Source organism: Vipera ursinii (genome assembly GCF_947247035.1).
Source record: "Vipera ursinii genome assembly, chromosome: 2".
NCBI classification, from domain to species: Eukaryota; Metazoa; Chordata; class Lepidosauria; order Squamata; family Viperidae; genus Vipera; species Vipera ursinii.
In genome coordinates this window covers 172,031,483-172,267,955 of record NC_139513.1, presented here as the reverse complement: position 1 = coordinate 172,267,955, position 236,473 = coordinate 172,031,483, and the positions used below count along the sequence as shown (strand labels likewise).

The window sequence follows — 236,473 nt, the reverse complement described above, 5'->3', positions numbered from 1 at the left end:
CAGAAGACATGAGATTACCCCACTGAGACATCTAAATATCAGGAAGATGAGAGAAACCTGCAAAACAGTCCTACCAGTAGCTTCAGCTCCTTAAAATTGTGTTTTCACACATGAGGATGAATAGTAATAGATAGGAAATGTTCTTTAATATTTGGCTGTGAATTGCAGTTCAATGCACCCAGCTGGTACCAGACTGGGGGAAAAGTGGTATAAATTTATTTGGGGTCTGTGATGGACATATGATGCATTTACCAGGGAAAGCATATTGGATGAGGGATGCTATGCCTAAAGAGTGTTGTCTAGACCCAAAGTGCCCCTCTGAATTATGAGGAACTATTGTGACGCTCGCTAGGAAATAAAGCACAGTGAGATTAGAAGCTGGACATGGGAGGTTTATGGATCCAAGTGTACCATTGGCAGCTGCCTCCAGTGTCCTGACAAACTAACTCCTTTTCTCTTTATTAGGCTGATTGCTATCAGAAACACCGGAGGGGAGGAGTAAACACTTCCTAGCTGCCCACAAGATGTCTCTCTTGATTTAGTGGCCAGCTCCCCAGCAGGCTTTCTGGGACAGGGGATGGAGAATTCCTCTAAAGCAGGGGTGTCAAACTCAATTTCATTGAGGGCCACATCAGCATTGCGGTTGCCCTCAGGGGGCCAGGTGGGTATGGACTGGGTGGGCGTGGCCTACTGGGTGGGCGTGGCCAGCTCTACATCGTTCGCATCAAGGGTGCCTATGTGGGCCTGGGCAGGACAGATCTGAGGGTCTCTGGCAGAAGGAGGGTCTCTGGGCCAGGGCCAAGGCAGTGGGGGCCGTTCCCTCACTGTTTCCAGGATGGCTTCGCGGGCCGCATGAAACTACTTCGCGGGCCGGATCCGGCCACCGGGCCTTGTGTTTGACATGTCTGCTCTAAAGGAAACTCATTGCTGCTGAGTTTTGTGTAGCCCTCCCAACTGCCTATCAATTCTCCAGTGAGCTGCAGGAGGGGACCAGACCCGCAGCAGTCATAGTTGTCCCTGGCAATTTTTAAGAGGGCAACCCACAGGAGTGGCAGCAGAGAAGAGGCCCAGGATCTATGAGGAGTGCCTGCCTGAACTAGCCAAGAGATGTTGAGCTGTCACTAGGTCATCTAGCTGCACCTCTGAAAAAAAAAAGGTTGGCAAAGAACATCCGATTTTAGATGTCTTTAAACTTGCCGTGGGTTGCCGCCAGTTGCAGCAGGAAAACACTACACTGCAATCAGACCATCTAAGGACAATCTAAGACTGATTCACTCTTGGACAGAGGATGAGGTGAGGGCACTATCACAAGGGGGCACAGCTGAATAAGGAGATTGCTAGGATGTGCTTGTACTGTGTTTGGAGGCATGAGGAAAAAGGCCTTTCCTCAGTGTTGACTTAAAGCAGGGGTCTTCAAACTTGGCCCTTTTATGACTTGTGGACTTCAACTCCCAGAATTCCCCAGCCAGGCACGTTGGCTGAGGAATTCTGGGAGTTGAAGTCCACAAGTCATAAAAGGGCCAAGTTTGAAGACCCCTGATTTAAAGTGTTCTCTTCCTATCCTTGAATCAACAGAGACTGCCTAACAAATTTATCTCATTTCTTCTTCTTAGACTGCTGGGTATTAAAAATTGGCCAGCTAGGAAACACCTGAATGAAGGAGGAAAAACCTCTGTCTTCCTGCTGCCAGGGGCATGTAATGTTGGGGTCCACCCAGCTGAAGAAAAGCTGACTCAGAAAATCTGGCCTTTTTCAATATGTTGAGTTAAAGTGCTTCTCATTAGAACCAGCAGAGAATTATATTGACCTGAAATCCATAGCCCACCCACCCCAAATATCCATCCAGTCTCTACTTCTAGTTACTGCCAATGACCTAGTTTCCCTCCAAGGGTAGTGGATGATGAAACCTTTATAATCTTTGAGATTGCCCACCGATGAATACGTGGGAAAAGGCTGCTTTAGAACATCCTTATAATGATTATTTGGTTTGGCTTTATCCATTCTCGGCATTCCAGAATTTCTTGGAAAGATTTTCTGGTGATTTCTTTAGCCAAATGGGTGCCCAATATGAACAATGCAGCTCCTAGAATTTCTTCCCAAAGGGGGGAAATTTGGGGATCAATAGCTGAAGAAGTCAGCTTGAAGGAAAAAAGTTTGGGGAAAGCTGCAGTAATTTAATAGTGCAGATATTCCTAGGCATCCAAAAGAGCTGATAGTTTTATTTTTGGTTTTGCTCTGAATTATATCTCTGGGGAGATTTTTGTTGTTGTTCTGAAAGTTACCAACAGAGGTCTGTTGGTAATCTAATTAACAATGTCTGCTATTGGCTAACTTCCTGCTTAATTTTCTCCAGAAGCAGCAAATATGGCTAGGCAAACAAACATCTGCTTAACAATGCAGTATTGATTTCCTCTCCCTTATCTTTTTCTCTCCAATCTTCCTCACTCTCATTTGCTCTAAACACCATCATCTGACAAAGAATTCCTTAAAATTGGAAAGCCTGCAGCCACAGCCCGACATGATACGTGGTATATACAATAAATTCTGTAATACTTCTCTAATATTTCAGAGATGGAAACAAGCCATGTCTTTGCTGTTGTAGCACCACTACAGTCTTCTCATTCCCTACACATCTGTTTATACGCTGCAAAGGTTTTGCTCTGCCTGTTGTCCATTAAAGCTACTAAGAACCAGCCCTATCATTTGGGAGAATGAGGAAGTCTCAGGCAGGATATAGACAGTTCCAGGAATCGCTCTATTTTGGAGAGCAAAATAATAATCTAAAATTAGTTTCCTGTTGCTATAGAGAATCTGTCCCCTCATCTTTGTCAAAATGCTTTTTCTACATGATATTGGGTGGGTGGATGAGGAGATTTAATGACTAGCAATTCCAATTATGACTCAAGTAGAAACTTGAACGTTTTTTAGGAACATCTTTCTCTCTCTCTTCTCTTTCAGTAAATAAACAGTAGTAAACTAGGGGAATCAAATCAAGTACATTAGTCATATCCAATAGTTCTTAAAACTGCTATACTGTGTTTCTGCTGTGGAATATGCCACAAAGAAGAAATCACATACAAAAGAAAAATCTACAACACTTCATGTGTAGTAGCGTGCACTAAAGGTAGTTGTCAACATATTTATTTATTTATTTATTTAGATTTATATACCGCCCTTTCCTGAAGGACTCAGGGTGGTTTACAGGATATTTTTAAAAAAATCAATACAAAAGTTAAAACAAATTAAAAAAGATTAAATGAAACCCTGAGAGAAAATAAAAACCCAGTTAAAATTAAAATTAAAAATTCTCAGCCTGGGCCAGAGAGCTCAAAGAGCCAGGTCTTCAGGTCCCGGCGGAATGAACGGAGGTCGGGGGAAGTCCTAAGCTTCGCGGGCAGCTGGTTCCAAAGGGCAGGCGCGCCCACTGAGAAGGCCCTACCCCTGGGTGTTACCCGCCGGCAATCTTTAACCGGCAGCACCCTGAGAAGACCCTCCCTGTGGGAGCGCACTGGACGAAGGGAGCTTGATGCTGGCAGCAGGTGTTCCTTCAAATATCCCGGACCCTCGCCATTTAGGGCTTTATAGGTCATCACCAGCACCTTGAATCTCACCCAAAGGGCAACCGGAAGCCAATGCAGCTCGCGGAGAAGAGGTGTTACATGGGAGTATCGGGAAACCCCCATCACAACTCGCGCGGCCGCATTCTGCACCAGCTGAAGCCTCCGAGTGGTCCTCAAGGGCAGCCCCATGTAGAGAGCGTTGCAGTAGTCTAAACAGGAGGTCACGAGCGCATGAGTGACTGTGCGTAGGGCATCTCGGTCCAGGTAGGGTCGCAACTGGCGCACCAGGCGAACCCAAATGAGCCCAAAATCTATGTTGCTAAGTGAAACATTTGTTAAGTGAGTTTTTTTACAACCTTTCTTGCTACAGTTGTGGTGAATTATATTTTATTTTATTTTGCATAGCTCCCCTAAAGTCATCTACTATAGACAATCAAAGAGGGTCACCAGGGTCAATTTTACTCAGTTCTGTTCTGGTAAATGACTGTTGGGTGAATTGCCATGGCAGCTGTTGCAGCCATTTGTGAAGAGGCAACTGCCCCATGGCAGCCATTTTGTGACAAAAATGCCTAATTATTAAATTCCCAAGATGTCTTCTTGACTCTATTATTTGCCTACATGTACCCTATGCCTTAGTTGGGGGGATATTACAGTTATTCTGACCTGTCCTCAACTTATCTGTTGCAAGATAGTATGCCTAGGCTGTACAGCTTTTGCTAGACTACGGCTGTTTTTAAAGTCATCCCTTGACTGATATTATCCCTGAAACATCATAAAAGGCACATTGTTTCTGCATTACTCTTAGGTATATTTTGGGTTTGTTACAACTGCAAATGAACAAGGGACTCTATGTGATATTCTTTAATACTAGTGGGCTAGTGGGCTAGACTTATGGTCATTTCATGCCAATCCCTTTTGCAACACTGCAACTAAATGCACCAGTCTGATTGTATGGAGTCCCCCCATGCAGCACCTCACAATTCTGGAGGGCCTGGTGCATTGATCGGTTGGTTGTCAATGGCTAGGAAAGTCTGAGAAGTCGCTTATAGTGTTGGTGTTGTGATTCAGGGTCAGCCTGTGGGTTCGGCAGTTGGGTCGGACGACTCAGAGGAGGAGGAGGGGGGTGTTGAAGACCTTGCTGAGGGGGTTGAAGATCTTGCTGATGAGAGCCCTCAGCCAGGCCCCTCCCACTTGGTCACCATGGAGACCCAGCTGTGCGAGCCTGACAGCGTGGATGAAGATGACCCACAGCTGGCCCTGTTCAAGGACGCCCGACGCAGGAGGCAGTCAATTAGGAGTAAACAGAGGAAGGCAATGGGGCTTCTCGGAAGGAGGCAGAGAGAAGCCACGCCCTGAACTCTATATAAGGGGAATGTCTGGGAGGGTTGGTTTGCTGAAGGCAACCGCTTGGATAGTTCGTGTTTCTTAAAGCTCCTGTTTCTTGGTTCGTGTCTTGTTTGTTTTTGTAGCTATAAATTTGGCAGGCATATTCCAGCCTCTTGCCGTTTGTAAAGGGGTTGTCACTGCCTTTTCTGCAGGGCCGGTAGCAGGCTGGTACAGAACAGTTGGTCTGTGGTTCTTTCAATCGTGGAAGAAGCATCTTTTTGCCTGAATCAGCAGGTTCATTACTTGATTTAGATAGAATTGTAATGTTTTGCAATGGCAGTTTCCTTCTTGTGAAACTAGTTATTGCGTGTGGCTCAATGTATCAAGAGATGTTGCAAGCTTGGGTGAACTGGCCCGTGGTCCCCTCTGCTGGTTTGAAGACATTCAGTCTAACTCTAAGCCATTTGGCTGGCGCCTCTTGAAATAGGTTTGTAAAAGGCCACCCGTTCCCTGATGGCCTCTCCTGCTAGTGCAAAAAATATGTTCTGATTATCTTATATATTTATATAGCTGCTCACACATTAACACTCGGCAGCATGCAACATTAAAAATCCACAGTTAAAAATTCACAATGTAACCCTTCCCCCTATTATTCTGTAATCTATAAAATATTCCTTGATAATATACATTTTTGGGTTTGTGTACAGTGTATGTGTTTCAGGTGTACTGAAATAACTTTTTTTAATGTGCCATATTGTGCATTTCCACTAGAAGGCAGCATACATCAGCATAAAAAGGAAGGGCGTGATGACGCAGAATTCCTGGTGTGTGTGTGTGTGTGTGTGTGTGTGTGTGTGTGTGGCGGGGCAATCTCCTCCCTTCCACCTACCCCCTCCTATCTCACTGATGCTCTTCTCTGCATCTCTTGTCCAGCTGCCATCTCTCTCCCCATGGCCTTGTAAATCACAGCAGTCCAGTTGTCTACCAAGTATAAAATAATTCAATCTATAAGCACCCAGGAGCAAGAGGCAAGGAACCAGAAAGATCATGCAAGAGCGGGGAGGGGAAAGGGATCAGTGGACGAGACGAGCAAGATCTCAGCTCATGTCTAGGGAATTGAGAGAGAGGGAGAAAAAAAAGGTGGGCTGGGAAAGAAGGCATTGTACCTGGGGTTGTGGTGGGGTGTTATCAAAAAGAGAAATATCTGTAACTGAAGTAGAACAGCATTTTTTTTAAAAAAATATTGTACTGTATTAAGAGATTTACATGGCTATCCGTCTTGAAATACAGACTCTGGGCAACTAACAAGTAAAGCAGAATAAGTGACTCCTTCAGTTGTTAAGTGAAGACACACGACTACATTCAGCAGAAGCCCTTGGAGAGATCCTCATTTTTTCCCCTACCATCAAACCAAGTGAGGTACAAGGGCAGCCATACTCAGGTTCCCCCAAAACAGTGGGTAGCATGAGCTAATCAGGCCATGCGAAGACTACTCAACCATGCTCTGATTTTGGGTTTGCTCAAGTCCATATGTTGCTTCTCTCTTGAAAAAAAAAAACATGGGGCTGGAAGGGGAGGGGGGGGGACTCCACAGCGACTTAGGTTTCTTTTTTCATTGCCTCTCATTGGAAAGGGTTAGTTAGATTTATTTTTGAATATATTAACATTGATTTATATATATTTTTTTAAAGAAAACACTAACTGCACTTCTTACAATTTACACAAGATGGGTTCATGCTTCAAATATGCTGTAGAATGCAGATGGCATGCAGTTTACGTATTTCCTATTAAAGAAAGACTAGAGGGAGGGAGGTTGTAAAGTACCACCCTTGCCAAATTGCCCTTCCTCTTCTTTTAAAAAATCCAAGGTGACAATGAAAGGCAGAAATGGATGAAAGAGATCAGCAGTCATCAGTAAAAAGATGTTTAGTGAAAGGATTAATTTTTCCCATGTACTTCTCAAACCTGATCTCACAGAAATTAAGCATAGGGCATGGCATTATTATTCTTGAATGGACTTTGTAGTGCCTCCATGATCAGGTTGAGGGTTGCCTGCTCCTCTTTCGAGTTGATTCACAGCTAGAGCCAGGGGGCAGAGGAAATCTGCAGGACTTTTCTAAGCAATTGGACCCGTCAGATTGGATTAGTTGCTTGTGTTGCCCAGCTCAGGCACCCACCAGGCAAGCAGAGAGTGGCCCAGCTGGGTAGAGTCTTTCTCTATCAGCTGAAAACAGCTTGTCCAAGGAATAGAGCTGAAATGCCATATACACCGGGCCAAGCTGGGGGAATGAAGATAGGACCACCCTTCTAGGTGCTGCTGTTGAGGTTCAGGGTGAGTAGGGAGCATTAAGCAACCTCACTTGCATATGCTCCCTTGGGTGAGATGTTCAATTATTTATTTTTACTGAATTCATTTTTCTGCCCTTCCCTCCGAGAGCTCAGGTGGTGTATCTAGTAATCCTAATTTTGCCTGATAGAAAAAGCCCTGCAAGGTAGGTCGAGCGGATAACGCCTGTCCCAATGTCGCCAGTGAGCACGATCAAAGGTGGGACTTGAACAGCGGTCCTCCTGATTCGGATGCTAACATAGTAACCCCTGCATCAGAGGGGCTGTTTTAAAAGGGACTCTGTGATGAGAGTTCTAATGCCCTGCCAAACGCACAAGTAGAAAGATTTGCAACACTCTGGAAGATGGGGATGCCTTGCCAGCAATCCTCTCCTATGCTTATCACCAGGGCCTTTTTTGTCATAGAACGCTCAGAACGGAGTTCCGGCACCTTTTTTTGGATGGAACCTTGTAGGGTAGGCAAGGTGGTTTGTATGACATGTGTAAGTTCCGGCACCTTTTTCTTTTACAAAAAAAGAACTGCTTATCACTCTAGCTATTTTCTGAAGGTAAGGTGCGCATAGGCCATTTTAGTGCACTAACAATATAGAGTATACCACTTAAGACTGGAGGAGAGAAGGAGGGATTGCAGTTATTAATGCTCTTTTAAACAAAGAAGCAACTCACTGCTCCCCAAGGAGCCAAGTAGCAGCACAAGAGCAGACTGCGCTAATTTTCTTCACGAGGTGCTAAGCACTAATTCGCTTCTCTGCTTTTATGGAAGATGATGCTCACTTTCTGCATGTCTAGAATACACAGTATTTCAACCCTTCGTCACCTTGTCTTATGTAAATGCAATAGTTAATTGCATTTATAAGCTTCCTTTGGCTGATGTCATCCTGTGCTCATGCTCCACCTCTCAATTCAGGCAGCTATATGGTGTCTGATGATCTCAAATACGTTGTGTCTTTTCTGTGCAAAATATAACTCCCCGCGCTACAATTGCCCATTTGCGACGCCAGGACAGCTATATCATGCATTAAAAAACAGCAATATGCTACAGTTTGCTTAGCCTTATGGTGTGCACATTGCACTAAGCTTAATTTGCAAACTACTGTGACTAAATTCACACACTGTGTGTGAAATCAAACCAACTCTATCAGTGCAATGCATGATTCATGTTTCTGAAGCCCAGCCCTACCTGGTACAGTACTCTAGGTGAATTGGGCTCCTGTTCCCGAAATCTGTAACATTCAGGTTTATTGGAAATTAAGAAAAAAAATATTGTTTGAAATAATGCTCCTGGCTAGAAGAGGTTGGTGTACCTGAACACCTAGGGCAGGCACACATGAATGCTATAAACAGCACCTCACTGGGGAAGAGGAGGACTGGTGTGTGTGTGTGTGTGTGTGTGTGTGTGTGTGTGTGTGTGTGTGTTAGGGGAAGATGAAGGTTTCATGGAGTAAATGTTTTTTATTATTAGAGACTTCTCAGAACAGCTTCCTGCAAACAGAAGAAGAGGTATTTGTCCTGCAGAATCACAGAAGGCCATTTGGAAACAGACAGTTGTCTTGGATTAGGTGAGACTTGTAGACTGGGGGCAGAATCACAAGCTATGTCGACATATTCCAGTTCCCCCTCCAATGGCAGACTGTTTAGGAGCCTTAAATCCTTTCCTCACTACTGATTTATGACATTACCCAATCATGGCTGCTGCGGTGATATTATATTAATGAAGGCAGGTTTTATAACATTACAGTGATTTATGTGCTAGAAGAGGTTCTAAATCACAAATGAGGAAATGCTCTTATTCTGAGATTACAGGTTAGGGTAAGATTACCACAAACGGACTGTAAAAATCCAGATAGCCGAGAGACGGCAGCAAACTGATTCAGAATAATCAGCTCTTTGCTGACATCTAATGGTCACCTGGAGTTTTACAGCCCAGTTAGGATAACTTTAGTTTCCATAATTCTAGATTGTGAAATTTTCAGTTCCCTATAATGCACTTCTGTAAATTCAGAAGTACCAGTGTTCTGTGTCCTACAAAGCAGCCAACTGGAGAATAAACTGGAAAACCACAGCCAAAGCAAACAATTTCTATAAGACAGGCATGGGGCAACTTTTTATTCTGCACCACACAAAAAAAATCCATTATAACAAAACTAAGAAGATCCAAGCCTTGTGTATATACATGACACAATTTTAGCTATTTTGAATTATGTTCCTATCACCCTGCCATTCCCTCTCAAAATTTTCAGTATAGCCTGTGATTCCAAAAAAACTGACCATCTACTCTGCTATATAAGCATTTATATGTTAATGAGTTTATTTTGGTTTTTTTCTTTTTTTTCATGATGGAAATGGGAAAAAGTTCCTTTGAGAAAGTCAGTTTAGCAGAATAAAATAAATAAATTTCATAGGCTGTTGGGAAGATAGGTTTCTTCCCCGCCCCCTTTTTTCTGCTTGTCCATTTGGAGATGGTCCCTAAAAACCATTATGAAAGCAAGCAATCGTTATGAACTTTGGTCTGATCATCATACCCTTTAACAGGAAATTCAGCTGGTTAAGAGCCAAGAAGAACAGAGCCAAAATGGGGCTCTCAGTGAGGAAGTAAGAAGAGAAGAAGCATCAATAAGTGTGCGTGAATCCTGAGACAAGCAAAAAGAAAGTAAAATGTTCTTGTAAAGTCATCTCCTGTTGACTGCACCGTGCAGCTTCCGTAGAGGCACCACAGAAGTGTTTTGCCCTTGCTTTCTTCCAAAATGTTTAGACTTTCCAGCCTAGCCAAAAACCTTGGTATTCCCAGATTGTTGCTTGTCCAAACACTAACCAGGATCAACCATGCTCAACTTTTGATGAAAGCCAAGGTCAGGAAATGCTGTACTGCTGAAGCTTAAAATAGAAAACAAATTAGGATAAATCTTGCCACTCCCAAAAGAGGTAATGGTAACGATTTATTAAGGTTCAACTTCAAGAAGACTCTGGGCTATTGAAGATGAGTGTGTTCAAACATTTACTGTGTCAATCACCTGGAATGATAGGTGTTAGAATCCAAAGTGTTGCAAGGAGGTCATAACAGAGTCTGAACAGGAGAGCTTGTATCAAGGAATGAGAATGTTCTGTAACATTTTGTTACTGATTCTAAATATTCATTTTAATAGCACGAGAAAATTCTGCTGTACCACTGATTTTTAGAAGGTCTAATATCTGAGCAAATAAAATGAGGGGAAAAATGGGAGAATCCTTTTTTTGCAAATTATGACACTGGAACCAAAGCTATTTTAACACTATCCTCTCTCTAGCAGCCAACAGCACATAGTTTGAAGCCAGCTCAATTAGTTTGGGGCCTTGCTATTTTGACTTTATAGTTGGTAATAAAAAGGGGAACAGGGCAATTTAATGTTGTTACTCCTCAGGTCTGAGATGTCACTCACATTGTTACTAACAAAACATACAAATTCTTGCCATTTCCATATAAGAAATAGATGAGAATTGTGTTGTGAGTATATTGGTATAGCTTTCGTGGGTGGTATCTGCTCATGAACTCTGACACCAGAGTTTAGTAACTGAGGTCTGAAGAACAGATATCCTGACAACTGTGACCAGCATCTTTAGAGGCAAAGTGATTTGTTTGTTTGTTTGATTTTTTAACAGGTATTCCACCCATCTCTCTGGAGTGCTAAATGAATGCTAAATGAGCAAATCACCCCTAAATTCACCTTCCAAACCCTGCCCTACCCTCTCAAATCCTCTTCAAGTGGTTCTGTATATCAGGGGTCCCCAACACTTGGGCCTGTTAGGAACCAGGCCGCACAGTCGGAGGTGAGCAGTGGGTGAGTGAAACACATGTGCAGGACCTAGGTTGAGTGTTCCTCTCCCCGCCCACCCGGTTCGTGGAAAATTTGTCATCCACAAACCTGGTCCCTGGTGCCAAAAAAGGTTGGGGATCAACCTTTTGGGGATCATACTGCTTTATGTTGTGAATGAGATTTGCCAGTTCAATGCCCCTCTCGTTTTCCAGACTGGTTCATGGCTCTCTATCTTTATGGCATTTATGAGTAAGCACTGAATCTCCTGCTCAGCTGAAACTACAATTGTTTGCAAAAGCAACCTACTGAGAGATGTCGGTGGAGGAAGCCTCATGTTCTGTTCCCCTCCCCAAATTTTCAGGGTTCCCATTTTTGGCTTTTAATAGTCTGTACCTCACTAATTTTGAGAAGGGAAACCTTTTCCAGTTGCTTTCACTACAGATATGTTGTTTTTTTATCTTGAAGCTGTTGTTAGCTCTACAGTGTTTTGCAAACTTGACTAGGATATGTGGACTTCAGATCCCAGAATTCTGCAAGTTGAAGTCCGTACATTTTACAGTTGCCAAGTTTAAAAAAAAACAACTTGGAAGGAGCATGGTTAGAAAAATATTTGGCAAACATCTCTAAGGTTGATCTAAGTCTTCTCCGGCATGATGCCCTCCAGAGGTATGCCTGGTTGGTACTTTTGGGGGGTGGGGTAAAGCAAACTCCAGGAGAGGGAAATTGTCCTGAGTCTTTAATGACAGCCTATGCCATTAAAGGGACGCGGTAGCTCAGTGGGTTAGGACGCTGAGCTTGTCGAGCAGAAGGTCGGCAGTTTGGTGGGTCGAATCCCGAGTGCCGCGTAACAGAGTGAGCGCCTGTTACTCGTCCCAGCTTCTGCCAATCTAGCAGTTCTAAAGCACGTAAAAATGCAAGTAGAAAAATAGGGACCACTACGGTGGGAAGGTAACAGCGTTCCATGTGCCTTTGGCATCTAGTCATGCCGGCCACATGACCACAGAGACGTCTTCGGACAAGCGCTGGCTCTTCGGCTTTGAAATGGAGATGAGCACCGGCCCCTAGAGTCGGAAACGACTAGCACGTGTGTGCAGGGGAACCTTTACCTTTACCTATGGGCTATCAGGAAGAGAAGTCCTCTCAGCAGCCTTCTTTGTCCTCAGAGTGATTGGCCAGCCCACTGGATGTTGAGTGCATTAGCTTGCAGCTGGCTGGCTTGCTAAATGGCTCTGATAGCAGGTTTGCCATCGCTCAGATCAGATGTACTTTGCCAGGCAGTGCCTGAGGAGGGTGGATGAATTATTCAGGCTCCATCCCTCCTTGCTGCCCCCCTCCCAGACTCAATTCTGTTCTGTCCCTGAAATGCTCCCTGTTTCAGGTCCTTGAACTTCCCACAACTGGGGTGAAGCTGAAGAGGTAGGAGGAGGAGAGCTATGGTGGGGGTAGACATCCATCTGCGCCTTGAAGTGATATTTGCTCTGTCCCCTTGCCTTTCACAACCCAATGAATCTGGAGAGTGAAATCAGTTGTAAATGTGCAAAATCACACCCATGCTCTTATGTGAGGAAGAGCGGAGAATTAATTCTTGTAGCAGCAAGATGCAAGCCATGGGGGAAGGGAGGGACCATAGACAGGTAGGGCTTATGGAGAAAGGCAGCAGAGGGCAGAGTAAGGGCTTTGAGAGAAAGGGCAAGGGTCCTCTGAGGATCATCCATGAATTATGGCCCCAGTTCAGGTGCCTTTATCAGCAGCTGATACAGAAAAATTCCCTGGGGTAGAACCCTGGGTGGTAGGAATGGAAGTAAAATCTTTGAACCAAAAATCAGTTGATAGCTTTTGCTTATGGTACAAGTAGCCCACAAGATGATTATATCACCTCACTTGGACTTTGACACTTGGGGACCTGGAACAAAATTATATTTTCCAAGGATGAGCAATGTTGCCCCATTCTTGTTTTTTATAATCTTGAAAGTCAAGCAAATCTTTAGATCCAGGTTTGCATATGACTGGTCCTAATATGATGGGGAAGCTTTTACCAATCCATACTGATGGAATTAATAATCATAGAAGAAAATGGCAAGTATTTCATGCTTTGGAGAGATTTGAGATCTTGGTTATCTCCCAAAGGATTATGGGGGCTGTAGTCCAACCCATTTGAAGGCCATTGTTGTTAAAGAAAATGTCAGGGCTATTGATCTGTATGACCTGAGCCCTTTGAACCATAGGGAATTCTTTCCAAACTAGGAATTTAGTCTTCCAATCAAAGATGGTGAGAGAGGCTTTCGGTTCTCCCCCTTCCACTGTGTTTTGTTCAAGGAACAGAGTCCTGGAAATAGAGGAAGTAGGCGGATGGGGCCCTCCATACCTACAGCCAGTCTTCTGTATTTTACCTGCCTTTCACAATTCAGGCAGTAGAAGGGGGTGGGAACTATACACAGGCAGCTCAGCCAGAGATGTCAGCAGTCTCCCTTCACTCAAGAAGATCCTCTTAGACAAGAAGTGACAACAGCTGCATGTATCTTCTTTCCTCAGCATGAAGCATCCTTGGTCCCCTTCAGCTACTCACTAGTTTTCTGGTGCACAGTGCCAACATTTTGATGCCTCATATTCTGGGCAGTCCTGTTTTTTCTTTGCAAAAGAACCAGGAGAGTTGATTTTTTTTTAGGCGTGAATCCAGGAATAGAGAATCTATAAGTTCTTGATTGGGGTGAGATTCAGTATTTCTTCCTGCTCCTATTCCACTGCAGATAGTCAAATATTTTCAGGTAAAGAGTGCTTCAGTGCTGATTAGTTTCTTAGGGAAATGTGCTTACTTGGCTTCTACAGAATTTGGACAAAGCCAGTAGTGGAGGATAAGATCTGGTTGAGGGAATACCTGTATTCCATTCTCTCAATGGCCACACAATAAGCGGAAAATAACCAAAATGTTAACTAACCTGGTGCTGGGCTAGGGCAACAGTCTATAATTTCAGTGAACTATAGAAACAAATCATTTGGTGAGGAAAAACGCAGTTTTAACCAGTCAGGATTCCCAAGCTGGAGAGCTTTGTAGTTTTCTTCTGAAGATCTTTTCACAGAAAAGATGAAAGGTAAGAGTTTCAGATTTCCTCTAATAGAAAAAATATGCTTTCATAGCAGCAGTTCTCCAGGGTTCAGACTATACCCATCATTCTCAAACTTGGCATGTTATCAGGGGAATCCCAATAACACCTGATTGGGTATCTTAACAGAATCTTGAAAGCCTGCCCCAAACCCTTCATTGCCTCTTTTTAAGGACAACAAGATTAAAGTGGCGCTGTTGAGTCTTTGTACCTTGTTCACAAATGATTTTCTCATTGCCTATGTCAGATTTATATTACAACTTATCTAGATGTAAGTGAAATTTATGTCGCTCTTTCCCTGTTCAGACAAAGCTTGAAATTTTAGCTTAAATAAGCCATGGTAAATCACTCAAAAATGGATTGGGCCATTTAAAGACGTATGGTTGTGGGTCTGTTTGTATTTGTACTTCCTCAGGATATTTCCTTTATCCAGACAATGTGAAGCTGCTCCATCTAGGTTTTGTCCTCTTGAGCCCCTGTGCACAATTATCTATCCCAAAAGCTGCACAGCAAAAAAGGAAGCAGGACCACTAGGAGAGCCTTGAGGATTATAACAAAGAGAAGCTGAAAGAACTCCACCAACGGAGGAGCAGCAATAAAACAGAAGGAGGTCTGACAGTTGCAGAGTTCTTGGGACTTGTCCAGTTCTGAAATATATAAGCTGGCCTATTGTCTACTTTGACTGTGCATTAAGGAAAAGGAGATGGCTCTAATTCACTTCAAGGCCTAAAAGTGGATAAGCATGCCATGTCCTCTGCCTGTTTTCAGATGTAATTCAGATTTTTGGTGGCCAGTTGTAATCCACAACTCACCTCATTCCCCCTGAAATGACTTTAGGTTATGGTGTCAGAATCATCTTCCAGGCAAGCCTGAATATCCCCATGCATTCCTTCCTGGATCATTTTGTAAGCTACCTCTCTGTCCATGTGATGTTGCATCTGCTGTTCTGTTTCTGTTCCAGGCTTGGGAGAAATGGGGAGAACAATGGTGAGGGACAAGAAAGGAAGTCTGAGAAAACCGTGAGAACATCTCGCACTTCTTCCTTTGTTTCAGAGGAACCGTATGACTTGTGGCTTGTATTTGGCAACTCTACTTAAGGCAGAAGGTGGGAAGGCCTTCCCTGTATTCCTTATGGGGACATTCAAATTGAGGATGTCCATGGTCAGTGTCTGTGTGGAGTACAGGTCACAAAAGGCAAGATGGTAGAAAGGACTTCCCCCTTCTATGCCCATTAATTTAAACTATATTGAAGCTGGAGACCTTTTGCTAGGAAATGGGACCCATGGACCAACTCTATTATCCTTATCAGTGCTCGATCAGCAGCGAAGCTATCTTTCTCCAATTTCACTCCCTACAGTTGATTCAGAATCACAACTCCCAGTACTTCCAGCCAGCATGAATACATTTCTGGAAATTGTATTCCCACTACATTAGGAAGGCTCTCTGGGCCATTAGTGTGATTATAATAAATGTTTAGCTCAGGAAATTGCAAACCAAAATATAGAGAACAGAATGGGAAGCAAACCCAGTCAGCTGCCTATTGGTATATATTTCATTTTCCCCCAAAGCTGATCTCTTGATTTTTTTGGGGGGGGGGAGACATTAAAACCATATTCCTGTATGTTTTTCTCATTACGTTTTAGCATTGCCCTTTCCCCCCCCATTTTTACTGTTCTCAGTACTGTGTCTTAACAATATCTTGATATGCAGTAATAAGGGGAAAGCTTTATCACTTGACTTTAGCTCTATATTCAGAAAAGCAAAATCAGCTATATTTCTGGGTGCTTGGCTGCCCTACTAAAAGCATAGGAATGTTGATGGTTAAAAAAAAGATGGATATAATCAAGCAATTGTGTTCAGTGAGGCTTGTAGGAGGACATTCTGATGGATCATGCTCCGTAATCTCAGATCTGCTTGTCTTGCAGTCCACCACCCATAATTGCCTCAAAAATCAGATTCATCTCCAGCTGCAGTACAGCCACCTCTAGCTGTGGCTATTAAAAATTCACTCTTGCCAACTGGTACCATGCTGAGGATTTGAGTCCTTTATTATTATTATTTTTTCACATTTCAGTAAGCCTTTTGAAACTGAATCGTAAACCAAAGCCATGTGACCATGTCAGTCATTTACGTTGCCTTCCTGATTTAACAAAGAAACAGGCAAATACATTGGCATTCAGAAACTGTGCCAGAGTCTCAGTCTAAAAGTACAGTATTCCTGTAGGAAATTGGAAAAAAATGCAAATTAAAGAAACCATTTCCACTGCATCATCTGGAGGTAAATCTCACTATCTATATGCTTTTATAAAACACGCATTCAAGTGTTCACATTGGGCTATATGCCAAATACAGATATTCTGTAATCTGTCTGCTTAATGCAAACTAGAATCTTGTTTAATTTCTTCCAGTTTTCCTTATGAGAAAGAAGCTAGCAAGCCAGGCAGAGCAATGACCCTCATCCAAAGAACCAATTAGAATTATGCCCATTCCCTAACTTTGGTTCTTCCACAACCAATTCCCAAATCTCTCCTAGCAGCCACAGAGATTAGAATGTGTCCTTTCAAATAAATAAATAATAAACAAACAAATAAATAGCGCGTATAATATTTATTTATTTATTTATTTATTTATTTATTTATTTATTTATTTATTTATTTATTTATTATATTTTTATACCGCCCTTCTCCCGAAGGACTCAGGGCAGTGTACAGGGTAATAAATACAAAAACAGGATACAAAAGTTAAAAGCGATTAAATAAATGCCCAAGGTTAAAACAATAATTAAGATGTATTAAAACCCCAACCCTAACCCATCAGACCAGGTCAGACTGCTCAAATAGATACGTTTTTAGATCGCGCCGGAAGGAGCGAAGGTCGGGGGCCATCCGGAGCTCAACCGGCAAGCAGTTCCATAGCTCTGGGGCGCCCACAGAGAAGGATCTCCCCCTGGAGGCCACCAATCGACATTCTTTGGTCGGAGGCACCCTGAGGAGGCCCTCTCTGTGGGAGTGCACTGGACGGAGGGAAGTTGACGCCGGCCGCAGGTGTTGCTGTAGGTAATCCGGACCCATGCCATGTAGGGCTTTGTAAGTCATTACTAACACCTTGAATCTCACCCGGAGGGCAACCGGCAGCCAATGCAGCTCGCGGAGCAAAGGTGTAACATGGGAGTATCGGGAAACCCCCAGCACAACTCGCACGGCTGCATTCTGCACCAGTTGGAGCCTCCGAGTGGACTTCAAGGGCAGCCCCATGTAGAGAGCATTACAGTAGTCTAGATGAGAAGTCACGAGCGCATGAGTGACTGTACGCAAGGCATCCCGGTCTAGATAGGGTCGCAACTGGCGCACCAGGCAAACCTGGGCAAAGGCCCCCCTAGTCACAGCTCAAATATGCTCAATATGCTCCAATATGCTCTTCTAAGGAGAGCTGTGAATCTAGAAGGACCCCCAAGTTGCGCGCCTAATATATCTGTGAGAGCCAATCCAAAGTAGTAATTAAGACACCAAACTAGAAATTGGGACATGATTAGTTCTAGTCACACCTAAAGCACAAAATCAGCTGGGTGATCTTCGGCTAGTCACTGTCTCTCAGACCTAGATAGCAGGTAAGGGCAAACCACTTCTGAAATCTTGCTAAAAAATTGCAGGAGCTTTTTTGTCAGGAGTCAAGACTGATTTGAAGGCACCAAAGTTAAGCAAAGTAATGCCCCCAGGTATTTTGGACTTCAATTTTCCTTAGCTTTCAGTTGGTTGGCCTATGACAAGGAGCTGTACTTTAATGCTTTTACTGTTTATTCCTAAACTAGTGTTTTAAACCCAGGATTTCTTCTGGCCCTCTTATGGGAAATATGTTAGTTCATGTGGAAGAATGTAGTAGCCATACATAGTCTAATCCAGTGCTTTTTTTGTAAAATAAAAAGGTACCGGAACTCACAGACGTCATACAACCTGCCTTGCCTACCCTACAAGGTTCCATCCAAAAAAGGTGCTGGAACTCCGTTCTGAGCGTTCTATGAGAAAAAAAGCCCTGGTCTAATCCATAAAAAATATTACTGCAGAAGTTAATTAGAAAAAGTAGAGGGTAGAGGGGGAAACAGTTAAGAGCATTCAAATTGTCTTAGAAGCTATACTCCCTAGCTCTCCTGTTTTCTGGTTAAACTACACCCATGAAAATGAGTTAGATGCGTTGAGTAGAAATATTAAATTCTGTTTAAATCCTCAAATTTGCCATTCAAATAGTCTAAAAGCAAGAGTTTGAATGGGAAATTGGAACTCTGCATTCTAAATGTAAACCTTTGACAAAATGCAAATACTTTAGGACTATTAAAATCACCTAAGCCAAGACTGGCAAGCTTCAAATAAGAAATCCCAGCTATCAGTTATATAACTTATCTCATATGTGGTAATAGTTTCTAACATTTTGGACATCAGCATTCACAGAAGAGAATTTGGAGGATAATTTTAGGATCAAATGAAGAGCCAACCTTGAATCCAAAACAAGTCTTCAGGCACTGTGGTTTTTATTAATTGCTAACTTGGCAGAGAAACAGCTATAGATTGAAGAATAATGGCATGATTTTAATGGACAAAAACTGAGCTTGATGACCAAGTTCCTAGCAGCAAATGCTAGTTTTCAATGGTGTGATTTACTCTATCTTTTCCCCTCTATCCTCTCTCAGATAGTAATGAAAATAGTATAAGAACCTTAAGATTCTGCTAGGCTTCATGCAATCCCTTTCAAAGACCCCTGAACACATTGGGTTAAAATTTTCAGCATATCTACTGTGATGCCACATCTTGAGGTGATCCCTAGATTATAAATTCTGGTTTGCATAAAATAGCATGAGCACTCTTGGGGGAAAATGGGCTTTTGCGCTTATTGCACACTGGCCAAGTGTGCTAAAACTGGCCAGGTCTTATCATTAGCAGAAAAAACTGCATGTGACATACATCTACATCTAATAACTTAGTCCACAGCTACTTTTTTTGTTTTTGTTTTTTAAAAAAACCTTATGTGAAAGCCTTGTTGGACCAAATCCATGATGGGCAGTTAAGCTCAATATTTAGGCCCCTCTGGTGATGATCATGGCATACAAAAGATGGCAATTTGGAATAACTCTAAAGAACATGTTAAAGAATGAAATGAAGGAAAGAAAAGATAAATGTGGGTAAATGGAAGAGAAAGTGGAAGGAGAGAACATTTGAGTGAAGGTTTAATTGTGAAGACAGAGCTAAAATGTTATATCACAAAATGTGAATTACAGTCATCTTGCTTGGTCTGAATCCACATAAAATTTGGAATCAATAGATAGGTGATAGATGGATAGTATATTCCAATGAATATAAGGGAAGAAATAAAGTTGAGTTTGGGAGAAAAAAATTTGCAACATTTTGAATAAATATGACCCAATAGAAAACGTATTTGGAAAATAATATTAATGGTTGAGTAGGAATGAAACTAGAGATTATAGAAAAAGAAATTGGCTCATTTGGAGAGCCAGGAATAATGAGAATGGTGATTATTTTTGGAAAAAATCTGTCTAGAAAAACATTTATTTGTTTTTCAGAAATGTGATTTGAATATAAGTCTATTCATATTGACACATGGTAAATCCAAAACTATAATTGGATTCATTGTTTATCATGAAATATGGAAAACATTACTGAAGGACAAAAGAGTGACAAGAAGTTCTCAGTTATTATTTTCTGGTACTGTCAAGACTGGATCTTGGGCAAAATGAACATGGAATAAAAATTAAAAGAAACTAAAGTGAAGACAAATAATTAAAGGGAGAGAAACGATGAATCCTGTATGAAAAAAATATTAGAAGATAAATTACTCGTCCAGCAGAGTGAATGGAAAATGGATGTAAGAAAGAAGAATGTGAATACTCCTTTGAACAGAAAGAAAAGACGTTAAAGAGTGGAATGTGTAGAAAGGGATACTTGGCAAATGATGAAGCAGAAAAGGCTGTGGATGAGTAACGATGTATGTGAGGGACTGATGATGAGAGTAAAATATTGCCTTAGTGCAATTATATGGTGAAAGTGCAAGGAACAGTTAGGAAAAATGGAATGGAGTGGAATAATGGGTAGAGAAACTTTCAGACATGTAACTGCTGTTAGAAGGATAGTGTACAGTAGGTGGTCTATTGCAGGGAATGAATGTTAAATGAGTAAAAAAATGGCTGTGACTAGGATTGTACTTTGGTCTACTTTGCTATATGGCAGCAAGAATCACTTCATGAGAAACAGAAATTTAATGCGGTGCGAATGGTGTTTAAGAACTGTGTAAGTAAAAGAAGACATAGGGTCAAGAAAAAAGGTGCTGAATGAATGAAGACTTACAAAAAGGCACTGAAGTTATTTATAGAGAGAATGAATGAAGATTAAACTGTTGAGATGAGAGGGAAGACCGAGAAAATCATGATTGTATAGATGGTATTCTCAGAAAGGTGAAAATTTTTAAAGTTTAATGTATAAATCCAAGTATGAACAGCTAATATGATTTGTGAGGATTCTAAAGATATGGAGAAATATGGTGAATGGTGTTGGGCTTTAATTCAATTTTAGCTAAGCTTCCTTTTTCTTTTCTTGTTAACAGTTTTGTGCCTTGAATTTCTATTAATTTCTTCTTTTCTGCACTCTGCCTAATGTTGCTCACCCCAAAAGGGTATAGTGGGATGTATATGTATATCAGTACTTGGGTGACATCATTATGTTATTGTGTCATTCTCAAGTCTCTGGATGCCGAAAAATCAATCACACCCTCATACTAATTGCAAGGCACACACCCTGACCACAGAAACATTGTCTATCCACAATTAGAGCAATGGAGGCACACAGATTTTACATAGGATGGGGCTACATTAAAGATGAAAGTTGAAGATTTATCCATGTTTACATGGAAATGAACTACATTATAGTTCCAGAAAATGAAGCTATATAAGGAGCAATATGTGGCATATTCTGGGTAATAGTTTGATAACACAAGCAGCTTGTTTGGGGTAGGGCAGATGATAATGTGGATATATTCAGATATCCCCGAGATTTCTGATTTTCCAAAGGGTTCTGGTCAGTAGTGTGATTCAAATATGTGAATAACCAGTTCTCTGTATGGATGCCACTTCTGGAAGTCCATTCTGGGCATGGGCAACAAAAACTTAGTTACTGGTTCTGCTGAACTGGTGCAAACTGGCTGAATCCCACCACTCGTTCTGGTGCAAAAACAGAGGGTCACAGATTCGTGCAGTGGTAATTGCGCTACCTTTTGCATTAACAAGCTGCCAGCCCAAATGGTCTTCAAGTACTGGTGCTGAGAAGCTGAACACTTCTACACTGATGTTGAGCACTTGCCAATGGATCAATCCCTTTAGAGGAAACATCAGATCCCTTCTTGCCAGCTCAAGATGCCAGCTGCAAGCACTGAGGTCAAGTATTATTCATGCTGCTAGAGCCTGACTGATGTCTGCTCTTCAAGAGTGTCTCTAACTCCAATGCATCATCATTCTACAGCAAAGGTAAAGGTAAAGGTTCCCCCACATATGCGTGCTAGTTGTTTCCAACTCTAGGGGCCGGTGCTCATCTCCGTTTCAAAGCCGAAGAGCCAGCACTTGTCCAAGGATGTCTCCGTGGTCATGTGGCTGGCATGACTAGATGCCAAAGGCGCACAGAACGCTGTTACCTTCCCACCGTAGCGGTCCCTATTTATCTACTTGCATTTTTACATGCTTTTGAACTGCTGGGTTGGCAGAAGCTGGGACGAGTAACAGGCGCTCACTCTGTTACGCGGCACTCGGGATTCGACCTGCCAAACTGCCGACCTTCTGATCGACAAGCTCAGCATCTTAACCCACTGAGCCACTGCGTCCCTTTTCAGCAAAGGTAGGCAACTGCTATCTTGCAGATATTGCGAGTCTCTGGTCCCCATGGGCTCCAGCCAGCAGGGCCAGTGGGAAAGTTGATAGAAGCAGACTTCTCCAGCAGGCTGAGAGGCTATCCATCACCACAATATAATAATCCCAGCAAGGAGGCATAACTTGGGTTAGGAAAGATGCCACAAATCCAAGTGGTGTTTAACACATTGCCCGGAGTCCCTCTCTGAGGGAGGTGGACAGTTCAACAATGTAAAAAAACCCCCACAAAAAACAAATACAGGTAGCATGGAATACTATCAAACGTATGACAGAAAAGAAGCCTCCATTAAATGAAACTCTTGCCTAAAAGGGATACAATCATGTCTGCATGACAAAGTTTTGAGAATCATGTTGTTAATAATATTAAGATCAATAAGAAATAGAACATTTAAGTAGATCAGAAGCCAGGAAGCCAGCTACAAAAGTGATGGGATCATAGAATGAGAAAGGGATCAAAGAAGGAGGGGGAGATTGCAGAGGTGCTGAATGAAGAATTCTCCTCTGTCTTCACTGCGGGAGGTACGCAGGGATGAATCCATCCTCCCCACTGTAGTCCAAGAAGAAAGGAGAGCGGCATCCTAAAAATAACAACTGGCTAAGCAGAGGTCTCTGAGAAAGATTTCAATTACTAGACTATGACCTACATCAAGAGTGTAAGGAGGGCAGGGATAAGCTGTTCTCACAATGGCAGAAACAGAATTTGAGAACAGCGTTGAGAATTTTACTGTATTCGGAAGACCTTAAACTGAACTAGAAGTGGAAAGTGTCAGAGGAACAGGGTTGGGGGAGGAATGCTGGGAGCTAATAACCCAAGGAGGCAGCAAGAGTACCGTACCAGAAAGGAAATCCTCTTCACAAGTTGGCAGTAAAAAGTCTAGTACATAGTGACATCTCCAGGCTCCAATTGTCAAGTCTCCTGTAGCTAGATTCTCTCCCCTGTCTACTTTCTCCCATTAGACCCCCCCAAAAGGATAAATGAAAATATTTTTTGGAGAAAAATAGGAAGCCATACATACAGGAACTTCTCCATATAGTGTAACAGCCCCGGGAATCCTTCCATTCATATATCTAATTCCTGGTCTCTTCCTCCCACCTTTTGGAGTCATCTATCACGTAGCTACTCATTTTCCTACACAGAAGTTTTCTGTTATCTGACTCTTGTTTATAAAACAGTCAGTCAAGATCAGTATTCCCAGCGTATGCTGCTGAGCAACATACTTGGTTTCCAATCCTCAGGCATGATGCTGTCTGCAGGTGGGGGACATTGTTTTTTTAAAAGCAACCCCTCCCCCAACATTCCCTAATATTCATGACAGTGAAAATCTTCAGCTCTTTGGAGAGGCTCCTGTAGGAATGCCAGACCAAGCATCCCCAGCTGGCATGCGGCTTATGCCATTGCAAAAGGAAGTACAAGAGCATATTGCTACTACCAGCTTGCCAATTCCCTTATGTTGCAATTCATTCATTTCCTCTTTTAACAGGGCCCCTCTGGTGGATTCAGCATTTGAAGACCAGAAATGCTTCAGGCACCAGTCTGCACAGGTCAGAAATGATGCGGGAGACCTTGGATTGCCCCTCTGGGAAGTTCATGCAGTTTACCAGGTACCGTGTATAGCAGGGGTCTTCAAACTTGGCCCTTTTATGACTTGTGGACTTCAACTCCCAGAATTCCTCAGCCAGAGTGCCTGGCTGAGGAATTCTGGGAGTTGAAGTCCACAAGTCATAAAAGGGCCAAGTTTGAAGACCTCTGATGTATAGCTATGGGAAGGGTCATGGCAGACTGTTGCTTTACTGTGGGCTGCTAACTCTATTTTCCTTTCCAACCTGCTAGGCATATTCACCTCAAAAACAAGCCACTTTCTGCCCTCTTGGATTCATCTCTGTTCTGTTTCTCCATGTGCAATATTAGAATACACTCCAATGCCTCTTTAACCATGATCTGTGCCCCCAAGGATGCTAACATTAGGGAATCAGGTAAGTGAGGGCAAGACCAAGGTCCTTTCATCTATGTTCTCCTTGCCTGAGGCTCCAGAGGGCCAGCATGAAGCCACCTGGGAGACGGAGATCTTACTGCTAAGTGTGGGCACCTGTGGGGTACTGTCAATTCTACCAGCAGAGCAGAGTATCAATAACAGTGTTGTTTTTGAAAGCAGCTGACATCTACATTTTGCTTCAATGACAACTGTGGACTTTGGGGTATGGGTATGTGGTGTATGCCTGTAGGGGTCTGAGCAATCAAAATTTCCCACATTAATCATTATTTTGTTCAGCTTTGCTACATACCCAGCCCTTATTTTTTCCCACAACAGCAACCCCGTGAGGTGAGGTGGTTGGGCTGAGAGAAAAGGACTGGGCCAAAGTCACCTAACTGGATTTTATGCATAAGGGATATCTAGAACTTAAATGTCTCTTGGTTCTTAATCCAGCACCTTTAACCACTATGCAAGACGGTGCCTCAGTTGAAAAATCAGGAGTGCATAGGAAGGAATAAAGGGAAATGAAAATACAGGATGACAGGACATGACAAGAGTGACAGACTCATCACATCAGGAGTCCACTGATGGTTTGGGGGAGGAAAAAGAACTCTTGGCAGGCTTTTGCCAAATACTGACATACTGTATTTGGCAAAAGCAATCTTAATCTTTAAATTGGAAAGGCAATTATATTGAACACACTACTAAGCACATATGTTGGAATGTTTACTAATTATTGTATTTTCATCCAGATCTAGAGTTGGAACTGTCACATTTTCACCCAGCAAGATGGGTGCTCAGAGCCCATGATGTTCTGGTCTGTTCGGTGCTGAAATATCTGTTAGCAGACAATGTAGAGTACAAACTAGGGACATGTACAATAACATGTCATCTGGCGTTCTCAAATCATTAATCTGTGGTCAGCTTTGGTGATGTAGCCTCTCATTTTACTTTCTTTGCCTTCTTTTAGACAGTAGACAATCTCCTGGAGGTACAACACCAGAAGCGGAGGGAAGATTTCGAGTCCCAGAGCAGCAATTTACTCTAACCCTTCCTATATGTTCCACCCAAGTTCTTCTCTGTCTCTGTTTATTGTAGTTATTTGTTACATTGAACCTTATATTCCTACTGGGAGATGAGGGCCGCCTACATAGCAGCCCCTTCTCAGCTGTTCTCAATCACCCTGTTAGACAGATTAGGCTAAAAGAGGGTAACTCACCCAAAGTCATCCTGGAAATTTCCACTGAACTTGATCCTGGGTTTTGCTGGGTCTACACCAACACCTTAAACACTCTTCCACATGGACAGTTTCATATACATATGCTTCCTATTTTTAAATGAAAGGAGGTATTTTTAGAATCTACTTATAGATGGGTAGATTGAGAGGTTATTGCTGGGGTGAAGAAATAAGTGGATAACAATACTAAAGCATCATCATTTTAGAACACTGGCGAGGATCAGCTCTCAGTAGCAGTAACTTCACAGTTATCACCCCTATTTCCTCTTCCAGAAATAACTGGTATAGAATTGTGTTTTGGCTCTGGAGCAGCAGCTGGAGTCAGTCTGTGATCTCAAGAAGAGTGCCTCGTTTTATTCTAAATCTAGAAGGTCAATATCAGCTGAGTTCCTTGCTATAGATGTACAGAGGAAGGTTTCTGCTGGTGCAACCATGGGATTGCATCCTGTGCTCTGCTGAAAATCAAAGAATCCTATTTTCATGGCCATCTTGAATCAGGAGGACCCAAATCCTTTTGCAAAGTCCTGGGTTGTGATTTCTGTCCCCTCAAGGGCTCCAAGTCTTTCCTCACTTGCATACTTGCAATGGCAAATACGATCCGGCTTATTCACTACCGTAGAACTTGGTGATGCCAGCAGACTTCAGAGAGTGTCCGCCAGGGTGTATACTTAGTCCTTTGTGGCTGTTTTTCCCCCTGTGCTGACAATTAATGTAAAATCCAGGAACAGCAGTGAGAGAAATCATGTCTGTATTGCACAGCGATATACAGTGCTCTTGCACTATTGCACAATTCCAGAAAAGCTGTACTCTTGCAAAAATACTACTCTTTCTGTGGTTGTCAAGCAAGGCAGCTAACCAGGGACTGCATTGCAGTATTTACTGCTAGGACAGAGGCACAGCTGCCAAAATAGCACACTGCTGCTGCTACTAGCTTCAGTATAATGCTGGGAAATTAGTCCCCTTGTACTGGAACAGAGAAATGGGTGAAATTCAGTAGTTATTGTAGTAGGAGTATCTACTTGTAATTGAAAGTCTAATTGAATGTCTCTACTTATTTACTGGTTTGCCAGAGGTGAGTGGTGATGCTAGTAGGAAGTGACCAAGGAGTCCAGATCTAACCTCAAAGCTGGCAACACCTGGAAACATAATTGAACATGTAATTGAATTCTTCTTCTTCAGTATTTGTCTCCTATGGCTGCAGAGTCTGCTGGTTTCTGCACTTTGATCACCTAGTTTTTACAGTGACACGGCTTTTCATTTATCCACCAACTTGTTCCAGAGTCTGATGCTGATTAGGACTGAGGGGAAGTGACTGCTCCAAGGTCTCTCAGTTGGCTTCCATGCCCAAGAGAGAACTCGAATCTGGGTTTTCTGGCCCTTAGTCCAGTAGCTTAACCACTATGCGATTCTACACTGGCTCTTAAGTAATTAAATTGTCTGCCATTAAATTAAATGGTCTGCTGCCCTGGCTCTCATGTAATAATCTCTGCTATTAAAACCCAGCTATTGGCACTTCTCCTTCCACGCTGAATCTCATGTGTGTGTATCCATGATGACATTCATAAATATGTACCATCACACATCCAGACATGTGTGCACAGTCATGTGAAACACTGATATATATGTCTTAGTCTACAAGAAATCCAACGGCTCCCTAGGACACACTATCTACCATAAAAAAACACACACAAACCGCTATCTGAACGCACTCTCACACCACCACCCAGCACAGATCAACTCCGTAGCCAAGACACTCATCTCCAGAACAAAACACCTAGCCGACGAACAACACCTAAAAACCGAACTACACACTCTCACTAATGTACTAACAGCCAATGGATTCCAAAGAAACATGATTACCAATTTAATCCGAAGAGAGACACCCACAAAAACCCAAGACAGAGAACAAGAAAATGGCAAAGCCCTCCTCCCATACTTAAAAGGGACCACAGACAGAATCAGCAAGATCCTCCAAAAATACAACATTAAAACAGCATTCTACACAGACAGAAAAATATCCACCATCCTAAGAAACCCCAAAGACATAATTGGGTTAGAAAACCAAGGAGTATACGAAATCCCATACACCACCTGCCCCATCACATACATCGGACAGACCAACAGAAGAATAAGTGCACGCATTAAAGAGCACAGGAACTCACTCAGAAAGGGAGAACAAACTTCATCCCTGTTCCAACACTTTAAAGCCACGGGACATGAAATTGATTTCAAAAAAACCAAAACTATCGCCAAAATTGAACATTTTAACAACAGAATAATCAGAGAAGCCATTGAGATAGAAAAACGCCCCCACAGCATGAACAAACGAGATGATACCTCTCGCCTACCAGCCATTTGGAAACCCGCCTTGATTGACAGATGAGTCCCAACCACCAAGAATGATACCAGACCCAAACTCATGATAACATCACATGACATCACCACCACACCATTCAAAAAGCAAATCTGAACCCACAACGATAACGACACACAACCACAAAACAGAAACCTAACCACAGCTGCAATATCAGCCACTTTAAACCCCTCCAAACCACACAATAAGCAAACTGACACCCACTATAAAAACATGGCACCACCGCAAACACGGAGCCGAACAAAAGCAGCACAACTCACCAGTTCAGGTCTAAGGCTGGCAGCTGAGACCAGCCCATCCACTCAAAACACACCCCCACCCTATCAGAACACAGCCCCCATTCAAAACACCCCCCACCCAATCAGAACACAGCTAACCCCCCACCCAATCAGAGCACACCTCCACCCACAGAACACACCCCCTCTGGCAGTTTAAAAAAGAAGAACAAACAGCCACTACCACACACTTCTCCCAGAAGAACGAAGCTGAAGCCACCAGCCTGAGGATGACGGATGAGATTTCGTCGAAACGTTGCTCTTACACCTTCAATTCTACGTGGGAAAAAACCCGAATGACCAAAGATCCATATATATATATATATATATATGTGGATCCTTGGTTTTTCGGGTTTTTCCCCGCGTAGAATTAAAGGTGTAGGCGCAACGTTTCGACGGAATCCCATCCGTCATCATCAGGCTTCTGCTTCCTTCTTCTGGGAGAAGCATGTGGCTCTTGCTCTTTGTTCCTCTTTTTTAAACTGCCAGAGGGGGTGTGTTCTGTGGAGGTGTGCTCTGATTGGGTAGGGGACCAAGTGTGTTCTGATTGGGTGGGAGTGTGTTTTGAATGGTGGGTGTGTTCTGATTGGGTGGGGGTGTGTTCTGAGTGGATGGGCTGGTCTCAGCTGCCAGCTCCAGAACTGAGCTGGTGAGTTGTGCTGCTTTTGTTCGGCTTCGTGTTTGTGGTGGTGCCATGTTTTTATAGTGGGTGTCAGTTTGCTTATTGTGTGGTTTGGAGGGGTTTAAAGTGGCTGATGTTGCAGCTGTAGTTAGGTTTCTGTTTTGTGGTTGTGTGTCTTTATCGTTGTGGGTTCGGATTTGCTTTTTGAATGGTTGTGTGGTGGTGATGTCATGTGATGTTATCATGAGTTTGGGTCTGGTATCATTCTTGGTGGTTGGGCTTCGTCTGTCAATCAAGGCGGGTTTCCAAATGGCTGGTAGACGAGAGGTATCATCTCGTTTATTCATGCTGTGGGGGCGTTTTTCTATCTCAATGGCTTCTCTGATTATTCTGTTGTTAAAATGTTCAATTTTGGCGATAGTTTTGGTTTTTTTAAAATCAATTTCATGTCCCGTGGCTTCAAAGTGTTGGACCAGGGATGAAGTTTGTTCTCCCTTTCTGAGTGAGTTTTTGTGCTCTTCAATGCGTGCACTTATTCTTCTGTTGGTCTGTCCGATGTATGTGGTGGGGCAGGTGGTGCATGGGATTTCGTATACTCCTTGGTTTTCTAACCCAATTATGTCCTTGGGGTTTCTTAGGATGGTGGATATTTTTCTGTCTGTGTAGAATGCTGTTTTGATGTTGTGTTTTTGGAGGACCTTGCTGATTCTGTCTGTGGTCCCTTTTAAGTATGGGAGGAGGGCTTTGCCATTTTCTTGTTCTCTGTCTTGGGTTTTTGTGGGTGTCTCTCTTTGGATTAAGTTGGTAATCGTGTTTCTTTGGAATCCATTGGCTGTTAGTACATTAGTGAGAGTGTGTAGTTCGGTTTTTAGGTGTTGTTCGTCAGCTAGGTGTTTTGTTCTGGAGATGAGTGTCTTGGCTACGGAGTTGATCTGTGCTGGGTGACAGCTATCCTAAATAAATACAACCCCCCAAAACACATCCTAGATCTGACCAACCACTGCCTATCTAACACATACTTCATCTACAATGGACAAAGATACAAACAAATGGAAGGAGCACCCATGGGATCACCCCTCTCACCTGTCATCGCAAACCTCTACATGGAACACTTTGAAACCCTCGCTCTGGAAAAATCCAACCACAAACCCAAACTCTGGCTCAGATACGTAGATGACACCTTCGTAATCTGGCCACACGGCAAAGAAAAACTGGATGACTTCCTCATACACCTCAATAGCCTACACCCCAAAATACAATTCACCATGGAAACAGAAGCTAACAATCAACTTCCCTTCCTTGATGTCTTAGTCTACAAGAAATCCAACGGCTCCCTAGGACACACTATCTACCATAAAAAAACACACACAAACCGCTATCTGAACGCACTCTCACACCATCACCCAGCACAGATCAACTCCGTAGCCAAGACACTCATCTCCAGAACAAAACACCTAGCTGACGAACAACACCTAAAAACCGAACTACACACTCTCACTAATGTACTAACAGCCAATGGATTCCAAAGAAACACGATTACCAACTTAATCCAAAGAGAGACACCCACAAAAACCCAAGACAGAGAACAAGAAAATGGCAAAGCCCTCCTCCCATACTTAAAAGGGACCACAGACAGAATCAGCAAGGTCCTCCAAAAACACAACATCAAAACAGCATTCTACACAGACAGAAAAATATCCACCATCCTAAGAAACCCCAAGGACATAATTGGGTTAGAAAACCAAGGAGTATACGAAATCCCATGCACCACCTGCCCCACCACATACATCGGACAGACCAACAGAAGAATAAGTGCACGCATTGAAGAGCACAAAAACTCACTCAGAAAGGGAGAACAAACTTCATCCCTGGTCCAACACTTTGAAGCCACGGGACATGAAATTGATTTTAAAAAAACCAAAACTATCGCCAAAATTGAACATTTTAACAACAGAATAATCAGAGAAGCCATTGAGATAGAAAAACGCCCCCACAGCATGAATAAACGAGATGATACCTCTCGTCTACCAGCCATTTGGAAACCCGCCTTGATTGACAGACGAAGCCCAACCACCAAGAATGATACCAGACCCAAACTCATGATAACATCACATGACATCACCACCACACAACCATTCAAAAAGCAAATCCGAACCCACAACGATAAAGACACACAACCACAAAACAGAAACCTAACTACAGCTGCAACATCAGCCACTTTAAACCCCTCCAAACCACACAATAAGCAAACTGACACCCACTATAAAAACATGGCACCACCACAAACACGAAGCCGAACAAAAGCAGCACAACTCACCAGCTCAGTTCTGGAGCTGGCAGCTGAGACCAGCCCATCCACTCAGAACACACCCCCACCCAATCAGAACACACCCACCATTCAAAACACACTCCCACCCAATCAGAACACACTTGGTCCCCTACCCAATCAGAGCACACCTCCACAGAACACACCCCCTCTGGCAGTTTAAAAAAGAGGAACAAAGAGCAAGAGCCACATGCTTCTCCCAGAAGAAGGAAGCAGAAGCCTGATGATGACGGATGGGATTCCGTCGAAACGTTGCGCCTACACCTTTAATTCTACGCGGGGAAAAACCCGAAAAACCAAGGATCCACATACAGGCACCCGCGAAAACCTCAGAAAACAAATATATATATATATATATACATATATATATATATATATATATATATATATATATATATATATATATATATATATATATATATATATATATATATATATATGTGTGTGTGTGTGTGTGTGTGTGTGTGTGTGTGTGTGTGTGTGTGTGTGTAAATTTTTTAGATTGCTAACAAAGAATTAAAGGGAGACTGATATCCATTTAATGCATATGCATATCAGTCTCCCTTTAATTCTTTGTTAGCAATCTAAAAAATTTACACAAATATGAGCTGTCACTGTTGTGACTACTGCCTCTCGATGGCCTTCGGTTAGGCTGAAACAGGAAATAAAGATTTGTCCCATGTTTGGGGCCTAGCAAGGTAATCTAAATAGTTAACAAGCATTTAACACACACACACACACACACACACACACACACACACACATGATTTCCAGGTGTATACACACAGGATGATTACATAGCCACATTCACAGCTCACTCCCTCTTCACTCTGCATTCCTCCTGCATGGTTTGAACTTACCTACCAAGCTATTTTTGGATGTGGGTTTAATGTTTTTTCAATAGAGCAGTAGATCTATGTTGAGAAATGGTTTGAATGCTAGGTCACAGGCAGGGAAAAGAGCTTGCAAGGCACATGGAATCAGACTGACAAAGTCCCTCTTAACTATCATTGCAAGGGAATGTCAGCACTGGAGATGTGCAACACTGTAGGCGACATCAAACTAAGACTTCAGAGGGCAAAATCACGGTTCACAGTGACCTCAGTAGGCTTGAGGATGAACCCAATTAAACAGGTTAGAAATATAAGATCCTGCATTTGGCTAGGAAAAAAATATGTATAGGTTCAGGATTGGGGAGACCTGTCTTGATGGCAGTGTGTATGAGAAAAATTTAGGAGTAGCTGTGAAGTTCCAACTGTGTAACTAAAAAGACCAACGCATTTTGTCCAAATCACAGGAAGGGATAGTTCTATTGTATTCCAAATTGAATCAATCATACTGCAGTTCTAGGTACTGCATTTTAAAAGGGAGATGGAGAAACCAAAGAGCTACCAGGACAGTAGGGTGCCTGGAAACTAACCCCTGCGACGAAATATTGAAAGAACAAGGTTTATAGAGGACAACAGAACCATAACACAGTGATTATCTGTGACCATTCTAAAAGGCAGAGGGCAGACCTTTTTTTCCTGTTGAAACAGAGCAGGATAAGAGCTTTGGGTTGAAATTAAAAGATAGATGAATCAAGAAGAATATACAAAGGAATCTCCTGGCTATGGCAGTGTGTGACCCCCTAGAATATTCTGCCTAGAAAAGTCATGGAATCCCTAATATTGGGGGTGTTAAACTGAGGCTGATGTCAACCCATTGGAGATTCCTACAGAAGTTAGACTAGATGATCTGTTGGTCTTGTTCGTATAATTTATGATTCTGTGATTTAGTGAATAGATAAAAATTGGCTAGATTCCAATATCCTACTAAACCATGAACCATGGTTTACCAAACAGCAGGATACATACATCTTAAGCTTAAACTAAGAGCCTGTGGTATATTGGTTAAGATGTTAGATTAGAAATGGGGAAACTCAAATCCAAATCCACTGTTGGCTATGAAAAGTCACTGGATGACTTTGGACCAGTCACTTTAAACCTGTTTTTCAGGGATGTTACTGGAATAATAATAAAAAAGAGATTCCCATTCAGCTCTTGGAGGAAAGACAGGCTAGAAGTCTAGGAAATACATTCCAAACCTTATTAGCACTTGAATTATTTATTCAAGAAGCTAAGCTTAAAATATGCTAAGCTACCATGTTCAGTTCTACTCATGGTATTCGAAAGATAGTGAAGGACTAAGAAAGTTGCAAATCAGGCCCACCAAAATGTTTATTCCCTGAATGTCAGGCATAAAGAATCAAGACCATACCTTAAGTTCCAGTTAAGGAGATTTATTGCTCAAGCCTATACACAAGAATCAAGTCAACTAACACTCACCACTAAATTGGCACTGGGTAAAAGTTAATATATTCAAGGGGAGCGGGACCTGGAGTGTTCTGTGGACACATAATGATTCTAGGCTGAGTCCTCTCTTGACTCTGCCTCTTCTTCTCCTAGACCTGAAGAACAAATGCAGTATGTGGAATTGTGTAGATTAGAAAAAAGGTGAGGAAAAAGGGTTATTTGCTTGTAACACTGCATGGAAAAAGCAAATAAGAAAAAGCCTTGCTCCTCCTCTTGTCAGGATCATCCAATGAAGCTACATGGTAGGAGATTAAGAATGGTGAGAGATGTTCACACAGAAGTCTGTGACAATTCACTGCAGCCATCTTGCCATGGGACAACTTGCTGCAGGACACTAACATTAAAGAAATGATGGAATAGAATCATTGAAGAAAGGATGCAAAAGGAGGGACAGAATGAAATGTGAATGACAAAAATTAAAATAGTTTTTATTTTATTTTAAATAATTAAATCAAATTGTTAAGTTGTCCCACGGCAAGTTGTCCCATGGAGAGTAGGCCGTAGTGAGTTGCCTGTGGCTAGTTGACCATGGTGAGTTGGCCGCAGTGAGTTGGCTGTGGCGAGTTGTCCCACTCCATTCACAACAGGGCTTCCTTCCTTCCACACCTCTATACGCTGCTGCAGATGCCAAAGCATCTCAAGATGGTATGCCTTAAAACTTGCAACCAAATAGATAACTCTTAAAACACAAATTAAAGTTCCATGTTAAAACAACATAGAACAACCATCACAATAATTTACATTAAAACAAAAGGTGGGGAAATGGAACCTTGCCAAACTTCTTCAACATTCATGCTGGGGAAGGCCTGACTGAGTACATTTTCGTGAATATGTGTATAGCATTACAGTACCTCCCGGATGCATGTGCAGCGACAGAGAGAAAACTCATTGATAAGCATCAGTTCAGCAGCCTTTGGTACAGGTAGCAGGTCCACAGCTAGAACCACTAATTGACAGCAAGATTGCTTCTTCAACAAAACTGTAAAATATACATGGTTAGGTGCCTCACTCAGCAACCTAGATATACCCACCCATTCAGCTGCAGATTCCAAACCAACCATAGTAGTAGCCCCCATGACAAGACTTAACAGTAATTTAAATGAGGTTACCCATGCATAGATAATTGCAGGCTAGATTCTCTGCGTCCAGGAAAGGCCATACAATATTTGGTATACAACTCGCTCTGGCAATAGACAAGATCAAGCAGGATCAACAGGTGTTGCACTCATTCCCCACCCACGCCCCTCACTCTCTTCAGCAACGGGGCAACCCTGGCTGGTTTTACCCCCAAGACAGACTTGAACACAAAGGACTAATTAAATTATACATTTGGCCTGAGTAGTTGGCAGCTTCCCAAACTCATGTTTGTGGTTCTGGAAGCCCTATGAATGTTCCACCACATTTCATCAGATAGCCAGAGAGTTGGCAGGGTGGATTCCTGCCAATTTGAGGCAGGAGATGTAAAACCTAAGATTGCACCTTAGGGAAAAGAAAAATGCCAAACTGAATTGTATCCTAAAAACCTTAGCCTCGCCAACGGGTCTGACTTGGCCTCACCTCCTTTGCACAATTGTCTCATCTCCTGTCGAGATTTCTCCTTTCCCTGAAGAAGCTACAGAATGCTTTCTGAAGTCGCCCAAAGATGATTCACCACCGCTATGGGTGGTTTAGATGCCTTTTCAAAGGGATTAGGCAGCCTCAGGGATAAGGCATTCAAGGGCTATTTGTCAAATTACTTTCAGTAATGTTAGTTATGTTTGCAATATTGTTTTCCTTATGAAGTATTGTTGATACCGTAGAGGCATCTTCGATATTGCTGGTTTGTACGCCATCCAGAATCTTTAGACTGGGCAGGATAAGCATTATGGGGATAAATAAATAATAAGAAAACAGCAGACTTCTCAAAGTAGGATGGAATGGAAGTCCTATGAGGTCCTCCCTTTATGGAAGGCAGGCCGGTTTTTCCTTTGTTCTTATGATTGATGCTTCACTCCTCTGCTCATCTTCCAAAAGGTACTGCTTCTTGGAGAACCCTTTCGTTTGCCCTCCGTTCCTCCTTGTCCAGGGGATGCTAAGCCCTTTGACCCATCACATCTCCTGTATCCAGCTTTTCGAACTCCTCAGTTCATTTTTGGGATGAGGAGGTGATGCTCTGAAACCACTTGCAGACCACAGGGTAGTCACCTTCTCCTCCGCACCCCAAACACGCTGTGATGCAGGAAGCCTAGCTTTGCTGTCTGTGTGGCTCCTCTATCCCTTTCCCTCTGGCTTGCCCATTGGAAACCTCAAATCCCCAAGAGCTTCCTCACTGCCCAGAACAGAGCACCGCTTTGCTCTGGCCAGGCACCCAGGGGTATCAAACTCAATGTCATTGAGGGCCGCATCAGCATTGCGGTTGCCCTCAGGGGGCCGGGTGGGTATGGCCAGGGTGCGCGTGGCCTACTGGGTGGGCGTGGCTAGAGTGTGTATGGCCTACTGGTTGGGCGTGGCCAACTCTACATCGTTCACATCAAGGGTGCCTATGGGGGCCTGGGCAGGAGTGGGACAGATCTGAGGGTCTCTGGCAGGAGGAGGGTCTCTGGGCCAGGGCCAAGGCGGTGGGGGCCGTTCCCTCACTGTTTCCAGGATGGCTTTGCGGGCCGCATGAAACCACTTCACAGGCCGGATCCGGCCCCCGGGCCTTGTGTTTGACATGTCTGTATCTAGCCTCTGCCGTTACAGAGCCCGGCTTTTCTGGCTTTCTCCTTCCCCGGACAAATACCAGCGCTCAGTGGCGCCGATTTAGCTCCTTTGGCCAAGGCGCTAGGGCTGCCCTTCAGATCTGTAGAGTTACAACGGCCATCATCCTTAGCTGGCCAGCAGAGCCACCAGCGGAGAAAGGCTGTTGATCATCCTTGCAATTTGGCTGGAGGGGTCCGGCTGTTTCCGAGCTGGGCTCCGCTGCCGCACATGGGTGCCAGAAACCCACTTGGCTGGCTCGGAAGGCTTTCGGTTGGAAGCCTTGCGGGGAATTGGATGATCTGGGCGTGACCTTCAAGCATTCTCACCACATCCAGGAAATCATCAGGCTTCGGCAGCTTGGCTCCCTTCTCTTAATTGATTCTTTCCTTCTGCATTTCTGCTCCCATCTAATGTAATCCACTCCCTCTGCCTCGTTTTCCCTCGCCAAGGCACCCCCCCACCCCTTCTTTCTAAAGCACCGGAGACACCCTCCTCCCCAACCCAAAATGAGGGACCCGGGCGTCCCCTCCCCTGGCGTTCCCCCCCCCAACTCCAGGATGCTGAGACTAGACCAATAGGTTAACCCCATCCCAACCCCACCCAACTTTCCCAAATTCTTCTTAGAATACGGCAAGGCGTGTGTGTGTGTGTGTGTGTGTGCGTGTGTATGTGTATGTGTGTGGCCAATAAACCAATTTCCATCTTACTCCTCCTCCAGCTTTGGGGCCGAACCGAGCTGGGAAGGAAAAGCGGGGAGGAGGGATGGGGGGGGTAGGGCGGGGCACGGAGGGAGGGGACTCTCCGCCGCCGCCGCTGCTGCCGATTATGTCACATCGATCAGACGCTGCAGCCGAAGCAGTAGGAGCCAGCGAGGCGGCCACAGCGGCAGCGGAGTCAGCGGAAGGACGGGCGCGGCTCAGGTAGGGGGCTAGGAGGACCGAAGAGGGGACCCGAACCGCTGCCCTCTTTTTATCAACTTCGGGGCTGTTCGATGGACGGTCGGGTGTGGGAGAAGGAAACCCGGGTGTTTTTTTACGCTGGGAAGTGGGTCTGCTCTCCCTACCCCCCGTCCGTCTTTGTCAGCACCCGAAAAAAAACAAAACCCAAACCCAGGGATGGTTTCCCAACATCTGGAAGAGAAGGGAGGATCCTGAGGTTCCCAAGTTGGGCGCGGATTCCCTGGAGACCATCCTTCTCCCCGTTAGGCGGTTTGTCGGTGCCCACCCCACCCCGCTGCTGAGAAAAGTTGCGCGGCTAGGTGTTGGGGGTGATGAAGATCCCCCTGAATCTGGAGCAACTTAAAGACGCCGGTGTGAGGGTTGCGGTCCGATTTTATTACAGAAGAAACTGAGGAAGCGGGAGGGAGGGAAATCGCCCCCCCCCGACCATTGGGCAGGCGGGCGAGCGGAGTAGGGGGTCCCATCTGCAGAAACCTGTATGGGAATGCGGGGTTCCCGGGTGGAGGACCGGGAGATTAGTGGAGAGATCGGGATCAAAATCCTGCAAGTTTCTCCAGCCATCGTTTAGATGGATAATGGGAGGAGGGCGGGGGGGGGGAACGTTGTTAGCAGCGCCGGGGGTGAACCAGATCTATGGCCATGAAAAAAATGAGAGGGAGAAAATGAAGAGATATATGTTCACCTTATATATTCACCAGGATGCATCAGGGTTAACATGTCTCTCTCTCTCTCTCTCTCTCTCTCTCTCTCTCTCTCTCTCTCTCTCTCTCTCTCTCTCTCTCTCTCTCTCTCTCTCTCTCTCTCTGTGTGTGTGTGTGTTTGTGTGTCCTGTCTGTGTGCAGGTGCATGAATGTGTGTGAAGGGGAAGGCTTACTCTAGGAGTAGAAAAGGAGTAAGGATGTCTGCAGGATGGGGCATTTGTGTGTGTTGGTCAGGAAATGGTCTCTGGGTGCCATCAAGGGAGGAGAAGAGGAGAGCAATCTGAATGCACCACCGCAGAAGGGGTGCATAGTGAGCGAGGTGTGTGTGTGTGTGTTTGTATGTATGTGTGAAGAGCACAGGGAGTGGGGAGCTTGGGGTGTGAGAAGCAGAAGCATTGTGTGCCGGTAAGGATACTGTGGGAATTGTGGCCAGCTTATGGGGCTGTGTTATGGCTGTGGAGTGAGCAGCAGAAGGGTGTGGCAGTTGGATCCCGGCCTAAAGCAGAAGGCTCTTCCCTCCAGGAGCACTGGGATGAGATCACTTTTCTTAACCAGCTGATAAGGGGGAGGGGGGCAAGTTGCTCCTGATTTATGTATTAGAATTATAGCGGGGTGAGAGGGGGGGGTATTGAATCTTGGGGTGTTCTTTGCCCTTGCCAGCACAACATTGTGGGCTGTTTGCTGGGAGCCATCTGTACTCAGAAGATGCTTCAGGTTGTTGTTTATTTCCAGTACAGTCTATGTGTGTTTGTGTGCATCCAAGGACAGGTGGGACATGTCCTGCTGTTCTTTTGCATGAGGAGTGGTAGAGATTTGATGATGAAGCGTTGCTCTCTGGGGGTGGGGGCGGGTATAGCGTGAAGCTGCGCTGCTCAGGGACAATGGCAATTGATTTGGGACAGAAGGATCAAATTCAGGGGGAGATCCCTAAGATGGGGATGGATGTGTACAAGAGTGCAGGTTGTAGGTGCTGCTATGCATGTTTGTTGTTGATACAAGCAACAGCTCTTTGGGGTGTAATAAATGGGGCTTGTGGATGTGAGGGAATATTCACTGGATGGTATGTTTCTGTATAGAAGAGTATGGGGAGGCACCCTGGTGTTTGAAATATTGTGCATGCAAAATTACTGTTCTGTATTATATTGGAAGATGAATGAGGCTGAGAAAAGGGAAGAATCCAAGGTCTATAAGATTTTTTGAGTTTACATGCATTTGCTATGTAGCTATGTGTATAGTACAACTAGGGTGGCTAAAATGCCGGTGAATGACTGGCAGGCTTGTAGATTTTCTGCTTTTTATGGAGTTAGTATGTAATCTTTAGTGTCTAAATCAAGTATTCAAGTATCTTTTGAATATGTCAGGAATGGCTGCTTGATATTGGGAAATCTAATATATTTCTATTTCTCTCTCTCTCCATGAAAAAACAGAAGCAGGAAAAGAGGTAGTTTGCATATAGTAAAATGAGGGGAGCTATATGTATTCTGACTGCATTATGACATTAAAATGTTCATTTTTGTTTGGACCCCTTGTGTACCTAGGGTGTCTGAGAAGCATAGTTCCTCTGAAGATATGTTTTTAAGGTGGAGAAGTACTAGGATCTGTATTCATACAAGGCAGTCTTCTGAACTGGGTTCTGTGGTACTGTGTGCAACAGGTCTTATTTTGTGCAAGAGCTTGCCCAGTTAATCCACATTGAATTGGCTGAAGCCTGGAGTTTCATCATAAAGATTAAGCCAGTAGCCAAAAGCGCTCAAGGGAGAATCCATTTGTTTCACAAATATGGGTCATCCTTAACTTACTAGGTAATGAGAACTAAATGAACCTGGCCATTTTTTCCTTAAATGACAGGTCCTGTGTACAAGGTATCAATAATACATAGATATGGTGGCTTTCAGCTTATCTCAGATTCTATACAGAGGGTTGACTGAACAGGACGTTGACTCTTGTATTTTGGTCACGATCTTTTTGCTTGTAGGTTGTACCCTACGTGGGTTTTCAAGGTAAGACTCTCCTGAAAGGTGTGAATGTCTGACTTTGCTGAGAATGATGGAAACATCCCTCCAAAATTCTGCTTGTACCTAATTCTGCTTGCCTTGATTTAAACATTCAAAGCCATAGAGCTTTGACTGAATGCTCAGCTTCAGGATCTGTTTCATCATGGTAATGCCACCATTTTAAAAGGGTACCTTCTAATGCACAGAGTGCTTTTCTCTTGCCATGGAATCAATGCAACTAAAAAGAGAGTAATATTGCTTGTAATATTACAAGTAAGCTTTTGTTTCAAGGAGGAACTATGTCCATCTATTTAAAAAAAAGATGGTGATTTTTAATCCTGGGGTTAATCTATTTAAGTGGATTTAAGTGAATCCAGGGACGTGGATTGGAAAAAGTGCAATTTTAATTTCACTAACTTCTAACTGAAATTTAGAAATTTCTGTTTTTTTCAAACTTGAGGATTCTCCTTGAATTTCAATTTGGAGGGAAATGCCTTAGTGGCCATGTGCCCTTATCAGCAAGACATGAATTATTGGGATCTATAATCCAGAATATTTCAGATAGGTATAGGACTAGGGACACGGTGGCTCAGTGGGTTAGGATGCTGAGCTTGTCGATCAGAAGGTCGGCAGTTTGGCGGGTCGAATCCCAAGTGCCGCATAACAGAGTGAGCGCCTGTTACTCGTCCCAGCTTCTGCCAACCTAGCAGTTCGAAACACGTAAAAATGCAAGTAGAAAAATAGGGACCACTACGGTGGGAAGGTAACAGTGTTCCGTGCCCCTTTGGCGTCTAGTCATGCCGGCCACATGACCACGGAGCTTTTCGGCTTTGAAACGGAGATGAGCACCAGCCCCTAGAGTTGGAAACGACTAGCATGTATGTGCGGGGGGAACCTTTACCTTTATAGGATTAGTCCCTCTTCCAGTTTTATACTTCGGAAAATAGGATCAGATCAGATCAGATTTGTGGAGATTGATTTCTCTTTTGTTCATATTGGGGTGTAATGTGTAGGTGCTAAGACTTTCTGTCATCCCACCCCTTTTTTCATTGGATAGATCTTGTAGCCCTGACTCAATATTGATGGGTGAGGAAAAGGAAATTAGTCCCAAATATTGGACTCTTAACAAAAGTCTTGCTTATTCTGAAAATATTTGAGTGGATAGACATAGCACCTACTGACACCTTCCGTGTTCAAATTCTTAAGGTCTAAACAAGCGCTGGCTCTTTGGCTTTGAAACGGAGATGAGCACCGGCCCCTAGAGTTGGAAACGACTAGCACGCATGTGCGGGGGAACCTTTACCTTTTTAAACATAGACACTGCGATAATCAATTGAGTATTTAGAAAAAATGAATGGCATTTTTGCCCTGAGAGATAATGTGAAACAGGTCCCCAAAGCTGGGTTAATTAAAAGGACTGGGAAACGTGTTCTGGAAAGCTGGAACACACTTGTGATGCTGATTTTCTCACATTCAATAAAAGGGGAAATCCTTTTTCGCTTTGACTTTTCTCTTTTGTGGTGGTGGGGACACCCTGCTGCATCATCTGATCATTTTCTGGTTCCCTCATTAGGGAGATGCTGTTCAGTTGTCCCTTTCATCAGCCTAATAACAATAACCAAAGAATGCTGCTATCCAGGGACATAATTGTGGTAGGAGGGTAATAAAAAAAAATCCACTTATGGGGTCATTCTAGGGTGGGGGTTGCCTCTTTTATTCCAGTGGGGAGGAGATGCTGGCCTGTGGATGACCTGTCCTCCCACTCTTGTGCCCACCACAGTCAATAATCAAAATATGTCTCTTTCCTGGAAGAACGGAAGCAAAGCTGGTTGTTCCCCGTCTGTCCCTTTTTCTCCAAGGCCCTCATAAGGGTGGGGGTGGGGGGGAAGAGGCTGACGCGGACGGGGCAGCAGGTGGCAATTGATTTACAGGAGAATCTGTCTTGCTGCTGGTGGTGGGGATGGGGAACAGATAGCTATATGTTGCTGGGCAACAGAGAATTATGGTCTGGCATGCTCCCCATCAATCCGGCTTGTCAATATTGCTAGTGATAGGATAGAGGGAAATACCAAGGGCCGAGGTATCCAGCTGCAGAGATGCCCTCACTCGGGGCTTTCTGCCCTCCGGTTGGGCCCCTTTTCCCTTCCTTCCCATCTTCTTATCTCTGCTTTTGTCTCTTCCTTCTGCATTTAGATCCTGGTCTCTTGTTTTCCATGAAGGGCCCTTTGTTCCAGGGAATCCGTTTCCTCTTCCAATGGCCACATTGTCACCAGCTTTGGTGTTTCCCAGAGCAGCAACAGGACTGGAGACTATGGGTCCTTTTTCCTCTGGGTTTGGGGTTGGTTGTGGGCAGAAGGGAAAGGAAGAGACTGGGATTCGTGGATCTCCAGCTAACTCGCAGCCTCGGGTTTTCTTCTCAATGGCTGCTGAGTGGATGTCACCCAGGTCCACAGCTCCGCCAGGGCTGCACCCTGCACATCCATTAAGCGTAACCAGAGTCCTCGTGACTCACGCTTCCATCCACACTCAAAGTGCTGATTGGCCTGTCCTGAATCTCCATGATCCCTTCCTCAGCATCTGCAGAAATAAGATTGAGCTTGAAAAAGAGGGATAAATGGTCCCCCCAATTCCTCTCTTGCACGCCTGTGCCCTTGAACTTTATTATAGATAAAAGGGATGTCCCAAGAGCAATTTTTCTTTTTACTGTTCCCCTCAGAGAAGCTATCAGAGAAGTGTGAACTTCTAACTTCCACCAACCATGAAGACGATGCTCCACTGCTTAGATCAGGGGTCTTCAAACTTGGCCCTTTTATGACTTGTGGACTTCAACTCCCAGAATTCCTCAGCCAGGCACGCTGGCTGAGGAATTCTGGGAGTTGAAGTCCACAAGTCATAAAAGGGCCAAGTTTGAAGACCCCTGGCTTAGATGCTGGGTTCTTTTCATATGTGGATAAAATTGGAAGAGCCCTTCTCAGATACTGAGCTGTGTATATATACTTGCAGCTTGCCCTAGCCTGACCATCCATGAGATCCAGATAGCAAAAAAAGGCTCAATCCAACTGAAGGCTGAAATGGTAGAAATAGCTCTACCACTCTAGAAAATCTTCCATTGCTTGGTTGCTGATTGTCTGCAAGCGATCAGGCAGGAAAACTTTCTTAAGTGGAAGAGTTGGCTAAACCTTTGATTAACTGAAATGACTAACACCACAGATATGTTGGGGAAGAGGCAATTGAGGCAATCGTAAAATTGGCCATAATCTTCATGATCTTATTTGCAGAGCTCAGCCCAAGCAGGTCCTATTGAAATCAACAGCAGTCACAATCTTACACAGTTCTCTTCCACTTCAACAAATCACATTTAGGGAGATTGCCTTGCATTTTTGTTGCTGTTCAGTCACTACATCATGCCTGACTCTTCATGACTCCATGGACCATAGACTGCCAGGCCTGACTGTCCTCTGCTCTCTCTTGCCATTTGCCCAAATTCATGTACATTGCATCGATGACATTATCTAACCATCTCATCCTCTGCCACCCCCATGTCCTTTTGCCTTCAATCTTTCCCAACATCAGGGTCTTCTCCAGTGATTCCTTGCTTCTCATTTGGTGGCCAAAGTATTTGAGCTTCAGCTTTAGTAGCTGTCTTTCCAAAGAACAGACTGGGTTGATTTCCTTTGGGATTAACTGATTTGTTCTATGTGTATTCATATGTGAATCAAGATTTTGGTATGCCATTTCAAAATCTTTCCCTCTAAATGAACTTGTCACATACAAAAATAGAATTCCAGCCAGAATGTAAATGACCCATTGGATTTGGGATGACAAGAGTGTCACATTTTTGCTCAAATAATAGCACAATCCATCCCATTCAACTGGCTACAAATGTCTATAACTCTCCACATTCTGGCCTTCATTATATTCCTGATTTGTCCAGAAATTCTATCTGGCAATATGTATTGACAGCCATTGAAATCCCTGAGGCATCTCCTTGATTCTTTTCATGTTTTTTTGACCCCACTAATAATACCGTTTATTTGGACTATTTGCCCCTTGTACATTTTTCTTCTACAATCCCATTTCCCACCTCTTAGGGGCAAATCCACTTATATGGGATAAAGAAAAGAAAGCTCTACTTTTCTACCCCAAGAAACTATATGTTTATAAGCAGAGAATTCTTAGCATGAACAGTTAATATGAATCATGCACCTATTTCATGTTCCCTATGGATTTCTCATGACAAGGAAAAAAGTGGGGGAAATGGTAGAATAATATACGAAGGTTACAAATTGAAGTCATTGTGCCTGAAATTCTTGTAAAATGTTATAACTACGTACAAAAGGCTTTCTTTGAAGCACTCTAGCTTTTATTTGATGGTTGTTGAGTTAGAAAGTGGGGTGGGGGGTGGGGCAGCTGGTTCTTTTCATAGACTAATCTGCTTGGTTCCCATGTGGTTTTGCAGTCCCAAACAACTGCCTGTATTAACTATTATGGGTTGGGAAGTGTTAAGAGTTCCAGTAGTTGTTGAATCAGTTATCAGCATCCTTCTCAATTGAACATGCAGGCTAAGGCTTCTGGGAGCTGTAGTTTCTTTACATTTGGAAGGCCAGAAGGTCCCCACTTCTGGATGGCATCAGGCCAATTTGGCAAACATTCTCCTTATTTGTGGATAATAACTTTATTCAGCTAATATACTAATTCTAAGGTTGACATGTATGTGCACTGTATTCTCTGTTCAGGGAGACAGACCATCCGGAGAGAAAAAAAACATGTCTGTGAATTTACACAGCACACAATCAGTTACCATAGCTATCTAGGATTGTTAATATTCACCTACAACATGATCAAGTGGTCAAAAACCTGTATAGATTTTAACCGGGCCTGTAAAAGAAGAATAGAGCAGTGCAGTGGGGTCTTGGAGCTTATTTGGAGGCTCTGCAGTCATTCTGTGGCTCATGCTGCCATCACTACTCTGGAATCCGGGTCCAGAACAATTGGTGCCTTGTTCTACACTTGCAGTGCGCTGTTCATCAGACTGCTTGTTGCCCCCAAGTTTCCGCTGTTGTGCCATCAGTCTGACCCAGCCTTAGGGCATCCTTTTTACAAAACAAGCTTGATTTGGAGATCAGGCAGACTGGTGGGATCTCAAACATAGTGGGTGGAATGTGCCACAGATATATGGGAAGCAGGGTGGGGAAGCCATCTGCAAGGGCTACACATCAGCAGTTCAGTACAGAGGGACAAGTGGGAGAGAAAGGGGAAAGTAAATGGCTGGTTCTTTTTCTCTTATTCTGTTGGCAGGATAATCAGGTTCTCCTGGGAATCAAGATGTGTAGGGGAAATTTCTCCAAACCCCAAATGATAAGTCGACACTATATGATCTGTTTAAGCCAAGTTTACATTGAACTTCATTGGAGAAGACCACAGGGTTCTGTCTACTGAAGGAGGGCGTAAACAGTCTTTATATAATTGTACAATAAATACAGTTGATGTGTCAGTTATCATACTGTTTTGATAACAAGAACTGGATTTACAGCGGGTCCTCATTTGCCCACAGTAATTGGGCTCAAAAACTCCATTGTTAAGTGACACGCTTGTAAACTGAAAAACCAGGTGACAATTCCAGCAGACTTGGTTGCTGTCATTGAGCAAACATTGTTGGTTATTAAACAAGGACCTCCTGTGACTGTGACTTTGACTTCCTGCCAGCTTCCCCACTGCTTTTGCTTGTGGGAAGGTCACAAAGTGTGATCATGTGACTGTAGGATGTTGCAATGTTCTAACCTCAAGCCAGGCATTGAGTGCTTGGATCATAATCACGTGACTGAAGGGATGTTGTGCCACCCATAAGTACTAGGTCTGATTGTAACTAGTACTCATTTAGCGCTGACATAAGTTTGAACAGTTGCTGAATGAGTGGTTGTTAAACAAAGACTATTAGTATGCCTACTGTGTGATATACAGTTAGCAAAATATATATAGGTAGTACTTAGGTTACGAGTGTAATGAACCCTGCTCACTGCAGTCATAAGTCATGATGTTTGTTAGTGGGTCATTATGTGATCGGCCCAATTTTATGATCCTTTTTTTTTTGCTGTGATTGTTAAGCAAATGCCATTCTTACTAAGCGAACCCATTGTTCATTATGGGACATTTCTGCCAAAACCTGGAAGTAAATGTTGGTTTGGGGCAAAAATATTATTAATTGTGGTCATGTGTCTGTAGGACCCAGCAATCACCCATAAACACAAGCCCATTGCCAGCACCTGAAATGCAGTCATGTGACACTGGAACACCTAAGTGACCGGTGATAAGTCGAGGACTATCTGTATCTGCAAAAGTCAGATTTTTGTGGTTACTCACTACCCATTTTCCTGTCAAAAGATACTAGTTCTGAATTTCTGCAGTAATACATGGGCTATTGTCTGCAATTTTCTGTCAGCCTCTAGTCTAGGCAAACCAAAAGAGCAAGTTAATAAAAAAGGTACCTTGAGTCTTTAGGGGCCTCAATAGATAATAGATTTTGGTTTGGGTGTTACCATTGGATTCCCCCCCCCCTCAGGTGTCCTCCGCTGAGTTTTCCTTCCAGAACTAGGAGGCCCATTCCAAATCTAACAAGATCAGGATAGAAAGTAGGGTGTATACAGAAGAAAAAAACCAAATAAAAGTCCAAATGAAATTTTGCATGTGCTAAATCATAATCCTAGTATAGTTAAGATCTATATAATTCATGTCTCTTTTGAAACAAAAGACAAGACGTTCGGTATCATGTATGTTACTGTTCATTTAGCTGCAAACTCCAGAATTGATAAATGAGGTCACATAAGCTTCAAACTTGCTAATGATTATTATGTCCATGCTGTGTATAATGTACAAACTCTTTTCATTTTATTCTGTTCAGTCATACCAGAGACTGCCTGGACAAGTCCCTGCAGTTTTCTTGGCAAGGTTTTTCATAAGTTGTCTGCCACTGCTTCCTTGCTAGTGCTGAAAGAAAGTGACTGGTCCAAGATCAACTAGCTGGTTTTGTGCTAAGTTGGGACTAGAACTCATGATCTCCTGGTTTCTAACCTGATCCTTTTAATACTACACCAAACTGTGTATCCATCCAAATTGTCTGCCATTGATTAATAATAATTAATAATCTCACAGAGCTAGCCCTTTGTTTCCATTTATATATTTATTTATTGTAAAGTTTTATAGCCCAGCCTTTTGGTACTGTCCAAAAGGAAATTAAAGGAAATTAAATTCTCCAAGAAATTAAAAGACGCTTGCTCCTGGGGAGAAAAGCCATGGCAAATCTAGACAGCACACTAAAAAGCAGAGACATCACCCTGTCAACAAAAGTGCGTATAGTCAAGGCTATGGTCTTCCCAGTTGCAATGTATGGCAGTGAAAGCTGGAGAAGACTCCTGCGAGTCCCTTGGACTGCAAGGCGATCAAACCGGTCAGTCCTAGAGGAGATCAACCCTGACTGCTCTTTAGAAGGCCAGATCTTGAAGCTAAAACTCAAATACTTTGGCCACCTAATGAGAAGGAAGGACTCACTGGAGAAGAGCCTAATGCTGGGAAAGATTGAGGGCAATAGAAGAAGGGGACGACAGAGAATGAGGTGGCTGGATGGAGTCACTGAAGCAGTAGGTGTGAGCTTAAATGGACTCCAGAAGATGGTAGAGGACAGGAAAGCCTGAAGGAACATTGTCCATAGGGTCGCGATGGGTCGGACACGACTTCGCAACTAACAGCAGCATAGCCCAGCCAACATAAAAAACACTCTAAGGCATTAAAATTATAAACAGCAACAAAAGAAATAAAAATCGAGATTAAAATAAGAAAATAAATAAATGTTCTCCCGATGCCTTCTCCTAGAATGAGGGATTGATCCGTCTTTCTCAAGTGGGATTGAAATCCAGCTTTCATCACATGGTCTCTACCCATGCCAGGCAAGAGAATCTCATAAGACTGCCCTGTTTTAATTTCCTATGTTTTGGAATACCAGTGATATTTCAGTATTTTGAGATCAGAGAACCCACTTACACCATCAGTCTCAGACGGTGGGAGATAGTTCTGAATTCCCAGTTCTGGACAGAACCTTAAGCTTATCCTCAGTCAATTAAATGCCCATTGAAGCACACAAGGAGCCCACGGTGGATCCATCCTTTTTAAGATGGCTGGGAGTGTAAAGGACATCGAATGCGTTCGTTTGTGGGGTGATATTCACTCACTCTGAATAACCTTGAGTACTTACACTGGATCTCACTGGACATCCGTTCTCAGAGCTTGGAGTGATTTGGCTTGGCAGTGGAGAAGACTGAAGGATTAGAAAGCCAAACATTTCTTTGTTTCTTGGAAGCAGTCACTTTGGCCAACCACCAAGTAACCCTGAGGTTTTTGCTCTTTCAAACTCAGTGGAATGTGAAGGAGCTTGTGACCTCGTCCATCTGTTGACCAGAAGAATAACTCTCCACAAAGTGACTAGAATGGAATCATATTAGTTGGGGTGGGAGAAGCCAGCAAAAGGAAAAAAATGGCTTTGAAAATGGGCTGGATCCAACTTGGGGCTATGAGCAGAAAAAAAGAAGATTAAGAAAAAAAAATTCAAGTTTGCCAATGGTAGGAAACTTGGACAGCAAAATGGTCAGAATGTTCTCCTCACTCTTTGGGAACATGATGCAGAACAGAGCACACAGCTGCAATATGAAGGAAAAGGAGAGACATAAGTGCAAAACACACACGCACAAAATACATTGGAACCACTGATAGGAAAAAGGGTTCAAAGAATTCTAGAATTCTGCATGCTTTTCCTAACTTAAGAGAACACGGCTCACTTCTTAAGGTCTAATTTTTTAAAAATTTAAATGGAAAGATTCTCTTTGTTTCAGGAAGATGTTCTGCTTGCCACATTCCTAAAGTCACCCAAAAGCTGATTAAAAAATAAAAATCATTAATCATAATGTATTTAGGTTTTTCTCAAAACCAATAGATTCCAGAATGATTTACGGTCAGCTCCAAATGGCAAAAAGTGTGTTAAACAAATAAACTAAGAAACCTCAGAATGTTTTTCTTTCTATCTTGATTTTAAAATATAGAGAGTGTGGTGGCGCATCAGCTTCCTCTGATCCTGGAGGAAACTGATTATCTGGACCCGTACCAATCGGGTTTCAGGCCCGGGCACAGCACGGAGACGGCATTGGTCGCGCTGGTGAATGATCTCTGGCGGGCTCGGGACAGGGGTTGCTCCTCTGTCCTAGTCCTATTAGATCTCTCAGCGGCTTTCGATACCATCGACCATGGTATCCTACTGCGGCGTCTCAGGGGATTGGGAGTGGGAGGCACTGTTTTGCAGTGGTTCTCCTATCTCCTGGGCCGCTTGCAGTCGGTGTTGACGGGAGGGCAGAGATCCACCCCGAGGCCTCTCGTTTGTGGAGTCCCTCGGGTCAGTTCTCTCACCCCTCCTGTTCAACATCTACATGAAGCCGCTGGGAGAGATCATTCGTGGTTTTGGGGTGGGGTATCATCAGTACGCTGATGATACCCAACTTTTTTTCTCCACCCCAAACCAACCCAGCGATGCCCTCACCATGATGTCCTGTTGCCTGGAGGCGGTCCGGGTTTGGATGGGAACAGGCTTCGTCTCAATCCTGCCAAGACTGAGTGGCTGTGCATACCGGCATCTCAGGTTAACCAGACTATTCCACCTCTAACGATGGGGGGCGAGGTGTTACCCCCCCATTGATAGGGCTCGCAACTTGGGCGTCCTCCTGGATTCACAGCTCAATTTTGAAGACCATATAGGAGCCGTGACCAGGGGGGCTTTTGCCCAGGTTCGCCTGGTGCTCCAGTTGCGACTCTACCTGGACCGAGATGCCCTACGCACAGTCACTCATGCGCTTGTGACCTCCCGTTTAGACTACTGCAACGCTCTCTACATGGGGCTGCCCTCGAGGACCACTCAGAGGCTTCAGCTGGTGCAGAATGCGGCCGCGCGAGTTGTGATGGGGGTTTCCCGATACTCCCATGTAACACCTCTACTCCGCGAGTTGCATTGGCTTCCAGTTGCCCTCCGGGTGAGATTCAAGGTGCTGGTGATGACGTATAAAGCCCTTAATGGCTTGGGTCTGGGATATTTGAGGGAACACCTGCTGCCAGCATCAAGTTCCCTTCGTCCAGGGCGCTCACACAGCGAGGGTCTTCTCAGGGTGCCGCCGGTAAAAGATTGCTGGCGGATAACACCCAGGGGGAGGGCCTTCTCTGTGGGTGCGCCTGCCCTCTGGAACCAGCTGCCTGTGGAGCTTAGGACTGCCCCTGACCTTCGTTCATTCCGCCGGGACCTGAAGACCTGGCTCTTTGAGCTCTCCGGCCCAGGATGAGAATTTTTAACTGGGGTTTTTATTTTTAGGGATAATTTAATCTTTTTAAATTGTTTTTTAACTTTTGTATTTTGTATTGGTTTGGTTTTTAAATACCCTGTAAACCGCCCTGAGTCCTTCGGGAAAGGGCGGTATATAAATCTAATAAAATAAATAAATAAATAAATTTCAGCATCCAATAATAAAGCACAGCTTCCTTCAATGCGGCTCCCCAAAACTACAATTCCCATCATCTGCAGGACAGAAGATAATGAGAACTGTGTGGAAAGCAAAATATACAGTACTGGGGAAAGCTGCTGCAGAGAGAGAATGGTTAGGATACAAAGGGGTGGGGCGGGGTACATATATCAACAGGAGATTTTCCGCGAGGGAGGAGGACAATGCTCAGCTTTGTGGTTCAGTTCTCCCTGCCCCAAGGTAGAAGGACTGGCCATAGAAATCAAAAGGGTGACATCAGTCCCCAAGTGAGCATTATAAGGGCCACCTGTTTAGATTCAGAGACCAACTTCTTCCCATCCCCACCTTCACCCCACCCCATAATCGGGGCCTTCTTTTCTCTTGATATTTTTCCCCCTTCCTTGTTGGGATTTGCATGTTTTCTTTTGCAAATGAAGTCAATGGAGGAAAGACAGTCAGAGGTGGTTAACCCTTTAGTTCTGCAATGGAAGGACCGGTCTTTGTGTGCTGGGGATATCAAGGCTGTTTTTGTTGTCACGGTTGAGGAAAATCACTTGGAAGAATTGGGAATTGGGGGGCCCAGGTGTGTCTCTTTCTGATTCTGGATAGGATGTGTCTCTGTGTGTGTCTGTGTGTGTGTACATGTTGGGCGATTGACTGGTTGGAGCAGGTTGGAGCAGAAGCCCGTTCTCTTGGGTTTTATTTTCCTGTGAGCAATAAAGATTGTGCCTCCTCCCAGCTCCTCCCTTTCCTTTGTGTATGTCTCCACGTGAATTTGTGACTCTTTGAATACATGTATGTGTGTGGGTGGGTTGAGTCTTGAAGGCCTGTTAGCTTATTTTTGCCCATGGTTACCCTGGAGACCATAGACTGGTATACTAGTAGGTCCTGTGAGGAAGCTGGCCTTGAGCTGAGGATGCACAATTATATCCCACCGCTTGCAAATCTGCCTCCAATCCAGAATGCATCTGCACCATTGGGACAAGGTGGTCCCCCTCCCCATGCTTCATTGTGCATTAGGAGTAGAGTCTGATTTCAGTGGACTAAGAGAGTGTGCTAGCTAAGGAAGGGCGTGATCTCACCAGAGAGGTCCAAGCATGCATCACATACTAAATAACCAGATGTGGAGTTCTTGCTACTTTCTGAGATTGGTTGTTTGCTTGCAGACATTTCATTGCCCAACATCACTCCCACAGGGCAACCCTGCACTATAGATATTACCTACGTCCTCCTCTATTGTAACCTGAAGTACCTGTTTCTGACAACAATAAAGAAATCCCTGGAAGATGGGCTTCCTTCCAAGGAAGATGAAGTGGCCCTCCAGGCAGTAAGCACTGGCTCTGGGTAACTATAAACCAACACATTTAATGAGCCCGGCTTTCTCTTGGGCATGTAGCATTGAAATGAATGGCAGAGGAAAAACAACTCAGCTTGTGTGCAGCTGCTCTTTAATTTAATGGGGTTGCTAGAGAAGAATAGTGTGGTAGAATGTGTTTTAAATGAAGTAGTGGGAAATGAGATTCTCCGAAGTTTTTTTTGCCATAGGCACCAGAACACGCTGGGCTAGCCCTAGGAATCTCCCACGCTTCCCAAAATAGACTCTCAAAAACAGGCACTGCCCAGAATATTTGGCCCAGCATCCCAACTGAGAGTCTTTGTGAAAATGGGAACAACGGCTTTGGCAGCAATTGCTTGCTTTCAGTCCCAGTTCTGTTCCAGGAAGATGGGGTGGAGATAACCCAGTGCCCTGATTAACTAAGTGGGTTTGCAAGGAATAAAAAAAAGTCAATTCAGACAGCCAGAAAACAATCTTGTGGGATCTGAAGATTTCCGAGGAAGAACAGGGGAAGATAGACTTCCTGTTTGGGGTTTTTAAAAAGAATCCTGAAGTCCACCAGTTGAAGCCAAATAGTGACTTGGTGGAAGAAAAAATAAACAAGCTTTCATGTGAAAATGCCTCGAGCATCTTAGTTCCTTATTCCTGATAAATGTAGGCTTGTCCTCCATGATCTCTTGGCTTGTAGGAAGCTCATCTTTGGGGTTTTCTTCATTTCTGTCAGAAACGGGGACTTTCAGTCACTTTCTATGTGATACAGGCTTGGACTTCTGGTCAGTCTTGCCCTTCCTTGACCCACTCCCTTAGATCCACTGAAGTCAGATTGCACGGGCACATTGAAGTAAACGGGGAACACGTTGTCCCAGGGATGCAGATGAATCATTCTGGACTGGGTGTGGATTTGCAAGTAATGTAGCATAATTGTCCATCTTCGGTTCCAGGCCAACTTTTTCACAGGATCTACTATTAGATCCATGCCAGTGTATGGTGTCCAGGGTAACCATAGTCAAAGATAGACTAACAGGCCTTCAAGACTGCCACATGCACACGTTTTTCAGTTTCTTTTTCTAAGCATTTTACACATACGCATTAACAAAATAATATTTAAACTTTAAAAAGACAACAATCCCACCTTGTCAGGCGCAAAAAACAGGAGTCAGGATAGAGTTCAAAAGTACTACGAGTTTATTTCATGCTACGTATACACAAGAAACTGATCTACAAATTGGCTCTAGATTAGACTCAACAGAATTCATGGGAGTGGGGGTAGGCTGGGCTTAGGTCTCTTGTGGGAGCCTAGAGACTCCAAACTGATGATGCATTTGACACCACCCTCAGGCTCAGCCTGTCATCTCCCTCCCACACAAACTAAAAATACAAAGACACCCTCTCCCCAATACATATATGCTTTCATACAGTCACAATTTCACCTGCAATCATACACACACGAAAAGGAAGATCTGGGAGGAGGTGGGTCTTTATTGCTCACAGGAAAATTAGTATGTAAGCATGGATACATGGTATATCTTGAGCCTCATTATTATCCAGCAGCCTGAGCTGCTCAGCTGTAAAATGGGTATCCAAATAATTTCTTTTATAAGGATAACTCTGAGAATACAGCTTCAGATTTTTAATGCCTATGTAAAGTCTTTTGAGGAAGGCAATGTTATGTTAAGAATTATATTCTCTTGGGAATTTTTTTATATCTGCTTCTTTTATCTAAGAAATCACTTTTATTGAGTAAAAAAAGAAAAAAAGAATGTCAAAGAATGAAAAAAAAAGCTGAAGAAAGAACAAAGACATCCAGCACATATGTTCACTGACATGCATGCATACATGAAAATAGTACAATGTCAATGAATGGAAACCATAATTCATTGCAATCATCCATACTAATTTATATTCATGAGCTATTGGTTTGTAGATTGCAGGTAGCATCAATTCTGCAGTCCACAGCATATTTGGGGCCCATAATACTGATTTGCTGCTTACTTGAAACTATAACATCAGCAACCTTCTCCAATCACGTGATCTCCGGGTGGGTTGAGATTTCAACTTGCAGAATTCTGACCACAGAGTGACCACAGTAGAATTTATTGTCTATTAAGTGGCATGCTATACCACCATAAGCTGTTGTATGTCCCGTTTATGCAAAACATTGTATTCTGAAATGAACAAGTATAGTACATTATCGATGCAGATGCTTATGAAAATCATGGTATATAGTTGGAATGGGAAGCCCTGGGCTCAGATCATCATTATAGATAGTCCTCATTTAGCAACTGCCTCATTTAGCAACCATTGTTATGATGGTGTAAAAGTAAAAAATAACTTTATGACCAATCCTCACATTAGGACCTTCACAGGTAAAGCAAAGGAAAACTGAAGTAAGATCATGAGCATCATTGCGGTATCACTTGTGATCACTTCACTTAATAACAAGTTGTTGGTCCCAACTGTGCTCGCTAATCAAGGACCATCTGAACCAGTGTTTGCAAAACACCAATGCATCAACTAATCTTAGTTTTGTGTGCTGCAAAAATGGCTAGGTTTTGATTTAGTATGCCTTGTGAATCCAGAAAATGTGACTAATGGAATAAATCATGGTTATCCATTTGTAAGTGGGTTTTGCAAATACAGATCATAACAAAACTCGCTGGATAGATTTGGCTGTGTAACTGGCCCTCCACTTAACCTGTGCTTATAGTGAGAATAAAAGAGGGCAGATCTGAACTGCATTATTTATTTATTTATTTTATTTGTATACCGCCCTTCTCCCGAAGGACTCAGGGCGGTGAACAGGGCAATACATGTTAAAAGACAAAATACAAAAATTAAAAGAGATTAAACAAAATGCCCACAACTCTTACAATAGGTTAAAACACATTAAAAGTAATAAAAACCCAACCCCATCCCATCAGGCCAGGCCAACTTGTTCGAAGAGATACGTCTTTAGATCGCGCCGGAAGGAGCGCAGGTCGGGCGCCATCTGGAGCTCAACTGGAAGAGTACCCTAAGCTCTTGAGAGAAAAGATTCTAATTTAATCAAGATAGATAACAATTAAACCACATCAACCTGATCCAGAGAACTTACAGAACTTCACAGTGTATTAGGAATGTTACATTTAGTCTAAACACTAAAATCTCTACATTGAAAGCAACTCCAAGCATACAGTGAATTTTCCTTGCACAGAATTGTGGAGTCAGAGAACCCTAAAATCAGAGAATAAGAAAGCTTCTTAGAGGTTCTGCGGTCCTATCACCTGCTAAGAGAGTAGGGGAATTCTCCCACTTGCTAGAGGCAATTGGTTGCACCATGTATTCCCTGATAATTAATTAAAATAAACTGCTAATAGGTTTGCATCCCCCATGGCTAAGAACAACAACAAAAAGGAAGCAGCGGAGGGGCAAATTCTTTTTTTTTAAAATTGCTCTCTTTGTGAGAAACTCATTGCGATCAAATGATTAGAGTGGTAACTGCTATGTATTAAAAGCAGCGAGACTTAGACAATCTCAATTTGCATTAAGATCATTGTTTGTAGGTAGTTATCTTGACTATTTTAAGTGCCGAGCCTAGCAGCTAGGCTACGACTGGTGAAGGAAGTGATTTTTAACATGGAAGGAGCCAAAAGGAGGAATGTGTTTGCCTTGACACCTAATATTTGAAATCCCACCTTCTGCCACGAGTAAATTTGAATACTGAGTTGAACAGTTTCTAATTCCCTCTGACCTTTTATTGTTTTAAAACACTGAAACCGTGACTGAATCTCCCAATGAAAGTGCAAAGCACCCAGTCAATTAAAAAATGTGAAGAGCTTCACTTGATGGATATTAAACAGATGCTAGGTGTATCCTCTAGAGGGCATCAGGGCTGGTAATACTGGTAGTAAATCAGCTAATTTAGAAGGAGAAATAACACTGGTGTTGGCTGTTGTGGATCAATTATTCTCATTTTTTTAATTTCTCACCATGTTGCAGAGGGAGCAGATCTACTTACTTACCAGAGTTTACTTTTTCTTCTAGGAAGAAGCAACAGCTTCTGTTTTATTAAATTGTACAAATTAAGTCATTTAACAAGCCTTAGTAAAACGGTCTATGTGTCGCCTGTTTCAGCTAGCTGAGAGTCTGCTATCTCCAGATCATAACTGGAAATTTAGGATGGCATCTATGATGCTCTGCATAAATATCATATTTTAGCACATTCTGTGAGTCCAGTTTTGGGACTTTGTTTGGTCTGGCTTTGTGTGCATGTGTTTTACAGTATTTTGGTAAAACCTGAATAAATAAAAGTCAACCATGGGTTTTATGTTGTAGATTTTTAATGTTGCAAGTCATTGGGAGTCACCATGTGTGAACTGGATGGCCATATAAATTTGTTTAATATAAATATTTGATTAATCCATTTGAAGTTAGACAATTTCTATTGATAGTCTTAATTAAAAGGTTGTTTTTTTTAGTCCTGTGAGGATTTTCCTTCTAATATATTTTTTAAAAGAAAGGTTAGAAGGCCTAAATGCAATGACACTTCAGCTCCCTCAAAGATCATCCAGCACTTGATCAGGGCCTGTCATAGACTCTCCCCCACCCCCGTCTTTTAGGCACAATCTGCCTCTTATTATTTTTTTTTCTTAGTTCCTATGACAGGAGCTTTTGACAAGGCTTGCCATGTCTTTTGTTGACTCCCCTGCTTCCAGGATGGAAATATGAAAAGCAAAAGAAATAAGAAAAAGGTTAAAGAGAGGGTTACAATGTGTGGAGAAGGGCTGGCTCAACAAAAATAGTGGGGAATAAGAAGGGGAATAGTGCTAAAGTGTTGTGCATAATTTGAATAAATGACTTTGTGTGTGTGTGTGTGTGTGTGTGTTACCTGATATAGGTAGAAGATCCAGTTGGATCCCCATGAACATCTAAAGATAATAAATTTCTCAGAATGATGAGCAGGGGGCCTATTGGCACTGAGGATTTCTTGCCCAAACAGCCTCATTTAAAAGAATTTGAGCTGTTGAAAGATGATTTCTCCCTCCTCCTCATTACTTTAGTGAAAAAGCTTTTATGAAAGAGCAGCCTCCATTCTGTAAACCAGATGTGTCTTTTATTTCACCCTGTTGGGTGATGTGATCTCCTCAGCAGCCTAAGATCCTAGGCTGGCCTTGCTTACTATGGGCCATTTCCATGCATTCTATTAATCTTAACCCTTTAAATAGCATTACAACACAATCTAAATATCCAGGGGGTAAATGTGTGGCTTAATTTCAGTTGTGGTGCCTAGGAAGATTGTGACTTTTGCAGACCTGTGCTGAGGTCCATAAGTCGTTTGTGTGAACTGGGTCTTCTTGAATCTTTGGTAGCATGGACTGCAGCATTGTCTCTCGGGCTTTGTGCAGTGGAGTCCAGTGGTGGTGACCAGAATGCTGCCAATGTTAGTTAGATATTTTTGTTAGTGGTGAATAAATTGCTGCCTTAGAAACAAGCTGTGAAAGTATGTAGAATGAGGATACATTTTGAGGAAGCATAAGCCCTGGGCTTGGGTTAGAAATCCAAGCTCTAACAATACACTGTGATTGTTTTTCTTCTGTGCAATCATGAGAACTGGGAGCATGGTTATTATTTTTTTTAGCCAATAAACACTGAACCCTGGGAATTTCAAAGTTATGCCGAATAGCAAAATTTGCCCCTATTGCAGGGATGTCAAACTGGCAGCCTGTGGGCCAGATGCGTAATGTGAAGGCCACGCCCACCCCAGCTCTGCAAAGGCAAAAACCGTCACAATAGTTATGATATGTCACGTGACATGAACGAGTTTGACACCTGCGCCCTGTTGGCTCCTCTGTTGATTTTTTTTCAGTTGGAAGATTTGATTATTTAAATCTACTGCCTTTGAATTGTTTTATGAACAGAACAGAGTAAATCTGAGAGTTTGTCTGCCTGTTAAGGGCTGGTATAATCTGAATATTCCTAGTTCAAGTCTTGTGCATCTATGAGATTTACTAAATGCCTAAATTGTAATTATAGAGATAATAGTGCTGATCTTCCTCAGGTGGCTATTATAAAGATTGATTGATGATGTACCATTAAGCCAGTGTCGACTTTTAGAGACCACATAAATAGATTTTCTTCATGATGATTTGTCCTTAACTTGAAATACTATGATATATAAAGCAAACATACCCAAATTGATCTACTAAGAAATAGAGCCAACCAAAGACAGTTTTTCTTTCTGAGAATTTTGCTCCAGGAATCATGTTCTAAAAACATGGGTCTGTGAAGAAGCAAACAAATACTCCAAAGTAGACCTGATCTTTCACCCACACAGTCTGCAGTTCACAAGCAGGTTAATTAGAATTCAGTGGGTTAACTGCATTTGCTAGTGGGAGGCTTCATTGAAGTGAATTTACACCTTGCATTAAATCACTGGTAGTTGACAACCAGAAAACAGCGTTTGTTGGATGGGTTCCACCACTGTGCTTCCCATAGTCAGGCTCTGTAATTTGTGGGTTCATTGTTTCCATGGCTTAATTCTTTCAAAGTCAACTCTAATATGAATTTTCATGATCTTTACACTATCAAAGGGATGATTATGCTGTTCTTTTCCCGATCCATCTTATTTTTGATAGATTTTTTCCCCTTCTCAAAAAAATCCATTAAATGATATTGCAAATATTTTAGGTTTGACAAAAGAAAAATACTGCATAATCACTGCTGCTTCCAGTACAGTGTTTACCCTATTTGAAAAAGGCTTTTTAAAGCCATCACAGAATGGAATAGTGTACTGAGGCTATTAGCACAATAACAAAAGTAAGTAAAATGGAAACACTACACTCGGAGGCACACAGCCACTGATGCTTACCAATTATGTGTTGGGCAATTAAGAAGGGGATAATCATGTCTGCCTGGGCTCAGGGTATCTGGTTGCCTCTTCTGGAACCAGTGTGTCTGCTTCTTCAGCTAAACCAATACCAGGAAAAAGGCTCTCTCGAACTGACAATCTCTCAAACTGACAATCTCCATAAATTATCCTGGAGATTGTCTATACTTCCTAGCTCCTCTAGCCGAACTTTCTCATATTGCTATTAATTATTATTTCTGTTTATTTATATCACGATTTCTCCTGCAGGAACTGAAATGCTTACAGGGCATTTAGAGTTTCATAGCAAAAGCTCCCTTCCTGACACTGTTTGCCTGAGACTTTTTCTTGGAAAAGAGGAAGAAGCTTAGAGAATTGGGAAATGTACACACTTTGGAGGAGGGGGAGGGAGGTGTCCTAGTCAAGAGATGTCCTGGCAGGATTTGGCAGAGATGTCCAGAGACTCTCAATCTGGTAAACTAGAACGGAAAGTGGGAGGAAAGAATCAGTTTTGTATTTTGCGTGAAGTCTTCAGGACTTTATTTTGGAGATTTTCATTTCTGACAAAAAGACGGTTGTATTGAATTGTCCTCAGGGGCTAGCATGGTTATCCTTGGGCTTCTTGGAAGTGCATCCAGTTTTTCCACTTCTGTTCCATTCTGTGATTTGAATGGGCAAATGATTAGAATTACTTCTCTTTTCAACCACCTATGATTTCCTTCTTCCCCCCCCCTCTGTCCCCAGTTTGTTTGCGCTGCCTTGACCTTCCTTGAAAGGCTAATCAAAATTCTAGCCTGTTCCCTGTGGGGGTTCCCCCTCCCCCAAGCCCTGGCTGACAGGTTGCTGTCTCCCTTCCCCCTCCCTTCTTAAATAATTCAGCTCCCTGTAGCTGCCCCTTGGCTCCATCTGCATCCTGGTTGCTGTTCTCTGGGTCCCTGCCGCGCTAACAACATAAGCCCCTCGCTTGGTAATTGCCAGATGAATAGAGGACGATCATTGGGAGACACCAGAGGGAAATGATAGTAGCAGGAGGTGGCTCTGGTGCAGGAATGCCATCCATCCATCCACATTATCCTCTGGATTAATGGCATCCAGGAAAAGTGCCGCTCCCTGGGTCTCTACATGTAAAGTGTGAATACAAATCACCTTTTACTCACTGGTAATCTGGGATGGTGTACTTAATAACCATTTGCAGACTGATCGTCTTCATTGTTTTGTGCATCAGGGAGGGGATTATTATTATTTTTTTAACCAATGTTCTGTCCTTGCTCACCCTTTCTGAGGTGGTAAAGGGAGGGATGTATAAGTTTCCATTACTGGCTAGAATAATAGTTAATATTAGACAATAGGATTAGCAATTAATGGGGTGCCCACCATGACAATTGGGTGAATGGTTAGGGATGTACACTAACCGGTATACAAATATAATAATAAACTAAATGGGCAAGGCTGCTTGGTTTCATTACGGAAAGTTGACAGCCCCTGGAATGGACAAAGGGTTGCATTGTTTCAGTGGAAATGTGTAATGTGAAATTTTGAAAAGGATTCCAGAGTGCAGTCTAGAGGTGTGTAGGAAAGCTGCAAACAAGACCACCTGATGATCCAGGCTGTGCTGTGACCCTCAGCATGATTCGAGGTCATCCCGAACAGGTATAAATGGGTATTAAACAGCAATTTCCCACACTGAATGCTTTTGAGCCTGACGTTGACACATTGAACAGACACCTCCTCAGGATACAGCTTGTGAGATGATTCTAGGATTCCGGCATGATGAGAGCTAGATTACAACGTCCTTCCATATTTATGTCTTCTAAAGCAGCATCTAGCAAAAATCAGGGCTATCTGCGAGTTGTACTGAATCATCTGTCACATGCATGTAGATCCAATATTAACACAAATGCTGTATTGTGAGAAGAAGGGGCTCCCTTGGAGAACTTTCAACCTCTCCAGCTGCAGTGAAATTCACTTTAAACAAAAACTACTCCCGAATGAGGGTTAGTCTCCTAATGGGAAATTTCACCCCTCCACTCTGGGGCTTCCAGTATGAAAAGTATTGAATCTCTAAGATAAGGACAATTATGTGATTTGCATTAGAAATACAATAACTGTGCAGATAGACAGTTTCATACAGGTATACAGATTATCTTAAACAAGAAACAGTTGAAGTACAGGTAGCCCTCGACTTACAACAGTTGATTTAGTGTCTGTTCGAAGTTACAATGGCACAAGTGACTTATGACCGTTTTTCACGGCCGTTACAGCATCCCCATGGTCACCTGATAAAAATTCAGATGCTTGGCAACTGGTTCATATTTATGACAGCTGCAGTATCCCGGGATTGTGTGATCACCTTTTGTAACCTTCTGACAAGAAAAGTCAATGAGAGAGTCAGATTCATTTAACAACCACATTACTAACTTAACAACTGCAGTGATTCACTTAACAATTGTGGCAAGAACAGTCATAAAATGCAGCAAAATTCACTTAACATATGTCTCACTTAACAATGTAAATTTTAGGGTCAATTGTGGTCATAAAACGAGGACTACCTGTACTCAGTGCATCAGTCAGTCTCTTGATTCTCTGCAGAGAAATTTGCTCAGAGCTAGCAGGTTGTATAGGACAGACCAAGCTCCTTGAAGATATAGCATATTTCGAAGACACAAAACATTTTAAAATCAACCAATCCTTCCTCCTCTCTTAACAGAATAACACAGTTGGGAGGGACCTTGGAGGTCTTCTAGTCCAACCCCTGCTCAAGCAGGAGACCCTATTCCATTTTAGGCAAATGGTTGTCCAATCTCTTCTTAAAAATCTCCAGTATTGGACCACCCACAATTTCTGGAGGCAGGTTGTTCCATTGATTAATTGTTCTGTCAGGAAATTTCTTGTTAGTTCTAGGTTGCTTCTTTCCTTGATTAACTTCCATCCATGGCTTCTTGTCCTGCCTTCAGGTGTTTTGGAAAGTAAGTTTGTGTCTATTTTGTGGCTGCCCCTTAGATATTGGAACACTGCTATCATGTTAAATGCCCAGGGCTATAAGTTATCTCAAACAATTTCTAGGCTAGAACAGGAATTCCTGGACCAGAGATAGTTTGAGGACTGATTCAAAAATCATCCTAATTCAGCAAGTGTTCTGGCTTTGGGTCTGAATTCCATTCCTTTTGTTTCCATCTATGGAAATAGTGCAGGACAGGGAATCCAGTCTCTCAGTGCCAGAACACAGTGTGTGTATACACTAGGCCTGGTTTTCATTCCAGATAAGGCAATCTTCCCCATCATTACACCTTCTGTATGCATTGTTCTGGAACTCCCTTCCTCCAACCAAGGAAAGTGCTAATTGTGAATGATGGGAGTCACTGGAAGATTTGGGAAGGCTAAGCTAATAGATATCGAGGGCCAGGCCTTGGAAATCTGTTGCTACTGAGAGGCAACATGTGACTTGCTATAGAACAATTTAAATTCTTTGTCTAGATTAAAAGAGCTCAAGCAACAGTGAATACTTATTCAATTTCTATGTAACCACCTTCATCAGCTATGGGTTCAAAAGCTCAAGGCTTTTTGTGCAGCTTCTTGTTTCTATATCAACTGCTGCTGGTGCTATTCAAATATAAACTTCACATTGTCATGTTATGGGTGGCTAAAAAGGGTGGGGGAGAAGAACCCACTTAGAATAAAATATAGATGGGGATTAAGACAACTGTCATGTTTACTTGGACACAGTGACTTGGCTTGCAAAGGTCATTTGGAGGCCATTATTATTTAGGATATCTTTTGTTTTTTTCCCTCCTTCAACAGAAAAAAAATCTACAAAAAGGGAAAGCAAGACTAAGTTCCTAGAGCAGCCTTGTTATTGCAGGCTTGTTCTAGGATTTCATTTCTGTACCAGCAGCTAGATTTCAGATCTAAATCTTCACTGCCTCTCTTATGGCTATGATACTCCAACCATTTCCTTTTCAATGATCCCTGAAGGTTCATTGCAAGAGATGAAAATTAATTTAGCTGCCTGACTTAATGACTTTATCAGGGTGTGAAGGAGAGATAGTTTGATCTAGTCTAGTGGTTAAGGTGCTGGACTAGAAGTGGGGAATTGTCACTGTCATCTCTCACTGTCTCTCAGCCTAGGAAGAAGGCTGTGGGAAATCATTTCCAAAAATGTTGCCCAGAAAAAACTGCATTGATTTGTCCATGTAGTTACCAGTAACCAATATTAGTTTTTAAAAAAAGTTATGTCAGGAAATTCAGCCCAACTGATGGCAGCCTATAACAGTTATTTTATAAGGAAACTCTTTGAAAGTTATGCCTAGCCATTCTCACCCAACAACTGATTGGGTTTAGTTGTTCACGCATTTAAACTAATTAAATGTCTTGCAAACAGGATAACTGAAATCGTATTAGATTGCAGCCAATAAGTTCATTCCTGGAAAGTCTAGTATGTATATTGGAACTTCCTTCTCCTGTGTAGACCCACTAGGACCGGTCTTTTTTCAGGTTAACTATGAAGGAGCAGCCATATGGGCACCCTGCCCTGTTTAACCTTACCAAGAGAAAAATGAAGTCAAACATAGGAGAAACAGTGAAAAGTTACTTTCTGATCATTTAGCCTTATACTTAGGCATTTCCTTTCATTGATGCCTCCTCCTCTTTCCCCACCATGTCCCCATGTTTTGAAACTGAATGCATTTTCATATTCCACCCTCCCTTCATACAGTATAATGTATCTGGAGAGTAACATTTGGAGGAAGACTGATTAAACTCACAGTAGAACACTGTATCGTACCTAGGTAATGGGCTGCACCTGGCTAGGTGGATGACAGGGTGTTCAAACAGTGATGCAGCTTCGAAATCGTGACAGGGATTTTTCCGGCACCCCCTGCGTTGACATAAACCCTTTCATCTATTGACTCACTTGCTTGTTCTATTTTGTATTTTTAAAAAATCTTCATGGTCATCAGAAATATCTGCTGGGATAGGCTAGCATGTTATGAATATATGCTGACAATCAGAGCTGCTAAAATGGAACTTCATTGAAATCTGCTGTGTTTGATGTTTGTCTTCTGCATATCTATTTTATCTCTGCATCTTTATGTATATCCAGGGTGTTCAAAAACTCATTTAATCTCCCCCCCTCTTTTATCCTCCATTTTATTACTCTGTTTATCTGCCTCTCGCCTCTCTCCCATTCTCCTTACTCTGCTATTTCCATCCATCAACCCTCGGTTCTTTTCCATTAGTCCTTGCACGAGCTCCTTTCTTTTTTCTTTTTCTCCCTTCAACACCCACCCTCATAAAACGTTCTCCAGATTCCCACCCCCTCCACTCTGCCTTCTTGCCATCCATTCTCTCTCCCTGAACAAAAGAAGCTGTCCCCTTCCGTACTGAAAAGACATTCCAGGACAAATTCTCCGATTTGGGGTGTACTCCGCCTTTATTTTAATTTAAGGATATCCTAATTTCTATTTCTCTTTGTGACCCTCTTCCTGTCCCCACTATTTTAATAGTCATTGTGAAAAGAAGGATGCCTCACTAATTGCGTATCCACTTCACACAGCATGCTCCTCCAACAAGTTGGACTGGAGATGATACAAACAAGCAAACACTGGGCTTCACTGCTTTCCTCCTATCTGTTTTGCAGTCTGCACTACTGTCCTTGGGGAAAGGACATTTCACTGGGAGGGGGAAGGAAACCAATGTACACTCGTGTTTTTTTGTTGTTTTTTTTTTGCTAATGCATGCTCTTTCTCTTGTTCTTTCTTCAGCCACAAGTCACGTTAGGACTTGCATGCAGCTGTCTCCTTCTTGGTTATACTGCTACCCAGGTGAGGAAAGGAGGCCTGGCCTGTGTTGCCAGAGAAGATGGCCTCAACTCCAGCCTGTCTGCTGATGCTGTGGCCGCTGGTTCTGATTCTGTGTGATCCAGCCGAATCCATCAAGTTTCCTGAAGGCTGTGAGTAGCAAAGATTTTCTGCTGCATGTGTTTCAAAATGGGAAGGGTGGGAGCTCTCCCTGGATATAGATTTCACGAGGGGGAGGGTCTGTGAGGCATCTTGGCTGTCTTTTGTTAGTTCTGGACCAATTTGTGGAGTGATGAAACAGCACAGAAATGTTCTGAAGACACGTGATTTGGAGGTGTATAAGTGTTTCATTTTCAATGTTTTATTGGAGTCACAGAGAATTGTGTTTAAGGCACTTTTCTCTGTTTTCTTAATTGAATTAATATTCTGCTACTTCTGTGAGAGCGCAAGGTGACAGACACAGAAAAGAGTCTCACCACTTTTATTCCCAAACAACTCTGTGAGATAGGTTGGATGGAAAGATAAAAACAGGGAGAGGGAGAGATGGAGGGAGGGAGGGGAGAGAGAGAGAGAGAGACACAGAGAGAGAGAGACACAGAGAGAGAGAGACAGAGAGAGAGACAGAGAGAGAGAGACAGAAAGAGAGACAGAGACACACACACACAGAGAGAGAACACGCTGCTAACATTGGATGTTCCCGCTTTGACAGATGCTCAGAGCTACCCAAGGACATCCGTAGTTAAGAGGGAGACTGCTCTCCAGCCACTATCTTTCCTATTATTTATGATAGTAACTTTTCTAATGTCCCACATCTCCATCTAAGCAGTATCATCAGAAATCTAGGAGAAGGACCCCCTTGGGTTAACAACTCATACTGCCACCCTAACAGTACACACACTCCCCTCAAATAAGAGAGGTTATACAGGTAGTTCTCAAGTTACAACCATTCATTTAACAACCATTTTGAAGTTACAGAGGGACTGTAATAGTTACTTATGACCGGTTCTCACAGTTATGACTGTCACAGCACCCTCATGGTCACATAATCAAACTTTGGGCACTTGGCAACTGGCATGTATTTACCATGGTTGCAACATCCCAGGATCACATGATTCCCATTAACAACCTTCCCAGCTGTCTTCTTGCAAGCAAAGTCTATGGGGGAAGCCAGATTCGCTGAACAACTGCATGATTCACTTAACAACTGCAATAATTTGCTTAAAAACCATGGCAAAAATATTGTAAAGTTGGGTGTGACTCACTTAACAAATTCTTTGTTAGCAACAAAAAGTTTGGACCTAACTGTAGTTGTAAGTTGAAGATTACCTATATTGATGTTGATCAATATAAATGGGTGATTCTGCCTGATTTATGAAAAGAGAAGAAAGATAAATGGGGAAACAAGAATCACCAAGTCCAGTGCTGAAGAGGTTTTTTTGCACCCACTTGCTGCATCTCAGCTTTATGATATTAGTTCTAAATAGCATGCCATCATTAAGTGAACTACTTACTAGCCATGTACATTTCTCTACATTCTTTGATATTTGCTGTGTGCAAATAATTTTATTTTTCTGACATTTCACAACACTTAGATTGTTCATAATACCATTTAAAAGGAGACAAACAGTTTTAATAGACAATCATCTACAATGTTAATAGTGGAAGTTACCCTTTTATCTTCTGCATATATGAACATATAAAGTCATCACGTTATTTATTTTGGCTAGGCATTGCTATGCAAGAACAAAATATGTATTAACTAGACATAGTTTACACCAACACCATTTACTACATAATTTTCTGTCTTTGAAAACTCTTTGCTTATACCATACTCATTCCCTGATTCATGCATTGCCTTTTGTTTTAATTCTTACCCATCTTTTTGATAATATTATTGCTTATATTTCTCTATATACATCTATAACCATGGTGGCGAACCTATGGCACATGTGCCACAGGTGGCACGCAGAGTGCTCTCTGTGGGCACGTGCGCCGTTGCCCCAGTCCTAGGCCTTCAGCTGAGTTTTATAAAACCTTTTGGCTATAGGCCTCTGCTGCCATGTGCAAAAAAAAAGGTTCAATCAATCAATTTCAACTTCTCGCAGGACAAAAAAAGATCTCGCAAGGTGGAATTGATTGATTGAACTTTTTAGTCCCACCCAGTCTGCCGTTACCACGGCAGCCACGCCCACCCAATGGGCCACACTCACCCAATTGGCCACACCCACCCGGTACCCGACGATACATAAGTGGGTTTGGGGTTGCAGTTTGGGCACTTGGGCTCTAAAAGGTTTGCCATCACTGACCTATAACTTTCTATCTCGGTCCATTTGCTCTTGTTATATTTGTTTTGCAGTCAAAACTTATTCATTCTGTCTATGACTAAAAACCCTAAGTTTGTTAGGTGCTGGAAACCTTGTTTTATATTCAGTCCACATTCATCCAGGACCACTTTTTCTGTAGTCTATATAATCAGGCAATCCATGTTATATGGAATATTTTTATATAATATGAATCATATTCTAGATTGAAATCCAGTTACCTATTTACCAGATCAAATTGCAATAGTCGTTGCTGCACAACACTCCCAGGCTGTAGTTTATACTTACTATAATTTGCCAAAAATAGGAGGAGTTACAAATCTTACCTTCTTGTCTTTTGCATACTGGTTTCAGTGGTAGTTTGGAATCTTCTTGCTTGATCGTCCCAACAAGCTTTTTAACACCGACCAGTTTTCAGTACCAAGGACAGCACTCAGAAACCAGGAAGCAGCTATTGTCTTTAACGCTAGGGAGAGCATTCAAGGTTAGCCTCTGCTGCTCCCATGAATATCATCCCTTCGTGAGGTTTTATCTTGTGGTGCTACAGCTAATAAGCATGGATTCTTTTGTCTTGTTCAGTTAATCAAAGTGTACATTGAAGCAGAGGAGAACAATGGGGGGAAAAAGAACCCTGATGTGCTTTAATTTTTTTTTAAAACGTCTAGATCTGTGGAACAAAATGGTCCTTCCTATTTGGCAACTTCTCTGTTAGGCATAATTTATACCCTTGGATGTGATAGCAGGAGATATGCTTGCATTAAAGTTGGACTTTTGTTTAATGCAAAAGAGACATGGGTGAAAGGAGGATTTTTATCTGTATTCAGTGTACGTTGGAATCTAACCATCTGGAGGTTGTGAAAGTCTGAAAAGAAACATATGTTTGTCTAAATAAAATTTATGCTAAGAATCTGGTGCATTATTTTGTAATAAGTCAGCTTCATGAAAATAATAATGGTTGTATCAAAGGAATCTTTAAAAAGTGGGCCAGAGAGTCTGATAGGAGCCAAATGGCAGGTCCACAAGCCCTGTGTTGCATACTCTTGATTTAAACCAATCTCCTACAATGATTTCATGGAATAAATATGATGTTTTTGGACAGGATATTAAGGGCCAAGGTGAAGCCGGTCTGATGGATCTTTAGTGTCAGGGAACTCTGTGCTAAGGGTGTGACTACTGAAAAGCCATTTCCTTGACGGTGTTAGCCTGATTTTTTTTAATCTAGTTATTTGGCATAAGGTTTTAGAAGTAGACTTAAGCATATGAGAACATTTATATGTAGATGTTGAGCTTTATGCATTTTGGTGACATAATTTTGGTGACATCCATCTGTGCCATGTAAATGTTTTGTGACAAGCCCTAATGGCTGCATTTTTTGAGATACTAATTGTTACTGATATTGTCCAAGAATCAAGTTGGGAGGGGGCACTGTTTAACCCAAAATTATTAATGCAAGCCACAATACAGTAGTATGATGGGTAAATTATGATTAAAAAAATAAAAAGAAACAGATCCTAAAATAAGAAAGAAATATTCTGGTCCATTCTTGATTTTAAATTGCTGTTGTATCTCAGCAAATAATAAATTGCAAGACTGGGAGACTGAGACATATTTTAATTCACGCATGATAGATATAGACTCCTCCATCAAAAAAACACTCCAACAGACCTCCCTCATCCTATTTTTCCCAGAACAACAGTCCTGTGAGCTGGTTTGGGCTGAGAGAAAGTGACTGGTCCCAGCCAGCTTTCATGGCTAAGGTGAGATGTGAACTCACAGTCTGTCGCTTTCTAGCTTGGTGCCTCAATAATTAGATCAAACTGGTTGTCTTTCTGCATGAAATCAAAGGCTGGATATGGATATAAGCAAGCCCACAAAATACAGTCCCTATTTTATGACTTTGGTTGTTTAGTCATACATTGTACACATTTCTAAGATTTACAAGCTAGTGGCTAGATTCACACAACAAACCGCATTCACATAATGTAACAAATTGCGTTATAGTTTGGTTGTGATGAAAGAGCTCAGACATTGATTTGTGCTGTTTCAGATATATAAGTATCTTCCATAAATCCTAGCCATTGCAGCCATCCAGAAGGCACCAGTTTTGGGGAAAACTGTACTGTACTGATACTTCAGATCCTAAAATCTTCAAGTGCTGGATTCAGAACAAAACAAAGCATTGCAAAATATGGTGCTATTGAACAAAAGAGAAATTTGCCAAATTGAGATTAATTTCAATAATATTTAAATACAATTTCAGGAATATGTATAATCCTGTTGTTGTATCAGTTGTTTTAAACAATCTAATAACCAACTGAGAAGGGAAAGAGTCAGCACTCTTTCTCTTTAGCTCATAAACTGAATTGCTTGTGGGTCTCTTACTATTGCTACAGGTTACAGACACAGTTTAGAATAGGCAGGCTCTAATTCAGTTCATATACAACATAATCCTATTTATTAGAAGTAATGTATATCCCACTATAAATTATAGGGTATTAACTTTTTTTTTACATTTCATAAATTGTATGCAAATTAGTTTCTTCCCAAAGTGAATAATTTTCTAATTTTAGCTATTGATTCTTATCAATATTTATTGATTTGATGTCCAAAAGACCCCCAAATTATATTGTATCTATTAATATACTGTAATTTTGAGGTCCCTTCTCCAAACTTTTTAAAAATTAAATCAAAATCACTTCTGTTTCTAAATAATGATTGATTCCAACAGCCCTCTGGAATCATGTTACGGTTTGCAAATCTTAGTTTACAGCAGTGATACAGTGGATGCAAACTCTTTCTCTAATAAGCTCATAAAATTTCACCTTTCTGTTTAAGTTCTTTATTATTATTACTGTCCCATTCCACCACCACTCTGCCCTTACTCTGTGTTTGTGTGTTTTGCTTCTCCTCTCCCATTCTGTCTGGATGAGTAGGCAAGGAGATCCCTGGAGACCCTTTCCCTCCGCTAATTGGATCGGAGCTTCTTTCCAACCTGTCGCTGACTCAACCAAACACAACACTTCCTATAAGAATCAATTCAGCTTGTTAAATTAAGGGGGTTGAGGAGGCTAGGTGAATGTTTGGCCTCCTCCATGACATGTTTGATCAGTAAGGAAGTGTAAACACACCGGCATAGGAAATGTCTTTCTACACATAGCGTATCCACAATAAGACCCTCAGGTTATAAACCATTCCCTGCAAGGGCATTGTGATCTGCAGACATTCATAAGCAATAGTATTTATTTCCCTGCTGTGAAAACTTCACCTGCTCTTTTCTACATTGTCACTGATGCTAAGGATACCATTTCAGCACTTTTTCCTCCCCAGTCCAATGGCAGTCCTGAACAGCACACAACCAGCTAGCCATGTACAACTCTGATGGTTCTGTTCATTGTCCCTAGAAATGTCTGGCAACTTTTCTTATAGGGAACTGAATGAAAATGTAGCACTTAATGTAAAGTGCATTGTCTCATTGTGCTGATTAACCAGTGAAATAAAGAAGAGAATAGATTGTGGTTTTATAATAAAGCACACATGCTTTGCATACAAAATATCCTGCATTTAGATCTTGGCATCATCTAGATGTGTCCTAATATCCGGAAGAGTTACTGATAGCCAATGTAGATAATATTCAGTTGGATTAATCCACTGACTTAATTAAAAGCATTTTAGAATAATTGTCCCATTAGTCATTTTGTTTTGTGTGTGTGTGTGTGTGAGAGAGAGAGAGAGAGAGAGAGAGAGAAAGAGAGAGAGAGAGAGAGAGATGTGCAAAATTTTTCAAATATAAAATATTTTGAACATGAAATGGGCTAATCTAACACTGCTTAGACACTGTTCCAACCTCACCAGGAACTATGTCAGTTTGAAACAGGCATCCCAAATATAAAATGTGTTGCTCTAAACTTGATACTTGTGGTAGTACTTCCTGTGGGATAGAACAACCTGTTTTGAACATATCTTACATATAAATATAGATTTGTGGAGCTGAGTGTGGTTATAGAGTCACCTGCATGTCTTCTCTAAATGTCCATATGCATGCATCCATTCCACCTACAATTATGTCCATATACTATACCTGTACTATTATTGTATTTTCAGTTTGCATTTTTTGTTCTGTGCTACAATATAATGCTGCAAAGTTTCAAAATAGTATCATATGTTTCAAAACAGCTCATTCTTTGCTCCCACCTGTTTGCCTGTATTCTCTGCATTAAGGTGTACTCTAAAATACAAATGACAATTCAGAGAGCAAAGTAAGGTAAAGGTAAAGGTTCCCCACACATGCGTGCTAGTCATTTCCAACTCTAGGGGCTGGTGCCCATCTCCGTTTCAAAGCTGAAGAGCCAGCGCTTGTCCAAGGACGTCTCCGTGACTAGATGCCAAAGGCACACAGAATGCTGTTACCTTCCCACCATAGTGGTCCCTATTTTTCTACTTGCATTTTTACGTGCTTTCGAACTGCTAGGTTGGCAGAAGCTGGGACGAGTAACAGGTGCTCACTCTGTTACGCGGCACTCAGGATTCGACCCGCCAAACTGCTGACCTTCTGATCGACAAGTTCAGCATCCTAACCCACTGAGCCACCGTGTCCCTATTTCAGAGAGCAAAGGAAGCTCTAAACAGAACTGTCTACTAAAGAAAAAGGTGTCTCCTATCATTTCACAATACACTGAAAAAAAATCTCCATTTCATTTGTTTGAGTCTTCAGGTAACTTTTGATGGGAACACAAGTTTGCTTAGCTCAATAATTTTTCTCTTAGAAGTACTGAATACCACGTTAAGAGGTATGATTTTGCCAAGCAACGAGAAGTCTGAGGTAATCTTCACAGGTCACCTTTTGTCAATTTGATCTCCTCTTCCAGATGTGTCAGGCTTCAATATCTGACTCATCATAACCAAATTAGTTTTATTGAAATTCAAATGTCTGGAGAGTGTCAGGTTGGAAAATCTGATGTGAGGGACAGTTTTCCTTAGAATTCAGGCTATGATATTTTCCTGTTTTTTTTTAAAAAAAACTGGCAAATCTGAATTAAGAGAAGAGAGGAGATGGGCAGTAAAAGTCTAGTTTTCCCCATCCCAAATTTGCTGCTTCCAAGATCTCTTACTAATGAAAAAATGAAAAGGAAGCAAACATACAAATATTACAAAACCAACAAAATTAACCCTCTCCTCAACAACAACAGCAAACAGATGCATTTGTTTCACCCTGGGATTTGGGCTTTAGAACCAGCACAACCAACCATTAGTCAATCATCTCTTGCTTGCCATCAGCATCTAAGTTATACAAAAGCTAGAGAAAGTAATTTTTCTACTTCCAATGAATATTCCAGACTCTGTACTTTATCAGATGAGTTTCCTTCAACTGTCCTGCTTTCAAATGCAGATTGTTACTCACTCTGTTTTTCTGTAGAATTAGTATTTGCACACTGCCTTGCTTTGAATTCTCTAATGGTGCAGAGGAACACAACTGTCTCATTCACTGAGTTTGGCATGCTGACATCCAGCTGGCTTTCCCCCTCACTCTCACCTGCACCTGATCATCTCACATATGGGTTCTGTCTTGCACCCTTGAGCTTCCTATTTAAAATGTGCTCATTTGGCTGTGATTTTGCATTTTTCATCCTTTCAGTCTTGCTCTCACAAACTGCATGTTTATGTTTTTCTTAAGGCACAGGAATGGTGGAATGATCACTAATAAGCACTTCTCTTTTTTTCTTTTGCTGTTTTCTTGCTGACGCAGTTGACCGGACAAACTGTGAGTCTTCCATGAAATGGGTGATGGTGATGATAATGGTGATTGGGCTGGGATGGGAGAGAAGCCAAACAGTGATTGCTTTGCTGATCTGAATAGCATGTTACTACACCTTTATTCTCTGTCTGCAGTGTGAGGCTATCACATTATTCTTGGGTAGGGTGAGGTCTTCAAAGTATGAGACCAGTGGTCCCTTATGTGTTGGAATTTTGTATTGCTCATTTTCCTTCCCACTTCTCTGTTTCTTAGTGCAACAACCTCCTGAATTCACCAGACAACCAGACAAGGAGATTGTTTTATATCCCACTGATGAGATTGTCCTGAAATGGGAGGCTATTGGAAATCCCCCAGTGACGTGAGTATTGACAAGCTTCAATGTTGTTTCCCTTATCCCAGTTCCATTCCAAATGGAAAACTTTTAGTGGGAATTTTCTCCTTAGGATCCTAGGTTAGTTCTGTCCATTTCTCTGACAGCTAAAGACCAAATCATATCTTTCCTTACTTTTACTTGTTGATAAATAGACAATTGTTTGTGTTGTGGAAAGGCAAGGAAGAATTGGTCTGAGGAAATAGTTTTATCTATTTTTTTCTTAAGGAATTTCATTCCTCTTTGATTTCTCTGGTTAAAATTGCTCTTTTCCCCAAGGCAGGTATTTGAGTGTAATATCAACTGCTTTATTTGGGGTGGGGGGAGGAGTTGGGGTGGGGCTACAGTTTGAATATAAACAGTTAACTACCATTCCCTAATGCTATGGCCATAATTTAATTTAGCATCCCCTTCCCTCTTCTCCCCCCCTCCAATCATAAAGAAAATCAGAAGATCTAATCATTTATCTCCCAAGTCAATGTAGTTTGGCATGGAGAAACTTTTTTTAATTAATAGAGGCCCTCTGCATGCTGATACTGGAAAATGTTATTGTTAGAGAGACACGCCCAATTTGGTGTTTGAGGATGCTAGGAAAGATGGAAGAAAAGAGAAGAGGATGACCAGCAGCAAGATGGATGAACTCAGCTACAGTGGCAATGACTGCACTGTTGGAGGACCTGAAGAATCAAGCTAGGGACACATTATCTTGGGGGGAAAAATCTATGTGGTCACTAAGCATGGTTGATTGATGATACATAATCAATCAATCAATCAATCAATCAATCAATCAATCAAGGTAGTTGGCCTGAGAGAGAGTGACTGACCTAAAATCCTCCAGTGACTTTCTGTGACTGAGATGGACTAGGTAATCGCAGTTTCTTTATAATTTTCTCAATGTGTAAGAGTATGTGGATGTGTAGTGTCAACCTCACTCATCCAATTTCTATATTGAGCTAAGAATACAGACTTCCTTGGAAAGGCATTGTAGAGATAATATAGATAGAAAGAATATTGAAAACAAAAATGGTATCTAATTAGCTGGTGCACTTCTTTCCGCTTTCAACTCAATCCTGACTCCTTGCAACTGCTGGGAATAGACCCAGCAGTTTTCTTGGCAAGGTTTTCTTCAGGAGGGGTTTGTCCTTGCCTCCTTTCAAGGGCTGAGAGAGAGTGTCTGGCCCAAAGCCACCCAGCTGGTTTTGTAACTAAAGCAGGACTAGAACTTGTGTTCTCAGGGTTTCTAGCCTGATGCCTTAACCACTGTTTTTTCAAAGATGATAATGGCAATAGAGTAATAATATACATCCTGAGACATAATATTTCTGCTATTAACAAACCTGTATGAATTCAACTTTTTCCAGCTATAACCTTCCTCTGTTTCAAGCCTAAGTCCCAATTTTGAGTCAGAACAAAGCAAACTAAAAATAGTCCTTATCTCCATAATGTACCGTATATCTACCAACGAAGGAGAATATTTGTAGCTCAGGGTTGAAATGAGGAGTCCTTGGTGCTCTCTGAGCTGGCTTGTTTTCTTGCAGACATTGATGATGTTGCCTAGTTAGGGTAATGAAACATCTGCAAGAAAACAAGCCAGCTTAGAGAGCACCAAGGACCCTTCATGTAGTATATCTATTGGCAGAAATCCTTGAATTTTCATTGCAGTTCAGAGCTTTGAATTTGACTTTTCTAAGATGGTACCTGAACAGCCCTGAGACTGACTGATTTTAGGAAGGGATTTCCACTATCGATATTGGACATTTCACAGTGCACAATGCTCCTAAATTCTGTTCTGTTCTTAATATCTCCATTATTCCCTTCTACGCTGGAAATGTCCCTGACCTTACTTGGACCTCTGCTTCTCCTCTAATTGATTTCTCTCTCTCCTTACTCCAGTTCTCGTGTGTGTGTCAGAGGAATGATTGTTTGCCTCCTTTTAAATCCCGCAACCATACATTTCCACCGCCAGTCGCACCCAGCTTAATCGGTGCAGACTGAGAACAAGGTTATTTATAGAAATGGACCAACCTGCCAGTCAGAGGTTATTAAAAAAAATAGCACAGGGACTTGGTAGGAAGATTGCATTCCCCTTTTCCTTCTCCTTCCCTCTTTCCTTTCTCACGTGTTTTCCTTTGGGCAGGTACCGCTGGACCAAGGATGGGGAACAGTTTGATCCAGAACAGGTGCAAGGGATAAAACAGTTGGAAAACTCAGGGACTCTGATCATCCATGCAAACAATGGGAATGTGCCAACTAGGTTCAATGGGCTGTATCGGTGTTATGCCAGCAACATATTGGGCACAGCCGTGAGTTCTGAGAGCCGCATCATTGTTGAGAGTGAGTACCTTTCTGCCTCCCCCAAGGTGTCCTTCCTGCTTCTCCCTCCCTCTTTTATAAGTGTGCCCACCAATTCTCTGCCTTCCTCCAGCTCTGTTTCACTTGCACACAGCCATAAGCACACACCCTCACACACAAACATTTCTCATTCTGGCTTTGCTGATGAAGCTTATTTTAGGACCCACAATGATGCAGCTTAAGGTGTCTACACACACATATACAGCCTTTCCAATTTTTTGAGAAGTAAATTTCTTCCTCCCTCTTACAATAAATGTCTATGCCAGGGTCTTTTTCCCTTTTACCTGCCTGGACTCCCCGGAGTGTAGCCGGTTGCTCTTGTTCCCATGGATACAGTTGTCATGGTATCATCGTGTCATGTGATGTAATTGCCAGACCCTCCTTCTCCAGCCTTATTTCTCTCCTGCTCGGCTTTGCTTTCTGCATGTCTGTCAAGGAAGAAGGAAAGATTTAAAAGCTGGAGGGATACAGGAAAGTAGACACCCACTGACATCAGAAAGGATGTATTTTTCAGCACTAATAGTCAGTGCTTTTTTTGTAAAAGAAAAAGGTGCCGGAACTCACACATGTCATACAACCTGCCTTGCCTACCCTACAAGGTTCCATCCAAAAAAAGGTGCCGGAACTCCATTCTGAGCGTTCTATGAGAAAAAAAAAGCCCTGCTAATAAGTGATGATTTAAGAACATCCTGTCTCTGCTCCAAAATAGCAGTGATCCTTTATTCTTCATCTTGGCTGAAGTTCTCAAAATAAATCTGCCTGCTATTAATAATAATAATGCTATTGCTGTTGCTATTGAGGATGTTGTATTAATAAAGATTTCAGAAATCAAGCATGAGTCAAGAAGTCCTTGGTTCAAGTTGCATCTCAACAAGTGTGTATAAATGACTACTGGTTCTCTGAGACAGCAGGTGAATTGGTAAACTGCTTCAGCTTTAATTGGCTGGGTATGGCAAAGCCTGTCCGCTCACTGAGTAATGATCAAAAACTTGTTAAAATACATTTTTCCCTGAGGCACAGTGAATAACTGGATACATTAAAAACCTAGCCCAGAGACTATGTAGACAATTTCTCTCCATGTACAGTCGGTTTTTTTTTCTCCATGATAATTCCCCTTCACCCTCCTCCTATTCACTAATTACTTCGATTCCTGCTTCATTGCCTTCCAGATGCCCCACAGTGGCCAAAGGAGGAGGTGGCACCCATCACAGCAGAAGAAGGGACCCACACAGTCTTACCCTGTAACCCACCCACCAGTGCTGATCCACCTAAAATCTACTGGCTCAATAGCAGTGAGTATTAGAAACTGTCTTTTCCAAAGACTGTGAATTTGATTGTGACAAAACACAACCCATGGACTGATTAGTTTCTCAAAGAACTAGAAGAGCTGGCAGTAAGCCAAGTGCTTTTGATGGATGGCAAGAGGTGAAGGGGAATTATCAGAAGTGAAGGAATCTGGATGTGGCAGATGGATGGGGATAGTAAATGGGGCAGGGTAGGTGAAGATGGGAGAGTTGCAAATACATGTTCCCAGGTAATTCTTTGATCATGTCATTCAAGAAAGATGTTGAACTCTCATAGACAATCTGATTAAAGATACAGACTCAGATAAATGCACTATGTATGGTGTTCTGCTTTGAACTGGCTGCTGGATCATTTCAGAATATATTACATGCCAACCTGAGTCCCAGAACATATGAGAAAGTAAGAAAGAGGAAAGGCTTTCTGTAAACTTTTAGGAGACATGTTCTTGTTGGAAAGAGAAGGTTTGACTGGAAAGAATATGGGTCCAATCCTCCACTCTCAGGGATTAATGTACACTTTGGTTACTCCCAAGGGTGTGGAACCTATTTTGGAAGTCAAAATTCATTTTTGAAACACAGGAAAGAATGAAGTTCCTCTGCTATGAACACCTCCTCCCAAATCTCCACATGAAGATGATAATTATGACTTACAAGAAATAGAATAACTTTTCTTTCTTTCATCTCATGGATTCTTGGGCCAAGAAGCAAAGTGGCTTGGCATTTGGCTGTCTTATGATAATTCTTTCTGCTTTGCTATGTCTTATTTGCTTCTTCTCCTTCCCACCTCTCTTTCTGCAGAGATTGAGCACATTGCCCAAGATGAACGAGTCACTGTAGGCCAGGATGGAAACCTCTACTTTGCCAATGTACAGATGAAGGATAGTCAACCTGACTATATCTGCAATGCCCATTTCCAAGGTCCACGACTCATTATCCAGAAAGAACCCATTGAGCTAAAAGTCATTCCAAGTAAGTCTTCAGGACACCCTATGTTGAGGTGCTCTGTGTTATGGAGTGAGGAAGTAGTTGGCTATTGCAGGAAGATATCGACCACATTTTTTTATCCCGGTCTTCTGCCCACCCATCTTAAATGATGGACTTAACATAGGAAGTGTGAAGTTCTTGTGGAAATCTGCAAAATTATGATATGAATTCTTGCCTGAAATCTTTATTAGGCTCTATCCATGGATTTTGCTGAAGGTTGTCAGTCATTTGGTTCAGATTTAGTATTTCGGTTTTTCCCAACCTGTTGCCCTCCAGATGTGTTGGAGTTCCATGGGAAATCTAATCTAAGCATCTAATGGACAACAAATTGAGCAACGCTACAGCATTTGGTTCTCAATACAGTTCTTTGATATTTCACACTTGGTATTTTATGGCCAATATTGCCATTATTTCATAAAACTGGAAGCACTCACCTAGGCTGTTGGTTCACTGATCAATGCTGGCACCCAAATGAAAATATCCCCATTTAATAATTGCCCAGCTTCTGATTGAACACATCCACAAAGGAGAATTCTTCTGACAATTAATTTCATTATCAAATAGTTCTTACCATTAGGAATTTTCATATAACATTGAACCCAAATCTGACTTCCTGTAATTAAAAGAATGTTATTCTGTTTTTTAATTCTATTCCGTATTCTGTGTCCTGCATTATCTTCCTCAAGGACACATTAGTCGAAATGCATCTGATCAATGCAGAATAAGGTAGAATGTTTCTTTCTTTCTTTTTTTTTTAACTTGGGGAAACTGCCTGTAATATTTGGCAGCAAAAAACTGTTGCTTTGTACCTAAGGGGTGTAGAGTTAAGTGAATCAAAGAAGGGGAGATAGGGTTTGTGATATAACCAGGGATGAAATTATGAAAATTGAGAGGTAGATTCATGCAAAGTTTAAAACTCTGAGAAGAGCTTTGTAGCAGTGAATTATGGAAGAATATTATTCATTATTTATCATCATCATATAATGCTCAGAAACTAAATGATTTACCAGAAATAGGAAGAAACTACAGCAAAGATGAAGACTTAGAGAAGTGATGTGTAGAACCCTTTTGTATGTTCCTAGCAATGACAGAGACAATAAGGTGTGGTGGTTAGACTGATGAATAAAACTGGGGACATTAAGTTGAAGTCTTCATGATCACAGATCTCATTGGGGGAACTCAGCTGGTCTCTTATCTCTCTGTCTAGTATACCTCATGTTGTTAAAGTTAAAGAGGAAGAGAAATATCCAAGTGAATCGCTAAAGCTGCCTAGAGTTGCTTTTCAGAGTGAGATGGGCAGCATATAAAAGAAAGAAAGGAAGGAAGGAAGGAAGGAAGGAAGGAAGGAAGGAAGGAAGGAAGGAGGAAGGAAGAAAGAAAGAAAGAAAGAAAGAAAGAAAGAAAGAAAGAAAGAAAGAAAGAAAGAAAGAAAGAAAGAAAGAAAGAAGAAAGGAAGGAGGGAAGGAAGGAAGGAAGGAAGGCTAGGTCATAACCTCATTTAGAAAGTTTGAAATTGAGGAAGGCTTTATGAAGGAGTGTGTGTCAAACTGCCTGTAAGTTAGTGGAGCCAATGACACACTCTTTTCTCTCAGAACGTGAATATAAAGTCAGTCAAAAGCCAAACGTTCTGCAATTGTGTTGGTCTAGGCCAGGGGTTAGGGTTAGGGTTAGGGTTAGGGTGCTGGCTCAGAAATTCTGGGAGTTGAAGTCCACGAGTCATAAAAGAGCCAAAGTTGCCTACCCTCAGCATAGGCCATCTGCACATGTGGTCTTCTGATATCAAGTAACTCTTTTCTTCTCTCTCTTCCCACAGCCAACACTTTCTCATACCAGAAACCAATTCTAATTGTGCCAGAGAGCACACACAAGAGCTACGTGGCCTTGTTAGGAAAGCCCTTGATACTAGAATGCATTGCAGCAGGGCTGTAAGTATTTGGAAATATCTGCCATCAAAAATAAAACATATACGGCAATGCAATCCTGTATCTTTCTAATGCCATGAGTCCAGAGAGGTTTCCTTCCACAGGGACTGTGAGTGAACCAATGGATGAAAATAAACATTAGTCAAAGGATTGCTAGTGCAGGTCTGAAAGATACTTCACTAAAACCATAAATTGATGAAACATAGGTAGTGCATGACTTACAACCACAACTGAGCCCAACGTTTCTGTTGCTGAGCAAGACAGTTGCCAAGTGAATTTGGCCCCATTCTATGACCTATCTTGCAACAGTTGTTAAGTGAATCACTGCAGTTGTTAAGTTAGTAACATGGTGGTTAAGTGAATCTGGCTTCCCCACTGACTGAATGGGAAATGGGAAGGAGAATGGGAGAGCTGGGTATACTGTATCTTTTGGGTTATGATAACAAAAATGGCCAATGAGTTAAGAGTACACCTTGAGTTCAGTAGTTGTTTTTAATGCTATCCCTAATTCTATCCCCATTCTCTTGTGAACAGGCTGATAGATTGGAGAGGTCTCTATCTGCCTGTGTGTTTGAAAGGGAATGGATATGTTTTAAGGCAGGGGTCCCCAACCAGTACCAGGCCACAGGATGCCAGCAATCGGTCCGCACAAATAAGGAAAGCCCTATCAGCAGGATGCAGGCAGCACACAAAACCACGCCCCCTCCGGTCTGTGGAAAAACCTGTCTCCACATAACCTGTTCCTTGTGCCCTTAAGGTTGAGGACCTCTGTTTTAATGGGTTGTGACTTCCGACTTCCAATTGTTGGGGAAAATACAACTTGGGATTTCATTTTTGCTCCTTACTGGTTTGGAGAGGCCGTGGAATTCTCTAAAGTCATTTTCCCCCTCTCTTTTGGACTGCGTAGAAATTACTCCATCCTTTGAGTGGCCTTGGAAGTATTTATTGAAAACATTTCCATAGCCGCCCGTCCTATAACCAGCTCTGGGTGGCTCCCAATCAAGTAGCAGAGATTTAAAAACCAAAATACATCAGCAGTAATTAGAAAAACATTTTATTCATCTGCTACTCCAGGGACACTCAGCTCCTCCTGCCATTCAGCTGCTGGTTTGATGATGAGAAGGGAAACATCAGCAGAGAAGTGGAATGATGCCCTTTGATTACATGCTTTAGTAGTGGTTTAATTAACTATGCTGTTAGGTATCAACAAACAAACAATGAAGAGCGGACTGAGGAGGCAAAACAGCCTGGTGTCTTGCTGAGGCAGTTGGCAAGCCAATCCCTGCTCCGCTATGAAGCTCACATTTTCTCTAGGCCAAACTACTTCACAGCTTTCTTATGAACATAAAATGAATGTGGTAGGAGCTGAGTGTGTGGTGGGCTGATCATCTGAAATATCGTCTACTTCTCCATCCAGCCGTGCTGGCACTGCTGACTGCCAGCTGCCTGCAGTTTGGCAGTTCGATTCTCACCCGCTCAAGGTTGACTCAGCCTGAGGTTGGTAAAATGAGGACCCAGATTGTTAGGGGCAATATGCTGACTCTGTAAAACTGGTTAGAGAGGTCTGTTAAAGCACTGTAAAGTGGTACTGTATATACGACTAAGTGCTATTGCTATTACAATAACCCCAAATGCATTTAAATCAATGAGATAATTAATCATGTCCCGAGTCAGGTCTCACTAATCTAGCACTTTCCAGATGTGTTGGACCACAACTCTTGTCATCCCCAGACAATGAACCTATAGGGATCTAGATGATGAACTTTAGAATCCAAGAAATCCAAAGAGTGCTAAGTTGGGTGGGGGGAAAAGAACTTTTAAAAAGGACTGATTTAAGTGTTATCACTAGTACTACTCTCTTGATCCAGATGCATCTGGTGAGATCTAAGGAAAAAATAATTTCAAAGGTAATAAAGGCAACTCTTTTACAAATAAATTTGTATATAAATACATTCTTTAAAAACAAGAAAAAAGTTTCCATAAATCTCACAAAATGCAAGTATCCCCCCTCTGCTTTATGCACAAGAGAAAGATGCCTCTTCTAAGATGATGAATTCTCCCATCTTCAATTTGTATATGTTTTAAAAGTATTCTCAAATAAAGTCCTTTTTTAACTGAACAACGTCATTTTAAGCAGTGACTTAGATCAGTAACATTCAACTGAATTAGAAGCCAGATTTATACACGTTCTTTTTCTTCTTTCCTTTCTCTGCAGCCCTACACCGTCGGTGGAATGGATCCACCTGAATAGACTGAACCCTTCACCCGGGGTGACCTTTCAGAACTACAATAAAACCCTTTACATCCCAAGAGTGACGGAGGATGATGATGGAGACTATCAGTGTATTGCTCGTAATGAGCATGGCAGCATCCGCCACACCTACACCGTTAATGTTGAGGGTATTTCCACAATTTTACTCCAGCAGGGCCTGATAGGGAAAAAAACGGGAAAGATTTTGAGTAGTCAAACTGGCACCTAGCAAGATTTCTCTTTTGAGAAAAGATTATGGTGAGATTAGTAAATGTTACAAACATAATGTCACTCCAAATTGCTTACTCCTATAGCCTACCATTTGATGTGACGTTATTAGGTTGTGTTTCTCTCATTGAATGACATTCAGTTGTGTGCAGAAGATCAAGTGGTGGCACAGTGTAATTATGTCATATACTGTGATTTAGGATGTTAGCAGGAAGAGTGGAAAAAAGCAGGGAGGCAACAGCCATTTTTAATGTTTTGGGAAAGTGGGGAAAGGAGTTGCATTAATAGCAAAATATTAAATAAGGCAGCTTACTTTGAAAGATGGAAGTTTCTAAAATTTCTTAACATAATTTTGTATACCTAAAAGCCATCTTTTTTTAGTCAATTATACTAGTCATCCATGACTGTATTAAATGAGGCCATATCATTTTGCAATTACATATATGTAATGTCTTAAGTGTTGTTGTTTTTTGAACACCTTGTGTCAACCCAAATTTGAATTTGAATTTTATTGAATTTATATACCGCCCTTTCCCGTAGGACTCAGGGCCATTTTTGGGTCTTTTTTCTTCTTTTTGTCTGTATCAGCCCCCAAACTAGGGCCGTCCACAGATGGCAGTTGCAACTTCAACAATCGTTTTGTACCAAATTTGGATTTTGCAAACAGAATTAAAGGGAGACTGATATAGCTATTTCAAGCTTTTTTGCTCTCATCAGTCAGCCACACCCTTCTGAGATTCGAACCTGGGCTGTCTGCATGTTAGGCAGTTGTTTTAACCTCTAGGCCACAGGCTCTTTCTCGCTTGGTCAGCTGAGACTAGGGGAAGAGATATGTCTTAAGTGTTGTTGTTTTTTTGAACACCCTGTGTCGACCCAAACATGGGTCTTTTTTCTTCTTTTTGCCTGTATCAGCCTGTATATTAATTTTAGTGGCAAAGCAACAAGATAAGAGCTGGGTAATCCAACCCACAGATCTTAGCAGCTCAGTGCTCTATATATGTGGTGGTGTAAAACAAAATATAACTAAAATATTGACTGTGAATAAAAACCTAAATTTTTAGCTTAACCAGTCATGCTAGCTATAACCCAGCCCAAACTTAGCACTCCATTGCATTCATTGGAGAAAATTTAAGCAAATGCTTTGTATTTTAATTTTCCAAACTTCAGTTGGGTTGTTCTCCCTTTTAAATAAAAACAATATTATTATTCAATTATTATCCTGATATTCCATGCTTTTAGGGCTTAAACTTAAGACCAGTGATTGCTAGCAAGGAACACATTTTTTTGCATTCCAAGGACTACACACACCGCAGCTTAGCAAATCTTTATACAGTGTTTTATTGAACCACACAATTTCCCCAACAGCAGCCTATAGCTGTGGGTCAACTCCACCATTCTAGAATTTGCAAAGTGATGTTGCCATGCAAACATGTATAATACAACCCTTTATATTCAGTCATTTCATACACAGTCCAAAAGCTAAAGTCACAATTATTTGAAACAATTGAAATTTCCTAGTTGACGAATTTCCTGCCTTGAAGAATTAATAAAAGAAGGGGGATGCCACTTTTGCCCTCTAGGTGTTTTGTATGATGACACCCCCTCTCCCAGACTCTCAAATTATTGGTTGGCATGGTGATTCAAAACAAATAAAGCATCTACTTGCCTATATACCCGACTGAAATCTGAGAGGTAATAGAAAGGGAGTCTGAGGATAACTCATTATAAAGTGAGCATTGTGTTAGTCTATATAAAAATAGACCTAGGAAGCTCATTTTCCTCATTGTAGTGAACTAATTTTGTCTTAATGGATGCTATTTTCATCCGGTCTTCTTTTCTCAGCTGCTCCATACTGGATCAAAATGCCTGTGAGTCAGATTTATGGACCAGGGGAAAATGTCCGCCTGGACTGCGAAGTTGATGGAAAACCTAAACCAAAAGTGTCATGGAGCATAAATGGGACTCCTCTGAAAGGTGAGTGAATGGGTGAGAAGAAAGGCAGAGAAAAAGCAGAAGGCTACTGCAGTGTATTGGGCTTTGTCTTGTTAAGGGAACAACACGTGGGTTAATCGCTGGAAAGTTGCTTAAGCAGGGAAGCTGGCTAACGGCTCCCAGCTCCTCAGACAACCCATCTCCAGCGCCACCATTGGCTGCCTCTAGGGCGGTAATAGGTCGCTTTAAACCTATTGGCCACCGCCTAGAGGCCAGGGTATAAATTGCTGCATTTGCAGCCCTGTTTCTCAGTTCAGATCCTGCAAGCAATAAACAATGATCTTTGCTGAACTCACTCACCTCGTCTCGGCATTGAAGCGACGAACCCAGTATTTAACACTGGCGATGAAGGTGGGATCCTGCTCCTCCAACTGAGCTGAAGAGTCACTAGGAGAGAGGCAGCGCACGCCTGGCGGGAAAAGCAATTCCACACACCCCTACAGTCGGCTAGCACAGCCACGCTAGCAACCACGCGCCCAGAGGACCAGTCCCTGGGCAACAGAGGAGCAGGATTCAAAGATGCAGAGCACCAGCTGCGAAGACCAGCAGAAATGGCCAAGGTTGGAAAACTGGAAGAATTCAACATAACTCAGCCAGAAGGGTGGTCCTCGTACCTGTCCAGGGTCGAGAACTACCTTCTAGTGAACCAGGTCACCGAGGACAGATTGAAGGCCCCCATGCTCCTCTGTGTGTGCGGCCCAGCAATGTTCGACATAGTGGAGAACCTATTCACGCCAACGCCATTGGAGTCTGTATCATTCGCGGACTTGAAGAAAAAGCTCGGAGACCACTTCCAGCCCAAGCTGTTGGTAATCGCTTGATGCTATGCATTTGAGCAGAGTCCAGCAACCAGGTGAAACCGCGTCTGAGTTCATCGCAGCCTTGAGGCAGGCCGCACGCCTGTGCCAGTTCTCCAACGTCGAGGAGAGGCTATGGGACTGGTTTGTCTGCGGTCTCCGAAACCGAGAGCTACAGCAAAAGCTCTTCACCAAAGAGACTCTGTCGTTCCCAGATGCGCTGAAGGAAGTCATGGCGGACGAAGCTGCCGGTGGGGCCGTACGAGCCATGCAGCCCGCCAAAACTACACAATGCGAAGAAGCCATCCACCACGAGGACGCCAAACACACAGAAGACCCGGAAGACAACACAGAAATCGACAAGCTACACAGACACCATGACCAACAGTGTCACAGCAACAAGCAACATGGGGCCACTTACAAGGCAGATCCCTTCCTTAGAAGCCCAGGTTGTGGCGGCTGCCACCAACACTTGGACTGTAGGTTCCGGACAGCCACGTGCTGGGCCTGTAGAAAGATGGGCCACATCGCATCCATCTGCAGAGGTCACCAGAGGGACCGGCCATCAAATCGCCAGTCAGAAGATCTGACCAGGAGAGGTACTGGGGCCCCGGGACAGTATAGTGTGGGGTTTTGCTCCAGCCACAGAAGCATTTGCCGTACCGGGGCTTGCCACCCGATTAAGCCAAAAGTATAGACTTCAGGTGGAGCTGCAAGGGGTCCCCTGCAAGATGGAGCTAGACACAGGCTCCGCCTTTTCCATTATTTCCCTTGAAACATTTAATTTTATTTGTGGTCGCAGTAAAAGATGGGCCAAGCTGAGGCCATCTCATATAGTATTAACTGATTTTCAGAATGCCAGAGTTGCAGTCAAGGGTGAGGCCACCCTAGCCGTTAAATTTAAGGGGTTTTCGGGGCACCTGGATGTTGTCGTAGTAGGGGTTCAGCGAACGAGCCTGATTGGGCTCGATTGGTTTGATGCACTAGGCATCCAAGTAACCGGGATCGACCGGACACAAGTCGCGAGTCTAGCGACAGTATGTGAGGAATTTGCAGATGTGTTTGATTCAGCTCTGGGGACATACACGGGCCCGCCAATAGCATTTAAACTAGATCCAAACGTAGTGCCAGTCAGGATTAAACCTCGTAAGGTTCCATTTGCTCTTAAACACAAGATAGATGCTGAACTAGATAATCTTGTTGAACAGGGCGTACTGCAGCCAGTAGATGGGGGTGATTGGGAGACCCCAATCATAACGCCACTTAAAGCCAACAGGGAGGTCAGAATCTGTGCAGATTACAAATGCACAATTAACTGTGCACTCAAACAGCATGCATACCCAGTACCGGTAGTAAGCCACATCCTGGCATCTTTGCAGGGTGGCACCATTTTTGCAAAGTTACATTTGGCTCAGGCCTACCAGCAGCTCCCTGTTGATGAGGCCACAGCCGTGGCACAGACTATTGTAACCCATAGGGGGGCGTTTAAAGTAAAATGCCTGCAATTTGGGGTCAGTGTAGCCCCCGGCATTTTTCAGGGCATCATGGAACGTAGACTCAAGGGCATTCCAGGGGTTTGCCCCTATTTTGATGACGTGCTCATCACCAGTGAGTCCACTGAGGTGCTTGCAAGGAGGCTTACAGCTGTCCTGCAAAGGCTGTGCGAAGCAGACCTCAAGCTTAAAAATAATAAATGCAATATTGGAGGCCCCTCAACTGAGTTCTTAGGGTTTCGCATTGATGTTGATGGCATCCACCCTGCTGAGTCGAAAGTAAAAGCCATTCAGATGGCACCCAGCCCTAAAACAAAAGGAGAGCTGCAGGCATTCCTAGGCCTCCTAAATTTTTACCACGTGTTCTTTCCTAACAAGGCCACAGTGGCAGAGCCGCTACACCGGCTCTTGGATAAAAATGCTACATGGAAGTGGACAAGAGTTCACAAAAAGAGTTTACAGGAATTGAAGGCCCTTCTGTCCATTAGTTCCACTATCACTCATTTCAAGGAGTCAAAGCCAGTTTGCTTAGCATGTGATGCATCCCCATACGGGGTGGGTGCAGTCCTAAGTCACTTAGAGAGAGATGGAACTCAAGTTCCAATTGCTTTTTATTCAAGGACACTGTCCTCCGCCGAGCATAATTACGCTCAAATTGACAAAGAGGCACTGGCTATAGTTGCTGGAATAAAAAAAATTCCACAACTATTTATACAGCAGGGACTTCACGGTCTTCACAGACCATAAACCGCTATTGTGGTTATTCACTACAGACAGACAGACACCCCACATTTTATCCCCTAGGATGCTTAGATGATCCATTTTTTTATCAGCTTATACTTTTAAGCTAATTCACAAACCTGGCAAGGATATGCGCCATGCAGATGGCCTGAGCAGACTTCCACTGCCTCAAATCGAACCAGACCCAGACCCAGCGGCCCATGTTTGTCCATTCAGGACTTGCTGGAGTTTCACCTCCATGTGGGGGACATTGCTGCAGAAACAGCAGCAGACAAGACCCTAAGTAGAGTGCTATCTTGGGTACACACAGGATGGCTGGATAAAAGCCCAGGTCCTGAGTTTCAGAGCTATTTTACAAGGAGACACGAGCTCTAAGCTCACAAGGGTTGTATTCTTTGGGGGAACAGGGTCATAGTTCCCACCTCACTAAGAGACAGGGTGTTGCAATCACTTCATGAAGGTCATCCGGATATTGTTCGCATGAAAACCTTGGCTTTCAGGGACAGCTCTTTCTTATAGTGGTCGACAGCCACTCTAAATGGCTAGAAGTTATACCAGTCGCAAACATGACTACTGCTAGGACCATCCAGGTGCTTAGGAAACTCTTTGCCACGCACGGGCTGCCAAACGTCAAAGTGTCTGATAACGGGGCCCAATTTACTGTGGCAGAATTTCAGGCGTTCCTGAGAGCAAGCCTCATTAGGCATGCGACATCGGCTCCATTTCACCCATCTACTAATGGTCAAGCCGAACGTATGGTTCGCATCACAAAGGAGTCGTTGAGGCATATAGTGACTGGGGACTGGCACCACAGACTGGCCGACTTTTTGCTTTGCCAACATTCCATGCCTTGCACGGCAACAGGGAAAAGCCCAGCAGAGCTGCTCTGGGGGAAGCGCCTAATCACAAAGCTGGACAGGCTGCACCCAGACTCGGTGGCAGCTGAGGCCTTTCGCCCAAAACCCCTGAGGGGGCTGCAAGTGGGCGATGGGGTGTGGGCCAGGAACTTTGGGCATGGGAACTTGTGGGTGCCAGGGAAGATTAATTTTAATTTATTTTTTTAATTTTAATCCCATTTATATCCCACCCTTCTCTGAAGACTCAGGGCGGCTTACAATTTAAAGCACAAATCAATGTGCTTAGCAATAGCCTTCATTCTATGTATATGCCTGCTTATTAGGGCTTTCGGCCCCATCTCAGGCGGCATTATTACAAAGTCAGCTTATTGCCCCCAACAATCTGGGTCCTCATTTTACCTACCTCAGAAGGATGGAAGGCTGAGTCAACCTTGAGCCTGGTGGGATGTGAACCTGCACTAATTGCAGGCAGCTGGTGTTACTTAAGGAGGCATTAGCCCACTGCTCCACCAAGATTACCAAAACGTCAGGCCCTCTCTCATATGAAGTGGGCCTAGAGGGTGGGCGAGTTGTCCATCACCATATCAATCAGCTTAGGAAGCGTTTTCCAGAACGGCCACAAAGCGAGGACTTTGTCACAGGTCCTTCCCACGAACTGCAAACCAGCAGCCAGGCCGAGCAATCCATTGGCTCTGAGGGTCCAAGCAGCCAGAGCAACAGGGAGTGGCCGGAGTGGAAGAAAGCCCAGGAGTGCAACATGGGTCCCCTGATGGAGAAAGCCAACCAGAACACTACAGCCGCTGTGCTAACTTTGCAGAGCAAACTGACTCTGGGGTGGGCCAACCTGGAAGGGCCAGCCAGAGATTTCAGAGTCAACCAGACTCTTTTGAACTTAAAGACACTGATCTACCCAGCCCAGCGGGCAAGCTGGTAGGCCAGGAAGTGCCTGGGTCCCCCAGGCATTCCACAAGGGTTCACAAACCTCCTGCATATCTACAGGATTTTGTTTTGAAATAATGGAGCTATAATGTATCTGTATCATGACTGTGCTGCTAACTAGGAAACATCTGTATTAGACAGGATGGAAACATGTAAATGTACACACTATTGTTGTACTTTGTAAATTTGTATTGCTGTAATCATTTTCCTTTTGTTGTTATAATGTTTGTACATTCTAGGGGGAAGGGGTGTAATGTATTGGGCTTTGTCTTGTTAAGGGAACACCAGTGGGTTAATCACTGGAAGGTTGCTTAAGCAGGGAAGCTGGTTAACGGCTCCCAGCTCCTCAGACAACCTGTCTCCAGCGCCATCATTGGCTGCCTCTAGGGCGGCAATAAAGGGACGCGGTGGTTCAGTGGGTTAGGACACTGAGCTTGTTGATCAGAAGGTCGGCAGTTTCGTGGATCGAATCCCAAGTGCCGCGTAACAGAGTGAGCGCCTGTTACTCGTCCCAGCTTCTGCCAACCTAGCAGTTCGAAAGCACGTAAAAATGCAAGTAGAAAAATAGGGACCACTACGGTGGGAAGGTAACAGCGTTCGGTGCGCCTTTGGCATCTAGTCATGCCGGCCACATGACCACGGAGACGTCCTCGGACAAGCGCTGGCTCTTCGGCTTTGAAACAGAGATGAGCACCGGCCCCTAGAGTCGGAAACGACTAGCACGCATGTGCGGGGGAACCTTTACCTTTACCTTTAGGGTGGCAATAAGTTGCTTTAAACCTATTGGCTGCCGCCTAGAAGCCAGGGTATAAATTGCTGCATTCGCAGCCCTGTTTCTCAGTTCAGATCCTGCAAGCAATAAACCATGATCTTTGCTGAACTCACTCGCCTTCTCTCGTCATTGAAGCGACGAACCCAGTATTTAACAGCTACCATACCACCTTAGCTCCTGGACCTAAACTCTTGGCTGCTTTTCAGATGTGATGCCAGATCCAAGAAGAAAGATTCAATCAGGAGCTTTAATCTTCAGTGAGGTGCAACCCAATGACACCGCTGTTATCCAGTGCCAAGCCCACAATAAGCACGGCAGTCTCCTGGCCAATGCATACATCCTTGTTGTCTGTAAGTTCATCTCTCTGCTTTGAATCAAAATGGGGCTGCTCACTGTTCAAAGGACAGGAAGATATTACTATATATAAAAAACCCTAGCAAAGGCTGTTCCAATTGTTCTATCACATCACCAACCTTTCAATTTTCACTCTAAAATTCCTCCAGTAGCAAGATAGGAGTGTGTATGAAGTCTGCAGTTCAGTCACCTTTCCAGGGAATGGCGTTCGGTATTCATAAATTATGTACAGACTTTTTTTGCTCAGGCCTGATGAGAAAGACCTTACAATAACAAAGGCCCCTTTTGCCTCCAAATTAATGCCACGATGTGGCATTGGAGATAGCACCCCACTGAGGAAGTGGGTAGTCATCTTAGTGGGTCTAGCAATGGTTCTTCCCAGAAGCCTTTAACTTAAGGAAAGGAAGGAAGGAAATGTATTAAAAAGTGAAGGTTTGTTTAACTTAACAGGCTAATGAGAAGAATACTTACAGTATTCTTGCCTGCTATTCTGGCTCATCTGTCCAGACTACAGCATGTGTTTAATGCTTATCATGGCATTAAAAGAACCCCTGAATATGCTGAGAGCAGACTTTTTTCCCCTCTGGTTGTTTTCCATTGACTTACAATCCCCTTCTTCTGGGGTGGTACTGTGTGTTAACAGGACTTAGGGCTAGGGAGGGTTTCTTGAGGAGATGAGTATCCTGCCTTACACTCATTGGCCTTTTTGCTTTACTCCAGGGTTGCCAGCAGAGATCCTGACCCCAGATGGCATAGAGTATGCTGTGGTGGAGAACCAAATAGTGATCCTACATTGCAAGACATTTGGGGCGCCCAGACCTAAAGTGCAGTGGTACAGTTTCTGTTTTGTGTCATTTTCAGAAAGCACAATGTGTTTTGTCCATAGCTGCTCTGACATTGTTTATTTGGCCCCAGTTATATATCAAAATTCTCTTAGTATCACTCATTTCATTTGTACTTGGAAAAATCAAATGCCTGTTTGGATTTTACTAGCCTAGCTCTCTCAAATAACAGACTAATGGGCAAAATGCCAGTGCCAATGGAGGAAGAGAATTGGGCCAGTGAAAAACACAATTATACTATTAGCATATTTGGGAAATTGCAGAAGTTACACGAGGGAAAGAAAAAACAAACATATATATTCTATTGCTCTATTCTCTTTTGGGATAAGCAATATTAGGCAAAATACAGTAAAGGCCTAAGAAGCAAAAGAAATTAAGGGCAATTAAACATCTTATATATGAAAAAATTATTAGGAGCTGGATTGTGTTGAAAAATAAGTGCACTGTGGGTATTGTGGAGAGATCTCTATTTGTCATACCCCTTTCTTGTTTTCATTTTCCAGGTTTATGGATGACATGAACCCTGCCCTAAAAGATGAACGAACCTTTATATTCACAAATGGATCCCTGAAACTTCAGGAAGTCCGACGTGAAGATGCAGGAAACTTCACATGCTTGGCTGAGAATGATCAAAACAATGTCTCCATCATTGCCCGCTTAGTTGTCAAAGGTAAGATCAGATTTTCCAACTATGCATTAAATCAAAGAGAAATATGAGAGAAAATAGTTGGCCATAAGAGATGTTAGAGGAAGGAAGTAACCAGAAACAAAGTACTGTAGCTTTCAGCTAAATCCTCTAAAACTGTTTTTCTCCCAACATTCCACTTCATAAGTGGATGTGGCAGGTTATGCCAGACTTTTTACTATTGGTCAAAACATCAGAGGCATCTGTAAAATCCAGTGAAATGAGCATTATGTCATGATACTCTATTCCTTACACACGTGCATATGACATGATGACAATAAATATCAAAAGCTTGTAATACAATGTTGTGATGCTTATTTCATCATTTGTCTCCTCCTTGCCCCCCCTACCAATGCCCACATGAATGAGGTTCTGCCATGCCATCTGCCTGTGGCATCAGACTAAGCTTTTAATCTGGAAAGACTTTCCGAGCGTTCATATCACTCCTGGGAAGAGAATGAGTTGGTGTTTATTTATGCTTGCCAATAAATTCTTTGTACCTAAAGATGCATTGTCTTTTCTCCAGTGTGGAGAATGGCTTAAAGATAATCTCTTCATGTGGAAAGTGACCTGAAGACTTTTATTTAAAATTAAGTAGATGGCAGTTTTACTTGGGACCCAATGTAATGGATGTTTTAGAGAACTGTGATGCTGTCAAATGTGAAATGATTTGTTTATGCAATACACTGAACCATAGATCAGCAACTAACAACATTTCAGCCTACCAAATTGTGTGACTTCAGCCCACAAGGATCCTTTGTGGTTCAATGCATTGTGGAAACCCAAAATTAGCTCAATTGAGTAAAGCACAATTAAGCTTTATGTGAACTTAATAAAAGAGTAGCATAAACAGGTTGGTTGAAAATGTTTTTTTTTCTGGCTCCTTTCTAGGCATATGCTAGGCTAAAATGTTGCCTTGTTTGTGGTTCAGTCTGTTTTGAGTAGACAGTCTTTGTGAAAAATGCAGGACAAATTTTCAGCAGAAGGAATCACGTTTTACTTCCTTAAGGTGAAAATGAGGGACTGCTGCTGAGATTTTCAAGCTGGAAAATGTCTTGGGCCAGTCATAGTTGTATTAAGGAGCATTCAAGCCATGCTGAAGAATGATTAAAAAAAAGCCAAGTGGGATAAATGTATGAGAGGACAATAGATGCCCACAGTAAGACTTCATGGGTGGAAAGGCTACAATACAGTATTCCATTCCTATTGCAGGAGCCACACAGATTGAAGAGGGACCTATCAACATGGAAAAGAAGCAAGGTGAGAGTGTGACGTTCTACTGCAAGGTACTGTTTGATGAGAGTATTCCGAAGCGTGGTATCCAATGGCGCCTAGATGGAGAAGATATTGAAGAATCAGATGACAATAACAAGTAAGTTCAAAGAGCACAATCATGTTGAATAAAAGCTTAGGGTTCAAAGGACTTTTGCATTAACTTTACTCTGACCGTTGGTCTTTCCCTAGATACATCATTGGTGACATGTCCCTGACAGTCACCAACGTGGACTACTCTGATCAAGGAACATACAGCTGCCTGGCTTGGACCACCCTTGACTCTGTAGAAAAAAATGCCAATCTTTTGGTGTATGGCAAGTACCAAAAAAGAGGAAAGATTAGATCCGGATTGTTTCTCTCTTTAGGTTAAACTTCAGACCAGGGCAATCTCAAAGGGATGCAGTGATATTCCTGACACATGGGCACTAAATTGGTATTTTTTTAAAAAAGCACTACATTTTTGCTGTGTATCTATTTTTGCAGTTTGGCCCATGTATATTTCTGGCAAAGCCATGTACAGTACAGCACTTTTACGACAATAAAAACCTAATTGAAACAAAGCAACTTGTCAATAAATAAATAAAAATAACAGCAATTATGTAACAGTGATATATAGATGAATATAGATGAATTTCAAGAAGGGAATGCCAGTTCCAAAAACAAGGTTTCAGATTATGTTTTGAAGTAATTAAAAAGGTGTAAACTGTACCATAATGGGAAGGGATTTGTATAGCATTGAGACAGCTACGGAAAAGGCTCTTTTTTGTGTTGCGTTGTTACTTACTTTCCTTACTTTTTCTTTTAAAATGGTTATTGTTTTTAATTCTTTAATTCACTTTAAATTCTTTTTTTTAAAAAAAAATACAGATAGTTCTTGATTTATAACAGTTCATTTAGTGACCATTCAAAGTTATAACACCGTTGAAAGTGACTTATGAACATTTTTCACGCTTGGCAACTGACTCATATTTATGACCGTTGCTGTGTCCTGGGGTGTTGCGATCACTTTTTGCGACTTTCTGACAAGCAAAGTCAATGGGGAAGCCAGATTCATTTAACAACTGTGATATTAACCTAACAACTGCAGTGATTCACAGAACAACTGTTGAACAACTGTGGCAAGAAATGTTGTAAAATGGGGCAAAATTCACTTAACCAATGTTTCACTTAGTGACTGAAATTTTGGGCTCAATTGTGGTCATAAGTCAAAGACTACCTGAATAGGAAAAGCCTCTCCCTCCAGTTGATTCTAGGCAGGCCTCTCTTCTTAGATTCATTCCCTCAGAAATCCAAGTCTGTATGTTCCGATTATTTAATTTTAATGGGATATTACTTGAGAGGAGATTAATTCTTAAAATTAAGCTGGATGATTCACTGAAATGTGGAGAGTTCTAAACATAGATAACAAAATTTATTTATCATATTTATTTTCTGCCCATCTCGCAGTTCAGACGACTTGCAAAATAAAATTTATAAATTATATAAGTATAAATGTAAATGCCATAATTTACATACATATGCAATGTAATTTATGTTTTATTTACATATAAAAACATAATGCATAAGACAAAGCAGACATTGGTCTGTTTTTTTTAATGAGGTGAATTTGTTTCTAGTGTGTTACAAAAATACAGAATGAAACGCAATGAATAATGGTTTTGAGCTACAAATGTACAGAAAACTGACAGTTCCGAATTTTCAGAAATAAGCCTCTGTGTAAACAAGCTAGTTTTAATTACATTTAATCAATCAACAACTTTAAAGGCTACAGATTCAATCTACTTTAGATGGCGGATTACTCTGTCAGCAGATAATTTGTAAAAATTAATGTTGTAATTCCGGCACTGAAGGGGGAGTGAAAGGATTCAAATTTTCACATTTTGACACAGGCATTTCCCCAAAAATCTGTTTTGGGGAAAAAAATCTTGGATTTTTCTTCTGTAGTGAGGACAGACAGGTGGCTGGCTGTCTCATTATAGTCTTTTTTTTGTCAGGCAAACCTAGCCCTGTATCAAATCTGGAGGTGCAGAGGCAGCAGAATCATCAGGTAAAGCTGACATGGACCCCGGGAGATAATCACAACAGAGAAATAAATGGTAAGGAATCATGCTGGGTATCTTGCCATTAAGGAGAAATGACCCCTGATTAATCAGAACTCATGGATTTTCCTTGGAAAAGGCATCCGCAAGGTCTGCTGCTTTCATCAAAATGACAAAAGCAGTCCTGTTGCACCACAATCTTGGGCCTTTTTGTATCCACGTGGGGGTCACGACATGGGTGAGAAAGGGGCAGAGCTGACACTGCAGCTCTGCTTTCATCCTTTGCTTCTCATTTGACACCCTCCCATGGATGTATCTCCTTGGAAGAAGCTTGGGTGAGGAAGCAAGTGGTCAATCATAGTCATCCCTGGCTTCTATTTTTCTCTTATCAGTGGCGTAGCGTGGGGGGTGCAGGGGGGGCCGGCTGCACCAGGCGCAACATCTGGGGGGGACGCGCTCGCACTGAGCTGCTCAGGGAGCCCCAAGGGCTGCACAGAGTTGGCTTGGCTCCGCTCTCGAGCTGCTCTTTCTTGCAAAGCGAAATGAGTCCGGCAGGTGAGATGGGCGGCCACATAAACTGAATAAAATAAATAGAAGCGGCCAACTCTCCGCCCAGGCTCAGGCCAACCGCAAGCGCCCCGCAGGCGCCCTGGCAGGTTTGGCCGAGCGAAGACGGACCCGCTGGCCGGCCGGCCTAGCTTCGTGCGCATGCGTGGCTTTATTTAGCGGGGCTCACGTGCGAGCTTGAATGCAGCGGCTCTTGCAGGTCGGAGCCCCGCCCAGCCGCCCTCGAGAGGGACCCGGAAGCATCCTGCATGCGCGCGACTCTTCTTGGAAAGTCTACGCCACTGCGGGGCGCGTCTTTTCAGCAGTGCCGTGACGTCACCGCCCGCCCGCCCCTCTATTTCCGCTTCCGGTTGCCTTGCCCCGGGTGCTGACAACCCACGCTACGCCACTGTCTCTTATAGCAGCACTTAGGAAATACTTGCAGCTAGAAAGCACCCTAGACAGCAACTTTATATTTCTTTGTTTATATTGCCACTGTTACTTGTGACTTAGCGTAGTTTAACAAAAGACTGATGGGAAAGATGCAGCTGTTTGTGATGTATAAAGTGACTATTCAGTGCTTCCTTACAGATATCTCTGAATTTTGAAGCTAGATATAAATCACACATTGGTGAAAACGCTATTTTTACATTTCCCTGTTTCTGTATACGTGTAGAAATACAGAAACTATTCAGTAAGTCAGGTTGAGCTCCGGATGGCTCCCGACCTTCGCTCCTTCCGACGGGACCTAAAAACACGTTTATTTGAACAAGCCGGCCTGGTCTGATAGGTTTAGGGGTATTTTATGGTTTTGTATTAATTTATTGAATAGGGCTGTAGTATTTAATATTTTTTAATTTTTGTATGTTGTATTTTATTGCATTGCCCTGTACACCGCCCTGAGTCCTTCGGGAGAAGGGCGGTATATAAATAAAATTAAATAAATAAATAAATAAATAAATAAATAAAATAACCCAAATGCCTGGATTTGCACATCATGCTAAACCAAAAATTAGCTTCGTCTATGTACAGGTGCCTTTTAGTTCAGCTTGTAGCATGAACCTAGGAAAGCCGTAGGGGCCTAGTGAAAGGGAATAGCAATTTTAATGAGTTTTTTTTTAAAAAAAATCATTCGAACTCTGAGATGATGTTACCCTTCTCCTTCACAGAATATATTGTGTTTGGTGAAGAAACCAAATTTGGGCCAGCAGAAATGGAATTGTTAACCACCGTCCCAGGGAACCAGCCATGGACTATTCTTCACCTGGCTCCATTCAGAAGTTATAACTTCTATGTACAGGCCAGCAATGACCAGGGGAAAAGCGAATTAAGCAGCCGGTCTGCCAGTCATGCCACAGAACCTGCAGGTAAGAAGGTTCAAGATGCTGGAAGAAGGCTATAGGCAATGTTCCTTGTCATTGTTAACACAACCATACCGTGCACAAAACAGTGCTGCCCCACAAACATTGGCTCCTAATACCCCTAAGACAGGCATTTTCAGTCTGGGAGGCATTTGGTTTTGGTTGATTCAAGACATACCGTGTTTCCCTGAAAGTAAGACCCAATGGGAAAAATAAGCCCTAGCATGATTTTTCAGGACACTTGTAATATAAGCCCCACCCCCAAAATAAGTCCCAGTTAAGATAATCAGACAGACACATTTAGTACCTTATTTCCCCGAATATAAGCCCTAACTGAAGAACAAACTCTAATGCGTCTTTTGGAGCAAAATTTAATATAAGATCGGGTCTTATTTTCAGGGAATCATGGTACAGACATCCCAGTATAACTCTAGTCTCTTTATTTTTTCAGCACCTGAGCGAAACCCATCTGATGTCAGAGGAGAAGGAAATGAAACCACTAATATGATCATCACCTGGACGGTAAAATATTGATTCATTCACCTCAGTGATATTGGTCCCAATCTCTTGTGCTCCTCACCCACAGATTCAGTGCCACTGGCATCATTTGTAGGATTATATTGTAGTGCAAGGAGTGGTTGCTAGAGTTGTTGAGTTTTTACTGAAAAGAAATTCTGAAAAACACCTTGATGGGGCAGTTTTTCAAGGTTGATGGATTTATTTTTCATGGAAGGACTTGTTCTGTTGCATAAGGTCCTTGAGCATGTCTGCACAAATACAGCTCACCATCATGAACACAATCCATGGGCTTAATGTTCTCGGGTATGTAGGAGGCTCAAACAGACGCCACCAAAGAAAGTAAACTACAGTTCAATTAGCTCCAAGGATAGAATAAAGAGGCTTCCAAAAAACAAATGTAGAGGTAGTCCTCAAATTACAACCTTTCATTTAGCAACCAAAGTTACAACGGCACTGAAAAAAGTGACTTATGACTGGTCCTCGCACTTATGGCGATCGCAGCATCCCCACAGTCACGTAATCAAGATTTGGGTGCTTGACAAATGGCATGTATTTATGATGGCTGCAGTATCTCCGGATTCTGTGACTGCCATTTTTAACCTTCCCTGTCAGCTTCCAAGAACAGAGCCAAAGGGACGAATGGGATTCTCTTAACCACCACATGATTCACTTCAGTTATTCACTCAACAACCATGGCAAAAAAGGCTTTAAAATTGGCCGTGACTCACTTAAGAACTGCCTTGCTTAGCAATGGAAATTCTGGTTGTAGTTACAAGTCGAGGACTACCTGTACACGAGTAGAGATCTACATTTGGTTTTTTGCAAGCCTCTTTATTCTATCCCTGCAGCAGATTGGACTGGAACCGTCCCATATGGTGGGACTGAAGGATGGCAACTTCTGGAGGATGGGTACCAGTGCTGCCTTTCAAGGTGATCAGCATTTTTCAAATCCAGCTGCGCACATCCTGTTCAACTCCCCGAATTTTGCGATGTTCGGAAAACAGTTGTGCCCTGATGTGTCTTTGGGGTGGAAGTGTATCTCCATTTTTCAGTTCACACAGTTATCATGAGAAACTTGAGCTGCTTTTGTTTACCTCCTGCCCCCAGAGATCAAGCGGATGAGTATGCAAGAGCTTTTTAATAATAGCTTCTTGACTGTACCATTTCCTCCTGAGAAAGTGTGATTTGTTTCTACCTAATTTGATTTTAAATGGGAAGCAAAGACCATTCATTCTGTATCATCAAGCTCTTGATGCTACATATTTATCACGTGCACATTACGTTTTGTGGTTTATTTATTTATTTTTTTTTTTTTTTTTTTTTTTATTGAAAAGTTTTATAAAATACAATTTTCCTTTAAAAAAAACCCACCTTCCCCCGCCCTCCTCCCCTCCCTACCTCCCCCCTATCTCCCCCCCTCCCCCTCCCCCTCCTCCCTCCCCTACCTCCCCCCCTCCACTTCCCCTCCTCCCCCCTCCCCCCCCCCGACTTCCCAGAGCAAAATACAAGGTATATATCTAAAAGGCAATCATAAACAATCATATACTAACAATTATAAACTCTAAAATCCATCACTCTCTAGCTTGTATATAGTAAACCAATCCTTAATAATACTAAATATATATAAAAAACTAAAATAAAAGAAAACTAGCATCATTCCCATCTATATTCTTCCACAATTCACTATTACCTTAACATATTCTCATTTGCACATTAATAAATAGTTCTTACACAAATTAACCCACATTAACCCACAAAACTTTCTTCCTCTTCCTCTGTAGTAAGTTGTCCATTAATTCCAAATTAAAAAAAAAAAAATCTATTGCCATACATAGCATCCCAAAACTTTTTTTTTTTTTTTTAAAAAAACACAACTACCACTTAACTATAAATATTTTGTGGAAGTTCCATAGATTTCTACTGATCTTATTTTTTTTCCTTTTTTGAGCGTTTTAAGGCAGCACGCGTCACCCTCTGTTCTCTAAGATCATCCAAAAGAGTTGCAGCTTGAACTCCTCCTGTACCCTTCTCGTCTATCTGTGCATCTTCATCCTCTTGATGTTCTCCTTCTCCAGATCCCTCTGCAGCTTCCAGAAGTGTTGATGGGGTTACTTTCAAGACATTATTATAAAAATCATGCGCTTGCTTCACATTACTCAAACAGTACCTTTTGCCATCATACATGAAGCTCAACCCAGCTGGGATCTCCCATCTGAACCTTATATCTCTTTGCTTGAGCTCTTGCACAAGAAATATAAAATCCTTCCTTCTCTTTAAAATCTTTGGAGGAATTTCTTTTAGAACCAAAACTTGTTGACCAGCAATCACAACTTTGGTATCGTAGGCAGCTTGTATAACTTCATCTCTAATTTCCCTTTTTACAAAATAAACCACCACATCTCTAGGCAACTTTCTCTGTTTAGCAATCCACGAATTCACACGAAACACTTTGTCCATACCTTGTTTTAATTCAGATGCTGGATGGTTCAATACTCCCTCAAAAGCCTCAGAAACCAGCTGCTTTAAATCTTCCTTAATATTCTCTTTTAGGCCTCTAATTCTCACAGCAAACTGCATCTGGTAAAATTGAGCCAAGCTCTGTTCACTGTCGATTTTGTCTTTTAAATCTTCAATTTCCAATACTTTTGCTTCTAATAAAGCATTCTTTTGAATCAAATCTTGCACTTGATCATCCAGCACCTCCACACATTTAGCAACTTTTTGCACTGAGGACAAAATGTCTACCTTCATTTCTCTAAGTTTCTGTTCCATCCTTTCTTCCATTCTCTGCTCCAATTTCTCCAATTTCTCCTCCATCTGTAGAAATTTAACACCCATTGACTCCAAAATTAACTGGGTATGTTTTTCAAGATCCTTCGATGTCAATACATCAGGAGAATGCAACGCCTGCAGCAATGATTGTTGTTGCACCGGAGAATTTCCAGCACTCCGAAAAGTTCTAGGGAGAGGTTTAGCCGCCATCTTTTACTTACAATTGTGACGCACTTTCACTTTAAGTTTTAAGCAAAGTCCATCAAGCTTGAGAGTAAAATAAAATCTTCTTCATCTCTTCATCTTTCCCTCTTGTACTGCTCTGCCTGCTCTTTCCCTTTCATAGTCTCTCCTTCAAGCAGGGATGGTCGCAGACGCCTGGCTCTGCTCCATGAAGTCCGGAGCAGAGACGCTAGCCAGCTGGGAGCAGCCCAGGCTACGGGGGAGTTCAATCCTTCAGCCGCCCAAGCTCCAAGCTCAGGCGGCCCCGGAGAACTCAACCCCCACCTGGGGGCTCACCTCCTCCTCTTCTCCCGAGGAGGGGGCTTCAGATTCGCCCGAACAGCTGATCGGCGCTGTTTCGGGCGAAAAAACACCAGCTGAGCCGCGGGCAGCCCGGGAAGGCTCCCTCCGTCGCCGCGGAGCCACCGGAAGTCGTGGTTTATTTATTTATTATTAAACATGTTCTTTGCCATTAGGCATCTGTAAGCACTTAAGGCAGTTTACAGTAATACAAAAGCATATATGCAAATTTGTTACTTTGCTGGCTTCCTGTCCTGTTCAAAATCATATGGGCTACCTCACGGTGAATCTTCCTTTCTTAGGTTATCATGTGTGCCAGTGCTCAACTTCACACGTATGTGGGAGTGACAGAAAACTTGTGTGTATTGCAAGGTCTGGAAGTCATGTTTGTGTTGAAGCAGTGTATGCCCCCACACCCCAATTGTCCATTTTAGTCTCTTAACTCTGTTTGGGTTTGCTGTGTTGTTTGTGTTCCAGCAGAAATAGGTGGCAGCATACCAGTGTGCTTCTCTTCCAGTATTGTCCCTGAATTGTCACGCTTGTCATAATGATAGGTTATTTTGGCTGAATTCCCAGGAAGGAACTGATGCCAGATGCTTCATTTCAGAGCGGTTTCTACCAAATTCAGCTGCTATTCCTGCTACAGCTGGCCTGGCACTGGTTGCTTCGCGTGGTTCATTTGCAGCGCCTAGAAGGAAGATGCCATGTAAAATCCCACACATTTCAAAGACGCCAGTTGCTTTTTGTCTCCTGAATTAGAAATGCCTTTCTCTTCATGGAAAAAGGGGGAGTTGGTTATGGAAATCCCCTTCTTTGTTGATGCCATCAGGATTCCCAGAAGCGCTTTGACTCAAGAGGGATTATTATTGGGATAATAAAACTAGCTTTATAATCAAGAAGCGTTAGGCATATCATGCTCTTATTTGGAGAAGGTGAAATGAGCAGAAGAATTTAATGGAAAAAAATCCTAAGATTTTTTTTTTTTAGAATTTCCCCAGTAGAATTAAGAGCATAAAGCTGGTTTATCACTTTTTAAAAACAGATTTTGTTTGCTTGTTGTTGCTAAGGAGAAGATAAAAAGTAAGCCTTGCTTACAAGTGATATTTACATTTGAGAAGTATAATAGGCAAACTTTGCTTTAGGCATTAGATGGATGACCTCTGGAGAAAACTTACAACAAAACACATTATAAGATATTTGCTTTTTTTCTTGCTCCCATCTCTTCTGTCTTTGTGCCTCCCCCTGCTGGTGTTTTGGAGAAATGCAGTGCTTCCAATGCATGGTTTCCTCCATCTTTTGTCCAGCTGTGTCTTCCTTCCAGATTTGATCATTTCTGCCTTACCTCATGTTGCATCAAGAGATGGAAAAGTAATGCATCTGTTGTTTGGATGGCCAGTTGGGTAGTTACCTATGGCAAGCAATTGTCCATGACGTAACTATCAGTTTGACATTCAAAAAGAAAGTGGCAGATTGCCATTATTTCCCATTTATTTATTTATTAAGCAAATTTAGAGCCTTGGTGGAGCAGTGGGCTAATGCCTCCTTAAGTAACACCAGCTGCCTGCAATTAGTGCAGGTTCGCATCCCACCAGGCTCAAGGTTGACTCAGCCTTCCATCCTTCCGAGGTAGGTAAAATGAGGACCCAGATTGTTGGGGGCAATTAAGCTGACTTTGTAATAATGTCGCTTGGGGGGGTGTATGAAAGCCCTAATAAGCAGGCATATACATAGAATGAAGGCTACTGCTAAGCTTGTAAGCCGCCCTGAGTCTTTGGAGAAGGGCGGGATATAAATGGAATTAAAATAAATAAATAAAATAAAATAAATTTATGTAGCTGCCCAACTTACACATAGTTAACTCCAGGTGGCTTACAAAATGTAAAAGAATCCACCATATAATAAAAGCCCATAAAAAAACTACACTCCCCATGACACCAACCATACAGTCAAATCAGCCTCTTGATTGGCTCCATCTATATCTCCATTCATGGTCCCCAGGCCCACTGACAAAACTTTTTTTTTAGGTCCTTTTGGAAAAACAACAGTCAACTGTACCTCTTGGGGAGTGATGTTCCATAAAGAAAAGCCCACCACCAAGAAGGCCCTTTTTTGTGTTCTCACCAGATGTACATCCCTAATTGATGGACTTAATATACAGACAGTGAAAGTATGCTTTTAAAAACAAGCATGAAAATCCTTGGCAGGCTCATCCCCTTCCACCCCATGTTCCATTTTGTCAGCTGTTGCTCTTTTGCTACTATCTGTTGTGATAGCCATGTGTCTAGAGCAGGGATGTCAAACTCAATTTCATTGAGGGCCGCATCAGCATTGCGATTGCCCTCAGGGGGCCGGGTGGGCGTGGCCTGGGTGGGCGTGGCCTACTGGGTGGGCGTGGCTAGAGTGCATATGGCCTACTGGGTGGGTGTGGCCAGCTCTACATCGTTCGCCTCAAGGGTGCCTATGGGGGCCCGGGCAGGAGTGGGACAGATCTGAGGGTCTCTGGCAGAAGGAGGGTCTCTGGTCCAGGGCCAAGGCATCGGGGGCCGTTCCCTCATTGTTTCCAGGATGGCTTCGCGGGCCGCATGAAACCACTTCGCGGGCCGGATCTGCCCCCCGGGCCTTGTGTTTGACATGTCTGGTCTAGAGGCAGAAAAAGCAGCATACAGACTTACAATAGTTCATTTAGTAACCATTAGAAGTTACAACAACACTGAAAAAATGACTGATGACCAGTTTTCACACTTAGGACCATTGTAGCATCCCCATGGTTATGTGATCAAAATTCAGATGCTTGGCAACTGACTCATATTTATGACCGTTGCTTTGTCCCGGGGTGGTGCGATCACTCTTTGCGACCTTCTGACAAGCAAAGTCAATGTGGAAGCCAGATTCACTTAACAACCATGTTACTAACTTAACAATTGCAGTGATTCGCTTAACAAATGTGGCAACGAAGGTTGTAAAATGGGGCAAAACTCACTTAACAAATTTCTCTCTGAACAATAGAAATTTTGGGCTCAATTGTGTTCGTAAATCAAGGACTCCCTGTATTCTACACCACATAGGCCCTTTTACGATTTCCAATTTGACAACTTTCTGGTGCCATGATTTCTGGGTGTTACAAGAAAAACCAAGAGTGGACATTCTGCAAAGCATAGGAAGAGGTCATAACAAGATGGGAAATCAAAGATCAAGTATAACAGACTGGCCTGTTGCTGAGGGACAGGAATCCATTGGTGCAACAGGATTCTTCAGACTCGGAGTTTTTGATTTATTCACGTCAAAGACCATATTACTAAGATGGACACTACTTGAGAATGTTCATACCTCTACTCTGAGCTACAAAGAGTGTATTTTTAAAATACTATTCACTTTCCTGGGAATTTGGATGGGATGGGCTAAGTCAGGGCTTTTCAACCTTTTCGCCCATTGTACCACTTTTAGGATATGGCATCATCCGAGTACCACCAGTTGCCTAGCAAGGTGTCAAAAACTTGATGACCAAAAAAAAAAAAAGGAAAACAGTGATGAAGTACAGGTAGTCCTCGACTTACAACAGTTCACTTAGTGACTGTTTGAAGATACAATGGCACTGAAAAAAGTGCCCCCCACGCCACAACCGAGCAAGACACCTGCCCGCCTGCCTGGCGACGCTCTTCCTCCTGCCCAAGGTTTTCATTGTTGTGAGCATTTCTGTTGAGGATTGGCAGTCGGGGTGGGGTGCAGGGGTGTTTGGTTTTTATTCCGTCCCCCCCTCTGCTGGGTGGTTGCAGCAGGTTTTGGTTACTTCACATGACCCTGGGACACTGTGACCTTCATAAATATGAATCAGTTGCCAAGCATCTGAATGTAAATCACAAGACCCTGGAGATGCTGCAACATTCCAGCTGATCGGCGCTTCTTCTGGGCTCAGAAGCACCAGGATCAGCGCCAAACTCCAGATGGAGACTGGTGCTGATCCTGGAACTTCCACTGAGCCCTGATAGCCCCGAAGAAGCGCTGATCCTGGCGCTTTCATTGAGCCCTGACAGCCCTGCAACTCCAGCCATCTCTCACTTAGGCTTGTGTGGTGCTGCCACTGGTTCAGCTCATTCCCCTCACTCACTACCACCTTTCTAGGATGGTCGCGTACCATCTGCCAGGTGCCAATGTACCACAGGTGGTACTGGTACCACTGGTTGAAAAGCCCTGGGCTAAGTAATCTAGCCTACTGTGAGTGATACCTACCTCTTTATACTATGGATAACAAAAGCTGACTTTCCTATCACCAGGACAGAAGAAATATGAAGAAAAAAAATACCACCAGGCCTCTGCTTCCTGCATATCTGAAATACCCTTTTTTAAAATGAAAATTAGATCACAGGTTGATTTAAATTCAGGATTAGATTTGGTAAACTCAGCTATAAGGTTGTCCATTATCTATTTGTCTTCTCAGTACTTGAGAGGAAAACAATTAAAAAGAAATGGGGTAAATCCCCTTCCTAAGCTATTTTAGGTCAGGTGATAAATTAGTTCTTATTAATAACAATTCAATTGCTAAACCCTAATCTCAACTCAGTCTTGTTAATGAAGGCACTGTGAATGAAAATCTTGCTTGGAAAAGGTATTTTCAATCAGGAACAATGCCCAAAGGCTACAGATTTGTCTTCTACACCCACATTTCTTTGGTATAATATTCTGATAATGTTATGATGGACTATTATTTCTATCTATTAAAAATGTAATATTCTTCAGTTTTTCTTTTGCTGAAGGAAAGGAAAGGAAAGGAATGGAAAGGAAAGGAAAAAAAGGTCTAAGCTTGTCATTTCTTTGATTGCATGACTCACAGCTAATTCATATATAAAAAGAATCCCTCCTTTAATTTATTTATTTTATTTTAATCCCATTTATATCCCGCCCTTCTCCGAAGACTCAGGGCGGCTTACAATTTAAGCACAAACCAATGTGCTTAGCAATAGCCTTCAATCTATGTATATGCCTGCTTATTAGGGCTTTCGCCCCCCCCCAAAGCGGCATTATTACAAAGTCAGCTTAATTGCCCCCAACAATCTGGGTCCTCATTTTACCTACCTGGGAAGGATGGAAGGCTGAGTCAACCTTGAGCCTGGTGGGATGCGAACCTGCACTAATTGCAGGCAGCTGGTGTTACTTAAGGAGGCATTAGCCCACTGCTCCACCAAGCCTTTTATTACTCTTCTTCTATGTTCTATGGATCTGCTCCTGAATTTTGGGATTGAGTTAACCCAGTGGTCTGCCTCCAAGTTTTAATCTAATTCTAATTTTGAGGAAAGCTCATCACAATCTGGTGACTTTTCATTATAATCTCTGGCCCAGAAGTCAAAGACCTAGAGTCCACATTCTCTCAAGAGAAAAATATCCCTTTTGTGAAACAGTTATCACGTTTAGCTTTCAGTCAATGTGCTAACTATGCTCCAGGTACTGCCTACATTATCTATGAAATGGCTTAGCTACATCCTTCCTTCCTTCAACTCATATCTTGCTAATGGAAAACCTATGTAATATAAATGATAATATAAATGATATTTTAAATTAAATGCTAAATGTCCTTGTCCCTAAACTTCTATGTTCAAACTACTAGGTTCCCAAAATTACTTTTCAAAGTAGCTTCCATTTCTTCAGTTATATCTGTAGCTGCTTAGCAGATTTGCTTTGCTTAACCACTAATCTCTGAAATGGATGTATTTAGTGAGATGTTGCACTGGTAATATTGAAAACCAGCCATCCATGTTAAGCAGGATATAATCATTCCACAAATGGATGCCCTAATCTGAAGCCTTGCATCTTCTCTTCTTCTGCTCAGCCTACATCTATTTGCATCTACTAACAAGCAGTGTCTGAAGTTCTGTTCATGATCAGAAATTGACAGATGGTTGATTACTGGATTAAATCACTTTTATAGTGTTTCCTCTCATCCTTTGCATTACTAAGATTTATTCTTGCTTTCTCCAGCTACTATCACTATGCATTTTAATAACCCCACAGTGACAGAGGCAACTGAAGGTTGACTTCTCACTGGGATATCCTCTGGTTATTTGAAAAAAACGTATTTTTCAAGGAGACAGCAGGATATATTATACCAACCTCCAAGCCCTCCATTTGACAGCATGGATTCTCTCTCCTATACAGACATTCAACTGGCAGGTCACATTGCTAATTCTTTAAAAAAACCCTGTGCCCTTAAAATGGACTTTGATTTCTAAGTTTGCTATAAAAAATCTAATATTTTAGTTATTTTTTAAGGGGTTCTTTTTGCTTAAAAGACAAAAGGTCTAAATTTCAGTTGAATATGTTCCTGTGTTATACTATCTTCTTGCACAGCTAAATGTTTCAAAGCACTGTTGAATTTATCTCCTCTATTCCCCCTGTGATGACAGGCTGTCTCCATGATCCCGGTTCCAACATGGAGTCAGTTTATGTTTCTCAGTCTTCTAATAGCACTGCTATGCAAAACTGCAATAATTATTGGTATGTACCAGTTGACCCCCTACGACTGCAAACTTGAATGCAATTGCTTGAGTGCATCGGTCACGAGAACACCATACCCTCCTGAGCAGATATTTCTTATCTTATCTTGCTTTCCATGAAGTCAAGGCCCATTTTTCCTTTTAATTGAAAGCTACTGTCAAGAGCACGGGTGGACTCACATTTCATCCTAAGCTATAATGAGATTTACTTAAGCTAAACAAGATGGGAGAATCCATTCATTATAGCTTTCATATGTATATAGAAGATCACTATAATTTAAACAGCCTCGACATTATGTGGAAATTATGTGGAAATTAATTTATCCCTTCCATGAATTTACTTTAAAAAAAATTAGCTGCCCAGAGAAGTAATCACCTTCACATCTTATACTAGGATTAACCTCATAATGTTTCAATTGCCCCAGAAAGGCCATGGACAGGACAAGAGCAGGATAGAAACCGTCTCTTTGTGTTCCTGAGCAATTATTGTCAAGAGGCTTCCTCCCTCTGATATTGAAAATATTGTGACTAATAGGCATTGATGGTTTTATTCCCCCATTGATTTTTCTAATATCTTTTTAAGGGTAATTGAGTTGATAGCTACTGCTATTTTTTAAGATAGAAGAATCCATGCACTCTGTGGTGCAAAAAGCCTATTATTTAGTCTGTCAGAAATCTTTCATCTTTTGTCTAGGTCACAGGTCTGCAACCCGCGGCTCCGGAGCCGCATGTGGCTCTTTCAGCTGTCTACTGCGGCTCCCAGTCCTCTGCTATGTGTAGTCCAAAAAAAAAAAGTGGGACTAAAAAAGTTCAACCAATCAATTCAAATATGCAGGGTAGGTGCCTATCTCGCCTTGGCTCCACTCTTCAGTCAAACCCTGTTCTGCGCATGTGCGCATGTACACGCATGCGCACACATTTTTTTGCGGCTCCCAGTTTTTCCTTTTGTGAGGGAACCGGTTCCGAGTGGCTCTTTCACTGTTTCAGGTTGCTGACCCCTGGTCTAGGTGATGTAGAGTTCTAAAATTGTAAGAGATGATGAAAAGCCTCTGCTTTCTCTTTATATGGTATTTTTTCAAAATTCTTCTGCCATGTTGGCTGGAGCTGCTAAGAATAAAAATCCAAATTAATTAGTAGGTCACCAGATTACAGTGCCTTCCTCTGTTTGAGGCCAATGTACAGCTCTGATTTGCTATTATTATGCAGGAGTGAAAGTGATCGCATGGCCTGTTTCAAAACAGCTTGAAAAGATTATTGGAAAGAGTGTTCCTGCAAAAGGGTTCCCATTCAGTGAAGCTTGTCTGTCACCCAGGGTTGCTGTTGATTGTATGTCCTTCTCTTCCACCTGCTTGTTTTTCAGCCCTTGCCTCACAAGGAGTGGAATGCCCCAACGCTGAGGTATCGTGTTCAGTGGCGGCTAGAGAATGAAGACCAGTGGGAAGAGGTGGAAGTTGACGACTCTCCTGTGCTGGTGACAGATACCCCTGTTTTCTCACCCTATGAGATCAAAGTGCAAGCACAGAATGATTTTGGCAAAGGGCCTGAACCTCAAACTGAAAAGGGTTACTCAGGGGAGGATGGTGAGTAATGAGGGATCCGTTTATGCCCATATATTCTACCAAACTCAGCTATGTTACAAAGTGTGGGAGTTTTAATCCCAGCACATCTGGAGGTATCAAAAGGAGAGGGGAGGGAGCTAATGTACTGTCAGCTTCTGAAACGAACCTGGCAGAAGCCATCTTTGTCATTCTCAGTTGCCACACAAGTTGGGAGGAAGGGGGTGGGGAAAGAAACTGAAAGGATCACTAGGCTAAACACAGAGAAATCTCGTAGGAACCAAGGTCATTCCCACAGGTGCTGGGAGGTGGAGAGAAGAAGTTTCACGGAGCCCGCCAAATGCCCTCATTGGGTAGGGTGATCAATAGCATAGTAGGGGGAGGGAAGTGTTACATTTAGTTACATTGAATTCCTGGGGGGAAAGTTTAGAGTTGGTTTCACTTTTGACTGTGCCGATATTATGTATCCAATAAACATGTTCTCTGAGGAAACTTCAAGCCTCAGAGTTCTGATTTGTTTGGGTCCATTAGTTGACATGTATATTAGTTGACATGTACATTATTTCAATACCTACCATGGCAGGAAACCAAATTAGATGCTGAGCACCGATTTTTTTTAAACACTTCAGTAGAACATTGCTATGCTATCATTGCTCTCCACCCTGCATCTAAGATTTCCATTTCCTCCATGTTTCTGAGGTATTTTTTAAATCCTTATTTCTGAAAATGTTTGTGTTTGAAAAAAGAAAAAAATGTGATTATCTTCTTTATCTTCTTTTAGATGTAAGATGATCCCCCCACATCCCTTGTTTATGTAAGAGTTATTTTCTAAATAGGATTCAAATGTGTTACTCTTGCTTTGTCCAATGAGAAGTTTGATAGCAAGCTTGTTAATTTGAAAATTGCTGCCAGAAAATTTTTGCTGCCTCTTAATTTTTGAATTCCATAGTTCAATGTTTTTAACCTGGGCAGTTTTAAGATGCAGGGACTTCAATTCCCAGAATTCCACAGTCAACAATGCTGGCTAGGGAATTCTGGGAGTTGAAGTCTATGCATCCTAAAGCTGCCCAGGTTGAGAAATACTGCCATAATCTATTGTGGCTTTTCTCCTATAATGTCTGGTTGCCTTCAAGAACAAGTAGCTCTGTTGGATAGGGAATGGTTTTACTATTCAATAAAACAAATGGAGCAGGATTTACTTCTCGCCCATACCCAGCAGAAACTGCCAGAAAAATAAGAAACAGTTTATCCCAACAGTCCTGTGTAACTGGATGTTTTAGGCATACAGAAGTCTTTAATGACAGAATTCAGTTATTGCTTTCACGATCATAGTCATCTTGGTCATACATAAATAAAAAATACAGGTCGTTGAAATTGCTGGATTTTATTTTTTTCTAAATTGAGGGTGGGCTATTGCCTGCTTGTTCAGCCAGCAGTTTCGACTAAAACTTCCCCCAAAAGTTCAAACTGGAATTTGTGTAGTACTGGAAGATCTTGACCCAATTAACATTCCAATACTGAACCTACTTACCATAGCTAACCTCACTGGGAGATGCCTTAGTAATCATTACTAAGATTGCACAGTACATTAGAGATTTCTTCTGTCACTTCATCTTAATTTATCTCTGCACCTCCTGTGATACCCCAACTTTTTTTCTCTCACACACTGACAGGGAAGAGTTTTATTGTATGGCTCAGAAGGATGGGAAATGCCATTTCTGATTTTTTTTCTTTTTTTTTTTTATTACATTTATATCCCGCCCTTCTCCGAAGACTCAGGGCGGCTTACAAGCTTAGCAGTAGCCTTCATTCTATGTATATGCCTGCTTATTAGGGCTTTCACACACACCCCAAGCGGCATTATTACAAAGTCAGCTTAATTGCCCCCAACAATCTGGGTCCTCATTTTACCTACCTCGGAAGGATGGAAGGCTGAGTCAACCTTGAGCCTGGTGGGACTCGAACCTGCACTAATTGCAGGCAGCTGGTGTTACTTAAGGAGGCATTAGCCCACTGCTCCACCAACTTTGCTTGGCTTCCCAATTGATAAAACAGATTGTACAACTACCAGTGCTTTTTTTATAAAAGAAAAAGGTGCCGGAACTCACACATGTCATACAACCCACCTTGCCTACCCTACAAGGGTCCATCCAAAAAAGGTGCCGGAACTCCGTTCTGAGCATTCTATGAGAAAAAAAGCCCTGACAACTACAAAGCTCACTTACTACTTTGTGACATTTGGGACTAACTTAATAAGGAATTCCTCAATAGGTCTTTCTTTGGGGATTTGGAGTCTTGGCACTTGCAGAATACCCAGAGCCATGTGTCTTTGTAGAACTTGGTGGAGCAGTGGGCTAATGCCTCCTTAAGTAACACCAGCTGCCTGCAATTAGTGCAGGTTCGCATCCCACCAGGCTCAAGGTTGACTCAGCCTTCCATCCTTCCGAGGTAGGTAAAATGAGGACCCAGATTGTTGGGGGCAATTAAGCTGACTTTGTAATAATGCCCCTTGGGGTGTGTGTGAAAGCCCTAATAAGCAGGCATATACATAGAATGAAGGCTACTGCTAAGCTTGTAAGCCACCCTGAGTCTTCGGAGAAAGGCAGGATATAAATGGAATTAAAAAATAAATAAAACTTCCATCTCCCCTTCCTTCCTTGTTGAAATTGTAAGTACAAAGGATCCCTCTTTTCCCTAGTGCCCGAGGCTGTCCCTGAAGATTTGCTGATTGAGATGATAAACAGCACTACCATCAAGCTTTCTTGGATCCTTCCCAACAGAGAGAAAATTTGGGGACACCTCAAGGGATTCAGGGTATGGCATAAGAACTTTGCATTGCATTCTGGAGGACAGCATTTGAAGCACCTTTTTAAAATACTTGGTGCCTTTGAAATATGTTAGAATTGGACAGTTTTATGGATCTACCACCAGGGCTGCAAAAATCTGGGCTACTGTATTTATCCAGTGGTTGGCTAGACTTCTGCAGCCCAAGTGTGGTAGTACTAATCCTAGAATCTTCTAAGGACAGACTAGCTGGAGTATTATGGGTTAAAATTCAATATATTTGGAAAACTCCAGTTCTGGGGTGGGTGGGTAGAGAGAAATCTGTACTGCCAAAATTACTGTAACATAATCCCTTGTATAAATTCCGTAAACTGCCTTCATATTGTAAACTTTATCCTTCCTATAAATTCCCAAGCTATTGTAATATTGCATCTCCAAGTAGCAAAACCAGAGTAAATAATGTAAAATGCGTCAACTGATGCAGAATAAATTTCACCACGTAAAAGGAACTGTGGAAAGTCCTCGGGTATAATATATCCACACAGGTTACAAGATGTGGATGTTTATGGTACAGAACTGAGACTGACTTGCTGCAGAATTGCTTTTTAATTTTTTGTTTTTTAAACTCAGGGTAAACACTGGCCTGTGGGACTTCAGCAAGACTCTGAATAGAACTGCCATTCGGCCAGAAGTTTACTGACCAGGCTAGAATTACAACTGAATGTAAACCCCAAAATTGTATGTTTGTTTGTATCATTTCCCTGCTTTTTGTGAGAGATTCCTTGTTAAAGGTGCCCTTCAAGGAAGGGAACATTTGATACATGCTGAAAAGCCTTTTGGCCTTGTATGCCTTCTATTCATACAAATTAAGAAGGAGAAATAATTCTTGACATGCTCACAGGCACCCTTCCGTCACATTTTGGAGGGGAGGAGTGAGCAATTCCACTCATGATGACAAGCATTTTTCAAAAAACAACAACAACAACTTGCCAATATTGAGGGAGCTGGTGAATGTGGGTGTCTTGAAGTCTGGGCAAATAATTTCTCCCTCTTTCTCTTTCTTTCTCTGAAATTCCACTGTCACCAGGTGTATTACTCCAGGTTGGGAACTTTGGCAGAACGTAGCCGTCGACAGGCCCATCTTCACTTCCATTCCCACGGGGAGCTGCTGATTTTGGGGAATGTGTCTGAAGTCATACTGGGGGGCCTCAGGCCCTGGAGCCGGTACCAGGTTCAACTGGCAGTGTTGAATGGGCGGGGGGAGGGGCCCCGCAGCGAGGCCATGGAGTTTGTTACACCTGAGGGAGGTAAGAACCGGCGGTCTTTCACTCTCGGAACTTTCCATCTGTGCTTCCCTCCATGCACCTTCTGAACTTCTTTCCAACTTCTGCTCCTGCTCCTAGAAGCTCTCTCTGCCCACATCACTTTATTCAGACCTTGCATTATGTGCAGAATATCGGACAGAATGTATAAAAGAGTTGAAAGCTGTAAGCACAGAAATACTTTGCTCACAGACCAGGCCCAGGTCTGAAAGGCATGAAATGTTCTGAAATGAAACAAATCCCAGGGTGTCCAATTTTCTACTGTTTTCCTATTTGGCAACCCCATTTATGACATTTTAACTTCATGAGAAAAGATGTATGAGGCAGGGTATGAAGCATAAATCTGAATTTGGGGGCAGGTGGGAATCCTAGGTCAAATAAATTAAAATGAGCCCTGTTAACCACAGCTTCCCCTGCCCACTCACTTAATCAGTTTGTAGAATCTAGTATCTTTAAGCATGTCTTAAAAGTGAAAATTTGCATTAAGCAGATATTGAGGGAGGAAACTATTACTCTTATTGCTACTATTACTGTTTTACAGAAATAATGATATGGTAGGTGTGGACAATCTTTTAGGGTTGTAAAGAATATAATGAGGGTTAGCAGTGCAATAGGAGGAGTAATAGTAGAAAGGGGGCAAAGTATATTACTGTATATCTGAGTATGTTGCTAGAGCTGGATTTTTCTGGATTGGAGGAAATTAGGTATTTCTTTATGTTATTAAAACTTAGTGAAGGCCTCATTAGTTAGCATCATTTATATGCTGCCTCAGTCATAAATTCTTGGTGACCTACATCTAAAATTCATACTAATCTCACAAATTCTAAAAACATAACAATAAAACTAAAAACAAAAGCTAGAGACAAGACGAGGCCCTTGGATTGGCAACCTCTTCTTCAAAAGTTCTGTCAGTGTTTCTCAACCTTGGCAAATTGAAGATTTGTGGACTTTAACTCCCAGAATTCCATGCGCTGCTGTATAGGAAAACATGTTTTTTTTAAAAAAATCTTAAAAGATTATAGTTAACCATCTTGGTTTCAAGGGTAAGATGTTTTGTTGGGCTTGAGCTGACATAGAAATTCATTTTTGGAACTCAGGACCCGTTGCTTTTTCTGGCAATCTTCAGCACATGCTCCCAATTTGCCTGCATATGATAGGCTCTTGTAAGTGTAGTATTGTGTCATGTAGTAGAAGAGACATCAAACTCTCCATTTCTCACACTCACAGTGGCAGAAAAATTTCAGTACAGCAGTGCAGGCAAAAAGGACTCAAGTCATGTCTTTGGGACTTCAAGTTTCCCATCTACTGTACTGAAGGATAATTTATTTTCTCTTCATAACAACAGTGATTTTCATTCTATCAGGAGCTCTGTTGCATCTTTGGTTGCAATACTAAGGTTACAGACAGACATAAGTTAAGGATTATGCGATGAATGCTTTGTTAATGGCAGGTAGATCATTTGTTATGATGGGCTTGTTCTTGCAAACTGGAGCATGTCTTGTCTACTACAGCTTTCTTCCCACATTTATAACCCTCTCCTTCCCATTTACATTCCTTGTGCCCTTCACTCTTCATTTCTCTTTGCCTCCTTACATAGTACCTAGCATCCCTGAATCCTTTCAGTTGGACTATCTCTCGGACACAGCCGTGTTGCTAGAGTGGATGCCTCCAAAATTCCCTAATGGGAGATTACTGAGATACGTGTTGGGATACCAACAAGGTGAGTCTGTAGAAGTTCTGGGTTTTTGGGGGGGGGGGGCTGTAGCACAGCATCCTGGGAACCTGAGAGGAAAACCCTCACATATTTTGTATTTAGGTATGTTGCTTTTGATGCTGCTGTTCTTGTTACAACTTTCTTTGAGGGATTATTACCATTACGTAATCAGAACTGTAAAGTCAAAGGACCTTTGAAGGTGATCAAGGTTCAGCAATAAAGGATGCAGTTAGAGAACCTCTGTGAGATGACTATCTGGCATGTACTTAAAAATCCCCAACAAAGAAGAACAAGTGCTTCTCAGATCAAACACTTCCCTGATGTTTTGCTGAAATCTGCTTTCCCACAGGTTCCACCTGATGTTGTAATCCTACCTTCTGCTGTAATGCAGAATAATTCAGCCCTCAGTCTTTCAGTTACTTCAAGAATCCTAACATCCCCCCCCCCCAGTCTTGTTTTCTATAAGCTTAATTTACCACTTCTTTCAATATTTTTTCAAGGCAGAGACTGGTTTCCAGGCTCCTCACCATGCTGGCTTCCATGTACCAATGTCTTAGTAAAATATGTGGCACCAGAATGGGTCATAACTTTTTGCAAGTAAAATGATTACATCCAGGCACCATGTTTCTATTAAAACTTATGGTCAGATTACTGTTATTAGCCACTGTATCATAGTCTTGGTCACCTGTTAGCCTTGTCTGCAGGGTATTTCGTCAATAATATATCCCCCCCAAAAAGTCTCAACATATGTACAAATCCAAGCTGGAAATCCTTCAAGAAAGGAAATTCCCAACACTAATCCTCCAAAGCCGTTTACACATTGCATGTTATTAAAAAAAATTGGTTACCTACACATTTTTGCCTTATGTTTTCTTTGGATGTTTGCAGGTGGGGGATCTGTTTTGATTGAAGATTTTCATCTGCTCTTTTTTTCAAAAACTTGGGGCATTTCAATTGATAATGCAATGATGCATTTTCTTTTTTGTACAGGATTCAAAGTGCCCATTTTCTAGAAGGGCAGAATTGGAGAGTGACACTTTGAAGGCCTCTGTATTATTTTGGTGGGGTTTTATGCTCTCCTCCTCCTACTGTGGACTTTTTGTGGGTATACTTTCACTTTCTCTAGGGTAGCCAGGTGAAAAAGAAGACAGCTGTGCAAGAGGAAGACCATTGCTAAGGCACAGGGGCTCTTTTTGGCATCTGACAATTTAGGGTCAGTGGCAGGGAACCTTTCCTCAATGAGAGCTGCAATTCCTCTTCCTGGTCAACTGGTGGACTGCAGAATGCCTTCTGGTGTTACTGGAAAGAGAAGAGCTGAAATATTTTGAGAGGGACTTTAATGATAGGATTGAATGTTTTCATCGTGGAAGCCTTGTGTTTCCCTTCCTACCATAAAAACTACTGTAGCCCTTCATATTGAATGAAAATTCTACCGCTAATGGTCGTGTACAATCTTGGGAATCCTTGATTCATGGATGTAGTGTTAGGAGGCACACCTGAGCCATGGATTGTCATCTCTGTTTTAGATGTCACCAGTCATGGGATTGTTGGTTGTAGACAGATCATATGCTGTTTCCAGCTGTATCCTCTGCTAGTTCACTCAGCAATGTGTTTCACTGAATTCAATGAATCTAATTCCTAATTAATTAGGCATAAAACTATGGTTATGCCCCAGTGAATTTACTTCCAAATAAAATCAGGCAGAAATCCTGAAGTACAGCCTGAGGCTGCTTGTTCTACCTGCTTAACTGAGAGAAAACTCTCCTGATCTGAATCTTCTTTGCCATGAAGTTCTATCTCATTCACCGTTTTTCTTGCAGTTGAAAAGCCATAGACACAATCCAAATAAAAGCTCCTTTTTGAAAGCAAAGACATGTTTTACAAAACAATGTGTGCTCCAGCATCATAACTACTTCTAGAAGGGACAATTTAGAGTAGAAAAGGAAGAGGAGAAGAAATGTTTATAATAATAAACATTTATGCATAATTTGTACATCTTTCTTCCATTCCTTTGGTTTCAGTGGTAGATAATGTTTCTGATGAATCTGAAGGGACTTAAAGAGACTCAAGATGGGAGACATATTAAAAATGGAATCTGGTTTCTAGCATAGGTGGCAAGAATCACTAGCTAACATTCATTGATTCTTGTCACAATATGCTAGAAATCAAATTCCATTTTTAATATCTCTGCCCTCTTCCCTCCCTTAATGCATGGTTCCTTCTTATCTGTTTTGTGCTTGTTGAGCATTGCCAACTCAACAACAGGATTTGCATTTTCGGGCATGATACCCACCTTCTCCAAGCTGACAAATTTCTGCGAAATGAAACCCATCACATATGGACAGCAGGTTGGATGACAATGGCATTATTTTCTGATAATTAACCTGTTACTCTTCTGCCATCTTGTGCCTAGCCAATCAGACAGAGATGGACATTGCCAACATCCATATCCCAGCCACCCAGTTAAGCCTCAATCTCAGTGACCTTGATCCCCACACTCCCTATAAATTCTCCTTGTGGGCAGAAACCAAAGAGGGTCGAGGAGAAGTATCCTTACTTGAGGAATATACAATGCATGAGTCAGGTATGTGAAGCCTTAAAAATATTTCCTGCTAATCTTAGAGAAGATATTTCCTACAACATTCACCTAGAAACCATGGTTAGTGTGCTGAGTTTAAATACACTTTATTATTATTATTATTATTATTATTATTATTATTATTATTATTATTATTATTATTATTATTATTATTATTATTATTATTTACTGTTTGGTTTGCTCCCTGCCTTTTGTTCAGAAGCTCATGTTGAAAACATAGTGCTCCCTGTTTCAATTTTCACCTACAATAACTCTGTGAAGTAAGCTGGGATGAGAGACTGTGACTGACCTGAAGTCACCTCCAGAACATCCATGGCTGTATGACCTTTATTCACACTTACAACCATCACACTATTCCAGCAGTCATGTGATTACAATTTTGGGCCCTTGGCAGCCAGCTCACCTTTACAGCCAGCTGCGGCATCCTGCAGCTTTGTAATTGTGACCTGTAGCCCCTTGGGGAAGCTGGATTTGCTTAATGACTGCATGGTTCATTTAACAATCATGGTGATTCATTTAACAACCATGTTAAGAATGGTCATAAAGTTGAGTCCAGTCATGTAATGATTCGCTTTATGACTGCCCCGTTGATGGAGATTCTGGCCCCAATTGTGTTCATAAGTTAAGGACTCCCTGTAGACCCTAACTGGTCCATGATATTTCCATAGACTACATCTCTACTCAGATTATTCACACGCTTAGCCTGTGCCTTTCTTGCCACAATTCATTTGATTTTGCGCTACTTTCAGCTGTAAAAATGACTGCTGAGTGTGTTCTGCCTACTTTGTTATACAGAGGCGAGAGTTGGTATTCAAAAGAAGCATGAAAGTAAATTGAATACAATAGAATTAGCTACTTAGTGTGTGGTCAAATAAGAAGAGATAGGGCCAAGAATGAATGAGTGGTGAATGAATGTGGAAGGATTTCAAAATAAAATGGCAGTACAGACTTTCAGGTGGTTTGTTCATGTAGAGGGAGTGAGTGTTGAATTGTACAACAACATTTGGAAGAGTGAAGTGGTGAAGAAGACCAAGAAAATCATGACTGTATGGAGTTGTTGAGATGTTGAAAAAGAGAGAAGGCCACACATAAAGAATAGGCAATGTATGAAGCAGTGTATGGACACTGTAGAAGGAAGGATTGTTTTACCTTGATATAAAAATATGGAGAAATATGTTGAATGGTTTTGATGTTGGAGGTATGTTTCCTGATATTTTTCCTTATCTCACCTTCTAATTTCTTTATTTTACTTTTACTTATTCCTTTACTGTGCTATACATAATGCTGCTCACCCAAAAGGGAATAACATGATAACTCGACGATACCGAGGTATCAGATGTCACAGTGGATGGTCCACATGTGTAAAGCAACTTGAAAACAAGAAACTATAGCAGCCGGGTATCAGGTTGTGTTGGCAACATAATTGGAACTTATGGAGAGAGTAACCATTAGACACACACAATGTAAAAACCCTGATTTTTTTAGCTAAAAAAATTAATATTCAGAGGGACTTTTTTGTGCAGTTGCAGCTGCACCACAGGAGCTCCTTCAGGGTGAGGCAGTCCTTTTTTTTTAATCTCAGCTTCTTTACTTTTTTCCCCTTTACTTTTAAAAAGCTCCTTTCTAGGGATTTTTCCTCCCCAGATGCCCGATTTTGTCTGGCCTGAGAAACTAAGCAGAGGCAGGCATGAATGAGAAACTGCGACAGAACCTGATAGGCCATGGACCTGCATTGGCCAACAGTGGCGTAGCGTGGGGGGTGCAGGGGGGGCCGGCCGCACCGGGCGCAACATCTGGGGGGGGCGCGCTCGCACTCGCAGCTCTCTGCCCCTGCCTGGCTCACTCACTCTCTCTCACTGCAGTGCTGGCTGTGCGAATCCGATCCGAGCCGCCGGGTCGCCGCCCACTGTGAAGGGGGGGTGCCAGGCGTGCGGTGCGGTGCGGAGAGAGAGCGAGGGACTATCTGGGGGAGGGACAGTGCAGCGGCCGGGTGCTTGCCCCGGGTGCTGACAACCCACGCTACGCCACTGTTGGCCAACTAGTTTTATAATTGCTGCCACAGAAATTAGATTAGTATGTCCCAATTCCCACAGTGGAAATATAGTTAACCTGGCAGTTTTTCTGAGGTCTTAATGACCTTGCTGTTTGCTCTGAAGCCTACAGTGGTGGGACTTGTAGATTCTCCAGTGAAGACATAGTGATATTAATACTTTTCTCTCTCATTTTCTCCCTGCCTCTATGCCCAGTGAACTTGTCTTTTGTAAACATCAGTTTGGGCGAGATAGGAGAAAACTTCACCACCATCATCTGGATCCCACGTCAGAACCAGCGAGATGTGGAGTTTGCAGTCCGTCTTATGAGCAAAACAGGTAAGAGGAGGGGTGTGGATGTCCTCTTTCTTGTATAGTCTTCATGTTCTTACCTCAGCCATGGGCAAGCATCTTTTAGGATGAAAAGCTCTGTAGATCACTCATTATTGTCTTAGGAGCTATATTTGTTCATATATACATGCTCCCCACAAAATCCTCTTTCGCTAACATCTCATACCATATACTTTCTACCACTCTCTTCCCACACCCATTTTGCCTTGCATACACTGTTGCTTCATGTATAAGCGTGCGCGCATGCGTGCACGAACACACACACACACACACACACACACACACACACACACAGACTTTTCATTCTATTCAGGTCTTCAAATGTGTGAGCTTTCCAAATCTTCCATTCAATTCCAACATTGAATGCTGGACTAAAATGGATCTACTGTATGACCTGATCCATCAGATCTCTTCTTACTGTTCTTTTCTTCCCTCTTTCCAATCATCTGGGAGGGATGAGGAATTCTCTCTGCCTGGCCATCAGATTTATTGAAATTGCTAATTTTATACGTTGGGAAATCAGTGATGTGCAAGTGGTTGCCAGCTGGAAGGGGACAAGTTTCTTCCTTTTGAAGGCCTCTTTTTGTAAATTCCTAGTTTCCTTATGAGGAAATAAGTGATTTTCAATCAGTAGGAGTCCATCAGCTACCGGTCAGTGAAAAATAATGAAGAATGGGGTATTAATCCATGACAACAATAAATTACACCTGTCTGGATTCCCACTAGAGTACAATCAAAGGCAACACGTTCTTTTGGTTCAGCAGAGTGAGGAACTCAGCCACAATCTTTCTGTCTCCCTCTATTTCAAACAGACATAGGACAGTGGCATGATGTAGGAAAGGCCAGATCAGGCCAAGGCTCATACAGCATTCCAGATTTGCAGCCAGGCAAGCAGTATCGTGTTCAACTGGTGAAAGTACACCGAACTGGGGATGTTCAAATCATTTGGGAGTCGGATGTGGAGACCAGTGGTGTGGGTAAGTTATATTGGAGAACCAGGAATCATCCAAAACATAATTATTAATTATTTACTAATTATTAATCTAGAAATGCTCAAAATTCATCTGTTTCTTAAAAATTACTTGTTTGTTGTTTCCTTAATTAACTTATTTGGCCAGAATAAGATGAAAAGTTGGAGGATAGTTAACTCTAGTCAGGGCATGAGTTCATTTATATTGGAATAACAATTTTATCCACAGTTTAATGTGGATCTAGATTACAAACTATTCCTACGAATCCCTCACTCAGTCAAAAAGTAGGTATTTTGGTGATAAACACCACATAAATGTCACATTTGGTAAATTTTGATCTTTCTTTGTCACTCTTGTAAAACAATTATTGGTAGAATGCAAGAAGGAAGGAAGGGGTTTCTAGCAACAAAAGAATGTATTGGATCTATTGTGGTATTATTTTAAAGTAATTGAACAATATCTATTGACAGTTAGCACTCTATTTTCTCTTTGGAAACTTGTATCATTTTGATACATTATAGTTTGGAATTGGACTGTGCAAAGCCTGCTCAATTTTTCACAAGGATGGGTCCAGAACTTTGGAAACAGTCTATCTGATCTAGGTTGCTCTGGAAATAATTAATTTCTACTCATTTCCCAGTTCAGTAGCAAATTGGGAAAGATCAAAATTCTGCCTTCCAATTATCAAGCCTAAAGTTTTTAAAGAAATCTCTCTCTTTTTGAAGTTCAAATTCAAGTAACATTTTCACTTTTTTGTTTTGAGATGGAATATGATTACATTGGAAAGGGAGAATGTTTACCTTGCTAGGAACATGCATGGCAAATTGCAAATAGAGACCCTGAGGGGCTGATTGTAAAGGGACACCCTTTTTGTTCACAACTGTCCATTAGATTAACCAAATTAATCCACTAATCCCTCCCATGGGTGTCACTGTCACTTTCTTCTGCCTGCCGTTTTTCCACCTATCACAAAACACCCTTCTCTGCCTGCACATCTGCCAGTGCTATGCTGTCCACTGAGTTAATACTGCACTATTTGGAAATGTAGGATGGTTTTTCTAAGGTAGCAATGAGTGAAACTACCATCCACTACTAACCATTGAGAGGGCTGTTGCTTTGTTGCTTCATGGACTGTGTGCTCCCAAGCCAGTACCTAATTGGTTCAGCTATGAAGCTAGGAAAAATGAAAATGGTATGGAGATGCAGTTTCAAGTACTTGGCCTGTAATGTAGTGGGTCTGATGCAAGGAAGAGATGCCAGCCGGAGTACAGGTTCAGCTCTTTATTGAAGGGGTCCGTACTGGGCAAACACGGGCTACTTGGCCTCCTTATATACCTGGCCAGGTAGGCAGCTAGCCAATGGGGTTGGCCCTAGGTTTCCTGCCGGACGCTGGGTTTCCCGCCAACCGTCCAGGCCAACTCCCCCTAGTGGCTGCTGCTATGTAGGCGACCTGTACCTGGATACATAACACCTTTCCCCCCCTTAGAGAAGAGCCTCCCTCACAACTATGCAACATAATACAACTATATACAATGTGTAACTATTTACATATACAACGAGGTTGATGGGTCACTGGCAAACGTAGTCCGCTAGGTATGCTGGTGTCCTGTGGGGCCTGGTGGATCGTCTGAGTGGGGCTTCGCCCTGTCCCTGGTCATCTGGCTCATGGTGCTCCTGGGCTGGGTTGGGTCCGGCCGCCGGGTCACCGCCACCGATGATGCCCTGTTGCTGCTGCAGGGCCAGCTGATGGAGGCCATCCCACACTTTTTCAGGGTCCGTGCAGCTTTCCGCTGGTCTGGGGTCTTTTGGGGTGTGGTTTTCCGGTTGGACATGGGTGGTGCACTCAGGGGTCCTTTCCCTGAGCTGGTCAATGTGTCGCCTGATGTGTCGATCCCCCTCCACCCCTACGATGTAGGAGAGGGGCCTGGTTTTCTCTACCATGGTCCGCAGAATCCATGAGTGTCCTGCCCCGTAGTTCCTTACCCAGACCGGGTCCCCCACGTTGAGCACCCTAGGTGCCGAGGGCTTCTCGGTCTCTGCCGCCACTCGGTCAGGGTGCTGCCAGTCAAGCTTGGTGATGAGGTGCCATCCCTGTCGTAGTTCTGCTGGGCTCTTCCCTGTGGCCACACACAGTGTGGTGTGCTGGGCAAGCAAGAATTGTGCCAGCTGTTGATGCCAGTCCCCGCTGATGATGCGCCGGAGTGCGTCCTTGGTTGTCCTTACCATCCGTTCAGCTTGACTGTTAGTCGATGTGTGGAAGGGCGCAGAGGTGGCGTGTCTAATCCAGTTCGCCTTCAAGAACGCCTGGAAATCATTAGCGGTAAACTGAGGTCCGTTATCAGACACAATTACGTCGGGAAGGCCGTGTGTGGCAAAGAGGCCCTGAGCACCTGGATTGTCCTTGCTGAGGTCATGTTTGGAACAGGGACTACCTTCAGCCACTTAGAGTGGCTGTCTACTACTACCAGGAACAGCTGACCCTGGAAGGGCCCCGCGTAGTCAATGTGAACACAGGACCAGGGAGTGTGTGTTGCCTCCCACCTGTGCACGGGGGTGTGGGGCATTTCTGGCCTGGATCTCTGGCATGTGTAACAGCCCATGACCCGTTCCTCAATGTCCTTGTTCAGCCCTGGCCACCAGAGGTAAGTCCTGGCCAGTGCCTTCATCCTAACCACCCCTGGATGTCCCTCGTGCAGAGACTCCAAACCCTGTCCCAGAATGCTGTGGGAATGATGACCCTGCTTCCCCAAAGGAGGCAACCCCGGTGTGTGGAGAGTTCATGCCGCCTGGTGAAGTATGCCTGGAATTCAGGTCCAGAGGACCTGTCCTGCCAGCCTGTGCGTACCCATGAGTGTACCCTACTGAGGATGTTGTCATAGGCCATCTTTGCTGCAATGTCCCTGGCATGTACTGGGCGTTCTGGTAATTCCTGCAGCGCCAGTATCTGTGTTGCTGGTGCCGGGTCTGGTTCTGTAGTGTCTATGGGCAGCCTACTTAGGCCGTCTGTGTGGCCCATCTCCTTCCCTGGCTTGTGCACCAGCTTGCAAATGTAAGTTGCAAGGAAGATGGACCACCGGAGCATTCTGGGAGATAGTATTTGGGGAGTCTGTTTGTCCATTGTGAACAGGCTGAGCAGGGGTTTGTGGTCTGTGTAAATTGTAAACTCCGTCCCTGTAAATTGACCCCGGCAACTATTGCCAGGGCCTCTTTATCTATTTGGGCATAGTTCCTCTCTGCTCCAGACAGCATTCTAAAGTTGTAAGCTATTGGGATCTGGGCCCCATTAGGCTCAAGGTGGCTTAGTACAGTGCCCACACCGTAAGGGGATGCATCACATGCAATGCATATGGGCTTTGATTCTATAAAGTGTGTCACTGTGGACTTGTCAGACAGTAGTGCCCTTAAAGCTCTGAAGCTTTGGTCATGGACCGTGGTCCAGGCCCATGCTGCCTTCTTGTCCAATAGCCTGTGTAGTGGTTCTGCGATGGCTGCCTTGTGTGGGAGGAATGTGTGGTAGAAATTGAGCAGGCCCAGGAATACCTGCAGCTCTGCTTTGTTCTTGGGTGTGGGTGCCAGCTTGATGGCCCTTACCTTGGACTCTGTGGGGTGGATTCCCTTTGCATCTATCCTGAAGCCCAGGAATTCTGTGGAAGGGACCCCAATACTGCACTTCTCCCTCTTTAATTTGAGGCCAGCAGCATGCAGCCTGACTAGGACCTCCCTTAGCCTACCTGCCAGTTCCTCAGCTGATGCTCCTGCAATCAGGACGTCATCAAAATAGGGGAAAACTCCTGGGATGCCCTTGAGGGTTTTTTCCATAATTTCCTGGAAAATGCCAGGGGCTACACTGATCCCAAACTTCAGCCTGTTTACCTTGAAAGCTCCCCTGTGTGTCACTATAGTCTTTGCTTCTGTCATTGCCCTAGTAACCGTGAGCTGCTGGTACGCCTGCGTGAGATCCAGCTTTGCAAAGATGGCGCCGCCTTGAAGGGAAGCGAGAATGTGGCTGACCGTGGGGACCGGGTAAACATGCGGGTTTAGGGCGCGGTTCACCAAGCACTTGTAGTCAGGCAGATCCTCACTTCCCCGTTAGACTTGAGTGGGGTGATTATCGGGGTTTCCCACTCCCCCCCCATCTATGGGCTCTAGGATTCCTTGGCCTACCAGCTTGTCCAATTTGCTCTCGATTTTGTCCTTGAGGGCGAAGGGGACTCACCGCGGCCTGACTCTAATGGGGAACGCTCGGGTTCAATTTGAATGAGATGGGGGCCCCTGTATACTTGCCCAGTCCATTGAAGATGTCTGCAAACTCCTTGCAGACGGCCTCGATGGACTCTCCCTGGATGCAGTGGATCCCTGTGACTATGATTCCCAGGGCCTCAAACCAGTCTAGGCCGACTAGACTGGCTCTCCAGCCCTCTACCACCACTACCTCCAGGAGCTCCTCACGACTCTTAAACCTCACGGAAAGGGTGGCCTCCCCCTTTACCTTGACCAGCGCGTTTTGGAAGTTGGTCAGGGCTAAATTTGAGGGCCGCAATTGAATCTGCTGCTTGCTCTGGCTGTTAATGTAGTTAAGGGTCTCATCGGAGATGACGGAGACTGCAGAGCCGGAGTCAAGCTCCATTTTACAGGAAACGCCCTGCAAGCGGATTGTTAATTTAATTTTGGGTTTGAGCAGCCGGTGACTACCGGTGTGGTGGATGCCCAGCCGGCTCTCAAAAAATCCAATTTGTAATTGGGTCGGGGCCCCAGTACCTCTCGGTGGTGAATCTTCTGGGTGCAGCTTGTGGATCTCTTCTCAGGGTCGGCGGCTATGACAGACTGCGGCTATGTGGCCTGTCTTCTTGCAGGCCTGACATGTGGCCAACCGGAACTTGCAGAGCATGCGCACGTGGTTTCCGCCACAGCCTACGCACTTCTGTGAGCCGTCGGTCGGCCTGGGCTTGTCCGGACATCTGTCTCATTGGTTTGGGGCCGCCTTCCACCAGAGGAGGTCGATGTTCCGTTTGTCCTCCTCATCCTCGGCCGTGGCGACCTGCTGGTGCATGGTGCCCATCTGGCTGCCGGATCTGGATTCCTGGATGGCCTGGACTGCCCTGCAGGCCGCTTTGTGGGCCAGGATGGCATCCTGGGCTTCCGGTAGTGAGACCTCGGCCTTCGCGAACAGGCGCTCATGCAGCCTCGTGTCCCATAGGCCACAAACCAGCCTGTCGCGTAGCCGCTCTTCCAGGTTTGAGAACTTGTAGGTGCTGGCAGCTTCCCGCAAGGCGGCAATGTAATCAGCCCCTGACTCGTCAGGTCGCTGGTCTCTCTTCTCGAACCGCGACCTCCAGGCCAGCGTGGACATGCGAGGCTGGAAGTTAGCGTTCAGCTTGGCGATGAGGTCCCGGTAGGAGACGGCTTCGATGGGCTCTGGGGAGAACAGGTTCGCAGCGACCTTGAGGAGTTCAGGGCCACCAATACAGAGCAGGGCTGCCGCCTTTGAGCTGTCCTCCGAGATCTGGTTGAACCTCATGTACAGCTCAGCATGCGACAGGTATTGGGCCCACTTCTCCGGATGGTGGGTGTCGAATTCGCAGGGTTTTCCTGTTCTTGCCATCGTTCCCCTGCCGGCTGCTGCGGTGGCTGGTCTCGGATCTCGATCCTGGTGGCCGGGGCTGGTCGCAGGTTGCTCACAGTGGCTGGGTCGCGGTTGCTGGCGGTCGCATTGAGGGGGGAGGAAAGATGCCTCTTTTCCTCCAGCACGCGGTGCGTTCCCCTAGTGAGTTCAGCTCTTTAGTCGGCAGGATCCCACCCTCGTCGCCATGGTAATGTAGTGGGTCCAACACAAGGAAGAGACGCCAGCCGGAGTACAGGTTCAGCTCTTTATTGAAGGGGTCCGTACTGGGCAAACACAGGCTACCTGGCCTCCTTATATACCTGGCCAGGTAGGCGGCTAGCCAATGGGGTTAGCCCTAGGTTTCCTGCCGGACGCTGGGTTTCCCGCCAACCGTCCAGGCCAACTCCCCCTAGTGGCCGCTGCTATGTAGGCGACCTGCACCTGGATACATAACATGGCCAATGTTGGATCTGGCCTTGTGGTCTAGTTTTAGTGCTTTTCCACTGTGTAGACCACATCTACCAGATAGGGATGAAATCAGATTAAGAAATCCCTTTCCAAATTTCAGCCCCTTCTTTGGTAATTCTTAGGATTTTGTTTTTAATATTCAGTCAAAATGGGGCTTCCTATAACTTGAATCCATCTGTGCTCTAGAACTTAGAAGAAGAAATGACATCCCTCCAGGTATTTGAACAATCTTTCCTCATGGGAGTTAGATTCTAGTTGTCCAATCATCTTTATTGCCTTTCTCTGAGCCTGTTCCAATTTCTCCGAATGCGGTGCCCAGAAATGAACACAATACTTAAGGAGCCTAGCCAAAATAGTTGAAATTCCTGTGATTTATGAATTAAATTGTACAGTATCTCTTTTAAACTTATATTAAATTATAAATCTATTGGAAAGTAATAATAGATGAGTACTCTGAATATGCTTTTTGAGTCATTTTGGATCCACTTAATTATCATGCTATCCAGCCCACATTTTACTTGCTTTACTTTACTCATGCCATGGGGTATTTTATCAAATGCTTTGCTGAAATCAAGTTACAGTTGTGCCTATTGCATTCCCACACTCAAAAATTATCCCATTTTTAAAAAAGAAACAGATAAGGCTAGTCACGGACAATTCTCATGAATTGTTCGTGAGAAATCCATGCTGATGTCTTAGTTTATTGTTTCTAAAGTGCTTTGAGCTCCATATCTAAATAATCTGGTGTAGATTTTTCTGAGGTATTAATCCCTGCTAACTGGTCTGTAATTTGCTGGGTCTTCCTTTTTTCCTCCTGCTGAAGAATGAGTCCACACATTCAGACTCAGGGACTCTACAGTAACTGTTGATTGATTTTGAAGTATGCTACATTTTGAAGATAAAGCTTTGAATTTGAATTACTCTAAGCTGAAAGTCCTCATTGAACTGGAAGAAGAGGCCAAAATATTACCTACCTGCTGGTTGTTAAGTGCCAGTGCTAGTTCTGACTTGGTAATGAAATACTTGCCTGAGAAATAGTTACTATTTACTGGATTTATACCCTGTCTTTCACTCAAAGGTTTAAGTGGTGTACACAGTCCTATATTTCCTCACAAAAACCCTACACAACAGGTGGGGCTTAGAGAAAGAAAGAGTGATTGGCTTCAGATCGCCACTTGAGCTTCCATAGCCAAGAGTGGAACCTGGATCTCCCCACTCCAATCCAAGCTCTTAGTATTTGCTCCATGCTAACTTCTTCTAAAGGGACGTGGTGGCTCAGTGGGTTAGGACGCTGAGCTTGTCGATCAGAAGGTTGGCAGTTTGGCGGGTTGAATCCCGAGTGCCGCGTAACAGAGTGAGCACCTGTTACTCGTCCCAGCTTCTGCCAACCTAGCAGTTCGAAAGCATGTAAAAAAAAAATGCAAGTAGAAAAATAGGGACCACTACGGTGGGAAGGTAACAGCGTTCCGTGCGCCTTTGGCGTCTAGTCATGCCGGCCACATGACCACGGAGACGTCCTCGGACAAGCGCTGGCTCTTTGGCTTTGAAACGGAGATGAGCACCGGCCCCTAGAGTTGGAAATGACTAGCACGCATGTGCGGGGGAACCTTTACCTTTACCTTTAACTTCTTCTAAATAAAGGCTCTGCCCCTAATTTACAGCAGTGGAAGCCAGGGAGAGTTTCAGGAGCTCTGCTTTTAAAAACTTATTTCCAGCCCTCAGTGCTGAAACAAAGTTAATTGATAGAATCTTGACTTCAATTTGTATGAGCTCTCAGGTTTTATCTTGGGCCCCTGAATCTATTTTGGATTTTGCTTTCGCTTGTAATTTTGCCCGCTCTTTGCAACCTGGTTTCCGACTTTTAGCTTGCCTCTTGATCTTGTGTTCAGTCACAGGTTTTTTTGGCTGGACTGTCTGGCAATAGATATCCAGGAATATGCTCTGTAACCTTCAGTTGTGCTTTCTGCTCTCTCCGTCCTTCGTATGATTCTTTCTACTTCCCCAGTTTTATTAACGGCCACATTCCTCTAAGCGCTATTTTTCCCCTCTTTGCACTTTGTAGACAGAAACACATCTGATCTCTTACACAATTATCTAAGCGGTTCTTCATTGGAATCACTGATTTGTGCCCCCCACCCCCCGCTTTTTTATTTCCTTTTGGAACATTACATGCAAAAAGTTCAAGTGTTGGCAGAAGCACTTATTTTGTCCTCCCTCAGATTTTGCCTATCACAAATACAATAAGGCAGGTCCGGTTTTAGGGCAAGGCAAAAGTAAGGGTGTTGTTGCCAATCTCCTTCTGAATAATTCTTAAAATGCAATCTTTGCATTAGCAGCAGGTGGCACCATCAGTCAAAGTGGCCTAGGGGTGCCCTATGCCCTTCCTCTGTCAATGCCCTAACCCAGGGGTAGGCAACCTCGGCTCTTTTATGACTCATGGACTTCAACTCCCAGAATTCCTGAGTCAGCATAGCTGACTCAGGAATTCTGGGAGTTGAAGTCCTTGAGTCATAAAAGAGCCGAGGTTGCCTACCCCTGCCCTAACCTAAAGCATAACTTATGCGTGCTATTCCCTTTTGGACCACCATCTGCAATTTGCATATGCTTTCTCAATATTTCTGTTTTTTTTCCCTTCAAAAATGTATTAAGATGAAAAAGATTGGAAAGAAGCCCAATACCTTTTGATTTGTATCTTTAGTAGCTTTCATTTTGGGGGGGGGGCTGTTAATGTACTCTTTATGCTTCTATTGTTAGGAAAGTTCATAGCTGTATTTACCTGGCTCAGAGAATAATACCTCTTCTTTGAAAAGTGAAATTGGATTTTAAAAAATCCTAGTTACTTCATTATTGTGTTTATTTAAGGAAATCTTAAGACAACATTTCCACTTTAAATGTAAATTATTTGTGAAAGGTTCTAGGTTTTTTTTATTCCATTCATTGCTAGTATTTTTCAACCTATCAGGTTGGTTTTTTTTTTTTTTTGCAAATATATATATTTGTAATTGCCTTATGTCAGTGCTAAAGATTGCCTCCTTCCTGATGTCTCAGGCATTTTAATACATTTTGTAATTTATTATTTATAGTTGTTTTATTCGATGTGTCATTTTAAAGAAAAGAAAACCAGCATTTTGGAAGAAAAGAAAAACATCTTCCATTTTCTTACTGTTGGGAAGCGAGAAGTTGAAAGAGACCCTTGAAATGCATTAGGCTTTGGAAAAGATGAAGAAAGCTGGGAGTTAGTGACTATCTTGCAACATTTTAAATGTCATAGCAACAAAGACAAGAAAGCCACTTCTTTCCTTTTGTGTCATAGAATATAGCTGGTAAATGAATTTTAGGAAGACCTGAGTATGACAAGAATAGAGCATAATAGGCTTGTTGTGGCTTAAACCATGGTGTTTTGTTGTTGTTTGTGAAGGGGAGAAATATTCAGAAAGGGTCCATTTCTTATTGGCATTTCCCTTGCTTACTCTATGATCCAAGCTATGGGAAGGGGACAAACTGGTAGAATTTTCTTGCAGGCTGTTTAACTACTTTTTAGATACTAGATAAAAATTATTTTATGCTCTTGAGTTGCTTAGTTGCTTTTGAGCTGCTACGTCGAGTAGTTGCTCTTGGAGTCTAACCTATTTCCATGGGTTTTCATGGCATACATTTTCAGGGTGGGGAGTAGGTGATTGTATTTTGATTTTGTTGTAAGCCACTTGGTCACCATGTACATAAGTGATGAGATATACATTTATAAAATAAATACCAAGTTTCCCCCAAAATAAGTCCCAACCAGAAAATAAGCCCTAGCATGATTTTTCAGGATACTCGTAATATAAAACCCACCCCAAAAATAAGCCCCAGTTAAGATCATCAGCCAGATGATCCTAGTCCTCCAGCCCTCGACCACGAGAATATCCAAGTGCCCTTGGAAACTCTTAAATCCCAGAGAAAGGGTGGCCTCCCCCTTGATTTTTACTGGGGCGTTTTGGAAATCAATGAGGATAATATTGGAGGGCCTCAGTTTGGCCCACCGCTTGCTCCGGCTGCACACAAGTTTAAAAGTCTCATACGAGATGACTGAGACTGCAGAGCCAGAGTCAAGCTCCATTTTACAGGGAATGCCCTGTAAATGGACGTCCAATTTAAGCTTGGGTTTGAGTGGCCGGTGGATCCTGGTGCAGCAGATGGCCCTCCAGCTTTCAAAAATCCTATGGTGGTGTGTTTCGGGGCCCCCGTACATTTCTGCGGTGCATCCTCTGGTTGTAGCTCGTGGAAGCCGTCTCGGGAATGGCTACGGCAGACTGCAGCGATGTGGCCTGTTTTTCTGCAGGCCCGACACGTGGCCATCCGGAACTTACAGTTTGCCCTCGCGTGGTTTCTGCTGCAGCCGGCACACTTGGGGATGGTTGCTGTCCTCCGCTGGTCCTCCTGGTTCCCGTGACGCTGCTCCAGTTGCTCCAGCCTCCGGCGAACCAGGTCAATGTTGGTTTCTTCCTCCACTTCTCCACTCCCGCCGTACCCAGTGTTTTCGCAGTGAATGGATCCTCCTGGGCTGCTGGGTCAGGGGGGGCTGGACCGTGTGTACTGCACCGCCGGCCGCCTTGTGGGCCAAGATCTTGTCCTGAGCATCATGGAGGGTCAAGTTGGGCCTAGTGAACAGTTGCTGTTGTAGCCGCTTGTTGCGTAGGCCGCATACGAGCTGGTCGCACAGCGTCTCATCCAGGTTGCTGAACTCGTAGTGTGGCCTCTCGCAAGGCCATGACGAACTCCGACACCAACTCGCTCGGCCATTGAACCCGCAGGTCGAAATGGGCCCGCCAGGCCAGCTCGGACATTTGTGGCCTGAAATGTGCATTCAGCTTCTTGGCAAGGTCTCAGTACGCGACGATCTCAATCGGCGTCGCCGAGAACAGGCTGACGGCCAAATCGTAGGTTGCGGGGCCGCTCATGCAGAGCAGGGCCACCGCTTTTTGGCCATCTTTGGTGATCCGGTTGGCTCGGAGGAACCCCTCCACCTGCCCCAGGTGTGAGGCCCATCGTTCAGGGTGGCAGATGTCGAATTTGCAGAGCTGGCCGATTTGTGCCATTTTGCAGTGTCCGGTTCAGAGAGTCCTGCTTCTCAGATGTGCCCACTAGCATGGTGACTAGCCGGTCATCAGAAAAGAGGGGTGGAAAGATGCCTCTTTCCTCCAGCAAGCGATGCTGTCTCCTAGTGACTTTCAGCTCTGGAGATGAAGCAGGATCCCATCCTCATCGCCACTATTGCATAGTGGGTTCAGCAACGCAGGAAAGATGCAGGCAGATGAGTTCAGCATAGCAGCACTTTATTGGTGGGAGAACTGAGTTGGGGAATAGGGGTTACCTGTACCCTTTATATGCCTGGCCAGGTACCCACCCAACCAATCAGTTTAAACCTGGCCAGGTACACACCCAACCAATCAGTTTAAACCTCCGTTTCCTGCCGAAAGCTGATCCTGGCCACAGCAGTTTTGGTACAGCGCCACCTGGTGGTATCGGCTATGCTGCTGCTTAAAGGTGCTTCTTTAAACCCATACATAACAAGTATGTGTTTTTTTTTAAGGAGAGCAGCAGCACTAGATTTTCCATCTCAGTAGCCTGTTGTCCTTATGGTGTGGACTGGCTATTGGCATCTTTCTGCCCCTTGTTTTGGACAAGAGCATTGCTTGGTAGGGAACAGGCAGGTTTTGGTGAGATGATATTAATGTTAAGTACTCACTGTTTTCTACAGTTCAAGAGAGACAAAAAAACTTTGCTGCGGAAGGTTGGTTCATCGGATTTATCAGCGCCATTGTCCTCCTCATCCTGGTTCTGGTGCTCCTCTGCTTCATCAAGCGCAGCAAGGGCGGCAAGTACTCGGGTGAGGTGCCCCCAGCCCCACCCTAGCACCTCGTGGCAGATCCCCATGGGCCTCCCCCCAGGCTATTATCAGTTATCAGTTATATAGCACACTTAGTGTGCCTGGTGCCGTTCGTCCTCACAACAGTCCTGTGAGGTAGGTTGTTATCGTTCCCATTTTACAGAAAAGAAGCTGAGCCCCCAAAAGTGGGGCAGTTTACGATGAGCTCAATGTTTGACTCTTGTGTGTCAGGTCAACACTTGAGCTGCTGGTCTGAGCTAGATGCATTTAGGCCAGACTTCCTGAGCTGGAGTCATCTTAGATATACTACCATGTTCATAACTGCCTGCCAGATTGGCACAAAATGATGAGTTTTTAGCCCAGCAATCAAGACAGCACATCAGGCTCGGGACAGTGAGCTAAAGGCATGGTGGGGAAATATTGAAGATATGATAGACATAGCTGTGCTGTCTGCTTAATCTGGTTTAATGATTGGTAAACCTACTAAAGCAGGCTGGGAAACATAGCGGGTGAGAGCTCTTCTGCCAGATTCTCAGCATTTCTAAAACTACAACTCCCATCACTCCTCGCCAAAGAAGATGAGAAAATATGTTTGTTCTTTTCAGTTCAAGAATAAAAAGGTACCCTTGAGCAGAAAGACAAAAAGTAAATCAAGATGATGATGACAGTAATAGTGGTAGCAGTAGCAAAATGCAGCTATTGTTCTTATAGCACTATTGCTTCTTTTTATAATGCTTCAAAGGTGTCTTTAAAAAACTGTCCAGAGATGATGATGGATTAGTCTACTTCAATCTTCTCCAATGCTGTGTCTTTCAGAGGTGTAAATCACTCCTGTTTTCCAGCCAGTGCTGTTACTGAATATTCTGTCTGTGAGCTTTGGGAGTTGTAGTTCTAATGCATCTGGAGGGCCCGTGGTTGGGGAAGGCTGTGGTACAACATGGGTGGACATGTGCTTCTTCACAACAGTCCCTTTAACTCCAACCTCCTAGCACTATAGGCTTGCTCTTAACTCCCACCCACTCACATCTTGCTGGTTATGCCCCTATTTCAAAATCTAACCCCACTGAGGGACCCTCCTCTGTTCTTTTCCATATTTTTAAAGGTTCCCCCTCATTGCTTCTTGGGAGATCCCCCTGCCCACCTCCCTTCCCAAGGTCCCACTCCGGATGGCCCTGCCCACCAACCCTTTTGCCTTGTGTAACATACTCTCTTTTCTACCCTAGTGAAAGACAAAGAGGATACGCAGGTGGATTCGGAGGCCAGGCCCATGAAGGATGAGACCTTTGGAGAATACAGGTACAATAAGTCATTGTTGCTTTTCAAACAGTAAATTGAAGCAAGTAAATGACACACACAGTTCCTTTATTTTATAATATATACCATTTTAACGATCAGTTGGGATTATTATGACACAAATTTGTATGGTTTGAGTACAAATTTAACCCTGATTATTTAAGTCTTTGGGGTTATCAGTCATAGATTTAGGGAGTGAGGAAGCAGTATGACAGCACAACAAGAATGCAAAAATGACAGAGGGGGGAAATGAGACATTTTCCACAGATTCTAATGAAAAGCATGTTAACTTGCCAACAGATGGTTAATGTTGGGAGGGGGCAGGAAGAGATACAGTGATTTAATACATTTATGAGACCCTGTCAGCAAGTTTTTGGTGGCTTGGTATACCAGGGCAGCAAAAAGATCTAAGTATTATTCACAGTGCATCAATAGATGGCTGGGGCTATCAAGACTGCTCAATTATGCTCGTGGGTATAATAAGATAACAAAAATGACAAGGGCTGGCAATGAACCAAAGGAAAGGAATTTCATAGTGTTTCCATTTTATATGTATGCATATATCTTTGTGTATATGGACGCATCTGAATGGTGCCAGGATTTCTTGGTGCCTTCCATTTCTCTCTTTTGACCTCAACTTACCGTACCTTCCTTGAAATGTGATGTTACTTTTTTTCTTTTTTCTCTAATCTCCCCTGCCTTTTACTTGACTAACCCAGGTCCCTGGAGAGGTAAGAATGCAAGGGGTAAACACTGAATTTTGCACTGCATGTTGATGGGGGAAGGTGAGGTTAAAAGGGCCAGGACAGCATTTCCCATTGGCATGCTTCTGGATTTCACTGACCTTATCATATCAGGGAGAAAGAAAAGCCATTTCCATAAAGGGAATTTCAGACTAATGTTGCTTCCCTTGCCTTAATTATTGGGGGAAAATCCTAAAAATGGCTAAGGATAATTTTAAGACAGTTCTTTTCTGATTCTACTATCCAGTGAACAGCAGTGGCAAGAGGGATATTTCACATTAGAAAGAATATTGATAAGGGACTACATATGAAAATGGCTTTTAAAATTTCAGAATACAGTCTTCCCTAAAATGTCATTTGCCAAGTTTCTCCACCTTAGTTGCAGGTAGACTAAAATTTAGTTTACTGTCCCTGAAGTAAATGCATTTGATCCCTGACATCTTTTTCAAAGAATCATCTCCTTTCCCTCCAGAGGGAATATAAAATATAATCAAATTATTAAAAGAAAATACTGAGATTTCATACTTCAGGGTTGCCTTGTTACCTTTTTTATGTTTATGTATGTGGATATATGTGCCTAAGGAGAACAGAGCTGTCTTTGGTAATATGAATGTTACCTTTCTGTCTTAAACCAGAATTCTGACTTTTGTTAAGAATGGAAAGTCAGAAAAAGAACTGTCCCACTCTTTGAACAATCCCAAATCTTCTACCAGGTTATATTGCAGCAATAAGAAAACGTAATAGGGTCCTTGGTGCTCTCTAAGCATGGTGGTTTTCTTGCAGATATTTCATTATCAAACTAAATAACATCATCTCCAGATGATGTTACCTAGTTTGGTAATGAAACATCTGCAAGAAAGCCACCAAGCTCAGAGAGCACCAAGGACCCCACAATTCAACCCTGAGCTACAAATATTCTCTTCTATCGGTACAGTGATGTTTGCTGAGTATCTTTGGTGTATGTGCAAATGCATGTGTGGATAAGCATTATAATGCTTTTGGGATAAAAGTGATCAGTGCTAATTGTACATGGTTTGTCCTCCCTCTCTTTCTCATTATCTCCATTTCATGAAGTTCATCAATGATTAGATTTAGGTAACAACCTTCCCTTCCCCTGCCTGCCTGCCTGCCATATCTTGCTATTTCCCCTCTAATTTATCTCCCCTGGGTACCAAAATTGTGTCCAGCCAGCTGCCCACCCCAGTTGAATCTCAAAGGTAGGGATACTGGCTGGCAGCCCCTCTTCTGAAAATCCCTGGCAGATGCCGTGCAGTCTGTCTGCTTCTCTCTGCTAAATTCATACAGCCCTCTCTCTAGTAACGGGTCAGTCTACCCAGCCTTTGACTTGATTTAGTACTCATTTGCAAGAGCTCCCTGGGTCTAAAAGGAGCTTCCTGGATGCTCCTTTGGTTCTGCTAATTTCCACATCTGCCTGTTGATTCTAAATGCTAATCAAGCATATTGGCTGGATCCTTTTTTGTTCTGTTTCAGCTCTCCTCCACACATGTTCAAAGGGTTTCCATTTATGTTTATGCACATCCTTGCATGCTTATTTGTCAGTGGAACTTGGAATTCAGAATCCTTATTCTGCATGCTTCCTTTTTGCATATTGGAGTCTTCCTCACCCAGTGAGGCAAAACTGGACATTTTAATGTTGCAAAGGGGTAAATCCAAGCTCTCTGACAGGTCCAGTATTTGATATCTGTTCCTAGGCATGTTACTATTGTAAACTTTGAGGCCCCTTAGTGTACAACTATCTTCTCTGAAGTACAGGCTTTCTTCACAGAGGAACCATGTTTGAGCTTCTAATTCTTTTTTTTTTTCTATTTCATTCCATGGTTGCACACCCTTCACTTTAAATATGCATTGCTGTTCTTGCAAAGCTGCACAGCAGCACTAGGAAAATTTTTGTTGATTTTTCCAGAGATGAAAAGCCAGTCTAGACCAGGGGTAGGCGACCCTGGCTCTTTTATGACTCGTGGACTTCAACTCCCAGAATTCCTGAGCCACAAGTCATAAAAGAGCTAAGGTTGCCTACCCCTGGTCTAGACATACAGTATATGTGTATCTTAAGCACATGGGGTCAGTGTGATAGCGTGACTAGAGGGTTAGGAAAGTCAAGTTCAAATCCCTACTCAGCCAGTCAGTAATGTGAAGGCAGTTGCTATCTCAGACCTCACAGGGTTATTGTGAGCTAAATTGTGTACCCAGGTGTGAGATGGAATAACTTTTTTATACATGAGTTCCTGGAAAAAAGATGGGGCCTTAATAAACTAAAAGTAGGCTTATCTTTGCCCAGAAAGCACCATAGGTTGAGCACTGTTCCATACTGCTGCATTTGCTCCTTCCCCCCCCCCCCCCGACTGGCCTGCTTCCATTTAAAATTCCCCAAACTTTCACAACTCACCTGTAAAAAAGAAGAAAAAAAAATAAGGCAATGATTGGTCCATTAGTAGGAGAAAGTGGCAAGAAGGTGACAAGCAAAAAGGAGAAAGCAGAACTATTTAACTCATTTTTTGCATCCGTCTTTACAACAAGGGAAAAAACAGTCCAACCTATCAAAAACAGTACCGTAAAAAACAGATTAGAAACATAAGTTAAGATAGGCAAGAAAATGGTAAGTGAGCACCTGTCCACCCTAGACGAGTTGAAATCACCAGGACCATATGGATTACATCTCAAGGTTCTGAAGGAACTGGCAGATGTGATCTCAGAACCACTGAACTGTATTTTTCCAAGATCCTGGAGCACTGGGGAACTACCAGAGGACTGCAAAAGAGCTGATGTAGTTCCCATCTTCAAAAAAGGGAAAAAATGGATCCAGGAAACTACAGACCTATCAGCCTGACCTCAATACCTGGGAAGATTCTGGAAAAGATAATCGAACAATGAATCAGCGAACACCTATAGGCAAACAAAGTCATTACCAAAAGCCAACATGGGTTTGTCAAAAACAGATCATGCCAGACAAATCTTACTACATTCTTTGAGCAAGTGACAAAATTAGTGGACCAGAGGAATGCTGTGGATGTAATTTACTTGGACTTCAGTAAGGCATTTGATAAAGTAGATCACAACCTACTATTTGATAAGAAAGCATCACCACCAGATGGATTTGTAGCTGGCTGACTGGCCGTACTCAGCATGTGGTCCTCAATGGAACTGCACCTACACAGAGGGAAGTGTGTAGTGAGGTGCCTCAGGACTCTGTTCTGGGCCCAGTACTCTTCAACATCTTCATCAATGATTTGGATGAAGGGATAGATGAAGAACTCATCAAATTTGCAGATGACATCAAGCTGGCAGGAATAGCCAGCACTCCAGAAGATAGGCTTAAGATACAGAAAGATCTTGACAGACTTGAACATTGGGCACTATCTAACAAAATGAAATTCAATGGTGAAAAAACTAAGGTTCTACATTTAGGCAAGAAAAACCAAATGCACAGGTATAGTATAGGTGGTACTTTGCTCAATAGTAGCACTGTGAGAGGGAACTCGGAGTCCTAGTGGACAATCACTTAAATATGAGCCAGCAGTGTGCTGCAGCTGCCAAAAAAGCCAACACAGTGCTAGGCTGCATTAACAGAGGCATAGAATTGAGATCACGTGAAGTGTTAATACCACTTTACAATGCCTTGGTAAGGCCACACTTGGAATACTGCATTCAGTTTTGGTCACTTCTCACCAAAAAAGCACACCTACTTAGGTCATAGGACAGTATTTCTTTGGGAACATGTCTATTTGCTCAGAAAAAGGACTAAAAGAAAAGAACTATTAGAAAGCATTGCAATCAGGAGTAGGGAGAGAGGAGATAACAACAGATACCATCCTGGTAGATTTATGCTTTCTTACTGCTTAATGGCCTCCATGACTGTCATTTTCTGAAAGAGCCATTTTTAAAGAGCATCCATAAGATGGTTTCAAAATTCCAACTTCATAGACAAATGTGTGTGTGTGCAGGGGGGGGAGATTTTTAGACTCATGTCTATTAATATGGTAATGAGACTGTACAAATACATAAAATGTATGTAAAATAAATATAATAGATGTGATAGTATACGAACATTCTCCAAAGTGATCTGCAAGAAACTGAATGTTGCCCTCTGGGGTGCTTTCAAATTTTACCCATTACATCCCAGGCTCACAGAATGAGATCCATAAAAACCAGGCCTTTATTGTACTATATCGTAATAACTAAACTGGGCAGGCTTTTTCTGCTTTCCAGGTATGTGAAGTGTTATGTACTGGGCTCATTGGTAATACCATGTGGGTTGCTGGAGCAGCTAACAGCTCTCCAGCAACCCAGACTACAAGTCTCCAGCGCTATAATTGGCTATCCCTAGGCGGCAATGGTTGTTTCAAACCTATTGGCTGCCGCCTAGGGGCTAGACTATATATTGCGGCTAGTTGCAGCCATTTGCCAGTACAGTTTATACACAAAATAAACTATGAGTTTCCCTGTACTCAGTTACCTCGTCTTCATTCCTGCACCAAAGAATCCGTGACTTAACACTGGCGACGAGGATGGGATCCTGCTTCACTGAAAAAACGAGTTGAAGTCTATGAGGGGAAGGCAGTGCACGCCGGAGAGAAAAGACATTTCTCCCCCCCCCTCAAGGTTGGCTAGCAAGCTACGCTAGCGACCTCGTGCTCAGTGGACTCATTCCCTAAGCCTGGAAGCAGGATTCGGAAGGAAACGCAGGAACCAGCAAAGGAAGAATGCCGAAGGTCGGGAAACTTCGAGAATTCGATGTGAAGCATCCGGAGGAATGGTCATCATATTTGTCCCAGGTAGAGAACTACCTCAGGGCAAATCAGATCACGGAAGAATTAATTTAATTTAATTTATTAATATTTCTATACCGCCCTTCTCCCGAAGGACTCAGGGCGGTGTACAGGGCAAGAATAAAACACAAAGCTACAAAAATTAAAAAGTAATTAAATACATGCCCATAAAAAACAATAAATACATTAATAAAACCCCAATAAAATGATAGTAAAAACCCCACCAATCCCCCCTCAGGCCAGGCTGGCTTGTTCGAACAGGTATGTTTTCAGATCGCGGCGAAAGGAGCGAAGATCGGGCGCCATCCGGAGCTCAACCGGTAACTGGTTCCATAGCTCCGGGGCGCCCACAGAGAAAGACCTCCTCCTGGGGGCCACCAATCTACATTCTCTGACCGGTGGCACCCTGAGGAGGCCCTCTCTGTGGGAACGCACAGGGCGGAGGGAAGTTGACGCCGGCAGCAGGTGTTCCCTGAGGTACTCCGGACTGCGGACTGAAGGCCGCAACGCTACTCTACGTGTGTGGCTCAGCAACCTTTGACTTGGCCGAGAACCTTTTCACGCCGACACCGATTACAGCGGTCTCCTACGCAGACCTGAAAAAGAAGCTAACTGGACATTTCCAGCCCAAGATGTCTGAAATGGCTTGGCGGTTCAAGTTCGACCAGAGAGTGCAACCCGGGGAATCAGCTTCCGAATTCATAGCGGGCCCGAGGCAGGCCACACGCCTTTGCAAATTTTCAAATTTAGAAGAGCGACTACGAGACCAGCTCGTCTGTGGCCTATGGGACCGAACGCTTCAGTAGAGACTGTTTGCCAGATCAAACTTAACGTTTTCTGAGGCACAAGATGAAGTGATGGCCACCGAAGCTGCCGGGGGCACAGTTCAAACAATACAGCCTGCCAAAATGACCAAGTTTGAAGAAACGGTCCACTTTGAGGATGCCAAACACACTGAGATGGTCTATTTTTCTATCTGCATACACTTTTAAATTGATTCACAAACCGGGTAAAGAAATGGACCATGCTGATGGCCTCAGCAGACTACCACTGCACTAATGGAACCAGATCCGGCTCCAGCTGCTAGAATATTGTCCATACAGGAAATACCTAAATTTCCCCTCCATGCGGGGGACATTGCTGCTGAAACTGCCACAGATAAAATACTTAGTAGAGTATTGTCATGGGTATACACGGGCTGGTTGGATAAAAGCCCAGGTTCTGAATTTCAGAACTATTTTGTCAGAAGGCATGAGTTATCTGCCCACAAGGGGTGCATTTTATGGGGAAACAGTCATAATTCCCACTTCCCTAAGAGACAGGGTTTTACAGTCATTACATGAAGGCCATCCAGGCATTGTCAGAATGAAAGCTTTAGCTAGAAGCTACCTTTGGTGGCCTGGCTTTGATAAGGACATTGAGGCACAAATCCATGGTTGTTATACATGCCAGCAATCTAGGCCTGAAATGCCACAGGCTCCAATTCACAGGTGGGAGGAAACGCACACTCCATGGTCTAGGATTTACATGGACTACGCGGGGCCCTTTCAGAGACAGCTCTTCCTTATAGTAGTGGATAGCCACTCCACATGGCTGGAAGTAATTCCAGTTCCTAACATGACTACTGCTAGGACCATCCAGGTGCTGAGAAAACTCTTTGCTACACATCGGTTGCCAGATGTTTCAGACAATGGGGCCCAATTCACTGCTGTTGAATTTCAGGCCTTCCTTAGAGCTAATCTCATCAGACATGCAATGTCTGCGCCTCTTCATCCGTCTTCTAATGGTCAAGCTGAACGCATGGTGAGGACAACAAAGGAATCACTCAAGCACATTATCACAGGTGACTGGCATCACAGATTGACAGATTTTCTACTCTGCCAGCATTCTATGCCCTGCACTGTTACAGGCAAAAGTCCCACAGAACTACGTTGGGGCAGGCGATTGATCACTAAACTGGACAGGTTGCATCCAGATAGAGTGGCAGCAGAAGCCTCTCAACCAAAACCCCCGAGGGGGCTGCACATGGGTGATTGGGTTTGGGCCAGGAACTATGGTCATGGGAATCTGTGGGTTCCTGGTCAAATTACCAAGGCATCTGGACCCCTGTCTTATGAAGTGGGGTTGGAGGGAGGGAGAGTTGTCAGACGACACATTGATCAGCTCAGGAAACAGTTTCCAGAATGGCCACTAAGTGAGGACTGCGTCATAAGTCCCTCCCAAGGTCCTCAAACCTGCGGCCAAGCCAGCCCTCACATGGACTCTCTGGAGTTTTCCTTCATAACTGAGGTGGAACCAGAGGGAGAAGTGGGGAGTCCTGGAATGCAACATGGATCCCCTGAAGGAGCAAGCCATCTGAACTTCAGCAACCGCTGCGCCTACTCTGCTGATCAGTCTGACTCTGGGGTGGGCCAACTTGGAGAGGCAAGCCAGAGAGCATCTAATCCTCTTGACTCAGGAGCACAAAGGGACACAAGTCTACCCAGCCCACTGGGTAAGCTGGTAGACCACAAAGTGATTGGAACTCCAAGACGTTCCACTAGGGCACACAAGCCTCCTTCATATCTCGCTGATTACGTTGTAAAATAAAGAGCTATAATATTGTTGTATTGCTGTTTGCCACTATACTACAGAAACTAGTGCTATGTTGTAACTATCTAAATGTGCTATCCATGAAGCCTATTCATTCAGACATTGTTTAATAATGTTGTAACCTATATGGGTTGTTTTTTTCTATTACTTTTATTTTTAGTATGTTTTGATAATGAGTCTTGATAATTGCATTGAGACTAACTTGTGTTAATATTGTCTGATCTAAGAGGGGAGGGGTGTTATGTACTGAGCTCCTTGGTAATACCACGTGGGTTGCTGGAGCAGCTAACGGCTCTCCAGCAACCCAGACTACAAGTCTCCAGTGCTATAATTGGCTATCCCTAGGCGGCAATGGTTGTTTCAAACCTATTGGCTGCCGCCTAGGGGCTAGACTATATATTGTGGCTAGTTGCAACCATTTGCCAGTACAGTTTCTACACAAAATAAACTATGAGTTTCCCTGTACTCAGTTACCTCGTCTTCATTCCTGCGCCAAAGAATCCGCGACTTAACATGAAGGTTAGCAACAAATTTTGGGAAGTGAATTCCAACACATACAGGGACCACATACTGTACTTGGAGAAAGCTGTTAGTTATTGATAAGTGAAAAAATATTATATTTTAAGCATTTTCCAAATTTAATCAAATAGCTTGTTAGCCATCGTTCATACAAGTTACAAATATCTTGTAAGGTAGCCACAAACTCTAATTTTAGTAATTTAATTTCAGTAATTTGTTTAAAATAATATTTTTTTCGTTAATATTGGGATCTTACATTATGTAGGAAAGTCATATGTAACTACTCTCCCTCCCCAAAAGAGAAGGAAGGACTATATAATGGAAAATATTGGGAACGTCTGTGTGAGATATAGAGAAACATTGGAAGATGAATGTTTGCATTTTGTTTCATTTTAATTACATTCCATTTTTAATGAATTCATTACAATTTGGCAAATAAGGCAACCTGCTCACAGTTTGTTTACAGACAGCCATGACTAACAGATTATAATGGAATAAGATGAGACCAGATCCAACTAATGAGATTCCTTTCATATCAGCATGAAGTTGTTTTGAGTTGTGCTCCTCATAAGTGGCCTTTCCTGTTTTGCATGACTTCACTTTGCCTCTAGAGGACACATCTGTATACACAAGCACACACCATTTCTAGCATCTTCCACAATCAGCCAGCCCTCCCTTGTTGACATCAAAGTCCTGAGGAGGGAATATCAATTTGGCAGACTAAGACAACATGGGTGTCCTATTAATAATGATAGCTCCTTCATTAGCCAGTACTGGGGCTCCAAAGCAAAAATAAATGACAATTCTGGTGTAGTATATAGCATTTGTGCTTTAGCATCCCATCCTCTTAAAGCAGGTGTGCACAAAATGTGACCCAGGGCTGAATGAGGCCTTTTGACTTTTTTTGGAATTCTAGAATGCATTTTTATTTATTTTATTTATTTTAATTCCATTTATATCCCGCCCTTCTCCGACGACTCAGGGCGGCTTACAAGCTTAGCAGTAGCCTTCATTCTATGTATATGCCTGCTTATTAGGGCTTTCACACACACCCCAAGCGGCATTATTACAAAGTCAGCTTAATTGCCCCCAACAATCTGGGTCCTCATTTTACCTACCTCGGAAGGATGGAAGGCTGAGTCAACCTTGAGCCTGGTGGGACTCGAACCTGCACTAATTGCAGGCAGCTGGTGTTACTTAAGGAGGCATTAGCCCACTGCTCCACCAAGGCTCTTTAGAATGTATAGAACTTTTCACCTGGAACTGGCAAAAACAAAAGGTTATTTGACTCTTAAGTACCTTTAAAACTCTTGAACTCCTCTTCTGAAATGGGCCTTGGCTCTGCCTACTTTAGGAGTGTGGCCTGTGACATTTCACACAAAGTTTGGTTTGTTCCTTGGTCTGAGAGATCCTGGTGGTTCTTATCTTGAAGGCCATTATATACATTCCAAAGGAGACTGACAGCATGAAAGATTCTTGGCGTGTATTTTAATGGAGAAGCAACCAGGGTCTTGTGTTCTGGCTTCCCAAAGGGCATGATCCAGATGGCCTGATTGTTTCACCAGCTATGAACACATGCAGAGAAGTTCTCTTGCACATTAATTGTTGAAACCAATATGGAAGGCTTAGATAGGATGGCTTCTAGGTGATTTAAACCCCCTCAATCAGATCAGTTTGCCTTCCAGACACTTAATAATCTGCTGCCTAAAGATGGCCATTTCATTTTTATGCTGTGACAAAGTCATTTTGGTGTGAGCTGCAAACTCTGGTTTTCCATAAAGGCAGCTGGAGTTTCCCTGTCAGTTATCCTAAGATTGTGTGAAGCCTCCTTATGGAATGTGGACTGGCCCCCTGGCATGGGTTTATATGCATGTTCACCTATAGCTATGCACATCTTGCTTATATGTGCACATATATACTACTACACTTCCCCTATACAACTATATTATTATTTATTCTCTTAGCATGCTGTGGCTTTTATCAGGGTCGCCACCCATTGCCTGCCAGATCTGTTGGACTGCAACCCCTAAAAGCCCCAAGCACCTTGGATCCTCCAAACCAACCCTGCTGTTGACTTGGAACCGTTTAATCCAAAACAACAGCAGGGTTTTAGATTGCTTAACTGTCTATGAATCTCCATTGCTATAACTAAAGATATGACTCTTCCATCTCTATTACCCTTTCTCATTGTTGTCCTTTTCCCCCTACAGTGACAATGAGGAGAAACCCTTCGCCAGCAGCCAGCCCTCCTTGAATGGTGACATCAAGGCTCTGGGGAGTGACGATAGCTTGGCAGATTATGGGGGCAGTGTGGACGTCCAGTTCAATGAGGATGGCTCCTTCATTGGCCAGTACAGTGGCCAAAAAGGCAAAGATGGAGGTGGAAATGACAGCTCTGGGGCTACCAGTCCTACCAATGTGGTCACTGCCCTGGAATAAGCAGAGGCATTTTCCCAAAGGATTCCCCCCGCCCCCAGCCCTGGAGAAGAGGATTTCCCTATGGATTGCTGGGGGCAGGGGAGGTGAGCACAGGGTTAATCACCTCACCCAGGCAAAGAATCAAAGAATCAATGTTCTTCGAATGGAAATAGTAATTGGTGGAATCTACCCTTTTTTTACTGGCTAACCCCACCACCCAAAAAACTAATCAGGGAGGGTTATAAAATCAGGGGATTCCTCAAATAATCCACCTAAAAAGTGTCTCATTTCCACACCTTCTCCCCAAGCCAGTTATCCTTCAGCCAAACTATGTCCATGTTTTGTGTGGTGGGAAGGGAAGGGGAAGGGAGGGAGAAGGGGAGGGGCATATGACATGATCCAAGGGATGAGCTTATTGGTGAAGCCCAGGGCTTCATAAGAGGGGAGGGAGGGAATCAAGGTTCAAAATTGCCAAAAGAGCAGATGACCCCCTTCTCAAAATCCTCAAATGTTCATTCTTTGTTCTTGTTCAAGAAGGGGATGTTAGATGGTGCTGCAATGTGTAATTCCAACCCAGATCAGGACAGGAGGCAAAACAGAAGGTGACCTGAAAGGATTGGGAACCGAGAAACAGGGAATCCTTTCTCTGCTTCCGTGAGAAAGGGTGGGTAGAAAAAACGAGAAGCCAGGAGTTGTGGCTATGCAAAAGGAAGGCATACCAATGGGCTGAAAGGATCTGGGCCTTTTAATTTTCTCATTTAGCACCTTCTATGGAGTCAGCTGATGATAATCTCTGATGCCTCTTTTATAAGGGAAGGGGTGCTCCAGCCTAATCTTCTGATTGCCTCTCTGTTGATCTGTCACTGTTCTTCCCCTTGTGGCTCAATTTCTAAATCAGGCCTTGCCAAGGCAGCAGTTCTCTCAAAATTGTGGCTTTCAAACTTTTTACCTTGAGGAAAGCCTTTCCATGTCTGCTCGTTCACTAAGACATTCCCATTTTTCTGCCATAGAAGTTGAGACCAATTTTGCATTCGTGAAAGCCACTGACCAAGTTGGTCCTACTGGTCATCCTCTTTACTTCACAAAAATGAGTCTATACCTGCCATTAAAGTAGTACTTGTTTGCCATAGCCTCTCAAGAGCCTCTGATCAATTGCCAAGAGATCTCAAGGTATCCTAGAAAGACAGTATGAGAACTGCTGCCAAACTTGGTCTCCTGGTGCTGAACAGCCCACCTAGAACGATCCCTTTGTCCTTTCTGTCATGTTAACTCGCATTCCCTCTTTCACGGGAGGATCAAAATCCAGTTGTTTCCACTGGGCCAAATCCCACCATTTGACAACTCCTCTTCCTCCTCCCTCTGTCTTGACCTCCAATTCTCCCCTGAAACAGCAGAAACCCCCCCCCCCGAGACCCTCCTTGCTTCTTGAATGCATCTCACGCAGCTGCCTTGCGACACACTCTTGTCTTTCAAAAGTGGCTTCTTGTTCACTGAATCAACCCCCTACCCCATTTCCACCTCTGTCTATTGTAATGATAACTATTTTTTCTCTTGCTTGTCGGGGATGAAATGAATCCTTGCTTTTTTTGCATACAAAGTTTTTTAAAATAATAATAAAAAAATAATAAAAGTACTCTGGTGTTTTGAGCAGCCCTACACAAAATCATTCCTGCCTTTTTCCCTCTCTGTAAATATTTCCAACCCTTGTGCTTGAGTTTGTTTTAGATGTCTTAGGACTGGTGTTTTTGAAGTCTTTTAGTGGGTCTATTGAGGTGGCTTGGAATTAAAAAGAGAAACAAAAAGTATTTTAAACAGTCCTCTTTCTCCTGAAATGTGATGCCATTTCCATCCACCCATCCTCCCTGCCCTGTGTATTCTTCTCTTTTGTCAGGCCTGTTGTGATCTAACTTTCTCTCTTGATAGCTTTTATATATATATATATATATGTATATATATAAACAGAATTATAAAATGATAAATAAATGATGAAATTGGAACTTGCTTGGACTGGTGATGGGGAAGACATGGTTGGGGAGGTTTATCTCACGTATGTTCTCATAGGACTCCTGCATGAGAGTTAGGAATCGTCGCTAAAAAGGAATCAATTTTCCTCTTGCCAATTCCTCTTGGAATTTTATGACTGTACAATACAGAGCAGAAAAGGAAGTCGGAGTAGAACAGTTGCAGGGTCAATCTCTGGCATCTCCAATTTAAAAAGAAATAGAGAATGTGATAGAAGAGTCTGAGACCACCGAAAGCTGCTCCCTGATAATACTAGGAACTGATAATACTAGGAAAGATGAAGTCTGATCAGATTTCAGGAAACTAACCTGGTTTTCTCTCAGCTCTCATTGACAGTGCTTTTGTCATGGTTCCAATAGATGAAACTCTTCAAAAGAACTTTGAGGCGTTGTTTACCTTAAAGAATCTTTTATTTGAGAAACAAAGTTATCAGCACTACATAGGTAAAGGTAAAGGTTCCCCCGCACATGCGTGCTAGTCATTTCCAACTCTAGGGGCCGGTGCTCATCTCCGTTTCAAAGCCGAAGAGCCAGCGCTTGTCCGAGGACGTCTCCGTGGTCATGTGGCCGGCATGACTAGATGCCAAAGGCGCACGGAACGCTGTTACCTTCCCACTGGAGTGGTCCCTATTTTTCTACTTGCATTTTTACGTGCTTTCGAACTGCTAGGTTGGCAGAAGCTGGGACGAGTAACAGGCGCTCACTCTGTTACGTGGCACTTGGGATTTGACCCGCCAAACTGCCGACCTTCTGATCGACAAGCTCAGCATGCTAACTCACAGCCACCGCGTCCCCTTTCGGCACTACATAGTTGAACCCAAAAACTAAATTCCCCTCCTCTGGATACAAAATAACTAAGTGCAATTCCCTCCTCCAAAACACAGTCATAAATCACATTCCCCATTTAGCTTGAAGCACAGGCTTCCTACCCAGCTCCCCAGCCCGCCAAGACACTATCAGCTCTGGGCCAATGTCCTTGGGTTCCCATGGCTGAATTATTATTGTTATGACTAGCTGGACTCTCATCCCTATTCCCCCTCCCAGCATCGATTAATTCTAAAAGCATAGAGAAAATGGCTGCATTTCCATCTGTTGTCAAAGCAAGAACATCCAATGTTAGCAGTGTTGACATCCGGGCCCCTTACAAAAAGGACAAGTCCTGTAATGCAAACAAAATCACAGGTTAGGGGTTGCCTCTTGATTTGTTAGGATGTTTCTTATAGAAGCTATTAATGAGTCTGTCAGCTTTTCTTATCTTATGGACTTGCTCCTCCACTTTGAGGACAATGGATGGGTCCTTGAATCTTACTCTCAGTCCTAGGAGGAAGAGATTGAGATCCCCCAACTCGTTGTATAAATTTTGTATCCACTCGGATGCTTCCCCTTCCAAGTTGGACACAACCACATCAACCATAGTGGCTGGGTTCGGGTAGAAATAGGTGCAGTGGTTCATGTGGAAACGCACCTGGTTGAGGAAGAAGATCAGCTTCTCCGGATCTCTAACAAAAGTTGCTCTAGGGGTGGTGCCATCAGTGGTTGCTGTGCTTCCCAGGGAGCCTGCATTCCTGGCGGTTGCTGGCCTCCCCACTGTGGATGTTGCACGCCCAACGGTTGCTGGCCTCCCCATGGTGGCTGCTGCATCCCCAGTTCCTGTGGGCCTCCCAGCAGTTGTTGCACATTAATGGGCTGTTGCCACCCCCATGGCTGTTGCTGCATTGCTGGTGGTTGCAACATCCCCAAGTGTTGTATGACCCCCAATGGTCTCAGCGGCTGCTGACGTGGCATCCCCAGTTGCTGCAGGCTTCCCAGTGGTTGCTGCCACCCCCACTGCTGCTGACCTACAGGCAATTGTGGCATCCCTGGTTGTTGTAGGCCCTCCTGCAGCCCCAGCAGTGGTTGTTGCAGGATCCCCAGTGGTTGTGGGCCCCGCAGCGGTTGCTGCACATTCAGAGACGGCGGCCAGCCCCATTGCTGCTGTTGCACTCCCAGCAGTTGCAGACCCCTGGGCTGCTGGATCATCCCCGGTTGCTGCAAGGCCCCCATCTGCTGCTGTACATTTGGGGGCTGTGGCCACCCCCAATCTGCTTGCTGCACCACCAGCGACTGTTGGCCTCCCAGCTGTGGGGACTGCAGCAACCCCCATTGCTGTATAGGCTTCGGGCTGGGTGACCAGTAAGCATGTCAGTCCGGGCTTTGGCTATCCTGATGATGGCTCAGGCTCTTGTCTTGGCAGCGATCTGGGCTTTTGGAGGGGTGACGACTGGGGCTATCCCTCTCCATGGGGCTGGAGGCCATGGTAGGTGGCTTCGTGGACAGGGAAGCCACTTGCCCTGCACAGGTGGGGCTGGGGCTTCCCCTCGGCATGAGTTGGTGGCTGCCTCACCAATCATGATTGCTCACATATGGAGAATGGGAGGATTGTTCCCTTCTTTTCATCTCTAGCTCCTCAAATCTTTCCACCAACTTCTCCACTGATTGACTACTGACTGCGGATAGGTACTTCCACTCACCAGAGTCCTCAGCAGTAGTCAATTTTGTGGCTCTCCACCAGTCTGGGGGACGCAACTTGCGAGAAGCCCCTCTTTGCAGCTCTACCTCATCTGCATTTGAAGCACTTGATTGTGGCAAGGTGTCTGGAGTCTCCACTGGGTAAGGTCCATTCCAATGATCAGATCAGCTGTCCTCGCAGCTTGGGTCTTGCCCCCTCTGGGAGACCTGAAAAGTTTCCTTCTCCCCCAAATCTTTGTCGGTCTACTCTAGGGACAGCAACTATATAGATAGGTAAAAATTGTAGTTTGGGGGTTAATGTCATGGTTCTGACAGATGAAACCCTTCAAAAGAACTTCAAGGTATTGTTTACCTTAAAGAATCTTTTATTTGAGAAACAAAGTATCGGCACTACATAGTTGAACCCAAAAACTAAATTCCCCTCCCCTGGAAACAAAGTAACAAAGTACAGTTCCCTTCTCCAATACACAGTCATAAATCACATTCCCCAATTAGCTTGAAGCATGGGCTTCCTACCCAGCTCTCCAGCCCGCCAAAACACAGCTCTGGGCCCAATGTCCTTGGGTTCCCATGGCTGAGTTATTATTGTTATGACTAGCTGGACTCTCGTCCCTATTCCCACTCCCAGCATGGACTAATTCTAAAAGCATAGAGAAAATGGCTGCATTTCCATCTGTTGTCAAAGCAAGAATATCCTATATTAGCAGCGTTGACAGCTCTTTAGGATAAGTGGTGCCCTTCAGATTCTATAGGGCTTTCTATGGTTTCTTTACACCTATACAAAGACTAGAGAAGAAGCATCTGTACCTCTCTGAGAAGGAAGAAACATTGTCTGTCTTCTTGCTGGGACTGACGTTCCATAGATTTCTACCATTCCTCCTACTATCTTATCTTGAGATCTCTTGAGCCAGATCTTTGAAAGCATTGGGTTTTATGACCTTTGGAGTTAATAGTCAGCTGCAAAGAAAATAAGTGGAGCAAGGAGAAGAGGAACCTAATGGTAGATTTACCTGCATGCTTGTCATAAATTCCAGTTTGATCTCCTAGTTATTGCTGCAAAGAATATACCAGGCTAAATATTGTATAAGTTTAAAAAATATGCATGTAAAAACAAGAGTAAGTTGGTCTTATACCTCTTGCAGCATCTCTTTAATCAATGTAATTTAATCAATATAATTGGAAATCAAGTAAAGCTTTAATCACAGATTAAAGTTTGTCCTTGATTAACTGGTATTTCTGAGTCTGAAGGGCATGCTGATGTGTAGAGGCTAGACGGCACTAGTTTCCATTCTTCTGCCAAGTTTGATTAATATAGAACAAAAGGTGGCTTTTTATAATAGTTGTATTCAATAGTGGCAGATAATTTTGTCTTTCCAAATATAATTGCTAGAAGAAGTAATATGCAAGCAGGTCTGGTCACATTTAGCTTAAATTAACATATATTTATATTTCCCCAAATCTAGAAATTTCATAATTCTAATGAGGTATGTACATGTTTGTTGGGAAAGTCTATTGTGGATCTGATCTTTTAATGTAATGTGCACATTCTATATCCTCTGATTCCTAAATTTATAGCAAAGAATGCTGATCTTTTTCTTGATGAACAGGTGTAGGAAAAGATGAACAAATCTAATCATTTTATATTCAAAGCAATTTGTAGAAAAAGTGACACAAGGATACTCTGAACATTTCTGGATGAGATTTCCAGACAGCCTATTTGGTGTGTTAGCATAACAATTTCCAGCTTTTCTAACTAAAGAAGTCTTTCATCATTGCCTATGTGCCATGATACCTCTGCGTGTTACTCATTAATGTTACACCACGAGAAATTCCAGGCTTCATACATAATGTAAAACCACTACTAGAGTATTAAGATGAAACTGAGGAATAGAGACTAATTAAATGACATTTTTGTGTTCAAAATTCCTCAGTACAGACTTCACTGTTTCTAGCTACCAGGAAGCTTCCTCAGTTGCAGCATGTCTCTTGCAAGAAGAATGATGAAAAACCAGCACAATGTATGCCAAGGCTGTATTTAATTCACCTTTGTGTAATGCAATTCCCAAGTTCTTTTTACATCAGTAAGCATTGGCTAATTTATCTGTGATAACTCACACATGCAGGCACTGGCAACAAGAATAGCTTGATTGGATTTCTTTTTCCCTTTGCTCTGCATCCTCCAATTGTAACAATCAGCCAAAAAACCCTGGGTCAGATTAGTAAAGTTCTGGGGATATAACAATAGAGCCAGTAAAAACATTAGCTACATTAATGGAAAAAGGAATAAAAAGTGAACAACTGCTGGCAAAGATAAAGGTAATGTTATAGATTCAAAGGACCCATCTGGTTACCTAGGTTACCATCTTAATACCTTCATTAGTTGCAACAGAAAACCACAGAGGTGAGGTAAATGGCATTCCATCTTGTTACAAGCCAACCTTTCCCAAGGTGGATTCATCTATATATTATAGATTGCATTTCCCTTAATCTATACTCCCTCCTGATGCTGGCTGGGGCTAATAAGAATGGTAGAACAAAGGCAGTGTCAGAAACCCACGTTGAAACAAAGCAAAGAGTTGCAACCCAGTACTTAGTTATTTGGATGTAAACCACTATGAATAAGAAACCATAGATGGCTTCCTGTCTGCCAGGCAGGAAGTTGGATGAAAAATGACTTCTCTTAAACCCCACCAGATCTTTCCTTTAACTAGATACAATGACTAGCTCAAACTGTCTCTATACACAGCGGGCTTGCTTCCAAGTAAGTGTGCCAAAGCTTCAGTTACCCTGAATGCCAGTGAAATAATTTTATTGGTTGCTATAAAAGGAGATCTTACAGCCCGCAAAATGCAAACAAAGATAACAAAAGATTGAAAAATGCCTGGGCAACAACACTAACAATGATCTTGCGGAACTTAAATAGATGTATGAAATGACAGCAGGTGGGGGAGTTGGGTTTGTATGGAGCTTCCTGCATTGCTAACCCCTCTCTGAACAAATGATCAATATTGTTACACGGTACTGAAATTTAAGCTTAATTAATGGGGGGAAATCAAGTTTTATTTGCTAAGAATAATTAACAGCAGGTCATACCACAAAGTTATGAATAGTTTTTCAAATTTATAAAATGTTAATATATAGCCTCCGATGCATTTTACACTGTGCTCAAAAAGGTTTAAGACAGAAAGGCTTGTGGGCTGCAAGTTGCATGCCAATTCCACCCTATTTGCCTATCAGAGGTCTGTTGCAGTCTTATGAAGAACTTTCTCAGACTTGGCATGATAATAGGTAATAGGTACTTTGCATAGATAATAGGTACTCTACATGTTTCATCTCAAAATTCCGGAGTAAATCCCTTCTTTCTTGTGGCCACTGGGAATCTTTTTTATCAGTCTGAAACAAGGATATAACTCATGTTTATGCTGCCCAAGCATCCAAGTCTATTACCCTCCTTCTCACTGGTGACACGTACATATTGCTAACCCTAGCTTTGGTATGATGGTGCTTGGTAGAGCTCTGTTTTAGGGTTAGAATTCTCTTACAGTTTTAACTTTTGTAGATGTGACACAAAAGATGTTGAAACAAGAAACTGATTTAAATAGTTGTGGGTATTGGCTGTACAGGGAGCTGGATATTGTGCTATTGCTCTGTCCTTCAGTCTCCTGAAAGGTCCTTCCCCACAGCCCAGTTAAAGTGCCAATCACCAGTCCTTGAAAACTCTACTAGTCTAAAATGTTCTGGCCCCGATGTGGATCTCTATCTGGTTGTACAGATCATGCTAAGGAAAGAGACTACTGGATTCCCCAGCTTTGCTTCCCTCCCCTCCCCTCCTCTCCTCTCCCCTCCCATCAAACATCACTAAAGTGGTAGGGAAATGTCCACCAATCACTGGGGAGAAAGTGAGCTTCTGCAGATAGCTAAACTGGAAGGTTTATCCATTGATCAAAACTCCTATTTTGTGCAAGGGCTTTTGCACTGGTTCAGAGGAAGCCCAGCTAACAGCTAACATCAGTTCTTCAGGAGTAATGGTGTTGTTCTGGAATAGTACTAAACCTCATGTCAGGAAAAAAAAGCCTAATCACTTGATATCCAGAAAAGCACTAAATCCATGTTCTTTAGATCAAACAAAAGCTGTCACTTGTGTATATGTGTGTGGTGGTGGTGATGGGGAGTGGAGAAGCACTATGGGGGAGCAAAGAAAGAAAACTATCTCTCCTCTCCCCACCCCACCCCCCACCCCCCAAACAATAGGTGTATCCAAGTCTCTGAGCTGAAGATGGGCAGGAGAAGAGCCTGGTTGGGGGGGGGGGGAAACTGGACTATCAGCTGCCCAAATCAGAATGACTAAGACAAGTCCCAGGATCTTTAAGGGAGGAAGTATCCCTGCACCAAGATGGTCCATAGCGCTGATCCTACCCTCTGCATCACCTTTCTGCCAAAGAATGATTGGGGAAGTGCATCAGATCATACTGTATCTTTTGGGATAATGGGGAAAACACATAACTAAGGATAACCTAAAGCTGCTGATAATGGGATAAAGCCACTTGAAGAAACAGCAGAAATCAGAGTTTTCTGGAGCACATGTGTGCCACTCTGGCACATGAGGAAAGTGAGCAAATTTCAATATATTTTGTAAATCAGTACCCTCCTAAAAAAAAGGAGCTTTAACAGCATTGCAAGCTGGCCCATCCCTCCACTGTGGCTCTCTCCACAAATCTGCAGTGCAATGATGGAGACAGTCCGCTGGAAAAAGTAAGATGTTATATGTACTTTGTGGTCCTACCAAGACTGAGAGGGTCCCCCCCCCCCGCCCCCAGTTCTTGATGCCTTACAGAGGAATCTGGAGCACTGCATACATTTTAAAGCACTTCTTCGTTCCACTCCCCCATCTTGCTATCAGCTTTCTGGCATCCTTTCTCTACATTTCACAGCTACATATATAGACTCCAACATAAATATACATATGGGCATTTATAGGAATGCTATCAGTGCTTAAAAAGGAAAGCAGAATCTCAAGCATTGTTAATAACAATTGCCCTGAGATGGAAATGCTGTGGTTTCACTAGAAAAATTGGAGAGTCAAGGCGGTACTTGCTTATTGGTGAAGAAATGGCCTTTCCTCTAATACTAGCAGGTATTGCTGCGTGCCTCTGATTGGTAATTTCCCAAATCCTTCTTCAAGCTGTGATCATAGGAGCAAAAGATACAAAACCAAGCCTAAGAAGGTATGTGAGCATATAATCCAGCAGCGTTTTCTTGGCTCCCCGTCTCTCTTGCTATTTAAATGACGCATACAATTGCTTCAAGTCCCACTGCTATTGTGGGAATATGTGTTGAGTGTGAAGATGAAAAGTTAAGGAACTTTGGTTCCTAGGTTATATATCTTGCAAGTATATTCAGCATTATATACATATACATATACATATACATATACATATACATATACATATACATATACATATACATATACATATACATATACATATACATATACATATACATATACGTGTATACGTGTATACGTGTATACGTGTATATGTGTATATGTATATGTATAACTCAGCTTTAAAAAAAACTCAGCTTTAAAGAAAAAATTAAGTCACCAGTGGTTTAAAGCAATTTTGCCTCGAATGACAAGCAGTATGATTTTAATCTACTTGTTTCCCTTTATGCAGTTTTCAGCGTGTCCATTTAGTGTCCTGCCCCCCCAAAAATAAGTACTGTAAATAATATTTGCTACAAGAGGACACAAGGGGGCATACAATTCCATCAAATGGACATGTTCTGATTGATGTTTATGGATATAAATGTAAAAGAACTGCTATAATTTATATAGAAATAGAAAAAAATCTTATCTAAGTGAAGCCTGAGCAGATGATTAGTGGCCCCACTCAATTTGTTGACCAAGGATGAACTATTGATGGGCAAACTCAACGCATGCTGTGTTCTTCCTTGTGTACGTGTTTTAAAATACCATTATAATAAAGGTGGACAACCCTTCAAGTAAAGATTATTTTAGGTTATTATCTTAAACATTTTTAAAGAAGAATACAAACAAGGAAGGATAAACGAGATGTTTTTAAAAAAGTACAAATAGTGAGATGAATAAATAAAAGGATCTAAAATGTCATAGGAAATAGAATTTTCCTATATATCCTTAATTACCTTAGCAACTATAAAATGTATTAAATCATTATTAAAAGGAAAAATTAAGAGTCACTATTAAGCTTTGTGTTAAGGATACCTGGCTAAGACAATGTAAATCACCAACTAAAATTATAAGTTATAATCAATTAGTACTAGGCATCCAATTTCTCATGAATTTGAAATATAGGCTCCATATGTAGAAAATCCCAAATTTGAGGTTTGGTATATAGCTGCATATTAAATTATAATCTAAGCATAGTTTCCAATTATTTAAATTGGAAGCAGTAACTGTGAGAGGGATCTTCGAGTCCTAGTGGACAATCACTTAAATATGAGCCAGCAGTGTGCTGCAGCTGCCAAAAAAGCCAACACAGTGCTAGGCTGCGTTAACAGAGTGATAGAATCGAGATCACGTGAAGTGTTAATACCACTTTACAATGCCTTGGTAAGGCCACACTTGGAATACTGCATCCAGTTTTGGTTACCATGATGTAAAAAAGATGTTGAGACTCTAGAAAGAGTACAGAGAAGAGCAACAAAGATGATTAGGGGACTGGAGGCTAAAACATATAAGGAATGGTGGCTGGAATTGGGCATGTCTAGTTTAATGAAAAGAAGGATTGGGGTGACATGATAGCAGTATTCCAATATCTCAGGGGTTGCCACAAAGAAGAGGGAATCAAGTTATTCTCCAAAGTGCCTGAAGGCAAGACAAGAAGCAACGGATGGAAACTAACCAAAGAGAGAAGCAACCTAGAAGTAAGGAGAAACTTCCTGACAGTTAGAACAATTAACCAATGGAACAACCTGCCTCCAGAAGCTGTGAATGCTCCAACACTGGAAATTTTTAAGAAGAGACTGGACAGCCATTTGTCTGAAATGGTATAGGATTTCCTGCCTGAGCAGAAGATTTGACTAGATGACCTCAAAGGTCCCTTCCAACTTTATTATTATTATTATTATTATTATTATTATTATTATTATTATTATTATTATTATTATTATTATTATTATTATTATTATTAAATATTTAACCTTCCCTTACCTGTGACATGCTTTCAATTTTGCATTGTTTTCACAGTATGGCTGAGTGTAGCTTGAGGGAGGGTTCAATAAAGATGTAAAATCTCGACTTTGGCAGAAGAAAAATTAAGCACCCTTTCCTCCCAACACGATGATCCATTCTCACATTTGCTTTAAAATTAAATCAATGAAGCTATAGCTTTCCGATATCAAGCCCCTTTGATCCTTAATGACTATTGCTTACTTTTCTGGGATGAAGATTAAAAGATGCATGGAGCAATTCTCAACTGTGGAAGAAGCCAATGGCAAGAAAGAAAAAAAAAATCCTTAGCTCTGCATTAGCTGATTTTGCATTTTACTACCCTACTGTTCTTGCCTGAGAGGAAAAGGAATGTATTATACCAGTAGTTGATTAGGATTGTTTTTGGTTCAGATTTGAGATCAAGGCTAAGCAGGTATTTGAAACATCTGACGCTATCAAGAGCGAACTTCTGGAAGCTCCACTGACACATCTGCATTATTCAGCAGAAACTGCATTCTTTGGTAATCCTGTTAACGTGTTCCACTAACTTCAGCTAGAGTGCCTTTTAAATTGATATATATATATAGAATGGCACAATAAAACTGCTATCCAATGCATTCTTGCTGAGAAATAAACTCCAGTCAAATCAAATCAATCCTTAATTCCAAGGAAATCTGAAAAGAAATAGACTTTACAGGCATGGTTTTATATTCACTTAGCTGATTGAATTTGATCTGACTTTTGTGTTAACTTGCCTATGATTGCACTATTATTTTCCTTTTGGGAACAGTGGCACAGTATCATTTCATTGACATGTGTAGTACACAGATTGTTGGCTTCTAATTCCTTGTACCCACAATGAACATGCTACTCACACTGCCAAGTATTCAACATCAATTAACTTTTTTCCCCAGAACTGAGATGGGTCTTTATAATGAAGATCAGAAATGCCATGATGTCTATATGGGTTCAATAATTGTAGCCCAATAAAGGATATAATAGAATGATATTTCTTGGCAAATAATTGAAAACTATACTTGAATATACTTTTTATCTGTATTTTGTCTGACATCTTTTATTGGAGATGTGCTAAGAAACATATTCTTATTGAAATACATACAGATCTGCACACAGTCAAACTATGTAGGATGGCTATAAAAACATTAGTACATCTGGTTTATCTCAATTGTCATCTGCTCATAGTTATTTACAATGCATACAACAAATGAGAGAAACAACCTGAAAATCAAATTCAGCTTTGTATCATAAAAAGAGAAACAACAGCTCTATTTCTATTAGTTGTATGCATTTTTTAAAATTTGGTTCCTCAAGCAAATGGCTTTTGTATCACTGTGCTTTCCCTCTGACTGGAATTCAAATCAGGGACCTACTGAAGTGTTCTGGTATTTGTTGAACAAAATTGGAGAATTCTGAATAAAAACTATTCCCTTACAATCATGAAACTTTTAAGGTCTCTGGAGAAAAGTAAAGATGTGGTGAACTTCACATCCTTCAATAGTCATGAGAGAGAATCTCAGTTTCACTGACTCTGGAGATCGGTGACCTATTTGACATTCAAAAACAAAATCTCCTCCAACTGAGCTCAACTCCTGGTGACTTCATGGTTTTGACAATAACAATTTCTAGCAACAATACTGAAGTAGTAGTTCACTATTGCTTCCTCTGGAATTTCCAACTTCTCTTTTGAGTATATAAGAGCCTTGGTGGAGCAGTGGGCTAATGCCTCCTTAAGTAACACCAGCTGCCTGCAATTAGTGCAGGTTCGAGTCCCACCAGGCTCAAGGTTGACTCAGCCTTCCATCCTTCCGAGGTAGGTAAAATGAGGACCCAGATTGTTGGGGGCAATTAAGCTGACTTTGTAATAATGCCGCTTGGGCTGTGTGTGAAAGCCCTAATAAGCAGGCATATACATAGAATGAAGGCAACTGCTAAGCTTGTAAGCCGCCCTGAGTCTTCGGAGAAGGGCGGGATATAAATGGAGTTAAAATAATAATAATAAAAAAATAACCCTGAGATTTCCTGGTAGTCACCCATTACTCATTAATTAATTAATATAATTAACATTGTGCCTACAGAGCTGCAAATATATGTCTTTGAAGGGGGCAGATAGGAACCTGTACCAATTAAATTGTTCCTAGTAAAATCACTGACCCAGCTTTTCTACAGTGCCCAGTTGGGCCCCTATTTCAATTACATTTGAATTGGCCCAGACCAGAAAATAGCAGCACCTTTATAGCCATCCAGATGCACCCAAATACATTCCTAGATGCAGAAGACTGAAACCAGACCTTGAATAACAATTTTCAGTTACTAGCTAAAACTAAGCACTTTCCCACTTGCTTTGTTCCATACAAGCCACAACTTTAAAGCTATGCCTCCTTGGCCTTTGCCTGAATATTTCATTCTCCATAAAAAGCAACCAGCAGTAATGTCCTTATAGCCACGCATAGAAGATGTAAATCTTTAACAAGAAATTAATTCCCAAATGGGAGGAGACAGACTCATCTGGCCCAGAGGGAAACCTGCCAGCCATCTCTTTGTGATTGCATTCCCTAAAATAGGATTGACTTGCTTGTTTTGGCAGTCCGACAGAGTAGATTTAGTAACATCCCTCTCAGGGAGTTCACCAATCACTGAAATTAGAAACCCTAGGGCAGGGCTTTTCAACCTTTTCACCCATTGTACCACTTTTAGGATCTGGCAACATTCAAGTACCACCAGTTGCCTAGCAAGGTGTCAAAAACTTGATGACCAAAAAAAAAGGAAAAAAGTGATGAAGTACAGGTTGTCCTCGACTTAGAACAGTTTGCTTAGTGACTGTTTGAAGTTACAACGGCACTGAAAAAAGTGCCCCCCAAGCCACAGCCGATCAGGACACCTGCCTGCCCGCCCGGTGGCGCTCTTCCTCCTGTCTGAGGTTTTCATTGTTGTGAGCATTTCTGTTGAGGATTGGCAGCGGGGGTGGGGTGGGGGGGTGTTTGGTTTTTATTCCCCCCGTCTGCTGGGTGGTTGCAGCAGGTTTTGGTCACTTCACATGACCCTGGGACACTGTGACCATCATAAATATGAATCAGTTGCCAAGCATCTGAATGTAAATCACAAGACCCTGGAGATGCTGCAACATTCCAGCTGATTGATGCTTCTTCTGGGCTCAGAAGTGCCAGGATCAGTGCTGAGCTCCAGCTGGAGCCTGGTGCTGATCCTGGCACTTCCGCTGAGCCCTGACAGCCCTGCAGCTCCAGCCATCTCTAGCTCAGGCTTGTGCGGTGCTGCCACCAGTTCAGCTCATTGCCCTCCCCCGCTACCACTTTTCTAGGATGATCACGTACCACCTGACAGGTGCCAATGTACCACAGGTGGTACCCATACCACTGGTTGAAAAGCCCTGCCCTAGGGCAGGGGTAGGCAACCCTGGCTTTTTTATGACTCGTCGACTTTAATTCAGGAATTCTGGGAGTTGAAGTCCACGAGTCATAAAAGAGCCAAGGTTGCCTACCCCTGCCCTAGGGAATGTCCCTTTTTTATTGTAATTTGCATGGGGATTTTAAATTAAATTAAAAATCTTAATTACAGCCTAGCAAAATCAAACATTTACAAATAATAAAGCACTAACAGACCAGGTAGTCCTCATTTAGTGACTGCTTCAGACAGCAACCATTCACTCTTATGACAGTGATAAAAAAGTAAATTGGTGACCAATTCTAGCATTTAGTATCTTCTCAGCTCTGTAAAGCAAAGGAAGACTGAAGTAAGATCATAAGCACAGCTGTAGTTTCACTTAATGACCACTTTGCTTAACAGACAAATGTCTGAAGGCATTTGGATGTCTTAGGTATAAAATCTAAGTAACAAAGGGCCCAGGATCCAGTAAAAAATTATCTGGATGCACAACCTGGATCATTTCCTCAATGGATGCACAACCGTTCATTTCCTACATGGATGAGGTTTACGAGAATGTTTCAATACAGAGGTTTATAGTTTGTAGGGTTATTAAAAGAATCCCTTTTAATGAACTGTTCAGAAGCAGAGCACTTGCCTTGGAATGGATCTTTGAAGCTGAAGAAGCTGCTGGATTTCCTGCCTTGCAGTGGACAGATCTAAAGCTTTTCTGGGATTATTTTTTTCCCTCTGAGTGCCTATTCTGCATTTTTATTCTTGTTTTCATTGTTGTTGAACATTTAAAAGAAAACAAAAAAAAAGCCAAACACAAGTAAATAGACAAGCAATGTAGAAGCACCAGAAGAATAAAGTACAAATTTTCAAAATAACATTTAATTTAGAACTAAATCTTGTATCATTTGAAAACTACAAATCATCATTAACATCAAATTAATGTATAGGTATCCATGACAGTAATCAGCAGAGTATGAAATTTAAGGTGAAAAATTACAATCTGCACTAGTCAATAAACCATGACATCTCTTGGGACCCTGGAAATGTGCCTTTTCTGTCACTGTGCCTGGCCTCTGGAACAGCATTCCCCCATGGACCTCACACTGATGTTATTCAAAAAAATCTTTGAAAACCTTACCTCAGACCTTGGGTTAAGAGGGCTGCCAATCCCCCATAGGATTTTATTTGTTGGGATTTATTTATTTTTTGGCCAAATGCAAGTTGATTGTGTTTCTTACTGATTTACTATTTTATTACCTTTTAATGTAGTAAGCCACTAACACTCTACCGGAGTTGGACAGCCTTTAAATCAAATCCAATCCATCTATCAGAAATCTATCCTTGTTTAACTAATCATCCATGATTTAACATTAAGAGAAATGCAAGCTTGGCTGTGATATACGTCCTGGGTGGTATTATAGTCCAAAAATGGCTCCAATGTTAAATTCTGTGTTAGATTTATTTTTTTAAACATGGGATTATTTTATCAAGGCACATTACCCACAGCTTAATTTACCATTTTTCAACTAAATAAATTGTATGGATTTTCCAAGGAGAAGCAAATATAAAGCTAGGTTGGTATACTCTGTAGAAATATAAGGCTTAGCGACATTTAATAGAAGGGTGACAGGTTACAAAAGAATTCAACTTTTGGAATCGCTGGGTTTTACTACGTTGACAAAAGCCTGCCTGCTCAGCACCAGAGAAGGATGTCATTTTGATTTTTTTTTTCACTTTGAACACTCCCCACCCCCAAATTCTCCAGCCTTTTGCTATTGCCTTGTAATGGTTCAGAGATTTGCAAGCTGCTTGATATGTCAAGGGGCAAGAAAGTATGCTGTATGAATACTGATTGTACGTTTGACACCCACCTGAAGGGCAAGATCTTTCCAACCAAAAAGGATGGGGGAATGAAAGAACCAAATATTGACTTTCTCGGGTTCTTCAATTCTGTTGCCCATATTAAATTCCTTGCATATATATCCTTGAATAAGTGAAGAACAGCACTCTCCTCTGCTTAAAGCCCATTCCGTATGATATTTAACGACACTAAATTGCTGTATTTGCAACGAACCCTTCGCAAGCAATTTGTGAGGGCCAAATGATATTGAACGGATGCAGATTTTAAAACCTTAAAGGAAATCGTACTCTATTTCCTTTAAAACTCCTAACTAATGGATTTGATTTTAAGCACAAGAGGATGAAGGTTATAGAGCTCCACTTCCATTGGCTGTTTTCCCTCCTGCAGTGAGTCTTCGGCTTTTGTCTACAAACTGTTTTTATCCTTGCAGGACTCACTTCTACTGCTGGAACTTGAGGAGGGGGGGGGGGGGAGGAAAAATAACCTCAGCAACCTGGGAAGGAAGAGGGGGGGGAAGCAACGAAAGGGAGGGGGTGCTGGAGCAACTCTTCTCTTCTCTGCTTTAACCCCTCTCACGACTTCCCTCTTAAATATATCACTGCTTGACTAAGGATGCATTTAAGGATGCAGATCTAGGGCTATTGCTATTTATGTTATATTTTACCACTGCTCTTGGAAATCAAGATGCCATAAATGGTGGGTCACCCCTAATTTTATCCCTACATACAAGAACAAGCCAGCACAGTAGGTTAGGCTGAGTGATTTATTTATTTATTTCCAGAGTGGTTGGTTAGGTTGGTAACTAGTCTTTCCTTCAGCAGCACCAGGTGGTGTACTGTAACTTCTCTCCCCACCCCCACCTCCCATTTCTTTCTATAGCCCTGCGAAGTGGCTTGGGCTGAAAGAGAGTGGCTGATTCAAAAATCACCCAGGGAGTTCCTGTGGCTGACAATGGACTAGAAACTGAGTCTCTTCAGGACCAGTTCATCATGTTAACCATTATATCATCCTAGCTTCCTTCTGCATAATGCTGCCGTGCTAAAGCTGACACCGTCTAGATTAATGGGACTAGAGTGCCTCCCATCCAGAGCTCAGAACAGATGCTTTTTTGGTCCACTTGGGAGGATGCTAGGTTGGTAAGGATGATGTAAATCCTAAAATAAAGACCTCAGTATTTATTCCTTTTTTCCCAAATGTGCACACACACACTAACAAACATACACACTGGCAGTCCCTAGTCAGATAACCAAACATGTTGTAATTGGGGAAGATTAAATGAGAAAACATTAAATGGTGGGAAGATTATAATGGCTATAATTTCTGGTCTTTGGGGCTCTTTCACCCTTTTGGTGACTAGGGCAGATGAGGCTCCCTATTTCTCCTGACCGGCACAGCCGCCTCCCATGCGTGATGCAGCGATGCTCTCTTGAGAAGGTGCCATGAAATGGGGTGAAGGCTGCTTGAATCAACACCTCCCGCCTCAGAGGTTCGAAGTGCCTCAACAATAGCCGTGAGTTTAGGGGAGCCGTAGGTTCAGCCAGCGAGTGAACTTTGGGAAAGGAATTCCATGACAAACCATTCTGCCTTTCATAACCCCATTACTTCTTTGCACAGGCTGCTCTTTCTCTGCTCTTCATCAGCTCCGGCCTGTCACAATGAATCAAAGAATCAATTTACCTCTCGACTCACTCCATGCCTGGAATCATTTATGAGATGTTGTGGGGGAACCCTGGGGCAAGCATTGCAGTAACAAATGTTTCCCCTTTCTCTTTGCTTACCCTCTCTAATCCCTGCCTTATTTCGGACCCATTCCCAGGGCTGGCATCAGCTGGGGGGAAAGGAAGAATCCTGGCTCACATACACCTTCCCTAACCTTATCTGAAGCTTGGAGGAGTTTTGTTTTGAGCTGAAAAATATTGCAATAGAAATTAACTGACGAAAACCGATATAGCAGCGCTAATAACGACAGTAATACACTGGAAAATTCCCAATAAAGAATATTAATATATAAAGCAACTTCAGCCCTGTTATATGTTATTAAATCTAGGTCATATGGAACGACAGTGTTCTCTCTTGCCATTTTTACAGTATATGGATATTTGCAAGGTTAACAGAGAATAGATCTCTTGAACTCGCTCTTTAACATCTAAAGGTTTGCTTTTTTCCAGCTATGAAAGATAATCCTCTTAGTAGATACAAGGACTCTCTTGAGCCAGTGTTCTTCAGGAAATGTCAAATCCAACATTTTTGGACTCTTAAGAAATATGGGCAGTCTGGTCCAGCATGTCTGGAGAACTCGTGTGGTGGGTGAAGGGCAATCTCTGTGAATTTGTCTAACTTCCAAAGAAACCACAGCGTGTTTACGAAGCAACCAAGCAAACTCTTCTCAGATGTATTCCTATTGCTTGGTTTGGAGGCAGGTTCTTGCAGGTGACTGGGCTGTTGTGAAATTGTCTTCCCTTTGGGGGAGGAGGGAAGGTTAAAGAGAGAGAACAATGGCAGACAGGGAGAAAATGACCCTGCTGGGTTTCCCCTGCCTATCTTCACACTAGTTATCGGACCGTCCTTTCTGCCTTATAGCCTATACTTGCAGTCCTTAATAACCTTTGCTAGGGGTCAAGGATACTAGTATTTCATACTACCTGGTTGATGCTTATGTATTTCTTGGTTAGATTTTTATTTCCTCTTTTGTTCAGATGTGCAAGGAAGGTTGCACATATCCCCCTCCTGTGTGTGTGTGTGTGGGGGGGAGGTGTCTTTGGTATCTTTTGTTCTGTTGCCATTGATAGCCCGTTTGTGGTTTAGAAATTAAGTCCCTAAAGGAAAGTACTTGGATGGAATGTGGGGAAGAGGAAGAGCAACATGGAGAACTGGTTAACAAAGGGACAAATGGTCTTTTTAACTAAATAACCAAAAAGTGAGCTTTAAACAAATTCATATAACTTCTCCCTTCTGCTGGCACCGAAAACCTTTAGCCCTGCCTCCCTAACAGATGGAGGTTTTGGCAAGCAGTCTGGGGCTCTCAGTATCCCTCAGACCCATTTTTCCATGCCTTTCTTTGCAGTTGCCCCATCCTCCTGAAATATAAACTGGGAGTTGGTGCTCCCCATTTTCATGATTTGATTGGCAGTTCCACCATTCAATTACAGGCGTACATAACACTTATCTCTCTCATTTTCGCCCAGCAATAGCCCTGTGAGGTAGGTTGGCCTTAGAAATTCAAGGCCTCACTACTAGACTGGATGGTTGCCGTGCAACGCTCTGTCATTTGTTTCGTTTTGTTATAGTGTTGTAATCCTAGCGTTAGAAATTCTGAGCTTAAATGCAGGACATGTCCAACAGTATACAGTTAGTCCTCGACTTATCACCACAACTGAGCCCAGAATTTCTGCTGATAAGTGAGACAGCTGCCAACTGAATTTTGTCCCATTTTACGCCCTTTCTTGCCACAGTTGTTAAGTGAATCTGGCTTACCCCGTTGACTTTGCTTGTCAGGTCACAAAAAGTGATCACATGATGCCAGGGCAGGGCAACCATCGTAAATATGAGCCAGTTGCCAAATATCTGAATTTTGATCATGTGACCATGGGAATGCTACAACGGTTGTATGAAAAGTGGTCATAAGTCACTTTTTTCCAGTGGTGTTCGTTAAATGAAGACTACCTGTAACTCGAAGACTACCTGTACTGATTGCTACAGAAAATAGGACATTAGAACAGCCCTTACCCAGTGGGAAGCATTAATGGGGGTGGGTATAATTAATGAATGGAGCCAGAAAACAGCCCCATCTTATCAGCTTCCTATTTATTTTTTTTAACCTCCCTTTCTATGGCTAACACTCCGTCTTATGCCTTTTTGCCATTTTCACCTGTGGGCTGTGGCAGCTAATAATTTTGATATTGGGCACACGGATAGAGTGAATACCTTGAGCGGCTAATTTACATTCATTCCCTAAACCAGGGGTAGGCAACCTTGGCTCTTTTATGACTCGCGGACTTCAACTCCCAGAATTCCCGAGCCAGCTATGCTGGCTCGGGAATTCTGGGAGTTGAAGTCCGCGAGTCATAAAAGAGCCAAGGTTGCCGACCCCTGCCCTAAACGATGAGGAAAGCCTCAGGCCCTGGCAAAGAGGTGCCACGAATTGACCTAACGTCTGAAGGCGGACGGATGGCGAGGGCAAAGTCGGGTGCAGGAGGACCGGATGCTAAAAGGCAGCGCCTGCCAGGACCAGGGACGGGACGGCGGGTGCTGCCGACCCCTCCAGACAAGACGGGAGCAGACTAAGACGGATAGGGTTTGCAAAGCCGGCCGTGTTGTAGTCGGCGAGAGACGGACAAAGGAGGGAGGGAAAACCGCGCCGAGAGCGCACCCGGAAAGGCCAATTCGTGGAGGAACCGACGGCGGGACGTCGCAGGCTGGCCGCGCCAACAACGGCCGGCCTCCCAAACCCTCCCCGAAGTCATCCATATTTATAAAACGCCGCGTCCGTCGCCCCCCCCCCCCTTCCCTTCACTCCGCCCTCTCCCCTCCTCCTTTTTGGCAAACGGAGCGAAGGAGCGAGGCAGACCAGACGGCGGACGCGGGTGCATTTTTTTTCCCGCCACAGCGACAGGCGTCCCCCTCGCCTCCGGGGGGGATCCTGCGTCGACCGCCCGCGGAGGGGGCGGGAAGTGAAACATCGCCTGCCGTCCTCTCCCTACCCCCATTTTCTGCTCGGTCTAAACCCGCCGCTATGCCGCCAGGGGGGTGAATGGGGGGCAAGCACTGGACAGCACCTCCACCTCCCTGCCCAGGGCTATGCCAGGGTGGGGGGGCCGGGAGGGCGAGCGACTCGCCCCCCCACCACCTGTAGGATCTCCATGAGCTGAGCCCCTCCGTTGCTAAATTGTGGCCCCCTCGGTCCGCCCCCCTCGAGCGGCGTCGCCATGGGATGTAACATGTGTGTGGTAGAGAAACCCGAAGAACAATATCGGGTGATGCTGCAGGTAAGAGAGGGAGGGAGGGAGGGAGGGCAGGGAGGGGGGCGGCATTGATTTGTGGGAGCCGACTGATGGGAACCAGGTGGGCGAAGCACTGAGGGAATTGTGGGGGGGGGGCGCGCGCGAGTGAGTGGCAGGGGATGGTACGTCCGCGCAAAATGAAAAGAGGGCAGAACGGGGTCGTCTGGGGAAAAGGAAGGCACTGGAAAGGGTCCAAGGGAGTTTCCAGTCGTTTCCACTGGAAGGGCTGTTTGGGTCATGGGGTGTGTGTGTGTGTGTGTGTGTGAACAAGGTGGAGGGATGGAATATGGAGGTGTCTGCGGGATTAAAGGTGTCTGCTGGGGGTCGGGAAGGACATCAAAATAGGAATGCCAGGTTGTCTTTTGGGGTGGAGTGGGGATTCGGAGTATCATTCGGAGAATAGAGGGGGGGGCTGTTTAATGCTGCAATGGGGGAGGGACCAGGTACTGAGTGAGGGGAGGTTGCTAAGCAACTAATCTCTCCCCCCCCCTTTTCCCATAGCGTACAGTGTCTGAAATAATGGGAAGAGGGTTTCTGCAAAAAAATAAAAAAAGGCGGGGGGGGGGGTGAAAGAAAAAATTGGGATGAATGGCACTGAGCAGCGAAGGGTGAAGCAATGGTTTGAGAAGGGAGTGACAGGTATTCATTCATTGATTCATTCATTCATACATACACTGGCTTCCATCTCTTCCTCCCAGTCATTTCTTTCAATCCTTCAGTTTCCTTGGGTGATTTCCCTGGTCTGGTATCTCTTTCTTTACTCCTCCCTTCCCTCCTCTTTTTGTCTTTTTCTCTCTCCCATCATTCTAGTTTTCAATCTCTCCCTCCCTCCCTCCCTCCCCCCCCTCTCTTGCTTTCCTTTGTATGTACCATTTATCCAGGTCTTTTTCCATCACACACTCTCATCCCAGGTCATAGGTACACAATCAAACCGTCTCCTAGTCTGCATCACACAAATGGAAGCTATGTTGTAATTGGTAAAGCAGAGGTTTTTTTAAAAAAAAATAACAAGAAACCAAATGTTATACATTTCAAAGGCTGAATTTTCCAATATTTTCTCACAAGGCTGCACGGTTAATTTATACCTGCCTATGTGCAGAACTGAAATATATAGTACTATATATTTCTGTCACCAAAGTAATTACATAGCTGGTTTTTTTTTGCAATTGTATATATATATATATATATATATATATATATATATATATATATATATATATATATATATATATATATATATATATATATATATATATTACAGCGCTTGTGTTTGTATTTGTGTAAATAATCTTGCTTGCTCCATAAAGGACCATCTATTCTTTTGTCTTACGTCTTACTGTCATTTAAATACTGTCAATATTTAAATGCTGTTAATTTAGAGATTTACAGCATGAAAATAGCAAATAAGCTCATTTATACAACTGAGAAGCAAATCCAAATACACTTGCATAACATTGGTCTCTGTATAGCCTTTTGATAGATAAGTGTTCATAAGATCACCTCTCATCAGCCTTCCTCAACTCAGCATAGGTTGAATGTCAGCCCCCATAATTCCCAATCAGCAAAACATTGGGCAAGAGCCATCTGGGGAGGTAGGGTGTCCTTTTGAAATTTTATTCCAGTTGCTGATCATGGGAATCAGATTTTCATACAACAGAATGGACTTGACTGATGTCCTCAGTATGATAAATTATTTTTTTTTCTACAAAGAAAGGCCAAAGGAATCTGTGCATTAGATTAGAACAGCTTGATCGGCTAATGATTAGACTCAGCTCTGCACATCGTTCCTATCTTCATCTCTTTGTAATAAAATTGCCCCTCACTGTGAGAAATAAATGGGATGAAAAGAGAATCTGTAGCTCATAGCATTCTATGAGCTGAGCCGAGAGATCTAGGTGTACTCTGCGTATTTCCATAAGCCCTGTTTTATAGCTCAGGATTTCAACAGGTGACAGCAAGAGTAGGACAACTAAGCTTTTTCCTCTTCTGTTGTGCATGGTCCCACTCCGTATCTTGCTGAAACAAAATTAAGAAGTTGGGATCCTGGTCCCTCCAGATATCTGAAAGACAATTCCTATAATTTCTGACTGTTGGTCATGGTGGATAGTTTTTACGGGAGTTGTAGGCACAACATCTGGAGGATACAACGTTGCCTTAACCTGGAGATATATTCCAGTTGCTTTTAACCTGAGAATTTTTAGAAAGGGAAGGTGGCGTATAAAATGAATGAACAGGTTATTTGAGTTTATTAATAGCTTTAAAAACAGTCTTCCCTAACTTGCTGACATTGTGATGTCTTATAACTCCTAATTTCCAATCATCGTGAACTATGAAATTTGGTCCATCTTGTATGGGGGGGGCACAAGGTGGGAGGCATTGCATTTAATTCTCGGCATAAGTTCTAGTTTAACATTTTTACTTTCAATAGCATTTGAGTAAAACATTTTAGAATTCACAATGCCATTCTTATTATGAGATTTCACAAAGCCTGAAACAAAAATACTCTCAATGTGTCATTGTTATACATTAGGAAAAAATATACAGCATATACCGGTAATAAAAAAGTCAGCAAATAAATCTTGCTTAACTAAAGTTGAAACTTATTTGAATCCAAAGATTACTAGCATTTGCTAGTAACCAGAGTGTAGAAAATCCTGACACAAAAAATACTATATAGTCAAATAGTACTGCAAGGAATGATAGATTGCTCTTTGTTTCTTGGATTTGAAATATGTAAGTGGCCAAAGAAAAGAAATAAATTTCATAAAGATTTAATCAGTCTGGAAAATGGTCTTGTCCCAAAAGTCACACCTGGCTGCATCTTTCTGATGCCCATGTCTCCACAAAGTTGCCTTTCTCTCAATTCCAGACCACGAGTGACACAATTTTAAGTCCTTTCTAGCAGTGATCAGACAGCGCATTCCCTCTTATGCCAAGACCATCCAATAACAGTGCAAAATGTGTAAAATCTCTTACATTTTGCTATCCATTAAGTTGGAGGTGAGGCCAGGTGACTCCACACACATACAGATCTTCTGGTCTGGTCCCACATCAGCCTTATCTACCACTAAAGGACTGAACACACAAGCACAGAAGAATGTAGAACAGACATGTCAAACACAAGGCCCGGGGGCCAGATCCGGCCCGCGAAGTGGTTTCATGTGGCCCGCGAAGCCATCCTGGAAGCAGTGAGGGAACGGCCCCCACTGCCGTGGCCCTGGCCCAGAGACCCTCCTTCTGCCAGAGACCCTCAGATCTGTCCCACTCCTGCCCAGGCCCCCATAGGCACCCTTGACACAAATGATGTAGAGCTGGCCACGCCCACCCAGTAGGCCATACACACTCTAGCCACACCCACCCAGTAGGCCACACCCACCCTGGCCACACCCACCTGACCCCCTGAGGGCAACCGCAATGCTGATGCGGCCCTCAATGAAATTGAGTTTGACACCCTGATGTAGAAGATAGAACCTGGGTTGCCTCTCAGAGAAAGAAAAAGAAGAAAGGAGAACAACTAAGTAAAAGTGCTCCATGTAATGCAGCTCCCTTTGTAACTTTACCTTGGACTGTAAGAAAACAGAGAGTAGAAGAAAAGGCATAGGGTGGAGCCTAGAGATGATGGACAGAATTCCACAATTAGACCCGCCTCCATTCCTGCTGAAGGCTGTAATTGGCAGATGCTTTTCCAGCTGGCTGGCAACTTGCAAAAAAGAGAATAACTAAACTAGAGGAATCAGTCAATCATTTTATCAGGTACTGCACATGAAAAATCAAGGCAATATCATCAGTATCACAGTTGTAATCGAGGCAGGGTAGAGATCCGCAACAGTCAGCAATTGGGTGGAATGCTCCTGAAAAGGTCCCCCAGGTTTCATATGATAATATTAATATGTAAAGTTTTAATGAGTACATTCCACCTATAATAGGGTACAATTTCTCCCAGATGTTTTATTAATCATATCTGCATTCCAGGGATCGCCATTATTAAAACACATACAAAATGTCGCTGAAATATCTGAACTCTTAACAATTTATCTACTGTTAATCCTCAAGTTACAAGGAACTCAATTACGGTTGTAAGTCATGACAGTCATAAAGCGGGCCACCATATAACTTGACCAATTTTACAGTATTTTTGCAATGCTTGTTAAGTGAATGCCGTGTTGTTAAGTGAACCCATTGTTCACTACAGGGCAGATTTTGCCTTAAGCCAGAAGTAAACACCGGTTTCCAGGCAAAAAAATAATAAATTCCAGAGCTGTGGGGCTCTACAAATGTATTTAAATGAGGAAAGCGGACATCAGATTTTCATAAGTAGTTTGAGGGGGGGGGTTAGTCATAACTTTGAATGGTCACTAACTAACCCATCATAAGTCGAGGACTACCTGTACAGTATAATTTCAAATAGTATTTTTCAGCTTTTCCTTCCTTTATTTTTCTCCATCTGTGTGGCTAGTATCTCATCTAGAATTTTACCATCAGCCTAACAGCCACTAAGTATAATAATCCCCAAATTCCAATCCAATCCAATCCAGGTTCATCTCCCAAACTCTCTGTGCACAATGAATTCTAACAACAGGCTACGAACCTTTTATTCTGAACTTTAGGGGAAGCTATTTACAGGAAAGTATTTCTGCAAACTCCTAAATTCTTTGGTTTTCAGAGTATAACAGGGACATGAATGTTGTTTGGATGGGGCATGTAAAATTTCTCCTTCTGTTGAGTGACTCCCACAAATTTTATTGTTTGATCATCAGTTGATTGATTAATGTATTGGTTGATTGATTGTGTGCTGTCAAGTTAGTTTGACTCTTAGCAACCACATAGGTAGATTTTCTCCATGATGACCTATCCTGGTCCTTCAGCTCTTTCAATGATACCCCATTGTCATGGCAACTGAGTTCATTCATCTTTCTACTGGTTGTCCTCTTCTTCTTCTTCTTCTCTTACTTTCCACCTTCCGCAGCATTACAGCCTCCTCCAAAGAGATAGTCTTTGCATAATGTATCTGAAATAGAATAAATTAAGCCTGACATTAATTGCACAGAATAGCCTGGATAGAGTTTTCATATCATTTTGTGTCTATTAGTAAATTGACACATGTTTAACTACAAGTTATTAAGCTATGAAATGTCAGTGAATATAGACATCTGTATATATATATATATTGGTCTTGATATTCACATAAGTTCAAGGCAATAATGAAACAGAATTCTATGTTCTCTAAGCAGACCCATTCAAGAAACTGAGTTTTCTCAGCAGATCCTGTATCCGTGGCCTTGATGGTTAATGAATGTGTATCAAAATTTATTGCTAGTTTATGACAACTAAGTAGTAGGGCCTGTCACACAATTTTTAACCATAACCTTTTTCTTTCATGGCACAAAATGATCTTCTCCCCAGTTTAGCTTCCCCTTGAGCTCCGGATGGCCCCGGATCTCCGGTCCTTTCGTCGTGACCTCAAAACATTTCTTTTCCATCAGGCTGACCTGGACTGACAATAGGGTTTTTTTTAAAAAATGTTTTTAATATTTTATCACTGGGGCTTGTTAGTTTAATCTTTTTTAACATTTGTATTATTGTGTTTTATTGTTGTTAGCCATCCTGAGTCCTTCGGGAGATAGGGCGGCATATAAGTCCCAATAATAAATAAATAAATAAATAAATAAATAAATAAATAAATAAATAAGTAAGTAAGTAAGTAAGTAAGTAAGTAAATAAATAAATTTAATGGACCAATTGCTAGACACTGGACAGATGAAAAGAGAAGCAATTGAGGTTACCAGCTCTGGCCTACAATACCTCAGGGAGATACTAGATGGCATCAAAGAATACCTTGCTGTTATCCAGAGCAATTCTTAAGAGCAATGTGGTGGCCTAAAGGTGGAGCTCCCACCTTACAATCAGGAGGCTGTGAATTCGATCCTAGGTAGTGGCATATATATTTCTCTCTCTGGATGCAAAGAGAAATATCTGCTGTGAGCTCTACATAGGCATCAGGAAGGGCTTCCGGCCAGTAAATGCTCAGTTCCATTCACCCACCCTGACTCTACCCTGATGTAAGGGATTACACGATCATTAAAAGGAAAAAAAAATCCAGAGTAATTCTTAAAATGTAGTCCTAGGATCTCTGGGGGCGCCCCCACGACCTTCTCAGGAGTCTGAAAAATCAAAATTACCAGCCTTTATTAAAAAAATAATAATACAATATTAAAATCTCTTCAATCATGGGAAGCAGTAGCAGCAAATGTGTTAATTTTAAATTTTAATATAGTAAATATCCATAAATATAACCCGTGCAAACAAAAGCTTTCCATAATTAGTGGAAAGGAGCCCTGAGAGAAAAAAAGTTTAAGATATACTGGTCTGGAGCTTTACAACCCAGGTTTTACAGCCTGTGGAGGAATATTATGCCTAGACGTAGCAAAATGCTAATGAAATAATCTAAAGGATAGCTCTGAATATGAGATACTGTGTTATGTAGGATGCTATCTACAGGTTTGTGAATTGCCTATGGCCTGGTGACCTAGCTGCAGGTTGGTAGAAAATGCTGGACTGGGATTAAGATGGTCTTTTGCAAATTAAGGTTGGCATCAGTGGTTTACTTCCCAAGGGAAGAAAATATTTGGGTACAGGTAGTCCTCAGTTAATGATTGCCCTGTTTAATGACCATTTGAACTTATGACGATGCTGAAAAAACAGGTTTATGATCAGTCCTCAAACTTACAGTGGTTGCAGCATCCCATTGTCACAAGATCGCCAAGTGCAAGCTTCTGCCGATGCCAATGGAGATGCTGGCAGTAAGTTGCAGGTCATGATCACATGATGTCACCCTTAATGACTGCAGTAGAAGTGATGTTTTAAGTTTGGTGTGATCATGTGATGAACTGCATTGCTTAATGACAGAATTTCAGGTCCCAATTGCAGTCATTAAGGACTACCTGTAGTTGTGGTTAGGTTGACATGACTGGAGCGCAGTCAAGTACTATGAAGTTTGACAGCCAACGTCCATCAAAGCATTGTGTGGTTGGTTTTATTTGGGTTTAGTGTGACTTGCCAACACATTTGTAAAAACACACATCAGTCAGCTCATACTAAATCTGGTTTGGCACTTTATAGACAAAAATAGCCACACTATCAGTATTAAAGATTATATGCATAATCAACACCAAAGCAAAAAAAATATGGAGAAAATATATTATAATTCCTTTCTTTCTCTTATGTTCCTTAACAGGATAGGATTATGGCCATTTCTTGTAGTAGAGACAGATAGATGTGTACATGTACACACACACACACACATACACACACACACACACACACACACACACACACAAACCCTACTGGTTAAGCTGTGTTGTACACCAAGACACATAGAACATACAACATGGCATTTATCAATGCAGTGACAAACAATATAAACACCTTGTAGACACATATTACAAAAACATTACATTCACAAATATGTATCTAGAAAAAAAATATCTCCAATTCCGGTGGTGTCCATTCTTTCACAATGCTTCTTATGCATACATAGTTTCTTCTCCCAGTTGAAACGATTGTAGTAGACACGCAGAAAAACCTCTCTAGAGCGCACGCTTGCTTAAGGCCTTCTCTGCTCTAGTGGGATTGAACCTTGCATTCTAATGTTAGATTCCAGCCAAAGATTTTTATAAAACTGTGGAGGGGGATAGCCATGGCTCAGTAGAAAGATGGAGGAGGGGAAAAGAGTAGAGATCAAGAAGATGATGAAGGAACACCTGAAGAGCAATTTGGAGAAAAGGAAGAAGAAGAAAAAATAAACACACAAAGGAAAACTATGGGGAACCATCAGCTGAAAGGTTGAGGCTGGATAACACTCCCAAGAATGTGATTGGCATTTGTCATAAATTCCTACAGGGCCTTCCTTAGGCAAAGAATATCCTCCTCATTCCCAACCACAGCCCCTCCCCAATTCACTTGTCTTCCTCGCAGTTTTTTTTTTCTCTAATGCAACCTCTTTTCTCTACCCTGTAGCTTCTTTGATGGTCTGTCACTAACCTCGTACCCTCCTCTCCCCACACAATCTTCTGTATTATTTTTTATTTAAGATCTTAACTCTCCCACCCCACCTCTGGGGAATGTTCCCCTGGGTGGTCCACAAGGCAAGCAAGCAAATTATCTATTTTCCTAGATTCTCCTCCTGCCCACCTTGAACTTCCCACAGCCCCAAATGGAAGAAGAAAAAGAAAGGATAATTCACATTCCCCACCCACCCACCATTTCTAGAGTTTGAAGCTGGCGAGTAGGAAGGAGATGCGCTTTGCTTTTGATCCCCTTTACCCATATTTTCCTTTTTCTCCCCAGCTGCAGATGCCTGTATCAATCACTTCAGTTGCCATGGTAACTGCAGCTGCAGTGATGGAGAGAGATGCACCCATGCAGGCACGCGCAAGCACACACACAGACATACACACACACACACACACACACACACACATCTGTTCTGCAAAAGGTAATGTGATGCATGAAATCCTTCAGCATACATAGGAGGTTACACTGCACAACGACAAGCTCACAGGTGCGTCAGCCTGTGACGCATAATGAAGTGATGGCTGGGCACGTTCCCACAGTAACTGCATCATCCTCTCTTGCATTTTGTTTGAGAGTGACAGAACACACACAATGTGGAAAATGGGTGTGCTGGGGGGTGTGCCTTCTGGGAACCCAAATAGGCAGACTCCACCACATGGTTTGCAAAATGAGGGACTATAGGCATTATTTATCAGTTTGAGGTTTATGAGGAGAAATGCATTGCACTTGGAACTTCAAGAGTATGAGGATTCTTGAGCATTGCCTACGTCAAGAGGTTTTGCATTAAGGTTTTATCTGCTTTCAAGAATCAGTAACTGAATTGGGAGAAACTTCCAAGGACAGAATTCATAACAAAAGTTCTCCAGTGATCTCTTTTTTTAGTGACAACACAACAGCTTTTTGTGTACAGAGACACCGGAGCTTGGGGAAGGGGCATGGTGGTGTAATAGTAAGCCAGGATTACCTCTGATATAGCTCTTTTCTTGTTTCTTTGATTTTTAATCTAATGGCTCCTTTATTGTGTCCTCTTTTTAACTTACCAAGACAAAAAGGTTTTGAACATGCTTATAGAGCTGAACAAAACTGAAAGTGATCTGATCACCAGGAATCCTTGCAAGATGGGTCTCTTTTGTTATCTTCCTTTCATCTCAAGACAGGGAGATCAGGCATAAAAGCTCATTTCAAATAGCCCTTTCAACTTGCCTGGCCTTTATAACCCAAACATTATTTTCACTTCAGTCCCAGATAATATGTCCAATGTAAAAAATAATGGGACTTGGGATCCATCTCTACACCGATAGGGTCACCTTGGAGAGCATTGCCAAATAATGCAGTCTGTGTTGGGCTAAATGGACCATTAACTCCACTAGTTGTTTAAGGTGCCTATTGTTACACAGTAGGATTGTTTTGATTCAATTCACTGCAACTCCGTTTCTTTTTAAGCTCAAGCCAATTATAATGGAGCAGCAGTATGTTTTGTATTTCTAGCAGACCCATCACCTGAAACATACCATGGTTGGGTTTGTGAACTATGTCAGTCTAATGATGTATAATATTTTTGAACTGAAGTCCAAATGTGGCCTTTAAATAACATGTTGGAGTCAGTCAATTTTCAAAACACAAGGCAGGAAGCCAGGTCAAAAATTAAATATAATTTTTATTTCATTTAGTAAAGGTAAAGGTAAAGGTTCCCCCGCACATGCGTGCTAGTCGTTTCCGACTCTAGGGGCCGGTGCTCATCTCCGTTTCAAAGCCGAAGAGCCAGCGCTTGTCCGAGGACGTCTCCGTGGTCATGTGGCCGGCATGACTAGACGCCAAAGGCGCACGGAATGCTGTTACCTTCCCACCGGAGTGGTCCCTATTTTCCTACTTGCATTTTTACGTGCTTTCGAACTGCTAGGTTGGCAGAAGCTGGGACGGGTAACAGGCGCTCACGCTGCTACACGGCACTCGGGATTCGACCTGCCAAACTGCCGATCTTCTGATCGACAAGCTCAGCGTCTTAACCCACTGAGCCACCGCGTCCCTTTTATTTCATTTATAGTCTGATAAAAAATTAAGTTTGACCAATACGTGCACTGTGTAATTTCTCCCCTTCTGAGATCATAACAATTGCAGTAGGGTAGCAATTTCTGGAGAATTCTGAGTACTACACCAAGATTCTCGGGAGCCGTCTGGGCCCTAAGGTATGGCCCTCTGAGGAAGCTACAGAATATATTGCTTTGTTCAGTTGGGGCACTGTAGTCCGTGAACCACAATTTCTGGTTAAGCAGAATATATGAACTATCCACTGTAGCTTTTTCAACAAACTGATTAAAATCAACCATGGCTTCACAATGAATGAACCAAGCTACTATCGCAGGCAGGCCCACCTAATAAATCAGTATAACTGTCAGCCACAGATGAACACAGTCTGCCTGATTAGGAAGATGCATTTGATTTGGAGTGTTCTCAAGAGGTCTGTCTAAAACAGAAGTGCTGTTTGTGATAGATTTGTATAGCTGTTATTTGGGAAGAAAAATTGGACAGCTTCCCCTTACTTGGTTTGTGTGTTTATATTTGGCAGCAATAAGGACTTGTACTAGATAGGGTTTTTAGCCATTTTAGAGGATGATGAAGATAATGGTGGTGGTGTATCTCAGCAATCCTAATGGATACTAACAAACCCCAGTGCAAATAGTGTTGTGCTTTGGTCTTACAGGGATGGGAAAGATATGTTAGATGATCATATGTTGAATGATCTTTCAGGGATGGTTCTCTGATTATTCAAAAAGTGATGAGCTCAAAATATCTGTTGCTAAGCGATACAGTTATTAAGTGAATTTTGCCCTTTTTACAATCTTTCTTGCCACAGTGGTTAAGTGAATCACTGCAGTTATTAAGTTAATGACATGATTGTTAAATGAATCCCTGTTGACTTTGTTTGTCGGAAGGTTGCAAGAGGTGGTCACATGACCCAGGCACGTCTCAACCATCATAAATATGAACCAGTTGCTAAACATCTGAATCTTGATCACGTGACATGGGGATGCCGCAATGGTCATAAGTGTGGGAAAACGGTCATAAGTCACTTTTTTCAGTGCCATTGTAACTTCAAATGGCCACTAACCAAATGATTGTAGGTTGAGGACTATCTGTATTGGGTGCATTCCCAATCTTTCAACAAAACAGGTTTTGGACAATTCGCCCCAAGTTTCATTCTCCCAGTAACAACCACTTGAGATGTGGTTTCATTGGGCACCAAAGGAGCAACGTTAAAGACGCGTCAATGGCCCCAGCTAGTAAGATGTTCAGATAATGTAAACTGATGTGTCTTCCTTTTCAGGAGTACAGGCTCTGAGGTCCATTCTTAAACAAGAGAGGGATCCTTTCTATAAGAACTGTTGGTAGCACTAAGCATGAGTAACTATTCTGACACTGCCTGTGTTTTTAGTAGCCGTATACGTCAGGGGTGTCAAACTCAATTTCATTGAGGGCCGCATCAGCACTGCGGTTGCCCTCAAGGGGCTGGGTGGGCGTGGCTTGGGTGGGCGTGGCCTACTGGGTGGGCGTGGCTAGAGTGCGTATGGCCTGGGTGGACGTGGCCAGCTCTACATCGTTCGCATCAAGGGTGCCTATGGGGGCCTGGGCAGGAGTGGGACAGATCTGAGGGTCTCTGGCAGGAGGAGGGTCTCTGGGCCAGGGCCAAGGCAGTGGGGGCCGTTCCCTCACTGTTTCCAGGATGGCTTCACGGGCCACATGAAACCACTTCGCGGGCCGGATCCGGCCCCCGGGCCTTGTGTTTGACATGTCTGGTATACGTAATACAAATTGAACAGAGGCATTTTAAAAAGTGGATTAGAGCAGTGTTTCTCAACCTTAGCAACTTTAACTCCCAGAAATCCCCAGCCAGCATGCCAGAAACATAGGATACAGTTGAGACAGTTGGAAGGCAAAAAACAAAAACAAAAAATGTGCTTTTTAAATGGTTATGTATAGGGTTTGCATCATGAGATACTTTGATAGAATTAATAGATTGTGAAGATAGCTGTTTCTCTCTTTAAAAAAACCCCTATGCAAGCTTTTTTAAATTAAAGAGTATCGAGCTTAATGAGCTTCCATTCCCAGCCTCAGGTTTATTACCCATGAGAGTTAAGCCTATTTTACAGATAGTTCTGAGGATAAAATTGGATATATCCTTATATATGTTTTACTGAGTTTCTTGATTTATGAATTGCCCGTAATATTTAGGGACTGTCTGCATTACAGAAGCTAAGTACTGAATAAATAGATTGTCCTAATAATGGAGTCTGAACATATGTTTGTCTTTGTGCTTTTAGCATTTGAAACAAGACCCCGAATGACAACCACATTTATATGAATAATAATTAATGCATTTTATTGCTGCAACTCCATTCTGCATTACTGTGAATGACTCCAGAAAGAGGAATTGCCAGACATGTACACTTCTGATACAGTCCAGGAAAGGTCGCATTTCTAAACTGCAGGATCTTCCTTTCTTTTTTAGGAACTCCCTTTCACCAATTTGTAATAATTTGCATGAAAGCTCATATATTGTTCTAGGATAAGAAGGAATTATAAAAATCAATAAAATAACTAATTAAATAACTAATTGAAAAATTAGTGTACTTAACCATTATCATGCCAATTTTATTGCATTCTGTTTACAATAACTTCTTTGCCTTCTTGAAATAATGAATGCCTGGGATGACCAAACTGCCTGATTCAAAAACCTGTGTAGGTTTTCTACTGTTAAATTGGGAAAATTGAATCGTGTTAGGCTAGGATCTTCCTTGACCTAACTAGTCATCTAGGGTCAACCCATAAACCTGTAGCTCTGTATCTTTCCTAGCTTGGCACCATCTGAACAATGCAGTGTATGACTATCAGTTTATTTTATTTTATTTATTTAATTCCATTTATATCCCGCCCTTCTCCGAAGACTCAGGGCGGCTTACAAGCTTAGCAGTAGCCTTCATTCTATGTAGATGCCTGCTTATTAGGGCTTTCACCCCCACCCCAAGCGGCATTATTACAAAGTCAGCTTATTGCCCCCAACAATCTGGGTCCTCATCAGTTTGGCGGTGATGCGAATTATAATCCAGGATCTTTGGAGAAAATGACATTGGCAAATGTTAAAGAGGACTGAATGTAAAATTTTCTGAATGCAATTGCTGAAATTCCATAATCACCTGCTGCAAACAACTATAACTGGGATAATATGGATGTGATTTAAAGAGGCTGGGTATGTCTGAAAGACAGCAGCCAGGAGTAAACCAGAGGTGATGTTCTTGTGGTACAATATTTAGAAATTTGCATGAAGATACCTACATAAACAAATATATTCAATATATATAATACCCAAATCATGTCAAGCTATTTTGGCTCCTAGGGTAACAATTTTTTGCTCTCCATGGACATGAAAATATAGTGATAATATCTTAAATAATGTAATGATCAGGTACTCTTTTGTGACATTTAGAACCTGCTGTTAAAACCCAGCAGTCTTTCTTTGTCCATTATTACAATGGGCTCTTGCAGCAGAGACTGGAGGAAAAGGCGAACTGCAATCCCCTTTTGGCAAATAAAATGGAGGCCAGTCTGCTATTTCCTTTATATGGAAGAAAACATTTCAGTAAAAAAAAAGGGAGAAAGCGATTTTGGGGAAGTTGCAAAACCAGTACTGTATGAGTAATAACTCAAGATATTTGAGGATGTCGTCACAGTGGACACATGAAGAAAGTGCAAGGATTTAGAACATTCTGACAGCCTCTTTCTCTGCTCTTCCCCCTTTAGGTGAATGGTCGGGAACTGTCCCGTCTCTCGCAGGAGCAGACGCTTGAGGCCCTCCGGTGCTCTAAGGAACCTCTGGTCATCCAGGTGTTACGGCGCAGTCCTCGTAGCCGGGGTGGAGGTGGTGAGGGAGCCACCTCTCAAGGAGATGTCACAACCCTGGTCGATAGTGGAACCCAGACAGACATCACCTTTGAACACTTAATGGATTTAGGCAGGATCCGGCCACCAAGCCCTCCAGCCATGAGGATGGAACCCTATGGGCTGCCTGATCTGTAAGCATTTTCCTGAGGAAGACACGTTATCCTCTTGTCTTCTTTATTTACCATTGATTGTACTTACATCTTGTACACTTCTGGTACAAGCCAGCCCAGGATAGCTAATAATATCAATCTAGGAGATAAAATCCTAACATGCATTAAATACTGTAATGATAAATGGAGGATGGGCTGGTAGGATCTGCACAGAAGCGAAGGGGAATCCTTCCTATTTCCTGGGAAGAGAGCCGGGGAAAATTCTAAGTAGGAAAAAGGAAAACTTACCTTCCTATCCTTTGTTGTTCTTCAAAGCCCCTCAATTGCACATGAATATTATGACCCTGTGGAATTCATGGAAGGAGCTGCTCCAGAGGCTGAGCGAGCAGAAGACCTAGAATACGAGGTGAGAATCTGAAACTGGAACCCATTTCAAGTTTCTGGCTAGAGCAGGGTTTGGGATTACCATGATGTGTTTTCACATCAGAATAAATTCAGGTGTTTAAATCAAAGCTAATGTCTAAAACCAATCAGCTCGATTGGTGCTTTACTCAATAGGTCCCCAAATCCAGAAGAGGCACTGGTGTAAAAAGTTTACAGCCATGTTTTCTCAAAAGGGTGCAGGTGGCACTCGGAAAATATTTGAGCATCCTCTACCAATGTGAAATATAGGGTGGTGCCTTCTTGTCATTGTGAGAGAACTTTGAAGCAAGGACGAAAGGCTACTCATTTTGAACAAGGGGAGCAGCTTTCTCCTTCCGGTTGTGAACTCAACAGAGGATTGCCGTTAGAATTAGAGCCAAAAGGATCATAAAGGAGAAAACATGCTCAGAGGAAAGCCATGGTCTGAACAGGCTGCTTGCTATCTTCTAGAATAATCTAATTTGAACTGAGATTCTCAGAATCTACTTACTGTCTTAGAGTCATGAGAAAGAACATGGAGTACAGCAGCAGAAGGTAGTAGGACACCCTACTAAGACCAAGTGGTGGGCTGGAATTTTAAATATGGCTCCTCTTTTTGGAGGGAGATGTACTGAAACATTCTGTGGCAAATCCTCCTTATGGGTAGTCCTCACATAACAACCGATTGCTTAGCATGGGTAGTCCTCACATAACAACCGATTGCTTAGCAACCATTCAGATTCATGATGGTCTTCCCCAGAGCTGGTTAAGGCCCATTTTTGAAGTTCCAGACACAGACACACACACAGACACACACACATACACACACACAGCTCATGTGACCACATGTTGCGCCCTTGGCAACTGGCTCACACTCATAGCCATTTGCAATGTTCTGGAGTCATGTGACTGCGATTTTTGGCAGGCTTTGCTGATTTTGGTGTTAATTTCCAATTTCCAGCAAAAACACCCATTGGTGAAAATGGGCTCACTTAATGAGCACTGTGTTTTTTTAGCAACCTCTGTTTGATTAACAACGAGAAATACGACAGAAATTTAATCTCTTAATCTAATTTCCGCATGTAACACTTGTACTTAGTTATTGCCTCAGAGGTGACACAAAGGTGGGGGGGGGGGGTTCATTATTCACACATTCATTCATAAATGCTCAGCTGAGATCACAGCCATCAAGTGCTGAATATGCTTGTGTGACTTGAGCCTTATTTAGGCATATCTAAGTCACTGGAAGGGAGTGGCTGGGAAGTCCACATTTTAAAAAATTATTTTGAATTCAAAGATATATAAGAGAAGATCTAGAAAAAGAGATACCCTTGCATTTTGGATTTTTTTTAAAAAAAAAGCAAAATGCAGGTACTTTTGTAACCATTTAGCGACAGTTCAAAGTTACAATGGCACTGAAAAAAGTGACTTACGGCCTTCCCTCACACTCATGACCCTTGCAGTTTCCCCATGGTTACTTGATCAAAATTTGGATGCTTGGCAACCAACATTTACTTAGGACAGGGATCCTCAAACCTGGCCACTTTAAGACTTGTGGACTTCAACTCCCAGAATTCCCCAACCAGCATGGCTAGCTGGGGAATTCTGGGAGTTGAAGTCCACAAGTCTTAAAGTGGCCAAGCTTGAGGACCCCTGATTTAAGATAATTGCAGTGCCCCAGGGCCATGGGATGACCACATGATTCACTTCACATCTGTAATGATTTACTAACAACCATAGCCAAAAATGGCATAAAATCAGGCATGACTCACTTAATAACCCCTTTGTTTAGGAATGAAAATTCTGGTCCCCGTTGTGATCATAAGTCAAAGGCTACCTAATAGAGGCAAGAAGTCTTTTAGTTGCTTGGATGCTCCTTCTTTGCACTATGTTTATTGCAGATACCAGATAAGCACATCACCAACTTTTGGCAGCAAAACTGGAGAATTCTCTGGGAGTTTAGAGGGCTGCAGGCAGCTTACAAGTTATGAATTGCCCACCTACCGTACTTCTATCTTATGGGTGGGTGAGATTTTTAAAGAGAAATAATGCCTGTAAAAGACCTAACTTTGGGTTTTTGAGTATATATGGAGGAAAGACAAACAGAGCCAATTCAATGAGATCTGGACCTTCTAGTCAGTTGACTGCATGAGGCATTGAGAATCAGAATAAGTTCTTACAAGAAGAACCTTCTGTTCCAGGGCATCTAAGAGAGGCAGATAGATTGATTCATTGGGTGATCTTTGTGTGTTGTTTCTGTCTGTCTTGCAGGAGGTGGAGCTGTACAAATCCAGTCACCGGGATAAGTTGGGCCTGATGGTTTGTTATCGAACTGATGACGAGGACGATGTAGGCATCTACATTGGAGAGGTGGGGTCAGGGGCAGTGTTTAAAGAGGTGTAGTAGGTTAGGTTAAATGAGGGAAAGAGAGATCTCCATGTGGGGATTCAGTGTATATGAATTGGGAGAGAACTGACAAGAGTTCCTGATTTTGTGCTCTTTGCTTCAACAGCCAGAAGTATCCATTTTGTGTAGGAGTGTGTCCCGTGTGTGTTTGTGTACAAAGGTGATTACTATTGGAGACAGCAGAAGCTCAGACTTGAAACTGAAGTTAGGATGAAATGTTCTAGACTATTTTCATTGAGGAAGGAGCAATGTGTAAATTCTGTAGAGGCTTCCTTCTTAAGCAATTTCATGACTATTTAGGACTACTAAACCCTAAAGAACTACAAAACTCCAGGTGACCACTAGATAGCAAAAAAGAGATGCAGATGCAGACTATTGTAGTAACCCTTTGCTGTCATCTAATGGTCACTCTGAATAATGCAACTCAGATTAATTACCGGTAGTTCAACTATGGTGGTGATTTTGTTTGGGATTATGGCTTGCTTTTTCTATTCTCTATGGGACCATCATGGATAGTCCCTTGCAATCTTTTTTTTAAAAAAATCACAATATTATGGTTTTAAATGTCATCTCTAGTTTTGCCACAAATCAAGATCCAGGAACATTTTTTATTAAAACTCAACAGCTATTCAATTTGTAGCATTCCATGCCAGCAGTTTCAGTGTAAATGGACATAAATCAATAAAAAAAATCAATACTCTCTGAAGTACCACAGTAGCATCTCTAGTGCACTGTGGAATTTTTTTGTTTCCTCCATCAGTTGAAGCTGATATAAACACATCTTTAAGTAGAGATTGGATTTGCAGGACATTTATCTTCAAGTCACTTATTTATTAACACTGTCCTACCACATCCATGATGAGCATATTTTGATCCTCATAGCTTGGAAGGATAGTTAGGGTATTTCGGTATTTCTCCAATGTTGTGCTTGCAATACAGTAGTCTTTTTGCAGTTACCATATACGAAACCTATGAGTCTTTTCTAACTGGTTATCCATAGCTCCCAATTAAAAAAATCTAGTTTCATCTGAATATTGACCTTTAAAATTCTTTGTAGCATATGTATTTGTATCCAATATCCTTTTTCTTGTTCACATCCACTATGCATGGTAAGTTAAAAAGTCCGTATTTTTCACATTTCCAAAATTGACTAGAAGTACTTTTATATATTTTAGATAATTTCTCCAGTCATATATCAGTGCTACATCATTTTTTAGAAATTCTCTTAAGCTATCTCTGAATTTCAATTCTTTTAACAATATTCTCTCCCGTCGATCCATTTATATACTGTAACTAAAATTCTTAGCTCATATTATCATGAGTCTTTAACTTTTTTCTATTTTAAAATTCAATAGTTTATACATTTTAGCAATCACATGTTCATCATTTGTACAGTTTGATTTCAAATACTGTCTTTCTTTCTCTCAATTGTGCATATGAAAATCACTGAAAATTAAATCACTCTGTAGCCAATTATTTAACAAAATCGACCTATTACCCTTCTTAACAAATTTAAACAATCCTCGTTTTCATGGAAGTATGTATTATTTATTTAATTAGTTCAAAAGTATTTAAACAATCAATATTCCAAATTCAGTTATCCCCTTAATCCATTTTAAACTTTCTTAGTTAGCACTCATGGTAAACATTTTGCTATTAATTATTTTAAATTCCATATAATTATTTGTTTACTTTTTATTTTACTCTTTGGGTTGGAAGTACACTCACCGGGTAGTTTATGTATTCTGCTGGTTTCAAGATCTCTATAACATTTTCATCCCTCCCCCCCAATGCACTCTAGAAAGTAGAGTTGATGAACTCAGTGTCCTTTAGCAGGCTTCACTTGAGACTCTGAGCTTGATCTGGAGCACAGGTGGGCATTCTCACAGCTTTTTTTTTTGTCCACAAAAACTCCCTAGGTTTGGCCTCACTGTCTAGCTGGCAGTCTCTGCCTCAGATTGTCCCCATAATACGAAGGTGCGTTAGTCTGCCATTTCTCCATCTGGAACTATCCGGAGCATGTAGCATTGCACATTTAGGGCAGGAAACTCTGTGAACATCTGAACTGTGTGTCTGGTCACTCTAGCTGTTAACTGTGCATGGATAATGTCAAGACCCCACTCTCTGTGTTTATGATTCCTTTATCTTTTGACCTGTTCTGGAAAGGAAAAGTTACAGATAAAAGACAGATGTACTTTCAGGGACATTATCTTTTGTAAAACGGGGCACTTGGCCATGTTGGGATGTGTACTAGAGCTGGGGGCTCCTTGGTTCTTTGCTCAGCACTTAAAATGGGGATTAAAGGCCTCTAGATGGGCATCTAGGGGTTTCTAGACATGGTTCATGGTGAAAAATTACATTTACGCTATATTTCAGTAACACATGAATGGCTACTGGCTACCCAGCCCAGATTCCAGGTTACTCAGTTCTCATAGTTACCAACCCCACAGGAGGCAAAAAGCCCTAACAGTTATCTTAATGTCCTTTCTCTTCTACTAGGTCAGTCCTAATAGCATTGCAGCCAAGGATGGACGAATTCGAGAAGGTGATCGCATTGTCCAGGTGAACATTAAGGACCTTCGCTCATTCCGACGTGATCTAAAGACCTATTTGTTTGAACAAGCCGGCCTGGTCTGATGGGTTTTGGGATTTTATCACTGTTTTTATGTAAATTTATCTTTTTTATTGGGCATTATTGTTTAATCTCTTCTTAATTTTTATATTTTTGTATTTTAGTATTTATTGCCCTGTTCACCGCCCTGAGTCCTTCGGGAGAAGGGCGGTATACAAATTAAATAAATAGATAAATAAAGTAATTAGGAGGGAGGGTGTTGTGGATTTTTAAAAGGACAGTTTAATATAGCCCCCGCCAACTCATAGTAGACTATAACCCCCATCATAGCCAGTCAGCACAACACTGGCTTGTAAGCTTGAAATGATGAAGATCGTAATCCAAGTTAAAAGTAGAAGATCCAGTTTGGGAAAACTGGCTGTACTCTTATTGATTTATTCATTTAATTTGGTATACCATCAGCCATCAACTTGTTTTTCCGTACATTTTCTTTTCTTTTTTTTTTTTAGATTAATGGAATGGAAGTGCAAAACCGAGAGGAGGCTGTAGCAATTCTTACCCAGGAGGAGCGAACAAACATTTCTCTGCTGCTGGCTAGGCCTGAGACTGAGGTGGGAATTGTTCATGGCTAAAAGAAAATAGGAAGTAAGGGAGCTGGGTTGTAATTCAGCTGGAGAACACGTGTAGTGTATACACAGGGGAGCCAGAACACAGATAGTCCTCCCTTAACATCCATTCATTCAGCAACTATTTGAAGTAACAATGCTGCTGAAGGAAGGGTACTCACAACAGATCCTCATAGTTGTGGCTGTCCCCACAACTGTGTGATACAGAGTGGCATACGTGAGATAAAGAGCTCAACAGAGTATGGTGAGGAAAGAAAACAATTCCTGCACACCTTCCCTTTTGTTTCTTTCTATGGAACACTGGGGAAAGGAGATCTCATTTTGGTTGATTTGAACTGAAGACAGAGTGGCAGAGTTCCCCAAATCTGTGCTTATTTTATAATGATAAGTGGAGGATGGGTGGGTGGGATCTGCACAGAAGAAGTGAAAGGGAATCCTTCCAATTCCCCTCAATCCTGGGCTTGCTTCTGCAATTCACATTTCTCCTGCAATTCACTTTCTCCCCTGTCCCCAATCATTTTAATGAATTTTCACACACCTTTGTCAAATTGCCGGAAGCATGTTTGGCCCATGAGCTAATGAACAATTCATCTTAGAAATAGTATTTATTTTTAAAACATATTTATAATACAATATATAAATATTATAGCTATCATACATTCTTATGAAGGGGCTTCCATCAATAAAACAGTTTGCATACCCTTAATATTGCATGTATGTGATTCTAATTTTTTCCAGTGGTATTAAGAATTATATTAAGCAGACAAATGTAATATAAGAACCTAATACAAAAATACATTTATGAAAAGAAACAGAAAAAATATTAAAAAGTGTAAGAAAAAAATCTCCTGGAAAGTAAAAAACAATAACTTCCTCCTTCATTAATAGCAAATACATTCAACATTAACAACTTATCACTCTCTCTTAAAATACAGCCAAATACATCTTCATTTCATATCTCACCCTATTTTCTATTTTCTCATCTGTAAATCTTCAGAAATGAACCAAGAAAAATGAACAGAAAAACCTAAAAACATCATGTAATCCCCCTTTCCATTTAATTTAAGCTTGTAAGCCGCCCTGAGTCTTCAGAGAAGGGCGGGATATAAATGGAATAAAAATAAAAATAAAATAAAATAATTTAACCCCCTTCATCCTTCTCTTTAGTAAACAAAATCTAATCCCAACTAACAAAAAATTGCAAAAAATTTAAAATTAAACATTATCAGAAATGGTAACCCCTTATTTACATATCAAAATAATGTAGATGTTGCAAACTAATCTTTTACACCCAGGTAAGCATTCCCCCCACAAAAAACCCCTATCCAATTAAGATAACTATTAAGCATCACCAGAGATGGCAATTCATTTATTTATATTCAAATAAACCAATTTTTATATTATTTCTTCTTCCTTCTGCCCATTCTTAAGACCCATAGATAAAATTCTGTTTTTTTCTACTATCTTTATCTTGTATCTTGAAATTCTTGTCACCTTCATCAAGTCCATTTATAATTTTCATATTATAATACCAGTAGGTCTCATATACTTTAATTTAAAATAGATCACTCTTTTGATATATTATTTACCGTATATATCTTTTACAATTCTTAAATGATCATCCAATTACATTCGTAAATCTAATATTTCCATCTCTTTTTTTAATATAATTTTAAGTCCACCTTAAGGTCCAGTTTGATTATCTTCAAAGGAACTTGTTTGCCTTCTGTAATAACTTTTGGTTCCAGTATAGAGTTAAAAAACTCAAGTACAACTTGAATCCACAGAACAAACATTCCCTTTAAAGCAGCCATCTTCTGTTCTCTATTTATCGAACTTCAATCTTGCATTCAGTTTGAAATTTAATCAAGACAATTTTTCCCCACACCATAAGAGCTTTCTAATTAACTTCAGTCTTTCTTTAAATCAATTTCCTCCGAAGTTTTAGCATTCAAAAACCTTCCAAAACCAACTTGATAATCACCCCTTTCCTGTGTATTGCAAAAACAGCAAAAAATAAAGATCTTACAAAGCTGGAAACACATTTTTTTTTTCTTTTTAAAAGGATTGAACAGAAATTACCCAGTGACAGGCAAAGTTGGAGTTCCAAAGATTTTTCAATCTATATGAAACAATCAAGGGAAAAACAAACATCTCTAAAGGGATTTAAAAAAATAAATTTAATTGAGCCTTCAGTCCATGAAAGGCTGCATTTATAGAGCATGATGAAAACTGTGACTCCCAGCTGATTGCAAGGGGCTGCAAAAGGGTTGGATTCTGCCTTTGACTCACAAAAAAACCTGTTGTTTGGAGTACATATGGGTAATCTGATCTCTTTTGATGAGAAACGGTTGATAAGCACAATTCTAAAACCAGCAACATGCCCATTTACCTGTCATGCCATCCAGTGCACACTTCATTGATTTGATCATCAGAATTTGGACAGTTCATCAAATGTTTTGCTGAAAGCAAAAAAAAAAAAAAAACCACCACTTATCCCTGTTTCAATAATCTGCTAAACAAGTTGTCTAACGACAAAGTGAGAAAAAGCTAATTTGGCAAGACAGCTTGTTACATGCAAATTCTTCAAAATTTATTTATGAAAATGATGACAAACCACAGGGAAATGATTGAATAGTTGGGGAGCTAGCAGATTAATTGCAAATACGAACAAAGGCGAATATACATGTCCTGGGATAATGTTGCAGGATCCAATCTGGATCGGTCACCGGGACCAGAGTTTCTGTCTTCCGAGCTTTCGGACTGGTGCTGGAGCCTGTCTTCAGGGAACCTCTCTGTAGCAGAGTGTGTGCTGTTCTGTGTGTGGTATTTATAGTGCCTGTTGTAAGTAGGTCTTTAGATGTTGATTGGGGTATGTTGATGGCTGGCATTTAAGTCATTAGCTGTCGTTTGCTTGTGCTGCCCAGCCCTCATCTTCTAAGTACTTGATAGGCTGGTGGTAAATCAGCACTTTTTTTGACTGACAAGAGGGGGCTGTTTCTTTTATTTCATTATTTATTGCATATAATTAATTGCATTTAAATGAAATTATATTTATCCTTTGACCTAGACCAACCTCATTTATATGTTTGGAGAACAATCAACAGCACACCACTCAAAGCCCAAGTATGATCTTGCCTACCCAAATTTTGGTTCCTGGGGCCTAAATGCAAATAATAAAAGGATTTGAATTTAGATTTCAATTGTCCTGATGCTGTTTTTGGAAAGTGCATTTAACAAGAAAATCTTTGGTTTTATTCTTAGTGTGAATTATAGTACTTGTCTGATTTGAAGAGAGAGGGAAAAACCTTTAATAAGTGAATTTCACAATTACTTGAAATGAAATGAGCTTAGAGGGCAAATGCATCGGACAGTTTGGGTAAAATATGTTTCTATATTGGTTGTTCTGCGTTAGTAGCTACTAGAGTACAGGCTGTTAGAAAATAATTAAGCTGATGAAGATTGGGCACCTAGAAAGAACCTGGGATGGAAAATAGAAACTGGAGTTCCTGGCCTTTTTTATTCTGAGTCTATTCACTGTTCCAGCTGTCCAAACGTTGGAAGGACAGTGACCGTGAGGATTTCTTAGATGACTTTGGATCTGAGCATGAAGCTGGAATAAAACCACAACGGCTGCTTTCTCCCCCAGGCCAGCAGGTATGTGGTTTGGAAGTGGAAGTTAAGCAGTTGTTCTGCAGAACAGGCTGAAGCTTTTACTACTAAGCAAATAATACGCTTTGCATGGCTCAGACTGGTACTTTCTACTGCAAGACAGGAGGGTTTCTAGTGGGAAGAACATTTAGAGAATCCTAAGCAGAGAATGAGATTGCTCCCAATAGCTGTCTGAATGCTAAGCCACTCTGCTAAACTGAAGTTGTCTGGCTTGATTAGCAGCAGTAAATCTAGCTCTCCCCCTCTGCCCAGCACAGCCTGAAACAACAGGGCCTGAAGTTAAACCTTGGTTCTTGTTGTGATTCAGGGTCAGCCTGTGGGTTCGACAGTTGGGTCGGACGACTCAGAGGAGGAGGAGGGGGGTGTTGAAGACCTTGCTGAGGGGGTTGAAGATCTTGCTGATGAGAGCCCTCAGCCAGGCCCCTCCCACTTGGTCACCACGGAGACCCAGCTGTGTGAGCCTGAGAGCTGGATGAAGATGACCCACAGCTGGCCCTGTTCAAGGACGCCCGATGCAGGAGGCAGTCAATTAGGAGTAAACAGAGGAAGGCAATGGGGCTCCTTGGAAGGAGGCAGAGAGAAGCCACGCCCTGAACTCTATATAAGGGGAATGTGTGGGAGGGCTGGTTTGCTGAAGGCAACCGCTTGGATAGTTCTTGTTTCTTAAAGCTCCTGTTTCTTGGTTTGTCTTGTTCCGTTTGTTTTTGTGGTAATAAATTTGGCAGGCGTAATTCCAGCCTCTTGCCTTCTTGAAAAAGGGGTTGTCCCTGCCTTTTCTGCAGGGCCGGTAGCAGGCTGGTACAGAACAGTTCTTATGTATGCAAAGAATATGTTCTATCACTAAATTTTAGACTTTGCTGCTGCTGATTTGAATTAATCTGATCATTCAGGCAGATGATGTGCATCTGCTTCCATTTGCCTCCAGTTCTCATTCCACTGGTTTGCAGTAAGGTTCTGCTCCCTTGCCTGCACAGGGGCAAAGCTAGCCGCATATCTTTTCCACAGGAATTTGGAATCCCCTTTTTCAATTTATGAAAAGGGCCAGGAGCATCATCTATTCTGCTCACTTCCACTTGTTTGGCCTTTAATTGGTACACCAAAAGGGAGGTTGAGATCTTCTGGCAGACTGTTGGATGACTTGTAGTTGGCTGACAAGAAAAGCTGACTCCAGGTTGTTTGTGAATACGTAGAGTCATCATGATATTCGTAACTGCCCCCTGTATGCCCACTTGTATACAGTAATATTTAGATTGTAAGGATACGTCAAGGAAAGTAACTCAGTTGTGTATGGAATTTTGTGTAAGGTCACCTCAGTTTATAGATCATAGAATGCAGTGGGGGAATTGATTATCTCCCAAAGCACAATTTCCCATCTGACTTAACTAAATGCAAAATAGATTGTGGAAACCTAAAATGGGCCCAGAGCTGCATTAATTTCAGCCAAAGACTTCCCTAATGGACTGTTTTTGTCATTCATCTCTTTTTGCTCTGAGATGAAAGGGGCCAGAGAAGCCTTTGTAGTTGAAAGATGTGATTGAATAGGGAGAAAACAATGGCAATGCTTTTGTAGTTGTCCGGATCTTGCTAAAGTTAATTAAACCTTTTGTCCATTTTCCAGTTACATAGGAATGTAGAACAGTCTTGGCCAAATTCAAATCTAAGAGTTTAACTGCAAGGGTCTAAGGCTGGCACAGAAGTGTCAGACAGGGCCAAAATCTAGAGCAGCTTTCCCTGAATGCTACCCTCTCCCTTTTCCTTAGGAGGACCCACTACAAGAAAAGCCTGCTGGGGATGCAGCCACACCTCTGACTAACAGCCAGGAGCTGGACAGTGGCGTGGGCCGGACAGATGAAAGTACCCGTAACGAGGAGAGCTCTGAACATGACCTGCTAGGGGATGAAGCACCCAGTGCTGCCAACACACCAGGCAGCCTGCGCAAATTTGGGCCTAGCCTCCAGCCTCGGGACTTCCATTATAGCATGGACTCCCTCCTGGCAGGGGAGCTTCCTAGTGCTGTGGGCACAGACCTGATGCCCGGACTTACCGATGAAGAGTACGAACGTTACCGGGAGTTGCTGGAGCTCAAGTGTCATCTGGAGAACGGCAATGAACCAGGGCTAGTGAGCGCTGCCCTGGATGTCAACCGCAACGAGGTGGCTCTGCTAGAGGAAGAGCTTCGCCACCTGGAATTTAAGTGCCGCAACATCTTGCGAGCACAGAAGATGCAACAGCTCCGCGAACGCTGCATGAAGGCCTGGCTGCTTGAGGAGGAAGGGCTGTACACCTTGGAAGGGGAGCCTAAGAAGCACGAACTGTCAGACATCACTGAACTGCCAGAACGCTCAGATAAGGACAGCACGAGTGCCTACAACACTGGAGAAAGTTGCCGAAGCACCCCCTTATTGGAAAGCCCCTTGCGTCGCTTGGCTGAGACCCCCAATCTCAACCGCACAGCTCCCCCTTCCCCACCACACCCTAAGTTCCGCCGGGAAGAGCGGGTGCGGCGCTGCCCCAAGGCAACTGGGGAAAGCAGCCCATATTTGAGTCGACGTCAGCGGGAAGAGCAGCTACCTGCTCCCATCAGCCCTATGAGCTTAGCCAGCATTTGCAAGGACTCACTTGGGAGCAAAGCAGAACCCCGCATGGAGTGGAAAGTGAAGGTCCGTAGTGATGGCACTCGCTACGTGGCCAAGAGACCAGTGAGGGACCGGCTGCTCAAAGCCAGGGCCATGAAGATCCGTGAGGAACGCAGCGGCATGACGACAGATGATGATGCAGTCAGCGAGATGAAGATGGGACGTTACTGGAGCAAGGAGGAACGGAAACAGCACTTGATTCGAGCTCGTGAGCAACGGAAACGCCGCGAGTTTATGATGCAGAGTCGGCTGGAGTGCTTGAGAGAAAGGGAAGGAAGTGAAGCTCGAGGGATTTCTGGCGAGGTCAACATCTTGGCACTGAGCCATCGTAAAACCATGAAGAAACGGAGCCGACGCATCTTGGACAACTGGATTACCATCCAAGAAATGTTGGCTCACGGCACTCGCTCAGCAGATGGCCGCAGAGTTTACAACCCGCTGCTCTCAGTCACTACTGTGTGAGTGTGGGAAAGAACACTGGAGGGAAGCTGAACCATTGTCTCCTGGCCAGACTGGAGAAAGGAGGGTAAATACAGCTGTTTCCTCCTTGATTAATAGGACGATTGCTCTTTGAACATACTTGGGACCTTTTACTATTGTACTCCATGGGCTCCAATAGCCCTCCTCTCTAAACCAAATTTAGAGTGTGAGAAGCCCAGCATCCTTTCCTGCCTTAAGGACCAGGGGGCAAAATAGGCCACCAAGCGTGCTACTGTCGGGAGCCTGCTAGAGAGTAAAGTCTGTTTTCCTGATGTGGGCACTATCTGTATTGAAGGCAATTGTACAAGTCTGTGGTCCCCTTTCACTTATGGGAAAGCTTTTGCCAGCTTGGTCCATGCCAATCCCATCTTGAAGCACAAAGAACCAATTCTCATCTATAGACAATGTGCAGAGCACAAGAAAAGGAGGCTCATCCCCATCAGCAGGACCAATGAACCTTTCCTGTCTTCCCAAATTGGGATGTTGTGACATCTTTCTTCTTTCTCTTTCCTCTTTTGTGATTGTGGTTTTACATTTTTTAAATTTCTCCCAGGATGGAGGTCCAAGCCCTGGAGGCTCAATCCACAAGTGACCCAAGAGCTCCCTTCCTGCATTTTCTACCATGTCACTGCCCTTCCCTCCCAGCTCAGGAAGACGCAGTAGCTTAGCATAGGGAGGTTTTGCAATGGAAAGCTTGTAGCAAACCTTGTACCTGAGGCTGAAATTGCATTGTTACAATAAACAAATTTTAAAAAATGTTTTTATTCATTGAAACCAAGTTACACAAGTAAGCAGCATAAACACTTTTGAAACTGGGGCTGGCTGCCTAAAATTAGTAAAGCCGACCTTGCCAATGGGCGTTTGCGGGATGAAGACAGATGGTAGCATAAAAGCAACAGGAGTGGAAAGGGGTGAAAATATTAGTTCACAGTACACAGCAGCTAACTTTTTTTGCAAGCTTAGTTAACTGAAGCACTATTCATAGAATTAATCCAGTTTTCCAAGTTTACATGACACACTGACTCGTAAACTAATCCCAACAATTGGGAGTTTACATTATAAGGCTACAATGTGAATCCAGCCAATGACTAGGTTTACCTATTGCACTTTTATTAAGTTGAGCAACCTGAAGCTTCCCAGTTGCAAGCTCTCTTCCCCATTAAAACCAGGATAATATGGAAAATCTTAGGTCTCTTCCATAGGTGTCCTGACCTCACCTACTTAATATCATTACCAGCAATGTCCACCCAAAACACATTGTGATTCTCAAGCCACCAAAAGATTGCTTGCCTCACATTAAGTAATTTCTCAACCCGATTTATTTAATAAAGCATTGTGAGTAGGAGTCTCATAATAATGCTTTATTAAATAAAATGGGTTGAGAAATTATTTAATATGAAACAAGCAACCTTTAAATTACAAGCAACCTTTTAAAAAAAATTATACTAATCTGTGATCCACAGTTCATGGACTACAAGTGGTTAAGTTCATATTAGTTCATAGAGTTCACATCAAGCTAAAATCAAATAAACCAAATACGGTAATACCTTCAGATTCATACTGTGTGAATTGGGTCACTTACTGGAATAATTTCTGAAACCCTAGTCACCAAACGTTCATATTTTCTGAACATCCTACAATAGCATAAAAAACATGCATGAAATCTTAGTCTGGATCAATCAAATCTCAGTTGAAAAGGACTCAGGTACTGGGATATATCCCTGAAACTTGTTCAGTTATGCCCTTGAAAGAATACCACCCAGCTGTATGCTGGATGAACCAAAGTCCTTGCTTGGCGGTTGAAGGTAATTTAAGATAATTTTAGATGACAAAACTCACCATTTAAAATACAGGACTGACCAAAAGAGAACAGTGAAGGTACTCCAGTATTATTACACATCAGCATCTTTATCTTAGTATTAGCTTTATATTACATTACACAGAATTGTATCTTGCATATAGGAAAAAGTATTGCATTCACAATTCTCAGCTTTTTGTGGAAAAAACCCCTTACCATTTAAATTACCATTTAATAGAGATTTTTAAAATAAAAAGTTGCCTTGTAATACCACAGAGAAAGCAAGGCTGAGCCCAGCATGCTAACTTCCATTCCACTTTAAGAGTGGCAATGAGCTACAATTCAAACCAGCAATTACACAATTCAGGGCTTGTGCCACTCACTCCAGGTGACACCCCAGTAGAAGAAATAGAAACTGCTTAGGATGCAAATGTACTTCTAACTTACAGGAGGCACCAATCATACTCTCTTATGCATGTAGCCCTATCATCATTCTTTGAATTTATTTCTATGTTAAAAGGGAATTCATTGCATGTTCCATTTATAGGAAGTCCTTGCTTAGTATGTGCCTCGGCAGCAACTGTTCAGTTACAATTGTGGTGAAAAAGTAACTTTGTGACCAATGACATTAAACCTACGCAAGCACATGACTATTCAAACACTTAACAACCAAGTTGTTGGTTCTAGCTGTGGTTGCTAAACAAGGACTACCTATATTAGAGGAGACAAGCAGACAGAAATAGTCTACAATTAGTAGCAAGTTCCATCATGATTTTTTCCTGAAAAATGTAAAACGTTTAATATACCTTTAGTTTACTCAATGGTCTGTAAAACTGTAACTGAATTTGACTTGCACACTGGTTCATATGCAGATTGCAGCAGCTAAAAATCTTACTGGACTGCAAAAGTACCAAATGTTACAAATATAAGGATAGCCATACATTCTATGTAACTGCTTTTCCCTTTATAATCTGGCATGAATACAATTTTACAGCAATGAGGTAATCCCACCCTGGCTGCAGTGGCTCACACCAGGAGCTGTAGTCATTAGATAATGAGCCGTAGAATAATTATGACTGCACCCAGAGATGCATTGCTTAATGGGATTAAGGCAAAGGAAAATGGATCTTAACTCTGAAGCGATTCAGCTAATCAGCCACCACAGCCAACCCCTATTAAGCCAGCCACAATTCAAAATGTTAGCTTGGCAAAGTATGCACCTTTAGGGTTTGTGTGTGTCCTCTGCTTCTTTCCAGGATTCCAGCTCAATGGAAAGCAATTGCTTTATTGGGTCTTCTCAGCTCTTTGTTTAGGCACAGTTGAGCCTCAACTTACTTTGAAAGGTGGCAAGAAGATCAACAAATGCCCTTTGATCAAACCATAAGAAGTTCTAACATTGTTATAATTCTGACCTACTTCAAACCAAAACATGAGATGGGAATTAATGATGCTGACAAGCCACATGAGTATTTTTGAAGTGGCAAAGACAGCCATCTTTGCCTTCTAAAGAAAAGGCAGAAAGCAGAGAAGTTGGTATAGAGAGTTTATTGAAGTGCTTTATGCTTGGATGTTACTCTTAGCAGTAAATGCCATATAATATACCAGAACACCAATTAATGCTGCCAATACCTCAGTGGAGACCCATGGTCCACTCCAGGCACCCTGCAAATGGAAGGTGGAAAGAATAGAAACACATTGAATAAACAGCATGGTTAAAGGAAAAAATAACAAATGCGCGGAACTGAATTTTCAGGGTACTGTACCATGATTTTTAACTTGTCTGGACTACAAGGAATTAAACTGTAGCAGCAGGGAGGTGAGTTGTACCAGGACACGTCACCCAAACATAAGGAACTACACCTAGATGTGGCCTGCCTAGTGTGAGAAACCCCAATCAAATAATAAAACTGGCCTAACAGCAGGGAATAATTAAGTAGATCAACCTTGCAATTATAGCTTTTTTCTATTTCGTATATTTTCTCCATTACTTAGCAAAACAAAGGACTATAAAGAAAAGTACTGATACTGAGCAAGGCTAAACTTTGAAATAGTAAAGATTTTTTTAAAAGAATAGTAAAGATAAAGCCCCAAATGCAGTCTAGCAGGGAAAACCACTGGAATTTTCTGGGTAGGTATGGCATACACGCTTGCAGTATGCACATCTGGGAGAAATTTTTCAGCTTCATTAGTTTGCTATGAAATGTCTGATGTATGAGTGGCCCATTATAGCAGCCATTTTATATACAGATACAATCAACTCTGGCAGCCATTTTGTGCTTGCTAATATAGAAAGCTTTTTTATTTTTTCGGTGTCCTAGAAAGGATCTCAATTCTGAATGCAATCTGTTTAGAAATATTAGAAGCTGGACTTCTGGGAACACGCACTAAATGATACACAGATCCTTTCCCCACCTCATTAACTATAGCTATATATTATTTCTAATTTAGCAATCCCTGCTAAATTAGAAATAATATATTAAGTTTTCATTATGAACTGGCCTTCTATATCTGTTACATCACATTCCCCCCACTTTAATAGTGTATACAGTTTTCATCTCAACTATCTCTAGATCAAATCCTAAGTGGTACAAAGGATATTCTCCTCCTTGGGAATTGGGAGCATTATAACTCTTTGCAGCAAGTATCCAAGCATACAGGTAGTCCATTACAGTCATAAGCTATGGGAGTCATAAAGCAGGTCATCTTGTGACCATCTTATGACCTTTTCTGCAGCAGTCATTAAGCAAGCCCATTGTTTGCAATGGAGCATTTTTGACCCAAACCAGAAGTAAATACCAGCTTTTGGCAAAAATATGGTCAATCATGATCATGTGACTATATGACATTGGAAATGTCTGTAAATGCGGGCTTGTTGCTGAGAGTCTGAAAAGTGGTTATGTGACCACTTATGGGGGTGCAATAGCAGCTGTTGAAACTTTGTAATTGGGTCATAAATAAGCTAAGCGACTGGTTGTAAATTGAGATAGTTGTTCAAATAATTAAAGAAACCATCATAGAATACATATGCTATAAATGGCCTGGTTTATCCAAATGTGTTTATAGTATTGAACATGTGTTGGTTGCATTGACCACCTATTAGAGCCCCATACCCACAGAAGTGGCACTCACCCGATGATCCACACTGACTGTAAAAAGAGGTTTGATCTCCGAGACATCCTCATTGTTGCGCTGAGCCTAAAATGGAGGGAAGAGAATTCAACAGCTGAGTTAAGGCTTAAATTAACCAAAGGCCCATGATGTAACTTCCTCATAGCATCTACTTACACTAGAGACACTACATGACTAGAATTAGCAGAGGAAAGCATAAGTTGACAACACATCTAGCAGTGAAACAGAATACTAGGATTGTGTTTTCAGTTCAATATTAAATTACGTGAGGTAGTTTTTAAATTTTAATCTCCATGGCCATCTGATCAAGGATGCCTCAGTCTCAGTTCCAAGTGTGCATAGGCATGCCACAGTATGTCATTAACAAAGGAAATATTGTATTTTTACTTAAAAGTATATCATTTTTTTCACACAACAAAGGCAGTATAAGATTACAGGTAGTCCTCAAATTACAAGTTTATTTAGTAACCTTTTAAAGTTACAACAGCGCTGAAAAAGTGACTTATGACCATTTTTCACACTTACAACCATACCAGCATCCCTGTGGTCACACGATCAAAATTCAGACATTTGGCAACTGATTCATGACAGGTGCAGTCTCCCAGGGTCATGTGATCACCTTTTGCAGTCAATGGGAAGCCAGATTCACTTAACAACTGAGTTACTAAGTTAACAGCTGCAGCAATTCACTTAACTCTGGCAAGAAAAAGTCTAAAATGGGGCAAAATTCACAACAAACGTCTCACTTAATAACAAATTTTGGGCTCAGTTGTGATTGTAAGTCAAAGACTACCTGCAATTCATGGGGCTTCCAGCTACTGAAAAAAAGTCAAGCTACCAGCTTTAATAGTAAAATGTAAACATTTGTTTCCCGTTCCTATATTGATCACAAATCTGTAAATAGTCTACAACAGGGGTCTTCAAACTTGGCCTTTTTATGACTTGTGGACTTCAACTCCCAGAATTCCTCAGTCAGGCATGCTGGCTGAGGAATTCTGGGAGTTGAAGTCCACACGTCATAAAAGGGCCAAGTTTGAAGACCTCTGGTCTACAAAATCTATTTGTATCTTTTCCTTCAATCCATCAGTGCAATCTCACCTTGCGCAAGATACTATAGGACTCCTCATCAAAAAACTTCACCTCATAGGTACCTGAGCGAGCCAACTTATGTTCCATGCTCCAAGAAACCTGTCCCAGAATAAAAAGATACAGGATCAGCCACAAAAGAAACTGTCTTATCTTGATAATACAAATACGTCACCCAAAGACATTAAGATATGTACCACTCACTTCAGTAGCCAGGGCTATAATAAACCAAACTAGCCAATGGTTCGGAATGGCAATTTCCTTTAGCATGGAGAGTAGGAGGGACTCACAGAATCAGACCCACCACAAAACTAGAGCCATGCATTTATGGCAGAAAACCACTGCCTTCTTTATCCAGTTATATGGTGTAAGGCAGGGGTTTCAAACTGCTGACCCGTGGTTGCATCATGCAGCGGCCGCACCCACCCCAGCAATTTGACACCTACGGTATAAGGATTGACAACTTATTCTTTATTATTAATTTCAAATGCTGTTGATCCTATTAAAGACTAAGGATTGTTATGTTACTTATTTAATCAAACTTGCAGGCTGCTTCCAACACAGACAAAACTCAATTTTGCCTGTAAGTTACTTAATCCTTCTAGAGTGTAAGATATTTCATATTTTAGAACCAAGCTATAAACCAGATTTTGTATATAATTTCTTCTGTTTATATTTTTAATAATGAAACAAAGGCTGCAAACCAATGCAGAATTAATAACTTCACTAATTCCATAAAAATTGAATTCCAGTATTTTGCAAAATGAGAGATTTATGAAAATGCTGATTTAAACTGAATCCAATATAAATCTGTTCAAAAGGTAATATTAGCATCTACTATAGCAGGAATCATGTTTATTCTTACCTGATAGCGACCAACATCCTGACCCCGTGTAACAGGGAATTGCTTGCCATTGACATCTGCATAGAGGGCCACATTCTAGATAAAAAAAATGCAATGGGTATCACAGTTAACAGAAATCCATACAATCTCCCATCTTGAAATCTTAACTGCCTACAACAGGAGGAACCTGGAATAACAGGAAAGAGAGGTCTCATTCCTTGCCAACAGATCAAATGCCAGTATCCCGACCAAGCTTGCCTTTAACAGAAAATCCAGTGGAGAAGGAACTCAAGTTTTTCTATCAATAAAAAAACCTCAGATGGCTACTTTTCTGTTGTTTTTAAATGTACCACCCACATCAGTAGCTAGGACTACAGTGAATCAGACCAGCCAATGGTTCGGGGAGCCAAGTTTCTCTGGCATGGAGTCCACTATGGGAAGCCCATGGAAAGGGACCTACCATAAATCCAAAGCCATGCCCATGATGGGACAGATTCACTGTCCTATCATAATCACTTAGAACAGAGGTCTCCAACCTTTTGGACACCAGGGACCAGTACTTGTTTGTGCAGCCTGGTACTGGTCCATGGACAGGGGGTTGGGGACCCCTGACTTAGAACACAATTTACTATATCTGTGGCCAATTTTCCAGATTGCATTTCCTTTAAAATGTAAAAACAAAACAAACAAACTTCAGGCACTTACTTGTGCTCCATTTTTACAGGTGAGGGAGATCTCAACAACAAAGACAGTTTCAGAAGAAATAACAGCATCTGAGGTAGTATAATAAGATGGGGAGATAACTGGTTCTGTGCATGTTTCACCTGCCAGGAAAGAAAAATGACTTTATCAAAATATTTAGAGCTTTAAGTGGAATGCTAGACCATTCAATGAGATGCTTAAGGAACTGAAGTCCTCACCGAGCTTCATGATCTCGTACTGTATTCATGGGTAGCCTTTAAATGATGAAATGTGTTTTGAGCAGTGCATTAACAATAAAGTCAAACCTTTTTAAAATCTAGTTCTGTGATCTCCACAGTTCCCGCCTTCATTTAACTTACCTGCCTACTTAGACACGAGAGAGTAAAAAAGTCTTCAGAATTTTTCTAACAATATAATTTTAGAGCACAATAAGATACTTCAGCAAAGTCTCTTACCTTAACAAATTTCCCACCCAGATATCTTATCATATATATCTGGACTACAAGCTCCATAATCCCTAGTTGCTATGACCAGGACTATTTGCGAATTATATTCATTGGGGGCGGGGGGTGGGGAATGGAACTGGACTAGGGAAGCTGCCTGAAACTAACTAAAGAAATCTCCGGGAGAGAAGAAGAAAAATGCGGGTCACGAGGGAAGGTCTTCGGAAGGGCCCACAAATTCGTTCAGGCCCGGAAGCCAAGGGACTCTCACGAAGATGAGAAAGGAAAAGAGGCCACAAGAAGATCCCCGGAACGTCTCCATTACCTCGCACCCCACTCAGCACCAACAACGCGGACACCAACCACGGCAGCCCTAACCCGGCCCCCGCCATCACCACGCAGGGAAAAAGCGAGCAACGACCAACCTGCTGCCGTCAAGCCGAGCCGCCCGCCTCCGGCGCGAGGGACGGCGGGAAAGGCCGCCAGCCAATCAGCAAGGGCGACGCTACTCCAGCAACCGCGGCTGTGACACGTGACAAGAGGCAGGGCGAGCCGAGAGAAACGTGGCCTTCCGCGAAAGGAATATTTCTAAAATGGCTGCTCGGAACTTTGGTTGCCCAGTCAGTGGCGAGAGGGCGGAACCAGCCGAAAGCGATTCCAACTGCGCAGGCGTCACGTAGAAGTTGCTATATCAGCCGAGGATGAGATGAGTAAGGCGCTGTGGAATGCGAGTTGCTCTGCTCCTTGCGCAGTAGCCAAGTAGAATAATTGCTTTGGGTGGCACTACTATCCGCCGTAATTAATTTGCAATGATCGCCCGATTGCTGTTACTTAACAATATAATTAGAAAACACTTTTCGGGGGGGGGGGGGAAAGTATTTGGAGCAATTGCAAGAGAGATCTATTGCCGTGGAACAGAGATGTAAAGGGATGCAACACCACGAAGAGCCGCTTTTTCGCGGTTAATTACATGTTACGGGGAATAATTCCGCCGAACACATTCTAACGGCAGAAACATGCAGTAGATCTCGGTGATGACCCGGTTAAATGTGGAGAAGGTTGGGGTTGGATATTGGGCGGGCATGTAGGGTAGAATAACAGCGTTGGAAAGAACTTTGGAGGTCTTCTAGTCCAAGGCTTTTCAACTTTTTCACTCATTGTACTTTTAGGATATGGCAACATCCGAGTACCACCAATCGCCTACCAAGGTGTCAAAAACTTGATGACCAAAAAAAGTAAAAAAGTGATGAAGTACAGGTAGTCCTTGACTTAACAACAGTTCCTTTAGTGACTGTTTGAAGTTACAATGGCACTGAAAAAAGTGCCCCCCCAAGCCACAGCCGAGCAAGACGCCTGCCCGCCCGGCTGCTGTCTTCCTCCTGTCCGAGGTTTTCATTGTTATGAGCATTTCTGTTGAGGATTGGCAGCAGAGGTGGGGTAGGGGGTGTTCGGTTTTTATTCCTCCCCCCCCCCCCGTCTGCTGGGTGTTTGCAGCAGTTTTTGGTCACTTCACATGACCCTGGGACACCTACCGTCATAAATATGAATCAGTTGCCAAGCATCTGAATGTAAATCACAAGACCCTGGAAATGCTGCAACATTCCAGCTGGAGCCTGGCACTGATCCTGGCACTTCCACTGAGCACTGACAACCCTACAGCTCCATCCATCTCTCGCTCAGGCTTGTGTGGTGCTGCCACCGGTTCAGCTCATTCCCCTCCCCCACTACCACTTTTCTAGGATGGTTGTGTACCACCTGCTAGGTGCCAATGTACCACAAGTGGTACCCGTACCACTGATTGAAAAGCTCTGTTCTAGTCAAACCCCCTGCTCAGGCAGGAATTATTTCAGACCAATACAATCATTTCAGTCCAATCTCTTCTTAAAAATCTCCAGTTTTGAAGCACACACAACTTCCAGAGGCAAGTTGTTCCACTGATAAAATTGTTAACTGTCAGGAAATTTCTCCTTAGTTCTAGGTTGCGTCTCTCCTTGATTAGTTTCCATCCATTGCTGCTGCTTCTAACTTCAGGTGCTTTGGGAAATAGGTTGACCCCCCTCTTCTTTGTGGCAGCCCCTTAAATATTGGACCACTGCTATCATGTCACCCCTAGTCCTTCTTTTCTTTAAACTAGACATACCCAATTCCTGTAACTGTTCTTTATATACTCATACCTTTATATATTCATACGTTAGACCTGGTTCTACAGGTTGAAGGGGAAACAGAAGAATTAGCCACTGAAGAGTTGGACTAATAAACTCTTCAAATGACAGGGGAACTTGGCCTTGAATTAAGAAGGTTGGAATAGCTGATTCTTCTGCTTTCTCACACCCCCAAAACCCAACTTTCCCTACTTGTACCTAATCATGCTCCAACATGTTTTTTCCTTGCCAGTTTCCCATGATGTTGCCTCCCTCTGGTCCAGAGGCTACGAATGATCCAGGCTTAAATCATCCTTAGCTATATCAGTGTTAAAATAGCATCCTCCTCCTCATTTGATGTTGTTCAAGAACAGCCATTGCAGTGTGCAAAATCTTCTCTATGTTGAAAGTAAGAGTCTGGAGCCTTAAGAATCAGCAAGATCAGAGCAGTAGCACTTAGACTTATATACCGCTTCACAGTGCTTTACAGCCCTCTCTAAGCAGTTTACAGAGTCAGCATATTGCCTCCAACAATCTAGGTCCTCATTTTACTGACCTCGGATGAAAGGCTGAGTCAACCTTGAGCTGCTGAGAATCGAACTGCTGGAAGTCAGCAGAATTAGTCTGCAGTACTGGATTCCAACCACTGCACCACCACGGCTATTATTGACCATTTGAACCCAAATGTGGATTTATTTCCTTTTCAGTCCTTGGTCCAGTTTACTTGTCGGTTGTGACAAACAGTGCTGTGCTGGTCTTTCAGATTTCTAGAGCGCATTGGAGCTTTTTTAGCATATAGGTTCTTTTGGCATGCTAAGGGAGCCCTTCCCTAGCTGAGTATCTGTGGTAGCCAGTAAAGTTAAAATAATATGTCGAAATAGCACAAGAGGGTTGGGTTGTTCGGCCAGCAGTACTGTGAGTGCTTTAACTTTGTGGTCCTGACAGGTTGAGCACAAGGTTAAAATAATGAAACAATTGAGTGATGGGGCTGTTGCTTCCCAAACAGAACACAGAGGAATCCAGAAGTTGGCATTTGTTGCCTATATAAGGAGAAGATGGGGAGAGAAATCTTAAATTAAAATGCTGCTTGTGACTTGGCTCCTTTTGAGATTCCAAAATATTTTTTTTAGTCTCATTCAGCTTAGGCTAGGCTATGGCAGAATGGGGGTAGTTAAGGAGACAGGCACAAGCCTAGAAATGAGATAGGGTCTTTTAGCCAAACCTATTTCATGCCTCTCTTTTGTGCAGTGATGTTGCTTGGCAGGTGTTCCCCTCTCTTGATAGGAAAAGGTGGACAACAGAGGAGAGGAATCAACTAATTCCTTTGCTCCGTCACATCCTGCAGAGCAAAATCAGGATAGTGCTGTTGAGCCATGAGGTAAAACCAAGGGAATAGAGGCAGAGTAGTGATTGACAAATGGAGAGGAGACATCAAATGTCATCCTGGTATAATTTTCTGCTGACTCCAGAATGAGTAGTAGAGGAGCCCTTATTTCTCAAAGGTGAATGTAGCCATTTTGTTAAGTAAAGTATATAGTCTGGAACAAGTCAGAAAGATATATGGATAGGCTAATGTAGTTGATATTATTTACCTGAACTTTTGAAAGTTTCAGGTATGCATGGATGAGTAACGTCTGTAACTAAAGAACAGAAAGGATGTTCTTTAATCTTCTCTTTAAAAAAGAAAGAAATGTTCCATTCTTGAAATACTGTAGAACAAACAGAATCCCTTTGCATCTGGATTGGGACCAGAATTTTTCATAAATGATATGGAATAAGGATATATATTGGCCAGTTTTGATGCTGACAGTAGCCATAAAGGGACATGGATTAGGACAAACAATACTAATTTCCTATATATACAGAAAGATTCTCAGCTGGCTGTTAACTGACCGGGGAAAGGTATGGTGGAGTTATGATGGTGAAGATAAAATTCCCTTGAATCAAGCTCTGTTCTTGGTGTCTAAATCAGCGTTTATTAAATTTAGCAACTTTAAAATATGTGGACTTCAGCTTCCAGATTTCTCAGCCAGAGTTGGTTGAAAGATAGATGACTATATTCAAGTTTTAAACAAATAAAAAAATCATAAAATTGCCAAGTTTGGAAAACACTGTTCCAAATACACATTCATGCAAATTTGCAGAACGGTATGGGAATGGCTTACAGTCATTTTTCTTCTGGGATAGTTCTTTCTTTTGCTTTTTTTTTAAAATCACTATCTAATCTACAGTCATAACATTCTTTGGTTTTCTTCCAGTCTGATTCTTTGTAAGCCCAAACAATACTGACTTGATCTGATACTGAACCAGTTGTGTCTGTTTTGAAAAAGGCAGGTTCCCATGTTGGGATTTGTTCTGTTCTTGTGAGAAATATATATTTGAATCCCATTTAACAGGCAACTTAACTCACATCATTTCAGCAATTTAAGTATGTTGTATTCTGCCACAGACATGCTAAGGGGTGGTGGATTGTTGTACAGGAGAAACACAAGTGAAGATCCTTTCCATTTAAAACAGATGTTAGTTACTGATGAGGAATAATAAAATGCTAGGGACATGGTAAGGAATGTTAAAGAACAGATTCTCAGCTCTCTTAACAGGCTGCAAATACCTAGCAATGAGAAATGGCGGATTGCCCAAATATTTGGCCTCTGCAAAAAACTCTGGGATGTCTTTGGATAAGATTGCACCCAGGCCGGTTATACATCTAAGAATTTTAGGATGTATATGGCTGTGATGTGAATGGTTACCGTCATTAACATGAATACAGTAATAGATGCTGGCTTGGGAGGAAAGGTGGAAAGGCATAGGGTGAAAAATAGAACGACAAAAGGTAATTTGGTAGGCCAAAGATCACTTGAAAGATAATAGTTCAGGCAGTGTGATAAAGGATATGGACTAGCTAAAAATGTGTAAAGAAAAAGGGCAACTGAAAGAAGAGCTGCTCCCTTGATACCTTGCAAAATATAGAACCCATAAAAACAAGGGAGTTGGGAAGAAGGGGTCAAGGAAGCCTTAAGTATTGTGTGGAGAGAGTAGGTGGGCTTCACTCAAAATGCTACAACCTGAGATGACCCAATGAAGCCAGATAGTAAAAGCTTGAGGAAGGTAAGTGGAACTTCTTCACTTGGCAATTTTAGAGGACAGCAGAAATGGGAGGAAGTTTCTGGGGGGTTTTTTTTGTTTTATTTTGCCTGATGGTTTCTCAAAGGTGTCTTCTTGTCTACTGTGGAAAGAGAGTGGATTGTCCAAAATGGTGGCAGCGTATGAAGCAGTATCAGATCACGGGGAGAGAAGTACCAAACTTAAGTAGGAAGATACTAGTAGAGGAGGAAAAAGAAGCAGAAAGTTAGATAAGGAAGATGGAAAGGATAAAGGAAAAGAAGAAATTGGGGCAAGCAAATGAATGGCTGCACGTGGAGTCGGAGGCAGCCGGCAACAGAGAACGAGAAAGCCAGCTCCGGAGCACAACTAAGCAGCCCAAAGCTGGGGGAAAAAGGCGACTGAGAGCAGTGAACCGGCATCTGAACAGCAGACAAGGAGGGAGAGCGTTGGAAGCAGCGAACCGGTGGGTTACAGCATATATGCAGCAATTGCCTAGGCCAGCTCAAGGGAGGCAGCCAGGCAGGCCGACCCAGGGCCCAGAAAGGCAACCCGACTCCCATAGCCCTCTCCCTGCCTCCTTCCAGCCCCCTGCCCCCCCCCCCGGCAACCCTCCCCATGGGAGACTTGCCTCAGGTGGGGGACTGGATCAGTGTTCCCTCTCCAGCGAGATCAGCAGCCCCCCCTCCCCTGCTAGCCTGGCCTGGCAGAGGACAAAAGGTCTAGGCGGCAAAACCTGAGAGAGGAGGGGGAGAAACGCAGCAGCAGCAGCAGCAACAGAGAGGCTTCGAGCCAGAAACCTCTCTTGATTTCTCAAGCTGAGTGGCCTGCTGAGAAGAGCAGACCAGACGGAGCAGCTGAGCCGACTGGAAAGTTGAAAGGAGGCCTGACCAGAGCAGAGACAAGCACCAAAGACAGAAGGAAGCCACAGAGAAAACAAGAGGCCGGAGCAGCGAGCACAGAAGTGAAGGCAACAATTAAGTTTGAGGTCCCAATAGGAAGGGAGGGAAGACCCTCGGTAAAGAACAAAAAAGGAATTGGAGCTCAAAAACTTTAAAAAAAAAGAGGGAAGGAAAGGATAAATAAAACTAACACAATAGTAAGAAGATTAAATAAATAAAAAGGTAGCACAAACAGGCCGAAAAAAGGATAGAAAAATAGGCATTACCCAGAACAGAAAAGCTAGAAACAAGGCTAACAGCAAAGCACATCCACCAGTGAAAAAGGGATTTTCAAACAGCAAACTCATGGAACAGGTGACTGATACTATTGTGGTGTGCAATACATGTTCCATGCATGTGCTCATGCCCAAAGAACACCCAAACTATACATGCATTAGATGCAAATTATATAAACTACTACAGGAAAAAGTTAGGAACTTGGAGGCAACTCTAGCAAAACCCCATTGTACGAAAGAAAGCTCCACCCAAACTGAAGCAAATAACTCCCACAGGATTTGACCCTACTGATAAACCCTTGGAAGAAGACAAATGGAGGTATGTCACACAGAGAAGGAAATACAATACTAAAAAAAACAGCATACAACAAACAAACCCCTTCTGCCCAATCCTACCCAACCAGAAGCAGCCCCATTAAAACTGAGGATTTCTCCCCTTAGATGGAAACACGCAGAACCACAACCTCCCCCTCAAAGAAAACATGCAGACACCTAGCCAAGAAACAACCTCTACCCCCAAAACAGTCACCTCAAATATCCCTTAAAAAGCCACATCAACAAACACGCCTGAGATAAACAGAAAAGCACCCCAGACTGCAGGCCCCCCAAAAGGAAGGCGAGTAGCTAATAGGAGATTCTATCCTCAAAGGAACAGAATCGTACATCTGTAGACCAGACATACAATCCAGGGAGGTATGTTGTCTCCCTGGAGCAAAAATCAAAGATGTGGCTGAGAACCTAACCAAAATAATTAAGCCTACAGATTACTACCCCTTCCTCCTCCACCACATTGGGATGAACGATGCAACAGACAACCTGAGTACAATAGTGAGAGATTACAAACAACTAGGCAATAAAGTTAAGAAGCTAGGAGCACAAGTAGTGTTCTCATCAGTTCCCAACGAAAGCCCAACACCCGTTGAGGGAATTTTTTTTAGAAGTATATATTATATATTTATATATTTATTAAATTTTTATACCGCCCTTCTCCCGAAGGACTCAGGGCGGTGTACAGGGCAATAAATATCAAAATACAAAGTACAAAAGTTTAAAAAAAACATTAAATAATTATGCCCGATATAATACAATAGTTAAAAGCCATGTTAAAACCCAAACCCTGAACCCATCAGACCAGGCCGGCTTGTTCAAATAAATAGGTTTTTAGATCCCGTCGGAAGGAGCGAAGGTCGGGGGCCATCCGGAGCTCAACCAGTAAGCGGTTCCACAGGTCTGGCGCGCCCACAGAGAACGCCCTCGCCCTGGGGGCCACCAGGCGACATTCTCTGATCGGAGGCACCCTGAGAAGGCCCTCTCTGTGGGAGCGCACTGGACGGAGGGAGGTTGACGCCGGCAGCAGGTGTTGCCGTAGGTAATCTGGACCCATGCCATGTAGGGCTTTATAGGTCATCACCAGCACCTTGAATCTCACCCGGAGGGCAACTGGAAGCCAATGCAGCTCACGGAGCAGAGGTGTAACATGGGAGTATCGGGAGACCCCCAACACAACTCGCGCGGCTGCATTCTGCACCAGTTGAAGCCTCCGAGTGGTCCTCAAGGGCAGCCCCATGTAGAGAGCAAGTAAACCATTGGCTAAAGGTTTGGGTGTTGCCAAGAAAACTTTGGTTTCCTGGATGATGGATTGTATTTCCTACACAAAGGACTCTTGGCAAGGGATGGGCCACACCTCAAAAAAACAGGCAAAAATGTACTTGGAAAAAGACTGGCCCAACTCATCTAAAACTAAAACAGAAGGGTGACCAATCTCTAGAATCTCTAGAACCCCAAACCAATCACAAATCCCAAGAAAACAAATCAAACAATGAGGTAGGCAGTGATGAGGGGGGAAAAAGAAAAACAACAATCAGGAGATGCAGAAAACATAACATGTATAAAAGTCTTAAATGCTTATATACAAATGCTTAAAACTTGGGGAACAAACAGGGTGAACTAGAAGCAATAGTACATGAAGGAGAGTATGACATGGCATAACAGCAACCTGGTGGGATGAAATCCATGAATGGAATGGAATGGACTGATGGATGGATACAATTTGTTCAAAAGAAACAGGTCTACAAAAAGAGAACACTACATACCTACAGAAATGCACGTGAACAAAGATAAAATCTCCAGAATGTATATGGGTCAATATGAAAGAGAAAAAAAGTGACATTGCCAAACATATGTAGGAAGCATACCACAGTAGTAATGGGAGACTTCAACTATCCAGATGTCAACTGGGAGACAAACTCTGCAGTGAGTGGGAGATCAATCAAATTCCTAACCAACCTAGCTGACGACTTTGTCACCCGAAAGGTGGAGGAAGGAACTAGATGTAAAGGTATACTGGACTTAATCCTTACAAATAGAGAAGAAGTGATAGAGGGAATTGAAATTGCCAGAACCTTGGGTGAAAGTGGCCACGTCATACTGGAATTTAATATAATGCAAACACTAGCAATAGAAAACAATCCAACCAGTGTCTTAAGCTTCAAAAGAAATAACTTTAACAAACTCAGAGAGAACCTAGGAAAGATCCCATGGATGAAAATCCTAAAGGGGAAAACAACCCAAGAAGTGTGGGAAACCCTGAAAAATGTGATTATAAAAGACCAGACCAGAACAATACCATTGAGAAAGAAAAATCCAAGAAGAAACCAGCATGGCTGCACAATGATCTCTATGACAAACTGAAAGACAAAAAGGACAAATACAAAAAATGGAAAGGGGGGCACATAACTAAGGCCAATTATCAGCAGACAGACAGAACATGCAAAGATGAAGTCAGGAAAGCAAAGGTTCAGAACAAACAAAGACTTGCAACAGAAATCAAGGATAATATAAAAAGTTTCTTCCAACATTAACAACAAGAAAAAAGTCAAGGAAATTATAGGCCCACTAAAGACAGAAGATGGCAAGGAAATAATAATAATAATAATAATAATAATAATAATAATAATAATAATAATAATAATAATAATAAGAAGAAGAAGAAGAAGAAGAAGAAGAAGAAGAAGAAGAAGAAGAAGAAGAAGAAGAAGAAGTAGTAGTAGTAGTAGTAGTTGGAAGGGACCTTGGAGGTCATCTAGTCCAACCCCCTGCTAAGGCAGGAAACCCTATACCATTTCAGACAAATGGCTGTCCAGTCTCTTCTTAAAAACCTCCAGTGTTGGAGCATTCACCACTTCTGGAGGCAGGTTGTTCCACTGGTTAATTGTTCTAACTGTCAGGAAATTTCTCCTTAGTTCTAGGTTGCTTCTCTCCTTGACTAGTTTCCATCCATTGCTTCTTGTCCTGCTCTCAGGTGCTCTGGAGAACAGCCTGGCTCCCTCTTCTTTGTGGCAGCCCCTGAGATATTGGACCACTGCTATCATGTCACCACTCACCCTTCTCTTCATTAAACTAGACATACCCAATTCCAGCAACCGTTCCCTATATGTTTTAGCCTCCAGTCCCCCAATCATCTTTGTTGCTCTTCTCTGTACTCTTTCTAGAGTCTAACAGGCAACAGGGAGAATGCAGAGCTGCTTAACTCATATTTTCCATCAGTCTTCACACAAAAAGAAACTATAGCCCAACATACCAAAAAACCCCCGCTGCAAAAGACATACTAGAAACAAAAATTAAAATAAGAAAATGGTAAAAGAACACCTATCCGACCTTGATGAATATAAATCACCAGGACCCGACAGATTACACCCCAGAGTTCTGAAAGAGCTGGCAGATGTTATCTCAAAACCATTGCACCACACCAGGAGTCTTCAAACTTGGCCCTTTTATGACTTGTGTACTTCAACTCCCAGAATTCCTTAGCCAGCATGCCTGGCTGAGGAATTCTGGGAGTTGAAGTCCACAAGTCATAAAAGGGCCAAGTTTGAAGATCCCTGCACCACACCTTTCATAAATCCTGGAGCACCGGGGAAGTACCTGAGGATTGGAAAAGGGCTGATGTGGTTCCCATCTTTAAGAAAGGGGGTGGGGGAAATGGATCCAGGAAACTACAGACCAATCAGTTTAACATCAATACCTGGAAAGATCCTAGAAAAGATAATCAAAAAACAGATCTGTGAACAACTAGAAACAAAGTTATCTGTTTGTTAAAAACTGATCATGCCATACCAATCTTATTTCTTTCTTTGATAAAGTGACTAAGCTAGTAGACAAGCAAAATGCTGTGGATGTAGTATACTTAGATTTCAGTAAGGCATTTGATAAAGTAGACCACAACTTACTCCTTGGTAAACTAGAAAAAGATGGAATAAACAACATCACCACCAGATGGATCTGTAGCTGGCTGACAAACCGTACTCAACAAGTAGTCCTCAATGGCACTACATCCACATGGAGAGAAGTAAGCAGTGGGGTACCACAAGGTTCCATCTTAGGCCCAGTACTCTTCAATATCTTCATAAATGACTTAGATGAGGGAATTGAAGGGGAACTCATCAAATTTGCGGATAACACCTAACTGACAGGAGTAGCCAACACCCCAGAAGACAAACTTAGGATCCAAAAAGCTCTAGACAAACTTGAACAATGGGCCCTATCCAACAAAATGAGTTTCAGTGTGGAGAAAAGCAAAGTTTTACATTTAGGCAGGAAAAATCAAAGGTACAAATACAGATTGGGTGAGACCTGGCTTAAAAACAGTAGCTGTGAGAAGGACCTTGGAGTCCTAGTGGATGATCACTTGACTATGAGCCAGCAATGTGCAGCAGCAACCAAAAAAGCTAATACAATCCTGGGTTGTATAAACAGAGGCATAGAATCAAGATCATGTGAAGCATTAGTACCACTTTATAAAACCCTAACAAGACCACACACAGAATACTGCAGCCAATTTTGGTCACCATATCACAAAAAAGATGTTGAGAGTTTGGAAAAAAAATCAGAGAAGAGCAACTAAGACAGGGATGTCAAACTCAATTTCATTGAGGGCTGCATCAGCATTGCGGTTGCCTTCAAGGGGCCGGGTGGGTATGGCCTACTGGATTGGCGTGGCTAGAGTGCGTATGGCCTACTGGGTGGGCATGGCCAGCTTTACATCATTTGCATCAAGGGTGCCTATGGGGGCCTGGGCAGGAGTGGGACAGATCTGAGGGTCTCTGGCAGAAGGAGGGTCTCTGGGCCAGGGCCAAGGCAGGGGGCTGTTCCCTCACTGTTTCCAGGATGGCTTCATGGGCCGCATGAAACCACGGGCCGGATCCGGCCCCCGGGCCTTGTGTTTGACATGTCTGAACTAAGATGATCCAAAGCCTGGAGACTAAAACATACAAAGAATGGCTGCAGGACTTGGGTTTGGCTAGTCTAAAGAAAAGAAGAAATGGAGACATGATAGCAGTATTCCAATATCTGAGGGGCTGCCACAAGGAAGAGGGGGTCACTTTGTTCACCAAAGCACCAGAGGGAAGGACGAGAAACAATGGTTGGAAACTGATCAAAGAGAGAAGCAACCTGGTATTAAGGAGAAGCTTCCTGACAGTGAGGGCAATCAACCAGTGGAACAGCTTACCCCCAGAAATCGGGGGCCATCCATCACTGGAGATTTTCAAGAAGAGGCTAGTCAGTCACCTGTCTGAGATGGTATAAATTCTCCTGCTTGAGCAGGGGGCTGGACTAGAAGACCTCCAAGGTCCCTTCCAGCTCTGTTCTGTTCTAGGGCTAAACCAGATAGGTCTTTGGTCTGATTTAGCATAGCTTTTTAAAAGTTTTTTCTTCTTCTTTCATTAAGGATTATTTTATTTAGCATATGGCATTTTGTTAGGGGAAAAGAGGGTTATATCTTTGCTGTTATGCTTATATCGTTACTTTATAAGAATCAGGATATATTTTGGCAAGAATCAAATCTCCATCTCTTCATTTTCTTCTGATATCCAAATAATTGGTTTTTTCAGTGTGACTGTCAGTATGACTGACTCAGATGCCTCTAGAAGAGATGGGTGGCACATGAATGAATGAATGAATAAACAATGTGATCAGATTTAAAAACAAAAAAGGACTTTCCAATATTTTGGAACTCAGAATTTCTGTTTCATTTTTCCACAAATCTGATGGAAGGACAAGGGTCTCATTCTCTTTTTCACTGCTCATCCTACGAGAATATTAATTTGTCCTCCACATATGTTTACAATAAAGTACGTATGGTTGTAGTAGTAAATCAAATAGTGTAATTAAAAGATAACATTGCCAAAATTTTTCAGCCAAAAAGGATAGCATTCTTAATTAGAAACTGCAAACTAACTGTATCATTCCTATACTATTAGTTTCCCTTGACATGAGAAATAGTTCATATCTGGCTTTTTGTGGTAGTGATTTCACTGAAAGAAGTACTATATGGTAAGTATTGGGTGTTTTCCTAATGGCTAAAGTGCTATCCACCAGTTCTTGAGCTGGTACAAAACTATATTGATATCCTGTAAAATTTGCTGTCACCACTTGTGATCCTGCCAAGGGCATGATGCTGTTCTTCATAATGTGGAGAGCATGTTAAGGACAAGAATCGGTGAGTTTCCTGGCATTCTTTCTCTCTGTTCCCACTTAACATCACCAGTTAGCAGAAAAACCACTCACCAGTCCCACTGACGTTGGGTGGTGATGTGGAGGAAGCAGGTTTTGACAGATGGCAAGGTAAACAAGTTTAGACATCTGTCAAGATTCACTCTGGTTTTGTTGTGTTTCATGTGGATGAGCTCAAAGAACAGTTGCCTGTTCAGGAAGAGATGCCCCATGAAGGCAAAGAAAAAGCTTGCTGTCTTCCACTTTTATTATGTAGCCCCTTCTCGCTTCCAGTGCTGGTCAGCTGTTATTCTTCTCATTGAGGTCCTCAAGCCATAAGCGTGGCAGGTTTAAGGGGAGAACTCGCTGCCTAAAGCTGAATGGGCCTGGAAGACAGTTTCTGGGGATCTGGGGAGGAACAGGCATCCTTGTCGGCCATTAGAAACTACTAAGAGTGTTCTGATCATGTCGGCAATATAAGAGTTGGTGAAACATGCAGCTTATTCATCCACATTGTATCTGATAAGAGAGAAAATGCTTCTTTAAAACTGGAATAACTGAGAATGACTTAAATTTATCTCTGGTATGGGCTGGGAACCAGAAGAAGGTGTCCTAATGAAGACCTAGCCCAAAAAAGAGATTTGTGTGTCATGTTTGTGCTAGGGTTAAGTGAAGGTGGAAAGGTCCTGAAGTGCTATCGATGTACTGCAATGGTTTTGAGTGTGCTTTCTGCAACGATTCACATTGGATAAAGTAAAATTGTATTTATTTTTTCAAGCACACGTCTCTCTCTTAACCTTTCCCCAAGGAATTGAGGGCAGTTGTGTTCCTTTTAGCATACACAATAATTTTGCGAAATGAGTTGGGTTGAGAAATAGTGACTGACTCACTGAACTTTGTGGCTGGGTTGAGATGGTTTCCCTTGATCAGGAGTTGCAGATGGTTACTCTGAGGGGTTGAAGAAGTGGAGAACCTTCTGTAAGTTGAAAAGTCAGAGCATTTCTTGAAAAATATTTGCAGTTCTTGTAGATGCTGTCCAATCTGCAGCATAATTGTGAACCATGAATGAAAAAAGTTTCATTTTAAGGATAGCTCTCCCAGAAAAGGTACTGATTGAAACTCTAGACATAATTTTGACTGAGTCACTAAACCCAAAGCAGATGTAGAATTACAAGGCACTCATCACAAACTAGTCCTGCAGAGGAAAGAATTGGTAACCAGCTTCATAACAGGAAACATATTTGCTCCATTTCTCCATTGTAGCGAAAGAGAGTGTCTTACATTCATGGCTGCTTAATGAACCAAAATGTGAGAAATTGATTTTTCTTCTAGCATTTGTTGGAAGAGGAGGGAGAATACAGCATTCACTGAGGTTTAGTCTGTACAGCATTTGTTGAGTGAAAAGATGTGAATACTGCTGTTTCTGGCATTTGTCCAGCCCTCTTCCCAGAAAGGCAATATGTTGTGGTACAGTCAAACAAAGCAGCAACTCTAGCAGGATATTGGACTATTTTTGCTAATAGAATTGTCATTGTCACTAACACCACACTCTTTAGCCACAGCTTTGTTCATTTAAGATTATTTCTAGTCTGAAATGTTTCAAGGCTGTTTCAGCTTTTGCATTAATTCTTTAGCACTAAAGAGCCATTAAATCTTCCTGCTCCTGACTCTGCTGTTTTCCCCTGCAAAAATCCTGCTGGGCATGAAGAAAGAATAGATTTATTGGGGGGGTGGGGTGGAGGGGGGGTTTCTGCCTCTCAAGCTGCAAGCAACACATTAATCCTCTCCTGTGGATAAATAACAGTCAAAGCAGAGAAGAGCAGTCACATTGGTATATTAAAATTTGAATTTTAAAATACATTAAAGAGATTTGAATTAAATTTTGCCAAACAGTGTGTCCTTGAGTGATACAAAATCCTCCCATGTTCTCTAACTGAAAAAAAAAGAATTTTGATGAAACTACTCCGGTTCACTTTAAAGAATATTGCTGATATTGGGGCAGTAAAACTGAGACATTTGGAATCTGTCTTTAATTGTTGGCTATAGGATCTAAAAGCAAGCATGCAAGCAAGTTCTCCATCTTAGCATTATGTGCGCAGACTTGCCCATATCCTAAGTAAATTTATTTTATATATTTTTTTTTTTTGCTGCCCCTGTTGCCACAGGGCAACTGGTCGTCTTAAAGAGGCATATAAATGTGAGCGTAATTTGTTATGCTCCAATTTATTTCCTAATGTCTCCTATCGTTCAAGCAGTTTGAAGAACCTAATTGCAAATATTAGGAACAACTACTAGAAGAAAGCAAGTAGGAGAGGCCTTCATTATCACCACTAGAGGTCTCTCTCAAATCAAAAAGAATGAATAGATGAGGAATCTTGGACTGTTGAAGAAAACTTAGGTTGATGCTGTGGGTGTATGTTTAGGAATCAGCCAGTTCCCTCCAATTTCAGTGGCATCCAAAAATCAAGTGCCTGGAACAAGCATTTCATTTTGTCCCTCAGTCATATTGCAGCCTTTTTTGCACAATAAACTAGAGCTTAACTTGTGTTTATATAAATGTTTCTACCAGGAATGGATGTTGCCAGGTCTTAGTTTGAAGTTTGTTGAACTTGAACATTGGGGGTCATCAAAGAACTAAAAAAAATCAATGAGGGAACAGAATTGGTGAGTTAAAAGTTGCTTTGTGATAATTAACACATACTTTCCATCAAACTCTAATCCTTGAGACTCCCAAACTGCAGCTCTCAGCCTTGCCCCCTAAGTTTATTCAGGAGATGTAACGCTTGTTGCCCAAATGTAATCTTGAGTGAATTGAAATATGTGGGGTGTGGAATTACGTTGAAAGTTCTCTTCCCGTGGATATTCTGATGGAGAATAGAAATATTCCCAAGCATGCAATAAACAGAGAAGAATATGGTGTTCTGACCTTTAAAAATACACTCCAACTGTGCACCCACTAAAGCTAGTTTAAACTAAGAGTTGTAACTAATCTGTTAACTGTATGCTTTCAGTCCCTTTTTATGTCTGGTATTTTGTTCAGACCCAGTATTCCCTGAATAGGTCTCCTTTTCCTTAATCCTTTGAGCTATCCAGCACTTTTATTTATGAGAAGGGTAATAAATCACAGGCTTCGTTCCTGAAAATGGACTTTTATGGCGTATGATGGGTTGGGTTTATGAAATCCAAAGACGGTGAGGATTGAGAGAGGGGCCAAAATTCTCCTCCCCCGACGGGTGAAGGAAAGCCAATCTTGGATGTCTAGTCTGAATTATATTTTCTTTAGATTTTGAATCATTAAGTGGTCTGAGATTGGTTTTCATTGCAGATTAATTTTGTTTAATGCTTCTTTTTTCCTTCCATCTTTCTTAGAGTGCTTAGGAATTGAAGGAAAAATCCATTGCTTTCATTCAGCTTTAGTCTGTCTTTAAAGACAAAAGGCTGTTGCTTAGGATATAAGATGCCACAGGACTATTTTCCTACTTTTCCTACAATAGCCTATTATGACCATCTGGAAAAAAATGTATTTATATCTATGCATGTCTTCTGGTGTTGGACACAATGCTGTCATTTTTATATATCGTAGCAGAGAAGTGGGACTGAGTCTTGATTGAGACATTGGAGAGTGCTTGGAGGATTCAGCCATTCCAGCTCAGCCTCCACTTTAGTAATAAACCCACAAGGGTGCTTGAGAAGTTGCCCCCCCAGGATACTAACTTTTAGGCCTTTATCTTCCTTGTGTAAAATGAGCATCCTAATATTCAGTCTCTTAGGATTTAATGTAAACTGTATTTGCCTCTTTTGCAGAAGGGGACAACCATCCTCTATAGATCTCTAGGTCAATTAAAATTTCTGCTAGATGTGTGTATTTAATTTTTTTAAAATGACCTTCCTCCTCCCCCTCCCCAAAAAAGGAACTGCAAAAATGTAAACTCCTGTCCAATCTTGACCATGTATAAGTCATCTATTTTATTGTCGTGTCTGCTGTGATCCATACACCCATACTGCTTCACTGTGAAAAAGTTACCCAGTCCTATTCTTCCATATGTACTGCCAGCCTTTTCCTTAAGCCTATCATTCTTCTGTTCTCCCTTAAATTGGAGCTCCCCGATTTGGGATCCTCCAACTATGGAAGGCTGAGCACCAAAGAATTGAGGCCTTTGAGCTATGGTGCTGGAGAAGACTCCTGCGAGTCCCTTGGACTGCAAGGTGATCAAACCGGTCAGTCCTAGAGGAGATCAACCCTGACTGCTCTTTAGAAGGCCAGATCCTGAAATTGAAACTCAAATACTTTGGCCACCTAATGAGAAGGAAGGACTCACTGGAGAAGAGCCTAATGGTGGGAAAGGTTGAGGGCAAGAGAAGAAGGGGACGACAGAGAATGAGGTGGCTGGATGGAGTCACTGAAGCAGTAGGCGTGAGCTTAAAGGGACTCCAGAAGATGGTAGAGGACAGGAAGGCCTGGAGGAACGTTGTCCATAGGGTCGCGATGAGTCAGACACGACTTCGCAGCTAACAACAACAACAACAACAACTATGGACTAAACATCTTATGATTTGTTTGTTTGTTTACATATCACATTTATACGGCTGCCCATATAATATTCTGGGCAGCTTACAAACAATTAAAAACACTATAAAATCAGCACAATGTGATGATGGCAGCTTGCAACTCAATACCTCTTCAGGGCACTGGATTTGGAAAGGCTGGTAGATACACTAAAAGCAAAAAATAAAGATTCCTTCAAGCCAAGTTTGACACCTGAGGATGATTGCATGGACACGTCTATATTTTATTTTCTTACCATTATCTTCTTCTATTTTTTTTTCACTCTTTCCATTTTATTCTGTAGACCTTTCTGGATCAGAGCTGGCTAAACTTGTTTTAAATCAGCCAAATTCAGGTAGGGGCGGCTGGCTCTGATTTAGCCCAAACCAGCAGTATCTTTGCACCATAGGGAATGGCTAGCACACTTGGAATATAGACGAGGCGTTCAGTCAAGCCCACCCACCCACCTCCCATTCTACAACAGGAAAACCAAGCAATTCGACAAGGAGTGACATTCTTCCTGGGCTGTGAGTCTTGACTTAATGGAGGGAAGGAATGGAAAACCATAGAGTATTCTGTAAAAGGGCAGGCCTGTCTTGGGAAGAACCAGCAGGGTTTTGTTGCTGCAGGAACATCATTCAGTAGCAGAATATATACTTTGCATACTGAGGGCCCAGGGTTCAAGATCTTCCTCTTAAAAAGAACAGGCAACAATCAATGGAAAAGGCCTCAGTGATGGCCACAGCTATTCTAAAGCTGGGCATTCTTTCAGCAAGAATGGGGTCTTAGAAAATACCAGGTTAAGATTGTTTTCTGGAATTTATGCCTGAATTAGACTTTAGCTCTCTAACAGTAGAGATAGAAGATAGAAGAATTTCAGCAAAATACACTTTCTTCTGTTGGGAGTTCAGAGAAAATCCATCACATCCAACCTTCTGTACTAAAATTGGTAACCGGCAGAGCAGATAATGAATCGTTAATGGCTACAGTCTGCTAAAGACCGTCAAGAGGAAGTATCTAATCCCTACATTTCCTCAAATTTAGTTGAAGTTTTCCAGCTGTTTGGAAAAACCAGAGTGCATTGGCCGGGACGTTCAGGAGTGGTGAGTGTCCATGCGTCTGAGAAAGAAAGAAAGAAATCAATAGAAGAACAGACTTGTCCAGCTGGTGGCATCAGGTTATAAGAATAAAAGCTCGGGCCTAACACAGTGGAACATCCTTGTCAGTGTGAAATGCAACTGGGAAGCCAGGCAAGAAGTGCTGCTTTCTCTGCCAACTGTTATGCTTGCCAGAAGGAGCAATGCCCAAAGAAGGGAAGATCTGACTACAGATCTTTACTCTCTGGGATAGTCCTGAGATTCTGCCCTGCGTACCAGCATCCATGATATGCCTGCTTAAAAGAAGTATACAACCCACCAAGGAATCCCAGGAGATATAAACCTTACTCACCTTGTCTTTCTCAATTCTAGTGTTTACAAGTTTTTATTAGTTTATAATATAAAATACAAAACTGCAAAAGCAAATAGTAGGGGGGAAAAGGAAGGGAAAGGAGAATTGTGGAAAAGAAGGGAGAGAAAAAAAAGGCTTTGACTTATGACTCCCTCTAGCATAGTAGAATAAAACAGTAACATGAAACCTCAACTTTTCACTTTTACATAATAGTATAAACTAGCCCTTTCTTTAATAACAAATCTATCTAATCAGTAAATCAAAGTTTCATTTTTTTTCCACCTCAAGCACAAAGTCCAGAAGCGGTTTCCAAATAGAAGCAAAAGTACTTATATTTTTTTTTCTTTGATCAAAGCAGTCAATTTCTGCTAACTCCATCAACTTTTGCAGCCATTCATCCATTGTGGGGATCGAAGTGTCCTTCCATTTGTGTGCATAAAGTAGTCTTGCTGCCGTCAACATATATAATATCAAAGTTCCAATTTTTTTCCAAGTCTTTTTCCATTAAATCCAAAAAAATTCTGGTTTTATCTTTATATTCACTTTAAGTATATTCTGTATTAAATATGAATCCTACTCCAATATTTCTTTGTTTTAACATGTGCCCACCATAAATGATAAAAGGTCCCTTCTTTACATTTACATTTCCATCATTCATTTGAAATACCTTTATACATTCTGGATAACTTGTCTGGTGTTAAATACCAGCAATACATCATCTTTTAGAAATTTTATTTTAAATTGTAGTTTAATATACATTTTAAACCTTTCATCCACATATTCTCCCACTGTTCAAGCATTACATTATATCCAAAATTCCTTGCCCACTGAATCATACAATGCTTTACATGTTCACTTTCCAAATTTAATTTCAGTAACATTTGATAGACCTTATCAATAATATGTTCATCACTATTACACAATATTTCCAATTCATTTTAAACTAAATCAAACCCATAACTTTTTATCTAATTTAAATTTTACTCTTCAATTGTAAATATGTAAACCAATAGCAGACATGTCCTTCTGATTCTAACTCTTCCACAAGCATCGAAATACTGTTTCAAATCTGGTAAACCCAAACCCCTTCTTTCCTTAGTAAAGGTAAAGGTTCCCCCGCACACGCGTGCTAGTCGTTTCCGAGTCTAGGGGCCGGTGCTCATCTCTGTTTCAAAGCCGAAGAGCCAGCGCTTGTCTGAGGACGTCTCCGTGGTCATGTGGCCGGCATGACTAGACGCCAAAGGCGCACGGAACGCTGTTACCTTCCCACCGTAGTGGTCCCTATTTTTCTACTTGCATTTTTACGTGCTTTCGAACTGCTTGGTTGGCAGAAGCTGGGACGAGTAACAGGCGCTCACTCTGTTACGCGGCACTCGGGATTCGACCTGCCAAACTGCCGACCTTCTGATCGACAAGCTCAGCGTCCTAACCCACTGAGCCACCGTGTCCTTTCCTTAGCATCTTGCAATAGCTTACATCTAATTCTTGTATTTTCCCTTACCATATAAACTTGGAAATATCGCTGTGCCATTGTTTAAATGGAATATCAGTGTTGTGACTCAGGGTCAGCCTGTGGGTCCGACAGCCGGCTCCGATGTATCGGAGGACTCAGATGTGGGGGAGGAGGGAAACGAACCGGCTGATGATGATTTGGAGACTTTGCAGAGTCCTCAGCCGGGAACCTCTGCTCAGCTGTGTGAGCCCGAGAGTGCGGAGGATGATGACCCACAGCTGGCCCTGTTCAAGGACGCCCGACGCAGGAGGCAGTCGAGCAGGGACAAACAAAGAAAGGCTATGGGACTCCTCGGGAGGAGGCACAGGGAGACCACGCCCTGAGCTCTCTATAAAAGGAGTGTTTGGGGAGGGGCTGGTTGCTGAAAGCAACTCTTTTGCTTGAGAAGATAAGCTCTTGTGTGTTTACTATTAAATCTTGGCAGAAGCCTTTTAGCCTTGGACGCTTTCCAGTCTCTTCTTTTGATTAGGGGTGCGAGAAGAGGGCTGGTTCAGAACAGTTTGCTTTCAGCCACCCACCCCTTAATACTACGATGGAGCAGCTTCTTGCCGAGAATGCCCAGCTCAACCAGCAACTCACCTTGCTGGCCACTCAGGTGGCACAACTGCAGGCTCAGGTACATGCTGCCCCCCCACCCAGGAGGAAATGTCAGATAGCTATGCCGGATAAATTTGCTGGTAAACCAGAACTGTTTCCTGCCTTCCTGGGACAATGCCAGCTTTATATCAGCGTGAGAGCAGCTGATTTCCCCACTGACCGAGATAAGGTGGGATTCGTGTTGAGCCTTCTGTCGGGAGATGCAGCTCGTTGGGGCACGCCTCTGTTGGCACAGCCTAGCCCTTTGTTGGATAACTTTGGGGGGTTTTGTGACCATATGCGCCTCATGTACGAGGACCTGATTAAGGCGCAGACTGCCACCCGACGCCTGAAAGCTTTGAGGCAGGGTCAGCGCCCTCTACAGGCCTATATCAGCGATTTCCGGCTGCTTAGCCAGGATTCCGCCTGGAATGAGGCTGCGCTCGTGGATGCCTTTCAGGATGGCTTGTCAGAGGAGATGTTGGATGAGCTGGCCCGCGTGGACATTCCCTCAGACCTGAATGGGCTGATCCATCTTTGTCTGCGGATCGATGCCCGGCTGCAGCAGCGTAAGAGTCGCCGTGCCACCCCACAGACCCCTGCCGCCCCTGTTGTGCGTGAGCCCCCAGTCCAGAGGGAGGAGCCAATGGAGCTGGGTGCCGCCAGGTCCCGTCTATCGGTGACGGAAATGGACAGACGACGATCGGAGGGGTTGTGTTTTTACTGTGGGGACCCTGGACATTTGGCTGCTTCTTGCCCGAAGAAGCGTCAGCGGGCGTCAGTGACCAAGCCTGCCCCGAGAAAGTCCCCTGCTTTGCTATCGGGAAACGGCCCGAGCCCGATCTAGACGGTGTGAAAGATCGGGCGACCCACAACGATCACGCCGAGCGACGCCGTTCCGACGGTGCCTGTGAACCTCCACGGCATTTGATTTTGGAGGCACGACTGATCCTCCCTGGCAAGCCAGAGGGGATTCCGGTCCATGCCTTAATTGACTCTGGGGCTACCACTAACTTTATGGATTCGGCCTTTGTGGCCAAATGGGCTGTTCCCCAGTGTCCAGTGGATCCGCCCATGCTTGTGGAGACCATCGATGGTCGAGTGCTCCTGTCCGGGCCTATCACGGCCGCCACGCAACCCGTGTGTATGGCCATCAGTACCCATGTGGAGGCCATTCAGTTCTACGTCACTTCGGATCTGCACTTCCCCGTGGTCTTGGGACTGGCGTGGCTCCGGGCGCATGATCCACAGATCTATTGGTCTCAGAACTTGGTCACCTTCCCAAGTTTGCAGTGCGTGGACCACACCCGCCATATCTGTGCCGGCCAGGTGGAGGGTTCCCCAGGGGTTTCCTTGCCTCCCGAACTGTCCGACTTTGCTGACGTGTTCAGCGAGTCAGAGGCGGACCAATTACCCCCGCACAGGCCCTACGACTGCTCCATTGACCTAGTCCCTGATGCGCCTCTCCCAGTGGGGCGTTTGTACTCCATGTCGGAGCCCGAGTTGGCTGCATTGCGGGACTTCCTGACAAAGAACTTGGCTCGTGGTTTCATCCGGCCCTCGTCCTCGCCAGTGTCTGCGCCCGTGCTCTTCGTCAAAAAGAAGTCGGGCGAGTTACGGCTTTGCTGTGACTACCGGAAACTCAACGCTATCACGGTGCGTAACCGCTACCCGCTGCCCCTCATCCCCGAGCTCTTGGACCGACTCCGGGAGGCTAAGATCTTCACGAAACTGGACCTGCGTGGAGCTTACAACCTCGTCAGGGTTCGGCCGGGTGATGAGTGGAAGACAGCGTTTGGTACTCGCTATGGACATTTCGAGTACACGGTGATGCCGTTTGGCCTGACCAACGCCCCCGCTGTGTTTCAGCATTTTATGAATGACATCTTTCGGGATCTGTTGGACCAGTTTGTTGTGATTTACCTGGACGACATCCTGATTTACTCCCCGTCGCGTGAAGCGCATCATCAGCATCTCCGTCAGGTCCTGCAGCGCCTCCGGAAACATCGGCTGTTTGCCAAGTTGGAGAAGTGCCAGTTCTACCAGGTGACCATTGATTTCTTGGGTCACCGCATTTCTCCTGAGGGCATCGCCATGGAACCGAGTAAAGTTGAGTCGTTGCAGAGTTGGCAACCCCCGCGTCGCGTGAAGGATATTCAGCGACTTCTTGGATTTGCCAACTACTATCGGACATTCATCCCTGGCTTTGCTGCCTTGACAGCCCCCCTCACCCGGCTCCTGCAGAAGAAGACTCGGTTCCAGTGGAACGCCCCCGAACAACAGGTGTTCCAAGCTTTGAAGGACGCCTTCATGAAGGAGCCCATCTTGAAGCATCCTGACCCGCAACGGCCGTTTGTCGTGGAGGCGGACGCCTCCGACATTGCCATTGGGGCCGTGTTGCTCCAGGCAGCGACGCCCAACGGTACCCTTTTCCCTTGCGCGTATCACTCTCGGAAATTGAATCCCTCGGAGCGCAACTATACCATCTGGGAGAAGTAGCTGCTGGCCATCAAGGCGGCGTTCGAGGCTTGGAGGCATCATCTGGAGGGGGCGCGGCATCAAATCGAGGTCCGGACGGACCACAAGAATCTGGAAAGCCTGCAGACCGCTCGGAATTTGAACCAACGCCAGATCCGGTGGTCCCTCTTCTTTGCGAGGTTTGACTTCCGGGTGCGGTACATACCAAGCGGGCACAACCAGAGAGCGGATGCTCTGTCCAGGAAGCCCGAGTACACCCGAGTGGAAGACAAGCTTCCGCCCAGGACCGTGATCCCCGTCGAGTCTTTTGCTGCGGTGCGGGAGCCGGTGGATATACGGGCTCGGATCCGGGAGGCGCAGCAGCAGGAGGCGTGGGTGGCTCAGCGGAAGGAAGAGGTGGGGCCAGATTCGCCTTGGTCGGTCACGGATGGACTCCTGTATTATCGTGACCGGCTCTATGTTCCAGGAGGGCCACTCAGGGGACTCGTCCTCAGCCAATGTCATGATAACCCGGCTGCGGGGCATTTTGGCCTGTTCAAGACTCTGAACCTGGTCTCCCGTACATTCTGGTGGCCCCGAGTCCGACACGATGTCCAGTCTTATGTCACCTCCTGCGTCCCATGCAGGCAGGCCAAGTCAGCGACAGGGGCCCCGCCTGGTTTACTGCACCCTTTGCCAACGCCCAAGAGACCCTGGGGGGCTGTGTCCATGGACTTTCTGACGGATCTACCCCCATCCTCCGGCTTCACGACAGTGTTTGTGGTGGTGGACATGTTGACCAAGATGGCGCACTTCATCCCCTGTCGCGGCTTACCGTCAGCTCGCGCCACTAGTCGCATGTTCATCCAACAGGTGTTCCGGCTGCACGGCCTTCCCGATAGAGTCGTCTCCGATAGGGGGGCCCAGTTTACAGCCCGCTTCTGGCAGGAGTTGATGCGGGCGTTGGACATTAAGGTTTGCCTCTCGTCCGCGCATCATCCTCAGACCGACGGGGGTACCGAGAAGGTCATCGGCATCTTAGAGCAGTATCTGCGCTGCTACGTTAACCTGCAGCAGGACAATTGGGTGGACTATTTGGCCATAGCCGAGTTTGCCTTTAACAACTCGCAGCACACCTCCACGCAGATGACACCGTTCTTGGCCAATGTGGGTTATCACCCTCGGTTTTTCCCCCTTTCTCCCGTGGACTCACCGGAGCCGGCAGCGAACGAATTCATGGCGGAGTTACAGGCGATCCATCGGTTGGTGCGACGGCAGCTGGAGAAGGCCAAGGCCGACTACAAGAGGTTCGCCGATCGGTCGAGAAGGGATACGCCTCCACTATCGGTGGGGGATCGGGTCTGGCTGTCCACCAGGAACCTACCATCCACTCGGCCGGCGAGGAAGCTGGACCACCGTTACCTTGGACCGTTCCCAGTCGAGGCCGTCATCAACCCGGTCGCCTATCGTTTAACTCTGCCACGTTCCCTGCGCGTGCACCCCGTCTTCCATCGGTCCTTGTTGGTCCCCGAACAACCGGCTTGTCCACTTCGCCAAGCGGAACCTCCCCCATCAGGACCTCGTGATGGCGACAGCACCCCCGAGTACGAGGTCGCCAGCATCAAGGATTCCCGCTGGCTGAAAGGTCGCTTCCAGTACCTGATCGAGTGGAAAGGGTACGGGCCGGAGGACTTCACATGGGAAGACGCGACCGCCGTTCATGCCCCTGCGTTGGTGACTGCGTTTCACGAACAGTTCCCATCCCGACCGCATCCGGATCGGCAGACCCGGGGGAAGGGCCCTGCGGTGCGGGATAGTGTTGTGACTCAGGGTCAGCCTGTGGGTCCGACAGCCGGCTCCGATGTATCGGAGGACTCAGATGTGGGGGAGGAGGGAAACGAACCGGCTGATGATGATTTGGAGACTTTGCAGAGTCCTCAGCCGGGAACCTCTGCTCAGCTGTGTGAGCCCGAGAGTGCGGAGGATGATGACCCACAGCTGGCCCTGTTCAAGGACGCCCGACGCAGGAGGCAGTCGAGCAGGGACAAACAAAGAAAGGCTATGGGACTCCTCGGGAGGAGGCACAGGGAGACCACGCCCTGAGCTCTCTATAAAAGGAGTGTTTGGGGAGGGGCTGGTTGCTGAAAGCAACTCTTTTGCTTGAGAAGATAAGCTCTTGTGTGTTTACTATTAAATCTTGGCAGAAGCCTTTTAGCCTTGGACGCTTTCCAGTCTCTTCTTTTGATTAGGGGTGCGAGAAGAGGGCTGGTTCAGAACAATCTGAGGGAACACCTGCTGCCAGCATCAAGCTCCCTTCGTCCAGTGCGCTCCCACAGGGAGGGTCTTCTCAGGGTGCCGCCGGTTAAAGATTGCCGGCGGGTAACACCCAGGGGTAGGGCCTTCTCAGTGGGCGCGCCTGCCCTTTGGAACCAGCTGCCCGCGGAGCTTAGGACTGCCCCTGATCTCCGTTCATTCCGCCGGGACCTGAAGACCTGGCTCTTCGAGCTCTCTGGCCCAGGCTGAGAATTTTTAATTTTTAATTTTAACTGGGTTTTTTATTTTCTCTCAGGGTTTCATTTAATCTTTTTTAATTGTTTTAACTTTTGTATTGATTTTCTTTTAAATATCCTGTAAACCGCCCTGAGTCCTTCGGGAAAGGGTGGTATATAAATCTAAATAATAAATAAATAAATAAATAAATAAATAAATAAATAAATAAATAAATAAATAAATAGTATTAATAATTTCTGAAAGAGAAAAAGCATCTTGGTAAGACATTCATCTTAATTACAGAAATTCTACCCAACAGTGATAAATGCAATTTCTCCCATCCTAATAAGTCTTTTGTAATATCATTCCAGAGAGTCACATGTAGTTTGAAACAGTATTGTATTTGTGTTTGTCAACATAAGCCCAAATACAGTATTTCATGTTTTAACCCTTAGATATGGGGCATTTGCTCACCTTGTCTTTCTGAAGTCCAGCAGCTGCAGCTCACATATTAAATTACCCCATGCAACTGTAGCATTTTTCTGATTGAGCAGCATTACAGTTTTCCAAAGTGCCAGCCAACAAGATAGGATAATAAGAATTGGAATCCAATATATCTGGATTTACCAAGTTGAGGAAGAGGGCTTTAAACAAAGATTATATGTATCCCACTGTTGTTAACAGAGTTTGGTGTTCTAATTAACTAGGGCTGGATGATGTACTTTATAAAAAATATTTATTACTTTCCACCTATTTACTCATGTCTCTTTTGCAGAGTTTACTTTGATGTCTCCTCTTACTTTTTATATGGGGATCTGTGCATGTCCTGCTTACCGTGAGCCAGTTCTTCAGAATCTGTTTTTTGGAGCAGAGCCCTTAGATTGCCTGAAATTGTCGCCGAACTGGCCAGGTTATCTGTGAAACCACCTCTCTCTGGGAGTATCCTGCCCACCCCAGATAGACTGGGCCTGCTCCCTTCCTTCAAATGTTGCCATCTAGTGGATCAGGAAGTATACCTTTTCTGTTATGAAGCCTGCCCTATACTAGAGGCCCCCAAAACCCGGGCCAAGGATTGGCACCGGGCCGCAGCATGCCAGAAACCGGGCCCCACAAACAAGTGAAGCTCCATCCATGGAATGCAGGCAGCACACGAAACCACGCCCCCCTTCGGTCCACGGAAAAACCTCTCCCCACAGAACCGGTCCCTGCTGCCTAAAAGGTTGGGGGCCTCTGCCCTATACAACACCCTCCCCCAGAGATCCAGCAGGCATCTCTTAACTTTCTGGAAAATTGTTTAGAGCTGATTTTTCTCCGGGCATTGGAAATCTTTAAAGTTGGATAAATGTTATTGATTGGGCACCGGGTTTTGGTTGCTTATTTGTTGAATTGGTTTATTGTTGTGTATTGGGAGATACAGAGTTGTATCTCTCAAGTGCACGACCATATAAGTATTTTAAACAAATATGCACAGAAAGGGTTTCCAAAGGCAAAATCCCGTTTCCGCTTCCATTGTCAGCTTTTTGAGATAGGCAAAGTCAAAACAAGGCTGTTGTTAGGTGCCTTGGAATGTACTGAATGTGGTTAAGGGATTGTAAAAGAATCTTGGAAGTCTATCAAAGCCCTTTTCTATTTCAACTTACAATCTATCTAACCACCAGTCAAGGTTTCTCAGGATCCTGATATCTTTCCTGCAATGGTTCTATATTTTCCATCACATTAGGGCATGGTAGAGTTGCCCAATCATGTGAAAAAGAAATACAATGTAAGAAAAAGTTCTGCTTTAGAATTTTTCTAGTTCATTGTCTCTGCCTTTCGTTTTTTTTAAAAAGGACTGTCATCAGAGTTCGGGGAACATTCCTGCTAAACACACTATGTTGTGAGTAAAAGAAGAGTGGCAATGTGTTAAAACAGGAACCACACCCCAACGGCTCTACTAACTAACACCACCTAGAGTACCTCACAGCGAGATAGGCGGAAAATAAATTTAACGCTCAAACAAACAACACTGCCAGCACACGTCTGGCCAGCCAGAGTCTATTGGTACATTCTGGGTAGGGGGGCAGCGGAGGGTGTGGAAGAAACCATCTCCAGCCAGTTCTCCCCCATTTTCTTTTCAGTGCCAGGAACACATTCCCTCCTCTCCTCTTTTTGTCCGCTCTGCAATGTCTTTTTACTTCCTCTGTATACTGGAGAGTCTTGACTCTTGGTTCTCTGCCAACCGGGTGGGACCTGTTTGCCACAATTTCACATTGCCTGAGAGTTTGGGAGGGCGATGTGGGTCAGCATGCTTCTTCCTAACAACTTCCCTGTTGTGTATCACAGTGGCTAATCGCGTAATATTCACAATTGAAAATTGGCAATGCTGACATTGGGCTAGGTTGAAGTCACACTGAATTACCACCCCACCATCCAACTAGCCACTCTGCCTTCTGGATGAGGTGGCCATTTATTTTTTTGCCTCTTCCAAATGCAAACCAGTGTTTTACTGTAGATTTCAAAACTGAAGTCCTATAGGCCAGACCAGGAAATCAATCAATCTGACAGGAAGGCTGACACTGCTGTACTTTTATTGAGACTCGATATGCAGTCTGACAGGCCCCGCTTGTGCCGTCTTTCCTCCTTATATTTCAGTGAATTGGAGACCAGTCTGCTTATCTTCCTCAGATCATCTTCCTAATTCTCTACAGATTCTTATTATTGCCCTGGGCAAAGAATTTATGAGAAAGAGGAGAGCAATTTCACTCAGGTGGTTATTTATAGTTTTGAATGGATTTAAATGATAATCTTGCCTCTCTTCTCATCAAAGTAGCGTCTGGCATTTGGGAGACTACACTTTAATATAAAAACGATCACATCTAATTTACACTCTCATTTATAAAGACCCCATGAAAGCATGTTGATGGAATGCTCTTATTCATTCAACTCCTGTGTGGCTGCCATACACAAGTTTTTAACAAAATGGGAAGCCTAGTTGATATTCTGTATGTGCACCAGGAGTGGGGAGGGGAGTGCAAAATTGGGTGCCACTTTGGAATTGTAGGAACCAAATGTTGTTACTTAAACTAATTGTTTGCGGAAGAAAGCAGCGAAATGAATATTCCATAGCAAAAACTGTTTCATGTGTTGGTTGGAATGACAGGCAAACCTTCTGGATGTTCTCTTCACAGTATTCTTTTTGTCCTGGGTATTCCCCAACTGCAAGTTAATGCAGGTAAGAACGACTGGGAGAAGTTTTAATTTCTACATCAGCAATCTGCACCAGGTCTAACATATACAGGTAGTTCGACTTAATAATTATTTGTTTAGCAATTGTTCAGTTATGACAGCACTGTAAAAAAGTACGTTTGTCAAGTCTTCACACTTACGACTGTTGAAGCATCTCATCGGATCAAAATTCTGGGGTTTGGCAACCTACATGTATTTATGAGGGTTGCAATGTCCTGGGGTCAGGTGATTTGCCATTCACCACCTGGCTTCAGCTGGCTTCCAACAAGCAAAACCAGTATAACGACTGTAATTTACTTAATGACTACCTCGCTTAGAGGTGGAGGTTCCACTCCCAGTTATGGTTGTAAGTTGAGGACTACCTGGATTTGTAGTAAATCCTCTCCATGAATCTTGTAATTTGAATTGGCTTGCCTATATATAAAAGTTGTCCATGTGTGAAGAATGGAAACCAGATAGTGACACTCAGGCATTCTGAGGTTTCTCTGCCAAGTGAAACGCTAGCCTCAAGGAATCTTGGGTAGCCACAATTCAGGATCTTGTGCCCACCCAATAAGCCAAGTTAATGAGAGGAAGGTGGTCAGTGATCTGACCTCTTCCACTGGACAAGTATTCAGGCAACATCCCAAAGCATAGTTTGCCTTTGGCAATTGGCTGGAGCACTTGAGGATTGGAGCTTTGTTCTAAAAGTCCTCCCAGTCTGCATTCTGCTCGTTTGTAGATGCAGCAATTTAAGATTTCTTGTAAGTGTAGCTACTTCAGAACTTGAAGAAATGGGTAATGGGTGGATAAGTAACATTGTCATTTAGATAGTCATAACTTCCAAGTAGCTTATGCAGATATGCCAACATTTTATCTTGTGGGACGTTGCTCATGAGAAGTCCCTGGGTAAGAGCCCCATCCTCTTACTTTGAGGAAATTGAAATTTAGCCCTAAGACTGAGAGTCCTGGGAATTTGGCCACCCACTTTTTAGCACTACTCTTTGCAGCAGTAAGTGCTCTGAAATGTGCTTGTCTAAAGATGGGCATGGTCTTAAGAAACTGTATTCTCTGCCAACCAGTACATTCCTGATGTTTTAAGACTCTTCCAGTCTATCCACTTAACCCTATGAAGGCTCCTGCAGCCAGTTAATTGGTGCAGTTCTGCCTGAGGGTGTTTTTTTTAAGCAAGGAACACTTAAAAGAGGATCTAATCATAACCCTGGCTCTTGAAAACTTCCTAAGGCTCCAAGGAACGCCAAATATATTTTTCAGTGGAAACAGGAACAATGGACAATTAGTCAGATTGGCCCAAGCAAAATGCCCTGGTCCATTCATACTGTTTTGTTTAGGAAACTCTCAATTGGTTTCTTTAAACATTAGTTTTCAGGCCTATTAGGCAGCACTGATAACATGCAAAGAATAAAAAAGGAGGAGAGAATAGTAATTGCTTGCCAAGAACTAGGAGGGGACTCCATTTTTTTGAAGTGTATAAAGGAAACAAATACAGTAGGATACCATTCCATGTGTTGCCTTGACAACAAAATTAAAAGGTGAATCATTTCTTATTAGACAAGTGGGGTTTGTACGATTCTGCATTTAACCATTATAACTTCCAGGGTCAAATATTGTATAGTCGCTTCTGCTATTTTGTAAGTCCAAATGAGTGTGGCAAATACAACCCCACATAAATCTGTATCGTCTTCTCTTGTCCGCTAGGCAGAGTTTGCTACGTTTATAGCAACATAAAGCCCAAGGTGACATATATAACTGTTCTGAAGTAGCCGAAGGACCACTCGGGACGACAGGCTAGTAACAACAGATTTATTTAAGAGCAAAGGCAAACATAGAATAACTTGTCCGGCTTTTATAGCCGGCAGCTGGTAGTGAGGACCAATCAGCGGTGTTCATTTTGGCGCCCTGTCAGGCAGGGGCCAATCCGCGTCGTCTTTTGTTGACAGCTCCGGCTTCCGCGTGTCTTGGTGTTTTGACAGCCGCGAGCTGTCAGTGGTTGCGCCTGCGCTGTACGGTGGACGCTTTGACAGCTCAGGCTTCTTCGTAGTCCGGCGTTTGACAGCCGCGAGCTGTCAGTGGTGGCGCCTGCGCGGTGCGGGGAACTTTGACAGCTGTCAAAGTTCCCGCGTGTTTTCTTGTCAGGCTGCTTTTAGTTTATACGCTTGCTGCTGCCGTATTATTTGAACAGTTAACATATATACATCTCTCTCAGGGGATTGTTTACATATATAACACACCCCTTACCCCTCCCCTGGTGCGTTTCCGTCTTCTTGGATGTTTGAACCTGCCCACTGATAGTCTTTTAGGTAGGTGGGTGGTCTCCGATTCCTGTTTGAGCGGCGAAGGGGTGGAGGGTGGTGAGGTTCCGGGTCTTCGTTTTGGTGTTCTTCTTCCTGGTTTGGAATAGGCAGCATTTCCGGTGGGAGCTGTATGCTGGCATTGGTTGGTTGCCCAGAATTGTGTGGTGGTTGTCTGGGTCTGAGCTGATCAATATGGCGGCGTATGTTGCCCTGTGCTTGCGTAGCTATAAGGTATGAGATGGGCCCTGTTTGTTTTATTACTGTTCCTTGGACCCACTTGTTTTTATCTGTGTATGATCGTGCCCAAATCAATTGACCTGGGTTGAGTGTGCGGGTAGGGTGGGGGTGTGGTTCTTTTTCTGGATACGTGTCAGGGTGCAGTCTGTCCAGACGTGTTATTAGCCTTCTCCCCCATCTTAATTCTGCTGGTGATTTGCCGGTCGTAGAGCATGGTGTTGTGTGTTGTGCTAAGAGGAACTGGCTGAGGCGCCTCTGCCAGTTTCCTTTAACGAATTTTTTTAATGCTTCTTTCGTGGATCGTACCATAATTTCAGCCATTCCGTTTGACGAAGGGTGGAACGGCGCCGACGTGACCAGCCTAATACAATTCTTCATAGCGAAGATCTGAAATTCACGAGAGGTGAATTGAGGCCCGTTGTCAGAAACTATGGTGTCAGGTAAGCCGTGCGTAGCGAATATTTTCCGTAAAGCTTGAATAGTGGCTTGGGACGTTATTTTTCTAAGGGGGGTGACTTCCAGCCATTTTGAGTGGCTGTCTACTACAATTAAGAAACTTTGGCCTTGGATGGGTCCCGCAAAATCTACATGTATACGTGACCAAGGGTTTCTTGTTGTCTCCCATTTATGGATTGGAGCCTGGGGTGGTTCATTCCTGGTCTCTTGACAGGTATAACACCCACCTACGTACTTTTCTATTTGTTTATCTATGCCTGGCCACCACACATAACTTCTAGCCATCGCCTTCATTTTTACAATTCCAGGGTGTCCTTCGTGTAAAATTTGTAATGTTTGGTCTATGTTTCTCTCTGGTATGATGACCCTATTTCCCCACAGCAGGCATCCTCTATGTGTTGAGATCTCATTTTTTCTGTTATAATAAGGTTGGAATTGAGGTTGTGGATTTTGAGCTGGCCATCCTGTTGTGGCCCATTTGAGGATTCTGGCAAGTATTTTATCTTTGGCAGAATTATTAGCTATGATGTTTGCAGTCAGGGGGCATTCTGGAAGTTGGGAGATTGCTAAAATCTGGCTGGCTGGGGCTGGGTCTGGGTCCCTGGTTTGTATGGGCAGTCTGCTGAGGCAGTCAGCATGACCCAATTCTTTACCTGGTTTATGTATTAGTTGATAGGAATAGGCTGCTAAGAAGGTTGACCATCTTAGCATTCTCGGGGAGAGAATTTGTGGAGTAGTTTTGTTCCACGTGAATATGCCTAGCAGGGGTTTGTGATCTGTAATTATAGTAAATGGTCTTCCATACAGGTAATCGTGAAATTTTTTGACCCCTGCTACTATTGCTAGGGCTTCCCTGTCGATTTGGGCGTAGTTTCTTTCAGCTTTGGTTAGAGTGCGTGAATAGAAGGCTATGGGTCTTTGTGTGCCGTCCTTGAATATGTGACTTAAGACAGCCCCGATTCCATAGGGAGAGGCATCGCAAGCGATGCATATTGGGGTGTCCTCCCTGAAAAGGGTGATAGTTGAACTGTGACAGATAATCTTTTTTAATGATTGGAAGCTATTCTCATGTTCTTTGGTCCAGGACCAAGTTGTACCCTTGTCTAGGAGTCTGTGCAGAGGCTCCGCAATAGTGGCCTTATGGGGGATGAAGGCATGGTAAAAATTTAACAATCCTAAAAAGGATTGCAGCTCTTGCTTATTCCTAGGACTGGGTGCGGTTTGAATAGCCTGTAGTTTTTCTGAGGTGGGGTGGATGCCCTGGCTATCTATTTTGTACCCTAGGAATTCAGTGGATGTGACTCCAATAGAGCACTTTTCCCGCTTAAGTTTGAGGCCGGCTTCTCTGAGCCGGCTTAGCACAGCTGACAGCCTGTCAGCTAAGTTCGCTTCGTTTTCTCCGGCGATGAGAACATCGTCGAAGTAGGGGCAGACCCCGGGTATTCCTTTCAGGGTCTTCTCCATGATACCCTGAAATATACCCGGGGCCGCCGATATGCCAAATTGGAGCCTCTTTACCTTAAAGGCACCGCGGTGGGTGACAATTGTCTGGGCCTCCGCAGTGTCCTCAGTGACAGGTAGCTGTAAGTACGCCTGAGCGAGATCGAGCTTGGCGAAAAGGGTGCCCGAGCGGATGGAAGCAAATACGTCCCTTACCGCTGGCACCGGGTAGGCATGGGGGCTGAGGGCTAAGTTGACTGTCGCCTTATAATCAGCGCACAGTCTCACTTCCCCATTAGGTTTGATTGGGGTGACGATAGGGGTCTCCCAGGTTCCCCCTTCTGTGGGCTCAAGCACCCCTAGTCCTATGAGGCGATCAAGTTCGTTTTCGATTTTTTCCTTAAGGGCAAAAGGTACCCTCCTGGCTCTTATCTTAACTGGTTGGATTGCAGGGTCTAACTGTAAGGAGATGGGGGGACCCGTGTATTTCCCTAAAGTGCCATCGAAAACGTCGGCGAACTTATCGCAAACGGCTTCTAGGCTGGGTGTTAGGATGGTGTTAACCCCAGTTAAAGCGATACCTAATGGACTGAACCAGTTTAGTCCTATCAAATCGGTGCGGTTCCCTGGTGTGACTAAAACCTCCAGGGGCCCCTTGAACCCCTTGTACTGCACTACGACCTTGGCTTTTCCTTCCACCGGAATGGGGGTTTTCTGGAAGTCAGCTAGGTGTACCTGAGTTTGTTTCAGGGGGATTTGTCCTCGGCCCTTCTGACAGATCTCCTGATAGGTTGTTAGAGAAATTAAGGAAACTGCCGACCCGGAATCTACTTCCATGTGGCAGGGCACCCCCTGAATCCTGACCCAGATCTTAACCTTGGAGCTTATGCTGTTTACCCTGTCCACAATCTCTACCAGGGGCCCTGGGTGGGGTTCTCTGCTGGCCTGGGCAGCTGGCCTACCTGGGGGGTTTGCCTCCACCTCATTGATGTTGTCCCGGCCCTTGCTGCGGCACACCGGCTTGATGTGGCCGGTCTTCCCGCAATTGTGGCATTTCGCGTTCCTAAAACGGCAACCTCCTCGGGCATGATTGCCCCCGCAGCTGGCACAGGCGGCTCGTTGCTCGTAACGCGGTGGCGGTGGAGGGTTCCTGGCTCCCTGGCGGTCCGACGTCTTTCCCCTTCTCGGCTGTCGGTGCTCCATTCGGCGTTGTAGGGCTTCTCCGTCGGTGAAATCTACCGACTCTCCGCTGTCGCTGAAGGCTGCGCTTTCCTGGTAGACGGTCGCGGGGGTCTCTGGGGTCGTGTTGGTCGGCTTCTTCTTGTGGCTGTGTTCGTATGCCATGATCTCCCTGGTCAGCTCGGCCAGGTTCATGTCGGGTTTGGACGTCAGTTTTTTTTGTAGCTTCTCGTCCCTCAGACCGATCACCACCTGGTCTCTGATGCGGTCTTCCAGGTCGGGGAAGCAGCAGTTCCTTGCGGCATGCCTGACCCCGGCGATGAATTCGTTGGCGGGCTCGTCCTGCCGTTGTTTCTTTTGCGCGAATTGCACCCGCCAGTATAGTTCTGATCGAGCCGGCATGTAGTATTTGCTCAGCTGGTCCACCAAGTCCGCGTAGGAGACTTCAGTGATGGGCACTGGGCTGAACAACCCGACGGCTGCATCGTACACCGGGGGCCCGCTGATGTACAGCAGAGCGGCGGCCTTTGCTCGGTCGTCAGTGATCTTACTGACGAGGAGGAATCCCTCGACTTGGCCGAGGTGTGATTGCCATCT

General features: G+C 42.9%; 3 protein-coding genes and 1 long non-coding RNA gene across 4 annotated transcripts; 2 read left to right on the top strand and 2 right to left on the bottom strand.

The window, feature by feature from the left end:
* Positions 1-64,136: 64,136 nt before the first annotated feature.
* On the top strand, positions 64,137-144,522 carry L1CAM (L1 cell adhesion molecule). Its single transcript, XM_083355811.1, has 26 exons — positions 64,137-64,249; positions 72,423-72,528; positions 74,678-74,874; positions 76,062-76,184; positions 76,995-77,165; positions 78,994-79,105; positions 81,318-81,502; positions 83,424-83,555; positions 89,379-89,522; positions 90,247-90,358; positions 90,872-91,038; positions 92,266-92,425; positions 92,518-92,646; positions 94,333-94,424; positions 96,083-96,280; positions 96,726-96,796; positions 107,933-108,152; positions 110,827-110,942; positions 112,000-112,219; positions 113,832-113,954; positions 116,362-116,532; positions 118,794-118,916; positions 119,741-119,905; positions 131,710-131,838; positions 133,062-133,134; positions 143,983-144,522. The coding sequence occupies exons 1-26, from the start codon at positions 64,159-64,161 to the stop codon at positions 144,209-144,211; spliced, it is 3,759 nt and encodes a 1,252-aa protein (XP_083211937.1). The 5' UTR covers positions 64,137-64,158; the 3' UTR covers positions 144,212-144,522.
* A 21,451-nt stretch (positions 144,523-165,973) lies between these two features.
* PDZD4 (PDZ domain containing 4) lies at positions 165,974-195,533 on the top strand. The gene is made up of 8 exons (XM_083355788.1): positions 165,974-166,171; positions 180,056-180,327; positions 180,622-180,712; positions 182,980-183,078; positions 185,614-185,676; positions 186,196-186,297; positions 189,859-189,969; positions 191,745-195,533. The coding sequence occupies exons 1-8, from the start codon at positions 166,112-166,114 to the stop codon at positions 193,080-193,082; spliced, it is 2,136 nt and encodes a 711-aa protein (XP_083211914.1). The 5' UTR covers positions 165,974-166,111; the 3' UTR covers positions 193,083-195,533.
* On the bottom strand, positions 186,667-192,708 carry LOC310636205. Its single transcript, XR_014491632.1, has 3 exons — positions 192,604-192,708; positions 187,459-188,774; positions 186,667-187,379 (listed from the first exon to the last, which is right to left on the bottom strand). It is a non-coding gene; the product is annotated as an uncharacterized lncRNA (long non-coding RNA).
* A 770-nt stretch (positions 195,534-196,303) lies between the features above and the next one.
* SSR4 (signal sequence receptor subunit 4) lies at positions 196,304-201,566 on the bottom strand. Its single transcript, XM_083355808.1, has 6 exons — positions 201,428-201,566; positions 200,663-200,781; positions 199,979-200,053; positions 199,126-199,215; positions 198,028-198,093; positions 196,304-196,560 (listed from the first exon to the last, which is right to left on the bottom strand). The coding sequence occupies exons 1-6, from the start codon at positions 201,492-201,494 to the stop codon at positions 196,456-196,458; spliced, it is 522 nt and encodes a 173-aa protein (XP_083211934.1). The 5' UTR covers positions 201,495-201,566; the 3' UTR covers positions 196,304-196,455.
* Between the last annotated feature and the right edge of the window lie 34,907 nt (positions 201,567-236,473).

Coding starts and splice junctions, on each gene's coding strand:
- L1CAM (XM_083355811.1), top strand. CDS start 64,159: ATGGCCTCAACTCCAGCCTGTCTGCTGATGCTGTGGCCGCTGGTTCTG. Junction 131,839..133,061: donor CAAGGGCGGCAAGTACTCGG/GTGAGGTGCCCC, acceptor TTTCTACCCTAG/TGAAAGACAAAGAGGATACG. Junction 133,135..143,982: donor GAGACCTTTGGAGAATACAG/GTACAATAAGTC, acceptor TTCCCCCTACAG/TGACAATGAGGAGAAACCCT.
- PDZD4 (XM_083355788.1), top strand. CDS start 166,112: ATGGGATGTAACATGTGTGTGGTAGAGAAACCCGAAGAACAATATCGG. Junction 180,328..180,621: donor CCCTATGGGCTGCCTGATCT/GTAAGCATTTTC, acceptor TGTTCTTCAAAG/CCCCTCAATTGCACATGAAT. Junction 183,079..185,613: donor TAGGCATCTACATTGGAGAG/GTGGGGTCAGGG, acceptor CTCTTCTACTAG/GTCAGTCCTAATAGCATTGC.
- SSR4 (XM_083355808.1), bottom strand. CDS start 201,494: ATGGCGGGGGCCGGGTTAGGGCTGCCGTGGTTGGTGTCCGCGTTGTTG. Junction 200,054..200,662: donor CCTGTAAAAATGGAGCACAA/GTAAGTGCCTGA, acceptor TTTTTTATCTAG/AATGTGGCCCTCTATGCAGA. Junction 196,561..198,027: donor CAGTCAGTGTGGATCATCGG/GTGAGTGCCACT, acceptor TTCCATTTGCAG/GGTGCCTGGAGTGGACCATG.